The 243,793-nt window shown below is 40.2% G+C and overlaps 3 protein-coding genes, 1 long non-coding RNA gene and 2 pseudogenes across 9 annotated transcripts; 3 read left to right on the forward strand and 3 right to left on the reverse strand.

Moving 5' to 3' along the window:
* Positions 1-83,944: 83,944 nt before the first annotated feature.
* On the forward strand, positions 83,945-173,530 carry CD96 (CD96 molecule). Of its 4 annotated transcripts, none has more exons than XM_013060886.2 (14): positions 83,945-84,142; positions 86,037-86,390; positions 102,328-102,452; positions 110,888-111,095; positions 114,118-114,173; positions 124,807-124,897; positions 126,882-127,070; positions 134,334-134,426; positions 156,626-156,694; positions 157,196-157,279; positions 166,582-166,644; positions 167,395-167,484; positions 170,911-171,034; positions 173,123-173,530. In XM_013060886.2, the coding sequence occupies exons 1-14, from the start codon at positions 84,082-84,084 to the stop codon at positions 173,229-173,231; spliced, it is 1,716 nt and encodes a 571-aa protein (XP_012916340.1). In that variant the 5' UTR covers positions 83,945-84,081; the 3' UTR covers positions 173,232-173,530. The 4 variants fall into 4 exon arrangements, with proteins under 4 accessions (XP_012916340.1, XP_012916339.1, XP_044944293.1 ...); XM_013060885.2 differs by having other exon boundaries at positions 83,946-84,142; positions 110,885-111,095; XM_045088358.1 differs by lacking the exon at positions 166,582-166,644 and having other exon boundaries at positions 83,946-84,142; positions 110,885-111,095.
* On the reverse strand, positions 118,879-121,002 carry ZBED2 (zinc finger BED-type containing 2). The gene has a single exon (XM_013060889.2). It carries the CDS (start codon positions 120,162-120,164, stop codon positions 119,511-119,513), a length of 654 nt encoding a protein of 217 aa, XP_012916343.1. The 5' UTR covers positions 120,165-121,002; the 3' UTR covers positions 118,879-119,510.
* Positions 160,618-166,590, forward strand: LOC123394375 (annotated as a pseudogene).
* On the reverse strand, positions 170,965-220,878 carry LOC123394376. 2 transcript variants are annotated; one of them, XR_006609082.1, is made up of 4 exons: positions 220,791-220,878; positions 201,177-201,272; positions 173,440-173,667; positions 170,965-171,052 (listed from the first exon to the last, which is right to left on the reverse strand). It is a non-coding gene; the product is annotated as an uncharacterized LOC123394376 (long non-coding RNA). The 2 variants fall into 2 exon arrangements; XR_006609081.1 differs by lacking the exon at positions 201,177-201,272 and having other exon boundaries at positions 220,791-220,876.
* PLCXD2 (phosphatidylinositol specific phospholipase C X domain containing 2) lies at positions 191,469-243,289 on the forward strand. 2 transcript variants are annotated; one of them, XR_200110.3, is made up of 5 exons: positions 191,469-192,217; positions 220,823-221,283; positions 226,299-226,540; positions 237,111-237,675; positions 238,622-243,289. XR_200110.3 is itself a non-coding variant. In XM_004761468.3 (4 exons), the coding sequence occupies exons 1-4, from the start codon at positions 192,055-192,057 to the stop codon at positions 237,268-237,270; spliced, it is 1,026 nt and encodes a 341-aa protein (XP_004761525.1). In that variant the 5' UTR covers positions 191,469-192,054; the 3' UTR covers positions 237,271-243,289. The 2 variants fall into 2 exon arrangements, 1 of the variants encoding a protein (XP_004761525.1); XM_004761468.3 differs by having other exon boundaries at positions 237,111-243,289.
* LOC106006688 lies at positions 231,641-236,376 on the reverse strand (annotated as a pseudogene).
* Positions 243,290-243,793: the final 504 nt, after the last annotated feature.

The following is a 243,793-nucleotide window of genomic DNA, read 5'->3' on the forward strand; positions in this document are numbered from 1 at the left end:
TCCTGAGTCTGATGTGTATTGAGCTAGGTTAACTGAAATAGGCCTTTGGCAATAGAACTCAAGCCAGGGAAGGAGGCACTGTTTAATAAAGAACTTGGGTTAGTCTGCAATAAAGGGGCAGGGCTCAGTCTAGCTATTCTACCTTGAGGTTAGGCGAGACCATAGCGAGACCTTTTCTCCATCCTTCCCACTGTCCCTCACTTATAGCCTGGGTGCAAGCTGGGTGTAAGGGCAGGCAGGATGCCATGGAGCGCAGGGAAGCAAGGCAGTTAAACAAATAATGGACCCAGAGGTTGCAGGAGAAGAGAGAAGACCAAAGAAGGAGAGGTTTCACTGATAATTGGATGTGGTGGTCATATGGGGTGTCCCAGTTGAAGAAGTCATACCCTCAACCCATTAACTCAAGGACAGGCATTGAAGGATGAGCAGAAAACAGAAAATAGCATGGCAAATAGAGAATGGAAGGAAGTTTTAGCAGTAGCTGGGAATATGTAACTTAAAATTTGTTTCTGGGAACCTTTCTGTGTAGTACCCTATGTAAAACCCCTGAGCTAGTCCTTATAAGAAATTAACAGAAAAGACTTTATTCTTTGATGTGCCTGAAGTCAGCTTTGACTGTGAGAGCCCAAAATTTGTCAGTTGCAAAGGTAGAAATTGCATGTGCCTGTGAGAATTTACCTTTTACCAATTCCATGGAAACAAAAATGAACAATTTGATTATGAATTAATCTTATAAATACTTAGAATACATCACCAGATGCATTTATTGAAATTCCCAATAACAGTACCATTTTTCCAGTTATTTTAGGGCTCCAAGATGTAGGTAGACACATGTTGGAGATGTGTAGATGTGGTAGACACAACTTGATGTAAACTGATCTATAATTTCTTTTCTTTTTTTTTTTTTTCTAAGATTTTATGTATTCATTTTGAGAGAGAGAGTGGCAGAGAGGCAGAGGGAGAGGCAGAGAGAGAATCCCAAGCAGACCCCACGCTGGGAACAGAAGCACCATGCAGGGCTTAATCTCACGACCCCTAGATCATAACCTGAGCCAAAACCCAGGGTCCACCACTTAACCGACTGAGCCACCCAGGCATCCCCAATCTAAAGTTTCTATCAAAAGGAGAGAAGGCTGGTGTGCCTGGGTGACTTAGTCAGTTAAGCGTCTGCCTTCGGCTCAGGTCATGATCCCAGAGTCCTGGAATTGAGCTCCACATCGGGCTTCTGCTCAGTGGGAGCTTGCCTTTCCCTCTACCTGCAGTCCCCTCTACTTGTGCTATCTCTCTGTCAAATAAATAAATAAAATCTTTAAAAAAAAAAATGGTAGGGAAGGCTGATGAAAACATAGTTAGGGCCAAGGCTTCTCTGGAGCTAGTTTTCCAAGTGTCTTTAGTCCACCACCTTTTGTTAGGTGAAGGGAGAAGAGGAGGGAAAAACAACATAGGAAGACTATTGCACTAAACCTGCATTTTAGGACATTATTTTTTCAATGATTTAGAAATATACAGAATAGTATTACTCACTTTGGTTAGCAGTTTCTGTTAATGGAACCCCAATTGTGGGTGTGGTTGTCTTCAATAATCAAAAAATCTATTAATGTTGTTTTCCTTAACAGAATAGCTTCCCTTTGGAACCAGAGAGAACAACCAAAAACTTGGTAATCACCGAATTTCCTTCATGAATCTATAAATTCCATATTAAGTTCTTAGTTGTGCAAGATCAATTTCACTACTTCTTTCACTTGTCCATACTGAATTTTAGATGAACATGATAGGCTGGGGCTCATAAAGAGTTATTCTCCCCCTTTCCAGGAAAAATGTGAATAATTTTTGTGTGTAATTTTTTTTAAAAAAACAAGAATAAATTTATTTAAATTTAAAGATTTAATGATATAAAAATGTAGCATCTGTAATACATTTTTCTTTCTCCCTCATTAATATTAAATGCTATTTAAACAGCTTATCTTTTTGCCTTGTCTGTATCTATGAGATACACTACTGAATATAAATAGATTTACACTGCTCCTTTTTAAATAAAAACTAAAATTAGTACCTGGGAAACAAACCAAAAGAAAAAATAATCAAAGCATAAAATTTGAGCCAGATGAAAGCTTTTCTTGCTGAGTATTCAACAGTATCTGGGACAGTTAAATTACATTTTATTGGCATAAAGTTACATTGCAGTCTCCAACATCACATAATGATAATCCAACTCAGTTTCTTAAGTAAGTACCACAAATAATACTCATGTTCAGATGTTCCTACACAATTTTAAATATATGCAAGAATTTATGTTTTTATGCTGATTTGATGTGCTGGTCAATGAAATCCTTAGAGAAGTATGTAAATTTCAGGTTGTCACTACAGATATAGATAGGGAAAAAGCACTTTAACTTTTTTTATATAAGGTAACTTCTCTTGAACAGTGAGTTAAGTCTCTCCTTGGGTATATTTAGATTATACTAGTTTACAATGGCTTTCTTCTACTTAAAGATGTCTTGATAAAACAATGTTAAAAAAAAAAACCCACTAATACTTTTGCACAATATGGCTCTATTTAACAAAAAACTCGCTCCATCTTTAAATATGGAGCCTAACCCTCATCCATAAAATCCCAGTTGTATGTGTATTTCAACTTCTTTTTTTCCATTCTCATTACAGACAGATTAAATCTGCATTCAATACTCAAAACATTTATGACCTAGTGGATTATAGATGCAATGTCTTGATTCAGGGTAATTTTGGAGACATTGCAAATGTTTATCAGTACTAAACTTTATGAAGATCTTGAAAAATATAAATATAAATATGGCAACGATTTTTGAGGTTGTTTTGTGTCCTAGCCACTTTGTATACAGTATCATATCAAATCCTTGTAAAAACTCTACAAGCTATTGTTGGTTTTGTTATCTCATACATAGGAGAAATTTGGAGCTCAGAGAGGCTGACTTACCCAAAGGTGATGAGATTTTAATCCAAAACTCCTTGGCCCCAAAGACCTTAGCATTTTCATTCTTCAACCATGTTGCCCTCAGGAGCTCATCTTCGAACTGACTAGTCCTTGGCCTTGGAATGGTCAGTTTGGCATTTTTATCCATCATTTCATCTCTTAATTCGATAAGCATTTATTTATACCTACCACCAGATGCTAGGAAATGTGATAGGATCCAATGTGAGGCCGTAGATGATTTTGTGTGTATGCTTAGGTAGTTAATTGGCGGGGGCGTGGGGGACAGGCTTGACTATGGAGAATTTGCTTATGTCATCTAGTCCTGGTTGGAAGCATGCTTCTGGGATGGTTTTAGATATGAACCTACTTAGAAACATGAGATTAGTCCTGGTAACACCTTGAAGTGTCTGTAATCGTTTCCTTTCCATGAGAACAAGATGTAATCATTTAAAGCTTGGGAAGAAATTTTATGTTGGCACAGAAAATTGAGGGAAAAATGTGTATTCATTAACTTCCTAATCTAATTGAAAGGACACCCGCAGGTTTTATTGATTAGGCATCTTAGCAATAACTCTGTTGCCTTAATTAGTTCTCTTATAATTGCATAGAGATTAATTTTCACTCTGAGTATCAAATCACAGAAATCAAATAAAAATATTTATTGAGTGTCTTCTGAGTACGAGTCATCATGAAATGAGAAGTGGAGAAATCTAATGAGTTCATCACATTTGTCCTCCATTTAGGAATAATGTTATTTGTCTTCTCCGGTATTTCTTCCAGGAACTTGTCTGTGATGTGATTTTTTTTTTTTTTTTTAAAGACTTCATTTATTTACCTGACAGAGAGAGAGATCACAAATAGGCAGAGAGACAGACAGAGAGAGAGGCAAGGAGAAGCAGGCTCCCCGCTGAGCAGAGAGCCCCATGCGGGACTCGATCCCAGGCCCCCGGGACCACGACCCGAGCCGAAGGCAGAGGCTTAACCCACTGAGCCACCCAGGCGCCCCTGTGATGTGATTTTGACTCTTATTCTAAGTCACAAATTTTGCCAAAGAACTTTGTTTTTCCAGATGAGCAGCCAATTCTTTTTTTTTTTTTTTTACCCACTTGGAAAACCCTCTTGTTCTTACCTCGAAAACCCTCCTTTCTATTGTAAGCGCTAATATTAGCACATAGTAGAGTAGCCAGCTTCATTCCATAGTAGGTTAATAGCTCTCACGTTATCCTTTTGAGACTCTTCTCACATCACTCCCACCCAGACATATAGTGGATCCAGCACCATCATGGGCTGCAGCAGAGACAGTGAGCAAAACTGATTAAGACTTTGTTCACCTGTACATGTTTAGGGTTAGGAATGTGACCACCTGAGTTAATGAGAACCCTTTCCCAGGATTTTCTTTGCAATCAGCTCTGTACCTGAGCGACCACTGGTTGAGTCAGTTTGGAATCTGCCCAGACCACCTGAAATGGGAATGGTTGCAGGAGTTGCATTTGTATGAGATCATTCATTCTATCTTAGGACTTTCTTCTGTAGTGCTTTGAAGCTGTCACATTACTTTGTTCCTCTAGTTCACTGAATCTTGACAGCTGTCAGGCAAGACTTGATACAGTGACAATACAATCAATTAATATGCCTGCAAAGAGACTGGGAAGAAGATGCTGGCTTCTTCCTACCATGTGAGTTCACCTGTCTTCACCAAGCACTAATTAAGTGTTCTGTTTGGAGAGTGCTCCGCAATGTGACAGATTACAAAGGTCTACAGACAAGATTTTGATGAGGAGTTTTGTCTGGCTTGTCCAACTTAGAACTCAGCTTTTCTCATGATTGCTTAGCATCACTCACACTGGTGTAGTCATGTGCTGGAGTTACCGATTCAGCTGGAATGGCACTCCTTTCCTTCAGGGCTCTTACCCCAGTCTGTTTTTTGATGAAAGTTTGCCTACATGTCTGTTCCATTACCTCCATGAGACTAACTCATCTTTGAATCTGTAGCACCTAGCACAGTGCCTGGCATACAAAGGCATTCTGTGAACACCTGTTGAAAGAAAGGATGCATAAACAATTAAAAGGACAAAAAGGGTATAAAGTCACATTTCAGGAGATGGACTAAAGATCCATTTGGTAAAAGATGGGGAGGATAGGAAGCAGAATACACATGCAGTGAGATACAGAAATCTCTTTCCCTGAGAAAGAGTACACATTTTACCCACAGACCCCCTTGTATCTACTCTCTGAACCTGAGTGAGAGCTCACTCTCATAGTAAGCCTGCAGTAGACGTTACCATCCCCCACTGCTCTGAAACTGGGGAGTCTTCCTTCATGAAGGGCTTGCTGAAAGGGGAGTGAGATGAGACAAAAGGAGGAAGAAGTTCACAGATGTGTAGGTCTTCGTGCTAGAAAGCACTTGAGAAGACTACAGCCATTGTTTGCATTTATAGGTGTGCATCCATAGGAGTTTGGTGACTTATGAAGTTCAAGGCCATGGCTGTCTACAGGAAATGGTTTCAGCTCTTTCAGAAATAAGAAGAGTTTAGACTCTTCTTAGAATATAATTAGGCGGTTCCCTGTTAGCCTAAAGATGGACACCCAAACGTTTTGAAACTTCTTTGGAAATGACAGATAGGAGTGGAATGAATCACTGTGTCTGTCCACACTGGAGGACTTCCCCATGACTGTGATGTGGCTCTAAGACAGGGTATAGGAGTTAGTGAGAAAAAAGTATAGAGGTTTAAGAGTCACATAGGGCAGTTCAAATTCTCTCCTGAACCAGCAATGGCAGCAACACCACAAAACACAGAAACTTCAACTTCCATTGCATCAGGGAAGGAAGTTAAATTACATGTGTAAAGCAGAGCATGGCTGAATGTGGTGGTTTCAACAGCATGGTGATGGAAAGCTCTCTGGAGGAGATCCTGCCAGCGATGTTGGAGATATACAAGATGGCTGTGAAAATGAGCTCAGTGCAGCCCAGACACCTTCACACCCTCCTGCCATGAAAGGACACATGTAGCAGGAGGGAGACATATGCTTCTCTGCCTGACTGAATCCTAAATTGAAAGAACACTTCCCGAAGGGAGGACAGCAGTGTGAAGATGGCTGACAGCACCACAGCATTGCAAATATGGGGAGGAACTGAGACCCTTTCTGATCAAGATTGTTGAAAATCTGCGGAGGATCTGGGGGGCTTCCCTTCCCTTTTAGCCCCTGGGGCCAGAAGCTGTCTTCCAAAGGACACAGAGGTTAGAATGCTTCAGATGGCTTGTTATGGGGGTCACAGGCATGAACAGTCAGGGAGCAACCCAGGGTTGGGCCCTCTTGTTCTTCTTCACCAAGAGAGCTCCAGGTCACACATAGGAATCTGCCTTGAGTGAGTCCTAATGCCAGGTGAAGAGAGATGTAGAAGATCAGCTGGTGACCCATCCTTGAGGGCACTGTGAGCTGTGACACAGTGAAGCTCTGGCCAATGAGGCTTCCCCCAAGTGGGCACATTTAGGCTTATAATCCATATTCAAAAGGGGCTCTATGAATAGGAGTAGGAGGCAGAGGCTGGTAAGGGAACAGGCCAGGCCTGTTGATGTGGAAATGGTGAGGTTTGGAGGATGGGAACAATGTCTTCCTTCCCTAGCATGGAATGCACAGGCAATTAAAATACGGCTTTAACCAACAGTGAATGGTAACATTCTTGCTCAAACGCCAGAGAAAGAACCCTTCTGTACCCATCCCCTTACCAGACCATAATGAGCTGAGACACCAGGCAAGTAAAAAGCAATAAAAATGGCAGGTTTCTTCGCTGAAGGGTAGCTTTTGCTGCCGTCCTATACCTGAGGGTGCCTGAGTGTGCCTGTGCCGGGTCTGCTGCCGAGAACGTGCTGCCAGGTGCCCCTTCGTCTCCTTTCCAAATGCAAGTTGAGGGGTCTGCCTGGCTTCTTCTAGACCCATGCTTCCTGAACTTTAATACATTTATAGACCACTTGGGGATGTTGTTAAGATACTGCTTCTGATTCAGCAGGTCTGGGGTAGAGCCTAGGACTCTGCATTTCTAACAAGTGCCCAAGACCGTACTTGGAGCAGCAGATGTTTGGACCAGTAGTTCCCACACTTTGCAGCACATTGGAATCACCTGGGGATCCTCTTAGAGTGCACATTCTGATTTAGCAGGTCTGCAATGGGGCCCAAGATTCTGCATTTCCCTCCAATGTCCATGCCGCTTCTCTGCAGGCGATGCTTCAAGCAGCAAAGTCTGAGACTGCTAATTCTCAAGTTTTAGTGTGCCTAAGACTTGCTTGGGAAACTAACAGAAATGCAGATTCCTGAATCCTCTCCCACCCCGAGAGTCTAAGAAACTCTTTCTAGGAGAACCTGGAAATGCAAAGTTTGAGACTTTTTATTTCTGTGAAAGTTATAATTAAGGGAAGAAAAAAAATACATGTTGGGTCTTTCAAAATCTTTTTACTTTATATTATGGCGATTTTTGCATGCTTGTGCTTTTTCACATTTTTATTTGATCCTGGAGGAAGCCTGTCACTCATATAAACAGGGAAACGTTGTCACTGGGTTGCATCATTGTCCATCATCTTGGATCAAGTGCACTGGAAGCAGGTCACTTGGGTTGTTTGTAACAACTTGGGTTGTTACAGGAAGTTGTGGGCTTTATTGGATTAAAAACCAAACAAACAAAAAAAGCAAAACCTTTCTGAGTGCTGTAACTCTTTAGGTTCTGAAACTTTCAAACCACATTTTACAGGGAGCCCATGAGTTACTTGGGGTAGGGCAAGAATGGGAGTCTTTGGTTAAGAATTCCCCCAAAGAGCAGTTTGGACTAGGGGAACTGGAATCTGCATTTATACAAATAATTTATTTGATCTCTGTGCACACTTCTAGAAACACTCTAGAAAAAGATCATTGTATGAAATAGTTTTGCAATGTTCAGTTCTCATTCTCTCTCTCTCTCTCTCTCTCTTTTATACTTAGTAAGTACTGTAGTAATTTTCAAACTGTTCCTGAGAGTCTTATGGACCCACAGAGGTGTCTGATGCCACCTACCAGAAGCCAGCAAAGAATCCAAAGGCCCTAGTTCTTTGTACCTTAATCCCATATCAGAACATCTGAACTTTCTGGTATATAGTCATTTATAAAGGGGTAGCACATAAGAGTTCATCTGAAAAAAGAGTGCTATTGTTAACAGGAAAACAAAACAAAACACCACTGTGAGCAGTAAAAACTTGAAAGTCTCTGGACCAGAATTCATGGTAAAGCTGTGTCAGGCTCTGCCCACCCCTCTGCCTTTGTCTCTCCAGCTTGCTGGAGCTAGATTTGCTATGAACCTCACCCACAGAATTGCCAGTGCCATTGCCAATCCCATCTGGAGCAGGGAGCTTTTCAGCTGCCTCAGCGCCCCACTCTGGTGTTCATTGGATTCCATAGTGCTATCTGTGATGGTGCCTGGGCCCTGCTGTCACCAGCAGGTTGCTGTGGCCCCTATTGACGGGCTTGGGTGGCTGCCCAGTTTCCTGAGGAGAGGCAGCAAGGCTTAAGAAAGAGAAAAGGCTTTGAAGTCAGGCAGACTCAGAATCTAGCTCTGACTCTGCCACTTCTTAACTCTTTGATCTTGAGCAAATGGTCTCAGGTCTCAGGGTCTGCTCTTTAAGTGTGAGCATAAGAACATTCACCTTTCAGGGTTGTTATGCAGTTCAATTAAATATGTAAAGGGCCTGGCATATACCTGGTATTAGAAGGTTCTTGATAAGTGGCAACTTCCTTTTAATTGCAGCTTAAGACTCGTGTTGCCAAAGCGTCCTTGTGCTTGATCTAATGTCACTAGACATTCCAGACTTCCTGGAGTTTCATGTTTAGTTTCGGATTGGAATTTGAAGTTATTTGGAGGTAAAAGATATTTAATGGGATGGCATTTAGTTAAGTATAACATATTTGACAAATATCTCATCATAAAAGATCAGGAGGAAAAAAAATTAACCAAGAGCTAGTAAGGTTTGAAGAGTATAATGGAGAAGTTCGGGGGAGTCAGACATCAAGTAGGAACTTACTGTCTTTCCCAGGTTTGTAAAAACCTTCGCCCAAATTAGTAGCAATTTTTACCCTAGTTCTAAAACATGTAGTGCCAGCAATACATCATTTCAGCTTGAATTCACTGTTTTAACTCCTTATAAGGAATTCTGTAGTAACATTAGACTTTCAGATTCAAATTGCAAGGTGACCTACTTAACTGGTTATTATTATCATCTGAATTCTGTTGAATGCTTCCATCCATGACTCGTTATTAGGTTAAGCATTTCACACACTGATTTCCTGTAGACACCAACAACTCCCTGTCTTCTGCAGTATTGACATTCTCCTTTTGCAGGGGTGGACACTGAGGTCTGCAGGTAAAGAGCTTGGCAGGGTGACAAAGCTAGTGAGTGGCAGGGTGACACAATGTGGTAGTGTGACAAGTCCACACTGAGCGTTTGTGGACCCCAGCCTACTCAGTGCCTTTCGGTCAAGGCTTAATCAAGAAATGAAGAACAGAGCTCTTCCCAACCCAGCAGCAGCCCCCTGTGTCTCTCATTTCTCTGATTCATCTGTTCTCTTAATTTGCAACAGTTCAACTCAAAATGATCAGAGATTTGAAAAATCACATTAATTGAAAAATCAAATTCATTGATCTTGAAGGGGGGCGAGGAGTGTTTATATTTCCGACTGAGACCATTTTCCATCGACATAAACATAGTATCTATCTGTATTGAATGCTTTCACCAAGTGGATGACATGTGTTGCTGCATGTGACATGCAGGTCAACCCAAGAAACCCCAAGAGACATGGTCATCCCCATGGAGCCATGGTGTAGACATTTCATGTTAGCTTATTTTTAAAGATTATTGGGGCGCCTGTGTGGCTCAGTTGGTTGAGCAACTGCCTTCAGCTCAGGTCATGATCCCGGACTTCCATGATCGAGTCCCACATCGGGCTCCCAGCTCCTTGGGGAGTCTGCTTCTCCCTTTGACCTTCTCCTTTCTTGTGCTCTCTTTCACTCATTCTCCCTCAATTAAATAAATAAAATCTTTAAAGATTATTTATTTATTTATTTATTTGAGTGGGGGAGAGAGCGAGAGCGAGTATGAGCAGGGCAGGGAACAGAGGGAGAGGGAAAAGCAGACTCCCTGCCAAACAGGGAGCCCAAAACAAGGCTTGATCCTGGGACCCTGAGATCAGGACCTGAGTCAGAGGTACATGCTTAACCCACTGAGCCACTGAGCCACTCAGGCTCCCTTGAGTTAATTTAATGTGGTCAATTTATCAGGAATTGAGGGAGCCAGGAATCCAGCCCTGTTCAATCTGATTCTGAAGCTTGTGCTTTTAACCTCTATACCACATTGTCTTTAGTTTTTGAAAAAAAAAAAAAAAAATTATTTCTCATTCACTTTTATCTTCATTAGATACTAAGTACGTTGAAGCCTTACTTTTTTTCAATTTCCTTTCACTTTCCTACAGAGTATGCTTCAAATGGGCGCACGCAGCAGGGGCTCTGAGTGACTTCTAAAATCTTCTGCTCTTCAAGGGGGTAAAGGGAGGTGCATTTCTGCCCTGATTTCTACCACTAGCCACATTTGTTTTGTCCTGCTGATTCCTGAGGACAAGCCCTCTCCCCAGGAGGAATCTCATCAATCTTCGGAGATATGTGATTAGATCTTAACTGGGCTTGTGGTTTATCAGTCCACTTTTGTATCTTCCTGATAAGCATGGACTGATTTCCATGAATCCCTGAGACCAATGAATTACTAAGCGACACAGATGACTGCAGGAGTTTCTCTGAGTGGAAGTCCACCAGGCCAGGATCCAGGGCTTCTTGTTTACTCTTCATTATAAACATTCATCAGCTGAATGACAGTGCTTTTTGCTTTATGCTATGCAGATGTTAGTGTCTTCTCCCTGCATTCTTTGACTTTTTATTGTCCTTGTAAAAAAACACAAGGCTACAAGGCGGACCACATAACCCAGTCTCCTTCTAAACTTCTTTTCTGCAATTCTCTTCTTGAATTCCTATTTACAGTTCTTGGTAGTAATTCATTTGTTCATTAATTTGTTTTTTTCACTCAACAAATATCCATAGAGTCCTGGGCACTGGGGTAGACCCTGAACTAAAAACACAGGTATGGTTTTCACCTTCATAAATCTCATGGCTCTATTCACTTAATAAGATTATGCCTCCTTACGGCATTGAAACACACACACATTTTAGTGTGAAAGAACAAAATTTCAACTGAGTAAATTCAGTAGAATTGGCTTTATTAAGCAATTCAAGAATAACAAGTGGATAGCTTGAAACTGTTGCTAAGTCTTGGTTTGCTGTTGTGAAGGGCAAATGACTCCATTTGGGGCTTGTTTTTTCTTTTTTAATGATTTGTGTTATTTTCATAGTGTTGATTAGTAAAATTTATTAAGGTTTTCTATAAAATCTATTTCGTTTAGTTCTCAAAACAACCCAGAAGGCAGAGATTACTGTCAGACAATGTATAAATGAGGAAAATGAGATTTTGGAGGTCAATAATTCATTCAGCTAACCAAGCCAATACGTGGCACAATTGGGATTTTAATCCAGCTCATAAGTGGAAAAGTCCACTGTCCTTTCTCAGTACTATGATGATATCACTTTAGCTAGTGTTGGTTGGCCCTGGTATTTACATTGTTACTTGACTTTTAAAACCTTTTCCTCTTATTTCTCTATACTGAGTGTTCACAGATCTCTTATGCATAATTATTACTACAACCCTGGGAAGTCATAGCACTTTGAGTCAGTTGGGATATTCCCTTCCCAGCACTTCCCTCACTATAGCTCATCACAGGACTTCTCTGTAGTCCATCAAGGTCTAGGACTTCTTGGATGATAGTTACGATTATCTGTGAAAAAGATTGAAACTCAGGCTGAAAGTTATTCATGTTTTTAATGGAGTTGTATAACCAAATTCTTGGGTGAACTTAATAGTGTGATAAAGATGGTGGTATTCTTTTATTTCCATTGGATTTGTTTTTGAAATATTAGGCTAGGTGAACAGAAGCAGCCCTTATGCAACATGAAAGCAAGGTATATATGCTCTTTTGGGCCCTATGCAGTAGAGAGGCAGGAGGAGGAAATAGATTGGCAGATGAGATCTAAACAGTGTAGAAGTTCTCTTAACTCCTAACTTAACCATGTCCAGAAGGACACCATTGTAGAGATTATGTTACCATTAAAAAGATGGTTGCTGGGGCGCCTGGGTGGCTCAGTGGGTTGGGCCTCTGCCTTCGGCTCAGGTCATGATCTCAGGGTCCTGGGATCGAGCCCCACATCTAGCTCTCTGCTCGGCGGTGAGCCTGCTTCCCCCTCTCTCTGCCTGCCTCTCTGCATACTTGTGATCTCTCTCTCTCTCTCTGTCAAATAAATAAATAAAATCTTAAAAAAAAAAAAGATGGTTGCTAAAATAAGAGTACAAATGTGTCTGAAAACTTACTAATGATCGTGACACAGTAATATAAAAAATGTTATATGAAATAAACTATGTGAAGGTTCTCATATGTTCTTGCAATGGGGTTTAGTAACACCCAGATTAGAATGAAAATATAGATTTTTGCTGCCTTAAATTCTTTTTGAAGTAACATGGGTAAATAATAATTTTAAAAAGTAATTTCTCTTGAAATCAAACTAACATAAGCCTGATTCAGAATATCCTTTGGCTTTTTGTAGTTCATGTGGAAAAAACATTCTCTAATTGGAACTTGGCTTTTGAACCAGTTGATAACAAGCAACTGTTTCATAATACTTTAAATCTATCACTCCAGGTGATCTCGATTATTTTGAAAGTACATGGCATTTATTCAAAGCATATTTATCGTGCATCTACTATAGGAATAACTATGAGGTTTTAATTGCATATGGTTTGGCTGCTGCCACCATGTTCCTTCCCATTGATTGAGAGCTGTCTTTAATCTTTCTGCAGGATTAATACTTAGAATGTCAGCAAATTCAACCCATCACCTCTCTGAATACATTCATCTTCCTACCAGAGTAAGTGCAATGATTTTTTAAGAACAAGTGGTGGCAGGGGGTGGTTTCCATGACTCTACATAATTTCTGGTCCCTAGAGTACCCATTGGCTCCATCCTTTCCCAACAACTGCTCTCTAACGCAGCTACAAACTTCTACTGTTTAAGTGTTCTCCTAGAACAGGTGTAGACCTAGACCATGTTTTACTTACAGTTTCTGACTCATTTTAAATCTGAGTTGCAGTTGCTGTGTTTTGTCTGTGTTTCTCCCCTTCTTGCCATCCATGGAATTAAAGGGATCATTCACGTTTGACTCTTGTCCACACCTTGGCCAACTACATATAACCTTGTACCAAGAGTTATAACTAATAGGTACCATTTATTGAGGGTTTATTATGTGTCAAGTTGTATACTAGGGAATTACAAATTAAAATTAGTAATATCATGAAAAATTATTTGATGCAGTTTTTAAAAATTAAAATATTAATGTTATTATCTATTATAAATTATAACCATAAATATAGTTAATATTATGTTATTCATGTAATCTGCATAATAATCTAGTGATGTGCATGCCCGTTTTACAGATGAGAAAGCAGAGGCTAAAGAGATAAAAGTGACCACGATTATATCATAACTACTATACAAATAACACAATTCTTTTTCTCTGGAATTTGACAGTCTAAATTTAAAGAGCTGTGTTATTGGGAATCATTATCCACAAGGAATATAATGGGAGTTCAGATAAGAGAGAATATTTTTACCTTTGTTTTGGAAAGTTTTTTGGAGGTGGCAGAATTGAGCTGGTTATTGAGTGGTAGATAGGAGATGTAAGTCCCCATTAAAGCTTTTCAGATTCATTCATGTAAATCTTGCACGTTTCTTGTTAAATTTTTTGATATTATACTATGTATTTTGGGTTATTGTGATAGTATAATTTTTTCATTATGTTTTCTCTAACTGGCCATGGCTGGTTTATAGGCAATCTATTGATTTGGGGATATTTATTTATAATCTGCAACCTTGGTGAGCTCTCTTATTAGCTCTACTACTTTTTAATTTGATTCCTTTAAGCTGTCTGAATAGGCAGTAATTATATCATCTTTAAATTAAGATATATTTGGCTCCTCTTTTCCAAAATACATATCTTTTAAATTCCATCACAGCATTAGGTAATATTGGAAATAGCCTACATCTGCCTCCTATTCTGAATTTTAATAGAAATACTTTATTTTTAATACTTTAAACTTCACATTTAAATTTAAATGTAATATTGATGATTGGTTTAAGATGAGATTTCTTCAAGTAAGGGAAGCGTTGCCCTTGTCCTTGGTAACTAAGTGTTTTTAAGCAGTGGTGGATGTTGAATTTTATCCAAGATTTTTTGCCATCAGTTGCATAAGATGTAGATAGGATAGAGCTGTTTGGCTTAAAATAGGAAGAATAGCATAAGCAAATGTGCTACAGGGAAATGCACAGGACACATCTGAGCAGACAAATTTGGTTGAAGAGGTGGATTCATGTTGATGAAAGATGGAAAGAGATTAGAGATATAGACCGGAGTGGAGAACCTTGAATTCTAGGCTTGGTTTCACTCTGTAGAGTACATTGTGAGAAGATAGTTGAAGAACGCGGGAGAGAAGGATGATATGAACAAGCAGGGTTTTGTTTGTGCTTAGTTTTTGGTTTGTTTGTTTTTTGGAAGCTTAATCTTCCATCTTTGTTCAGATCCCATTGGCTGGCAATCTTGTGTGAAGGCCATTGTAATCATTTGGATATAAGGTAATAAGGGCCTGACCCAATCTGGAAAAGAGTCTGAGTAGGAAGCAAGTCTATTAATTCTATGGGCATGGAGGCATGTGGTGCCAAAGCAGAAATAGGAGAATGGCATCTGTTATATGGAAATGCTGATTTGAACCACATAAGTATGTACAGAAAGGAATATAGGAGTACTGCAGTTTTGAATAAAAAAGGAGGGCATTGATGGGGCACCTGGGTGGCTCAGTGGGTTAAAGCCTCTGCCTTCTGCTCAGGTCATGATCCCAGGGTCCTGGGATCGAGCCCCTCATCGGGCTCTCTGCTCAGCAAGGAGCCTGCTCCCTAAATCAAGATATAACAAGTTACAAAAAGATAAATGAAAGGTGGTAACAAATGTGAAAGCAACTTTTCCTAAAGTGACTGAACTAAACTGGAATGATCTTGAACAGAATTCAGTAGACATTGGCTGTGGCTGTTGGAGGAAAAGGTCTGCAGAGCATTTGAATAACAGCAGTACCTCAAATATTGAGAGCTAATGCATTTGCCAAGGGCCGGGGCTAGGTAAATGAGCAATAAGCTGAAAGATGCTTTCCTCAAGAGGGTGGAGGCCTGAGCATTTTTGAGGATAGGGAGCCAAGAGAGAAAAATTTTGAGCATAACAGATAAATATTTTTTATTTTATTATGTTATGTTAGTCACCATACACTACATCATTATTTTTTTTAATTAATTAATTTATTTTTAGTAATTTCTACACCCAATGTTGGATTTGAACTCATGACCCCAGTATCAAGAGTCTCATGCTTTTCTAACTGAGCCAGCCAGGAAACCACTTTTTAATGCAGTGTTCCATGATTCATTGTTTGTGTATAACACCCAGTGCTCTATGCAATACATACCCTCATTTACCCATCACCGGACTCACCCATCCCCAACCACCCTCCCCCCAAACTCTGAAACCCTCAGTTCGTTTCCTGTAGTCCATAGTCTCTCATGGTTCATCTTCCCTTCTGATTCCCCCCCCCCCCTTCATTTTTCCCTTCCTTCTCCTAATGTCCTCCAAGCTATTCCTTATGTCCACATATAAGTGAAACCAGATGATAATTGGCTTTCCCTGCTTGACTTATTTCATTTAGGATAATCCCCTCCAGTTCCATCCATGTCAGTGCAAATGGTGGGTATTCATCCTTTCCGATGGCTGTGTAATATTCCATTGCATATATGGACCACATCTTCTTTATCCATTTATCTGTTGAAGGGCATCTCGGCTCCTTCCACAGTTTGGCTGTCGCGGACACTGCTGCTATGAACACTGGGGTACATGTGCTCCTTCTTTTCATTGCAAACCAGATACTCAAGCCATTATTGACAGGAAAAAATCCACAGAGAGAGGCAATTGGGAGGTTTGGAAATGAAGAAGGTGAGATAGAACTAGGAAGCAGATGTAAGAGTTAATTTAGGAAAGAGGATACATGTGTAAAAAGTACATAGGAATGTGCTCAGAATGTATACATAGACATTTTCTGGGAGAGAAAAGAAAAATGGCCTCAAGCTTCACAGTGACATAATAGATGGGGTTATCTGCTCTGAAGATGGAACTAGACATGGGATAGAAGAAAAACAGGGCAACAACCACAATGTGGAATTTTCCAGAGTATTAATTAGAGGAAAAAAAGAATTTTTGAGCATTAATTAGGAGCAACTGTCTGAATCTATCAAGGGCTAATGGGCTAAAAGATAAAGTTTACTCAGTGTGTGACCTTCTCTAGCTGTTTTCTAGGGCAGGGGGTGATCTAGGGTTGAGGACTGGCATGAGGAATAGGAAAAAGGTCCAAGGATGCAAAGGAATGAGGAGTCATAGTTTATCTACCATCAAAGGGCTGACCAAAGCTTCAAGCTGAGGTAAAAATTCAACCATAATCTAGTAGATTATTATAGATGATAAGTATTCAGGCTTCATTACACACAAGTTAACAGGAGAAAAGTAAGCATAACATTTTTAACTGCATAGTCCCACTGTAGACACACATCAATAAGGCTAGTCCTTGAGCTACCTAATCTCAGCAGTAGGAGTTTTGTTAACCATGGTTTACCTTTGAGTTGACATGAGATTGCTCCGTTTTTTTTTTTTGTTTGTTTGTTTGTTTTTTTGTCCCTGCCCAGTGAAGTAAAAGGGAAAAAATTCAGCTAGTAATCAATAAGTGTAGATTTTTTTTACCCTTATCTCTGTCACATAGCTGTGTAATTTAGGGTATACTGTATCATCTTTTTAGATCTTTCTTTTCTCATCTGTTAAAGGGAGAGGATGGAAAGAGAGAGCGAGGATGGCAGAGAAGGCAGAATGAAAAGAACTGAGACAGAAAAGGAGAGAGTTTAAAGTAGGTGTGTTTTAAAGATGTCCTCCTGGTTCTAACAGTTCATAACCATAAACCAATAAGCATTTTCTGTGGACTTAGAATGCTTTTAACATTCTTTTTGAATGAGATCCTTTTCTTCCTTGTTAACTCTTCATGACAATTGTCCAGCATATCTGCAATCATTTTCCTTTTTATTTAAAGATCTTCACTTCCTCTTCCTTCCCTCTCTTCCCCTTCCTCCTCCTTCAACAACATCGGGTAAGAAAGACTAAGACCGTGATTTCTCTAATGAAATTGTTTATACAATCTATTGCCTTTTTTTTCTCTTTCTTGGTTCCCACTTATCAGGGTATCTTTTCACTATTTTAAAAAGATAAAGGTATCATTTTTATTACCATCATCATAATTATGGCACTGATGCTGCTACAATGCCCTTTATATGAAATTTATTTCTACTTCCAATATCTCATGTAGCTACGTTTCTGTTAGAGGACTAGTACAACTCTAAAGAGGCCCCCAAGTTAAGCTTTTACTTCAAGAGTCAGCCAATGAATGTTGCCATTCTTTAATTAACAGGAAAAAGGTGAATTGTTTCCAAGTTCTAATTAAGAGCATGTAATGCTCTTGCCCTGGAATGTTTATTAAGGAACCAATAATGACTTTATTATAGTACATCAGGCAAATTTGCTTTTTTTTTTTTTAAACAGAAGTGTTATTTAAAGATAAATTGGTGACCATAGGTATTTTCCTCGGTGTATCTAAATGTAAAGATTCTCTGTATGTGGGGCGCCTGGATGGCTCAGTGGGTTAAGCCTCTGCCTTCGGCTCAGGTCATGATCCCAGGGTCCTGGGATCGAGTCCTGCATCGGGCTCTCTGCTCAGCAGGGAGCCTGCTTCCTCCTCTCTCTCTGCCTGCCTCTCTGCCTACTTGTGATCTCTCTCTGTCAAATAAATAAATAAAATCTTAAAAAAAAAAAAAGATTCTCTGTATGTATGAAGACACAGAATTTAATCCACCTAAAAGTGACAAGTTCAGACTCAATCAACACAAGATCAAAGATTTAAATGTGTTTCTTTAATTTTGTTTTAATTCATTTATATTTTATGTCATATCCACCCTCCCCTGCAATAAAATCCCCACAAAACTCAAAGCAGCCTAATAAAGGTAATAAAATATAGCAAGATAAAATAAGTCTAGATGTTCATATGCTATACTGCAGTATGTTAATGATTGAGCAATGATAAATAAATATTGTCTATCTGTGTTCTCTAAATTTCTCAGCTGTGAACACATCTTAACAATATGACAACATCAATATATATAAATGTTAAAATATAGGAGCAATAATTTAAAATGAAGTCAAAGGTGAGATTAGTGCTTGGAAAGCATGCTCTAATTTAAATATGCTTGTTTGATACCAGTCACAAATTTAACTATGAGTTTTCTAGCATCCAGTGCAAAAGGAAAACAGAGCCAATTCCATAACCCAGAAGGTTCATGAGTTTAAAAATCATCTATTTCTCAAGAGAGGAACATATAATCCTCTTGTTAATACTTAAGAAATATCTCATACCTGGATTACATTGTGTATGTGAGAAATAATAAGTCAAACAGTATTCTAGAAACCACAATGATGATTTAAATGGAGTGGTCTGTGTAGCTCTCAATTCTGACTAATGATACCTTACCAAAGAATAATTTGGTGTAAAGCAATTGTCTAGGAAGTGGGCATGATGCCCATGATATATATTGGACAGATCTGATGACTTGGCTTATTCCAGACCTAGATATTTAGAGTGCCTACAGGAAAGGATATACTGTATATCCTTCAAGAAACTGTACATAAATATTGTTTATTTCATTCAAACTTTTAAATAAGCAGTAATGAATCTGTCATTATATCTCCTGGTAAGCCTTGAGAATGCAATCATCTGATGAAATCAGTTAATACATAGACATGTTTTCTTTAATAACATTAAAGTAGTAGAAGAATGAATACCCTTCTATAAAAATTTAAGGTTTTTAACAAGGACAGATTCATGAATAGATGGCAATCCCATCTCTTTCAGAGACGGGGCACAGGACCCTCTGCATCCCTTCCAATCTCTTTCAGAGATTGTCTGCAAAAACACTTGCAGAAAGAACCAATGTTCTCCTTAAAAAGTGAAGTTGGACTTAACACCCTTAAATGGGGGTTTAGCTTTATTTTAAATGTGTGAAGTTAAAAACTGAGTTTAAATATGTTATTCTTAAAAATCCAAACTTGATGTTACCTTCATCCAGTTTCCCTTAATGTTAGCATCTTATGTAACTCTAATGCATTTGTCAAAGCTAAAAAATTAATCTTGTTACAATACTATTAATTAAAATACAGACTATGTATTTCACCTGTTTTTTACACTTACTTTCTTTTTCTGTTGAAGGATTTGATCCAGGATACCATATTACATGTCGCCATAATGTTACCGTACTTTCCTCTCGTCTGTGGTAGTTTCTCAGTCTTCCCTCGTTCTTTATTTATTGAGAATTTGAAGAGTAGTGGTCAGGTATTTTGTACAATGTCCCTTGACTTCAGTTTGTCTGGTGTTTCCTTATGATTAGATCCTAATTACAGATTTGGGGAGAAATGCTAGGAGGTGAGAGACCTTTTCATGCATTATACCATATTGGGTACATATTATCAACATGATTTATAACTGGTGATGCTACTGTTGATCCCTAGGTTAAGGTGGTATCTATCAAGGCTCTCCACTCTGAAGTTACTACTTTTCCTTTCATACTCAGTTTTTTGGAAGTAAGTCACTAAGTTTATCCAACATTCAAGGGGAGAGGAATTAAGCTCTGCTTCCTGGAAGCAGGAGTCTCTACATATAATTTTTAAAATTCTTGGCTGTGGAAGATGTGTCTCTTCTCCACCATTTATTTCTCATTCAGTCATTTACTTACATCAGCATGGACCCATGGATATTTGTTAATTCTGCTAGTTTTAATACAATGCCATAGTCTTTATTTTGTTGCCTGTGTTGTTCCAGTTTTGGCCATCGGGAATTCTTTTGGGTTGGCTCCTGTTTCTTTTGACATATATCTGTCTTTTTTCCATTCTCTTTTTCTTTAGTTTTTTCTTTTCTTTCTTTCTTTCTTCTTCTTCTTCTTCTTCTTTTTTTTTTTTTTTTCCTTTCTGGCACTACAAGATAATCCAGGTTCTTCTTTCTTTTCCTCCCCAGCCCAAGAATTAGCCACATCTCCAAGGAGCCCTGTTAACTTACTTATTTTTTATTCATGAACTCAGAAACTTACAATAAGGCTTATTTTCACTTAAGTGTCTGAAAGCTGATGCAGATATGCAGATGGTCCATCTTATGCATATGGATCTTCCCTTGATCATTTAACTTTTAGTGTCAGAAATCATATCTGACATGCAATTGAAGAACTTGCCAGTTATCAGAAAGCTTATTGTTATGGTTTTAACCAGATGAATGCCATCTATACAAGGTATGAAAAGGTATTATTCCTGCTCAGTCAGATCTTTGGTGACCAGGAATGATTTAATTAAATTCTGATCTAAGAAATAGTGCAATGGCAGTTTGTGTTTTTGAATCTAGTAGAGCTTAGTGTACATTTCTTAGCTTGCACTTTCTAAATATATTTCCTAGTTTATATGTCCTGAAATATGTTACCAACATTGCTGAGCTCTGGACAGCTGGTCAGAGCTAAATGCAAGCTATTTTCCCCCATGAACCATATGTTCTGGGAATCACTTTGCTGATAGATTTATAACCCTTTGCTGTGATCCAGAAGAAAGTAGGTGTGTCTGAAATATACTATGCACAGTCCAGGCACAACCAGGGAGAGGAATAATTTATTGGCACTTCTCTGGTCTCTGGTCTTATGAGTACAGAAAGGACAGAAAGTTGATTGTCAATGCAGAAAAAGATATGGGGCGATCACATTTTCAGGGGATCACTTTTTTTAAAAATGTTCCATTGTTTAATCCAGTTCTTTTTAAAAAATAGTATTGTAACCTTCCTAGATAAGTTCAGTTTGCTTTGCTAATTCCCACATCAAACTGTCTCACAGCACAATACCCTAATATTGAAAACTTAGAAAAAAATCTTTTTCTTAATAACCTTATAATCTCCATGATGCAATGTTTATTTGATTTACTGCTTCAATATGTTCTCTTTAATGATAAGTTGCTTTAGTAATGGTCAATAGTCAGTAGTTTTATTGTCACATTCTTTAATTTTAGTGGCCTATATACTACTAGGAGACAGGAACTAGACATATATAACAGTAAAAATATGTTGGGAAAGGAACTAATTCATGCTTTTGTTTAAACGTGGATAACCAGTCTGGCCTTAAAAAAACTAATTCATCAAAACCTTTGTTTAAGCACTCCTGCTTTTACATTATTGAAAGAAATTTCTGATAATTTAACTTCCTGAATAGTCTGAATGGGCCACATTGGTCAAGTTTCCATTCCACCTCATCATTCACAATGTCTTTAGCTCCATGGAAACAAGCAAAACAGAGAGAGGAAGAAAGAGAGGAAGGTTCCCATAATAATGTTAATTATATCACCAGGTTTTATGCTATTGCAAAATCTCTTCTTATGTATCATGCTTTTTGATACTCTTAATCAGTTTCACCCAGACACTGATTTAAGCAGAGCTTCTTGGGTGTCATTTCAAACACTCAAGTGCCTTTACTAATGGCAGGACTGGAGCACCAAGTAAGGATGAGTGAATCTCCAGGTCTTCATTATACCCCCAAGCAGCTTGAGGATTTCTGGGGAATATAGCTCTCCCTTGACCCCAAACACTGTCAAAAAATGCATTTAGTCAAAGACATCAGAAAATAAAGGGTACACCAGTACAGTGGGGGGATTAGTGGGATGGCATCACCCTCACTGAGGAACTGGAAAATATGAATGGCCTAAACATAAGGTTATAAAAAGTCATACCTGCTGTTACCGCTTCAGTTTTGTTAATTTGGTGAACTGTATCTTTGGAGAGATACTGAAGATATGACATGAGAAGGGCTTTGGTGACAGAGATCCTCTGAAATAGTCAAGTACACCTAAACTCCCCCATACAATAGCACCAACTGCAACCATAGATATACTCAGTGTGATGGAAGTATCAGTTTCCAAAGTTAGAAGCAGCCGTAGCCTTTCCACCATTTTATAAATGGTGAAACAAAGTTGAGAAGTTGTCCAACCACTCAACAGATTGTTTTTGCTACTTTTAAAGCCTCCACAGAGATAGTGGAACTCTTTCTTCTGTATAACCCCTTCCAGCGTTCATCATTCTTAACTCTCATGATATTTCTCCTGAGGTCTAGCTTGAATCACTCATGCTGCATTTTATGCCATTTCCCTTGAGAAGTAGGATAAAAACAAAATATATGTATTCTTATTTTCATCTTCCTATCCCAATGGAACAGTCTTCAACTTAAAGAGATATGATTTGGGAGAATCTGTTTTTAGAACTGGCAAAAATGGAGTGCCTGGGTGGCTCAGTGGGTTAAGCCTCTGACTTCGGCTCAGGTCATGTTCTCAAGGGTCCTAGAATTGAGCCCCGCATCGGGCTTTCTGTTCAGCAGGGAGCTTGCTTCCCGCCCCCCTCTGCCTGCCTCTCTGCCTACTTGTGATCTCTCTCTGTGTCAAATAAATAAATAAATTCTTAAAAAAAAAGAACTGAAAATAAGGAAAATCTGCTTCATACCTCATTAAAGCTTCTTTTTCTGTCTTTCCCCCTTTTTCACTAAAGCATTGCTTTTCACAATAGACTACTCTCCTACATGAATATTTTTGTCTTAAGATGTTAAATATCTGGGGTACCTGGGTGGCTCAGTTGGTTAAGCATCTCACTCTTGACTTTGGCTCAGGTTATGATCTCAGGATTTTGAGATTAAACCCTACATCAGGCTATTGCACTGATCATGGAACCTGCTTGGGATTCTCTCTGCTTCTGTGTGTGTGTGTGTGTGTGTGTCTCAAAAATAAAATAACATGTTAAGCATGAATGACTCTTCATTTAGACAGACTTTTGTCAATCAAACCTATATTAAAGGTAGGAAAAACACCTAAATTTTTGTTTTTCATAGCTTTGCTCATTATTGTTCTGCAGCAGGACACTATTAACTTCATAGAACAATGAAAATCAAGACTTAGCCAGGGAAAAGCACCATTGCAAAGTTCTTGAAACCACATCAGCATAGGGAATTCTCGGCAAAAACTTAACTATGGATAATAATATAATGCAATTGTTACTGAAAGCTATCCTTACCTAAGTTAAATTTCTCTTACCATGAATGTATAAACTAATAGATCCAGATATTAGTTTACATGTTAAACCAAATGTTATTTAGAATGAAAATAAGGAGTTTTTGTTTTTGTTTTTTCATGCTAGAGAGAATCTGCTGGGCTATAGAGTATCTCTTAAAGAAAGTAGATTTTTGTTAAGCATTAACACCTCTAGTTCAGTGAAGCCCTGCCTAGTACACCTACACATGTGAGGCACCAGTGAAGGTGTGTTGCTCAAGCTAACTTGTAACAAGGAGGGTTAAGTAGCCCACAGTTACCAAATTACTGAGTAACCAAAAATGGCCACTGAACTCCTTGGATGTCTTTTAACCAAACTCATGGCTATTGAGAGCAGCTTCTTGTTGGCTAAACAAATTGTGGGCATTACTTCCCTCTTTTGTCATTTTCCTTTCAGCCAAAGCTCATTATCTGGCATCATGCAGCTGATGCCCAAGATGATATGGTGAGACGTTTTGGCAACTTTGATAATGAGTGCAGCTTCTCAAGGTGCTGCCAGCGCTTCATACTGCTGTATTTGGAGAAGTCTTTGCATGGCATCCAATTCAGTTATCTCTATTTTCAGATAAGAAACTCTGGGTGAGTTACTTGTTCAAGACACCCAGGTTGGTAATGACAGAGCTTCAAAGAAAGCCCAGGTATCCTGACTTCCACGATGGTGCTATCCGACTGTAGTTCACAGAACTACCCCTTGATCCTCTAAGTGGGAGGTGAGAGGCACTTCTAGTTCAAAGTGATGGCAGCACCACATAAAACACAATGTATTGTAACCAGAAACACAGGGGGATGGAGTAGGATCATGGTCTCATAATGAATGAGTGCTAAAGTGCTAGGGAGGGCTGTCTGGGAGAGCCAAGGAGATGAAGGTGGGCTAAGAATAGGAAAACCCTTGGGGCTTGGGGAACATTCCTTTTTCTTTCTGTCTTTTTTTTTTTTTTTTTTTGGTTTTGTTTCTTTTTTGTTGTTGTTGTTTAGTCTCATCCCTTTATATTAGAAGCCAACCAAGTCTCAAGGCCTTCAGTGTTTAAATTTCAGTGCCTTAAGCAACATCAGCAAAACCCCTAACATTTATCAAATGTCTGTTATGGGTCAAAAACTATGTTAAACTCTTTAACTGCCCTAGTCAATTTAATCACCACAGATTTCTGGGGAGGCGGATGGTCTCATCTTTGCTGTTATCCTCAGGCTGTCCTTCCCACCTTCCATCTGGGCGTTTGTGTTCCCAGAGATTCATACCTAGATTCTGTATCTTTCTCCAGCAACGGGACTGGGTTTGGCCCTTCATTCTGGCTGCACCATGCACAGTCAGACTAAGAACCAATCTCCCCCCTAAACTGTACTCCATTCAAGCTCTAGAAACCCTTCACTGATGTGGCCTCCTAAAGATAATTGCTGGCCTCCACTGTCAAGTAACATCTTCCTGAGAGCTGGGAAAACCCACTGGCTTCTTGTTATCCTCTTTGTACATGTGATTTAATGTCATTTTTTTTTCCAACTAAGAAATCCCATGTCTATTCAAAGTTAGTGGTGTGATATGATAATATGAACTTCACAGGGCTAGTGCTGCTATCATAGGCTCAAGCTCCCCCGAGGGCCAAACAGACTGTTTACCCGAAGTTCACATGCTGCATGCTAATTCACCTCTCTGTGACTTTGCACCTGCCATCTTTTCTATTTAGAACAATTTTCTTCCTTCATCAGTCTGGAAGTTTGCACTCTATCTTTCAAGCTCAGTTCAAACATCCACTCTGTTGACTTTTCTGATCACTCTGTTCCTCTCCCACTGTGGAGAGACTGTATTTGTAGAGGAGAAGAGGAATTGCGCAAATGGAGTTCTAAAGTTTTCAGGAAGCTTAGGGATCTATTGATCAAAATTCTAATTTATAGGATAAAAGATCAAAGAAATACAAGAGTGGTAAGAAGACCAATAAATACTTTTTGAAATGGAATCGAAATTATGATTTAGGTTTCCTCATTTCTAATCCAGGGTATCTTTGAAATGTAGGTTGTGGCCATGTTAAATTGTGAACTTAACATTCTATACAGAGAAGATGCATTTGGCTGCCTGCCTTGACACCGTTCTGGGACTGCAGTGCACAGAGCAGCATCTTCCCTTAAAAACGAGCATTCCACTTTGTGTTTTTAAACTAAGGCACATTGATGGGGCAGACTGAATATCAGATTACTAATATCAGAAGGGAGCAGCAAAATTTGCATCCTCAAGAAGCAGAGGCTTTGAAGAATGAACAGAAAGACACAAGGACCATTGAAGATAGATCACTGAATAGAAAAACAATGACAAATTGGTTTTTTGAGTTAATGCATAAAGGGAAGCTCTCCAGCATACCAGTCCCTTCGTGACTGGTAATTAAATGTCTATCTGTTGGTAGAAAAATACCCATTGGACAGTAAAGTGACCAATAATATTTGAGAAAATGAGAAGCTATTGAACAGGAATAATAGAATCAAACAGGCAGTAAAAAGTTCAGAGAACTCTTCAACAAAAGGAAGGTAGCAACTTTCTAAAGACAACATATTCTAAATGTAGCTGTGTATCCAGAGGGGGGTAGAAATTGAGAACAAATTCTCCAACAATTGAATTTATGGTAATGCAGTATAAGCACATCAGCTCACCAGTACAGAGTACTCAACAAATAAGGAAGTAGAAAAAAAATAAATAACTCTGCCCTTCAGAAATACAGTTTTTCACTTTAGGTGGCAAGAGTTGAGAGGTTTCTTGATGCAGAATGCCTGAAGTCCTGCTATTGCATTAGCTTTTATGGTTAGGAATTGGAGGATTCACTGGAAGCAGCCAGGGATCAAAGCAGAAGGTGAATGCCCCGAGTCTGATAGAGTGTCAGACCCATGAGGAGAAGCAAAGGCAAGTTTTCTGTGAATGCCAAGTGCATGTTCCCCTGGGTAAAAGGGAGGACAGCTGTTGGGTTGCTCCCTGATGGGGTTAATCTTGACAAGCTTTTTCACAGTTGTTTCATCTCTGTGATACTATAAGATAAAAATAGTATCTGTTAGAGCTTTACGGTTTTTAAAATGCTTCAAATTGCATGACTTTTAATAGCTATGCTCACAATCACCCTGTGAGTTTATGCGTTCTTACTGTCTGTGCTGATCTGTGGCAAGTCACGGTCCCCTCCACTTTGTCACTAGTCACCACCACTTCCATGTGGTCCCGATCCTGTTGTTCCCTCCGTTAAGGCCTGACTTGTGTCTGACCTTTGGCTGACTCCCATTTTCTAGTCTGCTTTTGCTCTTTGAACTTTTAAAAAAATGCTCACGGATGCACAGCCAGACTCCAAGTCCTCTAAGCAGTTGAGGCCACTCATCCATTTTTTACACTTTTCACCACCAGCCAAATCCCCCCAATCTCCCTGTAGCACCCAGGTAATTCTCTTCTAAACCCATCCAGTGGGTGGGAAATAAACCCTATACCTTTCTGACTGCCCAGTATTCTAGCTGGGCTTGTTTTTCAGACAAGGAAACTGAAGCCGAGAGAAGTTTTGCTGGCTAAGATCACATATCTCATAAATGCTCGAGTTGTAACCCGAATTCAGGCTACCTCTAATTAGCAATAGATTATACATTGACCATCCTTTGTATACTACTCAATTACATATCACTCAATAGCACATGCTATTTCAGTGTTAATGAACTGTCTTAACTTTAAAATTTTCAAGACAAGGGTAGCCTTCTGCTTGTTAATTTTGCAAGTTTAGTAGCAGGACCATGCATGGGCTGGGTTGCTTTGGCTTGGTGTAAGTGATATCAGATAGGGAAAATATCAGAGAGATACAGATAGAATTAGACAGTAAATCTATAACCAGTTAGGGAGGTGTGTGTACTCACATGTGCGCATATACGTGTTGCTCAGAGGGGAAATTGGGAAGTGGTGGTCAGGGACAGAGTTTAGAAAGTGGTCAAGGGTCATGTCATGGAGGGTCTTCAGGCAATATTAAGAAATTTACACCTTGAACACTTGGAGACTTGAGTGCGACTTAAAGGGATTTTAAGCAAGAGAGTAATAGAATCACATTTATGGTGTTTGTACTACATTTGAGGCTTCACACTTCTGTGTACAATATATAAACTCCCAACAGACTTAAAGACATGGACAAAAGTCAAAGTCTGGAGGGGATTCTGAAACCATAAGCAAAGCCAAAAGGATCATCTTTCCAGCAGATGAATTCCAGCATCCCTGTTTATATCTTTTTGATCATGTATAAATTTCATAGAAGACAAAGATTAAATTAAATTATGTGCAGAAAATATTTTAGATCAGATATCAGTGCAAGCGTTTTGAACTATTTTCCATTTCATTTTAGAATATAATGTAATTTAAGAAAACATATTGTGTGTTGTACACCATTTAATTTCCATTCATAATAGTACCTTTTTGGAGATGTCCTTGGCTGACCTAGCATGGTCTCCCAAAAGCAGAAAGAGAGATAACAAATGGATTGTTCATCAAGTGACATTGCTTTTATCTGGAAACATCCCATTGCTGTTGAAGGGTTGTTGTTTTTTTTTTTTGTTTTTGTTTTTTTAATAAGTTGAAAGTCCTGAATTGCCTGAGTTGCAGTTTTCTCATATGAATATATAATAAATCATCCTCAAAGTCTGACTGGATAAACAAACAGTTTCTGTTCTAAAAAGGGCTTGCTCTGAGGCCCAGAGAATCAAAACAACTTTCAGGGAAACTAAAATAATACTGTCAGCCTTTATAAATTGCCTCTTGGATTTTAATAATAAAAAAGTAATGCTTAGACCCAAACAGTGGCATCTACTGTGGCCTATGCTTCTACCTACAAGTATCAGGGGTGACCCAATACTTGGGTCACCAATCCCTGACAAGCAGAAAGTGGCTAATTTCTAGGAGATGTCCAGGGCAACAAACGTAGATACTTGGCCCTTGCACAGAGAGACTGTGGAAAACCTCATTAATCATGAATAATGGGGCGCCTGGGTGGCTCAGTCATTAAGTGTCTACCTTGGCGCAGGTCATGATTCCGGAGTTCTGGGATTGAGCCCCATGTCAGCGTCTCTGCTTGGTGGGGAGCCTGCCTTTCCCTCTCCCACTCCCCCTGCTTCTGTTCCCTTTCTTGCTGTGTGTGTGTCTCTCTCTCTGTCAAATAAATAAATAAACAAACAAATAAATAAATGAATGAATAAGGCAGGAAGCCACCACAGGACATTTCAACAACTGTAACTTCGTAAGAAACCTGAAGAGCAGAGCTTGATCAATACGTTAGAAGCTGAACCACAGAGATCTAAGTAGAACAAGTAATGCCAGGAGTTTAGAATTTAGAGAACTTAATCCTAAAACACATGGCTCTTGATTATCAAAGGTTTCCATGTTACTATGTAATTGAATGTTATCATGAAGACTCAGTTGCTTCTTGTGCATGTCCCAGACAGACTGTAATGTGCTAACCTTAAAACTGATATTTTTCTGACTTGTGTTCAGAATTTATTTATAGGGATTGTTCAGGTGTGTGGGAGAAGGAAAGAGGAGGAGGGCCCCATTGGCAGGCCCAGATTCTGTACTCCACTCATCAAAACAGAAGGCTTGAGCTAATTTGTTTGATCCTTGTTAGAAAGCAGTTTAGGCACCATCTGTTGATACATATCCCTTGAGTGTCTGCTCCTTCACCCTAAGTGGCTTATCAGAATAGTCCTCCCAAATACATGCAGACCCATTCCCTGCTTCTTCCCATCCAGGTGTTCTGGTAAATAAATTTTTCTTCCTCTTTTTACACTGTGTAACATTTTAATGCTCCAGGCAGTTGCCAGTTGACCTGTCCCTGATCACAGTTGAATGTCATCCATCTGAAGAGCAATACACACAGTCGGTGCAACTTATTGCTTTATAGCATATGTATGGCTTATCAAGCTTATTCAGATACATTTCTTTTATATAAGACCCTTCTGAACATATGAGAGAATAAATGGCATGCCCAAAGTCATACAGATCATAAATGGCAGAACTAGGAACTCACATCCTCTGGCTCTAAATTCAATAATCTGCCCTTTGAAGAATGCTTCTAGACTGGGCGTTATAACCCTTCTCTGTGCCTTGAGAAAGGGGAAAAAAAATAGCCCTTGCCTTAGGTAGTTATGAAGGAGGACTTACAATCTAGGTCAATAGATGTGGCACCTTTGATGATTTGACAGACTGTGTACTCTAGCCTAAAAGAGATACTAATTGTCTTCATGACTCTAAGAAGCATGGATACTGATAGGTAAAGTAAATAACCCCTGGAGTAATCTATGCTTTGAGGGCTCATTAACTCCTTTATGTCTCTTGACAATAATGGAAAATTTGTAATTTGCTGACTCTTTAATAACATGACCAAGCTGAATGTTTCGTGATATATTGTGAGCAATTTGGTAGAGTGAACTAAAGGAAATAGAGATTTGTAGTTTATGAGAGCACAACTTTCAAGACTTTTCAAAATCCCATTAATTTACAAGTTGTTCTTTCTTTTAAAAACAAATAGAGAATTTCAACTGAATTAAATCTGTACAAGTGAACAAAAAGCCAAAGTATAGATGTATTTTTTACATGTGAGTTTTATCACTTTCATGTACTCATAGTATCCAGAACTAAGATAATATAAAGTTCATAATTAGCCTATTAAAGTAAGAAGCAAGAACAGCTTAATTTTGATTTTATTCAGTTTTAAATCAAACATGTTTATTGAGCAGTAATTAAATAAAGAGCCCTGCAGATGACATATGCCTTCTCTCAAGGCATTTAAGGTGTGGCTCCATTGTATAAATATGGAAGTTAATATGGTGGCAGGCTTGAAATGTTTATGACTGCTCTCTAACTTACCATTAAAATGTCCATGGAAAATACAAAAAACTTTTTTAAAAAGCTGGCAAAATCAATGTAAACTCAAGATAAGAGAAGACCATATGCCAAATCTGGGTGGAATTTCAACTAATTGCATCAGCGTTGGGGATAAAGTCAAGAAGTACATTTTTTAACTGCACAACACATGCTTTAATCTCTGAACCAGAACAGGCCACATGGACCTAGTAAGGTTAGAAGCAGCTTTGATTCACCTTCTCTGTAAGTGCTTCATTCTGCAACAGTGAAGATGGACAACTAGAAAAACAGGTGGCCATTCTCCAATTCCAGGTAAATTAATTTTGTAGCCACATAGAGCCAAGGTCTTTTTTTTTTAAATTTAATTTAATTTAATTTTTTTTTCAGTGTTCCAAAATTCATTGTTTATGCACCACACCCAGTGCTCCATACAATATGTGTCCTCCACAATACCCACCACCAGGCTCACCTAAACCCCCACTCCCCTCAAAAACCCTTGGTTTGTTTCTCAGAGTCCACAGTCTCTCATGGTTTGTCTCCCCCTCTGTTTTCCCCCAATTCACTTTCTCCTCTCCATCGCCCAGTATCCTCCATGTTATTCCTTATGCTCACAAGAAGTGAAATCATATGATACTTGACCCTCTGCTTATTTCACTCAGCATAATCTCCTCCAGTCCCATCTATGTTGATACAAAGGTTGGGTATTCATCCTTTCTGATGGAGGCATAATACTCCATTGTATATATGGACCATATCTTCTTTATCCATTTGTCTGTTGAAGGGCATCTTGGCTCTTTCCACAGTTTGGTGACTGTGGCCATTGCTGCGATGAACACTGGGGTAGAGATGGACCTTCTTCTTATTACATCTGTATCTTTGGGGTAAATACCCAGTAGTACAATTGCTGGGTCATAGTGTAGCTCTATTTTTAATTTCTTAAGGAATCTCCACACTGTTTTCCAAAGTGACCACACCAACTTGCATTCCCACCAATAGTGTAAGAGGGTTTCCCTTTTTCCACGTCCTCTCCACCACTTGTTGTTTACTGTCTTGTTGATTTTGACCATTCTGACTGGTGTAAGGTGATATCTTAGTGTCATTTTGATTTGAATCTCCCTGATGACTAATGATGATGAACATTTTTTTATGTGTCTGTGAGCCATCTGTTATGGCTTCTTTGGAGAAGTGTCTGTTCATGTCTTCTGCCTATTTTTTGAAGTGATTATCTGTTTTGTGTGTGTTGAGTTTGACAAGTTCTTTATAGATCTTGGATATCAGCCCTTTTCTGTAGTGTCATTTGCAAATATTTTCTCCCATTCCATGTGTTGCCTCTTTCTTTTGTTGACTGTTTCCATGGCTGTGCAGAAACTTTTGATCTCGATGAAGTCCCAAAAGTTCATTTTCACTTTTTTTCCTTTGCCTTTGGAGACCTGCCCTGAAAGAAGTTGCTGAGGCCTATGTTGAAGAAGTTACTCCCTATGTTCTCCTCTAGGATTTTGATAGATTCCTGCCTCATGTTGAGGTCTTTTATCCATTTTGAGTTTATCTTTGTGTGTGGTGTAAGAGAATGGTTGAGTTTCATTCTTCTATACAGAGTTGTCCAATTTTCCCTGTACAGTTTATTGAAGATACTGTCTTTTTTCCACTGTATATTTTCCTGTGTTGTCAAAGATTATTTGACTATAGCATCAAGGGTCCATATCTGGGCTATCTACTTTGTTCTACTAGTGTATGTGTCTTGTTTGGTGCCAGTACCATGATGTCTTGGTGATCACAGCTTTGTAGTAAAGCTTGAAATCAGGCAATATGATGCCCCCAGTTTTTTTTCTTTTTCAACATTTCATTAGGAATTCAGGATCTCTTCTGTTTCCATACAAATTTTAGGATTATTTGTTCCAGCTCTTTGAAAAATGCTGGTGGAATTTTGATCGGGATGGCATTGAAAGTATAGATTGCTCTAGGCAGTATAGACATTTTAATGATGTTTGTTCTTCTGATCCATGAGCATGGAATGTTCTTCCATCTTTTCCATCTTTTTGTGTTTTCCTCAGTTTCTTTCATGAGTGTTCTGTAGTTCCTCAAGTACAGATCCTTTACCTCTTTGGTTAGGTTTATTCCCAAGTATCTTATGGTTTTTGGTGCTCGAGCCAAGGTCTTATCCCCTCCACGTTTATCCCTATTATATTCTTTTTACTGCCATCATTTCAAAATGGTAATTCCAAGAACACAGCACAGAAGGAAGTACTTAGGGATGAGAAGAGAAGATAAAACAGAAAATGTTTTGTGTCCTGAAACTGGGCAGAAATATGGAGGATTAGAAGTGCACGCTGGAAGCCATGGTCTTTCATGTATTTCCACTGTTCAAAATACAAATTGCATTATACCCCCTAGTTTATGGGAGAATCTGACAGAGCAAGAAAAGATCCAGGAAACTTGCAATGAATTCCTGCTTTCTAACAATGATAAATTAAGGACAAAACTTAATGTTTATAATTTGGAGAAACAACTTTCTAGACCCTCAGGAGATGGTGATGGCCACCAGTCCTTTCTGATAGCAAATCCTAACACTTCATTTATGACTCCCCTGACAGCAAAGCTTAAAAAGACCCACATTGGGCAAATAAAAAAAAGTCACAATAAAGAGAACATACTAAGAATATAATTTTCTGTAATTAACAAATGGAGTTTCAGAAGCCTCTGCTTTGAATCCTCAAAATGTTGTGATAGAAGAATATTTTCAGTTTTAAAATGACAGTAAAAGATAATGGCTTCTACTTTCCACTTTTAGAATATCACAAAAAACTCAAAGAAAATGAGAAATAAGAGTATTCATCTTCATTTTCAACAAAGCCAGAAGACATCTATAACTTATGAAAATTTCTAAAAAAGAACTACTCAACACAGCCAAGGTTTAATAGCCTTATGGAAGAAATCTAGAATATTTGCTCATATCTGTAAATGCCACACAAAGCTATCAAAGCACAGATCTCCAAAGTAACTGGCACCCTCTAACAAATGAGCTCTGGTTTGGAATAATGAGGATGGGAATGTTGTCTGGTAGCAACCACTTCTCTGATCTTATTTTACCACAATATCTTAAGCAACAGGGGAATTAAGGATAAGTAAGAGATCACACAGAAAAGACATACTTCTTAGAAGGTATCTATTGGTAAGTAGGGGAAGAGAGACTGCATATAGTGAGTTACCCAACCAGGTTGATTCCAGTAGGTTGAGGAAAGTAAAGGCAAAAGAACTCTCTCTCTCTCTCTCTCTCTCACACACACACACACACACACACAGGAGAATTAATACAAGCTTGGAACATAGTCTTAGTCCTTAAATCACAGGAAGCTTCAAAGTCTAGGAAGTTATAATATGAATTTTATGAATATAAGAAAATCAAAAGAATTAACACAGGATCATTATAGAAATATTACAGATAAACAGAGGAAAAGAATATGGAAAGAACTTATAGATAATATATACTCATTCTAAAAAGTTGTGATGGGGCAAACACCAATTGTTGGCAAATGCACTCCCATAAAAATAAGAATTAAAAATCAGAAGCTTACTTGTCTCTAAATTGCTTTTAAAGAATATGTCTCTAAAATAAGAGGGAAAATCTGACAAGGCAACAGAAGGAGATAAAATTTGAACTTTCACCAGGTAAGTAGTAAACAAAAAAATATTTAAAACAATAACAGAAGTAAAGGATACATCAAGAGCAGAATATCAGAAACTGTTGAAAATATTTTTAAATAAATGAGGCAAATGACAGACTTGAGGAAAAGAGCAAAATAAAATGAAAATGAGTAAAATGAAAAGTACTAGAAAGAAGATTATCTATATGGAAAACAGACACTGGAAATGCAGCACACGTATAATATATATCTCCCTCTGTGCCCACATAATGAGACAGAAAATATATAAAGATATTTATAAGGTTGCTAAAAATAACCCTTTTGTCTGTGGACTTAAGAGTGTGCCATGCCATGGGAAAAATGTTTACATAATCATCAGCACTCAGAAATAATATCCTGATAAAATGATCAGTTTCAAAGATAAGAAAATAAGAATGACAGTGAAAGGTAGTCATCTGTTATGGGCGAAAAATAAGATTCATTTTGGACTTCTGTACAGCAACCTTTAAATCTAAAAGTGTTATAAAATTCTCGAGGGAAGAAAATGTGATCCAAGTATTTTATACCTAGCTAATATGTTATTAAGGTGTAAGGCTGACAGACAAATAGCTTGAAACATGCCAAGTCCAAGATCCCTTGAGCTTGTTTGGAAGACACTTGAAGACATAAAAGAAAACTTTTGTCAACCAAGATATAAATGCAGACCTTGCAGGAAAAGGTCTGAAAGTGAGCATTTGCTTCACTTAGCTATAAATCTAAAACTAATGCAAATATGAGGATAAGGATTACAGAGTAAAATATAGAGTTGATAAGCTGCTGTAGAATTAAGAATCTAATAAATACATCAGTAAAAAGAATTACAAATAGTAATAAAAACTCTGAATGAAAGAGTAGAAATTAATGAGTTAAAAATCATATATAGGTAGCATAAATCTAAGAGCTGAATTTTTGATAAGAGTAAAAACAACAATAAAAAATAGATAAATTGATAGAAAACTAAAATAGGAAAATGGGGATTGTACGAACTAATTATAGTAATTACAAGGATGATATTATCAGCTCAAAGAGAATTTATTTTAGGATTCAGATGAAACGGTTGATTTTCTAGGGAATTACAAATACCCAACATTGACCTAAAAAAGAGAAAATCTGAACAGATCGAGTACCATACAGGAAACAGAGAATAATGTCAAGAGATAATCTTTAAAAAAAAAAAAAGTGCACCAGTCCCCAGATGGTACCACAAGGGAATTCTACTAAATGAAATTCTACTAAGGAGAGGATAACTTCAAAACTGTTTAAAATGTTCACTGAGGTCGAATAAAAGGGACATCTACCAAATTCTTTTTACCAAGTGAGTATAACATTGATACCTAAACCCCAGGCAACAAACTGAAAACAAAAATTTATTTACAAAGGAAAACAACCAGATAAATCTTAAACTTTTTTGACACTGAACACCAGGCAACCACAAAACAGTGGAAAATGTCATGACCCAAGAATTTGAGTCAGAAAATGTGGTCACTTAGGTGTGAAAGCAATAGAAAAACATTTTTTTAGATATTCAGTGGCTCAGAAAATATACCATTTATCTATTACGCTTTAACAACATATTTCAAGATTTTTTTTTATTAAAGATTTTATTTATTTATTTGACAGACAGAGATCACAAGTAGGCAGAGAGACAAGCAGAGAGAGAGAGAGTGGAGGAAGCAGGCTCCCTGCTAAGCAGAGAGCCCAATGCAGGGCTCAATCCCAGGACCCTGGGATCATGACTTGAGCTGAAGGCAGAGGCTTTAACCCACTGAGCCACCCAGGCTCCCCTATTTCAAGATATTTTAACCCAACTGAAGTAAATGAAATAAAGAATTAAGGAATGGGGAAAAGAATTATATAAGAAGATTATCATTAACACTGAAACCAATTTATATATATATATATATATATATATATACACAATATATATGTAATTTATATATGTGTGTATGTGTAAAATATACATATATATGATTTTATATACAAAATGTATATAGATCTATAGATATAAGTGTAAGTTTGATGCCAAATGTTCATCTATGAATTTAAAAAATATCTTATGGCAACAAATAAAAATTTAAAAAGGTATTTCCTACCAACTGGAAATGGACAAAAAAAATGTGTTAAACCACTGGATTGAAGAGGATAGCAAGAATACAGTTACAGACTTTTGGGTTCTCATATGTCAGTCACAGTTTCCTAATTCAAATCTCCCCACACATTGTCAAAAAAAGCATGCAGATCCACATGGAGAGTAAATAAAACTACCCACCACTCATTCTTGAAGCAAAACTAGAAGACAGCATGCAATACATTAAATTACCTATGTATATGTGGAATAAATATTCCAGAATATTCCAAGGCCTGCTCTAGAGCCATGCCATAACAAAGTGCATGGAAAATCAGTATGCAAGTGAGAAACCAGCATGGCAGTACACAGATAAAATCACACCCACAAAAGAGAGTCCCATCCGAAATGTGAAAATATTTAGAACAGGTCTGAAGCCAGATGGATCAGAACGCAACTACAGAAGGACCAAAAGGAAGTAGCTTAAAGGATGAAGAAGAAATTTTGGCAGTCTTGATGAGATATGATTTCTATGGGAGAAGAGCCAACTTGGAAAGAAGAGGCATTCTTTCAATGCTTGGAGATAAAATGAAAGAAGGAAGCCACTTATACACAGATTGTTTTCAGTACATATGGTACAGTACTATAAATGTATTTTCTCTTCATTTTGATTTTCTTAACATTTTTTCTAGCTTACTTTATTTTAAGAGTATAATATATAATACATATAACATAGAAATATGTGTTAATGGACTTTATGCTATCATAAAGGTTGTTAGTAATTAAATTGGGGGAGGGAGTCAAAACTTACACGTGGATTTTCAACTGTATGGAAGGTCAGCACCCTTAATCCCCACATAGTCCACAGGTCAACTGTATACATAATCAGATTCCTAAAAAAGAGAGAACAATGGACAAAAGAAATAATATTTAAACTGTAATCCAAGAACATTTTATGTAAATAAAAGAAAACTTGGGGCATCTCTTTCTACCCACAGGTCCTGTCCTTGTGCTTTAATTAAACAACCTTTTGCACCAAAGATGTCTCAAGTATTCTTTCTTGACGGTCAGCTTCGTACCCTAACATCTTTCCTACATCCTATGGCACCTAGCATGGGGCTTTCAGGCTTTTTCATCTGGACTCTGAACCCTGGTACAAAATTGGTTAATACTTTCTCTTCTCTTCCTTTACTCTCATGTCAGGAGCTCTTAAAGGGGTACATTTGGAACCCCTTATTGGAACATTTTCATGTGAGTTGTTCAGGCTGCTATCTTCTAGACTATGGCTACTCTACGGGGAGGAGAAAGCATACCTTTTGGCTGGAAGTCAGTACCCTAGCTGCATGGTAATAAGACCCAGAAATTTGATGCCCTCTCTCTTGTTTTTTTAATTTATTTTTTAATTTATTTTCAGCATAACAGTATTCATTATTTTTGCACCACACCTAGTGCTCCATGCAATCTGTGCCCTCTCTAATACCCACCACCTGGTTCCCCCAACCCCCCACCCCCCGCCACTTCAAACCCCTCAGATTGTTTTTCAGAGTCCATAGTCTCTCATGGTTCACCTTCCCTTCCAATTTCCCCCAACTTCCTTCTTCTTTATTCCTGTCCTTATACAAAGTTTTCTGTCCCGGTCACAGGACAGCCACCTAAGTTACCAGGACGGCAACCAATCTTAAGACACACCTGTGAGGTTTCCTCCTAATTGGTCTAATGTGATACCCTTCAAGTCCCTGGTCTAGCTGCTTCTGGCCATGGGACTTCCACTGGGAGCCAGCAGAAACCAGTACCTGATTGAAATTAAATCCAAAGAGGACAATTTCTTAGGACTGTAAGGACCACAAGTGTTAGAGTATTGCTTAGACCATGATGAATTTTTCCATCAATGTTCTCTACTAAGTACTTAAATTACAAACTTCAGTAATTTCACCTTGTAAAACCTTTTTAGCCTAGTGTTCTTCATGGGTTGAAAATGACAGGTGCTTCAAGATATGGTGTATTGGTCCATACACCAGGCACCCATCTGTAGCCTGGGATGCAATGGGGAAGCAGAGGTGGGGGTGCGGCTCACCCTACAAGGGCCTTTATTGGTGGTGATGGTCAAAGCAATTTTTGTTTGAGGGACCCCCTCTTGTCACTTTGACACCAGGAACTTCTGAGATACCCCTCATGTGGGACACTACCAGGGAATGGGGATAGGGGGCAGATTTCTAGGTAATGTACCTTCTCTACTTTTCTTCTTCTTCAGTTCCCAAGGCCTTTTCCTTGGAGTGCCTTTTAACCCACTAGAAACAGTTAGGATTATAAAACTTGGAAAAGGACTGATCTCCTGTAATACACTGTATGACTTCAGTGGGATCTATCAGTTAGGTAGATCTCTTCTGCAGGAAATAGGACAATTGCACTTAGGGTACCGTCATTGCTCTTCTCTAGACCTTCTTTGCTCTACACTAGGACCCAAACCTAAGGACCTCTTGCAGAATGTGTTTACCCAGATGTGTGGGTTAGTAAACTCTCTCCTGGTGTGCTGGATGATAATTATCTAAAAAGGCCTCCTCCAAATAAACCCAGGTTGCTGGAGAAAACATAGGCCACCTCTACAAAGGGGACTTTGACACACACACTCCCTCACTATTCCTCCTCCTCCTCATAGGGAGCCCCTCTTGTCACCTTGACACCAGGGTTAATGGCTCATTCATTTTCTGGGTTAATGACTATAACTGGACCCAGTTGTGATTAGTCTACCTCAGTACAGGTACCTTAAGGAATATTCCCAAGCAGCTGCCAGAACTCTCTTTGTTTCAAAGAAATTCCCTCCCTGTCTTCTCCAGCCTGACATGGACTGCCTAATTCTCCTTGGTGGTGGACAGAAACATGGTGTCTGCTCATCTGTCTGAACTAAGGATGTTTAGAACAGGAACCCTTTTTTTCTGCCTTCTGGCAGCACTTTGCCTCTTCTGACTCCTCCTCGCCCTTCTCCTGTTTCTGCACCACCTTGGGTGTGGCCTGTGTAACTGGCTTCTGTACCATTCTCCATGCCTCAGGCACCACGGCTCCTTCTCCCCTCGCTGTAAAAGAGCAGGACGAGCACCACCTGGATTTAAGACCACCCACTTCAGATTTCCCCACCAGTGTCTCAAGTTTTAAAAAAAAAAAATTGACAATGGGGAACAAATTGACTGACTTTTAAGTGAACCCAGGTGGAACATATTCACTATTTAAACTAAGTTTGTTGGTTTAATTAAGATAGACATGTTTTTAATGTTATCAGCAGTAAATGTGAAACTTACTCTTCCAAGGTTTGCTGAAGCTCAAATAAACTTGTGTTACCTCTGTTGCAGTTTGTTAGCAATAAGATGATTTAAAACATGAGTAATCTGTTCTGTCTCAAAGTGTTATGAGTAATTGTTAAGATAGCTTTCAAAGCCTTTGGTAACCTGAAACTTTAAAGTTTTGCTTGGATGATAAGTGGAATTAAAATCATTGGATGTCTAGGTCTTTTCCAAATAGCATAAAGTGCTAAAACATTGATTACTGGACATAGGTTTGTGCTTTTGACTTCTTATTGCAAAGAAACTAAAGATATTTAAGTCTGTTGGTAAACATGCTTTGTACTTAATAGGCTCATAAATTTGCTGTCTAAGAAATTCTATAGTGTAACAGTTCACAATTGGTTGTTACTTGGTCTTCACTGGATACTGAGGTTTCTAAGAGTTCAGAATTCCGCTAACTGTAATTAAAATTGATGGGAATAGGGAAGCAACTCTGTGTGTAAAAAAGTAGGAAATATGTGAGAAAGACATAAGGAATAAGAATGTATTTTTCTTTAAGGTAAAAGAAAACAGTTTTGTCCTAAATGATACTGGTTGTTTGGAGAGAAATGGCTTGGGACAAAATCTGAATGCAAAGGAAAATTGTAGAAGGTTTGTGAAGGGAAATCTTTGAAAAGGAATTCTAGGCGTGGTCAGGATAGACTAGGATTGAAATGAATGGATTTTATTTTATTTTTTTAAAGATTTTATTTATTTACGAGAGAGAGAGAGAGAGAGCATGAGAGGGGAGAAGATCAGAGGGAGAAGCAGACTCCCTGCGGAGCTGGGAGCCTGATGAGGGATCCAGGGGACTCCAGGATCACAATCTGAACTGAAGGCAGTCGTTTAACAACTGAGCCACGCAGACACTCCATGAATGGATTTTAAAGTATACTGGTGTAAAGTTGAAGTCTGCTTTCTCTCTATTAAAAAGACAAAGTTTTATGGAATTGTTGGTCTGTTCTTAATAAGAAAATATAAATAGTTGTTTTCTTTTTGCCTGCCCAGAAAAAAACAGTTTCTGTATTTTGCCTTTATCAGGTCTTTGATGACCCTAATCCTGTTTAGCCATGTGCTTTAGAACTTTCTAAGGTTTTAACAAACTTCCCCTAGATTTAAATTATAAACGGAAGTCTCATTGACTTATTAGGCTTGTTTATTTGGTATCTTATCTTCTGGTATTAGGTCATCACTCGATATTCTGGTTATTGAAGTGTTATGTGTCACAGAAATAACTGAATTTCTTTGCCAATTGCATCATAATGAACTTTCATATCAGACCAATAATAATGTCCATTTCTTGAGTTTTTGTCATTTCTTTTTATTTGTAAGATTTTATTTAAATACTTGACAGAGAGAGTGATAGAAAGATCATGAGCAGGGTTAGGGGTTAGAGAGAGAAGCAGACTCCCCACTAAGCAGGGAGCCCTATGTGGGACTTGATCCCAGGACCTCGGGATCATGACCTGAGCTGAAGGCAGACACTTAACGACTGAGCCATCCAAGAGCCCCAGTTTTTGTCATTTCTAATTGTTCTTGTTGTCTTGCAAAATGAATTTCATCCAAGGAGGTTCATATAAAGGACTTTTAGGGCAAGTACAAGTACTTAATACCTTTAAGATGAAACCTGAAATGGATAAGAATCTTCAGAATTGACTAAAAAGTTGCATTCAAACTGAACAAGAATTAGTGACATGGGACTAAATAAATTAACAAGCTGATTATAATTTTGTGACTCTTGTTTGAAACATAGCTGATTCTCTAATGTTTGCTCTTCCAGATTAAGGAGACTTTGTCTTAAAATATTTATGACTCACAGAAATGTGATAAATAAAGTACTCATTTGTGAACAAATTGAAGCGTTTAACATTTCTCTCTACCTGAGCCCTCTGTTATTTTACCAAGGTGTGACTGGAAGTCATACTTGAGAGAGACATGCATAGACTCAGATAGGACCAAACAGCTTTAAGGAGCTAGGGTTGAATTTATGAAAGTCATAAAGCCCCTTGGAAATGTTGGCCTGATATCTTGTTTACGGAGTTCCCAGCAACCTCAACAGGTGAGTAAAGAATGTCACTTCCTGGCAAGTGCAGTAACCTCAAGATATAGTGGGGACCTTGAGAAGAATCTTCCAAATCTACAGATATTGCAGGCATTTCCGTTGGCAAGTACTTGGCTTGGTTTCTGGCCTGTAGAGGCTACTAAGGGTTCAACCAAAAGATTCCTTATAAACGTTGCAACAAAGCATATTTTTTTAAAAAAAATCTATAATCAGGGGCACCTGGGAGACTTAGTGGGTTAAAGGCTCTGCCTTCTACACTGTTGGTAGGAATGCAAGTTGGTGCATACACTTTGGAAAACAGTGTGGAGATTCCTTAAGAAATTAAAAATAGAGCTTCCCTATGACCCTGCAATTGCACCCCTGGGTATTTACCCCAAAGATACAGATGTAGTGAAAAGAAGGGCCATCTGTACCCCAATGTTTATAGCAGCAATGGCCACGGTCGCTAAACTGTGGAAAGAACCAAGATGCCGTTCAACGGACAAATGGATAAGGAATATGTGGTCCATATACACTATGGAGTATTATGCTTCTATCAGAAAGGATGAATACCCAACTTTTATAGCAATATGGACGGGACTGGAAAAGATTATGCCGAGTGAAATAAGTCAAGCAGAGAGAGTCAATTATCACTTATTTGTCTCACTTATTTATGGAGCAAAGCAAATAACATGGAGGACATAGGGAGATGGAGAAGAGAAGGAAGTTGAGGGAAACTGGAAGGGGGAGATGAACCATGAGAGACTATGGACTCTGAAAAACAATCTGAGGGTTCTGAAGGGGCGGGGGGTGGGAGGTTGGGGGAGCCAGGTGGTGGGTATTATGGAGGGCACATATGGCATGGAGCACTGGGTGTGGTGCATAAACAATGAATTCTGTTACGCTGAAAAGAAATTAAAAAAAAAAAAAAAAGCCTCTGCCTTCGGCTCAGGTCATGATCCCAGGGTCCTGGGATCAAGCCCCTTATCGGGCTCTCTGCTCAGTGGGGAGCCTGCTTGCTCCTCTCTCTCTCTGCCTGCCTCCCTGCCTGCTTGTGACCTCTGGCTGTCAAATAAATAAATAAAATCTTAAAAAAAAATCTATAATCAATCACTATTCTTGCTGAGCTTATATAATTAGGCCAAGTTTGTTAATATTGGACTTGTTTTGCAAACAAATTAGCCTTGATTTGGCTCTCTGAAAATGAAGTGTGATTTCATAGAAAAAAATTGTGAAAAATAACAAATCTTTGCAGATGTTAAATTCTAGTTCTGATTGTCTTTGAATATTTGTTGTTTATCATGCTAGACAACTTGGGGTAAACTTCAGAGAAATTGCCACAGTGGCTCATGTATAGACCATCTCCTTGCTTGTTACTCTGTGAGGATAATAACAGGACCCCTAAGGCATATGATTACTTGAACTGCCGAAAAAACTAGCAACCAGACCAATTCTGTGTGACTGGGAAAACAAAATCACTCCTTAAAAACCAGAGCATAACCCACTCCGTGGGGTTAACTATAGACTTGTGGAGACAATGAACGAACCTACTTTCTCTATAATGGGATTAGATGATGCACTAGGGATGCCCTTATTTCTGAGACAAGTCTTCTCCCACTTGCCAGTGATTCCTTACAATTAGAATAGTGTTAGGGGTAGATCTTAAACAAGAGGGTTCCTTAATGGTTTTATTCCTTAGTCGTACTTGTCTGAGGAACTACCTCTATTGATGTAACATTACAAGTAGAGGCTTTACTCAAGCATACAACTAACTTTAACTAAGCTTAATGTGTACTCACCCAAAAATTCAAAAGGTGGATCTCCAAAAGTGAGTAGCCCTTGATATCCTGACTGCAGTTCAAAGAGGTCCAAAATTAGATGGCTGACTCCTAATGGGACCCAGTGGTTAATTTGTGTCCATGGCTTCCCCTAGACTGGATAGGCTACTATACTCTGGGTTTTGCCTGGATGCACAGATGCATTAATAAAACTATAACTAATCCAGCCAAACTTGCAAATTTAGAACAGCAGTAAATATGATCTATGTCTCATTGGTATGACTACCTAACATCCATTTTTTTCCCCCTCTTTGGGACTGGAGGATGTTGTTTGCCACATGGGAGCTCTTAATAACATATGGTCAAAGCCCTAAATGATACTCAGAATAACATTTCTCTACTAAATACTGAAGTGACACAAATGTGTTAAGCAGTTTTACAAATAGAATGGCAGTATATATATATTTTTTAAATTTTATTTATTTATTTGACAGAGAGAGATCACAAGTAGACAGAGAGGCAGGCAGAGAGAGAGAGAGGAGGAAGCAGGCTCCCGGCTGAGCAAAGAGCCCAATGTGGGACTCGATCCCAGGACCCTGAGATCATGACCTGAGCCGAAGGCAGCGGCTTAACCCACTGAGCCACCCAGGCGCCCGGCAGTAGATGTTTTAACTGCTGTACAAGGTGGAACGTGTGCTTCACAAAACAAAATGCTGTGTCTATGTTCCGGATTATATCATATCCCACAAATATATTTCTAGGTTTCTAACTGACATGTATACCTAACTTGGTGCTTTAAACAATTCCTCTTTCCTTTAATGATTGGTTAAACTCCTGGACTGGAAAAGTATTTTTGTCAACTCTCAAAGGACTCTTATTTGGGCTGATTTTCTTTTTGTTATTCTAATCATGTTTTGCTGTTTTCTCCCATCTCTCTCCACTTGGTGGTGAGACTTCCTCACTGCTGTCACCTCCAGCTGATACATGATCCTTTCCACTTGGGAAGATCCACACATTTGGTCTCCTTTGGATTCACCTGCTTCAGCCTTTCATAACTCCTATATCTGTAAGTCCCAGATGACAATGTTGACCCATAGGTAGAGACATCTCTACTCCCAGCAGGAAGAAGTTACAGAAGGTGAGACCTTCCACCCTCAGTAACCTTAAAGATTTAAGGGTCAAAATTGTTCGGGGGAGAATGATGTGGTAAACAAAGGCAGAAGAAAAATTATTAAATTTCCTTACACTTACAGTCCATTGACAAGTCCTTGAAATGGGCAGAATGACCTTCCTCTAGGGACTCAGCTACTTAAATGTTGATACTTTGCTGAGGGCAAAAGGAAATCTTAGCCCAACCCCAAGGACCCTGTAAATCTACTTTAACATATAAAAATTCCTTGGGAAACCTCCTTTATCTCTACCCCCTCCAGATACATGTTGGCCTTCATCCTGCAAGCATATGACCTACTGATACACATCTGAAGAGTCTTATGACTGAGTTTTTAGTAAACAATAATAAATGAATTTTCCTAACAGTAGTTAACCCCATCAGGATCCTGGAAACCTTGATTCCAGAATACCTGGGAGGCTTGTGCTATCCTTAACCTCCCAACTTGAAAGTATATAATGGGCTACTCCTCATGACCCCATTGCAGCTCTTTCTGCCCAGAGGTCCTATTGCCATGCTTTAATAGAACCACCTTTTGCACAAAATAAGAAAGAAAAGAAAAGGAAAGAAAAAAAGGAAGGAAGGAGGAAGGAAAAAGGAAAACTTGGATCCATGAACTGGAAGAGCCCACTGTGTACATGGAAAAAATGGCCTATCATGTTCAACTCTATGATATAATCTAATAAACCTATTAGACATCAAATATACAAAAGCAGTCTTCTGTGTATCCATGCAAAAAGGCAAGTCACTGACAGACAAAATAACTTCATAAAGTAAGAAAATAATGGAAGAAGAATTTTTAGAGACTGAAGAAAATGTGAGCTGACAATTTTATTTGTAGGTAAGCTATCTTTTAAATATCGGTCCTATAGGAAAATAGTCTGATACAGACAAAACAATCAGTAAATACTCTACACATGAACTCTTCTTAAGATATTTATGAGATAAATTTTAAAGCAGTGGTTAGAGGAAAATGCAGAGCTCTGCACAGTTATGATACTTAGATAAATAAAAAATTAAAAATTAAACCAATTAAATCCCTAACTCAGAAAGATAGGGGAGAAAAAGAAGAAAGAATATTTTAAAATAAGGAATAGAAATATAAATAGGAATCAGAAAATCTTAAAACTAAATAAATCAAAATACTGGTTCTTGTTGAAAAATTAACAAAATAGACAAGCCACTAGTTAATCTTACCCAGAAAAAGAGGAGAAGGTATAGATACATAAAATAAGAAATGATGTGGAGGAAATAACTTTTGAAAAAGAACAATTATAAAAGTCATAATGTTTTGTATAGCTCTATGCAATTTATTTGAAAAATGAAATGATTAGTTTCCCACAAAAATACAATATGCCAAAATTGACCTCAATAGGGATAAAAGTTTTAAGCAAATAATTTTCATAGGAAAAAACAGTGAGATGTGACAAAATTATCCTACAAGAAGCCCCAGATTCATTTATTTTTCTCAAAGATATTCCATCATCATTGCTCCTGAGCATAGAAAAAGTAGGGAAACTTCCAAATTTCTTTAATTAAACAAGTATGACATTGATGCACAAATCACATAAAATATAAAAAGAAAACTTAAGAACCAGTCTCAGTTTTAAATATGGGTGCCAAAATTCAAAGTTAAACAGCAGCAAACAGATTACAATGGTATATTAATAAAATACACCATGATCAAGTGATTTATTCCCAAGTATTTTAATATTAGGAAATATAGTTCATTACCATTAATAGCTAAAGAGAAATAATAAATGATTATTTATTATAGATAACTGAAAAGGCCTTTGACAGATTCAACACCCATTTCTGATTTAAAAAGTATATACTCAATAAAATAAGTATTACTTCTTCTTTAATAGTAACTATGTGTAACTCATTTCTAGAGCCATATTTTTACTTAACAGGGAAACTTTAGAAGTACTGCCACTAGGGTCAGAATAAAGTTAAAGGTGCCCACTCTTTATTCCATTAACAACATATTCCAGGTGTTAGCCAATATAATTAGACAAGAGAAGATGATTTCCAACATGAAAATTTGAAAAGGAATAAGCAAAACTACATCTTTCTTGAGAGACTACAATAAAATACCTATTAAACTCAAAGGAATAGATGATAAGACAGAAGTAATAACAATAATGTAGAAAGATAAAAATTAATATATGCAATTAAATAGCTTTCATATATAAAAGCAATAACTGTTAGAACATATATAATGGACAAGAAAACATTTTATATTAACAATTTGAAAATGAAACATTTAAGAATAACCTTTAAAAGAAATATGCATATTGGTTCCAGTTCTATCATGGTGGCATACGTCCACTATGGTCTACCTTTCTAGCTGATTGCAACTAAAAACCCTAGATAAAATACAAAAACACCTCTAAAATTAAACAACAGCAAGCAGAATGTGGAAGAAAATTTATCTTTCTGGTAAGAGGAACCAGGGAAAAGCCATCCTGAGCGTTGGAACTTGAGGAAGGAAAATCCCATATCAAAAAGGAATCCCTAATTATGCATATAAACCTGAATATTTTAGGCTGGTTCTTGAGTTGTGCATGTGTGGGAAAAACCCAAACCAGCATAGCAGTGCCTTAGAGAACCCAACTTCATATAAGCCATAACCATGGAAAAGTGAAACGTTACTTGGGTCTGAACCTATAAGGTTAAGAACATATATGGTTCTTAAATCATTACATTCACGAAAGAATTATATTTCAGGGTCCACGCAACATAACATTCCACAGTTTATAAAATACAATCATAAATCGCCTAGAAAATGTGAGCAGTTCTCAAGAGAGAAGATAACCAATAAATGCTAACCACAAAATGACTTGGAGTTTAAAATATGAGAAAAAATATTTTAAAATAGCTATTATAACTATACTCCATGAGGCCATGGAAAATGCACTTGAAAGCAATGGAAAGAAGTTCATTGAACCCCCAAGAGGATATAAAAACAAAAGAGAAAAATAGCATGCCTAGACATAGCATAATTAAACTGCTGAAAAACAAAGAATGTAAAGACATATAAACAGTTTTGAACGCAGCTATGAAATGACACATTACATTGACTTTTACTTCTTTCCATATGCAAAAATAACTAAAACTGGATTGTAGACCTAAACATACAAATTAAAATGATAAAACCTTTGAAGAAAACACAAGAGAAATCCCTTATAATTTAGCAAAACCATAAAAAAATAATTGGGACATCTCTGCAGTTAAAAGCCTCTGTACATGGAAAATTATAATTAAGAGTGGAAAAAAGGCAGGCCAAACATGAGAGGATGTATTCAAAATACATATATCAGACAAAGGACTTGTATCCAGATTACATTAAAAAACATACAACTTAACAGAAAGACAAGGACCCTCATCATCACCAAATGGACAAAAGGTTTGAATAGACACCACAAATGAAGACAGACCAAAAAAGCAGATAAGAACAAAAGGACATGAAAAGATGATCATCATTATTCATAATTAAAATGCAAATTAAAAGGCTCCTGGGTGGCTCTGTTATTAAGTGTCTGCCTTCAGCTCAGGTCATGATCACAGGGTCCTGGGATCAAGCCCCATTATGGGGCTATCTGCTTAGCAGGGAGCTTGCTTCTCCTTCTCCCTCAGTCTGCTCTTCTGCCTGCTTGTGATCTTGCTCTCTCCCTCTGTGTCAAATGAATAAGTAAAATCTTAAAAAAAAAAAAAAAAAGAAAGAAAGAAAACGCAAATTAAAACTATTATTCTACTACATACCCATTAGAATGATGAAAATTAACAAATCTTAACCAGGTCAGGAGTTGGTGAGGATGGGAAGTAGAACTTTCATACACTGCTGGTGACAGTGTAAAATAGTAAAACCATTTTGGAAAATGTTTTGGCAATTTAGGAAAAAGTTAAACACACACACCTAGCAAATTACCCAGCCATTCTTCTCCTAGGAATTGGCTCAAGGAGAAAAAAGAGGAAAATCTGTTCGTCCAAAGTCTCACATACTTTTGTTTATAGCAGCTTTATTTGTAATAGTCAATAACTGAAAACCCAAATTTTGATCAACAAATGAGTGGATAAACAAATTTTGGTATATTTAGCAATGGAATTCTACCCTGTTATAAAAAATAACAAACTGTTGATACATACAACAATATGAGTGAATCTCAAAATTACGTGAAAGAGGCCACTCACACTCCCAAAAAAGTACATACCATATAAATAGAATTGAAAATTTGGAGACTTACAGTGTCCGTTCTGGCATGTAAAGAGTTTGGAAGTTGTCATCCCATTTACAATAAAGAAAAACCTAAACAAACTAAAAAACAATAACTCTTCTTAGATTTGTTGAACTATTGACTTCACAATGCAAACTACTGCCTTGAAAACTGGAATCAGAATATAGGAAATCACAGCTTAGTGGGATCAGAACTACTGCTGGAGCTTGTTAGAAACAGTTAAAAGATAATTGACTAATTGCTGGAGACTGAGTATAGACTAGGATCAGAAAAAAACTCCTGGGTTCATCCCAGAGATAAATCCCATTTGATGATGGTGTATGATCATTTAAAATACAAAAATGAGTCACACCTATACACTTAAAATAAACTACCTGAAAACGAAATTAGAAAAACAGTCTCATTTACAACAGCATCTAAAGGAATAAAATACTTGGGAATCAACTTAACTAAGAAGAGGATATACTTGTATACTGGAAACTACAAAAACACTGATGAAAGAAATTGAGGAAGACACAAACAAATGGAATGATTTCCAGTGTTCATGGATGGAAAGACTTAATATCATAAAGTATCCTTATTACCCAAAGCTATCTACAGATTAATTCTAGTCCTATAAAAATCCTAATGCCACTTTTTATAGAAATAGAAGAAAAATTCATCTGGAACTATGAATAGCCAAGTAAGTTTTGAGAAGAACAATAAATTTGGAGGCATCACACTTTGATTTCAAAATTTATTTCAAAGTTACAATAATCAAAACAGTATGGTGCTAGCATAAAGATTGGCATGCAAACCAATAGAACAGAATAGAAAATCCAGAATTAAACCCTCACATATGCAGTAAATTGACCTTCAGTAAAGGTGTCAAGAATACACAATAGGGAAAGGATGATTTCTTCAAAAAGAAAAAAAAAATGGTGCTGTGAGAACTGCATATCTGCATGCCAAAAAATGAAATTGAAAACTTACACCATCCACAAAATCAACTTCATATGGATTAAATACTTCAAACTGAAACTATAAAACCCCTAGAAGAAAACAGGGGAAAAACTTTTTCACACTGGTTATTGGTTATGGCAATGATTTCATGGATATGACAACCAAAACCGTAGTCAATGGAACCAAAAAATAAACAAATGGGACTACATCAAACTAAAAAGATTCTGCTCAACAAAGGAAAAAATGAAGAGAGTTAAAAGGCAACTTAGAGAATGGGAGAAAGTATTTTCAAGACATGTATCCCATAGGGAATTAATCTTCAAAATATAAAAGGAACTCCTACAACTCAATAGTGTAAAAACTCATAACCTGATTAAATTGAAGAAATTTAGATATTGAAGAGGACAAACATAAAAGGAAAGATATTCCTTGCTCATGGATTGGACCAGTTAATGTTAAAATGTTCATACTACCCAAATAAATCTGCATATTCAGTACAATCCCTATCAAAATTCCAATGGCAGTTTTCAAAGAAATAGAACAAATAACTGTAAAGTTTGTATGGAACCACAAAAAACATTGAATAGCCAAAGCAGTCTTGAAAAAGAAAAACAAAACTGGAAACATCATTCTTCCTGATTTCAAGCCATACTATAAAACTATAGTAATTAAAACACTATGGTATTGGCATAAAAATAGATACATATATCAATGGAATCGAAATGAGAGTCCAGAAATAAACCTATGCCTATATAATCAATTAATTTATGACAAAGGTGCCAGGAGTATGCAATGGGGAAAATAGTTTCTTCAATAAATGGTGTTGGAAAAACTGGATCACCACATGAAAAGAATGAAACTATACCACTGTCTTACACCACACACAAAAATTAACTTAGAATGAATTAAAGACTTAAACATAAGACTTGAAATCATAGAACTCCTAAAAGAAAACGCAGGTGGTAAATGTCTTAACACAGGTCTTGCTGGTGGGTTTTTTTTTTTTAATTTAGCAACAAAAACAAAAGCAACAAAAGCAAAAATGAATAATGGGACTCCATAATAATAAAAAGCTTCTTTCACAGCAAAGAAAACCATCAAAAAAGTGAAAAGGCAACCTACTAAATGGAAGAAAATATTTGCAACTCATATATCTGATAAAGAATTAATATCCAAAATATATGAAGAACTCCTACAACCCATTCACACACACACACACACACACACCCCACATATCCAGTTAAAACATGGACAGAAAATCTGAGTATACATTTTCCAAAGAAGAGGTATAGATGACCAACAGGTACATGAAAAGATGCTCAGCATCATTAATCATGAGGGAAATGCAAATCAGACCCACGATGAGATTTCACCTAACAACTGTTAGACTATTATCAAAAAGACAAGCAATATTAAGGAAGGTACGTATTGCATGGAGCACTGGGTGTGGTGCATAAACAATGAATCTTGGAACACTGAAAATAAAATTAAAAAGCCAAGAAATAACAAGGGTTGGTGAGGGTGTGAAGGAAAGGGAGCCTTTGTATACTGTTGAAGGGAATGTAATTTGGTGTAACTGCTATATGGAGATTTCTCAAAAAATAAAAAATGTAACTACCATATGATCCAGCAATTCCACTTCTCAGTATTTATCTGAAGAAAAATGAAAACACTGACTTGAAAAGATGTATGCACTTTTATGTCCATTGCAGAATTATTTATAATTGTTAAGATATGAACCATCAACAGATATATTGTGGTATATATACACAATGGAATATTATTCAACCATAAAAAAGAATGGAGTGTTGCCATTTGCAACAAATGGATGGACCTTGAAGGCATTATGGACTTTGAAGACATTGTGTTAAGTGGTATAAGTCAGAAAGAGAAAGACAAATACCATATAAGCTCTCATATATATGAAATCTAAAACAAAACAAAACAGCAACAATAACAACAAAAAATTGTCCATATATTCAGAGAACAGATTGGTAGTTGCCAGAGGAAAGGGGTGGGGAAGAAATAAGTTAAGGGGGCCAAAATAGAAAACTATAATGGGTTAAAGACTTGAATAAACATTTCTCAAAAGAAGACATGCAAATGACCAATAGACATATGAAAAACCCCTCAATGTCACTAATCATCATGAAAATGTAAATCAAAACCACATTGAGATATCCTCTCACACCTGTTAGGATGTCTGTTATCAAAAAGACAAGAGGTAATGAGTGTTGGTGAGGATGTGGAAAAAAAGAGAATCTTTAAGCATTGTTGGTGGGGATGCAAAATGGTGTACCTGCTGTGGAAAACAGTATAGAGGTTACTCAAAAAATTAAGAATAGACTACCAAATTATCCAGAAATCCACTTCTGTATATTTAATCCAAAGGAACTGAAATCAAGATCTCAAAGTCATATTAGTACTCCCATGTTCATTTCAACACCATGTGCATGGAAACAACCTGTCCGTCGACAGGTGAATGGATAAAAATGTATTTTATACACACAATCGCATATCATTCAGCCTTAAGAAAGTAGAGATTCTGCAGTATTTCACAACATGGAAGAATCTTGAGAACATTTTGCTAGGTGAAATAAGCTAGTCACAGAAAGAAAATACTACACGATTGTATTTATTTGAAGTATCTGAAATGACCCAATTCATAGAATCAAAGAGTGGAATGGTGACTGCCATGGGCTGGAAGAGAGGAGAAATGGGATTACTAATCAACAGACAGAAAACTTCAGTTAAGCAAAATGAATAATTTTTAGAGATCTACGATACCACATTGTACCTATAATCAACTCTACCATATTGTACAGTTAAAAATTTGTGAAGAGGGTAGATCTCATGTTATGTTTCCTTGACACAGTAAAATAAAACAAAGTTCAAGGCACTATTCAAAACGAAAAGGGATTTTTCAGAGTTTAAAAAATGTTTTAAGTATCCAAATTTTTGAATCTCAATATTAATAATGTCTCCTTCACAGTGACATTGACAGGATTAAATCAGATACATGTAAAAATGATCCCCTTACATAATTTTTTTTTTTAAAGATATATTTGTTTACTTCAGAGAGAGGGAAAGAGCAGAGGGGAGAGGAAGAGGAGAGAGGATCTTAAGCAGACTCCTCACTGAGGTCAGAGGCCAACTCAGGTCTTGATCTCAGGACCCCAAGATCATGACCTGAGCTAAAACCAAAAGTCATAATCTTATGTAAAAGTGGAATAGAGGGGGGAGGAGTCAAGATGGTGGAGAAGTAGCAAGCTGAGACTGCTTCAGCTAGCCGGAGATCAGCTAGATAGCTTATCTAAAGATTGCAAACACCTGAAAATCCATCGGCAGATCGAAGAGAAGAAGAACAGCAATTCTGGAAACAGAAAAACAACCACTTTCTGAAAGGTAGGACCGGCGGAGAAGTGAATCCAAAGCGACGGGAAGATAGACCCCGGGGGGAGGGGCCGGCTCCCGGCAAGCGGCGGAGCAACCGCGCACAAAATCAGGACTTTTAAAAGTCTGTTCCGCGGAGGGACATCGCTCCAGAGGCTAAACCGGAGCGAAGCCCACGCGGGGTCAGCGTGGCCTCAGGTCCCGCAGGGTCACAGAAGGATCGGGGGTGTCTGAGTGTCGCAGAGCTTGCGGGTATTGGAACGGGAAAGCCGGCTACAGAGACAGAGCCGACAGTAAGCTCGCAGCTCCGTGTTACCTTGAACCGGTCGCAGGCTCGGTGAGCTCGGAGCGCGGCCGGAGGTCAGGCAGACGGGAGTAACTGGGCGCTGTTCTCTGAGGGCGCACTGAGGAGTGGGGCCCTGGGCTCTCGGCTCCTCCGGGCCGGAGACCAGGAGGCCGCCATTTGTATTCCCGTCCTCTGGAACTCTACGGAAAGCGCTCAGGGAACAAAAGCTCCTGAAAGCAAACCCGAGCGGATTACTCACCCCGGCCCCGGGTAAGGGCGGTGTAATTCCGCCTGGGGCAAAGACACTTGAAAATCACTACAACAGGCCCCTCCCCCAGAAGATCAACAAGAAATCCAGCCGAGACCAAGCTCACCTACCAAGGAGTGCGGTTTCAATACCAAGGAGAGCAACAGAATTCCAGAGGAGGAGAAAGCCAAGCACGGAACTCATGGCTTTTTTCCTGTGATTTTTTTTAGTCTTGCAGTTAATTTAATTTTTTCTTTTTCATTTTTTTTTTTTTTTTTTTTTCTCGCCTTCGGGTAAAATTTTTTTTTTTTTAACTGTTACCTTTTTCTTTTTTAACGATTTTTTACTAGTTTATCTAATATATATATATATATATTTTTTTACATTTTTCTTAGGTGTTTTCTTTTTTAAAAAAAAAATTCTTTTCTTTTTTTTTTTTTTTTTTTTTTTTTTCTTTTTTCTTTCTTCCTTTTTGAACCTCTTTTTATCCCCTTTCTCCCCACTCACGATTTTGGATCTCTTCTAATTTGGCTAAAGCATATTTTCCTGGGGTTGTTGCCACCCTTTTAGTATTTTACTTGCCCCTTCATTTACTCTTATCTGGACAAAATGACAAGACGTAAAAATTCACCACAAAAAAAAGAACAAGAGGCAGTACCGAAGGCTAGGGACCTAATCAATACAGACATCGGTAATATGTCAGATCTAGAGTTCAGAATGACAATTCTCAAGGTTCTAGCCGGGCTCGAAAAAGGCATGGAAGATATTAGAGAAACCCTCTCGAGAGATATAAAAGCCCTTTCTGGAGAAATAAAAGAACTAAAATCTAACCAAGTTGAAATCAAAAAAAGCTATTAATGAGGTGCAATCAAAAATGGAGGCTCTCACTGCTAGGATAAATGAGGCAGAAGAAAGAATTAGTGATATAGAAGACCAAATGACAGAGAATAAAGAAGCTGATCAAAAGAGGGACAAACAGCTACTGGACCACGAGGGGAGAATTCGAGAAATAAGTGACACCATAAGACGAAACAACATTAGAATAATTGGGATTCCAGAAGAAGAAGAAAGTGAGAGGGGAGCAGAAGGTATACTGGAGAGAATTATTGGGGAGAATTTCCCCAATATGGCAAAGGGAACAAGCATCAAAATTCAGGAGGTTCAGAGAATGCCCCTCAAAATAAATAAGAATAGGCCCACACCCCGTCACATAATAGTAAAATTTACAAGTCTCAATGACAAAGAGAAAATCCTGAAAGCAGCCCGGGAAAAGAAGTCTGTAACATACAATGGTAAAAATATTAGATTGGCAGCTGACTTATCCACAGAGACCTGGCAGGCCAGAAAGAGCTGGCATGATATTTTCAGAGCACTAAACGAGAAAAACATGCAGCCAAGAATACTATATCCAGCTAGGCTATCATTGAAAATAGAAGGAGAGATTAAAAGCTTCCAGGACAAACAACAACTGAAAGAATTTGCAAATACCAAACCAGCTCTACAGGAAATATTGAAAGGGGTCCTCTAAGCAAAGAGAGAGCCTACAAGTGGTAGATCAGAAAGGAACAGAGACCATATACAGTAACAGTCACCTTACAGGCAATACAATGGCACTAAATTCATATCTCTCAATAGTTACCCTGAATGTGAATGGGCTAAATGCCCCTGTCAAAAGACACAGGGTATCAGAATGGATAAAAAAAACAAAACCCATCTATATGTTGCCTCCAAGAAACACATTTTAAGCCCGAAGACACCTCCAGATTTAAAGTGAGGGGGTGGAAAAGAATTTACCATGCTAATGGACATCAGAAGAAAGCAGGAGTGGCAATCCTTATATCAGATCAATTAGATTTTAAGCCAAAGACTGTAATAAGAGATGAGGAAGGACACTATATCATACTCAAAGGGTCTGTCCAACAAGAAGATTTAACAATTTTAAATATCTATGCCCCCAACGTGGGAGCAGCCAACTATATAAACCAATTAATAACAAAATCAAAGAAACACATAAACAACAATACAATAATAGTAGGGGACTTTAATATTCCCCTCACTGAAATGGACAGGTCATCCAAGCAAAAGATCAGCAAGGAAATAAAGGCCTTAAACGACACACTGGACCAGATGGACATCACAGATATATTCAGAATATTTCATCCCAAAGCAACAGAATACACATTCTTCTCTAGTGCACATGGTACATTCTCCAGAATAGATCACATCCTCGGTCCTAAATCAGGACTCAACCGGTATCAAAAGATTGGGATCATTCCCTGCATATTTTCAGACCACAATGCTCTAAAGCTAGAACTCAACCACAAAAGGAAGTTTGGAAAGAACCCAAATACATGGAGACTAAAGAGTATCCTTCTAAAGAATGAATGGGTCAACCGGGAAATTAAAGAAGAATTGAAAAAAAATCATGGAAACAAATGATAATGAAAATACAACGGTTCAAAATCTGTGGGACACAAACAAAGGCAGTCCTGAGAGGAAAATATATAGCGGTACAAGCCTTTCTCAAGAAACAAGAAAGGTCTCAGGTACACAACCTAACCCTACACCTAAAGGAGCTGGAGAAGGAACAAGAAAGAAACCCTAAGCCCAGCAGGAGAAGAGAAATCATAAAGATCAGAGCAGAAATCAATGAAATAGAAACCAAAAAAACAATAGAACAAATCAACGAAACTAGGAGCTGGTTCTTTGAAAGAATTAATAAAATTGATAAACCCCTGGCCCGACTTATCAAAAAGAAAAGAGAAAGGACCCAAATAAATAAAATCATGAATGAAAGAGGAGAGATCACAACTAACACCAAGGAAATACAAACTATTATAAGAACATACTATGAGCAACTCTACGGCAATAAATTTGACAATCTGGGAAGAAATGGATGCATTCCTAGAAACATATAAACTACCACAACTGAACCATGAAGAAATAGAAAGCCTGAACAGACCCATAACCAGTAAGGAGATTGAAACAGTCATTAAAAATCTCCAAACAAACAAAAGCCCAGGGCCAGACGGCTTCCCGGGGGAATTCTACAAAAACATTTAAAGAAGAACTAATTCCTATTCTCCTGAAAAACTGTTCCAAAAAATAGAAATGGAAGGAAAACTTCCAAACTCATTTTATGAGGCCAGCATCACCTTGATCCCAAAACCAGACAAGGATCCCACCAAAAAAGAGAGCTATAGACCGATATCCTTGATGAACACAGATGCGAAAATACTCAACAAAATACTAGCCAATCGGATTCAACAGTACATTAAAAAGATTATTCACCACGACCAAGTGGGATTTATTCCAGGGCTGCAAGGTTGGTTCAACATCCGCAAATCAGTCAATGTGATACAACACATCAATAAAAGTAAGAACAAGAACCATATGATACTCTCAATAGATGCTGAAAAAGCATTTGACAAAGTACAACATCCCTTCCTGATCAAAACTCTTCAAAGTGTAGGGATAGAGGGCACATACCTCAATATCATCAAAGCCATCTATGAAAAAACCCACCGCAAATATCATTCTCAATGGAGAAAAAACTGAAAGCTTTTCCGCTAAGGTCAGGAACACGGCAGGGATGTCCATTATCACCACTGCTATTCAACATCGTACTAGAGGTCCTAGCCTCAGCAATCAGACAACAAAAGGAAATTAAAGGCATCCAAATCGGCAAAGAAGAAGTCAAATTATCACTCTTCGCAGATGATATGATACTATATGTGGAAAACCCAAAAGACTCCACTCCAAAACTGCTAGAACTTATACAGGAATTCAGTAAAGTGTCAGGATATAAAATCAATGCACAGAAATCAGTTGCATTTCTCTATACCAACAGCAAGACAGAAGAAAGAGATATTAAGGAGTCAATCCCATTTACAATTGCATCCAAAACCATAAGATACCTAGGAATAAACCTAACCAAAGAGACACAGAATCTATACTCAGAAAACTATAAAGTACTCATGAAAAGAAATTGAGGAAGACACAAAGAAATGGAAAAATGTTCCATGCTCCTGGATTGGAAGAATAAATATTGTGAAAATGTCTATGCTACCTAAAGCAATCTACACATTTAATGCAATTCCTATCAAAGTACCATCCATCTTTTTCAAAGAAATGGAACAAATAATTCTAAAAAATTTATATGGAACCAGAAAAGACCTCGAATAGCCAAAGGGATATTGAAAAAGAAAGCCAACGTTGGTGGCATCACAATTCCGGACTTCAAGCTCTATTACAAAGCTGTCATCATCAAGACAGCATGGTACTGGCACAAAAACAGACACATAGATCAATGGAACAGAATAGAGAGCCCAGAAATAGACCCTCAACTCTATGGTCAACTAATCTTCGACAAAGCAGGAAAGAATGTCCAATGGAAAAAAGACAGCCTTTTCAATAAATGGTGCTGGGAAAATTGGACAGCCACATGCAGAAAAATGAAATTGGACCATTTCCTTACACCACACACAAAAATAGACTCAAAATGGATGAAGGACCTCAATGTACGAAAGGAATCCATCAAAATCCTTGAGGAGAACACGGGCAGCAACCTCTTCGACCTCTGCCGCAGCAACATCTTCCTAGGAACAACGCAAAAGGCAAGGGAAGCAAGGGAAAAAAATGAACTACTGGGATTTCATCAAGATCAAAAGCTTTTGCACAGCAAAGGAAACAGTTAACAAAATCAAAAGACAACTGACAGAATGGGAGAAGATATTTGCAAACGACATATCAGATAAAGGACTAGTGTCCAGAATCTATAAAGAACTTAGCAAACTCAACACCCAAAGAACAAATAATCCAATCAAGAAATGGGCAGAAGACATGAACAGACATTTCTGCAAAGAAGACATCCAGATGGCCAACAGACACATGAAAAAGTGCTCCATATCACTTGGCATCAGGGAAATACAAATCAAAACCACAATGAGATATCACCTCACACCAGTCAGAATGGCTAAAATCAACAAGTCAGGAAATGACAGATGCTGGCGAGGATGCGGAGAAAGGGGAACCCTCCTACACTGTTGGTGGGAATGCAAGCTGGTGCAGCCACTCTGGAAAACAGCATGGAGGTTCCTCAAAATGTTGAAAATAGAACTGCCCTATGACCCAGCAATTGCACTATTGGGTATTTACCCTAAAGATACAAATGTAGTGATCCAAAGGGACACATGCACCCGAATGTTTATAGCAGCAATGTCCACAATAGCCAAACTATGGAAAGAACCTAGATGTCCATCAACAGATGAATGGATCAAGAAGATGTGGTATATATACACAATGGAATACTATGCAGCCATCAAAAGAAATGAAATCTTGCCATTTGCAACAACATGGATGGAACTAGAGCGTATCATGCTTAGCGAAATAAGTCAAGCAGAGAAAGACAACTATCATATGATCTCCCTGATATGAGGAAGTGGTGATGCAACATGGAGGCTTAAGTGGGTAGAAGAATAAATGAAACAAGATGGGATTGGGAGGGAGACAAACCATAAGTGACTCTTAATCTCACAAAACAAACTGAGGGTTGCCGGGGGGAGGGGGTTGGGGAGAAGGGGGTGGGATTATGGACATTGGGGAGGGTATGTGATTTGGTGAGTGCTGTGAAGTGTGTAAACCTGGTGATTCACAGACCTGGGGATAAAAATATATGTATATAAAAAATATATGTTTATAAAAAATAAAAAATAAAAAAAAAAAAAAAAAAAAAAAAAAAAAAAAAAAGTGGAATAGAGAGAAAAATTACAAGGGACTTAAAAGTACAGTTTTCCTCTTAGAGATTGTTTTCCCTTCAAATTTCACATTAAAACCTTACACACATTTAGTTCAAGAAAGGAAGGACCAGTAAGCTGCTTCTCCTCAAGTTGTTGCTCATGTTTTTCATTAGTATGAGAAGAGAGGCTCTGGCCTGGTAGAGCAGCATTGCACCTCCAACTAGACAAGACTGGAGAGAATGAGAGAATATCATCATAAATAAGTAAGCTATAATAGAAAATGAAAGATTAGCTGATTATTCTCTCCCTGTATTCCTGTTAGTATTCCCAGTTTATTCTGGTGTTATTTTAAGCTTCTTATTAAGAGCAATACATTCTGCTCAGAGACTTCTCTGTTGATACCCAGGCTATGATTTCAATGCAGAAAAATCAAACCGTGAGTTTCCTGAGGGGAAGAATCATGTCTTACTCCTTTTTTTACTTTCCATCAATTAATAGTGCTTAACATATACAAAACTCATAAATTCTTAATGTTTATATAAGTAAATAGAAGAAAAAAATATTGTGGCAAATTATGCAAGGAAATCTTTGAATTTTATTTTTTCACTAAGGAGAAATATATGCCTAAAACCTAAATAAGTACATTCTTACTTTATTATTTATTTATTTATTTATTTTTTAAGATTTTATTCATTTATTTGACAGAGAGAGAGATCACAAGTAGGCAGAGAGGCAGGCAGAGAGAGAGAGGAGGAAGCAGGCTCCCTGCTGAGCAGAGAGCCCGATGCAGGGCTTGATCCCAGGACCCTGAGATCATGACCTGAGCTGAAGGCAGCGGCTTTACCCACTGAGCCACCCAGGCTCCCACATTCTTACTTTATTTAAACAAAGCTGAAGATGAGATGGGATTAATTAAGAGTAGATAAGGCATAAAGGAATGGTAATTCTTGTTTGCAGGAAATGACATCACTTAGGAGTTCTGTTTTTTCTTTCTTTACGCTTCATTTTCCATGACTATTTCAAGTGTTCTTGAGTCCCTGATGATATAGTCAGTTACAACCTTGAGCTGTGCTAAATAAAGGAACAATTATAAATTTCATAGTGAAGGTCTCTCTGACTTACCATTCTCTTATGGAGAAGTAGACAAGAGAGAAAGGGGGCGGAAATACCATGATAACTTTTTTTCATTGCCCCTTTTAATTCTTGTCCATTGTGTGTTTTACTACCATCCATCAAAGTTATGTCAAGAACATGCTTTACCTAAAATAACTGAGAAGTACCATAGTCTATCACTTCCCCCCGTCAACAAGTCAATTTGAAGCTCACTGTCTTTTATTAGGTCAAAAGGAATTGCTAATATTTTTAGAGAACATGATGGATTACGGTGAGAATTCTAACAAAAGGTGACCAAAATAAAACATCAACATCATTTTCATTTCTGAATTGGATGGAAGAAGAATGGGAAAAGCATAAATGACATTCCTCACTCAACCTTATTTGCGATTTATTTTAAGAGAGATGGAGGAGGACAATGGGGATAAATTTCAAGCCATCATTTAAAAATGCGGCCACAGGCAGTTGTTATTGATGTGTCATTGCATCCTGCTATTTGATACAATTTAAAATGTATTTTTCTTCCCTTGAATTTGATTTAAGGTTGTCTGCCCAAAGCTCCTCCAGGGGCACTCCCCATTTTGTGTCTTCATTTTTGAAGGAATGTGAAGTTGACACAAAACTTAGAGAATTTGGTCTTGAAGTCATTGAGGAAAGAAAACTAGTCATAGAGGAAAGAAATCAGTTCCCTCTTTTATGGGGCATATCTCTGAAACCTTTATGCTTTTTCTAACTGACTCTGGAACTCACCAGAACCACAGACACCCCAGTCTCTAGCTGTATTCAAGATTTGGCTTTTATTCCATCATTTCAAATGTATTTAGTTAGTTTCAAGTGCTTCCATACTACTTCCATAGTGTAACAGTTTATAAATTGGTATCTATAGAACACTAGAGGAGCCAGAGGAGGGTTGAAGAGAGTACCAAGAAAATGTAAAATCTGCCTCACACCTACAGTTCATCCACAGAACATCTGCCTTTTTTTAAATGTTAAGATTTATTTATATACCATATGAATTAAGGATACCACTAGTTTAAAAAGTTGGAAAACCATTGCTCTACCCAATTTAGAACAACTGAAGAAAAGCTGAATCATAGAAATTTAGAGCAAAAAGAGATTTAAGAGACAATGTAGTCCAATTCTTTGATTATATGGATGAGAAAGTTGAGTTGGGAAGAAGTGAAGAAACATGTTTGAGGGCTCATGGTGATTTACAGACATAGATCTGTTGATTTGTTCAATATTCTTCCTTTCTTGTTTTATAATGTCAGCGATGTTTAAGGAATGGAAAATGAGGAAACATTTCTAGTAGCTAACTAAACTCCATGATGTTGTTAGTTACTTTAGAGATCCTATGAAATATTAAAACAGATTAGCCCCCATTCACTCATCTTTCTGTCTATCCATCCATCCATCCATCCATCCATCTACCCAGCCTTAACCAAAGAAATATAGGTTAATACTAGAAGGCTATTCCTGATTAATTTTTATAGCAGAAATAATGTAATAAATACACCGAGTTCTCAAGCACTCAAAATTTAAAGGCTAAAAGCTTATCTTTAACATAACATATAACCTAATATATAGATGTTCATAGCCAATCCATGTGGATCTGTGAGCCTGGTGATGGGTGTTGTGGAGGGCACCTATTGCATGGAGCATTGGTTGTGGTGCACAAACAATGAATTTTGGAACACTGAAAAAAAATTAGATTAAAAAACCCCCATCTATATGGAAGGCATGTATTCCAGATCCTTTATTTAAGAGAATACTGAATCAGATAGTGGACATACATATGAGATTTTGATCAAAGATTCCTGGGAACTTCCAAAAATAATTCATATTTAAAAAGGGAACTTTTAACTTAGATTTTGCTATGAAAACCTGGATATCAGTATGTCAAGCTGAATCACATACTGATGTCACTTTTTGTCATAAGTGATATGTGTCTTCAAACCAGACATCCTCACTCCTGTACTTGTATTACTATCTAGAAGGACATAAAACATGGGAATTAAAGTGATGTTAACAAACTTTTCACTGGCTCTTTCAGTAAGTTGCTATTATAGTATCACTAGCTCCCATATTAATCCCCCAGTTTGCAAGTGGTATCTCACATACACTTCAAATAATTCTTTAGTGACCAAAGTCATGTGCCCTTTTCTTATTCTTCTGCTCCAGACTCACTCAGAGATGTATGCTTCCAAGGCCTCCAGTCCATGTGGATCTGTGTGAAGTTGCCTTGTTTCAGCTGGCAGAGTCCATAGTAGTTCTCTCTTACAGGGTGCACCTGCTTTCATGGATGTCACCATCACCTCCATAGGGCCCTGATATTGCCACTGGGCATGGCTACTACCTGTCCCTAGTACTGCTTCTTTCAAAGAGTGCTGTCAGTTGCTGCTGCTGCTGCTGCTACAATATACTACTAATGTCTCAATGCACTCTGTCCCTTACTCTGACTACCATCACCTGCATGAGGGGCTGCTTTTGCATATGGACCCTCAAGGAACCCTGGCCAAAGCCATTTGGGATCTAGGAAAAACTGTAAAGATCTCTTCTTTACAACCTGTGTTGTTTCTTTTAGTGGCATATTAAAAAAGAGACTGTACCAAACTCTACAGTGTTTTTATTCAAACAGCTATGATAAAATAAACCTAACATATAGATGTTCATAGCTTCTTTGCCTCCCTTCTCTCTGAAGAGATAAAGGACAAAATTTAAGTGTATTGTTTGAGAAAAGCAATCAAGGAAATAGAACTACAAATCCAATTAGGGGATAGGGGACATATGGTAGAGTGATTTCCCATGTCAGATGCGTATCGGGAATGCTCTATGCAGAGGTTGGGGAGCTTGATAGATCAGGATGGTGAGGACAAGACTATGCAGATGGGAGAATTCTATTAGGATACAAGAATGAGAAATTTCCAGGAATCTGGAGATGCTCAAGAATCAGGAAGTTTTTGTTAGAGTGGCTGTGGACTGAGTTTCTCTACTCACATGATGCTGGAAAGATAAAGAAGTCTTAAATTTCAGTCTGGACTAGGTGCAGCTTTATACACACTGTGTGGTTATTTCCTTAGTTATTGTACTTAACACCATCCTATCCCCTCCCTATTTCTCCCCCTTCCGTAGACATGAGTTCAGAAGGACTAGGTCAGGAGTCCATTGTGAAGGAGAGACACCAAGATGTATACAGAATTCCTGCTGCCTCTTGAGGTTGACGCTTCACTACAAAGTGGAGCCTGATGATCTCTCTGTTCTCCTGAGATAAATTCTCACTGAGATTATTCAGAGTCCCATAAACTTATTGTAGATTTACTCTTGAGTTGGCCAGAGTTACCCAGCTTTGCGTTAGCCACAGCCAAAAATAATTTAGGTTCAGCTATCCTCCCTTTCAGTAAAAAACAGAATTGTCTCTTGGATCATGGTAAGCTATTCTTGCTCATGCAGTTAAGTTCTTTGGGTGCCAGTGTAAACTGACACTTCCATTGTTTTTGCATTCATATACTCCAATTTTATAATCCCCAAATTAATTCAGAACAGCTGAAGATGAATCTGCATCAGAAGACTACATGCTGCCCAAGGTATCCCAGTTGATTCAAGGGTAGATTTATTGTAGACTTGTGGGCTCACCAGCTTTTATCCTCATTTTGCTTCCCAGATCGGCATCTGTGTTTGTTTAACAGCCACTGGCTGAATCACTCTGAGAATCATGGAAGCATGTGGAAGCCCCAGGGGTCACATGGCTCATCTCCTGAAGTGACACTGTGGGTGTTTATATCACTCATTGGGTTAGGATTTGTCTCATGGAAATTGAGCTCAAAAGTTGAGTCTATCAGTTTCCCAGAAAAATAAATCTCGGAATTCTCAGTGACCTCAAGTTTTCCCCAAGGATATCAACATTTTTTTCTCCTAAAGCCAAGAAAGAGGTGATGCCATATCCCAGTAACAAGGAGGCTGTATTTAATTCATGTTTCCAGTATTTATAGTGTTCCTACCATGGGCCAGGCCCAGCACTACGTACAGAGATGACTGGAGCATATTCATAGTCTCCATTATCTCAAGAAGGTCACTGGCTATTAGGGGAACAGACAGTACTCCCACAAGGCAGAGAGAAATACTGAGTAGGGGTGTACTCAGGGTATGTGCCTGCATTCTGGTAGATGGGCAGTTAAGTTTGACTATGGAGGGAGGAACAGTTAATGGTAGAGCAAAACAGGTGAGGACTCTTAGTCATTTCTTGCACATGACCACATGCATGCCATGAGGGGAGGCACTTGACTTGGAAGCCATCATATCTGCCATTTGTAAAGTTCTTACTATCTCTCCTCAAATACTCCCACCTTGAGTTAATGTGACGGCTAAATATGAAAGCATCTGAGGCAATTCTGAAAAATGGAGATGCCCAAGCCCCACCACAGACTGACTGAAAGAGGATCTCAGGAGAAGAACTCTGCTTCTTAAAGCTTTCTTTCTAGAGAATTCCCTAGTAGTACAGCTAGCCAGCTTGGCACAAGCTTTCACACTGGCTTTTTGAAAACCATTGCTCTGAGAGCTCTCCCCAAATGGCCTCAACCAAAATCCCATACAGTTTGTCAGTGGGGCTGGATAAGTATTCCCTGACATGTGCCACCTGATGTTACCTGCTTTTAAAAATTCCACTGCAAGCCAAACCTGAAGAGGTACCTGGGGGAAATATGGTACATGTTAAACTTGGAAGTCCCCCAAGCCCTTTTCAATCCCATCCATTATGTCTAGACTCTCATTTTGCTGCCATTGGGTAGGGTTATTTAGGACAGAGACCACTATGGGCCATGGGGATATGTGTTTGAGGCCAGCTCAAGGTTAGTTTCAAGGTTAGTCTTAGCCCTTCCATAAATTTCTGGAAGTATTTATTTTGTCAGAATGAATGCTCATTTTTCTGTTTGATATGAGCATATACTGTTCAGTCTCTTGCTGAGACCAATAAGCTAACTGAAAACTTGCAAATGTCCCTAAACCTTCAGACTTCATGGACACCCTGACCATTCACACTTCTTTTGCCCAGCTACAGTAGCATCAACATGGTAATTGGGAGGTCTAGGATCAAGGCAAGAGAGCTGGCTTCAAGTCCTGATTGTATCACCATGTATATCTGTGACTTGATTGTCTCATTTAAGCTCTCTGGGTCAATTTCCTTGTCTATAAAATGAGGGAATTGGACTGGAAGATTGTCAAGGTCAGACCCGTTTTCACTGGGGTAGCATATGCTGGATTGTCCTTTGAAGATTGCTACAAAATTACTTACACCTATGTTGTCTCTGCTAATGTTCTTAGTTAGAAGTGTGAATCCTAGAAACAATTTTTCAAAAGCCATCCTTCCTTAATTAAAACGGGAAAGAAGAAAACCGCCTAGTATTTATTCGGCGACTATCATGCCCCAGGCATTGTGTCGAGTGCTGCTGCTTCTGTGAATTCATCTAATCCCTCTAAAATTCCAGGAGAATTCCTCTTCTAGTTGGAAGACCCTGGAAAATTCTCATTTCAGAAACAAAAAGAAGACTCAGATGGTAAAATAACTTGTCTAAGTTCACTGAGCTAGTAAATGATAGAAGTACGGCTCAGGTTAAGGTTTTGTAATGCTAAACCCAGTGCTGCTAATAGCTCAAATTCTGTTATAATCCTGCAGGTGGAAGAGGTCCTTCCCTGTAAATTAACTGACTGGTCCACTTTGGTAGAGAACGACTATGGATAACAGCCTGTGAGAGCTCTGCTATTTGCCCTTCATTTCATGCTTCCCTTCAGGGTCCTCCATGAGGCTCACATTAGTCTCTGACTGAGTTACCAAATGAATGTCTGTCTTCTCTTTCTGTTCACCAACTTTTCTTCCTTAAAAAGGAAAAATAAAAATAAAGCATAGTTAAGTATTAAGGCAAAATTAATGCTGTGTTTTTAATCATGTAAATGCCAGTAAAAATCCTAGGTTTAAAATCCCAAGGCGAGCATAGCCGAGCCCATTGTGCTAGCAGAAGAAGGAATTAATACCATGCCAGCTAATGAAAAAATTCTAAGTACTGCTAAGACATTGGATGTAGTAGAACAGGGAGTCGAAACTTAACGTTTTCTGCCTGTATGATTAAAATACCAATTTTGAGACTGCATTGATTTTAACCAAAATTCTTTCCCATTTTATGAAACATTCTTTGAAAATGAACCATTATTATAAGACCTGGAATGTTAAAAAGAAATACATAAGGGTGTTATTGGCTCAATTAATATTCATTTTAAAAATGAGGAAATAGCTTGAAATGACTCTGAGGGCACACAGTAGGGACTTTAGGTTGTCGAACCCCAATTCATAGCTGACAGCTGGCAAACATTAAAACAACACATCTGTGAATCATTTAGCTAGTCTTTTGCATAACAGGCATTCTTCATGTGGAATCTACTCTGGCAGAGGAGCCACTGAGCAGACGTGCCATTTACCACAACATCAAGTCTGAGCATTTTCATGTGGTGTGGGGGAGCAGCAGTAGTGTGTTCCGGCCTTAGCTCTCTTCTTGGCCCCTGACATTCTGTCATTTACTTAGTGTTGTTTTCCCTCTACAATCACCACCACCATCATTTCAATTTCTTTTAGCTCAGAAAATGTTGCTCTAATATTAATATATACATTGGCCAATTCCAGAAGCTAATGGTTCTTACCAGTCTTGAGTTAAGAGAAATATATCTTGGGACACCTGGGTGGCTCAGTCAGTTAAGCATCCGCCTTTGGCTCAGGTCATGATCCCTGGGTCTTGGGATCGAGTCCCACATTGGGCTCCTTGCTCAGCAGAGAGCCTGCTTCTCCCTCTGCCTGCCCTTTTCACTCTCTCTGACAAATAAATAAAATTTTTAAAAAGAGAAACATAACTCATTTATCTGTATTCTAAGCAGGGTCTTTCCAGTCTGAGGCTATGAGGTTTTTCAAGTATTTTATTTCCTATTTTCTATTTTATTCCTACTTTTTTCCCTTTTAATTTCCTTAATTTTTCTGGTTTGGTTTCAGCATAAGCTCAGGTATGACCAGTAGATAAAGTAGATACAGTATCATTGGCTTGTGAGAGTAATCGCTTTAATGAGGGATCTGCTGAGCTTCTGTTGGTCCCCAGGAAGCATGGCAGAAGGGACTGTGTTTATAATTGACTCTAATCCATTCTAATCTTCCACCTTAACCTCACCAAGAATTAAGTGATTGATTTTGGGTCTCTTGAAAGAAAATAAAGACCTCCTGGGATGAATGTTGGCAGCTGCCCAAGGACAATCAGACAATTGAGGGTTGGCATCATTTGTATTTGGATATGAAGAACTATCTTGATCTAATCAGGTGATTTCTCTCCCACATCTCCACACAATCTTGGTTTTTTTTCATCCCTAATTGAGCATTATCATGATCCTGGGTCAGAACTGGACAGAATTGCATAACCATTTCTTTACCTCCCGTAATGCCAGATATACCTAAGACAAAACACAGCCAGAATGGTGTAAGCAAAGCTTATTCTTTGGCATTCTGCTTCCTCTAAGGATCACCCCTCACTCTCTTGCCCCCAAGTCCAAGGTCTGTGATTCCCTGTGTGCTGACCTTAGGCTGCAGGCACTACCTGTTTTCTCTTCAGCCCACTAAAAAGTTACATCATATAGTCTCCTTCTAACAGAGGCCATTTTTCCAAATATATTTGTGTTAGCTGCTACAACAATGAGCTGTTGGGATCAAGAGTAGCCAAATCTTAAATTGGATATTAATCACACGAGTCCTTTTTTTTAAAAAAAATGCTATTGGAATTCGGTCAAAATTATAAACCGATAGGAATGGAGAACAATCATCAAGCACGGAGAGAGAGTTGACCTTCCTCTTCTTTACCTCCTTTCTCCCTCCAACACTCCTGTTGTCCCCATTCTTCAGGCACCTTTCCAGTTTCCATTTGTCCCAAGATAACCCATAATCAGCAAATTTAGTTGTCCTCTGTCTTCTCTTTGTACGTGGGCCTCTCAGCCCCCTGACAACCTTGCCTTGCTGAGCTGGAACCCCCTGTCATGCATTCTCCTTTCCTAGTCCCTAACTTCAAGTATTGTTGATTTCAGTACAAAGTCAATATATCATCTTCAACTACAGTCTCATCTCCACTCAGGAATCCTTTTCTTTATTTCTCTTGCCTTCCTGTCACCATCCTTCTGATATGTATTCCAAAGCTCCCTGCTCCACTTTCCTCAGGGCTCCCCCACCTCACTGATTTTCTGCAAGTTACCCACCTGCTTTTCTATTTATATACAAGGCTGGGAGCTCAGATCTGAACTCCAACTTTCTTACTCTCCACATACCAATCCTACAATAATTTTTCTTCTCCTCGCCATCAGACCGGAAGCACTTTTGTTTTCCTTTGCAGTGTGGTCACTCTATGTTCTGATCTCAGCCCTCCTCATTATTTCCCAGATACTTTTCTGTGACTTTTCCCTTTTTTTTCCCTTTGCATTAGTCATCTCTTTCTCTTCACTCTTTGTTTCCCCTCTGCCCCCACTCCTGCTACCTCACACTGTCCCTTTCTTCTCAAAAGAATCCTCTACTCTTTCTGCCTCCCAAAATGTAGCTCAGCCTCTGAGTATGCTATCATTCTTCCACCACCTGCTTAAACTACTAGTGAGAAAAAGAGCAGGGAGGGTAGACAGAGAAGAAGAGAAGAAAGAAAACAGAACTTTAGGGAGACCCATATCATGGAGTTGAAGGTTGAATGGCTTGCAAAAAAAGAGAAGGGCTAGCCACAGAAGTGTGCATGGGGTGGGGTATGGGAGCAGAAGACCGCCGCCCTGGGTTTGCCCATGGAAGCCAGACAAGTTTCCCAGCAGTCCCACCCTCTGAGCCAGGAGAATCAGGACAGGAAAGAGGCAATGTTCCATTCCAACCAGGTGGACCCTTGACAGAGCCAGTTAATGGGCAAATTGGTGGGACTGAACAGTGAATCCCAGTGCAGCAGGTACAGGGCTGACATTGGTCCTCCTGCCATACACTGCTGGGCAGAGGGACCAGTCAACTGCTGATACCAGCAGGTCCAGAAATCCTGGATGGAGCTACTAAAGGGTGAAGGAACCTTCTGGTTAGGTAGTATGGTCTCCTTTCACCTCTCCCCACAATCCCCCATTCACCCACACTTTCTAGCCCCAGCTGGTTCACTTTTAACAGATGATGTCTTTTTTCTCTGAATTAATGAAAATATTCTTGATTTTTGACCTATCAGCAAATTTCAGGACCTATCATCAAACTTATATTTTTAAGAAGCAAAGCTGGACCAAGGCTCCTGTAAAACTCAGAGAGAAGAGAGTTCTTTATTCTTTTGTCACACTGAGGCCTTGAGCCAGACAGATCAAGCTTGTGTCAGAAGATATTAAGACCAACTCTACAACATACGGATTTAGGGGCACGTGTCACATTTGATATGGGTAAGAGAGGAATGCCTTGACTGAGTCAAGGCAAAGTGTACTCAGAAGCACCCTGAAAGGAACAGGGACTAGCGCAGAAAGAATCCTTGAGTCTTTCTCAGCCCAAAGAAGCAAAACTCCTGACTCAGACAATACTGAATCTGAGTAAATATCATCAGTAAGAGTATTCATCTTTGTGTTCCCACTTTCTTTAATGGTAATCATTATTCTAGGCAAGGATCATTCCTGTCTAGTTTCCACTGAGCCCCCAAACATCACCAACACATAAACACTAACTTGCTCAGGGAACTCCGCTGGCAGCAGAGCCCAGGGAAATTGTGTCATCCATTTAAGATGTCTCACATCCTAGACACTCTGTTATCCCAGGCCGTTGCTGGCTCCCTTGAAAGCAATAAGCCGACAACACAGGAAGCAGTCAGGAAATCCAATATCTAAACCCTGTATGAGATTGTGGCCCCAATCTAATAAGAATAGATTCATTTTATTTTATTCCCATTTTGTCACCTGCTTTGTGGGAAAGTGAAACATGATAAATCAGAACATTATGGCCACTTCTGAGTACATATTGACTCATCATTCCTTGAACTTTTATGCCAAACATTGTGAACGATGTAGATTCGTGGAGACTGAACTTCTCAGCTGTCTTCTATCACGGTGTTACAGTCGTCTCCTGCTAAGGAAGCTTAAAGATTTCCTCGTGGCTAGCTTTAAACCCTCAGTTGTTGAATGATCTGGGACTGATTTAAATTCCCAAATGAATCTGACAGAGGCATTCCTCTGATCTGGATTCATCTTCCTGGAGTGGCCCAGAACCAAGACCACTCCAGGAAGCAATTAGGGCAGGTACATTGGCTAACCTGCTGAAGACTTTCAAGGAATCCGTGGTTTTAATAAAACCTAAATTTTATTTGAGCAAAATTGCTAAGGAAGCAAAAAGGTAAAGAATCTGAGATCCCAGCCTCTTCCAGTTTAGAAGGTTTCTTTTTAAGTGGATAGATTTATTAATTCAATTTTAACTGGATTTTATAGTGTCTCTATGCCCTACCCAGAACATCTGTATATTGGGTGGCTGTTTACTTTAGGCTTTCATGTAAGCCCTAGTAAGATCTTTTCATTAATCCAATCACTACAGCAGGCTATGATTAATTTACTATAGCATTGATTTTTAAGGATTAGAGAAAAAGCCTCCTTACTCGGCAGGGAGGGGGGAAACATTAAGGGATTATAGGCTGCATCTGCCAGAATATAGATATTCATCCATATAATTTATTGCAATTTTCTGTGTTTTAAATGGTCTATCATCTTCTGAATAGTTCATGGATATCTTATGTTTTGTAGCTTAATAGCACGCCTAGCAGACTGCTGAATTGTTGAGATCTCTAAAAGTCATTTAATGATGACCATTAGACTCGTCTTGAATCAGTGAACTAGAAAGCCATTTTCATTTCTGTAATCTTTAGCAGTTTACTATTTTACTAATGAGGAAACACAAGCACAGAAAGGTTAAATGACCTATCTGTCCAACATCACTGAATTGAGGAAGAGCTATGGCTAGAAAGTCTTCCCTGACTCCCTTCCTTTGCATCTTATTGTTATTACCATTATTGTGGCTTCATTAGCTATATTGTTGGCCAAGCTTTGTACCAAGTGCTTTCACATGTGCTTTCTCACAGCAGCCCTGGAAGCTAGGTATTGTCATTAGCCTCATATGTAAGAAGACTAAGGCTTATTCTCTCTTCTTGACATCCAGGACCTTTTGCTTTCCTTCTCTGTTTGAGAAATATATTCTCTAATTTTTATTAACATGATAAGATTTTGGTTTGCTTTGTCTTACTAAAATTCCGTATCTGGTAATCATCTATTTAGCCTCATAATTTTTGAAAAATATTAGTTATATTTAAAAAAAATGTTTTGTCCTTTTCATTTTGTGTGTAACTTCATACTTCATGTTTCAAATCACAGGGATGATAATAGAGCAAAGAGCTCACACAATGGAGGATAAGGACTTCTTTTACCCAATTCTCCTTTGATCATCCAAATGGCTCTCCCAGCCCCTTGAGCAGATGGTTCTCCAAAAAGACTCCTTCTGAGCTACTTAGAATATCTATGGTTTGTCTCATGTCAGGATGTGTCTTAGGTCAGGGTCTTTGGGAAACATATGTGGTGAGATTTGTCTGCAGGAGGTGTAATGGGGGCTGCTCTTGGGAACGACACCTACCAGGGAGTGAGGAAGCAAGACAGGGCAGAAGGAGAAGTTGATTTGTGATAAAGTTAAAGCACAGGACTCAGCCGGTTCTACAAGGGAGCTCTAGAGCTGGGATGACCCTTCAGAGTTATCCAGAATTGAGGCAAAGACCAGGCCTTTGTACCTGCCCCTCATTATCTTCTCATTACATGTGGGCTTTTTCCGGGAAGGAAGCATAAACTTGGCAGAGGCAGCTCTCTTCAGATGAAGAAAATTCTTGGAGAGTGACTCAGTTATGAGCCATTAGCAGGCAGCAGCAGGGGAAATGCGTGGTTCAGTCTTGGAAGAGGGAGTTTGTCAGCACACCACAGGATCTAATACTAGAAGATGCCAGTTTCCTCAGTGCTGAGAGCATGCTTGATTATCTGAGATGATTTTGCTTCAAGCTATCTTTAGTGGTTTGAAAGGTGACCCACCGAAAAGAAGTGTGCAGGTCTTAAGCTCCAATACCCATAAATGAGACCTAATTCAAAAAAAGAGTCCTCGCAGATGTAATTAAGTTAAAAATCTCAAGATGAGATCATCCTGGATTAACAGTGTGGGCCCTAAATCGAGTGACTAATGTCTTTATAAGAAACAGAAGAGGAGATGACACAAGGAAAGGGGGAGAAGGCCAAGTGAAGACTGAAACAGATTGGGTGATGCTAACAGTCCCCAGAAGCTGAAGCATTAATGAACAGATTGTCTTGTAGAGCCTCCAGATGAGGAGCAACCCGCCTGACACCTGCTTCTGGACTTCTGCTTTCTAGAATTGTGAGAGAATGAATTTCTGTTGTTTTCGTCACCAATTTTGCAGTAATTTATACAGCCCTAAGAAAACAAATATATTAAACCATTTTATCCTACATAAGAAATTATATATTTAAAATCCATAATCTCCAATATCTCTGTCCAATGGATTTAGTGCAAACCATGACAATAGCGTGTCAGGACCCAGGATAGCACGGACATTACATGGTGCTGCAGAATATCTTGACAGTTATAAGAAAGTTATAAGTCTTAGTTCACAGTTTGTGGCTGGGTCCTGTTACCCACTTTGAACTCTCCATTTCTGGTTTGCTTATTCTCAAGTATTTATTTCCCCTCAGGTGTTTTCCTGATCTGTAATATTTCATGCCCCACAACAGGCTTCTTTTCCACATAACGGAGGTAGAAAATTCCTTGGAAAAATCCAGGAGTTTTCCTTAGATAAAGATTTCAAACTGATACCTGTGCACATGCTTTTTCTCCAGGGAAACCTTGGTGCTACCTGGTATGTTGAGACCAAAGTAAAAGAGGAGGTCTATGAAGTGGTAACTTTTGATCTCCCCAGGGAATGCTGTTAACATTCAATGAGGTGACAAGAGGTGGTGAAGCTGAAGTTTAAAGGTGCTGATCATTTGTTTGTCTTTAAAATCAAGAGCTAAATCCTACTGCACAATGGTCAGAGCCTGAAACAATGTCTTAGTCACTCTATATGCAGAACATAATGACACATTCTTCTGATTTTAACTGTTTGTTCTGAGAGATCTGAGATCTTACAGACATTGCCAATAGGGGAAGCTTTTTCTCACAAGAGGACTTAACCTCCTATTGCACAGGACTGAAGGAAGTGACCTCTTTTGAAGCCTTTCTTGGAAGGGAGAGGATCTCAACTCAAGCTCTCATCCACCACCATGCTGAAAATTCTCTGACTGGTGGCTTCTGAGGTGACTCTTGTGAGGCTGGGCACTCAACAGTGAGCCTCAAAGAAAGCCTACAGCCTTTTCTGTTATAATAACTGAGGACCACATTGGCTGGTATGCTGGATACTACTTTTTTTTTTTTTTTTTGGTCTCTCCAGATCTATCATGTTTATTGGCCCAGGAGGCAAAGCTGTGTGGACTGTAAATGAGCTCTCTTGACCTCTGGTTCTGCAAATGTCTCAACCTTACTCTCCTTCCTCCCTCTAAGGAAAGTGAGGTTGAGGTATTCATATCCCCAGCTGCCTGTGTGAAGAGTTGCTGTGGCTTGCCTGCATTTCTATACTGAAAAGGCCACAGTTCCTGTCAGGAGGCCCTCTTCCTATAGTTATTCTCTCCAGTGACCCTCTCCCAGTTCCCCTCAGTCCTGGGAAAGGAAGTGGCTTCCCAGTGTTGCTAGCCCTGAGAACTATGACATCCCTTCTTATTTCCCCTATACCCTGGTGGGTCCGTAATCAAAGGAGCGAGACTGATACAAAGCGAAGGTCAAGCAAAGCTTTATTTTGCACCAAGCATCCAGAATCAAACTGACAGGTCGTACTGCCTCTTACAGAGAGGGTGACCCCTCCCTGCCTTACAGACTAACTTTTATAGAGCAAAGGCCATGTGGTTGAGCCTGGACACACAAGGTGGCCAATGAGATTGCAACACGCAATCTCATGCTAGGTCACACACGGTGGCCAATTGACTTACAATTTACCCTATAGTAGATATTTGAACTAGCCTATCACCTCGGTCAGAATTGGCGCCCAAAAGGCGGGGCCAACACTCCTTGGTAGCTAGGGAGACAGTATGAGCACTTCACTGATTGAATGTCTCCACCTGGCCTGACCAGCCCTTGTATTTGGGCTTTTTCCTGGGACTGGTCAACCATATTTTACTGGTTTCCCAGACTTACTTTTATGTAAGTCCCCTGGCGGGGGGGAGGGGGGGGTCAGTTTAAGTTTTATTGCATAAACAACAAAATGGCTGTTCAACTGGGTGGAATTGCTCTGGCTAAATAGGCCTTTACAACCCTACCATGCCTTATATATAAACCGCACATTAAACTCAACTCAATTATCACTTTTGAATATGTCTTTTGTTTTCTGATGGGTTGAGACTGGCTTACCGACTCTGGGGTAATGCAGCTCCCAAGAAACAAGAAATTCAGTGAGAGCTAAACCACTAGTACCAGCAGAAGTTGTACTGTATCTTCTCTGATACTTAAAATATCACCTGCCTCTATGTAGGAGACCTAGATCATATTCATTTCCCCAGAGTTATAGCATCATACTCCTTAGCTTTCTGGCTATCAGAGAAAAGAATCTTATCATTGGTAGAGGTAGGTTTGTCATTTCTATCTTAAGTACTGCTGTTGAGTTCCATGGCTCATGTGACAAGGATTTCTTTATTTTCTATAGTTCATTTGAGCATTTGGCAGGTCAGCCATGAAATGTCTTTAAATTTATATCAACATTGTCAAGGTGTATATTGTCTGCTCTTTTATGAGCTACTGATTTCCTTATATAGTTTAAAGTGGACCTAAAGGTCATAATTGGTGGGGGACCTATGGGGGTCCTTGGACTGCTCATACTTACAGTGGTCATCCCTCTCCTTGATAATGTTAAAACGATGTCAGTGGGGAGGTTCTTTATCTTTGTCTCTGTAGATCAGTCCTAGTACCTGGCATGTAGTTGGAGCCCAATATTTTTTTAGAAACTCATCAGAAAAAAGGATATATATTATTTTTAAGACTATCTGACTAGCTTATTGCAATTTTGTGGACATTGTGAGAGGAGTGTGCTAATTTGTTCCCATTGATGGGAAATGATGTTACTTAGTAAAGAGAGTTTTACCAAAAAAAAAAAAATAATAATAATAATAATAATATAGTATCTGTTATGTGGCCAAGACCATTCTGGGGGCTGGAGATAGAGCAGTAAATAAGAAGACAGCTTTGACATGCATTCCCCCAAAGGCACAGCATGAGATAAGAGACTGTTTACAGCTACCTTAAAACGTCATTCTCTGGAACAGAAATGGGGGACAGAGAAGAGCAAAGCAGGGAAGGAAGAACAACCAATCTAAAGGCATATTATTAAGCAGCTTGCACTATGGATAGATGTGGCTGGGTCCCTCTGGGCACCTTCTAAAGAGTCCTGTAGAACACACCTTAGAATCACTCACCTGATCATTAGAAGAGGAAGGATTTATGCATGAGCTCTTGCTCCTCATGGGCCACGTGTTACCCTATGGGGTGTTAACTACCTTTCAGGGTTGTTCATGTGTCAGAATGGATGAGGCACTGTGTCTCTGCTCCAGAGACACCCAGTCAGAAAGTGAGGGTCATTCTGGGCGGCGGAGGAGAGGCTGTATGTGTTGTATATGTAAGGGTTGTAAGAGGTTGTATATGTAAGCAGCTGGTTGCTTCCACAACAGCTGTAATGAAAAGGTGAGTCAAGAGGATGTTTGGTGAGGTGTAAGAGATGATTAATACACAGAATTCCTTTCCTTGCAGAGCTTACATTCTAAAAGAAAGTAAAGTGACAATACACCAACATGAAAGACAGCAACCTAACTTCTCTTAGTCGATCGATAAGCACCATGGAGGGAATAACTGCTGTTGATATGAATGAGACCCATGGGTGGGGAGAGGGGGCGTGCTCCTGTGAACACTCATGGAGGTCAGAAACGTCCTTGAAGAGGAAGGGGATGACCCCAGAATGACAGAATCCAGTCATGTAACAAGGCTGTGGAAGAGTACTAAACAGAGCACATGGCTCACGCAGAGACCCTGGGGTTTAAAGAACACAGAGAGCCTGAGGGACAGAAAGGAAAGAGGGGGCGAACTGTGGTGAATGAGGGCCTCTGCCGCTGGAAGGGCGGAGACAGTGGAGTCGGGCTTAGTGGTCGGTTGTGCAGAGTCTGGCCAACCACGGTGAGGTGTTGAGTTCTTCTCAAGCACCTGTATGCCTTAGAGATGTATGGAAAGAGGAGCTTAGACATTTACAAAACTGGCATTTAAGGTCTGTACCTCTCACAAGTAACTGCCAGATCTCTGACACATTGTTCTATGCAATTTTATGTCCCAAAGGCACACATTTGAGTCACACGACCTGTGAGGCTTGTATGTAGGGATGAATGGCTTTGCTGGGACTTGAGCCCAGTTGACAGCGCAGTCTGGTTTTGTGGTTCTTTTCTCAGGGTCATGTAAATAGCAATATTTGTGGTATGATTAGCCTTTGTTTCTGTATGAAAAAGTGGCCCACATTAAAGCCATGCCTTTGAGTTCAATATTTATGGTATGCATATAGCTCTGTGACTTCAGGTTCATCATTTCCCTTCACTGGGCACCAGGTGCCTTGTTTATAAAATAAGGGGTTGATGATTCTAAAGTTCCAGGGTCTATAACTGTGCTTAGAGTGTGAAACTGATACAAATGCTGGTAATTCCAAGTAGATTCTAACACTCTCAAATGCAACAAGGCATGATTTTAGGGAAAAGGAAGAAGAAAGAAAGAAAAGAAAAGAAAAGCTTTTCCCCACTTTCTCAAAAGGGACAAGGCATGATTTTGTTTTAGAAAATAAAGCTTTGAGGATCTTCTGCTTGCTTCAGAGGACTTTCCATACACAGTGTTTTCTGTTGTTCATTTGTTTACCTCGTCATCCAGTTCTAGAAGTGTGGCCTTCCCAGCTGGGTGCTGGGTAATTAGAGCAGCTTCCCCATAGGCCGGCTGTGTGCACTGAGGAGAGAGGAGAGGCCGCAAAGAGAAAGCAAAGTATTTGGAGAAATAAATAAGAGATCTATAGTGCCTTCTCTGAGCAAAATGAAAGAGAAAAATACATAATAAATAGTGAAAGAACAGTGGCAATAAAATAAAATTGATGCTGAGTTACATAATACCAGGCGAAGTTAACTCAATACCTTCGATTTAAAAATGGCCCCTGTGGTATCACCCAGAAAGCTGGTCAGAATTCCTCCAGGAAATTAAATTGAAAAGCAAGCAAGCGAACAAACAAATACACAAACACAAACTTCTCAAACGAATGTGTGTATGTACATCTATACATTCAGACAGAAATTGCTCACTCTTGTTTCCTCTGTGACATACTACAGCAGTTCGGTAGAGAGAAATGTAATGGGAACAAACAAAACCAAATGATTTCTAGATTGTTTCTTACTTCTTAAGATATCAGAGGCATTTTACTTTGAGGAATGGTTGCTTTCAGCTGTTGCGCTCACTGCACTAAATAGTTGAATAGTGTAAGCAAAGACTCTGCATCTCAGTGTACGATGCAGTACAGGGTTTCCTACAACAAACTCTTTGACCTTGACCAAGACACCTCTGGAGCCTCAGTTTCTTCATCTGTAAAATGAAGAGCTCTGGCTCTGCTAGATCATTGGTACAGCTCCTTCTAGCTCCAACATTCTAAAGATTGTGGCAGAAAACAGACAACCTTTGTGTCGAGGCATGCCCATGCCTCTGTTTTTGACTCTTCATAAAGAAGGCAAATTTTTCAAAAGTTAGACTTCTTTTTTTGGAGAAGGGGAGCATATTTTTATTCACAAGAATCCTCTATGTTCTTAGACCACTATGGGGTCTGAGGTCCAAAAGAATGTCTGTGGTCTCTGTAAGATCCTCAGTCACCAAATAAAGTGGAGTAATGTTTATTGCAAGGTTTTCATTGAGCCAGAAAGGTGAAATAATACATTTTTAAGAGATGTTCAGCAGTGAGGACCTTTTCCTCACTTACTTTACCTTCCCATCACAATTCTTCCCCTATGAAAAGTATTTGATTTAGCTCTCAGTTACCCAGGAAATGCTATTAATCACAATCTCCTATTTCCTGATAACATTACCTAACTGAGGCTGTATTGAGCCACAGCATTACAAAAAACAGCAAATACCAAAGTGGCCTCTGTCCTCTGTCTTCCTCTCACTCACTGGCTCTGGCTCTGGCTTTCGCTCTCAAACTCAGAACTCCTGAGCCAGGGAACGCGGGCAGCTTCTGGAAGCTGCAAAAGGCCAGAAAAGTCATCTCTTCCTAAAGTTTCCAGAAAGAAACAGAACTCGGCCGACACCTTGGTTTTAGAGTAGTGAGACCATGTCAGATTTACCTACAGAACAGTAAAATAATAAATTTATGTTGTTTTTAAGTGACTAAATAAATAAATAAATAAATTTTAAAAAGGAAATCATTGGTGGGACAGATTACTTCCAAAAGATCAGATGCAGTCCTTGGTTGACTTGACTTAGTCTGTTGTTTTCACCAAGTGTAGAAACGCAGTATCTGTATGTGAATCCATAGTTGTAAAAACACAATGTGGTTAAGAATATATTTGCATCACAGTATGTGACTTGGCTCCTTAACTATCTTTTTTTAAGGTCTGAAATCAATTGGAACACTTCTCAGTTTTTCAGGTGGTACTTTTTTTTCTCATTGCATTTGGAAGAGATGTTTTAAGAAAATTTCAATGTTCTGAAACTGGGTAGGACATAGAATCTCTAAGATTTCTTTTATTGTGTGTTAATCCTAGTGATATTAATAGTTTGTAAAATATATTCCTGCAAAAGTCAACATTAATGAATTATGAGTGAGCTAGCATTAGCTTCCCAGGTCTTTGGCAAAACCAAGCTCTCTCTCCTTTCTGTTGGTGGCCCTTTCTCTCTTTCCTTATTTTAGCTTGCCACTGAAAATTATTCAAAGGTTACTAACTATAATTATTCAATTGAATTTTTAAATTCTATTTCATAATGTAAAACATTAGGTAGAAATTTTATATTTATCTTACTTCAGAATTCTGTTTTGAACATCTATACAACAGAATCCCATGCAACTATTTCAAAAGAAGGAGGTTTATCTTTGTTTTATAACATGTATATGTCTGCAATATATTATGAAGTATAACAAAAGGGACAGGCTGGAGTGCATGTGGTAAACATAGTAAAAATCAATTTTCTTCATACGTACATACATACATATTTATGTAAAATCCAGGGAGATGTAAGACAAAAATAGAAATACTGGTTGTCTGTGGGTGGTTAGGATTCCAGCTGATTTTTATTTTCTTTGTTAACCCTTTTAAAATGCATTGTGGTAATGAAAAGATATTGATGTTATCATTGGAAAAGTGTATTACATTAAAATCAGTCTTTAACGGATGGCATTGAGCATGGTGGAAATGATGGTGACTAAATAGATTGTCATCTGCGGAAAGTGTCATGAAATTCTTTCTCTCCCATTAGAGGGCAATTCTTAAATCTCATAAAATCTGAGTGGAAACCAAAAGGGGGAACTTGCTTCTCATGAAGGTGGGGCCTCTACCTAACGGGCTGTCCCTCACTTTCCATCAAAGTCCAGTGATCCCTTGCTCCTTGGGGAGGTGGCTCTTCCAGCAGGGACCCATGACATTTAATCCAGACCCTTCTCCATGGTTTTACAGCCCTTACATCTTCTACAGTTTTTCATTTCTCCTCAGTCTGATGCATGAAACTTCCCAGCACATTTTTGATTCCCTGTCCAATTGGACACCAAGGCTTGCCTCCTCTTTCCTTGTAATGTCCGCACCCCCATCACACTCTGCCATAACGAATCAGTAGACTCTTGTCCTCCGATGCTTAAAGAAATGCAAGACCCCCAACAGGTCTTCCTCCTCTCTCTTCCCCCCTTATTTTATCCACAACTCCACTCAATTCATATTTCTAAAATGTTATTTTATATATGTTATTCTTTTGTTGAAAGACCTATAACATGAAGAAAAAAATACAGCTCAGAATTCAAAGCCCTCCTCCATCTAATCTCACCCCTTGGACAGCTTTGTTTGGGCCCCAGCCCCTCAATAAAGCCTCTGTTCCATGATAACAACTGACTCACAGAGTTGGCCTTGAACTTCAGCAGTTCCAGCTGATGGCTCTTAGTGTTTCCTGTGGTTGAAATGACTTACCTTGTGGTTTCCACCAGACTTGTCTTTACAGTAAGAAGCCAGGTTTAGGTTCCCTACTGACTTGATCCTTATACCTCTCCTCTCCTAAAATCCTGGGCTACCTACTCATTCAGTTCTGTGCCTTATGTTTCTTGACTCCTTTATGGTGTGCAGGGATGTTTGTCTTCAGCAAAATAATAAATGTGGTAAGAGCAAGAGTTGTGTTTCATCATTTACATTTTCAGATCACATAAAACTGGTGCACTTGAGTGGCTCAGTGTTAAACGTCTGACTCTTGATTTCAGCGCAGGTCATGATCTCAGGGTCCTGAGCCCTGCACAGGACTCCGCTCTGAGCTGTGGTCTGCTTGAGATTCTCTGTCTCTTCTTCCAGCCCTCTCTCTGCTTGTACACCTGCCAGCTCTCTTGCTCAAAAATAAACAAATAAATAAATAAATAATTACATAAAATTACCTATAATTATGCCTCTTCAGTAATCCCTTAAGGGTTGGCACTCAATAAATATCTCTTGATTAACTGAAACATTAAGCAGCATGTTTTCTAAGCATGCTGCATGTACAAGGGTGTAACACTACACTTTCGAATTTTTATATATAATAATGAAAGAATAAAAATCCAAGACAAATCAGTAATAATGAGTTAACCTCTGTGCAAACCACAAATGTAAGTTTACCTTTTGCCCAACTTCCTCCTTCTGAAAATGTCCTTTTCTCATTGAGTGTCAGTGTTTAGATGAAGCATTTAAAAAGTTTGCTCAAAACACACAATTATGGCTTGCCTCCAGCAGAAATAATGCGTGCCCCTGGTTCTCTTTGTAAATAATTGAATTTGCCTCTGAAGTTCACGAAGTTCAAGATTTCTTTGTGTGTGTGAAACGGGCGGCTTCTGTTTTCTCTTTATATGCAGCCGACTCTAATCTGAGGCAGAAGAAATGCTGTGCAATTGGGATTTGGTGAGCAGGGAGGATAATAGAGATTTTCAAGACTTCCATAGAGGAGTTATTTTTAAGTACAGAGAATGTCTATCCCCATGCTGAAAGGGCCTTTAGAAAACGTTACTGGAATTGCAAAGCCGCGGGGGCAGTTCCCATCACCTGGGCGAACAGTGCCGGTCCGCAGGGCGTTGCTGCCCTCTGCTGCATGCACACGGGCATGGAGGGGCTGTCGCATGGGGCTTGCAGCTGGAGGACACCAGGTGTCTCCCATTAATATTCTGTGGGCATCTGCAATTTTTTCTTCTCTTAGAGCCTGGGTGAACTCCAATGGAGAGCTAGTCAAATCTGATGACTCCGGGCCACAGAGGTTTCTAGCTCCAAAACCCACAGACCAAGCTCTCTAAGGCACACCCTGAGAGGACAGATTTGCCCCGCTGCCCAACCCCAGTGGAAGGCAAGGATTCCAAGTGTCTGTAGCTCTGGAAAATAAGTGATGTTTTCCCTTTTTCTGAATTTGAGGGATTTTTTTTTTTTAAAGAGGTGTTTTAGTTTAAAGCACTAGGAGCATAACTGCTTCAAGAGGAGGTATTCTTAGAGAATTCAGTAAGTTGAGATTTTTATGGATTTCATGTTGGTAAATCCTCTTAATAGGACTGTGGAGTGAGGTGACCAAAGTCCTTCCCTGGGCTTGTCATGTGTCCCAATGGAATGGGAACACGAACCTGCATATCAAGATCTCCTAGCCTATGTTTGCCGCTATACGTCATCACTGTGATTTACTAGAATTTCCAGGGGTGAAGGCAAAGAGACGAAGGCAGTCAGAACAGGGACATCTCCTGACTTTCAGTCAAAGTCTGTGCACTCCCCAGCCTCCCTGAAAGCATCACTGTGAACATCACCTGGCCCAACACCTCTAGGGATCTGAAACTAAGTGTGGAGGTGGGCATGGGGGTGAGAATAAAGGTCTGAGGAGCCCTGAGCTAGGAAATAAGTAACTCCATCTTCTGACCTTTGCAAGAAACATCATTAGCTTTGTGGTGAGAAACTGCAGTGATAGTTGCCATGGCGAGTGTTCCCAGTGGTGGTGCAGAGGGTAGCCTGGTGTGGAGGGTAGTCTGGACATCCAGGAGGGAACCCCTGTTTCACCACGATGCAAATCTCTGTTCTCCCAGCGAAATTCTGGTCTTCTAAATGGCAGAGGTAATGCCTTATGTCTTAGCATCATCCATATTTCTCCCAAGTCCTCCTACAGGGACAGATCAGTATGTACAAGATAGATCAGTGTATCATGATGTTGTGATACACGATGACAATATACATAACAACAACGTGGCCAGAATTCTCTCTCCCCGAGACCTCCATAAAACAACGACCTTAGGAACACAGCTCCACAATCTCATGTGTCTTTAGGCTTGCTGGTTGCTGCCCTATTGTGGTAGTGAAATCAGGGTCACAGAATATTTCACCAATGGTTCATATGGTTGTGTGTAAACACATGTATTTCTTTGGTCTTATTCTTTGTCCATCAACCCTATGCTGTAGTCCTCAGCCCAATGCTCGTTCTCTTAAGGGTGGAAGGTTATTTTGTTTCAAGCTAGAAAAACCAGTATGTGTATCTTACCTGGTGAGGAAGCCATCATGTAGAAGGAGTTGCCTCCCTAAACCCCAGTCTCAGTCCTCTATAAATGGAAGTGACGGGGCAGATATCCCAGGCCTAGTAGCTGGCTGAGGTAAGAGGTTCTCTGCCTTTGGATTCAGATTGTTTCGGCCTTACTCTCTCTGGTTTTTGGCTGAGACACAGACAAGTTGTTCTGCTGTCAGAAGAAAAAAAAAAAAAATCCTCCAGCTGCTGGAGTGAGAGATTCCCCTGTCTCACCTCCAGCCTAACCCAGATGAGGGTTGGAAAAGGAGCCCTCCCTTCTCAACACCCCTCCCCCCCACCCAGGAAATGTGGACTTTCCTGCATTAGGTGTGACAATAAAATTCGGTTTGATAGCTGATGTTACCCTCCGTTACTTTTCAGATTTTATTAAAATTAAGTGTGTTAATTCTTTGTTCTTTCACCCAGGAACCATTCTGGGAAATGGGAAGGAAAACATATTTTAAAAGTGAACAGAAAAACTGTTGTGAAAGACACGAAGCTCACATTTGTTCAATGACTTCGTGTTCTTGAAAAGAAATGTATAACAAGTACATTATGAATCGCTCTGCATGATTTCCTTTGTTTGGATTTTAGAATCAGCATGACTGACACAGAGATCCTGAAGGAGAGAATCTTTGGATCCTGAGAAGTCTTTTAATGAAGGTGATACACAAAATTTCAGAGAACAGTTTCAACATTGTTCTGGTGAAGGTTATACTTAGCTCTGAACCACATTACTTTCCTGTCTACGTTTCATTTCCTGGGGTCTTGCCAAGTGATAAACAGACCCAGGCGTGCAGTAGGTTTGGGGTTTTTCTGCACAAATAGGGGAGCTGGTGTTTGCTTCAAGGCATCAGTTGACATCCATGATCATGGAAATGCTGGCGTAAGGCCTTTAGGAGACGATGGAGAAAAAATGGACCTACTGTGCTGTCTGTTCCATCATCCAGATACATTTTGTCAGGGGTAAGGCTTCTGGTTGTCCTGTCTTGTCAGATCGGCTGCTTTGGGGTGAGTGGGGCCTCTGTTCATTTAAAATGGGGTGAGGCTGCTGACATTGATCACAAAAGGCAGATCATTTCTAAAGTTTTCAGTTACAAATTTAAGTGGCAGCTATTGGAGAGATGTTAGGGTCTAGAAATGATTACTAATGAACACTAAAAACGAGAAGGGAATGAATGGTTTGTGCCACTGCTCTGAGACATTTTCACCCATTTCCTTCCTAAGAGGATCTCTAGAGTAACTGGAAATTATGCTTCTTGGAAATGAAATGCTCTCTCCATGGTCGTCAGAACAACTCCCGAATTCTAAAAAAAATCACAAAGCCACCAGTGCTGTGGGATCCCTGCTCAACTTTTCTCTCTCTCGAGGATCCTTTTTCTTTTGTATATAACAAGTATTACTCCTCCAAATATGAATGTCTTTGGGATTTAAACATATGTTGAATTTTAATGAGGCATGTGTAGGTATGGACCTGGAAGACAAAGTAGGGTCCTTGCAACACTGGGAACCGGTTCCTTTAGGGCCTATTTAAAAATAGCGGGAGGAAAGATTGGTTCTGCATTCCATAGCATGGGGGAATTACAGAGAGTCCGAGTGTCTTAAGAATTAACTATGCTTTACAGATGGAGCTACAAAGATCTTAAGGAGAATTTCTAAATCAAAGGAGACTTTGGAATACAATGCTGTGGATAGAATCAGAGGCATATTATCAGGCAGAGGAGAGCTTACAGGGAACGACATTAAACTATACTAACCTCTGCCTACCCAAACTTTTGAATCCATGAAAGTGTAATAATTTCCATTTCTCAAGTACCTTAGAGAGCCTTGTTTCTTCTCCGTTGCTTGTCATCTTTTTATCTTTTTCCTTTGTGAGCTTCAGTGGTACTTGTCATAATAATATATCATTCCTGGAACAGTGTTCCATTAACGCTAAAATGGAGGCCTCCACTGGTGAAGGCATGTCAAAGGCTCAATGCTTAACATATTTTAAGTGCCTTCTACTATGTGGTCAGAGAGCTGATGGGAGAGGATCTTCTTTTTATGTCTAGTATTTCAAAGTGTTGATGATAGAGGATGCTGACCATAGTTTATCTTCAGTGGAAACTCTACCTGAGGTATTTTCTCCCTTCCTCCCCTCAGGAGCCCTAACTGCATGGACATGGAGGTCTTTTTGATCTTCATAGTGAATGTCAAATTTCTTACTCTTCTCAACCAATTTGGGAGGCAGTTGGGTTGTTATGAAGGTTAGAGAAAGAGCACAGACTTTAAGTAACCAAATGCATGTTCTTTTAATGAGGTGTGACTTGAAGCTAGTCACTTAATCACTCTGTGCCTCAGTTTCCTCTTTGATAGAGTTTTAACATCATTCTGTGGTATGTGAGGAAGATTAAATGAAATGGCCTATGGAAAAGCATCTTGTGAACATAGATTTTTAAAAACAGCCCTACACATATTAGTTATTTTTTCAGTTTCAGAAAATATTATTGGTGTGTTATATGCAGCTCAAAAAAAATCAATAATACTTATAGTAAAAGTAGTTGTTTGCTGGTGGACTTCAATTTCTAGGTAGGCTTAATTTTATTCACAGGTGGTAAGAGAACTTAAATTATCCTTTGGACAGCCCAACAGACAAAAGAGAGGACTATCTCTCTAGAGTCCTTAAGCAAATGCCTCCTCATTTGTACTGAGTCTCTGCTCCTTTATGGGGATCATGCACTGGCTCCCTCCTATGTGTAAGGCAGCCGGAGAGAAAGTTTCTTAGTTGCTCTCTCACCTCACAAAGTGACCAAGGTTTAATTAAATAAGAGTCATCCCACATGAATCATGTAAGCGAATGGCTCATGTCCTTCCTTTTCAGGAGTATGGGAAAAAGCAACCAGTACAGAAAACGTCTATGCTTCCCCTGGCTCTGATATCAACCTGACCTGTCAAACGTGGAAGAAAGGCTTCTTGGTGCAGATGCAGTGGTCCAAGGTCACTGATAAGTTGGATCTGATTGCCCTTTATCATCCTCAGTATGGCTTTCACTGTAGTAATGGTGGTCCCTGTGAGTCACTGGTGACTTTCACAGAAACTCCCGGAAATGTGTCCACGTGGACTCTGCACTTAAAGAACGTGTCATCCTCGCTTACTGGGAAGTATGAGTGTAGCTTTACTCTGTATCCAGAGGGTTTTCGGACTAAAATCTACAACCTACTCCTTCAGACAAATGGTAAGCATAACTGTAGAGGGAAAGGAGCACACACTTTCACTCGGCTCTCACTCATTCGACAGATGTGTCTTACGCACCAAGCGTGTGTGAGACATGGTGCTAAGTACACAGAGGTTGGGCAGAAAGAGGTATTGCCCAGAAAGGAAGACAGAAATTCATCACATAATTCCACAGATAAATGTAAAATTGCAACAGTGACAAGTGTTAAGGGTAAGTGATAAAGGTCTTGTGAAAGAGCATGTAATAAGGGCCAGGGAAATTGACCCTGGGAAAGCAACACAGGAGCAGAAGTCTGAAGAAAGGGTAGACATGAACACCATTTAGGAGGTGGGAAGTTTGTGAGTGATCCAGGGGGAGGGAACAGCTTGTGAGAGGGGCTTTGTAGTGTTTGAGGACATGATAAAATGCCAGCGGGGCTGCAGCGCAGAGGTTAAGGGATGAGGTGGGAGAAATGGCAAGGACCAGATCATGTCAGATCTTGTCAGCCATATTTGAAGTTTTGATTTTTATCTAAGAGCCATAGGAAGACATTGAAGTGTTCACAACAAAAGGATGGCATGACATTTATAGCCTGGTTGTACTTGTGTCAGAAAAAGATCGTGCCGGCTTCGGTAGGAGAATAGAAAAAAATGGGCAAGAAGGAAATGATGGGATCGAGCTAGGAGACAGTCCCAATAGCCCAGAGGAGACAGAGTGATAGTTTGGGTAGACATAGAAAGAAACAACAAATTGAATGCTTTGGGCATAAAATAGGTGTGACTTGCTAATAGAGTGGATATAGGACAATGGTAGTTTGAAGGAAGGGAAGAGAAAAATTTAAGGTGACGTGGGAGGAGGTGCCATTCATTGAAGGCATAGGGAGCAGAGTATGTTTGTGGGGGGATGTATGCAAGTGGCTTTGGGTATATGTCCTATTTAGTATTGGGCAGGCAAAGACACCAAGGAGGCTGCTGGACAGGTAGCATTCACACATACGTGCCTTAGAGGGCTGCATTTGGAGGAGGAATCCTAGGCTTAAGTTCTAGCTCCTTTCTGGACAGAAATAAATTTCACCCGGGGACTGTCACGTACATTCTCTGAGCCCATCTGGAAAATGATGATAATAATGCCTACCCTAAATTAGTTGGTCCTACAGTAAATGATTTCCATTTATACTAATGGAAAAGAGTGAAAATGAAGGCCAACAAATGGAAAATGCACTGGAAATGAAATGTTTTTAAGTCAGGGGAAAAGTGGCCTGGTAATGTAAGAGAAAAACAACAAAAATTAACTCGTGAAGGCTGTGCTAAAAGAGGCACCGGACTGCCCAGATCAGGCCACACGGATGGATTTATTACCTCCTCTCCATGTCTTATCAAGAGATAAGACCAAGGTGTTGGAACAGTCCATCTGGAGACTGGGAGGTCCTCCACCACTATTTTACGATGCCCTGTTCCCATTACTGTTTTCCAGGAAAAAAGAAACACTTGAGTTCAAATTGGGGGTGGCATGGGGCGGGGTTGAACAAAGAGAAATAAGGAGACCTGCATAGAACAGTGCTTTGCTACACATACTTTGGAGACAGCGACCTGGATTTGAGTGTTGGCTCTGTCTACTATATATACATTTCATCTTTGTCAAGTTATTTCAAGTCTCTATGCTTTTGTTTTCTTATATAACAGATATGGATAATTATAGTACCTCCTTTATAGGTACCATTATTTTGATGATTAAATGGGGTAATTTGTGTAAAGCACTTAGCATAGTTCCTGCCGGAGAGTCAGAGTTTGGAAAAGGGTAGTTTTCATTAAGAAGAGTAATAATGATAATGTGTGAACTCTCTTTATCAGTTCTTATTTAAAATGAGTCCTCCTCCCTCTTTTTTTTTATATTTGCCTGCTACGGAACCCAGTGAAACATTGAACATACATTAGCACAGGTACACGGTGACCTTGGCTTTAGATAAAGTTTTTGTACCTTTTGCCTAAATCTGTAAAATGTACTATCGCACCTCTGAGGATCTAAAGCCTCCCCTGAGAACTGACAAGATGGATTGATGTTCCCTCTAGTAAATAAGGGATAAGGGACAGCTCAACATGTGGACAGCACTGGAGAAGAGGTAGTACGTTACCCGGAAAGGAGAGTGGCATTGCCTTTAAGGAAGGCATATTTCTTAAAATAAAGGGCAACTCAAAGAAGCCAAGTTTAGCTTTTAAAAACGGCAGATCTCTGGATAGGCAGAAGCCATGTCTACATGCTTTGTGGTTAGAAATTCCCCAGTCTTCTCATTGTAACTTTGCTGCTTGTCAGCTGCACCAGATTGAAAAAAAGAAATGGCCTCAATATTAAAGAAATAGTTCTGATACTGGGTACCGAGTACAAAGAGATCAACATACGAAAGAGCAAAACAGAAAGGGACAAAACATCCTTCATTACAGAGTGACCAAAAGTGTAAGCCTGGTGGAGAGTGAAAGGGTAGACACTTAACTCAGATGAGGCAGTTGCCATTCAAAAGCCCTGTCAAGTCCCCGCCCCAATGACACATCTCTTCCCCCATTATTTCTTTGATCTTCCCTCTCCTTCTGTCATTCTGTGCCATTTCCCTTGTATACCCCTGGGAGATCTTCAGGTTCACGAGCTAGGTGGGTAAGCAAAGCTCACACGAAGTGTAAACACTTACGAAGCACATGAACAGAGGCAAATTGAGATGGTGTAGAAGAATCTAAATATGAAAATCTGGAGGACCACAGGCGGTAGGGACCTCTTGTCTCCTTTCTCTTGTCCTCTGAGCCATTCTCCTCCCCGTCTGTTCATAAAACAGTATCTGTCCCCATGTTCTGGAAGGCCTGAGAAGGGATTCTGTTCTCTTTTCACAGTGTTTTGTTCCTTTGTGTGAGGTGGTACTCTGGGGGCTGCAGATGAGAAATTATAATGAACACTTGGGCTTTGGTTCTTTTTCATTTTCACCTGACAGGGTTTCCTCCTGGGTTGGCTTTCGAGTTACCCCGAGACATGCAGTTTTCTGAGTTGAACCCTTAGTTGCTATAATTAACCCAGGTTTCCTGGATTTTGTTTTCTTATATAAGTGCCTGAGATTGTAGAATTTTTGATGTATTTTAAAATTTGAAGTTACTAGTTTCTGTTATTAAAGTGCAACGTGACTCTAATTTCCCAGATCATGAAAAAGCCTTAGAGGGCCATTAATGTTGTGACTGGAAGCAGTAGGAGGGGAAGAAGTAATGGTAATACAAGGAGGAGGAGGTAGATAATAAAGTAATATAGAATATGATAAAAAAACTATTATATTACTAGTAATGGAATATACTATCTTGATAATATAATCTTGGTAATTCGACTACTCTGTCTAGAGGCATAATGTGCTCTTTGACTCTTCCAGTTTTATTGAGAATATAATTGACATATGACATTGTATTTGTTTTAAGTGTACAACAGATGACTTGATACTTATATACATCTCATGAAATGATCACCACAATAAGTTTAGTTAATATCCATCACCTCACAGAGTTAATTTTTTTTCTTGTGATGAGAACTTTTAAGATTTACTCTCTTAGCAACTTTGAAACATATGATATAGTATTGTTAACTTTAGTCACCAAGCTGTATGTTTTAGTTCCGGAATGTATGTATCGTATAATTGGAAGTTTGTACCTTTTGACCTTCTTCACCCATTTCACCCCCACACCCACCTCTGGCAACTGCCAACCTGTTCTCTGTACCAATGAATTCATTTTGTTTTGTTTTTAAAGTTCCACATAGAAATGAAATCAGAGTATTTGTCTTTCTTTTGTTCATGTAGTATAATGCCTTCAAGATCCATCCATGTTGTCACAAATGGCAGGATTTCCATTTTTTTAAATTAATGAATACTATTTCCTTGTATATTAGAATATTTTCTTTATCCATTCATCCACTGGTGGACACTTGAGTTGTTTCTGTCTTAGTTATTGTAAAAGGTGCTGCAGTGAACATGGGGATACATGTATCTTTTCAAGGTGGTGATTTTATTTTCTTTAGATATATACCTAGAAGTAGAAATGATGGATCATACGGAAGTCCTGATTTTATTTTATTTTTTTTTTCAAGATTTTATTTATTTGTTTGAGGGAAAGAGAGAATCTTCAAGCAGACTCCCCACTGAGTGAGGAGCCCAAGGCTGGGCTCGATCCTACCACCCTTGAGATCATGACCTGAGCCAAAACCAAGAGCCAGAAACTTAATTGACTGAGCCACCCAGGTGCCCTGATAATTCTATTTTTAATTTTCTGAGGAGCCTCCATACTGTTTTCCAGAGTGGCTGCACCAGTTTGCATTTCCACCAACAATGCACAAGTGCTGCCTCTTCTCCATATCTTTTCCAGTATTTGTTAACTTACCTTTTTGATAACATTCATTTTAGCAGGTGTGAGGTGACATTGTTGATTTGCATTTCTCTGTTTAGTGACGGGGAGGCCTTTTCCTTGCCTATTGGATACTTGGATATCTTTTTTTTTTTTTAAGATTTTATTTATTTATTTGACAGAAATCACAAGTAGACAGAGAGGCAGGCACAGAGAGAGGGGGAGGCAGGCTCCCTGCCTAGCAGAGAACCCAATGCGGGGTTCGATCCCAGGACCCTGGGATCATTACCTGAGCCAAAGGCAGAGGCTTTAACCTACTAAGCCACCCAGGCGCCCCTGGATACTTGGTTGGATATCTTATTTGGAAAAGTGTCTGATCAATTTCTCTGGCCATTTTTAATTTGGATTGTTACTGTTGAGTTGTATGACTTGTTTATTTATTTTCGATATTAACCCCTTATCAGATATGTGATTTATAAATATTTTCTCCCATTCCACAGGTTGCCTTTTCACTTTATTGATGTTTTCCTTTGCTGGGAAGAAGCTTTTTAGTTTGATACAGTCCTGTTGCTTATTTTTGCTTTTTTTGCCTTTGGTTTTGGTGTCAAATCCAAAAAATCATTACCAAGGCCAAAAAAATCATTGCTCCTATATTTTCTTTTACAAGTGTTATGGTTTGGAGCTTTACATTCAAGTTTTTAATCCATTTTGATTTGAGCTTTATGTAGGGTGGAAGACAGGAGTCCAGTTTCATTCTTTTGCATGCAGCTATCCCATTTCCCCAACAGCATTGATCAAAGAGACTACGCTTTCCCATTGTGTCTTCTTGGCTCCTTTCATAATAATATTGTTATAAATTAATTGATCCTACATGTGGTTTTATTTCTGGGAACTCTGTTTCACTGATGTATGTGTCAATTTTATAGCATGGTTTGTTCTTGAGCTTGAATGCTGGTTCTTCTTAAATTCTTGTATTCAATCTTTAGCCAACAAATATTTTTGAGTGCTTAAAATACAGGGACACAATCCAGACATGACTCTGTCATCAGGAATCACGAAGTCCAATGGGAAGAGACAAAATAACCAAATAAACAAACAAACTAAGGCCAAATTGCAACAGTGAAAAGTGCTCTTGCAGTAAGAAAGTAGTGTTTTGAGAAGATGTAATAGGTAAATCAGGAACGGTTTCCTGGGGAAGTGATGCTGAGCAGGAATTAACTAGATAAATATGGTGAAGACAGCTTTACATAAAACAGGATGTGTAAAGGCTCTGTGGTGGTTAGGAGATATCGCAAGTATGGGGGGTTTTAAAAGGTATGGCTTGAGCAGAAGGATTAAAAGGGAAGCCTTTGAAGAAGAGGCTAGTTAGAAACTTAAGTTTTACCTTTATCCTAGGAGGTATGGAAACTAATTGGAAGGTAGTTGTTGAATTTTTTGAATTTTGCATTTCAAAAAGATCTTTATTGCAAGATTATAGAGAATTGATTGAGAAAAGATAGAGAGGATGATATAGATAAGTTACAACAGGACAGAAATCTAAGTGAGATAACATTGAGTAGAGTGGCAGTGAGGTACCTGGGGAGAAGTGTTCAAATTAGAAGTATATTTAAGAGATTCACCCTACAGGATGTGGTGTTGGATTGCATGCGTGGAATGAGGAACAAAAAGCAGTATCAAGAATGGCGCTTTGGGTTTGAATGTGTGGAACAGGAAAAAATGGGGGGATGACTCCTTATGTTAGGAAAAACTGGAGGACAATCCGATCATGCAGGGGCTGTTTGGAGTTTGACTGAATTTGATTTTGTACATGTTGAGTTACATGGGAAGTTGACACATTGAGGAGATAAGGAAAGAGATATACAACTCCTGTTCGAGAAGAGAGGTTTAAGTCGAAGTTACCAATTGGTGAACTGTATGAGTATATGCTAACTGAGGTTTGGGGACTGAAAGAGCTCATGTAGGCAGAGAAAATCAAGTGAGAAAAGCAATGTAGCCCTTCAGCTGAGATAGATGGAGAAAGATAAATCTTCAAAGGATTAGAAGAGAGACTCGAGAGGCAGCAGTGAAAGGGAGAGAATCTGGCTCACAAAAAAACTAGAATGATAATATTTCCTGAAAGGAGTAACTATCAATTCTGATGTTTCTGAAAGGACAGCATGGTTATTGGACTGTATTTAGGAACAAGGATCTTATTGATCACCTTAACAGAGGCTATTTCTGTGGCACGGAAGAGAGATGGAAGTCAGACTCAAGGGAGCACAGGAGTGAGTAGGAGGCAAGGAAATGGAGACAACAAATGTCGACACAACTTCTAAGAAGTCTGTCAGGAGTGAGGGGAACGGTATGACTACTCAAATGAGGGTTTGCATCAGCGTTGTGCGGTAGTGGGTTGGTTTTAATTAATGCAAGATGCCTGGCTAAACTTCAAAACCAAGTCAGAGTTGAAAGAGAGTGGTTAAATAAACCAAAGAAAAACTACAATAAATAAACTAAGGTTTCTGAGAATATAGGGGCAATGAAATCTATAACATCAGTACTATAGGGATCCTGAAATTGGACAAAAGGACAGTTTTTTAAAATTATATAACGGGAAGAAGGAAATTGGAATAAGTGCATATGATGAGGGCGGTGCCCTCTTCTATTTTCCCTAAAATAGGAAACATGGGGCACCTGGGTGGCACAGTTGGTTAAACATCCAACTCTTGGTTTCGGCTCAGGTTGTGATCTTGGGGTCATGAAATGGAGGCCCTGCATCTGATTCCAGTTGGTGCAGAGTCTGCTGGGGATACTCTCTCCCTCTCCCACTGCCCCTCCTGCTTGTTCTCTGTCTCTTCTCTCTCTGTCTCTCTCTCTCTCTCAAAAATAAATCTTCAAAAATAAATCAATTAAATTAAATGAAATAGGATACAAAGTTATCTTCGAGTAGAGAGAGGGGAGGAGTCTTCAGAAAAGAGATTGGCCAAAGTTTGAAATCACCTCTGTGAATAGAGGGAAAATAAGGTAACTAGGTAAATGTATTTGAGTTTTCAGTTAGTGTTGACTGTACATGTGAGTATGGTAAGAAATTGTAGTAAGTATGGTAAGACAATTTCCATTCACTGGTAGTGCTTGGCTGCTTGGGTCTGGGCATTAAAAAGTAGATAGCTGGAGTTAACTATTGGATTCCCTATTTATTAGCGAGGGGTGAGGGGAAAGAGCCACGGGATTTGGGATATTAGCAAGAATGTTACTGTAATGATAGACTGTGGATCTTTTCTAGATAATAAGGGAAGTAAAGCAAAGAAAGCTCATGGATTAGGAGAAAGTAGAAATCAACTCATTTAAAGACTGAATGAGGACAAAGAACAGTTGAGACAAAATTAGTTGCACAAAACAACCAGCAGGAGTGTTTGTAGGTTTGTAGTGATTTTGTAGGTGGAGCAGTTAGGGGTGGCACAGAGATTCCAAACAGGATCGTGACAGTGGACAGCAGAAATGGAGTGGAGACAGTGGGGTAACAGTGGCAGACTGAGGGGCCAGGTGGTGGATGCGCAATGGCACGGTAACTTGAAGTCACTCGGGAATGTATCAAGGTTGCAAACTGGATAACGGAGATCTTCAAAGAATAATGAATGAGGACTGGGACATCAGAGTGGGAGCTGACAAACTTGAAGGACCACATAGCAAATAGTTCAGGCTTTGTCCATACAGCCTGTACAACCTCCGTCAAAACTGTTCAACTCTGCTGTAGCATGAAAGCTACATGCTTAGCATGTAAGCTAAGGGGCCTGGCTGTGTTGCTGCAGAACTTGATTTACCAAAGCAGCCACCAGATTTGACCCACAGGCCATAGTTTGTTACAGTCACGGAATAAGAGCATACTAGCAGTGAATCTGGAGAGAGAAGGATTAGTTTTACTCAAAGTATGTTACATATAGCTGGCAATACTCAAGATGATTTCAGATGATTCATGAAAAGATTTTAAAACCTCTAATTGTGGAAAGTTTCAAACATGCAAAATTATATATTATAGTATAATGATCTCCCACAGAGTAAACATGCAACTTCAGTCATCATTAACTCACAGTCTTGTTTCATTTACCTTTAGCAACTACCACCTTCCAGATTAAACTGTTCCAAAATATCTTATTTATTTTAGAATGATTCCTTGAAAGCTAAAAAGGATGTATATATATAAAACCATGATACCACTACCAGAACTAAAAATAACTAGTAAATTCTTAATACCATGAAATATCCAGTTGACCTCATAGTTGTTATTTTTATATTTTGGTTATTTAAATTGGATTCACATCAATTGAAAGTACTGTGATAATTTGAAAACTCGCTTTTATTTTTTATTTTAATTTAATTTTTTAAATTTATTTTTTAAAGATTTTATTTATTTATTTATTTATTTGACAGAGAAAGACACAGCGAGAGAGGAAACACAAGTAGGGGGAGTGGGAGAAGGAGAAGCAGGGTTCCTGCTGAGCAGGAAGCCTGATGCAGGGCTCAACCCCAGGGTTCTGGGATCATGACCTGAGCCCAAGGTAGCCTCCAAGCCAACTGAGCCACCCAGGCACCCCTCTTATATATATATTTTTAAGATTTTATTTATTTATTTTAGAAAGATAGAGAGCTAGTGCGTAGGGGGTAAGAGGCAGAGGGAGAGGGAGAAGCAGACTCCCTGCTAAGTGGAGAGCAGGACACCCCAAAATTCCCTTTTAATCTGAAGATTATTTTATGTTTCTTATTTTCCTTCTCCAAAATATTTGCTAAGTAAATTTGGCTCTTTATCTGTAAAATTAGCCACAGCCTGGATTTTGCTCCTGTATCCCTTGGTATATCCATGTTCCTTGTTTACTACTTTGCCGAATATAGAGATTTGATCACATTAACTTTTTGTTTTTATTTTTTGTGTTTTTTGGCACAAGTACTTCATAGACGATATTGCATAGTTATATCAGACGCACATAATGTCTGTGTATGTGATGTTAAACGCCATTGATAAGTATTGCCTAGATCCATTAATTCACTGTGGGTTGACAAAGAGTGTTGTTCAAATTCTGTCATTCTTGTATTTATTACCTGAAGTCTTCTTATAGAGAAATTTCCTCTCAGGAGACAATTATTTAATAGATGTACAGTTGTATAAGAAAAACAAACAGATGCTTGATTCTTTCCATTTATCAGTTTGAAAAATGAGTTGGCTCATTAGCACTCTTATAAGGTGACCAAAAAGTATTTTGTATTAAGTATTATGAATTCAGGGGTACCTGGGTGGCTCTGCGGGTTAAAGTCTCTGCCTCCGGCTCAGGTCATGATCTCAGGCTCTTGGGATCGAGCCCCGCATCGGACTCTCTGCTCAGCAGGGAGCCTGCTTCCCCCCCCCCTCTCTGCCTGTCTCTCTGCCTACTTATGATCTGTCTCTCAAATAAATAAATAAAATAGTTTTATTTTATTTATTCTTTCTATAGTTTAGTTTAGAAATTTTCTATTGACTTACACTTCCAATTCACAAATCTTATTTATTGTGATGTCTCTGATGCAGATGTCTCTGCATGTGATTGTTTTGTTTTGTTTTGTTTTTCTTGTTGATTTCACTCGTTGCTTCCATAATTCCCTCTTTGCTTTTGGCTTCCAGCAGGTATAATAGGCCTAGGTGGGTTTCTCCTTGTGTTTAACTTCTTTGAGTTTTAAGATTCCTGCAGGTTAGATTAACCTGGAGGTAAACTAACTTCCCGGAAAGTTTTTAAAAATCAAATATGAAGTTTTGGGCCATTATATCTTTAAGCATTTGTTCTTTCCCTCTCTCTTTCATCTCTCCTGCTATGACTCCCATTGCCTACATTTAAGGACACTTGATATTGTCCTATATGGCTCTGAAGCTCTGTTTTCCTTCAATCTTCTTTCTCCCTTTTTTTCAGATTATATACACACACACACACACACACATATATATATATATATTTAGATTATTTATTTGGGAGAAAAAGAGGGAGACACAACACTGGTGAAAGGGGCAGCGGGAGAGGGAGAGAGAGAGTCCTAAGCAGACTCCACGCTGAGTACAGAGCCTGATGTGGGGCTCAGTCTCATGACCCTGAGATCATGACCTGAGCCAAAACCAAGTGTCAGATGCTTAACAAACTGCACCACCCAGGTGCCCCTAGGTCATTTATATTAATCAATATTCAAATATACTGATTCTTTAGCTTCTGCCATCTCAGATTGGCTGTTGACCATCCCTAGTAAATTTTTAATTATTTTTTGTTACTGACTTTTCAACTCTAGAATAATTATTTGGTTCATTTGATAGTTTTCTATTTCTCCACTAAGATTCCCGATTTTTTGAGTCATTTTTTGTCATTTTGAGTCATCATCTTTTGTTTTAATCCCATGAATATTCTTATAAGAGCTGCTTTAATGTCTGTTAAAGCCAATGTAGGAATCCGTTTCAACTGTTTTTTTCCTGAGAGCATGGACATGCTTTCCTCTTTTCTTCATGTATCATCTTTCTGTTGTTGTTGTTTTCGAAAACTAGGCATAAAAATAATAATAATAATGTGACAACTCTAAATCCAGTTGAGTTTTTTTAAGTTTCCTTTTTTTTTTTTTAATTTTGGTAACTAACCATACCTAAATTATAAAATCTGTTTCCTCTTCAGTGTGTAAAGATTTTTCTGCTCAATTTTTTATTATACTTATTATGTCTTTAGTTTAGTTTCCAACAAATTGCCCCTGCATTGGCAAAGCCCCTTTATTGGTCCACCAATGAATTTGACAAAAGTTGTGCTCCAATTCCTCAAGTCTGTTCAGCTTCCACCCCCTACATATTGATGTGTGTGTGTGCTGGGTTGAGGGGGGTGGTTAGAGGGTGTGTTCAAAGTTGCAGACCGTAACACGGTCTCCCTTGGATTTTGCTTTTCAATAAGCTCCCCGAGGTCTCCCCACTCACCTGTGTATTTTCCTGGTCAGCCATGACTCTCTAATTTCTAGATTCTTCATGTTAAATGTCCGTCTGTTCTGCTACTCACCCCAAATGGGATTTGCAAACCCATGCTAACCAAGCTTCAGTTCTCTGTTTTCCTACCAAGTTTGTGCCTGTTAGCTAACAAAGTGAAGTACCTACACACTCAGATCTAACTTAAGTCTGCTTCTTTTGGAAGAAAAGCTGCTGTTTCTTGCAGCCATCTCCAAGATGGTAAAGCTACCTTTCTCACTGACAACACCGGGGAAGGGGAATGGAAGGATTCCTAGGCAAGCAGAGTAAAGACTCCTGCTATTCTACTGAAGTTCTAGCATTTTTCTAAGAAGAGATGTTTCTCAATTACATGTTTGCCTTTGGTCTTGAAATGATAGTTTTTATAATTTGCTCAGTTTTATACATGGCTTTTTTCACTGACCTTTTTGTGGCCCCATAGCCACAACCATCTCAACCCTCCCCCTGCCCCATTTGTGATCCTTATATTTTCTCTTTATTTTATTTATTTTTTTAAAGTTTATTTATTTATTTATTTATTAGAGAGTGACAGAAAGACAGTGAGAGAAGGAACGCAAGCAGGGGAAATGGGAGAGGGAGAAGCAGGTTTCCCACTGAGTATGGAGCCCGATGTGGGAATTAATACCAGGACCCTAGGATCATGACCTAAGCCGAAGGCAGAAGCTTAATGACTGAGCCACTAGGTGCCCTTTTCGCATTATTTTAAAATATGTATTTATTACTACTCTCTTCCTTATAACATCGATTTATTTTTAGTGCTAAAGGTGAACATAGATTCAACACTCACCCCAGACTTTACATAAATCTCTCCCCAGTCTAAAGTGTATTCTATTGGAGAATCCTCAGGAAGTGCTCATGGGAGCAATATTCCCTGACTTCCCTGGCTCTCACAGGTTTTATGTAGTCTTCATATCAAAAAGCTAATTTTGCTGAATATAAAATCATTAGCTCACATTTTCTTTCCTTGAGTACATTAAATATGTTGCTACATTATTTTTTGGCATAAAGAGTTGCTGTCAAAAAGTTAATAATAATCCTATTTTTCCATAACTGACTTTTTAAAAAGCCATTATAGTAATTTGCTTAATGTCTATTTTGAGCCTATTTTCCCACTTTTTCAGTATACTCTTACAATATGTATTTGCTAATCATTTTCTACTTTAAGAAACTGTACTTGAATTATAATTTTTAGTATTTTTTTCTATCTACCACTTATTGACTTTAGTGCCTTCTATTATACACACTTTCAATCTTCTTTGCTTATCATTTTCTTTGAAAGTGATACTTTTTCTTTTAAAATTTATTATTTATTATTTAAAAATTCCCTTTTATTCGATTTTAAAATTTCTTTTAGGAAATTTTAAGAATTAAAAGAAATTTTAAGAATTTAAGAATAAATTAAAAGAAATTTTTAAATTTCTTTTAGCATTAACTTTTGGGCCAGTATGTTCTTGTTTTTCTTCTAGTTTGCTCTTAATTTCTACAATGAGTTGTTATTTCCAACCCATTCCTGGATTCTCTCACCTGTCTCTGCTGAGCTTCCTTCTTTCCAGTTGACTCATTTAGCAGTCTTGTTAAAATTTTTTGCAGCTCCTATCATTTCCCTTATTTCTTTCACCTTGTTTTGAGTTATTAGTCTAAAGTCATTATTTATTGTGAAATTGTCTTTTTCTAAAATGCTGCCATTGTTGAGGGGATATTCTTTTGTTTTCTCTTCTCATGGTCTCTTTATGTGTGATTTTACCCCATTCCTTTTCTATTGCTTACGCTTAAGGTAAACGCATGTTGATTTTTGCTATGGAAGGGTGGACCAGGCTAGCTTTTTTAAAGTCTTCAGTGTCTCTAGAGCACTGTCTTCTGTTATTTTCAAGGTAAATAATATGCTATTGTACTTTCTGAGATATACTTCTTTTCCTTCTATCCCTCACTTTTATCTAAATTGCTTATTTGCTTTCTCCTTTTGGACCTATCCTATTTAATTTGGATTCTACTCCCAGGGTTTTCTTCCCAGTACGGGATCTGTCTAAAAAGCACCCGCTGTTCCAACACTGACAAGCCTCTTCTTGTTTCCCTTGAAGGCACTGGTAATCTGGTGCCTGCAAACTCCTTTCTACATTTCTGCTGCTGTTCTCAGATTAGTCTGCATGTCTTTCCAGTGATTACCTGTTGCATTTAGTGGGGGATGGGGGAGGGGGTAGAGAGGACGTTCTTTAGTTCTGAGGGAAATAAGAAGCCCAGTCGATTTTCCTTGTTGATTTCTGCTCAGTTGCTGATACGGCAGTGGTCCAGTGATTTGTCCCCATCTATTAATGGGGACATACTGTTAATGAGTGTTCCTACACATATTTCCTGTGTGTTTTTAGGTTTGCTGCTCTTGTTACTTTGTCTGTTTTTATAGGGAGTTTCAGGAATATTTAAAAAGTGAGGTTGGTTGCATTCCCAACTTCCCAGAATCTGGATCAGCTTTACAAAAATTTAATACGTACGTATTTGGGTAATATATATTAAAATATAAATAACATACCAAGTGTATTTCATGCACTTCTCAAATATTAGTGCCTAGACCATCATCCTCTGTTTAAAATAAACTTACGTCAGTAAAACAATTATAAAAACAATTACAGTAATATCAGGAATAAAATTAAATAGTAGTAATGACAATAATGATGGTAAGCAGTCCTGGCAAGCAGTATCAGTGGTAGTATACAAATAACTCTATTTGGAAGTGCTGTTAATAGCTAAATCGTCTTAACCATAAAAGAAAGGATTTTTTTTTCTTTTAATAATGGGATTGGAATAATATTTGGAAACGGTAATGAGGAGCAAGAAAAGCACTGGTCCTCCCTCCTCATTTTGAGGAAATAAGGGCATAAGAAAATAAACAGCCACTATTTGAGAATGATGTAGGAAAGATGTGCCTAATGGAGAGGCCTGGTTTCAATTAAGGAAGGCAGGAAGAACGAATTTTCAGTAAAGCTTCTGTTGCTAAGACATTGGAATATAACGAAGTCCTACAGGCTACATATACCAAACTGAGAAATATTTCACTTAAAAATAAATGCTGTTAATAATAATGAGGATACTCATATCCATTAAATTCACAGACTTTCTTAAAAAAAATTATTTATTTATTTGACAGAGAGAGAGAGATCACAAGCAGGCAGAGAGGCAGGCAGAGAGAGAGGAAGGGAAGCAGGCTCCCTGCTGAGCAGAAAGCCCGATATGGGGCTCGATCCCAAGACCCTGAGATCATGACCTGAGCTGAAGGCAGAGGCTTCACCCACTGAACCACCCAGGTGCCCCCAAAATTCACAGAATAAGTAGCTGAATGGTCAGAAGAAAGCTGTTAGTATAAGGATAATCCTTGCTATATAGGTTATAGTAGTTTAAATAAACTAAAAACCCAAACAGAGAACACATGATTCAGTAATTGGAAATGACAAACCAAATGATGATGTATATATATGACAGCAAAAACAATCGAGCAAAAATACGGGGTAATATTTGTTGGTTAAAAGGACTGCAGCATGAGAAAACATATGCATACAAACAAGAGTTGTATAGACATGGAAAAAAGAAAATCAGATTTTCGGGATATTAAGATGGTAGAGTTCATTTGTAAACTATTCTTTGATGTTATTGTAGTTTAGTCACAAATGCGTGTGTGTGTGTGTATGACTTCGCAAGGAGAACCTGGGAAACTGATATTTGTCTCTTATAACCTTTAAAATGAAGAATAAATAAATAAATAAATAATCCATTAGCATTAGTGCCTTCTTCAGAGTTTCCTTATGTATCTTTCTATATCATTCCCTCTTTGGAGGAATATTTATAAGTTCTAAAAAGACAGCTCAGAGGGGCAATAAGGCAGTAAAAAGATTAGCGAACGGCAGAGTCTGGCAGGAGGGAGGGATGAGTAGGTGGAGCGCCGAGGACTTTTAGGGCAGCGACGCTATTCTGTGTGACACTACAGTGGTGAATACAGGTCATTATACAGCCCTCTACACCTATGGAATGTTCAGGGCCAAGAAGGAACTCTAATGGAAACAAGCTATGGGCTTGGGACGATAATGATGTGTCAATGTAGCTTTATCAATTGTAACGATACAATCATCACTGTGATTAAGGATGATAAGGGGGGGAGGGGTGGCTTGTGCATGCATGGGAGACAAGGGAGGTGTGGGAACTCTCGTACTTCCCATTCAATTTTGCTATGAACCTAAAATGTCTCTAAAAAAAACTTTAAACCTATTAGGATTTTTCATAGGATAGAGGCCAGGCTATAAAGTTTTATATTCCAACTGATCAAAAAGATATGATCTGAAGCCTAAAGCACCGTTTTGGGGTCAAAGCAGAGGAACATACCAGATTGTGAGTTGGACTCTTTTAGGGGAGTTTCCTTGTAATTTTTCAGTGATAAGCAGCTCTACGATCCTCAGTGGTTCCTTTTTGCCATTTATACAATGAGGAGTATAGTGGGGTTTTGCCTTGTCCTAGGTGTCTCCTGAGGGCAGATGAAGCTCTCCACTAAAACTGTTCTTGTTTCTTTCACAAAAAGCATTTTATAGACCGATCACATATTCATGTCTCTTTCACCTATATTTTGTTATAGTCACACAGGATGAATTGAGAAGCAGCCATATAATAGAAGTACAGATAAATCAGACTCTGGAAATACCATGCTTTCAAAACACCTCCTCAGAAATTTCGTCTGAGTTCACCTTTGCATGGTTGGTGGTAAGTGTTGCCCTTTTCAGTGAATAACTACAATGATCTTTAAATATTAATGAAATAGAAATGAATAAGAAGTAATAATAGGGAAGGAAGCACACAGGTAGAAGGTTGAGGACTGGCAGGGGAAGGAAGGGTGAGTACTAAGATTCCTTCCAACTCAGCAAGCCTCTGGGTCTATGAATACAGTAATTTAAAAATTAGTTCCTAAAGGTTAGTTTCTATTTCAAGCCATATACCAGACCCTAATTACAGAGAGAAAGGATTGTGATGGTGTCCTGGAGAGGAGCCACATGCAGCAGAAACCCCTATGCACAAATAATTGTCTTATAAACAACATATGCAGAGGGAGAGACCCCTTTTCCTAGAATGCTTGCTGCTACATCCTGGGGAATACGCAACATTCCTTTAGATGGGGACACACAAACTCTATTGCTTACAAGATACAGGAGGAAACATACACAAGAGAAGCAGGACTATATGAGAAGCAGCCATCTCAGTTGTATTATCGCCACAGGCTGGGGCAGGCCCATAGCTGCCATGTTTTCTGACATCGGAAGGGAGGGAGGAAGGAAGCGATAAAAGGGAAGGGAAGAAGGGGAGGGGAAGAGAAGGAAGAAAAGGAAGGGAAAAAAAAAGAAAAAGAAGCCAGAGACCTTGATTTCTATGAAAAACTTCCCAAGGCAATCCAACCAAATGGCAGCTAGCTTTAATCTCAATCTATAGTAAACCTCTACTATTGTTAAATTGGTTGATGACACAAGACTAACACAAAGATAACCATAAGCACCATTTTGAGAATCACATAATGGGGTGTTGATTTAGATGATCCAGAACATGATTTTGATTATTTTTAGATTGTCATCAAAATGAAAACACAAGATTTCAATTCTTGCCGAACTCCTAGATCTCCATGAATACAGTGGCTGATACACTTGCAAAACGCTGTATCCACATAAATGATCACTCATATTATGAGTTACCTAAATTTTTGTGGACTGGCTTAGAAACTAGACCCTTCATATACAAAGATCTGTCTGACAATGTGCCAAATTCAAAATAATGGACTTGCAAGCAGGCTTCAGAACACAACCTACTGATGAGTTTTCAGTATCTAGATACATTTTTTTTTTGATAGTCAGTAGGATGAAAAGAAAAAAAAATATTCTAAGATAACTTTCTCAGACTGTCCTAAAATCTACAGTGTCTTTTTGTCATCTGTCAAAAAAACACCTTCTTTCCCCTTTGTACGGTTTGGTTTCCAAAACGTAAATCTTCCTGTTGTTACATCTATCATTAGTGTAAGTTGTTCTTAACAAACATGATACAAAGAGGCTCTCAGAAAAAAAATTGAAAAGAGGAGATGATCTCAAGAGGGCAGGAACTGGCTGTCCTAGACATGACAGCAATGGAAGGTCACTACACCTTGTTTGTGTTATTCATAGCTTCCACCCAAGGGCAAACATTTCCACTCTAATACCACAATTTCACTATCAAGGGGAATCATCAAGTTTAATAGTAACAATAATACAGTTTAATAAAGCTTGACTGTAGGGATTGATAGTGGCTGGTAAATTGATCTATAGTGTTCTTATCTTATCTAAAGGCTGGGTTATCTGCTTTTCCAAGCACGGGTCAATACTTCAGCCAGCCTGTGTCTTTTGTGTGACTATGAGCTTCTCCAGGGCAAAAAAACTATGCCACTCATTTCAAAAATCCCTAGCCTCTCGTTTAGTACCTAGAACATAGTTGCTCAACAAAGACTCAATAAATAATTGAATGGATCTGTTCCTCTTTGTCCCTCTCCTCCACAGTCCTATTCAGTGGCCTCATATTAAATGGTGGTCACTAAATTCATGCTGCCTGTTTAACTGGTTACTGAGCATCTCATTAGGTATCAACGACTAGATAACTGATAAGGCATCTTCTATGTGGTGGTTGTCTTCAAAGAAACGAAGAAGGCTATGAAGACATTACCTGTGGATCCTGCCAGGGCATGTGAGATAAATAAGGGATGAAAAGAGTGCACCTAAGGTCACACAGTGAGGCAATCCTAAACTTCAAGAACCTCCAGCCACGCTGTCACTTTGAAGGATGCACCATGATACAGATGACTTGAGGAATCTTTTTGAAAGAAACTTCTCTTCAAAGGGAACATCGTATTGGCAAATGTGCCGAGGAAATTCCTACTGCACATTCCCTTTTAAATGTCAAAATCTATTTGCTCCTCCGATTTACATCTGTGCTCCGCACTGTTGGCAGCTGTGGGATTCTGCAGGTCTGAGAGGAAATCCGCTGATGTGCTCATATTAGGGAATCCACTGCAGCTGGACACAAATACCCCTCAGTCTATATTTTCGTTCTTTTATCTCTTGTTAAACTGGTAGTAGTAATCATGACAAGCCAGTTGTTTTTAAAAACGTGACACAATGCGGCTTTTAGGAAAAGGTTAAAGAGCGGAGGTGGTGAAGATGAGCTGAGGAGGGCAGGAGCCTGCTGGACCAAGCTCAAAAGCTGCAAAGTGCCCCTCCCCTTCAAATGCCGCACTAAGCCCTGGAAGCAATTTTTTTTTTTTAAGATTTTGTGTATTTATTTGACATAGAAATAGCGAGAGCAGGAACACAAGCAGGGGCAGTGAGAGGGAGAAGCAGGCTTCCCACTGAGCAAGGAGCCTGATGCAGGACTCAATCCCAGGACCCAGGGATCCTGACCTGAGCCGAAGGCAGACGCCTAAATAACTGAGCCGCCCGGGCATCCCTGGAAACAATTTTATAAACTAAAATTATTTTAATCTAGGTCACTGAAAAACAAAAGGCATGTCTTCTTGTATGTTGGATTTTTAAAGACCTAATTAATTCTGTTATGACACTCATGGGAAAGGTGGTCTTTAAGATCCCTCAGTTATAAAAAAGTATTTGTACCTGACCCCATGCAAAGGCTGTGTTAAATGTGTTCATGGGGGTGGTTTCTTTGCATTTGGGGAAGTTACATTCCAGGATGGCAACTACATTGAAGTAAAAGTCGTCAGATGCAAATAGTGTATCCTACATTGATCTAGTGTGAGAGGTAATTAAATAAACACGAAAGGTTAATCCTTCAGTGGACACTGAGGGTTTATGTACAGGATGGGATAATGAATTAAGAAGTCATAGGATGTTTGTGTTTAGATGGTATGCAGTTGGTAGGTAAAGGACAAGCAATACTTCTCTCAGTTTATGTTCTGACACACAAGTATAGAGTCATCTGGGAAATTCTGCAGACTTATCCTGGGAGCTTCTAAATACCATCTGATATTCTGTTTTCATTCCAGGGTATCACCCTGATTTCCTACAGCATAAATTTCAGTTCAGTCCAACAAACATACATGACTCCATTTTGAGTGTTAGGTCCTGTGGGGATACAAAACTACATGGCATATATTTCCTGCCATGAAATACAGCTTTAATAAAAACATAAGAAATGGCAGCCGAGAGGGAAAATCGTTTGGTTCTGCATAAATGGACCTGGAAAATCTTCTTAGATTATGTTTGATCTGGATAATTAAAGAACAGCTGGCCAGCAAACATCAGACATGTACTACACCAAGACCCCGGGACCGTGAGTACAAGTTGGAAATGGAGATGAAGAGAGAGATATCAAAGAAATGTTTGATTCCAAAGTTGGTGGATAAAGAAAAACCCATGATTTTTCTCCTTAAAATCATGAAAAGAAGTCTATATCAGATTCAGACAGTTCAATATTTGTGATAAGGGCACATAACTAAAACCTATGTGCTTATATTTCTTTATATTTCTGTCTATAAATAAATCTTTTCTATATCCTCTTCTTCAATATTTGTAATCTTTTATATTTAAACAAAAATTAAATGGGAATTATAATCAATGTTGGTTTCCCATGCCTGTGGGAAGCCTAGCTATTCAGAAAGCAAGACTCACCTTCTACCTGATGGCAGCTGACCCTAATCGTCCTTACTGTAATCAGAAATAGAGTAGTAGCCAACCCACAAAGGACTCACAACCCATTGTGATAATTGGGAAAATATTGTTCTGGTGCTCTACAAAGGAGACATGGGGAGTTTTGTAAGCAGCCCTCCTTGACAGCACTGACTGGATGGAAAATAAATGGAAGAAATGTGAAGATAGGAAGCATTTTGGAGATAAAGAAGCAATAGCTGATACAATTAACAGAATTTATTGAATGTGCTCTATACTTTCAACACCTGACATGGGCTGTGGTCAACACAGCCAGGTCTGACATGGTGCTCAGGCCAGCCTGGAGATGAGATAACATCACTAAATCAAATAGTACCAAAATCTCTTTTCTGTATTGGAAATTCTGGTTCTAGGGCAAAAACAGGAAAGCCTTCATAAATTATTTTAAGGTTTGTCATTAAGGTCATTGAGGGACATATAAGAAGAGCTTTTCATGATTCATTATGACCCTGCCCAACCCTCATCATGCCAAATATTTTATCCAAATCCTGCCCAAAATTAAATTATACATTTATTTCTCTTCTATGGGTCCTGATTTTGAGGGATTTTTTGTGAATTTATTCTTCTCCTCAAATAGACTAGAAGCAGAAAAAGCAAGGACTGTTTGTTCTCTACTTTTATGAGGCTGAGTATAGCAAAATCATTAACGGCATGAGTTTTGGGAAGGAAATTGTTGTTTTCAAATTCTGGTTCCTCTGTTTACTGTGTGACCTCGGAGCTAGGATTAGGGTGAGGTGAGCATGATCCTCTCCTTAGGTACAAAGTTTAAGGGACTGCCCCCAAAATAGTAATTAAGATACATATTTTTTTTTAAAGATTTTATTTATTTATTTGACAGACAGAGATCACAAGCAGGCAGAGAGGCAGGCAGAGAGAGAGGAGGAAGCAGGCTTCCTGCTGAGCAGAGAGCCCGATGCGGGGCTCGATCCCAGGACCCTGGGATCATGACCTGAGCCGAAGGCAGCGGCTTAACCGACTGAGCCACCCAGGCGCCCCTAAGATACATATTTTAATGAACTTTTTTTTAAAACCAAAATTTAGGGAAAATGCATGATGAACAAAATATCAACATTTTAAACAAAACTAAGCTGTTGTTTTTGTCTGCTTTGAGACCCAGTTATGCTATTCACGAAGTATTTTCCAATTAGACTGTGGTTTCTGGGACTTCATAGTATCGTGTCCCCCATGGGCACAACTTTACACAGTCATAAAAATTTCCTAATTGTAGATTTTTTATTAATTTTTTCCACCTGGTCAAAGCATGGGAGAATATTTTACGAAGAGTATATAGAGGTGTACATTTTTCCTTTTGTCTCAGAATTCAGTATGACTTAGGACATGCTGCCTAACGAAGTTTTAGATCCCTCCTGTGTAAAAGGGGATGATTATAGTATGGACCTGACGCTGGTATTGTGATGTATAAAGAAGGTAACACAAACTAAATAACTTAGCATAGTACCTGTACTCAGTACATATTTAAAGTTCATATTTAAAGGATCCATTTTATGACTCTCCATGATTCTTCAGTTTAGCCTTGCATATGGTGAATTCTCATGAAATACAGATGGTCATCAGTGAGGCTGGCGGACAGCGAGTTTGTCTTACTTGGGTATCTACTGAGTGTCGGGACCAGACACGTGTACCATACATATTAGCCAGTTCAGGCCGCATTCCTCATTAAATCATATGGGTCCTCCAATTTGAGAATCCCATTAAGTTTTAGGAACATTTATTAAGATTTTTAAAAAGTTGTCATTTTTTTTTCTTTGAAAAACGAGAAAAACACAAACAGGGAAGAGTAAAGACTCGGTACGAGACCAATTACCGGTCTGTTTGCAGCAGACCAGGTTACCTAAGATCATTATTATCAAGTAGAGTTGAGGCTGACCCCTATCACCAAAGTGGATCAGTATATCATAAAAGAGCTCCTTCAATCAACAAATTGCCCACACCTCCACAATTAGCAATTTGTATAAAGACCTTTGGGTTCCTGGAATTTCTTTTAAATTTTTCATTCTGGATACTCAAAAAAAAAAATTCTTTTTATTATTTTGTGATGGTTTGGTTTTTATTACTGCATGTTGTCTCTGAGGCTTAATTGTCCCTGGACCTGGGCATCTCTGCTTTTCGATGCTGTGACTCAAATACCTTGCGTTGTTTGATCTTTGCACAAATTACTTAGCCTTAGTTTATTCCAGATTGTCATAAGGAATAAATGAGACTTAAAAGGACTTTTCAGAGTATCTAAAACATAGTAGGTGCTAAATAAATTTAAACTATGATTAGTAAGAATATAAAATTTTAGTAGTGGTGGTAACATAATATTAGAATTGTTTTCCCCTCTCCAGCTCCAGACGTTTCATTGTTTGCCTGAGCTCATTTTCTCCCCACCTCATCTCTCCTTTGCTCTGTGAAGGCGGCCATTCACACGCAGGTTCTTGCCTCAGCCCCCTATTTAACTCTGGCATCAATTAAACTATGCCAGCCAGCCACATGGAGCTACACAATAAAGCAAAGGCAGCTTTTGTCTTCCTAGTCTTCAAGCTCAGCTTCTGACTGCCTTTCTTCCCACTACAAAGTAGCCGGTGGAAATGTTCCAGGTGGGGAGTCATTTACTCAGTGACCAAGAAGCCTTTTGAACTCTTAAGATCCTCACAAAAACAGAACCTGTGCAAGAAGCGAGAGCTGTGTCAGTGAGAAGGTTCTGGAGACCTGCAGGGGGAGCCTGCTTCCTTAATGATTGGCCTCCAGATCAGCAGCCATGGACTGAAGGGCCTTCCATGGTCTTCTGTCACCACCCAATACTAAGGACTCCTTTCAGAGGCCCTGTCTCCAGGATACAAGCTCTCTCCCTTTAATTTTCTGTGTGTATCTTCATGAGGAAGATAGCAGCACTGACACCTGGTTCCCTCTTTTGGGGGGGACAAAGGTATGTACATTGTTTCAGGAGGAATATCTTGAGCAGAGTATCATTCTTTGCAAGGGGCACTAACTACATATGGGTATGTAAAGCTGATACCAGTCCTAGCCATATGACCCTAAAGAATGGTGTCTTACAGAAGAAGTTCTATGAAATATATTCTGGAAATACCTGTATGAACTATTTAAGAAGTCTGCCTTCATGTTTCCCCCATTTCTGCTCCTCACTCATACTTGAATTCTCTTACTCACTTAGCTTCCATTTCTACTACTCTGAATCATCTGGCTTTTTAACAGATTTAAGCCAGAGATTCCAAGTGACAGATCTTTCTTTTCGTTTGTGTGTGTGTGTGTGTGTGTGTGTCTCCTTCCCCATCAAATGTACTACTTGCTGTTCAACTTTCTTCATCTTAGTTCTCTTCATTTCCCACTGATCTCTGCATGTCATGATTCATCTGCTGTTTACAGTTAAATCAGTGGTTTTCAAACCTGGATCCTTTGAGGACCTTTTTAAAAAAATGCCCCAGCCTAAGTCTCATCCCAGAACCACTGAGGTCGAATCTCCAGAGGACAGACTTTGGGCATCAGAATGTTTTCAAAGCAACTCAATTGAGAATATTAAGTTAGACTAAAGAAGAATGAGGGCATAACCCTTCCTTTACCCTTGTGCCCCTCAAGAGTCCCCTCCTCACTGGCCCTTAGCACATACACTGACACTGACCAGCACAGTGAAATCCCAGGGATCTTGTCCATGGAAATTCTGGGTATGGCAAGAATAATAGGAGCATTTCTTCACAGACGCAAGAAAGGATATGGAATAGAAGAACGAAATACTTCAAATAAACTCTGATTTGTGGAACTCAGATTAACATTTACTGTCTACCCTTTATGTGTCCTCCTTGAAGGTAACAGAAATAAAGACAGAAGGGCAAGGACCAAGACTAGGAGGCACCTAGGGCACAAAATTTAAGGAGCACTTACTCTCAGACGCCCACCCTGCACTTACAGAATCCCGAGGCTGAATGCCTCCTTAAATGCTATGCCTTAGGGGTCTCTTCACCTCATCTTAGTCCTGGCCCCAAGGGGAGCTAAAGGAGCCCTTTTCTAAAGGGAAGATAGAAGGGAGGACAACTGTCATCCAATTTAAGTGAAGATTTAAAACAAAGCTAATACAGGACATCTTAGCATTAAGATTCTTGAACTTAAAATAAGAACTACGGTCTTTCATTAGCCCCCAGTGCTGTGCCCTCCAAATCCCACCCCGATATGCAGCTTATGGAAAGTTGTGGAAAGAAAGTTCTAGTCAGAAGATCATCAAGTTTCTACTCACTTTAGGAGAGGGTGACTGTAGTTGTGAACTGACAAGTGTAAAGATCTTTTCTCTAGTAATATACTAAGTATCTCTTAATTTCAGTTCTTCATTCATCATCTCTATTTTTACAGATATAAATGAATTAATGCATATGGAACATCTAGCCCAGAGCTGACATGATTGAGTGCTTAGTAACTAGTGACTATTTCTTTCAGCAGGAGAATAATGGAACTTGGGAAACACTCATCACCCAAGGTCACTCCATCAGCAATTCCACATTGTTTAAAGACAGAGTCAAGCTAGGCACAGATAATAAACTCTACCTCTCTCCAGTCCAAATCCATGATGATGACCGGAAGTTCTCCTGCCGTGTTGTGGTCAGATCTGGCAAAATCTTGAGGCATTCCACCACAGTCAAGGTTTTTGGTAAGAGATTTTGTTCTCTGGGCTCCCTGCTATCTTCCTGTCCATTTCTCCTGCCTTGCTCCACTCTGGAAAGAAAGTGCCTTGTTAACTGGAGAGCAGCTCCCCAGGGTAGCTACTCTAGAGCTGTTGCCCTTGAGACTGTCATTCATGGTAAGGGTGGGAATAAGGAGAGAAGTTAAAGAACAGTGATTGAGTTGATAGAATAAAATCACACAGAGAGTAATTAATTGGCCCTAGATTGACCAGTTTCCCGGTGACCACTCCTTATTTACAACTTTAATGTTTCCTGCAAATACTGGAAATCTCTTTAATTATAACTGCCAAAATCTAATTACTTAGTTGTCTAATTGTCTCGGTTGCTTGTGGGAGGAAGGCGAAGTAGGGCCAGTACGAGAAAAGAAAAATAATAAACACAGCTCCAAAGAAACTGCGGGAGTTCCCCCACCCCCAGCAGGGCCAGGGCCTCAGCAAAGGAGCCTGTGGGGATGGCCCTCTGTCCCTGCATTCACAGAAGTGTGGGGCGGAGCTGAGATATCCACCGTGGCCTCACTCAAATTGCACAGACTCTGCAGGGAGGAAATCTGGGGGAAATGTGAAAATCCTACTTTGCTCAGTGATGCATGGCAATATTAATAAATACAAACCCCTGGCTTTGGATTTTTTTTGTTGTTGTTGTCTCCAAGAACTGTGTTTTTTTTTTTTTTTTTAAAAATCATTTTTAAATGAAGGCAAAGAGAAAAGCAGTGATGTGGAGGAGCAATTAATTATTTTTGCAAATGAGGTAAACAAAAAAGATAACTTAACAGAATCTAAGGGCATGAGCTCCTAGATTTTTCTTCAGTTCTCTGAATGACTGGAAGAGTGAATCATCTTTGTTTTTACTTAGAATCTTACTGCATTATTTTTAAAGATCAGAAAGTTCAGGATGTTGAGGGAAATGCAGACCCTGTGGTGTATAAAGACGGAAGCAGCTGCAGCCAAGATTTCTGTAGTTTGAAGTCTTATGCTTATAGCCCTTCCTATATTGCTCTCTGGCTCACCCTCCTTCCCTCCCTCTCCCTCCGTCTCTCCTTGGGAGATGGGCTAAGAGATAATCAATCACCCCTGATGATCAGGTTGCTTATGGAGCCTGAACAGTGCTCTGTGAAGTGGTGGGAGAGACTGTTTATCTCTCATCAATTTTACCCTTCACTCACTTACTGGGGCGTGACTGTCTTCGACCCAACATGAAACGGACTCATCTGGCCTGACTTTAGGCAAATCGATGAAGGCAGATATCCAGGATGTGAAAAGAAATGTCGATTCCAAGTTAGACGAACTATGTCCTATTGGACCAAGGGTTTTTGCTCCCCAGCTTGATCTAACTGCCTTGTCAACACTTAAACTGCACCCCGTATCTCTCTGCGACAGATACTTCCATCTTCGTCTCGAATGCTTCCCTCTCTTTCACCTCTCACTCTTCTGGCCCTGTTGGTGTCTAGAGCTTGCTCTCAGTTCCGTCTTTGATCTTTCAGTAGAGGCTTAAAAATAAGAGGTTCTGCCTGCTCGTTCATGAGTTCTTCCCTGCTTCCTGGCTTTCCCCCTTTGGTGAATGGGCTATCCAGGCTATGCTTGGCTGGTCTCATCTAGTCCTTAGACAGTGTGTGTGTGTGCCACCAAGTGCATATTACAGTGGCCCTGGCATGGAAGGAAAATACATGTCTTATTCAGAACCCACTCAGCATCCCTCGGTGATTCCTCAAATAGAACAAGCCAAAAATTAAAACTTGAAAACCTTGACATAAATACCCACGTGTAGCACTCCAGCTTGGATGCCCTAAATCCAGCTTATTTCTTCTTCCTTAATAATGCCTCCATTCTCTAACAGTCCAGGGACCAGAAGCTTCCCCAGCATCCTTGCTACTTCCTGCCCTTCTCTCACTAATCTCCTCTGACTTTACTTTCCTTAGCAGGGAACCTGACATCACAGGTTTGCCCCCTCCTAACCCCTGACCCCTAAACCCGATTGTCCTGAGCCTCAAAAGAAATTTACATTTTCTTTTGTCTCTCTAGCACCCTTGCAGCTTTCGGTACCTAGTCTTCCTTTCAGGTTCTTCATTTCGATGGTATTTGTTGCTAATATGAAGTCAGAATCCCCGTCATCCCGTTAGGGTTGTAGGGTGTATTTTGGTCTCCTCCATGGAGACAGGATTCGAGTTAAATTAATTTATTTGAGATTTACATATTGAGGGAATTTATGGACGGAAACATCAGGAGATGAGTGGAAAAACCAAGGAAGGGAAGGAAGATAATGAAATGTACATGACCATGCCGGTTACCAGTGTGGGCTTAGAACTCACTCCCACAGGGGAACTCTGGAAGAACACACATCAGAGTTCTCTCCCAAATAAAGGCGAGGAAGTTGGAGTATTATCCGCCAACTCCCCATCTGTTATCACCATTAGCTCTCTAGACTTACAGTTTGCCCTACTTGTGGACTAAGTGTGCTCCTATAAATTCTTAGGAGGGACTCATTAGGTATGCCCAATGAGAGGCCTCCAACACGTAGAAGGAAGTGCCACATGGCTGTACCAGGCACTGACAGTACCTGTGACAGGCTTACTGTCTGCCGTCAAGAGCTGTCTTAAAGTCACTTCAGTTCAACATAATGTACCCAGTGCCTATTTTGCGCTGGGCACTGTTAAGTGCTAGAGATGGACACATGAATGAAAGAAACAGCCTGGCTTCTAGGCACTTACAATCTAGCAGCACATCAGAATCACTGAGATATTCTCTGGTGCTTTCTAAGATCTGTATTTTCCCTGAAAATGTAAATTTCTTAAGAACAGTGAAGTTGATCTGTCCACCTTTGTTTCCTAGGCATGTGTTGGGTGTTTAATAAATATTTGATGATGAATCTTACACACCCATGCACGTGCACATGTGCACGCATACGTGCACGCACACACACACACACACACACAAATGGTGGCCAGGTCAGATGACAGTCAGTGCCACTAACTGTGTTTTGTTTGCCTTTAAGCTAAGCCAGAAATTCCCATGATTGTGGAAAATAACTCTACGGATGTCTTGAGAGAGGTGAGTCACATTGAAGCTTTTGAAGATCTGTAGTATAATATGCCAAGGTATGTTTTGTTACATCATTGTCCAGAATGTTTTCTCAAAGCACCTTATTCCTTGGCCCTCAGCCAATTAATTTCTGGTGAGGAAGAAGGGAAACTGAGTTGATCCTAGAAACCAAATGGGAATCTTACTTTCTGACTTCGGGCTCTTAGAACATGTGATCTGTAATCCTTATTAATCCTTAAATTTTCTGGAAAAATTGTCTCAATAGTTTAATGTTCTCCTTAATAAAAACTGGAGAAGATAGTAAAAGAAAAGTAGGACAGAAAGCAGTGTGAATCCTGTTATAAGAATGAGACCTTTGCTCAGCTGCATTTAATTTGTTCTAATCTATTTCCTATAGCAGCTTTCCTGTAGTTTTTATTTGGAAGTGACAAGAGGAAAAATGCCCTTCTGTAACTCCTTCAGAATCCTGGCTATTCCTCAAGCAGTAGGAAAAAAGGCAGGTGGAAAAGTTTCTTGTAGGTAATTCCCAGCCTCAAGTCACTGGGTTCTGGGCTCACTTGCCAGCTCTTCTTGCTGGCTGTGACCTTAGGCAAAAAACTTCTATCTTTTTAGTCAGTTTTTCTATCTCTATGAAGAGGATAAGAAGAGTATCTGCATCTTGTTGTTCTTAAGAATTAAATGAAATAATGTGTGGAAGGCTCTTAGTATAAATATGGCAGATACTAAGCATCAGTGAACATTATAATTGTTGCTATATTGTTATTACTATTAGTGTCAATCAGCTGTCTTGGGACACTTCGACTTAATTCAAACTTTTCAAAATCCCAAGTTGTAAAATAAATATTCCCACAAATTCTCAAACACTTCTTGCTACATGGGATGAGAGAAAATTACACTCATATTCTAGTTTCTTCTAGTCCTTCGAACACTAAATAACTTATGATTTCTGGTCCTGCTGAATATCAGTCATTTAATTTGACAGCTGCATACAAATCATACCTCAGACTCTGTGGGATGGTTTTAGATGAGAATATACTTGTGTCTGCTGTTTATTTTATGTGTTAGTCTCTTAGATAATTGGTGTTATAATCCTGAGTATATAAAAAAGATTAAAATTTTTTTTCTTCCACAATTAATCCCAACTTTATTAGTGGATTTCATTTCAATAGTTTGACTAAAACAAACTCATGGCTCAATGTTTGATAGGTATTTTTGTTTCTTATAAGGATTTCTTGAAGGTCCTTTATGCTAATGTTTACAGGTACTAAGGACTCAATTCAGATACGGAACCATAAGATTGGACCCAAGAATTTTAGTTAAAGAGAAAAAAGACTTTCTCTTACATGTTATCAGATTTCCTCTTCTGTACCCATGCTTACCTGGGTTCTGACTAGACAACTCAGAGAACCTTCCTTTTGGGGAATTAGTGAGTAATCTCTCACCGACTCTTTATAACCAGAGACAGGACACAGCATGTCTGCGGATCTTTTAGGGTTCTGCCAAACATTAGTAATTCTTTACCCTAATATTCTTAGAGTCCCCATTGTATTTTTAATAGCTTCTTAACTCTTCAAAGTGCTTTCACATGCTTTTATCGAGTCATGCTTTCAGTGAGCCTTGGAAAAAGGTAGAGTATGAGTCATCTTACTGATGAGAAATTAGGGCCCGGAGAGTCTACACAACTAAGTTGCTGATAAAGGGCAGAGCCAGGACGAGCATTTGGCATCCCTGATTCCAGGCAGGACAGTGTAAGGAGAGGAGCCTGTGGTTCAGGGGCACAGAGAACTAATGTCGAATCCTAATCTGACCACTTCCTGGCTACATATCTTCATCCAGTAGTTAACCTCCACGAGTCTCAGCTAAGTCACCTAAAACTGGGATCGAGATTAATATTTCACAGGGTTCTTGGGTGAATTAAATGTATGCACAGTAATGGAGTACCTCGCCCATGATAGATGTCTCGGGAGCATTTCCCTCCTCCCACTATTTATCATTCACCTATTCTCTTTCACCCATCCCTTCATCTGGATAAATGTTCATAAATCTCCCGTGTGATTGATTTTAGGAGGCAGTGTGGGATAATGAAAAAAACAGAACATAGACTGTGGAATCCGACAGGCCTGGGTCTGAATTCTCCGTCATTTATTAACTCTGGCCCCCGGGACCTTGATTCCTTAGCTTCCTCATCAGTGAGCAGGGAAAATGATCCCAACCCCTCAGGAGTGATACAAAGATTAAGTGAGAGAACATATGCAAGGTGTCTACCATCTGGCAACCATAGGGTTGGTTCATGGTCATTTCCAACCCCCTCTTCATTCCTGAGAAATTAATCCAACATGTTCCTATGAGATGGCCTACTATGTGCTATGTATTCACTACACCAGCAGCCCTTAGTGTTAAAAGTAATAGGGATTTGGTCAGTTATGAGTTATGTTTATGGTTAATTCATTTTTCCTGAAAAATAGAAAAGCCCCCAGATTATCCTAAAAATGATGCTTCTCAGGCTTTGACATGCCAGGTTTGTCCAAGCAGAGTGGGTGTCATATTCTTGTGAGTTCCATGGCAAGGCTTAACCAGGGCTCCAGCGTGGCGCACAGCCTCGGCCCTGAAGCTGACCTGGAAAGGGAGTCTTTACTGAAACCACAGGGCCCCTTTTTGTACCAGACTTTGTATTCCAATAAAAGATGCTGGCCTAGGAGCCATCAGCTCACAGTCCTGGCCCTGCATACCCTACTCTGATGATGCAGCAAACGAAGGCACAAGAGAGATGCATGAAAACTCCAGAGTTTATGCAATAGTTCGGACTTCCCATGAGCCACATGTGTCTGTATTTCATTCCTGTGCTTTCTGCTTTAACACCAGCATCTCTGTGGATCTCGTCCTTGTTGTTCTCTACCTTTATTATGTTTGACAAAAGTTAGGTGAAAAAAATATATATAGAAAGAGCTACCTAACATGAAACAGGAAACAAAGGTAGTTGGGGTTAAAATGCCTGAAAATGGGGCACCTGGGTAGCTCAGTAGATTAAGCATCAGACTTGATTTCCACTCAGGTCATGATCTAAGGGTTATGGGATTGAAACCTATGTCAGGCTCCAAGCTCAGCTCTGCTTCTCTCCCTCTCCCTCTGCCCCTCCCCCACACTTGTGCTTGCTCTCTCAAAAATAAATAAGTAAATCGTTAAAAAAAAAAAATGCCTGAAAATGAAGAGAAGTTAAAATCATAGGAGACATGTGAAGTAGACGCCAGACTCTAAAAACACATGTTATCATTCAGCAGTATGACTCTGGTGGCTCTTTGAAGATTTTCACTGTTGCTCTTTATTTCATTGTGATTTTGTAAAGCCTGAAACTTCGTGGATCCTTTGTCTTTCTTAAACTCCATTTCAAGTGTACATGTGTATGCGTGTGTATGGGTTTAAGATTAGGTGTTAGAGCTTTTCTTCTTTCTTTCTTTCTTTCTTTCTCTGTCTGAGGACACAATAAGGCTCTGATTTCCAGGGTCCAGCCACAGGACTCCCAGCGGCCCTCATCATGTGCAGTGGTGAGTCCCTGAGCTTGCACCCCAGCTGGAGAGGGCCCTGAAAATGGCACCGTACCCCTTTGGACTCCATATGGGAAGTGAAATCTCTAATATCAGGCTGGTTTCTGGAAAAAAGGGAGATTAAAAGTCTGCAGTACAGTCTGGGTTTTTCCCAAGCTTGTGTTTGGACTTGTGCTTGTTCTACAAACAGCTCGCAGAGAAGACAGAGGTGGCTGTTAGAGCTGCAGACAGTCTAAGAACAAGCACTAAGAGGGAGCCACACACAGGTAAGGACAGAGCCAGGCAAGAAGCCATCATTATACCAGGATCTAGTCCGCTTTCTGGAAGGTTGTTGCCTGCCCGTAAAGGGCTTGGGCTTATTTATGAGACAATGAAAGACTGTGTTTATTAGCTGTTGTCTCCCAGCTCCCACCACCCCTCACCCACCCCCAACCCAGTTAAAAAAAAAAAAAAAAGGTTCTAGAGGAATCATTCAAAATAAAAGCTCCAGCACAAAGGCCAAACTCCTTGCCAGTTGGTTTTATTCTATTCCTGAGTGAACAACATACTCGGCGTATCCTCAACAGCCCAGGGAATTGTTCTCTCCCTATGGGCTATTAGCTTCCATTTTTTCAAAACATCTCTGAGTATTTAAAAATGAACTTTTTTTTTTTTTTTCAAAAAATCAGGGAACAGTTGGCATGCAGCCAGCATCCCAAAGACAGGGATAAAATCCCAAACCTATAGCTCACGTGAATGAGAGGTCTGTAGGGACAAAACAAATGCAACCTAAGTGTTACAAACTGACCTCAGAACCTAGGAAAATGTTCTTTGTCCCTCAGTCTCCCAGGTCTCTCATCTTCTCAAGGCGAATTCCCCCAACCCTGGGGGGTGGGGGAGGGGATCCGTCTCTCTTCCGTGTTCACACTTCTTCTCTATCCCTTTTTCTTTCTCTTCTGGTTTGCTGCCTCTTCCTCACCCCATCTCTCCACCTTTCCCTTTTCCTTTCTGAGTTTCTCTCATCTCTTCCTCATGAAATCCCTCTTCAACAGACCTTAATATGAAATTGGATTATATTTTCAAATATTTATGAATAAGTTTCTATATCTTCTGTTCTTACTGTTTCATCCAAGTGAGCTGAAAAGTTCAGTTCTCTTTGTGCCGATCACACAGGAATGATGTATGTGTTAGGTTGTTGGAAAGACAGGATTCAGACAGGTTGTGCTGGTGACACAGCTTTAGTATGAGCAGGTAGTACAACACAGCACCAGTGGGAGAAAGACCTGCACCAGATGGGGCCCGAGATCTCAGGTGCAGGCTTCTATGTCCATCCACAGCTGCACCGCACAGAACAAGCTCCGTCCCCAGTTCTCAACTGACCACCGGGATGTGTGCAAAGGCCTGGGCCCCAGGAACCCTGTGCTCAGCTCCTGGTGGGGTCTCTTAGAGTGAGCTGGTCACATAGGGACATTCCAGCCACCTGACCAGCCTCACCTGTCAGAACCCTCAGCTCCACCAAAACCAAGTGCAAAGCATAAATCCCGTTATTTTCACTCAGCAACACAGCAGGGTGGTTCGTTCCGTACCCAAACTGACAGACCCATGATGGCAAAACTGCACTTATCTCCAGTTAATGCATCTTGAAGTTTTGATCAGGACAGCTTTAGGAGCCCTATACATAAGTGTTTGGTCAGCTGACCCCTCCTGAGATTAACCTACTGTGCACTCTGTCTCTTAAAAACAAAATACTTTCTATTTACACTAACGTGGCTCTTTGCTGTGAGCCTCAAGTCTGTGTTTTCAGAACAGATACCTCCCAGACTGATTACACAAAATGGAAGGGATGCGCTAAGGCAGGCTGCTCCTGCTCCCTCTGACAGGCTTCCTTCTCGGCCCTCACCTTCCATTTCATCTCCAGGATGGCCTTCTCTACCTCCTCCAGGGCTCGCTCTCGCCTTTCCACTGCCCTCTCCCGCCATTCCACGGCCCTCTCCCTCCTAAGCACCTCCTTTTCCCTTTGGCTGGCCCACAACGCCAGGGCCCCCACCTGCTCCAGGAGCCGGGCCCAGTCACCCTCGATCCCTATGGGGAGCTGGGGCCCCTGGGGCCTCGGGTCCTTGCGCTGCCCCACCTGACCATGGCCAGTCCTCTCTAGCTCCTCTCTATGCATGCTCTTCAGATGTTTCCACAAGGCTGTGGTGCCCACGTTAACCCCGGGGCCACGGCTCACCTGCCTGCCGCACAGGCGGCAGGTGGCATATTGGTTGGGGTGGTGGCCGGCACGAACAGGGGCCAGGTGGAAATACTCCCATACCTCTGAAAACCGGGTCCCCTTGTTGTGCGGCAGAGGGGCGGGCATAGCTCTCATGAAAGGGCCAACCTGTTCTCCCTTCTCACTCACTGCCTCTTCCTCCTTCATCTCTAGGTCTCCTTTTGCTTTCATCCTGGTTCCCTCCTCTTCCTCCTCTTCCCGCCTCATCCTATCTCCTCTTCTGTAGCTTTCCTTGAGCCAGAAGTCTTAGCTCAACCACAGCTAAAGCAAAATGAGTAATTGGGAAGGGACTGTAGTAACTCTTGGGCATTCACAACAATGGTCAAAGGCTGGCCACACCTGAGTGGTGTGGTGTTTCCTCCTTTCCGCTTCACGGGAGAGTCAGGGTGAGTCAGAGCCACATGAAATGCCCTCTGAGGCTCCCGTATACATTATCTCCAGGCCCCAGATGTGTATTGATCCCTCCTTGTCTAGACCAGAAAGGCAAAGCAAATGAGTCCAGAAATCACAAAGTTCTTCAGTAAATTCAGGGTCCTCTACAGATCAAGCACCATTCCATACGTTTCTGAACATTGGAAGTGTCAGGTTTTCTCTTGATTCCCTCCTGGCTGCTTCCACTGTGTCTATGCTCGTGGATGCCTGTAAATGGGTTTTGGAGGCTCCGAACCCCCAGGCTGCTCACGACGTCCAGGCTGGGGCATCACTGGCCTTCCTCAGAGTAGGGAGAAGCACACCCAGAGAGAGGCTGACGTGGGATACACTCGCACTTCCTGAGAACTGGTGCAACAGGCAGTCCAAACTCTGGGTAATAAAGTTCCCAGTGTGAGGTCAGTTTGCCCCTAGAGAGGTAGGTCCCTCTGGGAATGAGATTCTAAGAATTCCGAACAGCAGGCTTAGCTGTTTTCAGCAGGACGAGCTGGCATGGACAGAGGAGAAGGAGGTGGAGCACATCTCCAGAGACCTGTCGCTCGGTGGTCCTCAGCAAGTAGCTTACACTTCACCTTCCCTGGCACCATCACCTGCAAAGCCAATAGCTGAGAAGACCTTCCCGACAGCAGCTTGCTCCAGATGTTTGCCTGATTCACCCCCACCGAAATAAATAGATGGATAATTAAATTACATTGTAAAAAATAGCCTGACATCTCTCTCCTTTTTGGGGTCATTTCTTAAGTAATGGAGAACCTTCTTTGTCAAGTTTTGCAACCCCAAAGAGTTAGGAAACACTCCCACCTCCCCAACCCTACAAGTGGGTACTTACAGTCAAGCAAGGCTCTGAACGTGTCTCTGAGGGCTTTGGTGTGGGGTGAGCACTCCTGCACGCTGTGGGTAGCTATTAGCTGACTCCTGCCCCCAGGAGGAGGGCACCTGCAGTTACTGTTCCCTCCCACATCCAGGGAAGCCTCCTTTCCAGGTAGGTGTGTCCAAGTCTGCCCACGCACTGAGGCAAACTTTGTCTCTGCTCCCCTCCCACTCCAAAAAAGAGGTTCCTGGAACAGGGCTGGTAATAAAACAGTAAGTCAAGCACCTACAGGTCTTAGCTCTCTTTCCAGATAACCCGATCATCTGGCCTCTTAAAGCAAAGGAAAATACTGAAGGGGGGAAAAGGGTGAGATTTCAGCAGAGAAACCACAGGCCTCAATGACATCTGTGCTTTCAAATATTTTGTCCAGTTGTCAGACCATGAGTCTCAACGTTGGGTTTGGAAACTATGGAAGTTGTAAATATAGTCAGTGGAAAAGAACTTGCAGGAAAGGGAAGATTAAGTGAAAGGAAACTTCCAAGTTTAAAGAAATCTGAGATGTTGAGAGACAGATTTGAGGTTGCTTTTTATTATATTATGTAAGTGGAATTGGCAAGGTTGAATTGCTGTTGGCTTGTATTCTCAGTTGGAGGGAAATAAAAGAATAGTCACATAATAGTCACATAAATGCTACTATTTATCTATATGTATATTTAGGAGGGAGAACCTACCAGGAGGAGACAGGAACATTTTGAAGAAGGTGTCCATAGAAGGAAAATGCTTGAGTTATAGAAAAGATGGAAATGGCAGACTAGAAAACAGAGACAGATGAATTTCAAGTGAAGAAAGAAGGTTGAGGGGAGGAAAGACTCCAAAGAGAGGTGAAGACTGGGTAAACGAATAGGAGAACTTAAAAAAAAAAAAAAAAAAAGATTCCTCTTTCTAAACTAAAAAAAATTATTTTTTAAATGATTCTGCGGAAAGCCCTTCTGAAAAGTTTCTGCCCAAATTTAGGCAAACTGAATCTGAGCTCATTTACAAATGGTCCGCGTTTCAGTATTTCATCTACAGAAAAAAAGGAAATGATCGTTCTTACAGCCAGATGTGAATTCACTTTTCCTGACTCTCCAGGCTCGCGCTCCATCCAATCTCCCGCCGGCGTCCCTCTGCTGCCGGGACAATGCCCCCAACTCACAGGAACCCTTTCCATCTCTCCAACTTTGCGAATTCCCCACTAGTTTCCGCAACAGCCCATCTGTGGAGTCCAGGCCCCTCTCTTCCCTGTCTGCAAAATACAACTCTGTTCTCCTATTCCCAGAGTTCACCCTTCTCTGCTCTCCTACAGAACTCCCCAAATATTTTCTGCCACTTACTACATCATTCTTTGTGCAATTGCGCAGGTATTCTGTGTACACTTAGAAAATGTGTTAGAGAGACCAGTTCTTTGGCTTGTCTCCTGAATGCAACAGCCGTGCATTAAGTGAGTGAGTGATTTTGACTTCTCAACAGAGGAAATTGTGTGTGTACACTCATGGGTGTATACACACAGACTCTTGTCCATATATACTTCATATATATTTTTTTTAATGTAACATGTTTTTCTTCTGACTCATTTGGAAGTTCCCAAACTGCAGTAATTCTGCTTGCTCAGCAAAACCCTCCAAACTTGATGTTTCATAAGAGGTTTGACTTCAGTTTGAGCTGGTTAAGTCTGTGGCTTTTCGAATTTAGAGAGACTGGGAGGGAGGCGTTCAGGACAAGAACCACATTCTGAAACAAAAATCTTGGAACACAGTTTGGAGATGGTGGTGAGTATTTGAAATGTGACTCACTCCATAAAATGTGAATTTAGAGAATCCACAAGAGTTAAAGTTTTTTAATATTTTTATTATGTTGACAAGAGATTTCTTCAGTAAGCCTGTTGCCTTTATAAAATAATGGAACCCTTACTTGTTCCTGATATTACCATATCATCATCTTACGGTGGGTTAACCAAGCATGGAGAAAATGAGTCATGAGAGTGGTTTAAAGTATTGCTGTTAACAGAAACCTTTACCACTTTTTTTTTTTTAAACATTTCATTTCCTGTAACTCTTACATCCCTTCCTGGACCACCTGAAGATAAATACCAATCTTGGGCATTTTACTGAATTAAAGAAATTGAAACCTCTTTTCTTTATTAAATAAATTATATTTTAGGGGACCTGGTTTTACATTTGATTTTCCAGGACAAAAAGTGACATTATGTCATAGGTCTGCATGGCTGATCCATGCACGGGTCTCCATTGTCAAGTACAGAATGAGTGGAAACACTGGCAGCTGCCGTGTTCTCTATGTGCTATTCTGCATTCCACAGACAGTCCCCTCTGAAAGTCTGGTGATTTCCTTGGGCTTTTTGTAGGGATGTATGGGGAAGGTGCTAAACTGTACCTCTGTAGGACCTCACCAGAAAAATGCTACTCTAGTATCCTTAAATTTGGTTTCTCAACTCTGCTCAGGACCAGACTCTCTGGGTATTATTAGTCTGTGGGGAAATTGGCACCCCAAGTATTACGTATAGTTCATTGTTCTTTACTAGTTAACTAGTGAATCCATCCATTGTGGAAAATATTTGAGAACAAGAACCAGGGCTGGCTGTGTGTGAAATACATACATTTCTTGATGAGAAAACAAAAAACTATGAATGGGATTATAATTTTGCAGTGTCTCCAATAAAATAATGAGGATCCTATAAAGTCTTATTGGATATTTTCACCAGGCTGTTGAAATAAACTATCATCTCACGAAGAGCAAATACAGTGTTGGAAGTAAAACATAACTGACCCTACCCCTAAGCTTTCTTGTTTTGTAACATAAGCTACGTGTTCTGTCTCTTTCATGTTTCAGTACAATGTGTCTTACCAGGAAATATCTTGGACTGGGACTGGAGTGGCAGAGTTCGCAATTGTGCCATCGACTACATTCTACTCCCTTTCACTCTTCTGTGATTCGGGGCCTTGCTTTCCCCATCTGTCAAATGGCAATGATAAGGCATGTCCTTCCTGCCCTCTAGCATTGTTAGGATGAAAAAATGAAAAACCAATTACATAAATTCTCTACAAGTCAAAAGTAAGATGTTTATAATAACGGTGTCTCTGGTTGTGGCTCTAAGTAGTACTTTACATTATTTGGGGAGTGGAAACAACCAAAATATGGATCTCTTTTAGCTTTTAGTCTAACAGTATATTCTTTTCTGGCTTCTGCCTGTTAGAGCTTCTCCATTTTTCTAGTCTTTGGCTTCCGTCTAGTATTATTTTATTCTTCCTGTATGCAGTTGTGATCTGCCTTCTCCAGAACCCAGAATCCAGTCTTGCAACATTAGTCTAGTCCTAGATTCTTCATAAGTTAACCTATGATTCCAGCCCTGAATTCATGACATCTCTATAGGAGACAGCCAGTTCGTAGCTCACATTTTCACATAACCTCTGAAAGGTAAACACAGCTTTGTTGAAAGTGGAGAAAATCCTTTCCTGCCAATTTGCTGCATGTGACAGTTGGTGGGGTTGTAAGGGGTACCAGTTTCTTCTGAATTTGCAAATAAGCCTTTCTATGTTCTGCCTTTACCCCCAGAGAACATTCACCTGCTCCCTGAGGAATGTATTTCCCACAGCAAATCTCACATGGTTTATAGAAGGAGGCTTTCCTCAAGGTAAAAAAGAAGGTAAGGAAATCAGTCAGCCGAAATGGGTTTGGCAAAAAAAGAAAGAAAACAAAGAAGAATAGAAATTACCATTGACCAAGTTGATCTTGGCATTTAAAAACAACTCTCATTCCAAAACAAACATCATCTTGCCTACCAGGTGCTATTTTCTGATACCGCATCTAGTGCCTCTAAGAGGACCGGTGTGGGTCACATTTCCCAAAATTAAAAAATAAACTTGACTTCTTCTTCTTCTTTTTTTTTTTTCTAAGATTTCTTAGAGAGAGTGTGCATGAGCAGGAGAAGGGCAGAGGGGAAGGAAGAGGGGAAGCAGATTCCTCGCTTGATGCCAGGACCCTGAGATCATGACCTGAGTCAAAATCAAGTGACCAGCTGAGCCACCCAGGAGCCCCACACCTGATTTCTTTAACTCGAATATAAATGCTCATGTTTTATTTAACTGTCAGTAAAAGCAGATCTCTTATAGGAGGGCAAAAAAAGTTTAATTCAACATACATTTATTAATAATTTCATTTATCAGATAACTTAGCACCACTGCTTTAAATCAATAAAGAAATACTTTCTACTTTTTCCTTTAAGGCTCTGAGTGGGGTAGGGTGTAGAAGACTAGAGGAAGTATACATAAAGGACTGGGCTTTATGACAAGGAACTCCTCTAGGAGGATTAAAAAGTCTTGGAGCTGGAACACACATAGAGGCAAGCTCAGGTGAGAACGTACAAAGCTGTACTTTTCAGAGGTAGTAAACAGGCAGAACGATCCCAGCCATTCCCTGCCTGGGACAATAGCCCTTCCCCTTTCTCTTGAGTCATTCTTTTGCTCAAAGCTCAATATCTTTTCAACAGTAACTGAGTCCCATAGCTTTTGATACATTATTACTTTTAACTGATAAAATAAAAAGTTCATGTTGATGAACGATTATATCAATCCACTTGATTCATTTTTAGACTCTTACTGGGTTTGTTACTCACTTGAAAATAACTCACCCTTAATAATGATGGATGCAATCCTGAAAATACCTCTTAAAGGTCATTAGATATATGTTCTCCTGTTAAATAAGCCCTGGCTTGATGTACTGGGTTACCCTCCCAACCATGAGGCCAGACAGTGTGGTAAAACTGCGTTTAGTTATTATTTTGGCAAGCAACAACTTCAAAACTAGCATTTAGAGCCCGTCGTGTAAAAAAGCTACGGAGAGTCCAGAAAGTTCTGGCCTACAGTGACAGATGGTTTTACATTAATTTCCTGCTGCCATGTGTGCTATTTGGAGGCTGGACTAACAGTGGCAGTTAAATAGTTTCTATTTCTAAAGGAGACTCACAAGACCCAAAATGACAGTGGTTATAAATCTATAGCTTATTTCAGGAAGAAGACACAATATAAAAACACCATTAAAGTAAGGGTACATATCACATGTCTAGATTTACAGCAAGGGGGCCAGTGAAATCAGGCATGGGGTTCTTTTTAAAGGGGAGGGGATCACCAATATGGCAGAGAATACCTCAGAAATGGGGAGCCCAAAATGGAATCTTGGCTGAGGTTGTTTTGTATTTTACTTAGACATATTCCTGCTATGTAACCAGACTCGACAGTAAAGCCTTCCCAGGTTCTGGCCCAGGTCACATGCAAATGATCAATCTCACTGTTTCCAATAAACAATGCTGGTGAGCTAGGACAGCTGGCCCCCAACCCCGGACCCATGGTCCGGGCCCCCAACCCCGGACCCATGGTCACAAATAAAGCAACACTATTAATCGATACATTTTGTGCCTTGACCATGGATCAATACCATGCAGGAGCTTGAGCAAAACAGTTTAGGTTAACAGTTTAGGCCTGCTGGAATAAGCCCTCAGTGTGCAGAAGCTGTGGTTTGACCATTTTAGACTCTTTTACTGTAAACTGGACCATCCCCAGCCATGCCTCGACATCATTTTATGGCTCATACAGAAAACTGGTGACTGATCTTGTCCCGGATCTGTCTTATAGGAATATACATTACTAATGAAGAGAGAAAAGACAAAGGTGGATTTTTGGAGCTGAGGTCTGTTTTGACAAAGGTGTATGGTAATAAACCAGCCGAATCAAACAACCTGACCATCTGGTGTATGGCCCTGTCTCCAGTCCCCGGAAATGAAGTGTGGAATATCTCATCTGAAAAGATCACTTTTTCCTTGGGTGAGTTGTCTATTTAATAAGGTCAACCAGGGGTGATCAAGACTGCCATAAACTCAGAACCCTTCTAATTAGAATAAATAGAACACTCATTATTTCCATGGTAGTTTAATCTTGGAAAACTCTTTACACAGCTCAAAATTATTAAATTTCATACTATCAAAACTTTTTTGACAAAACAATGGGACTCTGCTTAAAAGAATTTCTTCAAATAAAAAGTAGCTGATTCCTGTTCCTGAGAATTTCTGATGAATATGGCAAATTTTTTTCAACTTTCTTTAATAATAGCTTTTTGCTAACATACCATATGATGAAAATTAACACTAATATATTGATGATCAAGAGAGATTCTTAAAATCCTAAAATCCCTTCTGAGTCACTAAAAACCTTCAATTATATATATAGAACTTATAATTTTAATACTTAAGTATTAAATTATATATAGAATTTATAATTTTAATACTTAAGCCAGGTATGAGATATAAATAGCTTGAGGATAAGGACTCTATCCTCATGATTTTCATGCCCCTAGGTTGAAGCACAGAATCTGACACATTGAAGATTTTTATGACTTGAAAATTGATATGCAGGATCATTCTACTTATCACAACATTTGCTTAACCAGAATATTCGCTACTCTATACCTCACCAGATAATGGAGATTTTTCTACTTAAAAGATGTGAACAAATGTCTCAACAAATACAGCGACAACAGATTGCCTATAAAAAATAGAAGTTTGTAACGACAACTATCAAACATGCACAGATAACAGTAAAGTAATACTTAAGCAGATTTGTTAGCCATTATTACAACTCTGCAAGACCATTAACATCTTTTACCACCTTCCTATTTTCAGAGATACTATAGTCTGTAACATACTCGTAAAATCCAGGATAGCTTATAAGGAAAAGTTTCCCTTTGCTTCAAGGCCACTGTCTGTGTCTTGGGTCCTACCCAGCACTTTCACAAATGCAGGCAGTTGGTTCCTGGGAGCCTTGGATGGGAAGGGTACATGGCTCAATGCAAATCCACCATTGAGGAGCAGGTGCCATTCTGAATCTGGGACAGTGGCATCGTGCTTATAATACTGCACAAGCTTCTGCCTGTGAACTCTGAGTTAATCATTCAGAAGTGGTCGTGGATTTACACTGGAACATCCATACTTAGTTTTGTCTAGTTCCTTCAGAGATAAATGCACGTCCTTTCTAGAAGGCTGGACACAGTTAAGGTCTACAGTCTTAGAATAGGGTAAAGGTGACTGGTTCTCATGTGGATTTGCCAGTAACTTTGACAGACTCTAAGAACATGAGCTAACACCCAAACAACCTTAAATTCCTAAATCCCATCACAGAACCATGTTTAAAATTCCAATCTTTCCCGACATTAAAACTGAGTTTTTCTTGGTTTAAAGGTTTTATTTTATTTTATTTTCTTAGAGAAGTTTTAGGTTGACAGCAAAAGAGGAAGGTGCAGAGATTTCCTATATACCCTCCCCCACATAGTACATTCTCCCTCGCTATCAGCTTGACTCAAGACAAAGGTTCATTTGTTACAACTGATGAACCTACACTGACACATCATAATAACACAAAGTCCATAATTTACTTTGGGATTCACACTTGGTATTGTATATTCTATGGGTTTGAACAAATGTACTATGACATGTACCTGCCAGTAGTTTCAAACAGCCTTAAATTTTCTCACCCTAAAAATCCTTTTGCTCCTCCTATCCATCCTTTACCCCAACTCCAATCCCTGGCAACCACTGATTTTTTTTTTTTTTTTTGTAGGCTTTACAATTTTGCCTTTTCCAAATGTCATATAGTCAGAATCATACCGTATGTAGCTTTCTCAGATTGGCTTCTTTCATTTCATAATGTGTATTTAGGGTTCTTCAGTGTTGTCTTATGGCTTGGCAGCCTATTTTTTTAATAGTACTGAATACTATTCAATTTTATACATGGAGCAGTTTATATATTTGTTCACCTACTGAAAAACATTTTGGTTGCTTCCAAGTTTGGGCAGTTATGAATAAAGCTGCTGTGAAGATCCATGTGGAGGTTTTTGTGTGGGCATGAGTTTTCAGCTCCTTTGAGTGAATACAAAGGAATAAAATTGCTGGACTGCAGGTAAGAGTATGTTTAGGTTTGGGTTCACTCTCTTCCAAGGTGACAGTACTATCTTGCGTTCCTGCCAGCAGCGAATGAGAGTTCCTGTTGCTCCACATCTTCTCCAGCATTTCATACCATCAGTGTTATGGATTTGGGCCATTCTCATAGCTGTGCAATGATACCTCATTGTTGTTTGAATTTGCATTTCTCTGATGACATATTATGCGAATCATCTTTTCATATGCTTATTTGCCATCCATTTATCTTCTTTACTGAGGTGTCTATGAAAGTCTTTGGCCCATTTTAAAATCAGGTAGGTTGTTATCTTACTGTTGAGTCTCAAGAGTTCTTTGTATTTTTCGAATAATAGTCCTTTACCAGTTGAATCTTTTGCAAATATTTTCCTCCCAATCTGTGGCTTGTCTTCACATTTTCTTGAGCTAAGCTAAGTCCTAAGATCAGAAAATAATAACTAATTTTAGGATAATAAGGAAGGGCACTGATCCTGATTCCCAAAGCATACCACAATTCCAGCTTTACAGGACAGCCCTTGATCTAGTATAATTTTTGGTTCTGAGCAAATGGTTATTTTTACATTGTCAAATGAATTTTTAGCCCTTATGATCAAATATTAAAACCAATAAATCCTGAAGAGTGCAGTTTCCCAAAATTACAGCTTACATTCTAGTCACATTCTAGCATGGATCTTTGGGAATGATTTAGAAGATATAGCAGAGACTCTGTAAAGCAGTGTCATCACTGGATCACACTCCCTTACTTGTTTTAAGTTCTGAAACACTTTCTTCCAAACGTACTTTCTGCTCATGGTAGTACTGCTGGGTGCTTTATGAACACTGGGAAAACTTCTGATGCTTTGTGCAACAGTTATTGCTTTATCAAGCCATTACTGTTGATAGATATTGAGATGAAAATACAAGACAAAAATCTAAAGTGGAGAAATTCTGAGAATATTACAGAGCAAAAAGGAGATTTAGTAAGGGAAGAGAAGCTTTTGCTGCCCTTTGTTCCCAAAGAAGAGTTGGAAGCCTGCAAGCTAATAGTCCCCTGAGACGGTCCCTTCCCCACCTACCTCACAGTCTACCCGGAAGTTCAAATGCTCAGTGATTCTTATTCTAGTAAACTTGGAAAAGGGGAGGGATCAGGGTCGGGTGATCAGTGGCTCATCAAGCAGCCATGGAGTACCAGGGCCTGCAGATTCCTGTGACTCAACAATAAATACATTTTTTTTTAAGATCCTTTCCAAAATATCCTACCCTGCTGTTACCAAACCCCAAGTTTGGCTGCCCCTTGCTCAATAGGCCAATACTCAAAAGAGAGTTTGGGGTTGGCTGGGTGGCTCAGTCCATTAAGCGGTTGCCTTTGGCTCAAGTCATAATCAATCCCAGGGTGCTCGGTGGAGTCCGGCATCAGGCTCCTTGCTTAGCAGGGAACCTGCTTCTCTCTCTGCCTTCTCTGCATGCCACTCCCCCTGCCTGTGGGCTCTAACAAATACATAAAATCTTAAAAAAAAAAAAAAAAAGAGTTTTGCCTAGAAAGGAATATGAGCCTTATTCAAGAGACTGGCCACCTGGGGAGAAGGTGGAGTCTTGTCCAAAGGCTTTCTCCCTGGTCTGGGAGTTTTTTAAGGGGTTCAGGGCAGTTAGTTGGTAAGGGAATGTAGTGCTCTGTAACATTTCTTGATGATATGGTATCTTGGTGTTACCAGCTAGAGACCTTATCTCAGTGCTGGAGGGTTGTGCAAGGGGGTCTGCTTCCTGTTTCAAGAGGTGTAAGAGTGCTCTGTTCTTTCTGGGAAAGAATGAATGCAAGATCTATAGCTATTCAAAGGAAAGTTAATCCATCACATGACCTAAGGGCATTTGATAAAGTTCAAAGACTACTAGGTTAACAGGAGGGACCAAGGTAGCTTGCTTCACTGCTACCCTGGTTTACCAGAATGTCTAAAGTTCTAGCACTGTTGGGTCAACTTTTTTGGCATATACAGAGTTGCCTTGTCTTATTTTGTTTTGTTTTGAGGTGGAGGTGAGGTTTTTTTCTTTATTTTAAAACAAAAGTTGAGTGCAAATACCCCCTGGGGTGGGTAATGTCCTCGCTGTCATCAGCTGTTATTCATCGTTAAATGGCTTTCCATTTGGGATAGACAGAGATTTAGGGGTTGATGAGTCATGTCTGTTTGAGGGTGCACGTGTATTTTGGAATATGGAGAAAGGATCAAAAAGGGATATCTCAATAGTGCGGCAAGAGAACAACTGAATATTGAGGCAGAATATGCCAAATCCTTCCTATTTCATGATTTTTCTCATACCCTGTCTGATCCTAGGGATCCTAAGGGTATCAGTTAAGGACTTTAATATATACAGAAATCACCCAAGAATCTTGTTAAAAAGAAGATTCTGATTCACTAAGTTGAGCTGGAGGGGGAGGGCCAGAGATTCTACGTTTCTAAACACGCTCCTAAAAGAAGCCATGGACTACATTTTCACAAGCAAGGATCTAGGAAGATCTGAAGTTTGGTTCATTTCTAGATGGACCAGTTAAGTGCTAATCCAAGCTCTGAGGAAGGCCTAGAACTGACCAGCTGCCCTGTGGGCCAGACAAACACCTGGCCACTATTAACCATGAAGGTGGTCCTGAGCGTCCTGCCAGGTCTGCAGAGGAGACACACTCAGGAGCAGATGAAGTTGCTTTAGACCAGCAGCTTCATCCCTTAGAACCGGTTGCCAAATGTGATGGTCTGAAAACCGACTGACAGACTTCTGCTAAATTCTGCTTTTGACTTTTGGGAAATAGTTTTGTTGTTTTTGTTTCGATTTCCCGTTAGGTTTTAGCCACTTCTTTCTACACCCTCTGAGTTTTGTTTTGACCAAAGCAGAGCTTCTACTTTACAGGACAATCTGAAACCAGAAGGGCTTTTTTTTTTTTTTCTGGCTGCAGGTTTCATGTTGAAAGCCATGCATCATTTTTGTTACAGGGCAAAGAGTTCATCTTTAAATACAAATCTTGCAGTGGCAACTTCCTAATACACTGTAAGGATATGTGTGCTGAGAAGCCCTCAGATTACAAAGCCATGTGGTGTTAAACATGGCAGAATAATATCTTAAAATAGAAATAGTCAGTAAATGAAAAATAAATGTTTCCCTTTGCAGAAATCTAGGATTAAGCATAACCTATCAACATCTTCTTTTCCAGAAGTCAGCAAACATGTTCTGTTTTTATCTGCCTGATAGTAAATATTTTATGCTTTGTGGACCGTATGGTCTCTATCGCAGTTACTCAGCTCTGCCATTGTAGTACAAAAACAGCCATAGACCATTACATAAACAAATGGACATGGCTGTGTTCCCATGAAACTTTATTTACAAACGCAGGCGATGGGTGGAATTTGATTTGTGGGCCGTAGTTTGCCACCCTCTGTTCCACTCAGTCTACAGAGCAAAACACCAAGGCATTCTTTTTCCAGGCCCATGCTTACTAAGGTTACTGCTTTGGCAGATGATGCTCATTATGCACCAGCCATCAGATAGGCACTTAAAGTTGGTCTTCTCTCTTTCAATGTTTAGAATGAATCCATATGCATTCATTCATCCACTTGCATTTGCCAGGAACCAGAAATACCATGAGGAGCAACACAGTCACTTCTCTTGAGGGGTATACTGATGATGTAGAGTACTAAGGTCCCTGCTAAGGTAAACATTAGGACTCTGAGCACATCACAAAGATCCCTGGGATTCTTCAAGTTTCAGATGGTACATACCAGGCTGTTTGCAATGGGAAAGTATAAGGAAACAGCATGCACACAAAGCAAGAATCCACAGAGATCAGGTTGAAATATCACCCCTTGGATTGAGTGGATGATTTGAGTTGTAAAAGATGATAGGCAGCATCGGGAAATGAAGTGGGGAATGGAACAGGGGGAGGAAAATAATGATCAGATTTGAATGTCATGCTGAAGTGTTCAAATATGTTTCAGGTGGGATGGGTGGAAGAAAATGGTCATTCCACTAGCCTATTTGTATGCTCTCAGGTAACTTTCTACCCATCCCACACCTACTTCCTCAGAGCTTAATAGCAAGGGATCATTTATATGATAACAAGTCAGAGCCAGCTGTAAACATCACCTACAGCCAACAGCAACAACACTACCAACACTGAAAATAAAACACAGATACATCTTGATTACAAAACACAGATCCCTTCCAATGTGCTATGTGCTATCAGGTGACACAATTTATAGAATATATTCTTTTCTCTTAAGTAAATTATAGAACAGAACCAATAGTATAATTTATAATTAAATGTCCAAGTAATTGACACAGCTCATCAGATGTGTGACACTCTACCCAATGTCATTATATCTAGAAAGTTGCAAAATTCCCTCGCCTCAAAATCATTTAACCATATTTAACCCTGACCTTCCTAAAGTCAGTAGATCCTTCTGGCATTTGTAGATTGTTTTATACTGTTAGTAGGACTATTTTACAGTTGAATAGTGGGAGCTTTAAGGAACCGATATAAATGTATTATATGATAAAACAATATATTCTAGTCTCTCTTTCATCCCTATCTGCTCCCCACACACACACAGAGAAAAGTTATAACCAGATGAAAATTTTCTGACAAAAACAGGCATTTTAAAAATGGGAGTAATAATACCATTAATCTTAGGCTCATTGATGTTACTTCCGGTTGGATAGTTACATCATTGTAACTATTGGCAAGAGTTTCTACTCTTGCCAATATAATTTTACAGGCTTACAGATTTGTAGATTGTATGATTACTTTGCAAATACTTTGAAATATTAGCTGCTATAGTTGTTTTACCAGTGCTTGGTTAAATGTTATTTTAACACCAGGAAGCTTCTCCTGACTTCCCAATATCAGCCGGTGCCCTTTCTTTGCAACCCCGTGGTGCCCTACACTCAACACAGTGCCTGGCTCCCTGCCTGTTACCTAGGGTCTGGTCCGTAAAGGCAGCCTGATGTCCTCCACCACAATGTCCCACAGCCTTAATGTAACAGACCTTCAATAACGATTTCTGAGATAATGGATAAAGTTGTGGGGAAAATTAGGTCAGCACATCATCTTTCTATTACAATATTTTGTTCATCATCATTATCCATTTCATCCTTTCAGGCTCAGTGAACCCTTCCATAGGTCCTCTGCATGATGTTGTCACATCAACCGTTGGCACCCAACCTTCTCCAGTCAACAGCAGGTCTCCTACAAGTAAGAATGTTTTCAGTCTTACTTTCTTTTTTTTTTTATTTGAGTGTAGTTGACACACAATGTTATATTAGTTTCAGGTGTACAATATAGTGATTCAGCTCCTGTTATGATGTGCTCAGCACAATGGTAGCCACTTGTCTGTCACCATACAACACTGTTAAAATACAACACTGACTATATTCCCTATGCTGTGCCCTTCATCCCATGACCTACTTCTTCTATAATTAGAACCCTGTATCTCCTCTCGTCTTCACCAGTTCTGCCCATTCCCACCCCCTTCACCTTTAGCAACCATAAGTTTGTTCTCTGAATTTATAGGTCTGATTTGTCCTGGTTGTTTATTTATTTGTGTTTATTTTTAGAGTCCACATATAAGTGAAATCATATGGTATTTATCTTTCCCTGTCTGACTCATTTCATGTAGCGTAATAGCCCCAAGCTCTATCCATGTGGCCGCAAATAGCACAAACTCATCCTTTTTTAAGGATGCATAATAGTCCATCTTCCTTATCCACTCCTCTATTGAGTAGACCCTTGGGTGGCTTCCATATCTTGGCTACTGTAAATAATGTTGTAATAAACATATGGGTGCCTATCGTATATTTTTTAAATTCATGTTTTCATTTTCTTTGGGTAAATAAACAGTGGTGAAGTTATTGGATTATATGGTACTTCACTTTTTATTTATTTTTTCATACTATTTTTCCATAGTAGCTGTATTCTCACAAAGGTTCTTTTTTCTCCATATCTTCTCTGGCATTTGTTATTTCTTGTCTTTTTGATTTTGCCATTCTGACAGGGATAAGGTGATATCTCAGTGTGTTTTTGTTTTTTTTTAAGATTTAATTTATTTATTTGACAGAGAGAGATCACAAGGAGGCAGAGAGGCAGGAAGAGAAAAAGAGGGAAGCAGGATCCCTGCTGAGCAGAGAGCCCAATGTGGGGCTCGATCCCAGGACCCTGAGATCATGACAAAGGCAGAGGCTTAACCCACTGAGCCATCGAGGCACCCCTCAGTGTGGTTTTGATTTGCATTTTCCTGTATGTCTCCTGTAGAAAAAAAATATGAAATTTTCATATTTGCAGCTTCTCTGCCCATTTTTTTAAATTGGATTGTTTGGTTTTTTGGTATTGAATTGTATAAGTTCTTTATTTTATTATTTATGTTTTATTTTAGTTCCAGTTAGTTAACATATAGTGTTATATTAATTATAGGTGTACAATACAGTCATTCAACAATTCCATACATTATCTGGTGCTCATCATCTCATCATGACAAGTGCACTCCTTAACCCTCATCACCTATTTCACCCATACCCCCACCCCCGCCCCTCTGGTAACTAACATCAGTTTTTCTCTATAATTAAGAGTCTGTTTCTTAATTTCTCTCTCTCTCTTTCTTTTTCTCTCTGCTCATTTGTTTTGTCTCTTAAATTCCACATGAGTGAGATCATATAGTATTTGTCCTTCTCTGACTTATTTTGCTCAGCATTGTACTCTTTAGCTGTGTCCATGTTGTTGCAAATGGCAAGATTTCATTCTTTGTTATGACTGAATAACATTCCATTGTATAGATATAAATATAGTTATAGATAGAATAATAGACATCACATCTTCTTTATCCATTCATCTGGATAAATGGAAATTTGGCTGCTTCCATAGTTTGACTATTATAAATAACACTACCAACATGTATCCCTTTGAATTTGTGTTTTTTGTGGAGTTTTTTGGTAAATACCCAGTAGCACAATTATTGGATCATAGGGTGGTTCTCTTTTTAAATTTTTGAGGAACCTCCATACTGTTTTCCAGAGCAGCTGCACCAGTTGCAACAGTACATGAGGGCTCCTTTTTCTCCACATCCTTGCCAACATTTACTGCTTCTTGTGTTTTTGATTTTAGCCATTCCGTTGAGTGTAACGTGTTGAGCATCTTTCCATATATCTCTTAGCCACCTGGATGTCTTCTTTGGAGAAATGTCTGTTCATGTCTTCTGCTGATTTTTTTATTGGATTTTTATTTTGGGGGTATTGAGTTTTATAAGTTCTTTAAATATTTTGGCTATTAGCCTCTTATTGGATATATAGTTTGCATATATATCTTCTGCAGATATCTTCTCCCATTTGGTAGGTTGACTTTTTGTTTTATTGATAGTTTCCTTTGTTGTGCAAAAGGTTTTTATTTTCATGTAGTCTTCTAGGATTTTTATGGTTTTAGGTCTCACATTTAGGTCTTCAATTCATTTTGAGTTTATTTTTGTGTATGGTGTTTGAAAATAGCTCAGTTTCACTCTTTCACATGTAGCTCTCCAGTTTTCCCAGCACTATTTGTTGAAGAGATTTTTTTCCCATTGTATATTCTTGCCTTCTTTGTCATAGATTAATTGACCATGTAAGCATGGATTTATTTCTGAGCTTTCTATTTTGTTCCACAATCTGTGTGTCTGTTTTTTTTTTTTTTAAGATTTTATTTATTTGTTTGACAGAGAGAGATCACAAGTAGGCAGAGAATCAGGCAGAAATAGAGGGGGAAGAAGGCTTCCTGCTGAGCAGAGAGCCCAATGTGGGGCTAAATCCCAGGACCCTGGGATCAGGACCTGAGCTGAAGGCAGAGGCTTAACACACTGAGCCACCCAGGCACCCCTATGTGTCTGTTTTTGTGTCAGTATCATACTGTTTTGATTATTATAGCTTTGTAGTATATCTTAAAATCTGGAATTGTGATACTTCCAGCTTTGTTCTTAAGATTGTTTTTGGCTGTTTTGGGGTCTTTTGTGGTTGCATGAAAATTTTAGTATTATTTCTTTTAGTTCTGTAAAAATGATGTTGGTATTTTGATAGGTATTGTACTGAATCTGTAAACTGAATTGAGTAGTATGGATATTTTAACAATATTAATTCTTCTGATCAATGAGCATAAGATGCTTTCCATTTATTTGTGTCATCTTTAGTTTGTTTCATCAGTATTTTATGGTTTTCAGAATACAGGTCTTTCACCTCTTAGGTTAAGCTTATTCTTAAGGTTTTCCTGGTTTTGTTTTTTATTTCTGTGCAATTATAAACAGAATTGTTTCTTAATTCTTCTTTTTGAGACTTCCTTATTAGTATATAGAAAAGCTACGGATTTCTGGGTATTAATTCAGTATCCTACAACTTTATTGAATTCATTTATTACTTCTAGTGATTTTTTGGTGGTGTCTTTAGGATTTTTTATATATTGTAGCATGTCATCTTCAATTAGTGACTACACTGTTTTATTTTCCATGAGCTATCAGTCTTTTAACCAAGCAGATTGATAAAACATTTTCAGAAAATCTGTATGGTTCACATTCTTTTATTACCTATAACATTTTAGGCAAATATATTAAGTACTATTCTTACAGCTTTAAAGAGTTAACATAGCTTCCAAAGCCCTTCACTTGAAACCCTGGCAAAATTAGGGTCAATAAATATTCAGTGAGAAATTTAAATTCTGTATTTATTATTAAATAGGTTAATAAATTGACAGTCTCCTCCACAACTGTGTTCTCAGTGGGGTGTTTAAGAAATTGGTTATAAATGGGCATCCTGTGGACCAGATGTAGTTAGATAGTTTTAAATTTAAATTTGTTCTAGTTCTTATTAATTTTGACAAAGTTGACTGGTGAGGACTGTGAATTCAGCCTCCCAGTGGCATTATTAATAATGAAGGCCAGGCTGGGTCAGTGTTACTCTGGCAAAGGGAGAGCAGTGACTTTCAGAAGGTCGCACTGATGCAAACAAATCATAAATTCCCATGCCTATAGCCTTTGTGTTTAACAAAGAACCATGGTTACCTTCTTTAGTGTATATATGTATATATCCTGTGCAAAGGAGAAGTACAGTTCTCATTTCTTATTTAATTAAAACTATCAATTTTAGCTCAAAATGAGAATGGAAAATGAAATAAACCAAAAGCAGTTAGGAGAAATGAACAATTCTTTCAGCCTGTACCCTTTGGCTCATAGCCTGCAGTCACTGTCACAGGTTGATACCTCTCAGAAAATGAGTATGTGGCAGGGTGGGAAATGTCTGCCGATCACCCAGCAGAAATTTTACATTCATCTGATTTCTCCTAGTTCTTAATGTTTTGCAATTTTTATTGGAAGCTGCTTTTTCTTCCACTCCTAACTCATCATTCAGCTATAAACCTCAGTAGATTATGTTATCCTTCATTCAACAAATATTTGCACAGTCAAAAACAATACCTTAAATTTCTTTAGTACTGTACATATTATCCAGTTACCCAGCTCTCCCTAATCAATTATCCCCGACATTAGCAACTTTTAAAACATAAATTGTCTTACATGATTTTGGGGTCAGAAAGCCAGGAGCAGCTAAGCTGGATGGTATGTATCAGGTCTTTTCATGAGGTTAGAGTCAAATGGGGCTGGTTGTGGCTTCAGTTATCTGAAGGCTTGACTGGGGCTGAGGGTTCTGCTTCCAAGTCTGAGCATGTTGTCAAGAGGCCCTTGTCCCTCACCATATGGGCCTCTCCAGAAAGCTTCTCACATCGGAACAGCTGCCCTTGCTCAGACCAAGGAATTCAAGAAACAGAGTAACCGGGGCGCCTGGGTGGCTCAGTGGGTTAAGCCACTGCCTTCGGCTCAGGTCATGATCTCAGGATCCTGGGATCGAGTCTGGCGTCGGGCTCTCTGCTCAGCAGGGAGCCTGCTTCCCTCTCTCTCTCTCTCTGCCTGCCTTTCCATCTACTTGTGATTTCTCTCTGTCAAATAAATAAATAAAATCTTTAAAAAAAAAAAAAGAAACAGAGTAACCAAGACAGAAGTTGCACTGCTGTTTTATTGCACGCATCACTTTGCTTTATTAGAAGCGAGTCACTAAGTCCAGCTCAGACTCAAGAGGAGAATAAGGCTCCACTTCTTGAAGGGAAGAGTATTAAAGAACCTGTGGACAAATTAAAACTACCATATCCTGTCATTTAGAAAATATTTGCACATAAAATGCAATACAGCTTGATCTTTATTATGGGAGGTAGACAGAGCAAGCATTATCATCCCCATTTTCCAGATGAAGTCATTGGGATGAAGTCACTGAGATGACCACACAACTAGTAAGTGGCAAAGTTAGTATTCACACCAAAGTCTTTGGACTCAAATCTAGTTCTTGCCACATTTGATACCAGGGTTTCTCCAATTGGCCTAAACACTTTGTGAGGACAGGGGACGTATACCCAGCATGGAGTAGATGCACAAAAGTACTACTTGAATGGAGCACTGGGTCTGGTGCATAAACAATGAATTCTGTTACACTGAAAAGAAATTAAATTTTAAAAATGAGGGGGAAAAAAGTACTAGTTGAATAAAAGAATTAAGGAGAATACTGCTCCTTCACTATATAAGTGTCATTTAATATACTCCATGATGTCTTTAACAAGAGATGATAATTTATTTCTGCCTTCAAAATGGTTGTGGTGTACTTGGAAAGAGATTGTATCTGCCCACAAAAATGATAATTCAAAAATAGTATAGTGAAAGGTGCTGCATCTTTTAGAATTAAAATACTCAGGGAGAGGTACAGACCAGCAAATTTTTGACTTTGAGTAAGAAGATGTCCCTGTGGGTTCTTGGAGCCAGGAAATGTAACCAAAGAGAGGAAATAAGATGACTGACCTTTTAAGTATGTGTTGCATTTATTTGACTCAGTTGAGAGCATGTGTTGCATTTATTTGACTCAGTTGAGAGCTTGAAAAAAATTCTAAGCAAAGAGAGCAAAGTGAGTAATTTGTGCATTGGCAAGAATGTTTGTGGGAATTTGAGAAAATATTAGGAGATAAGTTTGGGTCAGGGGATGGGATTATGTAGCATAGAAGCAGGGAAGAAAATTAGAAAATGCAGAATAAAGAAAGTGTTAAGTTCCAGCCTAAGAATTCTCAGTGTTATCCCTTAGGAAATGGGATTGGGAGCCCAGTAAATATTTTTTAGAAAAGAAGTGACATAATTAATTTACCAAATATTTATTAAGCCATGACTACATACCAGGTATTCTTCCAGGTACTGAGAATCCGACAAGGACCAAAAAAGAAAACAATTATGCCCTTATGATACTAACCTTCTACCAGCTGAAAGCAGAAATGAGTTTCTCATACCGAGTTTTTCACAGGGTTAGTTGATATACATTAAATGCATCCATCAGACCAAATACCATTCTTATTTCTGTGAAGAAATTCAAGAAAAGAAAAAGAACATTTGTTACCTTAAGGAGGCTGCAATATAAAATACCTCTAGTATTAGACAGGAAAAGAGAATATAATCAAATGAACATACTTGTTAAAAAGCAAGAAGAAAATCTGATCTACTCTCATGCTAAAGTGATATGGTTGGGAAATTTCTGGAGAGTCACAAGAGCTCCTTAAAATAAGATCCTACCACACTGAACCACAGGACTGTTGTAGATCAGTGGTTCTCAGCAGGGAAACTTGGCCGCCCCCCTCCCAGGGACATTTGGCAGTGTCTGGGGACATTTTTGTTTGCCACAATTGGCGGGGAGGGTGCCACCTGCCAAGGCCAAGGATGCCACATGTTATACAGCACAGGACAGGATGGCCTCCACAACAAAAAATTACCTGGTCGAAAATGTCAGTGGTGCTGAGATTGAGAAACCATTTTAGATCAAGGCTCAGGTATGAGAATAGCTGTTTCTCACTTTACAAAATCTGGACCTCTGTCAAAAGAGTAACAAATTGTGTTTGGAACAATTTTCAGTCTAAGATGTCAAAAAATGTTAAATCAGTGGCTCTTTTAGGCTAAACAAAACTTATTTTCTTAGAAGAAACACTGAATTACAGCTGAAAAATCCAAATTTTGTCTTGGTAATCTGGAGGGTCATTGTGAAATCACATGATGACTGGCTGCCTTATGTCTCAGAAGCTAAAAGGATTCACCTTTTGTGTTCTTTTAAGAAAAGAAACAAGATGGAACATGTCATGGAGACCAGCTTCAAAAGGCTGTGGTTTCATTCCAAATTCTACTATGGAATGCACTGTATAATTCAGTCCTAATTATTAAGCTACATGTCTTACATGTCTTGCTGCAAACATCCAGTTTGTATTTTTTTTCTTCCTCAGCTTAAGGATTTTTTTTTTTTTTTTTTGATGAATGTAAGATAACGCAAACAATGTTCTTTGATTAGAGAAGGAGAGCCTGGTAACAAACTGCAGGAGTTACCCAGGGAGCCCGGCACAATTCAGCCTGAACTGATGGGTGTTTTCTGAGTCCCTGCTGCATGTGCAGCACTGTCCTAGGAAAAGACATGAGGCTGACAAGCTAAATAGGGAGACAAGGCAACCTGATGGGGTGGAACAATCAGACACCTGACCAGTCTCAGTCTCACGTTGCCTTAAGGCAGTACTTAACTCAGGTGCTCCCGGTGCTCTGAGTAGGGCCCTATGCCTTCGAACTCTGGCTTTGAACTGGCTTCAGGGTGTGTGACTAAAAGAACAGGCCTCAAAAATGCCAGCCCCAATGGTGGCAATCATCCAAGACATTTATTCATTCAGCAAATACACATTGAGTGCCTAAAAGGTGCCAGGAACTTAAGAGGTGTTGGGATACAACAACGAACAAGACAAGCAGGACCCCAGTTACACAGAGCTCGCATTTCTAGCACAATCAACTTGCCTACTTTCCCATTTCACTGTCTACCAGCCCACAGGCCTTTGGGCTCTGCCTCAGATTTTTGTCTGCATATGAACCCTTGGACTTGATGGTGTTGGTTTTGATATTTAGCTAATATCAAAAGCTTTAGCTTCTCTGAAGCTTCAGCCAATCTCCACAGTCTAGATTCTTTCTACTCCTGAACACTTCAGATAAAATATCAGGTCCAGTCTGACCCTAACCATTGGCTAGCTCTACAAGTAAGGACGCTTAGTGCTCAGTAGGTGGGGATCAGAGACTGAGGGGTACAGACTAAAGGAAGCAGCTGCCTACGGGAAGCAACAAAACTGATTTATGAGAAAGCATGTCAGAATGGCTGGGGGATTACACTGGAAGATATCCCATTGGACAAGATTGTCAAATGGAAATAACAGTGGGGAGCCAGAAGTATCGAGTATTGCTTATCTAGTCTTCCCTCTTCGGAACAAGGTAGCTGTGGAAAAAAAGCTATTGGCTGGCCTATTCTTGCATTCATTTCATAAATTACTAAGTATCTGTAATCACACCACACAACATGTAATGAGCTCTGTCCTTCTTACTGTCCTTTCCCCCCGGGGGTGTGGGGGTGGTCCTGAAAATCCTTTCCAGACCAGTAATCCGGCAATACACATTGCCGTAGCCATTCAGTGAGCACATGTTCCTCAAATAATCTGCCTCCCATGGGCAGACAGTCTTGGGCAGAGATCAAGATTTCACACCATATATTTCCTTTATGCTGGTCTGAAGGTCAATATCCCTCTAATCCTGACATCAGGGATTGGCGAACCGGCGCAGATGTGTTTAGATGTAGTTGACAGCCTATATTCTTTTAAGTGCGGCAGCTAATGTCATTATGGGTTTAGAGGTTCTTTGAGCTGCAGGTGAATCGATGGAATACAGTTTACACATTTGCCAAGGAAGCTGGGTGGCTATGTGGGTAGACAGTATGTCAATAGGTGGAAGGTCAAGTAAAAATATTACTATTTGAAGAAATAAATTAAATTCCAGGTTCAGTTTTACATGGAAATAAGGCAAAGTCTTGAACAATTGAGCTTGACAAACCAGATCACTCTGACAGCAGCAACCTGAACGTACAAATAACTTTTACCTTTATGTTTAGTTGAATAATTGAGCTGAACTGAGTACATTAGCAAAACAAAAAAAAAAAAAAAAGGAATTTTCTTTTCCCCATGATTAACTCCAGATGAGCTCTCTTGAATAATTTCTCCTTAGCCTCTATAGGCTTTTTCTCGTGATTTTCATATAATAAATGTTGTCTGGTCCCTTTCAGATTCAAGAATGGACTTGTGTCAATAATTAAAAAGGCTTGTCAAATGTAATGTCAAAACTTGGAAAATATTAATTTGATCCAGAACTTTCCCCCCCTCTCCTACCAACCACATGTGGGTGTACCTCAGCTGAAGCAGCTGGGGATGGAAGGTTGTGTGCTTCATGTCTGTGGGGGTTGGGGTGGAAGAAATGTCTGTGATTTCCTGGCTCAATCCTCTCCTGCACTCCTGCTTATTGGTTTGGACCTCTCTTTTGGGGTCATATCATGTGGAAGAGAGGAGAGAGGTAGGTAAGAAAAGACCTTCCTTATCAGGCTGACTGTAATCTGACCTAAGTGCCCTCTAGATGGGGTGAATAAAAAATGTGCCATCTTGACCTCATGGGGCACTCTGGCAGATTTCTCAGAAGTCTGCGACTGGCCTGTAGCTATTGTCCCCTTGATTCAGGCCATGTTTCTCCTCCAGTCTTCTGTTTATTATCCCCCTACAGCTTATAAGCTTCCAGAGTTCTGTCCTCTTAGGAGCTTTTTCTTCCGTAGATATTCTTCCTGGGTGAGATGTCTTTTCATGGCACCCTGTTTTGCATGGGAAAACATGTACTTTGGCCTCCTATTTGGGGGGAAGTGCTTTTCTTCTCCAATATGGCCATTCAACTCTTCTAGTCAAGCATAGGTTCCCAGCGTAGCTTAAGTTAAGCACTAGTTCTCTTCATCCCAAATGCCAGGACACATAAGCCAATAACTCTGAGTGGTTCTCTTGAAACCACACTTCACTTGGGCTAAGGCAAGTCCCTCCATGAGAGGGGACCTGACTCTAAGCACACTGACAACTCTCTTTTAAAAAAATCCTCACTTGGGGTTCTTGCCCCTTACATAGTCTTGAGGTTGAGTGATGATGATAGGCCACCTCACATGGCCTTCACAGGTGGTCTAGACTTCTGCTTTCTGCTTTAGAAGTGAGGATGACTTGCCCTATAATATCATTCTTAACCTTTGGAACCTCATCTAAAATAAAAGTACAAAGGGCTCCATTTGAAAATTCTGCTCTGTATTATCCATTAAAATTCAGCTTTTAAAAGAAATTCAGTGATACTAACAATGATCTATCCAAAAAGGAAATCAAGAAAACAGTCCCATTTATAATAGCATCAAAAGGACTAAAATACTTAAGAATAAATTTAAGTGAGGAAGTAAAAGACCCATATACTGAAAACCAAAAACATTGATGAAAGAATTTGAAGGAGACACAAACAAATAGACATCTGATGCTCATGGATTGGAAAAATTAATATAGTTAAATTTTCCATGCTGCTCAAAATGATATGCAGATTTAGTATAGTTCCTATCAAAATTCCAATGGCGTTTTTCACAAAAATAGAAAAAGAATCATAAAATTTGTAGTCACAAAATATACCATATAGCCAAAGCAACTTTGAGAGAACAGAGTTGGAGGCCTCACACTTCCTGATTTCTCACTATACTACAAAGCTGTAGTAATCAAAACAGTATGGTACTGGCATACATTCAGACACATAGATCAACAAAACAGAATAGAGAGCCCAGGAACAAACTCAAGCATATATGGCCAACTAGTTTTTACAAGGGTCCCAAGAATACACATGGAAAAGGATAGACTTTTCAATAAATGGTGTTGGAAAACTAAATATCAATTTGCAGAAGAATGAAATTATCTTACAGCATACACAAAAATCTCCTCAAAATAGGGTAAAAACTTAAACACAAGACCTGAAAGTATAAAACTCCTAGAAGAACACATAGGGGAGAAGCTCCTTGACATTGGCCTTTGCACTATTTTTAGATATGACACCAAAGCTTGGACAACAAAAGCAAAAACAAATAAGTGTACTATATCAAACTAAAAAACTTCAGTATAGCAAAAGAAAGAAACAACAAAATGTAAAGGCAACCTATACATTGGGAGAAAATATTTTTAAGTCATATCTGATAAGGGGCTAATATCCAAAATATATAAGGTACTCACTCATTCAACTCAATAGTAAAACAAGAAACAACTCATTAAAAATGGGCAAAGGACCCAAATAGACATTTTTCCAAAAGAGACAAAAAAAATAGCCCTCAAATACATGAAAAGAACCTCAACATCACTAATCATTAGGGAAATGCATATCATAACCACAATGAGATATCACCTCCTACCTTGTAGGATGGCTTTTACCGCAAAAATAAAAGATAAAAAGTGTTAGTGAGGATATGGAGAAAAGAGAACTCTTGTCACTCTTGGTAGGAATATGAATTTGTGCAGCCATTATGGAAAACAATATGAAAACCATTATGTTAAATGGTTTTTGAGGTTCATTGGAAAGGTATAAAAAAGAATACTGTATGATCCAATAATCTCTATTCTGGTTATATACACGAAGAAAAATCATTTACATCTTAGAGGGAAACAACATCTTCTATTGACAGAAGAATGGGTAAAGAAAGTGTGTGTGTGTGTGTGTGTGTGTGTGTGTGTGTAATTCAGTTTTAAAAAAGAAACAGATTTTGCCATTTGCAACAACATGGATGAACCTGCAAATCATTATACTAATGAAATAAGCCAGACACAGAAAAAGAAACCTGCATCTCATTTATAAGTAGAATTTAGAAGAGTGAAATACATGAAAGCAAAGAGTAGAACACTAGTTACTGGGGTGGAGAAGTGGAAAATCAGAGAGATATTGTTCAAAGGGTACAAAGTTGGAGTTATGTAAGATTGATAAGTCTGAAGATCTAATGTACAGCATGATGACTATAATGCTATATTATACTGTTGAATATATATATTATATATTATAATATATATAATACTATATTGAATGTTGAATATTTTCTAAGAGTAGATTTTAGGTGCTCTCATTGTACAAAAAAACAATGTTAACTATGTGAGGAGGGACATGTTAATTAGCTGACTGTACTAATCATTTGACTATGTATGTTTATATTGAATCATGTTGCACACCTAAAATATAGACACTTTTTATTTAAAAACTAAGGGACATAAAAACAAAGGGACATAAAAACAAAGATAAACTACTGATGCTACTTCAAAATAAAAATCTTCTGCACAGCCAAGAGTCAACAAAACTAAAAGGCAACCTACTGAATGGGAGAAGAGTTTTGCAAATGATATATCTGATAAAGGGTTAATATCCAAAATCTATAAAGAACTGATACAACTCAATACCAAAAAAAATAAATAAATAAATAAAAATAACCAACAACAAATAATCCAATTAAAATGGACTGAAGACATGAACAGAGATTTCTCCAAGAAGTCATAGAGGGCCAACAGACACATAAAAAGATGCTCAACATTGCCACTCATCATGAGGGAAATTTAAATCAAAACTACAATGAGATATCACCTCATACCTGTTGGAATAGCTAAAATAAAAAACACAAGAAACATTGTTGGTGAGAATGCAAATTGGTACATCCATTGTGGAAAACTCTATGGAAATTCTCCCTAAAATTAACAAACAAACAAACAAACCAACAAACTACCCTACAACCCAGGAATGGCACTATGAGGTATTTGCCAAAAAATACAAAAAACACTAATGCAGAGAGATACATGCATCCCTATGTTTATTGCAACATTATTTACAATAGCCAAAATATGAAAACAGCCCAAGTGTCCATCAAGAGAGGAATGGATAAAGAAGATGTGATGAATATCTTTTAGCCATAAGAAAGGATGAAATCTTGCCATCTGCAACAACATGGATGGAGCTAGAGTGTGTAATGTTGAGTGAAACTAGTCTGTCAGAGAAAGACAAATAACATATGATCTCACTCGTGTGGAATCTAAGAAACAAAACACATAAGCAAAGGAAATAACAGAGAGAGAGAGGCCGACCAAGAAACAGACTCTTAACTATAGGGAGCAAACTGATGATTACCAGAGGGGAGGGGAGAGAGTGGGGATGGGTGAAATAGACGAGGGAGTTTATCATCATTTATCACAATGAAAAAAAATAAAATGATAAAAAATTAAAATAACTTACTAAATAAAATAATTTTGTGAAAATGGATAGCCATGATGAGATGATGGCTTACCCATTGAGTTCATCCACAGAAAGCCGTAGTTCTTGGCAATAGTGAGATGGACTAGTGAATAATTGGCCAGAGATGAGGATGCTTGAAGAAAATGGGGGAAAATAAGAGAAAGACGAAAAGAAAGGACATTAATATGGGTAGTTCCTTCCTCAATGAATTATTATGAGCAACAGAAGGGATTAGGCATGGAAAACACTTAAGTGTCAAATTGTTACACTGTAACTGTCCCCTTAAATCCCTTTGAAGATGGTAGGAACCTATGGTAGAAAACAGAGTGGTTGATTAAGTAACCAGTCTGTATAAGTTGTGCGCGTGTGTGTTTTAATAAAAAGAAATAATCTAGCCCTAGAATTATGTGTCTACTTCTACTTTCAATGACTACTGGTGTAAGTAAAACCCACCAGGTTCATGGTCACGTGAGGGGAGGAAGAACAGAAGTGAGGAAGGGCAAATAGCTACAAAGTTAGTCTGAAAGTTCACGTGTTGTATCCAGTTTCTTATATTTTCACTACTCTCTTTTTTTACTAACTTTGGTTTATGCTAATTGGCCTCCTCTCTGTTCCCACAGCATGAGGTGCCTCCACCTCAGGGCCTTTTTCCTTCTTCCCTCTGCCTGGAAAATTCTTTCCGCTCAAATCCACATGGTTCACACTCTCATCTCCGAATCTTTGTTCAGATGTCGTCTTCTCCATGGGACTGTTTTAGAGCTGTAATGTCCTCTGTTTCACTTCCGATAGGAAGTTTTATTTTTCCTCTTTTTCCTGTTTTATTTTTCCCCACAGCATTTGTTAACATCCTGTATAATGCACTAGTTTGGCTTCTCCCCACAAGAAAGGGAATCCCATAAGGACATTTTGTCTTTGTCTGATTTGTCTGTGGATGTATCTCTATCACCTGGAATAGTGATAACACATGATTGTCCCTAAGATTGATAACTCAGTAAATATTCTGGGGGCTAAGAATATTTTTCTGTAGGGGCCCCTGGGTGGCTCAGTCGTAAACATCTGCCTTCTGCTCAGGTCATGATCCCATGGTCCCAGGATCGAGCCCCGTATCAAGCTGCCTGCTCAGTGGGAAGCCTGCTTCTCCCTCTCCCACTCCCCCTGCTTGTTCTCTCTCTTGCTGTTGTCTTTCTCTGTCGAATAATAAATAAAATCTTTAAAAATTTTTTTTTTCTGTAACTATTTTGTCAGTAAGTATTGATAGCTCAGTAAATGTTCTGGGGGTTAAAGAGGAACTGATTAACAAAGGAAGGGCTTCAGGGAGAGCAGAGGAAGGTTCCCTGAAGAAACTGGCATTTGGCCAGGTTTTGAAGACTGGGCAGCCTTGTGAGGGGAGGCTGAGAGGGGCAGAGAGGCAGGGACAGAGGTCTCAGTGATTCTGGGTGGCTGTGTGGGGACCATGACTGAATTCCAAAGCTACCCTCTGGTTCTGTAGCAAGGCTAACTACTCTTTATAAGGCTACCAGAGTGGAATGAATATAGTCTCTGGTGTCAGACAGTCTTGAGTTCAATTCCTGTCTCTGCCACCTACTAGCTGTGTAACCTGGGCAAGTCATTTTGCCTCTTTAATATTGTTTCCTTATCTCGAAAACCAAGACTGAGTATTATCTAGTTCATATGGTTATTATGAGTATCAAACATGAAAATGCATAAAGAACAAGTATAAAGCTTAGACCCACGCAGGGCTATCTGAGAAAGCATGCCATGATCAAAAGAAGAGTCCAGCAAACAAAACTAATCTCCAAATAAGTCAAAACCTTTACTTGTATTTTTTAATTCCTTAAAGGTAGAACCAATGACCAAATTAATATTTCTTTTTTTTTTTTAACTACCATTTTCTCCTTTATCTTTTACTTACCTCACCTCCCAACTACTCACCTGTCTCTTTTATTTGGTACAGAGTATGTCCATATGAAATGATCTTTAAAATTTAAGTTTGTTTGAAAACTATATCAATATTTCTCCCAGATTAACCTTCCCAGCCCCACCATGAGACCTCCAGCATTGCCCTCTGTCTCCCTTCTCTGGCGATGAGAAGGACAGTCCCCAGGAACATGGCAGGAGTCCAGGTGAAGAGATTCCATTCTATTTCATAATGTCATGAGAAGCCAACCAGAATTAGCTCTTAGAGAACATGTTTCTGTCTCTTCCATTTAACTCAGAACTGAACAGAGCTGTCTTCTGACTTAATTGAATTTCTAGTGATAATATAAAGGGCTGATTTTTAATTTTAGTGGAAAAAAATTTTTAAGTTGAAATAGAAATGGGCTAGGAAAGTTTTGAAACTTCTCATCTAATCTCATGGCAGTTTTCAAATTAATATAAGCAAGACATTTTGTACAAGTAGTGTTTTCTTCTAACCCCCTTCTCTTTCCTGGAAACATGGGTCATTATTATGTATCTCTGGATGCTTGCAAGGTTTAATAACAATAAGCATTCAAACTGAAGAACAAATAAACAACCAGCAGACAAAGCAAGCAATTCTTTGTCACTGGGTTTGGCATATTAGTCGCCTACACAGCATGTCATGATACAGAACTAACTATTGAGTGCTGAGGAGGCTTGGCTGTATTGTAAATGTAAATATAACCTTGAAACAGAAAACACAAAAAATAAGCTGTCTTATTCATATGCTGAAATAGATGATCAGTAGGAATCTCAAAGACTTGGCTAAGAGGAGTATAAATATAATTCTTTTAAAATGCTCTATTTGATGTCAAAAGAGAGCCAATTATGTCTTTTTATAGTTATAGATCTCCAGGTCAGACTCTAGGAAGACACTTTTTTTTTTAATGTTTTATTAACATATAATGTATTATTAGCCCCAGGGGTACAGGTTTGTGAATCACCAGGTTTACACACTTCACAGCACTCACCATAGCACATACCCTCCCCAATGTCCCTAACCCCACCTCCCTTTCCCTACCCACCTACCCCCCCACCCCAGCAACCTTTAGTTTGTGTTGTGAGATTATGAGTATCTTATGGTTTTTCTCCCTCCCGATCCCATCTTTTTTCATTTATTCTTTTCCTACGCCCACACCCCTGACATTGCCTCTCAACTTCCTCAGATCAGGGAGATCATATGATAATTGTCTTTCTCTGATTGACTTGTTTCGCTAAGCATAATACCCTCTAGTTCCATCCACGTAGTCACAAATGGCAAGATTTCATTTCTTTTGATGGCTGCATAGTATTCTATTGTATATATATACACCACATCTTCTTTATCCATTCATCTGTTGATGGACATCTAGGTTCTTTCCATAGTTTGGCTATTATGGAGATTGCTGCTATAGACATTCAGGTGCACATGCCCCTTCAGATCACGACATTTGTGATACCCAGTAGTGCAATTGCTGGGTCATAAGGTAGCTCTATTTTCAACTTTTTGAGGAACCTCCATACTGTTTTCCAGAGTGGTTGCACCAGCTTGCATTAGGAAGACACTTTTAAAAACAAAACAACAGGGACACTTGGGTGGCTTAGTTTGTTAAGCATCTGCCTTTGGCTCAGGTCATGATCCCAGGGTCCTGGAATCGAGTTCCACATCAGGCTTCTTCCTTAGCAGGGAGCCTGCAGAGCCTGCATCTCCCTCTCTGTCTCTCTGACAAATAAATAAAATCTTTAAACACACACACACATACACACAAAACAGCCCTGAGAAAGAAGCAGTGTTCCTGCTACTGGTATGCCACAGTTTGATCACTGTCTGCTGCTGGGGCAACATGTGTGCACTGTGACAAGTAATGCCTTGCAGTCTCATACTCAGTTCAACACACAGAACAAACCCTCGTTGAGGGCTTACAAAGGCCCAGCCCTGAATAGACACATAGATACCACACACTGCTGTTACTAACAGTGTATGAGACCACCCAGTGGGTCTTTGCCCTGTGTCCTCTGCCCGGAGGCTCCCATCTCCCCTCCCCTGCCCCCACTCTTCCATCCCATTCTGCAGGGGAGCCTTCCTGTAACTCTGAATAAGGCATACCTTCTTTTATGTGTTCTCATACATGGATTGCTTTCTGTAATTCTCTGGTTGATGTCTGTCTCCTCTATGAATTCCAATCCCAAGGGAGCTGATCATTGTGCCCCCAGTGCCAAATGCAATACCTGGAAGATAGAGGATCCCCAATACTGGTCAATAAATGAAAGAACATAGGGAGGTAAAAGCAAGAGATAACAATGTGGAGATTATTACAGGTCAGGTCATGTAATGCCAAGGAACTTTAACCTTGAAGCATACTGTAGAGCCAAGAGGAGTGGGTGGGATTTAATTCACCTGAAGAAGTAGATAGTTTTCAAAATGACTTTAGTGCTACTTGCATGTAAGGAACAAGGTTTCATAGTAAAGGGATCATTTTTTTCAATAACCTGTGGAACATGGTACAGACCCTCACGCCATGACCCAAACAAAATTCAGCAGGAGAATGAGAAGACTGAAATGAGCTTAGGTTCCCTGGGGATATTGATGGGATGTCATTGATCTTTTTGTTTCCAGAAACTTATTGGCACACAGTCAGCCCTCAATATACTTAACAGGCCTGTAAGAGGAAGCATAGAGCAGCACTGATACCTATGACAAGCAAGAGGCACAGTAACACAAAGATCAAGGCAACGTATGAGACTGGGGCATTCACTGTTCCTCCTCCCATGTGGTCCAAGAACAGCATGTTCATGAATGAATGAATTTTCCGTTCCCTGCAGTAAAGTTTCAAGAAGGAAGGATTTATGTCACCTTAGTTTCTGATTCTCCAAAAAAGAAATTCAATCAGTCTTACTAATACAAATGAAATTCTCTGTCAAGTTATCATATTTCAGGGACGCCTGGGTGGCTCACTGGGTTAAGCCTCTACCTTCAGCTCAGGTCATGATCTCAGGGTCCTGGGATCAAGGCCCGCATAGAGCTCTCTGCTCAGCAGGGAGCCTGCTTCCCCTCCTCTCTCTCTCTGCCTGCCTCTCTGCCTACTTGTGATCTCTGTCAAATAAATAAATAAAATCTTAAAAAGAAAAAAAAAAGCTATCACACTTCATCAGGATTCCACTGATTCCTGACAGAATTAAATCACATGGAGCTATTGGTCAGTATGGGTCATTGGATTGGCTGGGGATGATGTCCATTGCTTGTCAAGTAAGAGGTATTTTAATAGGTGACTGGCAGTTGCTTATTAGACTAAGATTTCTAGGTAACAGTAACATTGCCTACAAATAAATACAAAGTTCTCTTGATAATTACCTCTTAGTTCTTTATCATTATTCTCACCATTGTTATCACATCACTACTTTAAAACCATTCCTTTCTGCTTTCACTTACTAAATCACTCAGTGAATTCTATGGAGGTCAGTTCTCAGGGTGAGAGGGAGGGAGGAAGGAAGGAAGGAAGGAAAGAAGCTCCTTCATGGGAGGTAAGCTAAGAGACTGTTGACCAACAGTGAAAGGCTTCACTCCTTCCTACATGAGGAATTGAGTCCCAGGGTAAAGGAATCATTCTTTTCATCCTTCTGAGAATCTCTTAAAAACCTGGACAGAGTCTTTCTTCTCTTCCCTCTCTTCCCTCTCTCTTCTCTCTAGTTCTCTCACCTCTTCTTATTGTATTAATTAGGAGAAACACATATCTCTCAGTATCTCTTAATATCCAAAGATTACTTATGACTAGTCATTCTATCCCTCTGTACATTTTTTGTCTTGCCTTATTTTTAAAAGCATATGAGGTTTGTCTCCCCCTCTGATTTCTCCCAACTCACTTCTCTCCTTCTCCCAATGTGCTCCATGTTATTCCTTATGCTCCACAAGTAAGTGAAACCATATGATAATTGATTCTCTCTGCTTGACTTAGTTCACTCAGCATAATCCCCTCCAGTCCCGTCCATGTTGATAAAAAAGTTGGGTATTCATCCTTTCTGATGGACGCTTAATTCTCCATTGTATATATGGACCGTATCTTCTTTACTCATTTGTCTGTGCACAATGAATCTTGGAACCCTGAAAAAATAAAATGAAATTTAAAAAATAAAAATAAAACAATGACAACAACAAAAAAAAATAAACTAAAATAAAAGGATACGAGGTAACTTTAAAAAACATAAGAATACAAAAACTTTTAAAATAGATTACTGGCATAGAGAAATGCAACATATTTCTGTATGGTTGATTTTATATCCTGCAGCATTGCCAAATTCGTGTATTAGTTCTAGCAATTTTTTTGGTGGAGTCTTTTGGGCTTTTTACATAGAGTATCGTTTCTGCATTTCACTGCACTTCTGCAGTGAAAGTTTGACTTCTTTCTTGTCAATTTGGATGCCTTTTATTTCTTTTTGTTGTCTGATTGCTGAGGGGAAGTCTTCCAATGCTATGTTAAATAGCAATGGTTAGAGTGGATTTTGCAGTGATGTGGATGGAACTAGTGTGTATTATGCTAATCAAAATAAGTCAGTCAGAGAAAGACATATAATACCATACGCTTACACTCATATGTGGAATTTAAGAAACAAAACAGACGAACATATGGAAAGGGGAAAAAAGAGAGAGGGGGAAAATAAACCATAAAAGACTCTTAACTATAGAGAACAAACTGAGGGTTGCTGGAGGGGTGCAGATGGGGGGTTGGGCCAAATGGGTGATGGGCATTAAGAAGGGCACTGGTGTTGAGCAATGGGTGTTATATTTAAGTGATGAATCACTATAAATTCTACTCCTGAAACCAATATTATACTATATGTTAACGAACTAGAATTTAAATAAAACTTGAAAAATAAATAAAATAGGTTAGTAAAGGAATTGCTGCAGATAAGGACAAAGATAAAGCCATCTCAATAAAAGAAATAAAATTCAGATTCACTCTGTGATCCAGTGATGGGGTGTTCTGTTCCACACGGTCATTCAAGAACCCAGGCTTCTAGCAGGTCTGTCACCTTTAAGTTGTGATGTATAAGTCCCCCTGCTTCATAGTATCAGATAGCATATGAGGGAAGGTCATGGAAGATCTTACATGGAAGGTTTTATACATCAGGTCTTGAAATGACAACCATCACTCCCACTCATGTTCCATTGGCTTAGACTTCATACATGGCCACACCTACCCAACCACACTTATCCAACCACCAATGAGGCTAAGAGATGTAGTTCATCTGTACCAGAGAAAAGACGGGGTTTGGTGACTACCTGATAGTCTGACATGCTGACCTATATTCTCACTAAATTGTGGGGGTAAGAGCAATATTTCACTCTTTCCTTCATCCCCAAGTCTCAAATACACTGAGCCTCAATAAGTATTTGTTGGATAAATGAAACTGTGCATATTCAGTATTTAAAACATTTTATCTGCCATCCTGATGCCGGTTGCCCATTTTAGTTCCTCATACAGCACCATCTGAGGCAGCCTCTAACGCATTTCCCCATGTCCGACTGTATTCTGGGAGCTCAGGTAAAGTGTGTCTTTGATGCCCATTAGCAGCCTGCATTGCAAAATGATTATTGTTGATCATTACTGTAAATCACTTATAGATGATTGGCATAAACCATCATGCCAATTTATTTATATATCCTACATATTTTTTTTCAGAGATTTGATTATCCTTTTTTTTTTTTTTAAATTTAAGCATGTCATTTCCCAGAACTGAGATACCTGGGAAGGTGGGATCCTATTCATTACTAATTCAAGCATACAGGGAATGAGCATACTATCATATTATAAGGATATTATTAAGAATATCAGACACAGTATACAGTATTTTTCTTTAAAAGACGAGAGAAGAAGTGTCTAGGTGGCTTAGTCAGTAAGTGTCTTCCTTCAGCTCAGGTTATGATCCCAGGGTCCTAGGATTGAGCCCTGCCTTGGGCTTCCTGCTCAGTGGAAAGCCTGCTTTTCCCTCTCCGTCTGCCCCTCTCCACTGCTTGTTCTGTCTCTCTCTCTCTCTCTCTCTCTCTCAAATAAATAAATAAATAAAATATTTTAAAAATATTTTTAAAAAAAGACTGAGAAGAAATTTGTTGTTAATCACAATAAAAAGAAAGCTGTGTGTCTCTTGAAAATTGACTGGTTTTATCCTATGATAGCCATTAATGACTTAACATTTTTTAACATCGTTACCAGAAAGTTCTGACTAAATGTGGGACCTATATCTGTTAAGAGTATAGGACATGGGGCACCTGGGTGGCTCAGGGGGTTAAAAAAGCCTCTGCCTTTGGCTCAGGTCATGATCTCAGGGTCCTGGGATTGAGCCCCACATTGGGCTCTCTGCTCAGCAGGGAGCCTGCTTCCCCCTCTCTCTCTGCCTGCCTCTCTGCTACTTGTGCTCTCTCTCTCTGTGTCAAATAAATAAATAAATAAATAAATAAAAATCTTAAAAAAAAAACAAAAAAAAAGAGTACAGGACATCAAGAAATGGATTTTGTGTACTATCCCCACCCCCAGATTTTGACAGGGATCAACATACTTTTTCTAACTATATTTTCCTTGCCTTTAGTTTCCCTTTCTATCTAATCCTGTTATCTTCTTGAATTGAGTATTTATGGAAGTGACCTTAAATATATTTGTTTTCCAAGAGATATGACCATTTTTCAATGGAGTGTATTGGGTATTTTTCTTCTTCAATCTGCCTTGCTTCAACCCTAGGGATATTTTCAAAGGAATATGAATTAGTCCTTCATTTTGGGAGGAAGAGGGAGAGAGGAGAAGAATGGGAAATGATGGACTAGAAAGTTGGGGATGATTTTGAAAGCTAAGAACTGAAGTAGATAAGTAACCATATTGCACATATGAAAATGTTATGTACAATTGTGGAAACTCCCTGCAAGGTAAGTTCCATGAAGGTGAGGACCTTGTCTTCATTGTTGTGTGTAGATTGGAGTCCTACACAGAGTAGACACGAACACAACATATTTTGAAAGTGTGAATGTGATATACTTGGAATTAGGAGAGCTGAGTTAAAATCATAAAATGATATTGAATATTGGCTATGGTGCCACAAGCATATGCCTTTTGGAATCAGTTTCATAAAATGAAGCCATTAGACTATGTATTCACCAAGGTTCTTTCCTTCTCTAATGTTCTCTGCTGTACATGCCACCCTTGTTAGTTATAGCAGCATATTAAACATGGGAATGTAAACACCATGTTTGGTGTTTAATTTGGGAATTTTCTTTTCAAAATAGGATATCCAGCTATATCTTCCATAGCCGTTGGAGATGTGGATACCTCGACTCCAAATACCACCCTTCAACGTGAGTATAGTGACTGAAAAGAAACAAAACACAAGATTTAGTACAGTTCTGACAACACTGAGGTTTTGGCAAAAGGCTATATTTTTCATTTGATGTTGGTATTTTGGTTTTGAGTTGCTCTGTGGCAAATTGTAATCTAAATGGTGGCTATCCATTGATATGACAATCAGTATAATCTTTAAAATATGGGTTGGTGAATTATTATACTATACTTTTCATTTCTCATGGAATTTTAAGATAACATGAAAGTAGTCTTGACAGTACTCCCAGTGATCTGATTTGGCGACAAGAACTGAAAAAGAAAGAAAGGCAGTGACAAGTTGGCATTAAACATAAACTACAGAGCTTTCGCTTAATATGCCAGCTGTGTTCCTGTGTAGGAAAGCATATTTTCAATTTCAGATTTCCCCAAAGTCACATAGATTAAAAATTCAGCACATCAAAGTAAAGTTAAATTACAGCTGTATAAAAAGGTTGGATTCCGAGAATTTTGTCTTTCAGCCAGCAATTCCAGTGTGACTACCCAAGGCTTCAACTACTCCTGGACCCCTCGTGGGCAAGATACCAAAAGCTCTAAGTGTAACTGTGAGTCCCTCGGGGTCTTCTGGGCCTCATTAATTCAGCCAACATGTATAATGAGCAACTACAACGTGCTCTGCTCATAATCATATTAACAAATACTTACAAAACATCTACTGTGTTTGAAGCATTGTTGTAGTTGCTGGGGATACATTTGTGAACAAAAACAGATCCAAAAACAGTTCCAAATTCTGGGGGAAGAGAGACAGGCAAATGGTGATGAGTGATAGGGAAGAAAGCAAGCAGTGAAGGAGGCATTGAAGATCTGGTGGGAGAGTGGGTTGCCATTTTCAATAGGGGGTTTTGCAAGGCCGTCCTGAGGAAGGTGGCATCTGAATAAAGATATAACTCTCGGGGATGGAAGAGCTAACTGAGGAAAGAGTGAGCTAGCCAGAATACACATGTCACTAAAAGCAGTGAGAAGAGGGAGCCCCGTGTGAGGCACAGAGCTGGTGTGGCCATTTAATCTGGCCACCCTGCAGCAGCGTGTGCTGATGCCACATTACTAGGTATCCGCAGCATCTGAAGGGAAAGTCTACTACCTCTTAGTGGTACAAGATAGAAATCTGCTTGGTAGGGAAGTGGCAAGGGATGTGGCTGCCACTAAGATCCCAGATGCTGCTAGTGCAGAACTCTGGGCTTAGCTGCTAGGCCCTTGGCCACGAAGAGTAAAGCCACGTGTCTCTTTTAGGAAAGCGTTTTATACCTGCTGGCTCAGTCATCTTACTTCCGAGAATGTGTCCTTAGGAAGTAGATCAAATAGCAAAGAGGAACATGTATCATATTGCTCTTTGTAGCATTAGTTATTTATTTTATCTCTTTTATGGACCTCAAGTTCATAGATCTGGATTAATCATAATCCTTAATTCATGATGCACTTTGACCATTTGTGTATGATCCTCTGAAATTTAATTTAACATATTTCTTTTAACAAATATGCTAATAATATAAAAGACACCTGTGAATTCAGTGCCCAAATATGAGAGATAAAAAGGGGAGTATCAGAAGAGAGAGCAAACCCAGAGAGCCACAAATAAGCATAACCTAGAGGTGCCAGAGGTGGCATGGCAGATTCCTGTGAAAAGAAGAGGCAGTCAGCAAATCTGCAAACCTTGATTATTTACAAGAAACAAAGTATTAAAATGTATGCCTGCCATGCACATTACGTAAAAATAGGCTCCATAGAGTGTGAGATCTTTATGTCAAAAGCAAAACATTAAAGCAGGTAATAAAATAAAGGTGAATTTCTTTCTGGCTGTGAGGTGAGGAAGGGTTTAAAGAAGAGAAATAAAGCACTAACCATAAAAATGGTGGAAACAGTAGAATACCATAAAGTTAAGAAAATTCTATCAAAAGACACCTTAGCAGAAGTTATAAAGAAAAGGCAAGCTATAGTGTAGAAGATATTTGCAACAGATGTAATTGAAAAATGATCAGGAATATATAATTGACAGAGAATCAAAACTTTATATCAAGGGTATATAAAGAATGGCTAAAATCAATTTTTAAAAATATAAAAACATTAGAAAATGAGCAGAGAAGAACATCACAAAAGATGTAATAAGTGGCTAGAAAACATCCAAGGAGTTGCTTAGTCTTTCTGGCAATCAGGAAATGCAAATGAAGACGAGAATCAGATAACCGTTCCACATGTAATCAATTGGCAAAAATTAACAAGTCTGGAATTGCCAAGTGTTAGATAGGTTGTAGATCAATATAATGTTTTATATGTTGCTGGTGAAAGAACAAGTTAGTACCATCACTTTCCACCATTTTGACATGGTGTTGTTGTGTGTGTGTGTGTGTGTGTTTTTAATTTTACTTATTTATTTGACAGAGAGAAATCACACGTAGGCAGAGAGGCAGGCAGAGAGAGGGGGGAAGCAGGCTCCCTGCTGAGGAGAGACCCTGAGATAATAACCTGAGCTGAAGGCAGAGGCTTAACCCACGGAGTCACCCAGGCGCCCCTTGACATGGTGTTTTAATGCCAAACAATTTCATACCCTACAACCCAACAGTTCCGTGCTTAGATTTATACTCCACGGCTCTACACATGCTAATATATGTAACCAGGAGATATGCACACAAATGTCAGGGGAAAACACTACTCATAATAGTAAAAACTCTAAATAATCTAAGTCACCATAGCCAAGAGAATAGGTAAATAAATTATTGCATAGTCATATAATATTATAGAGCAATGAGAAATGAGTGAATGACAGCCAAATACAACAGTATGAATGGATCTTAATAAGATTGTCTTGAGTCAGAAAAGTAAATGCCAGGTGACAATATGAGGAACGATATATATTTTTTTAAAGATTTTATTTATTTATTTAGAGAGAGCACAAGGTTGGGGGGGGGAGGAGCAGAGGGAGAAGGAGAGAGAATCTCACGCAGACTCCACTGAGAGAGGACCCCAACATGGGGCTCCTTTGAGAGCCAGACACTTAACTGACTGAGCCACACAGGGACCCTGGAATGATATTTTTAAACAAATATTAAAACAAGTACAACCAAACACCATATGGCTTAGGCATAATATGTGATAGAAACTAGAAAACTATATAAATGAGTGAATAATAGACACATTCAGAAGAGCATTTGCTTTGGAGTGAGCATACAAGGGATGAGCCCTGTGTTAGAAGTTAAAATGTCAGAAGACATAATGTTACTTACAGTAATCCAGTAGTCCATGTGTAAGAGTTGGGGTGAGAGGGTGTTAAAGAAAAATATATCCAATAACAAGAGAATGTAAAATAGAATGAGATAGTAATTCAATGCAATATTATGAAGTCAATCCAAACAATAGCCATAATGTACTAAGCTAGCCAGTACATCTTATTGTATAAACAAGGTTACTGGCTAGAAAATTTTCACCTATCAGATATAAATTGAAAATAAAAATATTATATAGACTGGGGATGAAATTCCATACTTAATACACTAACATTTATCCAAATGGTGTTAACATAAAATTAAGTTTGTAATGAACTCTGTTGAAACTCTCCTTTACCTACACTGGTAACACAAGATAAGTTCCTTATCTTTTTTGTTGCTGCTTACCTGTATCCCCCGTGCCTGTGGTAATGTCTGGCATAGAGTTGGTGCTCCACAAATATTGCTGATTAGATAAAAGAATCAATACTTGTTGGCTGTGGAGGGAAATTATGTAGCAATGGTGATAAAAGATTATTGGAGGGGCACCTGGGTGGCTCAGTCAGGTAAGCATCCAACTCTTGATTTTGGCTCAGGTCATGATCTCAGGGTCCTGGATTGTGAGATCCAGCCCTGTGTTAGGCTCTGTGATTAGTGTGGAGTCTGCTTGTCCTTTTCCCTCTGCTTCTCCCACCTCTCTCTCTCTCAAATAAATGCATAAATAAAATCTTTAAAAAATAAAAAATAAAAGTTTATTGAACAATATTATAGGATAAAGTAGAAATGAAATTTAAATTTATGCTATGATTATATATGTTATCCCATATTTTCATTCTCAGCATAATACTTGGTGTCTAATGATTTCCTTTATTTTATTTATTTGATTTTTTTTTTGTTGACAGTATACTGAAATCTAAGATACACAACAAAAGGAACATAACCTTTGCCTGTCTTGTTCACTATAGTATCATAATGCCTGTAGCAGTGGCAAGCATACAGTAGGTGCTCAGCAAATATTTCTTGAATAATTGAAAGAATATGTGTACATATGGACAAGGGCAAGGAAGAAAACACACACAAACATACACAGTGAAAAGAAATGATATGCTTAAATGAAATTTTTGAACTTTTTGTTTGCTTTATTTAAATTGTTATTACAATAGTATGTGTGCCCAGAATAAAAAAAGAAATCCTATTTACCCCACGTATCATATCATTATGAAGCATAGAGGCTACCCAAAATATTCTCTGCCCTAGAAACCGGAAAACTAAACGGTCTTGCATGAAAGTGCTTTATAATTTACACAAGTGTATTCTTGGTCTTTTTAGTAGATTTCATAATGAAATGAACTATGCAATTCCTCACATCTTCTGTCCTCCCCACTTGAAAACTTCATTTATCCTCAGACATCTCTCTATCATTCCTACCATGAAATAGCTTTAGAAATTGTGAAATCTAGGAAGGGACTCTAAAACCCAAACAAACAAAATTTTCCTCACCATGAAAACTCACTTATGCAAATAAGAATATCTTGTTTACTAGTTGCCATTTTTTATCCACAAGCTTAAAGAAAAAAATTCCCTGCAGTGAGTTGCTCTATTTATAATCATTCACAAAAACACATTTGGATCCAACAAGTTAATATTGATTGCTCACTCCCAAACTATTTTTGAAACATGTTTCTACTCGTTGGATTGGACTATAATGTGACATCCAATATTAGATGATGCATTTGGCAAGATTCATGACAGGCATTGGTAATGGAGTTTTTTTTCCCTTCCAGTATGTTTATTTAAAGAGATTTATGAAATGTTCACAGACAGAAAAAGAATGATAATGGATGGATTCCTGGTGAAATAAACCCACTAGCAGTGTTTCTAAAGCTTTTCCTATTTGTGAGCACATTCTAATGGGATATTTGCCTTTACATGCATTTTGTGTAGCTCACATATATTTGGATGTCACTGGAAGATTCTGGGTGCATTGCATTTCTATTAAATTTATAAGTATGCATTTTAATATATTCTTTTCTTGTCATTTTATCAACTTTAGAATATTAGCATCTAATCCTAGTTCAGCTTCCAAGTTTCCAACTGCCTGGAACAGAAATGTTTATTTTACTTTAACCACCTATGAAATGGGGATATCAACTCTGACCATCTAAATACCTCAAGTGTATAAGGCTAATAACATCCTGGATGTTCTCATCCTGACGTTCAGGTGATCAGGCCATGGAGCAGAAAAGAGAAGCTTAATTACTTTTCTCTTTGTTTTTCCCTGCCATCCATCTGGTCCAGTGGAGCCTAAAACCACATTGAAATCAGTCAGTCTGGCTAAGTTAGAGAAGCAGAAAAATGAAATGATTCTCCATAGGCCCCTATGCTTCCAATTTGCCCCATTACCAAAATCAACAAGCTTATCATTACCTTACCACGTGTGCCCGTGCACATGCGCGTGCGCGCACACACACACACACACACACCTGGGGCCTCATAGAACCTCTTAAAAACCTCACATAGGGTCTCTATTTTATTCTTTGACCATACATTCCTATTCTTCAAAATTTATGTACCCTTCTTCATAAATTTTGCAATTGTATTTTTTACCCTTTCCTTGGTCCTGGTTGGATCTTCTCAGACTCTTGGTAGTTCTGCCTAATAATTTCATAGCAACCCATTCTACTTTCCATAGGGAGAAGGGATGGAGAGGCTGGAGTTGAGGGGTTGAGAGTCAATTACAGGGACATAGCAATGCCAGAACCTATGGCAATAGTGGGCCCTTCTCCTCTTTCACGCTGTAGGATCATTCCAGTTAGTCCTGCTGCTCCCTGTTGGCTAAGATGCTGAATCTCTAAACTCACCCCTCTTCCTCTCAAATTCTAAAATCTTATATATCTCAGATCACTTCTCATTCTATGTTCTTCTTCTCTAAAACACTGTTCTCCAGTTCTGTTACCTAGTTCCTGATTAGGTGAACCACAAATTCAAGATTTCTTTCTCTGATTTTAAGTTCCATTTTCTGTTAAAATACCAAATTCTGGGGGCTTCCTGGGTCTCTCCACAGCTAGCACACAAGACCTGCATATCCAAAGATCATGAGTGTCATCTTTTTTTTCATGATCAGGAAGAGCATGAGGGTCTCATCTATAGAGGAGGTGGTCATGGCAAGAATAAACAAGGTCGCTGATGCCAGCGTGTTCTTCCTAATGTAAGGGGTGGTGCTGGCCCAGTACATATTCACTCTGAAGAGGAGCATGGGGCAGAAAACGAAGATCTTTGAGATTCCTGTATCCAAGTCCTGCTTGCTACCCATGCCATTATTCCATGACAAAATCAGACACAGAAGAACTCAGAATGTCTTAAGGAAGATTGGGTAACTGAGACAAGTCTCTGTAAATGTACATGTAGAAGTGACACCCAAATTCCAAGATAAGTTCAGCTTGCATCAGCTTACTCTATAAGAATAACAAAAATTATCTGTGGTTTTATCAGAAAAGGAGCTTTTAAACTTCAGATAACCATGGATTTTGGTATGACACTAAGTAGATTTTCCTACAAAATGAAAAGATGCCCAACATATCATAATAGTTACTGACCACTGTAAATTGGTTAAAAAAAATGGTCAAGTTTTTCCAAATAAGGAAGAATGCTATGTTGTCAAAATTGATTCTGTTTTTACCATGGGATGAAAATATCCCTTTGTGGTAGAAAGATGTGCTAAAGCACATAGCTTCCTTGTTGAATAAGCTTCACCCAATGCTAAATTTAAATAAATTATAGAAAAATCCAATGTTATGCTCCAGGAAAGATACAAAAATTTATTTGAGAAACTCTAGCAACACGGCATCCTGATATTAATATTTTCAGCTGATAATGATGATGTACTCAAGGAGGTTATCCATCAAGCTGGTGTTTATCATCCAAATGTCAAAGTAGTGTTTATTCATGGATTTTGATGAAAATGGAGTCTCAAAAGATTTAAAGAAGAATTAACTCATGTATTTAACAAACAGAATGGTGGTATGAAGAACGCAGAATATTTCAATCAATTAAAAGACATAAAAACATAATTCTGCTGAGAGACTCTCAAGGAGACTTAGAGTGGCAGATCAAATAGCCATTGTGGAGCACATTCTGAAAATTGGATATCTTTGGATATCTGTCTTTGGATAGAGTGGATAGGCTTTTAGAAAAATATTATGTTAATGAAAGAGGAATCTTTAGAATTAGTAAAGTCTGTCTTACTGAGGATTCTATAAGTAAGTATTCTTCAGGAAGACCTCTTTCTTGTGGGAGCAATTGATATAAGAATAGCCCATCTCTTTGTCTTGTTGAAAGACTCTTATGTATAATACATTCTTGCTCTTGAAGTTTTTTTTCTTTATATTACTGAAATATTTTCAGACATGTTGAGTCCATCAACTGGAATCTCCTTTTTTTTCACCTCTCTCAACACACTCCCCACTATATTTTTTTTAACAGAATAAAGACAAATCTTAAAACCAAACTAGAAAAATAACTCCCTGCTTTTCCAAAGTGGATTCTGTAGCTTAATTTTATCACACAGTTTCTGAGGAGTAGAAGTCTAAAAAGGAAAATTTTAAAAATGGCCAAGTAATTTACAAAATTTTAAGTACTGCCATTTTTGTAATTTGGGTGGATCGTGTTGATGGTATCACCATCTCCTGAAATTGTGTTATGCTTGGTTATTTTGCCTGGGGAAAATTAATATTGAGCAGAAAAAATTGGCATTCTATATTGGGTGAAAAAACTGTTGGTACCCACATGTAACTGACCATTTGGTATCTGGGCGCCTGCCTAGCTCAGTTGGTAGAACATGTAACACTTGGTCTTGGGTTTGGAAAATCGAACCCCATATTGGGTGTAGAGATGAGCTAAAAATAAATTTATTTTCTGTATTTACTTGCTGATGAGATAAATATAAAATGGAAAAAAATTGAATACCCAATTCCCTCAAAGGGATAGCATTTGTTCAACTACTTATATCTTAGCATAAATTAATTTATCACATCCTTTCTTGCAAACAAACTCTGAAAAGATAAAAAATATAGGTATCAAGCCCTAAAAATTAAAAGTTATGTAGAGGCACCATGTTGGGCAAAATATCTTGTAAGGTTATCCAGAACAAATTGCCTTCTTTGTAATTTTATCTAAATCCAGGCCTAGACCCAATTTCTTTTTAATTAGTTGTTGTTCTTTGTTATTCAAATCCCCACCATTAAGGCTTAGCCTTTAAAAATTGGCTTTTGAAAAAACAGTAGTCCATCATCTCTTGACCTTGGTATTCTGTCTAGAACAGCACCAACAAAAAGTGGTCAAGATCACATGTTCAGGGTCAGATAATTATACTGAAAATAAGAACATCTCCCTGACCTAGTCAAATCAAAATAGCTGTGTGTAAAACTCCCCTTACCTCTGGGTGACCCTACGTCAATTAGCTATGACAAACTGTACTGTGAGCACGCCCTGGAAAGCATTGAGTTACACCACTCCTGAAGGGCCTGATAACATACCTTTGTCTGTGGCTGCAACTGCCATTGACATTTAGGGGAAAAACCAAGGAAAGAAAAGACCAAGCGTTTTTTGGTTTGGGTTTTTTTTTTTTTTTTTTTTTTAATGTTTGTTTTGTTTTGGTTTGGTTTGGTTTTGCTTATTTGTTCTGGTCTTGACACACAAGAAAGCACTTAACTTGGAAAATCATACATGCTAATGTTTTAAACAGATGAGCATAATATTTTTCTACTGATTGCAACTGCGTGTAACTATAGCTATTTTACTTTATACTACATTATAAGCCTGTTATCAAATACAGAAATGCAGAGCCTGCCAAGAAATGGAACTTTCTTGCCAGAGAGGGGGATCTAAACAAAATGAGTTGATAGATCTACTCCAAAAGCTATAGGTACTGCCTGAATTTGCTACCATCCACTCAAGGGGAAGGTTTGCTTCTCTAATCCATCAAGATGACTCAGCACAGCAGCTAGTGATGCCTGTGACCAGAAGGGTCTGAAAATTCACAACAAATTCACAACAAGAATACCAGCTTATCCACAAGTACACACTATTTTGTTCCCTCATGCATGTCCTACCAAAGTCTTCAAAGTCCCTTTGGCACCTTTGCTTGACTAAAGGCCACCATAACACACCTGGGCTTTCATTCGCTCCCATGTATTGGATGAACACAAGAATAGTTACGGCGCACTCTCTGTGGCTGGGAAAACCTCTCCTAGTATTTTGTTTCTTTTCCTTCTTCCTGCTTCTAAGTAGCTATAATCAAAATCTTCGCTATTTGAGACATCAGAATTACAAGTTTTCCCTCAACTCCCACTTTATTTTGGGACATTCTAATGTGTGCTGTAGAATAGTTCAGTGATTTTTCTTTACATATTCATTAATAATATTTTTTCTTTTTATTATTTTATTATAAATTATTAGATTCAATTAAAGGTCAAGAAGAGGCTATAAAATAACTAGTCTTATACAGATTGACTCTTCTTTTTTTAATTTTTAAATTTTTTATTAGCATATAATGTATTATTAGCCCCAGGGGTACAGGTCTGTGAATCTCCAGGTTTACACACTTCATAGCACATCAGGTTGATTCTTCTAATACCTTCTTCCTTTAACAGCTTCATGGATGCCCAGTGAAACATATAGTTCATCCCCCTCAGGTGCAAATTCAACAAATCATGGTGAGTGATGGGGGGGGAGATTTAGGGTCAGGAAGGTGTTGGCAGAGGTGGAAAAACAAGAACTGGTAAGAAACCAATCTTAGGTATAAAAAGTGCAACTTGATGATGAAAATGACAATGAATAGAACCAAAACTTCTCCCTGTGAGAGTCACCCAAAGAAGCTAGTCAGAAACCAAGTCTTAGATTTTTTTTTCTCTATTTTATTTCAAAATGAAATCTACAAAATAGCATTTCTTGGCTAATTAAATCCATTAAAATTGCATTTTAAATTTTAATTTTCCATTAGCAATTGAGATGATTTATCAACATGGAATTGTCTCCTAGAATGTTGCAAAGGAAGTTTTATTGACTTTATCAAACACATTACAGTGGGAGAAATGGTATTGCATTGGGAGAATACAGAAAGTTCCCATTTTTCTATGGGTCCAACATAAGACATTTTCCTTTAATCATGTAAATTCTCATGGAGATTCTTTAGCAAATATTGTTATGTTATGTATACTGTATAGTTTCTCTTTTCCTCTTTAAACCTATAGAGAGTTTCACTTTTTTGGTAGTTGTTAGATTCTAAGGTCCAAGTCTTGATATAAATTGGTCCTTAGTAAACTTTATACATAGTACTTAGGAACATTTAGGCCATTAAAATTGAGCTTTTCCTTCACTAGTGAGATCCAATCATGATCTTACACCACTTGATTGGGTTGAGATGGCTGTTAGGATCAGTTCACATATTCCCTGTATATCCCTAGGTGGTGTCTTCACCAGCACAATCAGGACATTTTCAGAAGTTCCCACAACTACCAATGGATCTACTAAAAATATTCACATCCATATTACTGGTGAGTCATTTACTTTTTTCTCAATTTTGTGTTTTACTCACACAACAAATATTTGTTGGGTACCTACCATTTGCCAGGCACTGTAACAGTTGTTGGGTATACTCTGTGAAAGAAGTAGATCTTTCTTGTCTTGTATACAGGGAGACCTTGAAAATGCTGACCTTCGGAAGATTATAATCTATTGAAGATGATATACATTAAGTAAAAAATCATATAATTAAATATATTTGTGACAGATATACTGTGACATAATATAAGGTATTGTCAGAATATAACAGAAATATGTAATTTTTACTGGCAACAGGAAAGGATAAATATATCCTATAAGGATATATTTAAATTAAAATCTGAAAAATGAATAAAAATTGGCCAGGCAAAAAGTGAGAAACACTTTATCCTATGAAAATATATCTGAGACAAGAAAGATTGTTGCGGGGCGCCTGGGTGGCTCAGTGGGTTAAAGCCTCTGCTTTTGGCTCAGATCATGATCCCAGCGTCCTAGGATTGAGCCCCACATTGGGCTCTCTGCTCAGCAGGGAGCCTGCTTCCCCCTCCCTCTCTCTGCCTGCCTCTGTTTGTCAAATAAATAAATAAAATCTTAAAAAAAAATTTAAAAAAGGGATGCCTGGGTGGCTCAGTTGGTTAAGCAGCTGCCTTCGGCTCAGGTCATGATCCCAGCGTCCTGGGATCGAGTCCCACATTGGGCTCCTTGCTCCGCAGGGAGCCTGCTTCTCCCTCTGACTCTGCCTTCCACTCTGTCTGCCTATGCTCGCTCTCGCTCGCTCTCTCTCTGACAAATAAATAAATAAAATCTTTAAAAAAAAATTAAAAAAAAATTAAGCTAATAAAATTTTATTGATACTGAATATAATTTCTTGTTTTATATCATAAGAGATCAAGATCTTCCCAACCCAGATCTTGATTGTAAGTGCAGAGGCATTGTCAACTCACTTCAGAGGGTGTTCTCTTGACTGGGGAACACTCCACTTAAATTCTCAGCTTATTCTGTATCAGAGGTCATCCAGTCCTCAGATCATTGGAGCATCCTGCATGCAACATCCCAGTAGAACAAACTGAAGTCCCACCGATGCCTTTCAGATATTGGTGCCTTAAAAAACGGCCTAGTTCAGAGATGGGGCAAGATGGAGCTCTGCTTGACATTCCTGAAGTCAGTGGTCTCATTTTCTGTGTGTGGTAGGGAGAAAAATTTTAAGCATTGGTTTAAAATATTTTGTTCTTTTATTTCTCTGAAACTGTAGGGGTAAAATCATGTTACCAATGTAGAGCCTAGTAAATTTTGACTTGACTGAAACAGAACTTTGTGTAGTCTTGTTAATCATCTGTATGATTTTTTTTTTATGATCATGATACTCTATTCTTTCACAGTTCTACTGCTACTGTGAACTAGTGTGAACTAGTCACCTGCACATACAACATAGCATATGGGTCTGTGTTGCAGGACTACATGGGCTTCCAGAGTAACCTAAGCATCTGCTTAGACTAGGCTGAGGTTGGGTGAGCATCAGGAAGACCCCAGGTCTCTGGATGTGTGTCATAAACATGACAACATCATATTGCTGCAGTTCAAACTATGTTGAACATAGAGAAGATTTGGTAACTAATATTTTGAATCCATCTCTTTTGGCCTATGTGTTTTGAGACTTTGCTTTATAAAAAACACTATAATAAATATGAGGCAATTAGAGAAATTAAAAACCTAGTCTCCACCCACAAACAGTTCACAATCTAGTTGAAACAATAAAAGAAAATGAAACCAAATTATTCTAATGCAAAATCGACTTTTTGCCCAAATGATCTACATATTCTGAAGAGCTAAAGATCTATCCATAAGGTATAAGGGTGTTGTTAGAAATAACAAAAGCCTGGAAACAATTTAACCCTTGAACATCAAGAGACTGAGTAAATAAACCATGATACGTCTATATATTGGGGAACTAGCTACTCATTTAATCAAAGAAGGTAAATATCTATGCACTTTCATGGGAAGTTATTCCAAGAGCATTTTTTAAAAATTATTTATTTATTTTTTTTCAAGAGCATATTTTTAAAAGAAAGACACAAGGGACAGAACAATATGTATTGCCCTCATTTCTAAGAAAAAGAGATATATATTCATGATACATATACATGTTTATATATGTATATGTATAAAATAACAGATATATATGTATACATATATATGTATAAAATTTCTAGTGGGATACATAATTAACTATTAAAAGTTGCTGCCTCTAATATGGATAACTGGCATCTGAAAGTCATAAAATCACCTCCTTTTTCATTGTAGCTTTATATTTCTGTACTATTTGAATTTTTAACATGATTGTAAAATGCTTTTCAAAAAGGAAAATATTAAGTAACTGTGTAATTATAAACATTCCCTCTTATTCTCTGCAGTAGAATCAATCTTACTTCCTAAGAGAGTTAATTTTCTTAATTCTTCCTGCATGTTAGAAAAAAGGTAAAACAGTCCGAATATGATATTTACATTGCCTCTGGTCTAAATCAATAATATTGGAAAGTCTTTGATTCACACAGTCTGACGTGGTGTACAAATGCTAGAAATGCAATGAATGAATTGAGTGTGGATATAATCAAAGGGTAAGAAAAACAAGTCTGCTTATCACCCACCAATATAATTCTGGCCAGACCTTTACTTTGGACCTCCTCCCTTTGCAGACCCTAGAAAGAGCAAAATAACTGATTTTAGTTTTACCCCTTTTGTCACTTCTCTCCTTTCTATTGCCGAAGTGCGTAGAAGGAGAGAGAAAGGAAAAGAAGGGAGGTGGTGGAAGGTTTTGGAAATCTCTATTCTGGACACTGTTCCCTGAGTGACATCCAAAGGAAAAGTCTTCGATGATGATCTTTTGAGCAACTACAACTCTGTGCGTACTAATCAGGCCTTCTCAGTTTGGGATTTTCAGGGCATCAGAATGTTATGACGTTATGATGCTTTTTTCCTCCTCCTAATACATAAATATTCCATAAAGCATATAATGACTCCTTAAAGAATAAGCAAAGCCAAAGCTAGGCCATTACTTCACATATAAAGTTTCCTTTACTGGAGTAAATTTGGAATACAGATTTAGAGCTTATCCCTTTTATTTTTCATTTTTACAAATTCATTGCCCATTATGTGCCAGGAATTGTCCAAGGCCTTGGGAAAATGAAAGAAAAAAAAAAGATTCATTCTGGAACATTATAACAAGAAAGACATTCACATAAATAGTAACTGCAGACGTGCAAAAACGGAAGTGAGAACAAGGCATAGGTATGATCCCAGAGCATGACTGTGGTCAGTGAGGGCCATTGGAGAAAACAGGTAGGAGAGAGGGTTCAAGTCATGCTGCTTTGAAATTCCCGAAGTTTGGCATGAAAGTTCATCTCTCGTTATGTCCTTTGCAGGTATTGTGGTCAATAAACCTAAAGATGGAATGTCCTGGCCAGTGATTGTAGCAGCTTTGCTCTCTTTCTGCATAGCGCTGTTTGGTCTCGGAGTGAGAAGGTGGTGCCAGTACCAGAAGGAAATGTGAGTATAATCCTGAATCTGCAGGAACAGAGATAGGTTTTCAGTACAATATATTCACTCAGCACTTTGTTTTTTTTTTTTTTTTAAAAAAAGATTTTATTTCTTTATTTGACAGAGAGAGAGAGCACAAGTAGGCAGAGTGCCAGGCAGAGGGAGAAAAAGGCTCCCTGCAGAGCAGGGAGATGGATGCGGGACTCAAACCCTCCCGCAATGCTAGGACTCTGGGATCATGACCTGAGCTGAAGGCAAATGCTTAATCATCTGAGTCACCCAGGTGTCCCTCACTCAGCACTTTAAATATCACTCTTTTATGGCATTCTCATATAGAACTGAGGAAAAGAGGCTCAGAGAAGCTCCCCACCTTGCCCAGCACCACCCAGCTGGGATGAGTTGTGCAACTTCTGCCTTGGTGTCCCCTTCTCCCTGCTCAGTCAGTGACACTCAGATGGAGCAAGTCAGTGGGCATGAAATGAGAATGGAGCCTTGCCTCACCTCAAACACTAAAACTGATTTTTCTTTTAATCTTCATTACTTTTTCATTTTCATGCATCTCTGAACTGTCTGGGCCCAGCTGGGCCCAGATGCTCAAGTGTGAAATTGAGTGAGAAAGGTAATTTTAAGAAACCCCTACTGCTTTCAGCAAAATGGGCTTTTACCATCCTCTTTCTTTTTTCCCAAGGACAAAAGAAAGTAAACAGTGGGTTACCCCTCTTTTGTCTTATTGAAATATCCTCCAAGAATTTTTTCCCTCCACTCCGCCATCTGAAATGACATGTCAGATTAAGCCTTACTTTTCTGACTTGGCTCTTTTGGATCCAGAGTAGACCATGATTGGAGGAGACCCCTACAACATACAGAGCTGTTCTCCCATGCATACTACTACTGTTTAAAATGCCAATGACCACTGTGTGGTACCTTCTACTTAAACTGTCCTTGAAGACTCTATATCCATGTGCGGCAAGTGTTTCCTGGTGAAAAACAAAACACTAAACCAGTAGTCTGAAATTCTGGACTCTTGTCCAAGGACTACACTTTGGCTACCATATGACCTTGAGGACTTCCTAATTTCCCTGAAACAACAGAAGTGCAAATTTCTTAGAATTTTATCTACCTGTTGAAATATATTATCTGCATCAACGCATCAGAAAAAAACAGGTAATAGGCATTAGATATTTTTATTAAAAGAAGAAAGCGGGAATCTGAAATTTTGAATTGATTCTTTTTATTATTCTGTAATCCAATATTTGTGTCATATAGAGAAGAGAATCTCTTTCTCTCTCTCTCCTTCTCCATGTCCATCTCTATCTCTATACCACAGCAAGGGGTTATGGATTTGAGTCAAGGACAGAAATCTGTCCACAGATGAATTTCTGTGTCTTGATATCAAGAGAGTTGGAGAATTTGTACAGCTACATCCCAAACTCAGACATATGCCAAATGCATTTCAGACAAAGAGTTGTGCTAACATAGAACAGTACTTTTGATATAAAGATGACTTTAAGAATGTTCACTGATTGAAATGTAAGGGATTCTGACATTAACCACCCAGCATCAACCAATACAAGGGTTCTGTAGAGCCTTTCTTCCCATCTCAGCCCTATCCTCACAGTGCACAGTGACTGTGTGGGTGAAGGCGGGGGTAAGGTTGGCAAAGGGATTATTTGAAAACCTTCAGTCGTTAGTCCCAGAATTTAAAGATTTTGTCTCTGGAGGAGTATTTTAACCCACATAAGAGAAACACTTCTTCTATTAGGAGGCAGTTTCCATGGAGAATATGGGTTCTGGTCAAAAGACCAGAATCGCTTGTCTGGTTCTCTTTACCAAGTTGCTGAAGACCTCTGAGCCTCAGTAGAATGATGACAATAATGTCCAATCCCTAGATGCAAATTAAATAATGTTATGATAAAAATGCTTCACAAGCTATATAATATCTATAAATATTAATGCTATTATAACGTGGCTAATAAACAGAAGGAAAAATTCTGAGGGAACTAGTAGGGATGTCTCTTTCTCTGTGTCCTATTTTCCTATTTCCTTGAATCACCACCTCACATTCCTAGCGTTGAAAGAGCAATGTTTTGTTCCTAGCATGGAAAGACCCCCGCCTTTCAAGCCACCTCCACCTCCCATCAAGTACACTTGCATTCAAGAGTCCATGGGAAATGATCTGCCTTGTCATGAGATGGAGACTCTCTAAGAGCCACTTGAGACTTGCCACATAGAACTCTGCTAGAATCCTGCGAGAAGCTGGATATTGTGCTTTATTAACATAATTGCCCTCTAGCCAAGCCTTTACTGCAGCTGCAGTGGATGTCAGAAGTGAGTGACCTGTTTTCCCAGCAACTCAGCCCCTTTCATCTGCATGCCTGAAACTGAGCAAGAATGAGGCGAAGTCATGCTCATACCCCATGCGATCTGTAGGAATGTTCTTGCTTATGTAAGAAGTGCAAATGAGGCTGCTGTTATTAAAAAAGTACTTGCGGTGTTTTTATTTTTCATTTTAGTTCACTGAGTGAGGTGACGACAATGGTTTCAAGCATATGTCCACGCCAGATCCTCTTCCATTTGGGCATCTGCCAACATTCTGAACTATTTGCCAAAAATATGATCATCCCTGAGGTTTGTTGCATTCCCTAGGAAAATTACAAAAAGAAGAAAATGTAAAAGTTCTAGAAAGAGTTCCAAATAAGTGCAAGTTTTCCTCATACGGAAAATATTTTGCTTATTTTCACTAGAGGAAATCGTAATACCTTGCGCAAGATGCCAGTCCCAGTCCCCCTTCCTCCCACCATGTTCTGCCCAGGCGCCTGCCCCATGGATGGACGAGGGATCAAAGGAAACCTGGCCAGCAACCAAGTAGCCTCGTAGATATAGGGAATACTTCATTGCCCTCTAAAATGATATGAACTAAGAGTGGTCTGGTCTCATCCTCAGCTTTACGTGTGTGTGTGTGTGCACTTGAACACGTGTGTGTGTGTGTGTGTGCATAGGTACGTCAAACTATTACATGAGTAAACAGGCACCCTAACCCCAACCCAATTTCTGCAAATCCTATTATTCTCTTTTTCTTCTGGGAACTCTCCTGTTCATCCAGTCTGCATGTTTTTATCTGTCTTGAGGTAAATACAGGCTCAAATCATACTAGCATTGTTGAATTAATCCTGTTCCTACCACTCTTTTATAAAATACTTCAGATAGAACATATAGGTAATGGAAAAGAAACCTAGTTAGCCACACCTGTTCTGTATTCAACAAGAGTTCCTGAGTGAGTAAATTACTGATGCTCCTTGTTCTTCTAAACCACCCAAACTCTCTGCCCTAGGAAGGGGCAACAGATGTTCTTATCAGATATGATAGGCAAATGCTGGGTGGACTTCAGTCTCAGAAGGAACATTTAGTTCATTTGCAGTGTACTTATCCCTGACCGCATGTGAGAATAACTTGGAGAGTTTTTTTAAACACCAGAGCTGTCCCACTCCAAAACAATAAAATCAGAATCCCTGTGGAGTGAGGCCGAGGCGTTAGCACTTCCAGGTGATTTCAGAGTTCAGCTAAAGTTGAGAACTGCTGAACCATTCAAGGTCCCTTCTCATTATTCAGAATCTTGGTTAGGTACTTATTTTTGGTGGTGACCAGCCTCTAGTATGTCCATCATGATTCTTGCCTCTTATATAATCCCCACTGATACCAAATGCAACTAACTTGTATAGCTGGCCAAGGCTAGGGTAAGGCAAGGAAGACACCTATGGTATAAAATTTAAGGAGATATTCAAAGCCAGGGTCATGTACTTGTACAATCTTGCGAGTACCGGTTGCTGGCCCAGTATAATGAATAAGATATGCAGAAATCACCAGAGTGTGACTTCCAAGGCTAGGTCATAGGATACATGGTAGCTTCTGCACTGCTCTCTCTTTGATCGGTCTCTCTGGGAAAAGCTGGTTACCATGATGTGAGGACACTCAAGCAGCCCTGTGGAGAGGGCCCCCTGTTAAGGAACAAAATCCTATTGCTAACAAGTATCAACTAGCCAGCCATATGAGCAAGCCATCTTGGAAGCATGTCCTCCAGTCCCCACTCAAGCCTTTGGTTAACTGCACCTCAGCTGATCTTTTGACTGGGACCTCATGAGAGCCAGAACCACTCAGCTAACCTCTTTTGGTTTCCTGACCCACAGACACTGTGCGGGATAATAAATACTCATTATTTAACACCACTGTCTTTAGGTATAGCATGTTACACAGTAATAGATAACTAATACAGCCCAATGAATGGAAAAATAAACTAATGTTTGCCTGCCTTAATTACCCTCCATTCCTCATTAATTCTTGAGAAATAAATAAGACTAGCTTCACATGTGCCTTTGTCAAGAATAGTCGCTTTTTTTTTTTTTTTGATCCAGCAGAAGTTTTGTTTTAACTGAAGAACATATGGTTGGCTTGACCAAATTAACTTTGCATTATAGGTCTTTTAAAAACATTAACATTTTGCCAGGATGGGCATTAGAGGTCCTATTACAAAAATGGAATTAAGACACTCTGTGAATTTGAGTTGCCCAACATCACATAATCAAAAGGGATTGAGCCAGAATGATGGAAATCCATCTCTGGTCTCCAGTCCATGGTGTGATCAATCTCCATTATATCATAATATTTCATTGCTTTGTTGTCTCTTTTTACTATAGATGACAGATGTTTTGTGTACATTTAGGTAAATATTGATTTTTTTTAATGCCCAAATTGTTGACAGAAAACAAAGAAAAGTAGAAATAATTGACCTCTGAAGGTAGAATAGCCAAGAAAGTGTGAAAAAAAAAAAAGACTAAGAAAAAGTAAAAAGAGTAATCAAGACCAGACACCAAAAGAAGTTTAGAGAATCTGACCAAGGCCAGAGATAATGAAAGAGCATTGTCTCCGAAACCCAGAGCCAGCAAGAGGTTCTTGAAGGCAGCCCTCTAGGCACCCTGATTTAGGAGCGTTGGCTTTGACTTGCACTTGAAGATTGAATCTGCAAAAATACAGAAACTTTGTTCCCTGAGTTTTGATAACAGCTGTCATGGCTATGTCGACCACCCAAAGCTTGAGTGACCAGCAGAGACAGCTGAAATGGTGAGTGAAAGTTACCCCCGTGGGAGAAAAAGACATTAACTGGAGAAATGGGCTGATGTTGCAAGAAGAAACACAAAATGAGATAGTGAGAGAAGGGCATTTTATTTCCCAGCTTCTGCAAAGGGGCTTTCTTCCCTGGATTCTGTGATTACTTACAAGGCGGCATTCTGCAGCCAGGAAGCCATGACCAGAGAGAGAGCAGGAGATTATGACCTTGGGCAAGATCAGGGCCAAAGAACACCTTTGAAATGATTGAATACAATTTTTCTTCCCAACCAGCATCTCTATAGTCTTCTAACTTCTGTTATATTCTTTGCCTTGTCTGCTCACTCAGATTTCTCATGTCTGCTCAAAGGCTCTGTGAGATTGTGATTATATGGTGGCACACTGGGGAAATTAAAGGAGATGAGTAATATACCCAAGATCACAACGTAAAGAAGAGAACATGGAGGTGCCTGGGTGGCTCAGTCAGTTAAGCTGCTATCTTCAGCTCAGATCATGATCCCAGGCTCCTAGGATGGAGCCCCGCATTGAGCTCTCTGCTCAGTGGGGAGTCGGCTTCTCCCTCTGCTCCCCAGCCCCCTGCTCACTCTTTCTCAAATAAATAAATAAAATCTTTATTTAAAAAAGCTGATCTAAAAAATATCTAAGAGCCACACCCTCCCTACCCTCCATGAGTGTAGAGTTTAATGGGAGAAATAGACATTTAAATAAATAAATACATGTGAAAATAAAAGTATGTGTAAAGAAGAGAAAGGAATAAAGAAAAGGGTATCATTTCAGAGACAGAATGTGAGAAATATTTTCAGAAGGCCTCAGAAAGGAGCCGTCAATAGAGACAAAGGCACTGAGACATATTAACCCGACTTGAAAATCTCACCTAAGAATTATGCATACCCAGAACACAAGAAGGGTTCAATAACAGAAAATCTCTTAATATTTTGCCATATAATTAGGGCTTAGGAGGGAAAGCATACAATTAATCTTAAAAGATGAAGATGCTTAAAAGGTCTTTGGCAAAATCCAGTGCCCATTCCTAATAAAAACTCTTGAGAAAATGGTATATTGTCTTAACTATAAGTTTATACATAATATGTGTGTGGATATCTGTATCTATTTATATATAACATATATACATACACTAGTGTAGTATATAGATATTATAACTAGTTTTATATATATATATATACTATAGTACATATACACACACATATATATGTGCTATAATATACACTGTAGTCATCGTACATAGATACTGTAACTATTCCTACAAATGTAACTTTACAAATATATGTGTCCAGGGACACCTGGGTGGCTCAGTAGGTTAAGCATCTGCCTTCGCTTTAGGGGCTCAGATCATGATCCCAGGGTTCTGGGATCAAGTCCTGCTTTGGACTCCTTGCTCAGCAGGGAGCCTGCTTCTCCCTCTGCCTGCGGCTCCCCCTGCCTGCTGCTCCCCCTGTTTGTGCACAAGCACTCTCTCTCTGACAAATAAATAAATAAAATATCTCTCTCTATATGTGTGTGTGTGTGTCCAGATACAATGAAAGCAAAGATGGATACTTGACTACTTAAAAATAAAAGCAATTTTCATGGCAAAAAAGCAAAGTCAAAGGCAAATGATAAACGAGGTGAAAATACTCGCATCGTATATTACAGATAAAAGCTGATAAAGAACTTACAAACAGGATAAATAAGCTTTCAAAACCTATGGAGGGGGACCTGGGTGGCTCAGTCAGTTAAGTGTCTGCCTTCAGCTCAAGTCATAATCCTAGGGTCTTAGGATCCAGCCCCACCTCACGCTCCCTGCTCAGTGGGGAGACTGCTTCTCCCTCTATCTGCTGCTCCCCCTGCTTGTGTGCGCTCTCTCTCTCTCTCTCTCTCTGGCAAATAAAATCTCATAAAAAATAAAAATAATTCTTAAAACACTTGAAAAAATTCAATCATTAATATTAAAAGAAATGCACATTAAAACTTCACTAAGACATCATTTCTTCTTCATCCACTTGTGAAGAATTTGAAACCCTTGACAATGTGCTCTGTTATCAAGGCTATGGGGAAACAGGTACCCTCATATGTTGTTGAAAGGAATGCAAGATGACACAATCACTATGAAGAGGAACTTGACAATATCTAATAAAACTGCATATTACATTATCCTTTGACCTAGGAATTTCTCCTCAGGAATTTACCCTGAAGCTCTACTTCCAACACTATATGCACAAAGTTATTCTTGGCAGCATGATTTGTAATTGCCAAGTATTGAAAACTATCCAGATGTCCAAACATAGGAGATTGGTCGAATAAACTACAGTAAGTACAGCTGTCAAAATAGGAAATAGACTGTACAGCCATCAAAATAGGAAAGAAAAAAGTCTCCATTGACTGGTATGGAGTGATTTCCAGGAGATAGTATTAAGAAGAAAAAGCAAAGCAAAGTACAAGGACTATATAATGTGCTACCAGTGTAAGAAATAAAGAAAAATTATATATAATTTATATAATATGATATCCAATTGTATCTCATTGGTAATGTTAATTTTGATTATATACTTGAGTGTTGTACTGTAAGTCTATATACATACATGCCTATCTTTCCCAGATACGTCTTTTGAAAGGAACAAGGAGCAAAGATATTCCAGTACCAGAGAGCACAGCTGACTCATTAAGATAATTTGCCCTTAATCTGATTAAGGGCAAAGATGATGTATTGTGAGACGAAATATTTTCTTATGTCAGAAAATAATAACTTACTCCAAAAATGCTGGGGTTTACCAGAGGATGCAAGAGTCAGCTTGAAAGGACTCCTACTGGCTAAATCTGGGATAATTTGAGCACCAACCTAATTATGTACACTAATGAATTAGAAACCTTTCAAAGAAAGCAGGTATTTGGGGCACTTGGGTGGCTCAAGTCGGTTAAGGGTCCACCTTAGGCTCAGGTGATGATCCCAAGGACCTGGATCCAGTGTCACAGGGTGCTCCCTGCTGAGTGGAGAGTCTGCTTCTCCCTCTGCCCCTCCCCCCTTTCCTGCTCCTGCTTTCTCTCTCTCTCTCTCAAAATTAAATAAATATTTAAAAAAAAAAAAAGCAGGAATATATGAGTCCTTACCAGAAATAGGTGCTCAAAATTTAGGTAAGGTGAGACAGAGAAAAAAAGAAAGCAGAGGTGGGGGAGGAATTGCAGTAAAGATGGGATCAGGCTAGATTCATCAACAGCTGCTAGCTAAATCAACCAGCAAGTTTTGATGACAGTTAGGATATTTTCATGGTCTCTAAGGATCTGCCAGAAGTATGCTTGTTGGTGACAAGGGAGGGAAACGACACGGTAATTATGTAGTGGAGAACAACCTGACCAAGTGATCAGTCGAAATGAACATCACTAGTGAGGAATAGATGACTAGATGAATCCCCCCTCCCCCACCCCCCGCCAGTGTTTTGCCAGGAAGGACACAATATCTTTGTGCAGTATTAAGGCAGAGAACAAATAAACTGAATCCAATCATGAAGAGACATTGAATAAATACAAAATTTAAAAAGTGTCTTAAAGATAAAGAAAGGCTCTAAAAATATTCCAGATTAAAGGAAGCTAAAAGGACATGACAATTAATGGCAAATATCTAACTCCAGACTGGATCCTTTTTACTGCAGGGGAAGAAAAGCTACAAAGAAAATCTGGCCAATCAGTTCTGACATTTGTCAGATCAGCTGACAAAACTGGAATATGGGCAGAAGACTAGATAAAAGTATTGTTAACTCGGCTATGGTTACGTAAAAGAATATTCCTATTCTCGGGAAATACAGGTTGAAGTACTTAGGGGTAAATGACCATGGTATATATAACTTACTCTCAAATGGGTGTGAGTGTATATGCAATACACATATATTTCATGCACATACACGAATACATAGAAAAACAGATGGTGGAGATATTAGCAACAGATGAATCTAGGTAAAAGGAGTATGTGGGGTTTTTTTTGTTTTTATTTTCGCAATCGTTTTTAATGTTTGAAATTATTTCCAAATAGAACTTTTTTTAAGTGCTTAAGTAAGATCCCAGTAAGTAATGTGTAATTGACTCTAAACCAGCCTATTTTTTTTTCAAACGAGCCTATTTTTTTCAAACATTGCAACCCTTAGATGGTAGGACAAGAGGCAAAGATCTGTTCGTTCAAGGGAATTTCCTTTGTTCTCTGGGACTTAATCTGAAAGTTCAGGAGAAAATAAATGAGGATTCATCATGCAAGCTGGCTGTTTTTGTTTCATTTCTGGGTCTTCTCCTGCCTTGGGTACTGGCTGGAATCCACCAAAACTTCAATCAATTTTTCTTTCTTAAGGAAATGAATAGAGCCCTTTGATTTTCCCAGAACTCCAGGGCAAGCTTTTCCTCTCACCATTAAACCATTTCATATCAAAGGAGACTAAGCTGTGTCCCTCCAGACATCACCCAAGAGAGAGACAGCTCCTCGGGCAGTGGTTTTTGTCGACACCCTACTGGAAGTCACGGAAACAGTGTATGCTTTACAGCAGGCCCTGCCTCCCCATTCAGCACTCAGGGTGGCAGCCCATGTGGGCTTCCCCAGGCAGGTGCTGGGGCTAGAAGGCTCAGCAATCACTTCCCCTTCCCCTCCTAGAGTACTTTGTCCATATCCCCAAATTTTCAATAAATAGCTTGACCGGTATTAATTCAATAAATGTTAATGTTAATAAATGTAAATGTTAATTCAATAAACAGTGAATTTGAAGATAATCTCTTATTTTCCTGAGACCCAACTTTTTTGTTTGCTGGTTTTGCTTTAGTGTAATGTTTCAGTGAAAATTTGCCTTTGAGGAAATGAGGGCCAAGGACTTCCTCTCTTGGACTGGAAAGTCCTCAAGGGTGTCAGGTAGCTTTGTACACCTCAGCACCCTCAGAGGAGGGCGAGGCCTGGGACAAGTTAGCGCTCAAGTACTGTGTGAGTGAATGACAGGTGATGGCCAGTGAGTGCAGAGGAGAGGGGGAAATGCCTCGTGGAACAGAGGGTTTAGCTGAGACAGGTGACCATGGTGAGCTGAGATACTTTTTTTCTTTTTCACTCAATTTGTGTCATAAATGAATACATCCCCTTGACATCTGTGTTCTTCAGATGGCAAGTCAGTCAGGTAAGGACCCTAATCTGGGTGGTTTGGCAAATGCCTTAGATTGAACTTGCCTTTGGGTCAGTGTCAAAGTTTCTCTCAGATTGGTAGAATCAGGTCTGTATCCGTGGGCGCTGAGAAAAGGCCAGGTGCTGGGAATGTGAAGACTAAGTAAACACAAACACCACGGTTGGGGGCAGGGGTGGTGGTGAGAGGAGATGAGGAGATGTTGGTCAAAAGGCACAAACTTCTTCTTGTAAGAGAAATAAGTTCTGGGGACCTAGCAAATAGCATGGTGTATTGTATACTATATTGTGGAAAGAACAGACCTTAAATGTTCTCACCACAGCAACACCAAAAATGTAACTATGTGAGGTGAAGGGTGTGTTAACTAACCTTATTGTGATCCATATTTCCCAGGACATACATGTTCACAAATCGTTATGTCATACACCTTAAACTTATACAATGTTATGTGTTAGTAATATCCCAGTAAACCTGGAAAACAAAGAAGAACCCCACTCAGCCCAGTGAGGAACCATGGTCTGAAAAAAATTTATTTTAAGATTTTATTTATTTATTTGACAGAGAGAGATCACAAGTAGACAAAGAGGCAGTCAGAGAGAGGGGAGGGGGAAGCAGGCTCCCCGCTGAGCAGAGAGCCTGATGCTGACCTTATCCCAGAACCCTGGGAACATGACCTGAGCCAAAGGCAGAGGCGTAACCCACTAAGCCCTCCTTTGGCCTGAAATTTTAACAAGAACAGATCTCAGTGGGTCAAAGTTCTATGGGTCAGTTCTATGGGTGAAGTTTTTTTCCTGATCAAGTCAAAAGCAGAGAGTTAAGTCTTAGATTGGAAGTCTTTGGTCCTCTACTCTTCCTAAGTTGATAATCGAGTCTCTCGTGGCAAGAAAAATTGGGCCTATGTCCCCGATTCGCAACCAGGTGTTGCCCCATTTTGCCCAAGGTTTGGAAAATAGGCACTATTTCAAGTTTTGGCCTCAAATCCACCTGTAGTCTTGTACTTTGCTGAACCAGGTTGGAGATGAAACTAAGAGAGCTTCACTGTGTATAATTGGATTCATGGTGCATTTCTCTCAGACCTGAGACTTTCACATTAGGCAACATGAATGCCCAGGGATATGGATGTGAACCAGGAAGGACTCAAAGCCACGAGATAAACATAGCACCTCTAGAATCTCAACTTTATTCAAATTTTATATACATATATAACAAAATTTGAATGGATTTGTAAAAACACACACACACACACACCACTTGAAAGAAACGCTATGATCAGTGCTGGCCACATGGGGCTCTGGAAAGTGGTGCATTTATTCTTCTTCATGCTTGGGGCATCTCAGGAGGAGAGGTTGAGAAGTTCTGCCCTAGGATTGCACACACACACACTAGTCCTACCACTGTGAGGGTGCTGGGAGCACAGAGAGGTAACTCCCATCCAAGCCATCTATACTCCTCATTCTGAGAACTTTTAGTGTTTCCTGAGCCTCGATTCCTGAGGTCCGAGCATCTCATCCTGGGTACTGAATCTGAGGAGGGTGTAGAGAATATTTTGAGCTGTCCCACAGGTGAAAGTGTGTGACCAATATGAAGTCTTTATTAGAAAACTCCCAAAAGCACAGTATCAAGGTTTTGCTGGTAGCAGTAAACTTTAAAATATCAGGTCCATATTTATATATAAGACATTCCATTAGACCCAGTTCCAGCAAAAGTCGTGGAAGATTTAAGTAAGAAAAGATAATAAAGAGGAGAGGCAAGAAAGGCCTAATTGTGAAAAGGTAAAAAGGATCTACAGCTGGAGGAGGGATGGGGAGGAAACAAGATGGTTCAAGAGACCATAAAACTCATCTAGTGTAATCTTCGAGCAAATGTTTCAACCCCGCCTCTACCACATTACTGTCTTGTTGCCAAACTTGGGTTGGATATTTCCATTGCAGGGACTCCTATCTTCCTCTGTTGCATTCTGTTGCCTAACTCTGAGCCCTAGAACATTCATTTTTATACTTGGGTGAAACATAGATGTGTGGGATAAACTTTGCTCTTTTTTTCTTACTTCTGCTACTGAGAGGAAGCGGAAGCTGTGGGCACTGATAGATTGTTAAGACAAACTATGACTTCCTCCACGAAGCAATACATGTGTCTTGAGTTGAGGGGTTACCTGCAGACACGTCAACAGATCAGAATCCTTTGAAACCAAATCATCAAACTGCAGAGAAATATGCTAACAGCTTTTGACTATAACCTACCATACAGAGAGAGTTGCTAAGGGAAAAACACTAAAGACTCATTATTTTTATTTACACTAAAATTGATTACCTTGTTTAAAAAAAAAAAAAGAATGACTTTTATTGGTTGAAGTCAATTTCTAAAACTTGTGATTTTAGTAATAAAGTTGGCAGAGAATGATCATATCTGTTCTCAGTTACTCTGAGATAAGGAGATATTTACTCCTTAGATAATGTGTCATCATGCTATTTCCAAATGATGTCTGCAACCCCAAACACAGAGTCAGGCCATTAAAAAAGAATGCTTTCCTTTTTAAGATCGAATTTGCCCAATGAACAACGAATGTAGAGAAGTCATTCTAACTGTGACCGAAGGTCAAGTGCTTACTAATGTACAGTAGTACACACAAGCTCTCCTCATAGCTGATGTCATTCTCGATTCCAGGAACCTTGGGGGGGGGGGTCAAATAAGGAGAACGGTTGGTTTTCCTGCCAGTTCAGCCGAGATCAAGAATTTCTGCCAAAACAGTCTCCTCTCATTGCAAAAATTTACACACAACACGGGTAAGAGTTGCTTACTTTGCCATTCTTCCTATTCCAACTTTTTATGAAAGAGAAATTGCACCTGGTGATTCACAGACCTGTACCCCTGGGGATAAAAATATATGTTTATAAAAATAAAAAAAAAAAAAAAAAAAAAAAAGAAAATAAAAATTTGGTGAAGTAGAAAAAAAAAAAAAAAAAAATTTCAATTCAAATTAGTTAATATATAGTGTATTATTAGTTTCAGGGGTACCCCCTTCTTTAATAAAGAAAATTTTTGTTAAAAAAAAAAAAAAAAAAAAAAAGAAATTGCTCGACATTTCAAAGTCCTGACATAAATAAAACCTTTGCAACATTAAAATCCCCTGGGGACCTTTTTAAAAAGATGGAATAGAAAGGGGTCACCCCCAGGGGATTTAATTCATTAGGGTTGGAGTGTGACCAAGGAATCCGTATTCTTGCATAAATTCCCCAGTGGTCTTACTGGTGTCAGTGCTGGAGGAACTTTTTTTTTAGGGTAATTGAAACTGAAAGGAAATTTACGGTGTGCGTGAAATGTACCTTTACCACCAGAAGGTGGCTCTATAACATATTAAATCAGGCATACTGCCACTAGCTGACTAGCTGGAAAACTGGCCTCCGAGTCTTTATTTTCTCTCAATTACTTTCTCAGAGATAAGGGAGGGGTGGAAAGGGGAGCAGAAGAAGATGCAAGGAGTGTGGTGGGATAGGAGGAATAAATGGATATTAAACTAATTTTACGATCATCACTTGCTATTAGCTCCTCTCAAAATGATTATAGAGACCCCGTGTCATCGTTTAAGTACATTTTCTTCTAAATAAACTAAGAAAACCTGGATAAATAGAATAGACTCAGAGGCTCTCAGCATCTTCTGGAACCCAAGCCTTTCCACCTGGGAGAAACAACCTTCGGCCAGCTCCTACCTGTCATCCTCTTTTGTCTCATTACCAGGATCCCCATTGAGAGCCATAAACTTCCTACAGGCAGGAGGTGATACGCACATACCACCACTTCTTGTTTCTGCTGACTGCTCTCCTCCCCAATTCAGGGACACTCACCTGTGTGTCCGCAGGGCATTGGTCCTAGTGCCACGAAGTCTGGCTCCAGCCCTAATCAACTAAGTAACTGGATCCCCAGCTCCTGGTTCTGCCCTCCAAGTCTGTTCACCAGGCAGTGTTCTTGGTTCCCTGCCTTTCCTTGCAGGCTCCTGAATGTCTCGAGTTCCTGCAATGATGTCACTCTTCCTGGAGGTAATTGCTGCTGCTGTCATCATGTCCCCAGCACCACCCATACTGGGGACATTTCTCCATCCTACTCCCATCCTTGTCGCCTAATTTTCTGGCTTAAATTGGGAAAAGAAGGTCAGAGATGACGAGGGATAAACTCTGCTGACGTGAGACACAAAACAAAGCAGGCTACATCCCACCGTGCGTCTACCGCCTCCTCATTTCCGTCCTTCACCCTCCCACACCCACCAGCCAGGAGGGGAAAAAACATTGTGAATGTGGAACTCAAAGCATCCTGTCGTCTCCTTCCCCTCTAGGCAACGTCCCCGGACCAAAAAAGTGCCTGGATTCTGATTCTCTCTGAGATCTGTTCCTTTCCCATCTAGCACATTGACTGGGAGGTAAGATAGCACCAGATCTTAGATTTGGGGGGCCAGAGACAGCCCTGGAGGTACTGTCATTAAATTAGTGTGTTTCCCCTGTGGTTCTTAGGGTGTCTTCAATCAACTAAAATCCAGGCCATCTTGCCTCGCCAACCAGAAATGCCCAAATGGCAAGTTCTTTGGGGTGCTGGCTCTGGGACCTGACTACTCATTTATGACACAATTCCAAAGAACACGAGCCATTTTAGACACTGCCGAAATATAATGTAGCCTCCCAAAGAGGGCAAAGCCTGCAGTCACCTGTTCAGGAATTCAGTGGCGTCCTTGATCAAGTAATAGAAAAATTTCCAGAAAAGAAAACTAATTTGTAGAAATTCTCCTAGAAACAGGTTTGGTTATATATAACAAGAAATGGATGAACAATTTAAGGAGACTTGCAAGTGATTAATAATTTCAGAGCTAGGCCACTTGGGCTCTTGAATTCGGGGTCCATGGAGGTGAGAAGTGGGGGGAGGAGGCAGCAAGCACTGTCATTAAGAAAGTCTATGCATTTAGTCTCTGTGTGCTAGAGCTTCCCCGTGCTCTCTTACCTTTTTCTTGCTTAGATAACTGATTTCAGTGATTTCCTTAAAGGACTGCATTTCTCCAGCCATTCTTCCTAAACTACAACGTGAGTCTCTTCTCAAAACCTTCAATGGCCTGTTTTGTCTATGGGGGAGAAAAGGTTCAAACTCTTTAATATATTTCTATTATAAACTCTACCAAGTTGGCAGTATGAACAGGTAACCCCTAGTGAGTCACTGGCACTATGATCAAGAGATTTAGAGTCACAGCTCGGCCACTAACTATCTATGACATCTCAGGCAGAATTGTGTCATTTTGAAGCTTTAGCATCCTCTTTAAACGGGGAAAGAGATAGTGCCTAACTCACCGGCCTCTTGTGAAGGTTCAGCAAGAATGAATGAGACCTATTTCCCATTTATCCCTCCAGCTGCCCTTCTAGCGGCTTTCCTTTCCCATTTCCACTCACAGTCATGGCTTTGCTGCTGATGTTTTCCCCAGAGTGCATCTCTTTCTCACGCCAAAACCGCCGGCCCATTTTCCACCTGCAGACACCTTTTTCAGAATTCCAGTCTTGGCTAGAATGCCTCCTCTGAGAACATGTCCCTTGGCCCTCTCCACGCCCATCAAAATGTGCACCTCCTTGTCCATCTCTACATGTCTGTATTATCCCTTCCTTCCACTTCACATCACAATGTGTAATTCACATATTTCGCTCTCTTTTCTCCTGAATTATATTCTATCTGAGGTTCCTCAGATGCCAGCCTACACTTAACTTTTCCCGCATTCCTAGCAGTACCAGAACGACTGGAACATGACAAGCACTCTACTCCATTGTAATTATTATCTTACTCCTTCTGTTAGTTTAGGCCCACAACCCTTTAATAACTTTCATAATCCAGCATGTAAAAAAATACTACCTAACCAAATCCTAAATTTTATTTTTATTTTAAAATCATTTTTCCCTAAATATCTGTGGCATAGTATAAAAATCCCACCAATATTTTGGTTTCCATTACATTATTTGAGAGGAAAAATTATTCTCTTCTACTTACAGATTCTTAGCTGAGATTCTTTTTTTAAAGATTGTATTTATGTATTTTAGAGAGAGAGCGCGAGAGAGCACACAAGAGGGGTGAGGAGCAGAGGGAGAGAGACAAGCAGACTCCAGGTTGAGTGCAGAGACCAACATGGGGCTCTTGAGGTTACGACATGAGCCAAAATCAAAAGTAGGCCGCTTATCAGACGAAGCCACCCAGGCGCCCCTTAGTGGGTGGGTTACCTGCTAAAGATTTTTTTTTTTAAGATTTTATTTATTTATTTGAGAGAGAATGAGCAAGAGACAGAGCACAGGAGCAGAAACAGAGGGAGAAAGACAAGCACGCTCCCCACTAAGCAGGGAGACTGACACAGGGCTTGATCCCAGGATTCCGGGATCATGACCTGAGCCGAAGGCAGATGCCTAACCTAGTGAGCCACCCAGGCGCCCGCTTAGCTGAGATTCTTAATGCAAGTTTTTTAAATTTTAAAAGTGGTGTAAAAATATAATAAAACCTTGGAAAATGAAGATAAAAAGCAATACAAGGACCCACCTATGAAACATGAGCCTGTTTTCTAAAGCACTGCTACCTACAAGTGTGGACTGAACCAGCACAGCTAGAAATTTAGGAATGCAGAATCTGAGCCCATCTCAGATGCAACCCAAATATGATGGATTTACACATTAAGGTTTTAAAAAAACCCTACTCTCAGACACTTCCTAGAACCCCACGGAGCGTGTTTTACCAAGTGTCTGTCTCCCTCTCACAAACATTTATTGAGCACCTGCTATATGCCAAGAACTGTACTACATGCTGTGATTTCATCTCCAAGATTTCTCCCAGAATGACTCAAGAATCTATGAAGAAGAGCGCTGGCTTCTTTTGAACTGTTTTCTTGGCAAAGTCAAGTCGTTGTGATCAAAAAAGATGCCAATTTCATGGAGACACAAAACTTCTAGTCTTAAGTGATTCCATGTCTCTTGTTTCTGAATTCTCACACAGTGATATCTCTAAATCTAAAGTTTAATGCTTTCTTTTTTAAAAAGATTTATTTATTGGAGGGGGAGGGGCCGAGGGAGAGAGTCTTAAGCAGACTACTCCAAGCTGAGCTTGGAGCCTGAAGTGGGGCTTGATCTCAAGACCTTGAAATCATGACCCCAAGAGCTGGACGCTTAATTGACCATGCCACCAAGTCCCTCCTCCTTTAATGCCTTCTTAATATGCTCACTCCTTCCATTAAGAGCTAAAAAATCAAGGGGAAAAATGCATTGAAATTAACATACCACCATAGAGCTTAAAGAACACATTTTGCTTGCCTTAGCCAGCTTCAATAAAATTTTGCATTTAGGAATTTTTAAAAGGGTGCTAAACTCAAGAAAAGCACAGAAAGGTGACATATCAAAAGTAGATGTTGGGATATTGCTTTACGGAGTGATTTTTTTTATAAGGAATAAAAAATGTGAACTCTAGGGGCACCTGGGTGGCTCAGTGGTTAAGCATCTGCCTTCTGCTCAGGTCATGATCCCAGGGCCCTGGGATTGAGACCAGCATCAGGCTCCCTGCTCAGCAGGAAGCCTGCTTCTCCCTTTCCCACTCCCCCTCCTTGTGTTCCCTCTCTCACTGTGTCTTCCTCTGTCAAATAAATAAATGAAATATTAAAAAAAATTTTTTTTAATGTGAACTCAAACACGTGCCATGGTGTACTTGGAAAAAAGAGCACTATATTGAAGTGCCCTTTAAACACCAGAAGATACATGATGAACACTTTGTTTTTATTAACGATGGGATACTCCTCCAGGAAAACAAAAACAAAAATTTCCTGTAATACCAGGCAGCTCAAAGGACTGAAAAGCAGGTTCAAATGAATGTTAAGAATAACCTGGAAGAGGAAAAGGGGACTGTTATGCCCGAGTTTTCATGTCCGAGAGACCACCAAGGAGCCAAGCACCGATGCAATCACACGAGGGTTTATTTGACAAGCTTAAGCTTGGGCCCAAGTATACCTGACACAGCGGAGTGGGGACTTGGACCTGGAACCAGATTACAGTCAGACTCGGTGGTGGGTGAGGACAAAGGGGATTAGGGATGGCATAAGTCTCTAAGGAATTTTGAAAGCAAGGTTTCCAGGATCTTGGGGGGCTAGCTATTGTTGGGAGAAGGGCTATTTATTACCAATAATAAAAATCTTCTCGTGAGACCCTTTAGATGTGTATCAGTGGGCCATATACTTGGGAATGATTCTTGACACTATCTTGGAGGTTTAGAGATAAAGGAATTGTTAAAGTAGACTTACAGAATCCTACTCGGATCTGTTGGGGTAGAGGGTTGGTGAGGCTAGGATTGTCCGCAAAACCTCAAGGTGAGGGCAGTTAAGTCCCCAGGGGAGAGCTACTCTGTCTGTTTCAAGAGCTTGTCAGTAGGTAAGGAATTTTTTTTTTTTAAGATTTTATTTATTTATTTGTAAGAGAGAGAGTGAGAGCGAGCACAGGCAGACAGAGTGGAAGGCAGAGTCAGAGGGAGAAGCAGGCTCCCTGCAGAGCAAGTAGCCCGATGTGGGACTCGATCCCAGGACGCTGGGATCATGACCTGAGCCGACAGCAGCTGCTTAACCAACTGAGCCACCCAGGCGTCCCAGTAGGTAAGGAATTTTAATGATTTTCTTCTGCCTCTGTTTCCCACATCAGCTAAACCTGAGGTGGGATGGCCTTAATTTTCTCGGCCTCCACATTTCGCCCTGAACAATTTTGACCCTTAAATCTTTAAGGTTGCTGAAGGTGGAAGGTCTCATCTTCTCTAACTTCTTCCTGCTGAGTAGGGGCGTAGAGTTGTCCCTACCTACTCGGGTCAACATTAATCAGTTGGGGAATGTGTAGGGGACTTAAGAAAGACAGAGGCAGCTGAGTCCAGGGGTTTAAATCAATTATTAGAGAAGAGAGGGACTGTTTAAAGTGCTAACCTGAGTAGGTCAGAACCCAAGAAATATTTTGATAATCTGGAACATCAAGATGGCTGTACAGAGCTAGACTCGAGGTAGGTACAGCCTTGTTTTTCCTGGCCTCCACAGGGACAATATGAGCAGGAGTTATGTGCATTGAGAGGTGCCTAGGACACAGGCATTGCAGGGGCCTGTGGAGTTACCCTGGAGTTGAAGTGGGCTGGTCAGTGATTGGGCGTCAGACTTTACTTTTCTCTTAGCAAAGCCTGCTGCTTGCTTTTCACATAAGCCCTTCCTGAGTCACCCAGGAGCTGCCTGACCTGAAGCCCTCCAGGACCCCACTATCAAGGTCCTGGGTAGGGGTGGGGCATTCTGATTTTGCCTGTCGGCCAGGATGTTTCTGATTGTTGCTGTGCAAAGTTCTCATACCATTAGAGACCCTGTAGTATACCACCATGAAAAAGTACCATTTGAAGGAGTAGGGAATATTGCAGAAAGCAGGGAAATGAGTTTGTGTGCCTACAGACCTCTGGATTTGAGGGTTTCCTTTTAAAATGGCATTTCCAAATAGTGCCAGCTGCTCTCTGAACGCCCCAGAACTTCCATTTCATCTGTGAAAAGGGCATCCTATCCACCACCCGCCCTGCCCTATGGGGGCCCTGTGAAGATCAAATGGGACAAAGAATTTGCAAGAAGGTTTCAAATACCTGAGTAATACAAATAGAAGTCATCATTATTCCTTCCTCTAAGATGGGGGTAAGAGGTGTGTAAGTAAATCTTCATTATGTAACTGCTGAAACAAACCATCCTAGAGGTTGTCATCCAAATATGATATATTTCACCTTTCTCAGCCTTCTTACTCCCCCTATTTCTGCCGCCTCTGTGGTTTATTAAAATGTAATACATTCTATGTGATTGTCATTGTGTGTGTGTGTGTGTGTGTGTGTGTAGAGGAAAGACACAAGGAAAGAAACATCATCTGTGGTCGTGTACAGCATCTGAGCGCTGGCTTCCTGGAAGGCCAGAGGAAGGACCCTTCTTGAGGTCCCAGGACTAGCCCCCAAGTTCCCCCGCCCGCAGTCCCCGCGGCGGCGCCCGCCGCCTTGCAGCCCGGCTGGAGTAACGGAGGGAGGGGACTGGGCCGCGGAGGGGTGGGAGCGCTCCGAGGGGCAGCCCGGACGGACGCCGGCCAATCGGAGCGCGCTCCGCCAGCGGCCAATCACGGGCCGCGTAGCCCGGCAAATCTGCCCGGCAGTGCGGGGCGGGGCTGCCGGAGTCCGGGTGCCGCCGGTTACACTTCTGAGCGCCTTCGGGAAGCCACAGGGCAGGGGGAGTGTGTGCTGAGAAGCGGGGGGAGGAGGAGGAGGCAGGCCCAGCTTCTGGGCCAGCCCGGTGACACACAGACAGGCATAAATCCGGCTGGGGATGTTGCGTCCGGGCGCTCACGTGTGTAGAGACCCACCGGCTTGTCCGTACGCCGTAAGGGCACCTGTCGTGTGAGTGGCTCCGGGCGTGGCTGCTCGCCGGACGTTCAGTTTTTGTAGGATTGCTCTCTAGGGGCCTACCTAACCCCGGCTCCAGAGGGGGAACCTAAGAAGTTTAACGGAGCCGGGTCTGAGCAGATTAAGGGAGTGGAACAGCGGCTGGGCCGGAGAGGGTGGGGACTGCGGGGGCTGGGGGGTAGGGAACCACCTACTTGCCCCGTCTCCCCGGCAGAAAGGTCTTTTGGCAAGACTGGCTTGACAAAGATGGCCCTGGAATGTCTAGAGTCCGGGCCGTGATGATCCCTGAGTGAGTGGCTCTGGGCTGCGCCTGGGCAGTTTGTTGACTGACAAAGAGGGATGCTAGCAGTTAGGAAGGTAAGGAGGAAACTCAGGATGGGGACCATCTGCTCCCCCAACCCCAGCGGGACAAAGACATCATCGGAAGTCTGCAATGCCGACTGGATGGCCTCGCTCCCCCCTCACCTCCACAACGTCCCCCTTTCCAATCTGGCAATCCCAGGTACTCTTCTATTCCTACTTGTTCCCACTGTGTTTGCTTCTGCCATTTTAGTGTGGTTGTTATTATTAATGGATTGGGTTGCTTTTCTGTTGTGCTGAGAAAATAATTGTCAGTGACCTTACTAAACGTTTTTATTTCCAACCAAAAACTTAACACTGAAGCAGCTGCTGTAAACAGATTTAAGTACACTGCATCATTGGCAAAAGGGGCTTGGGAGAATGGAAGCACCATTTTTTTTTGTTTGTTTGTTTATTTGCATCTTTTTGTTTGTGTTTTGTTTTTACTTGGTAGCCTCATTCTAAGAATGTTACATCCCTAATGTTGGAACCAGGCCATGTGAGTACCTGAATCACTTAAAGAAAAAAGGAGAGCTCACGAGTAATGAATAAAAGGTCATTAACGATTTTCAATCTGGATCAAAATTAAAACTGAAAAGTATTTTCTTTCTCATTAATTTAACCTTGCATATAGGAAAAACAAACAAACAAAGATTAGCATTAGATAACAGGTTCAGAACCAGGACTGAGTATAAAGACACATATTTTTGCTGTTGGAAAAGCCAGATATAGAGAATGCAAATGCTCATCAGAGGTCACAGGCAGTCATTAGGTGTGATGAGGTGGTGTTTGAAGATTTGTCTATATATATATACAGGTGTCTGCCTGACTGATCTAGAACCAGAGCATTGAAAAACACTTCTCCTCCAGCCACAGTTTCTATCCTAGGGGTTTTATGCCTTGGAATCACTCTCATTAAATTTGTTAAATGTGTCCTCTTCCTTCCACTCAAAAGCTGGCTAGAACATGGTTTCTAGGGAGGGCCATTTGGACTACAGTGATCTTGGACTGCTGTGCTGGGCAAAGTCCCAGACGCCTGTACTTGAAAAGCACCCCTCGGAGCTGGGGATGGACTACTGCCAATGTTTTCTCTCACCTGGAGACATAACAATTGATGTTGAGCCCTAGACTTCCAGACAAACTCGCAAGCATCCCTGGGAGCAGTCTGATTTTTGTGCATGACCTCATGCAACCCAGATCTTTGCTTTCTATGCACGAGGAAGAGCAGAGCTGGCTTCAGATGCAGCCTTTTCTTACTCGCCTCTTCTTTTGGAGGTCTTCCAGGTTCATTGTCCTTATGGGCTCTTGCTGCTTTTGAGCAAGGAGAGGGCTGCTAAATCTCTTTATAGTTATGATCACTTGTGTTTTATCAGCCATTGACTATAGTTCCTTGGGAAATGCCAGATGGTCATGCCTCAGAACAGGTCTTTTCCATGTTTAATTGATGCCTGTGGAGTCATCACTGAAATGATGCACGGGCTTCTTTTAACATTAGTCATCTGTCTTCAGGCTTTCCGGTGGAATTGTTTGGTCAGGTGGTATGGCAGGTAGTGTGTGTTTGCAAACAGCATGGCATCTTAGACAGGCCCTAAATGACTCTGTCATTCAGGGCATGTCCGGACTTCCTCCTTCCTGTTGTACTTTGGACGGACAGATCAGACCACAGCCCCAGCTCTGCCAGTGGCTTGGATATGTGCTCTGACACCACGACTCCTGAAAGGAGCTGGGCATTTGTTCTGCCATCTATAGGGTATCTCACAGTTACTAGAATTGCCAGGGGAAGTGGGCAAATAGCCGGAGTCTGCTGCTGTAACTGGAAATGCTGTGATTAGTCACTATGGAGGACATAGGAATTTGTTCACCCTGCTTTGTGAAGTCTGGTCCTTCTATGTAAAAGAAAGAAAAAAAAAAAAAGGAAGAAAGAAAGAAAAAAAATGACCTTGACTCCTCAACCTGCTGAATTCATTTCTGTGAATGCCCTTTTCCCAGCAGTGGAAGGGGCATGAGCATATATATGTATGAGCTCAACACAGGAAAGTCACATGTAAGTGCTAGCCACTTATGGACGCCTCCCCACCAACCATTCTTCCCCCCCACCAGTTTCCTTTCCCCTCCCCCAAGCTTAATATCCCCTAGCCAATGGCTAGCACTCAAGTTCTGCCAAGCCTTGTGGAGAAATTCTGAAATACAGAAGGCATTCAGGAGGTGGAGTCCATCATCTTCCTCCCCCATTCCCCCTACACCTCTTCCCCTTTGCGATCCCCTTCAGCATAATAGTTCTTACTTATTAAGTGCTAACCCCAGCACCCACTGACAAACATTATATATCTCAAATATCTATACCTCCAAGACAGCTACTAACATCCTCGTTTTGGAAATAAGAAAATTATTGTCCAAGAGATTAAGTAATTTTTTAAAGATCACACAAATAGTAAATAACAAAACTAACAATTAAGTCCCTGACTAGCTGGCTCCAAAACCCATGCATTATCCCTGTGCCCCTCAGGGGGCCTTGGGGAGCACAGAGCAGCTGTGTGTGTGTGTGTGTGTGTGTGTGTGTACTAGGGGAGGGGGTGGTAGTCTCTAATTAAAACCAGTTTTCACAGCCTGTCCTCTATGGCAAATGAAGTTATGTTTAAGACTAGGTGGTCCTTATCTGAGTGATTATATATCATTGTGAAGAGATAGATAGGCAGACATACATGTATACAAATTATATATCTGAGTAATATATATATTTATATGTTTACAATTATATATGATATATGTGGTATATATGTGTATGTGTATATATAGTTGTATATATGTATGTGTATATATGTATATGTATATATCTGTGTGTGTATGTATGTGTTTATATATACACATATATATCCCTGTTTGGAACAGGGATATATTGGAATTGGAACCCAGGAAGTTTTAAATTCAGATTTATTGCTTAGACCTATTTTGTGTGATGTGTATGCACATGTGTGTGCTCCTGTGTGCCAACAGACAACGACACAGGGTGACTATAAGATTGTGTCAGATCTGTCAGGATGAGGGTGGGGTGGCCCCAGGGAGAGCTCAGAGAAAAGGCAGGAGTTCTGGCAATAATAGCAGAACTGGGATGGAGTAAACTAGGTTATATTTGAATGCATCTGCTGCATTTGCCCAAGGCGTGATGGGAGAGAACAGGTGTGCGTGTACCTCTCAACAAAGCCTTGGTGTATTATTTTACTTATACAACTGCTAAGAACACCTGTTAATGGCCAGTGTCACCCAAACATATTGAAATATTCTGGAGAAGAACTTCAGAACAAATCTCATTGCCAACCATTTAGAGTGATTGGAGACCCCAAGGGTAAAGGATCTGGAAGTTGCAAAAGTCAGATTTTTAAATTAAAGTTTTAAACTCTACAAACATTTTCACTGACATTAGTGAAAGCATGATATTCTTTATGGACAAATGGACTGATGAAAAAATGTTTTCTATAACATGTATATTTTCAATGAATTCTTTTTCTATATTTTTGTGTATTTCTTTTCTTGACTTTTTTTTGAGTTTTTTAAAAAATCATGTTTTTCCCTTTTTATTGAAGGTAAACTGTTTAGTCTATTGCAGAGAGCCTTGATCTTAAGATTTGGTATTGTTGGTTCTGGCTGTCTGATATTGAGGAAGCATCTGAATTTCTCAGGACTTAGTTTCTTCATTTGTAATTAAGCTGGATTAAATGAAATATAGAGTCTTTTCCAAATTAAAAAATCTTTGATTAACTAAATCAAATAAACTATAAATGCCCATTCTTTGTTCAAACATGAAAAGAGATGGGAGGAATAAGACATTTTAGGTCTAAAAGCCTTTGTATGCCTCTTTAAAACAAGAAGTTATTTTTGGCATGTGCAAATAACTACTCGCAATTGCCAGAATGAAGCAGCGTCCTCTCACTTTAGCATCCTAAAAGGGACTGTAGAATAACTGGTTTAAATAAATTGACCCTGAGTACATATTAAGAAACCTCCATGCTCAGGCTTGGGAGAGACCCAAAGATGAATCAGGTATCAACCCGAGTATAAAAGGGCTTACAATTTAGTTATATATATACAAATTACCATATATAGTTAAAAATAATTGGGGCAAATATTAAAGCAGAGATTAAAGAAGGTGTGATGGAAGCACACAAACTGGAAAGACTAATTCCCATTAGTTGCTACTTCTCATATTAGGAACTACTTCGTTGAAAAAATGGCTTGACCCAAGATTTGAAGAATGGTCAAAATTTCAAGGGATGTGATTAGGTAGGCAGTCTGGGTTAGAAGGGGACTTTCCTGAAATGGACCAATTAAGCTCTGGGATGGAGGTAGATGGGAAGTAGAGGACTTTCTCTCCTGCCTCTCAGTAATGCTTTGTTAATATGTTTATCACAGTATTTCTGAACACATTGTTATTTTTGGCTACCTGTCATCCACATCATCTATGAACAACTTGTACACAGAGAGTGTGTCTCATTTCTCTTTATAATGCTAGGTCCTAGTACAGGATGACCGCTTGGTCATTGGTGTCAAGTGGATGATTGAATACAAGAGACCAGGAGAGTAAGGGTGCTGGACGTGGCTCACTTGCAGCTTGCAGCCACCATCGTGTTTGATTGTGGTCAGAGCTAAACTGAATGGATTGGTTAGGTTTTCCTGACAAAAAAGCCATATGAAGCCCCCTGAACATTTTCCAACCAGCTTTTGTGACTTCTGCATAGTATTCCCGTAACTTTAGATAAAGCTCATTACTGAGCCCCATTGGAAGTGAAAATTCTGAGGCAGAACAAAATGGGCAGGAGAGTCAGAAGAGGAATTCTGGTATAACTTGTGTCCTAGGAACAATGCTTTCACCTTGCATCCTTTCTGCCTTCTCTCTTCCCTTGTCAAATGTGAGCTTCTCATATTTCCTGCCTGGCCTCAGCCTCAGCCTGCTCTCATTTCTTGTTCCCCTCTTCGGCTTCCTTCCACTGACCTGGCCTCTCCCTTTCCAGTGTCAACCCTTGCTCAGATGCTGCTCACTGCTCTCCAATTCCCAGACCCTTCTCTGTTCTCATCTTCCTGAGGATCATCCCCTTCCTTTTTACCTTTCTAGAATTCTATCCCTGCTCCATGCAGTTCCACCTCTGACCACTTGATGAGTTCTGTCGCTCTTCTCACTTGGCACACATGCGTCCCGCAGACATCGAGATTACTACAGGGGCAGGATGGAAGGATCATTGCTCAAATTCTGCTTTTGGAAGTTGGATTAGGTCTGGTGCATCCCAGAGAGATTTGGGGACCCAAAAGGGCATAACATACATTGTGGAACAAGAATTCTAGCTTGGCTCTGCTTTGAGGATAGCACGAGCCATGAGTTGGACCTAGAAAGAAACCCTACAGCCTACAGGATTTGAGGCTGTGGAAAAACAAGGACCAAACTGAGTCTACCAGGGCTGACCCAATCAAGAAAAACAATTATATGGAACCAAAATGGATTCTTAAGTGGGAATACTTTTTTGATGCCTCCCCCCCCGGGTGGTCATGGGGTGGTCATGGTCAAGAGTCTATGACTTTGGTGTTTTTATTAGTAGGTCTTTCTTCTAAGGAGGCTCCTCACTTCCTTAGATTTCCCTACCCCAATCACACAAAAAGCCACAGGGAATTCAGGAGTCACTTGTGTCTTTAAGAAGCAGAACGAACCATGGATTGGCTTAGACCATTAATGTTAGAGCCACTCAGTCTGGATTTGAACTTCAACTCTGTCCCTCATGACTCTGTAACCTGGCAGGTTACTCACTCTCTGTGCTACAGTGTCCTTCTCTGTAAAACAGAGATAATAATGGCACTACATCATTTAGTTAGTGTGACAATTAAATAAACTAATGCATTGGTACCATGCTTAGAATAGTTTCTGTCACAATGCGATATGTCATTAAAATTAATTATGGTGGATTTATTAAAAACCTGCACCTGGAATAGACAACCAAAAGAAGTGTAAGATCAGTCCCTCCCTTCAGGCAATGTACAGTGTAGTTAAGGAGCTGACCTTCCAGTAAGCCATGTGGCTCAGTGTTCTGTCCGATCAGATCAGGATAACGTGAATGGTCATCCCCTCAAAGGGGCTTAGAATTAAGGGATGGATACATGGAGGGTTGCCCAGGATGTGAGTACCAAGGGAGACGTAAGTGCAGTATGAGGGCAGCTGATCAAGAGAGCCAGAAAATCCTCTTGAGCTACTTACTATAGCCCCCATCCCAAACTCCGAAAGCCTCACAGTTCCCCCAAACACACACATCACCCCCTACACACACACTAACACACACCTACTACCCATTTCCTAGTGCACACACTGAGCTATGTCCTCAGGAGAGCCCAAATTTTCATGCCTGTTGCTGTTTTCCTGTGATAAAAATCTTGGAATCCATGCTCACTGCCAACTCAAATCCTAGGAGACTGCGCCTTCACCTGCACGCTACTGTTTCAGCCGGGCTTCCAAAGCTGACAGTTGGCTTCTGTCACATGATTTGAGCTAACTAACCCCCCTCCCCGCCTCCCCCCAACTCCTCCAGGGGACTGGTTGGCTCCTATCTACCCCCACCTCCCACCCCCAAAAGCTTCTATGTACAGGCAGCTAGAAAGTTACTGTTAGTGAAAGGTTTAGCCTTTGGGAAAAGCTTGAACCTCTTTACAAATGCTGAGTAACCCTATTTAGAGTTTCAAACCAGGCCTGCAGAGGAGGGGTTATTTATAGACCTTGTAGTAGGTGGGTGTGTTTGTGTGTGTGAAAGGATCTGAACATCCATCAAGAACCAAACTGACAGTAGAGGAGCACTGTGATGGTGCTTGTTTGAGTTGTTTCATGCCTGGTGGAGCCAGGGCCCTTCCCTTCTCACAGCTCCGGGAATTTGGATTATATTGCTGAGTGCCCATAAGGACCAAACGGTACCTGGGAGGATTGCATTAATAGGTCTCTAGTAGCTTCAGGGTAACATGGGTTTGGCCATAGATGCTGGCATTGCTCTCAGGGGATGTGTAGGTTGTGCTCTGAAGTGTTGGCGGTCTTCCTTGCTTCATGGTCTACATAGAAGCTGGAATTTTCTAAGAGAATAACAGGTGGGTTTTTTTTTTTTTTAATTTCCAATTATTCTAGAACTGTTGGCTGTAAGGTATTCTTTTTTTTCCAGAGAATATTCTGTTGCTCTTTTTTCTCCTCTGTATGGGCCTGACGATGTCAAAATAAGGGAAGAACCAGAAGCATTTGTGCCCTGTAATACTAATATGTTGGAGCGCTCAGTGGTCTGAAGTGATGGTAGAACTGAACCGCTCCTAGGTGCTGTCAGACTGAGCTGAATATTTTATGAACATGTGTGATTTGAAGGCTATATGCAGAAGGCAATATTCTTATAAAGTATAATTGAAACCTGGTGAAAAAATATCCTCCTTCCTGAGCTTTGAGCTCAGGTCATTGTCATGGCAGGAGGTGCCCAAATGGATATCTGCAAGAATTCTATGAGCACATGGTGGCAGTTTGGCAGAAAAAAATTACAGGTATCCGTTTATCCCCTTTGCTTCTTTTGGTTTTCATTGCCTAGATTTCAAAAATGTATTCATTTAAAGGGAAATCAGATGTTCAAAGGATATTTGTTGTGTGCCTTTTGTGCCAGGTACTGTGTTAGATGAGGCGAACATGAAGAGAAGATTCTTCTCCCTGCTTTTCGAGAATTATGATCTTGTAAGAGAAGAAAGCTAAAATTCAAATACCCTGGAGATGAATGTGTATGGGACTATAAGACTCAGAAAGCCAACTTCCAATCCCATTACTGAGAGGAGGCAGGAAGCCTGCTAGATTGGGGTTTTAAGAGGAGATGAGCCTTGGGTTGAATCATAAAGAGCAAATAGTAAATAGCCAGGTGTTGCAGGTAGAGGGAAGTTTGTCACAATGTAGAGGTACCGAGGAATGAGAGATTAGGGTGACCTTGCAGAAACCGAAGCAGTCCGGTGTGGTCAGAACATAGACTTCATTTAAACAGAGATGAGACTGGGAGAGTGGGCTAATGAGTCTTACGTGCCGTGCGAAGATTGAACTTTAAACACTATCCCAGGACAAAAAGCAGCCATTGAAATACTGGGTCAGGAGTGGGGGAAAAGTTCCCAGATAACTGCATAAGGATGAAGAGAAACAAAATGGTACCTCAGGTATTAGAAATGCTGAGGGGTAATATGAGAAACTTACCCCTTCTTTCATTTCTATTTAATACATATGTATTGATTTCCTCCTATATGCCAGGCCCTCTCCTAGACACAGTGATGATCATTACACATAGTTCCTTTTTTCAATGAGCTTACAATCTAGTTGGAGAAATAGACCTTTTTTTTTTTAAAGATTTTATTTATTTGGGAGAGAGAGTGTACATGCAGATGCACAAAAGTGGGGGCAGGGGCAGAGGGAGAGGTAGGGATCCCTATATGTGACTCAATTCCAGGACCTAAAGATCATGACTGAGCTGAAGGCAGATGCTTAACCGACTGAGGCACCCTGGAGAAATGGGCATTTAATCAAGTAGTTATATTGTACGTGATGAGTAATTGCTCTTTAAAAAACAAAACAACAACAAAACCCCCGGTAGTTGTAACATAATATACTATAGAATGGGGAGGTAGAAGTTACTGCTAGAATAAGCACATGGCATGGAAGTCCAGGGAAGCCTCTTGGAGGAAGTGATAAATAGACTGCAACTGGAAGGATGCGTAGGAATTAGCTAAGAGGATCAGAGTTTCCTAGAAGAGGAAATAACATGGGTGAAGACAGACCTCAAAGAGAGAAAATGGCCCACTTAACAAACCAAAATCATTCATGGTAGTTGTACTATAGGTTTTCAGGAGTGGGGGGCAAGGAGTAAGGTGGCAAGATACAGGAAGGTCTAATAAGCCATGTTAAAGTCATTTCGCTTTACCTCAGTGATGGCGGGAAGGATGTTAAGGAGGTGAATGAGAAGGTCAGCCCTGCATTTTGAAAAGATGGCTCTGGCTACAGTCCACAACGTACGTATATTGGATTTGGGAGTATTGGACCCCTCCTAACCAGCTGGGTTGTTGATGAGGCGATCCACGTGGAAGAGGATGCTTACCTGAGAAGGAGAGTGTCAGTATGGAAGCAGGAAAAGGGAAGACACAGGAGACATAGCGCAGAAAGTATCAGTAGGACTTGGCAATTACATTGGAAGCTGAAAAAAAGGGAAACAGGAGAAAAAGGAGGTTAGGGGTGGCAGAGGGAAGCAGATGTGCTGAGTTTGGGGCGCGTTGAGTTTGAGGGACCTGTGGGACTTACCAGAATTGGGAGAAGGGCATGGACAGCACTCAGTGGAAAACATGTCAGAGTTCAGTCTTACTTTTCCCAATTTACCCAACACCAGATCCTCACCCACAGCTACTATTATATCCAATATAGGAAGATTTGAGTTTGAATTAGGTGTCTTTATTTTATTTATTTATTTAGGTTTCTACTAAAATTTTACTTTGTTCAGGAGCTTATCCAAAACTTCTAGTCCCAGATACATGACCCTCAGTAGCTCATCGAGTGTTTGCTTATTCTGCCTGAATTCTCTCATGTCTTGTTTTAATGATTGCTTCAACCATATTGGCAGCTTGGAGGTGAGAGTTAAGGTTAGCTCTGTGTACTATAGCACAAACCAGCTGTGAAATGGAAATGTTTAGTAATTTTACCATGCCATCAAATACAATTTATTTCACGCATTCACATCCTGGGTTATACCAAAAGCTTAATAAAAGCAGAGTAATTTTTTAGTAAAATATTTAATTTAATATAACTTTTCCTTTACCCTAAACATTTTCCTTTTTTCCCCTACGTCTTTGAATTATTCTTATTTTTGTGTTGGAAACTGAAAAGTTGTTAAAGAGAACATGATTATTTTGGAACTGAGAAGGCTTATCAGAAGCAACACAGAGTGATTAATTAGCAAAACAGGGAAAGAATTTCTTATTAATGAATTAACTATATTATACAATCTCTTACTCTGGGATGGGGGTCAGAGTCCACCAGACCTTTGAGGAAGAGAAGGTCTTTCAGAAGAAAATAGATGCCCATCTATCTGTAGAGGACTTTAAAATGCCTCCCATACATATAATTGAAACCCCTCTGACTCACATAAATCCTAGGATGTTGGGGCCAATTCAGAAAATATCTGGGGCAGTGGGATTTTCATGGTGTCCAGCAAGAGTCCAGGTGAGGCTTGGTGCCCCCCAGGACTCCCTTCTCAAGGCCAGCAGTGGGGACTGTCCGGTCAGAGAAGCTCTGCTTGTATTTGTTTTACATATAAATACTTCATTTGACAAAGTTGCAGGTCTCAAAAGCACCATGAGAAGGTCTGATTTACTCCAACTGTCCAGCTCATCCAGCCATTTGGGGGGTAGACCAGCAGTAGCCCTCTGGATTCCCAGGCTAATGTCTTCAGTCCTCAGATGGTGGGATGCCCGTTGGCTACTCAGCACATAAAAAGTTGATCAGCATCCTCTGCTTTCCAGTGTTCTGCCTAACCCCACTGCTTTGTTGCATTGTGAATAATCCCAAATTCAGTGGGCACTTGATTAAAAATTAAATGGACCACATGGCCTTCTCAGATGTTGTGGGCAGTTAGACAGTTGTTATTAATATTCTCCCCCATGCCCTATGGAAAATAATCCAGTCACATAGATGAAGTTTATCCCTTTGGGCTGACAGGGTTTGAAGTTGTTAGTCTTTGGTTTGAGAATCTGCTAAATGGTCCCCAGAACTCGAGCCTTGGACTCATGTCAGCTAGATTCTGTAGATCCTAAGATGCCTCAGCCTTTCTGCATTTGTCAGCATTTGGAGTCACATTCCCTACAAATGCTCTATTTTTCCCAAGGACTCCATTCAGGTGTGTGAAATGGGAGACCCCAAGGAGATGTTATCAGGAAATAATTTACACAGGCATAAGTTGCAGGAAATCTACTCTTTAGGACTTTTCCTTTTAAATTGTTTGATGTGTTGTTTAATATAGCTGCTCCTTTCATCATCCTTTCTGGCTTATTTTTGTCCTGTGTGTTTCCTGACATATTCCTCTTCGTTGACACAAATAACTCAAGCTAAAAGGACAGATGAAGGAAATGGGAACTGGGCGTATACAGTTGCTGGGGGTGAGGAGGTGCAGGCAGTGAACTCTGCCTGTTTCATGAAGGTGAATGGACCAAACAGAAGTTTGGGAAGGGATCAGAGGACCTTGGCTTACCTGCCCTAGGCAACTCTCTACACATCTGTTTATTCAAGCAGTCATGCTTACCTTTATCCTAGATGCATGTATTCAGTGCCTACTGTATGCCAGAAACTTAAGCATTGTAGGGATAATCACGGTCAGGTGTCCATGACAGATACAGAGATAATGACCACAAGGTGTCCCAGGTTCATCAAGTTCAAGAGGCCGTGGATGCACAAAGTGAGAAGTACTTAAATTTACTTGGTGGAGTCAGGTGAGCTCACAGACAGATGATTCGTGATCTGATCACTTATAGGTAATGAAAACAAAAAGGCAAGGGCCAATGAGTTTGTTCCCAAGGACTGTGAGGGTTTTCTGTTTCCATCTTCTTTCAAGCAAATCTGTTGCTATATTCAATAACGATAAGGCCCACCTCTTATATGTAACTTGGCAAATGAGTATGTTCTCAGCTCAGGCCACAGACCTACTTTAGAATGCAGAATGACAGTCTGTTCAAATCCCATTTATTGTAATATTAATAGAGATGAAATACCTGATCTATAACACAAGATGTTTTCTACAAAAACTATCCTAAACATGTCCATCATTTAAAGACTCATGTTCATTTTTATGTCTGTTCTTAATACGTTTTACCTTATCTCTATTTTTAATTTTTATACACATGAGAAACAGTATAGAGAAGTAGTTCAGTTCTGTTTTAGGATACCTAGGATCAAATCCTAATTACTAGTTACATGACCTTGAATAAAAAGTTTAACCTCTCTGTCCCTGAGGCTTCTCCTCTGTAAAATGGAAGTAATCACAACACCTGCTTCATAAGCACAAGGTTAGAGGAAACACAGTCTGTAAATCTGCCCTCACTCTGATACCATTGATGGTTTGGGGGTCCTCAAGATCACCCTTAGTTTCACTAAATAATATGCTGGAAGGACTGACAGGACTCACTGAAAGCTGTTATACTCCCAGTTCCTGTTTATTACAGCTAAAGGCTACAGGTTAAAATTGACCAGGTATAGAGGTACACAAGGCAGAGTCCAGGGGGGTTCCAAACGTCCTGTCTCCTGGTCAGTGGACAGTGCTGCTTTCTCAGGATTAATGGGCGGCAGTATGCACGGAGTCCTGCTAACCGGGGAAGCTCTCTGAGCCTTGGTATCCAGAGTCATCACTGAGGCTCCACATGGCTGATCTCAGTATCCAGCCCCTCCAAGGTCAAGCATCTATCCACATGATTCAATGCCATCATCCTCAGACTTTTTGACATGGCCCCAAAGTCCTCAGGTAAATAAAGATGCTCTTATCAGACAAGCTATTGCAGGGGTTTGAGAGATTGCTTCCCATGGCAAGGAAGAGGACCAGCCCTCTCCTTGGGCAGGGTTAAATTCTTTACCATACAGCAAAGTTGTTTAAGAATTGAATGAAATAGGGGCACCTGGGTGGCTCAGTGGGTTAAGCCTCTGCCTTCGGCTCAGGTCATGATCTCAGGGTCCTGGGATCGAGCCCTGCATCGGGCTCTCTGCTTGGCAGGGAGCCTGCTTCCTCCCCTCTCTCTCTGATTGCCTCTCTGCCTACTTGTGATCTCTCTCTGTGAAATAAATAAATAAAATCTTAAAAAAAAAAAGAATTGAATGAAATAAAACATGCAATGTGCTTAAAATATTGCTTAGCACAGAACAAGCAGAGAATAGGACGCCTGGGTGGCTCAGTTGGTTGAGCCGCAGCCTTCAGCTCAGGCCATGATCCCAGGGTCCTGGGATTGAGTCCCACATCGGGCTCCTTGCTCCACAAGAAGCCTGCTCTCTCCGCCTCTGCCTGCTTGTACGTTCTCTCTCTCTCTCTCTCTCTCTCTCTCTCTGACAAATAAATAAGTAAATAAAATCTTAAAAAAAAAAAGCATAGATTTTGGATATATAGCTATGACTATTAACAGTCCTTTTTGATGGCCAAATATTTATCTAGCACCATACTAGATACTAGATACTTTAAAAATTTAATGAGATATAGTTTGTAATCTTGTAGGAGATACTAAGGTTCAAATAAAGCCAATAAAAGCAGAAGGCAGTGAATGCCACAGTTTTAGAACCAAGCATACTGTGCTAGGAACCTGGGAAAGGGAGTGATTACTTGCAGTTGCAGGTCAAGGAGCAGCTGCCTGGGAAGACACCTGGGAGCTGGTCTGAGGACGGATAGGATTTTGATATGGATAGGAGGTGCATTCCAGACACAGGGAACCAAATGGATGAAATTGGAGATGGGAAAGCAGGGGTTGTTGTGACTCCCTGTACAGGTGACAGGAGAAAGCAGTGGAAAGGACTGGGCAGACAGACGTAGGGCAGATGAGAGAGGTTTTCAAGGTGGTGTGAAGCAGTTCCTGCTTTATCTTGTAGACGATAGGGAGCCAGTGACAATCTGGGAACCAAAGAAAACCTGAAAGAAAATCTCCTGTCTCTCTTTATGACTCCAGTCTTTGCACATGCTCTTTCCTCTACTGGCACAGCCTCCCTTCCAATAACCCCCACTTCACTTGGTCCAAGACTACTTATCCTGTAAGAAACAGCCCAGTACCATGTCTGTGCATGTTTCCATTCTGGGACATATTATGTGCCACTGGAACGCTTTACCTGTCTTCCCACTGCACACAGCGCTGTTTGGGGCCCTCTGTATAGTCAGTGTCTGGTTCAGAATAGGTATCTTGTGCAAAAAAAGGGAGGGATCCAAAGAGAAAATGTGGAATCTTGAAATATCTACAGAGAATTTAAGTATGAAGAGCAGATACTTCTAGTTAATTTAAGGAGAAAGTAGGACATAGAGAAAATAACAATGCCTAAAGTAAGACAAAACCTTATAATTGCATTGCGGAGCTCTCTTAAGGTGTCCCAAGGTTTTATAAAATAAAAATAATCATAATAATAGAAGAGCTTACTTATATAACACTTATAAAGCATTCAGTAGGGGGCTGATATTGTTCTACTTGATTTATGTCAACCTGCCTGGTTAAACTGTACAACCCAATGACAGAAGTACTATTAACTCCATTTAAAAATGAAGAAACTGAAATACAGAGAAGTTAATAAGCAAATTGCAACTAAAATCCCGGTAACAATACAAGATTGTAAAAACTAGATCTTGCCAAATTCATTTAAGTGCACTTGAATAAAAGACATCTGTAGAGTTGGAAATTGACCAGTGTTGGGCTGTGACTTCAGTTCCTTTTGTTGGTTGTAATAAAGAGTACTTTTCTTTTCATCTGAGGCATTTGCTTCCATGCCAGAACTGTAATGCCTCAGCACCCATGAGGATAGTTGTGTTTGAAACACTGCCCGCTAACCTGTTCCGGCTGAACAAGTCCCATTTTTTTTTTTCAAGACCAAACATCTAGGAGGCTTTTTATTGACTCAAACAGAAGCAGCCCAGTGGTTTAAGTGGTTTGTGTAGTGATCACCCCGTGAGGTTCCAGCAGAGAAAAGCTCTTTCTGCCTTGATACCAAAAGATCAGCAGAGGCTTTTAGCAGGTGTAAGCTTGTCAGGACACTCGTTTTTCAGAGTGGGTGTGTTTTCGTTCACTTTCCCTGCTGTGAGTAATGTACAAATTCTCTTTAAACCTATCATTTTGTGTAATTTAGACTGCTACTTGTTGGCTTTGCCCTCCTCCTTTTTCCCTTTCCTCTGGGGGGGGGGGGAGGTAACCGGCTTCGTCCTTCATTTACAGAAAAGAGGAAAAAACCCTTGTTCTTGACAGGACCAAGCTGAAGAGCTTCCCTGGATCTCGACCATTCTGCAGTTTATCACATGAATCTTAAAATAATCCTGCCCTGTGAAAAATTTCAACCGAGCAAGGTGACTACAACTGTGTGTTTTTTTTCAAAGTCCCCCCAATAAATTTCATAAAGATGTCAGAGAACCCAATCAAACACCAGCCTTTGGTGTGAAGGAGCTGCCACATAAACACTGAACAAGAAGTGAGCTATGGGCTAGTGTGTTCAGTCAACGTACAGACCTATCCCTAGCCAACCATAAGGTGGCCCTCAAGAAAATGAGAACCTGAACCTTTGTGAAGGGCAGGAATTTCTCCAGCAACTTCACAAAATTCTCAGATGACCCGAAGATAAGTGAAAGACTGGGCTTTAGACTGATTAGCTTTTTGCAAATATGATGAGTTAAATTTATAAGCACATTTTCTGCTTAAGTATAGTAAATATGAAAGACACCTTTATCATTTCTTTACAATGATGAATAATCCTTCTTAAAATAGGGTCATAAATTCCTTTCATGAGGTGTTAATAAGTTGGAATCATCCGATTCCTAAGGTAGCAGAGATCCTAAGGCTCATTAATGTCACCCACCTTCCTAAATCTGCAGATGGAACAACCACCCTCCAGTGTGAAGTTACAATCTAAGTTCCCACGAGTTATCAGAGCAGAGCTGGCCCTGGGATTCAAGGCTCTGAACTGAGGAACTATAAAGAAAATGTTTCCTCAACTGAGAGAAGGTTAGAGTGCCCTCGTGTGTCCCTACATAGAAATTTTTCATGTCTTTACAAAATATAAAATTACTTGAATCTCTCCATCAAGTTCCTGCATTGGAATGAAGGCACATAGTTAGCTCTAAGAACAAACCCTGTGAACACAATGTCTTAGGAAGCAAATATACAATGCATCTGACTTGTTTCATCATTAAGGGTAGAGAAACAACCGAATCCCTAGAGAGGCTTCATGTAGATTCCAGTCTGACAGATCTGGACTTTGTCCCAGGCCACTTGAGATCTTCGTACCCTGAACTGGTTGCAAAACCAGTCTGTGCCCCCAGTTCCTCGTCTGTAAAAGGATTTTACAGATCCTTTAGTGATTACCTGCTGCGTAATCACTGTGCTACGGGATCATGGCAGAGACCCAATGAGATCATATAGGCAAAGTGCCCAGCTGGACACTAGGTACATAATAAACACTCAGTAAATTGAACCTCTTGTTCTTTTCAGACATGAGCCCTCACCAGGGATCACAGTTGAGTTCATGGTGAAGGAATGGAATGCAAATGCCGGGAGGTCAACAGAATGTCTTTGGGTTGCTTTTACCTCTTGGATAAAAAGGTTCCCATGAGCTGGTGGGGGGGGGGGCAGGACAGAGGGAAAGGAGAGATCATTTTTAAAGAAATATGTATTGATTATACTATTCTTCCAAAATAAATTCTTCGTTCAGATGGGGAATTTTCAGTGGCGCTAGGCCAAATGGCTTTCTGGTAGGTGGAATTTCTTTCAGAGGTAACCTGGTCCCTGGCACCCAGGGTCCAGCAGTGAAAGAAAAAAAAAATCTCTACTCTGAAAAAAAAGTTTGAAAACCAGATCCTATTTATGTTATTGATCCAGTTCTCTTAGAAGTCTTTATTTATTGAAGGGTAACCATATTAAAATCAATAAGAGCAGAGGTGAAAAACGGTAGCTGGGTGAATTCATCGTCTGATTTTCATTTGCCTCAACTCTTCATTTGATGGAACAAGCCATCTCAGCATTAAGTGTTGAGCAGAACTGCAGTAAATCAAGTCTGTTTGCCCTGCTCCCCCCAGTAATTCTCACAGCCATCCTTTTCAGACACGCGGAGCGAGGTATCATTATGTACAATACAAGGAACCTTGACCTTTAAATGTTAGTGGAAATGCAGAGTCGGTGACTCTGTCTTCCGCTAGCTTATTGGAGAAGTGAGAGAAACAGTTCAATAGTGTGTGAGCCTGGAAGGTGGGGAGGTGAGTGAAGTCATCACCTGTGCCTCCCTCTTTTCGGGCTTACTTGGTGGAGGAGGGGTGGAGGGAAGGAGAAGAAAGATTAGGCCAGACTCTTAAAATACTTATCCTAGATACCATTATCACTGGGACCTTTGCATAGATCATTATCCGCCTGCAAGAAACAGATAAGAGGCTGCTCAGAGCTTGCAAGCCTCGGCCCTGGGGTCGCTCATCCTTTCAGAGAGTCTGTTGCCTTTAAATAAGGCCAACACGGCATATGAAGCCAAGGTATTTATTATTTATGGAAAGTTCAACCAGCTCACCTGTGGCGGTGGACCCGCAGAAGGGAAGTGTGTGCTCCAGCGGCCCCACAGCACCTGCTCCGCAGGGAAGCAGCCCCCTCAGCCACCCCCGCGGCCATGACGCATGCGCCGCAGAACGCGGCTCTCTGCACCCTGGCAGTGCTATTCTGGGCAGTGTCCTAAGTCTTTAGTCAGCTTGTGGAAGGATGGCCCCTGCCTCATACTTGGAAGTGTCCCGTTGGTGTGGATTAACTGAACAATATGTGGTGCGGCTGCTTTAGTTTCCTCTGGCAGCGTTTAGGAAACTCTCTATTCCCAGTGTTTGTCTCATTTTCTGGATTGTGCTTTTTGTTTCTTTATACGTTGCCTTCCTCCTTAGAGGGGCCCGAAAATCTATATGTCTTGCTTATGGATGCTTAATATTGCTAGCCCTGTGGTAGTGTTTTAATTCCAGCATACTGAGAAAAAGACTTTTCATAAAGGTATCTCTTTTTTTAAGAGTCATTTATTTATTTATTTATTTTAGAGGGAGAGAGTGAGAGAGTGCATGCGCATAGTGGAGAGGGGGCAGAGGGGGCGGGAAACTTCAGCAGATGCTGCGCTCAGCCTCGATCTCAGGACCCTGAGATCACAACCTGGAGGTCACAACCCGAAGGTCACAACCCCAGCCAGAACCCAGACGGCGCTTAACCACCTGCACCACTCAGGTGCCTCCATAAAGGGATCTTTTTGAAGCCCCTCTCAGGAAGAAGCCTCTCCTCCTACTTTTCCATCTTCTTCCCCTTATGTAGCCCCGCCCCACTCCGCAGCCTCCGCCCGCTGACTCTGGTCCAGGCAGCATCAAGAGGGGAGGCAAGGAGCCCTGCTGTGACAGGGCTCCTGAGGGCTGGATGGGGACACGCTTTGCTTCAGACAGGTTTATGGTGTGGCACCTTTTCATTGTCACTTGAACCATACTGATTTGTGATTTAGAAAGAGACGTAGAAATGAGACTGGACCACACCTTTGAAAACCCCACAGATGGTTCGTTCCCTCACCTGGGTCTCTCTCCTCAGCCCTGCAGCCCCTGTGATGCCCTCTTTCTTTCCCCTTCTGCTTCCCAGCCTTCCTGTCGGCACCCCCTCTCTCCGTTTCCTCCGCAGAGCACTTCACCCGCTCCCGCTTCTGTCTCCAGGCCTGCACACCCCACCCCCGCTTAATACTGCTTCAAGCGTGTCCAAAGCCATTAATGCCAAAGATGAATATTTCAGCTGTGCTTAGCAAACAAAAGATACCAAACAAAAGTTACCAGGATTCACTCTGCTTAGAAGAGAGCATGTATTAAAAAGGACTTTTTTTCTTATCACATGTTCATATTCAAGATAAAGAGGTTCTGTATGCATTAAAAAGAGCCTTTTTTTTTTTTTTTTTTTAGCATCTTGCCTATTTTGTAAGAAATCACTGGTGAAAACCTGTGTCAGCTGGCACCAAATATGGAGTTTATCCACTGTCCCTTGTGGACGGGTCCCTTCAGCTCCTGCTCTGCCGTTGTGCCCTTCCACATGGCTCTCCCTGGAGGCCCACAGTCCTGGCAGAGTTCACTGTCATGAGTCAGGAAGATGCCAGAGAGGGGGAGGAAGTGGCCTCCACAGAAGTAAGAACTGAACAGTAGGGGATCTGGAGTCCACTTGAGCCAATGATCTCTGATGGGCCAGAGGTGTCCCTCATATTCTTTGTCATTCTGAGTCTGAGAGCAGACACTGGTGCTAAGGGAGTGAGTAGTTCCTAAAGACCTCTTCTTCCTAAACTTGGCCTTGCTGATAAGTTCCATAGGCATACCAAGATGCAGGCTTTTAGTCATTTCTAAAATTAAGCAGTCATCTCCCCAAACCTTAGAAAAGTACCGAGTCTTTTATCAAATGATCTTGAGTGGGAATGCTTTTGAGTTCCTTCAATTTAGTACATTTGAAAATGTTCTGAATTTCTTAAAAATCACAGATCCACTAAAATATAAACAGTGAGATAATGTGTTTGAGGCTCTAAACCTCATTTTTAGCTCATTTTCTAAGAAATATTGTCTGAAGATATATTTAAGAGAAATTCTATGAAGGTAAAGTTGTCTGGGCTCCAGGTAAATCGAGGCATAAAAGCCTCTTATTTTCTCAGAAAAATTCAACCCTTTAAAATGGCTAAGAAGTCACCAGGCTGTTGTCTCTGAAACCCAAAGATGGACGGTCAGTTATCATGAGGAAGTATGATTCAGCTGGGCTGCTAGTCCCAGTTCCATTTGGGATCTGTTTTCTCTTCTTTTCCTCCTTAGGGGATGCAAGAAAATCAGTCTCTTTCTTTGGCTTAAACTCTTAAGACCTTTTCTCTTTATAAAGTATGATACTGCCTCTCTTCTACTGTTTGCACTGACCATTTTTGGATCTAGCTTAGCCTATATACCTGCCCAGAAATCTTCCAGACATATGAGTGACCTAGCTCTATTAAGATAGAGTATAAGCAGGGTTGTGGTCTTTTGTGTTTGGGTACCTTTAATATCTTTTTGTTGTTGTTTTTAGATGGGGAAGTATCTTCATTGCAACTAAGATCTTCTTAACTTGCCTGGAACATTTTTTAAGTGTCTGTATTTTACATTTGGAAATTTGGAAAATTTATTTGGAAAAATAAATTTGACATTCAAGGCCATTTTATGCCACATAGCTCCAGTGGGTAACTGGCAAGACAGCTGCATCTGTTTTCTTGCAAGCTGCCTGAATAATCTGGCCTCATTTGACAGGGTGTAGGCTAATAATCAGGGAAAGAATATGTTAGTTACAAATCATGTGACCCAGAGTTGAACCCTCTGACGATTCCTAATATCCAATGCACACGTTCAGTACATGTTTTAAGAGCAAGCTTTGAGTGGACCAGACTATCTTAGGGGTTGATGGAAATAATATGATTAAGTCCTAATAAAAATCTTGAGTTTACATGGAGTTTAGATGGCTCCTTACAAAATGAGCTCAAAATAAATAGTTGTCTTTAAATTTTGCAGAATAATTATTATATCTATTTAAAGCTCTCTGTTGATATTAGTAAACATACTTCCTGTAAAATGGTGGCTTTTTTTTCAATTCTTTTAAACACGCTTTTCCAAGTAAATGAAGCATGGCAGTTTTTCCTCCCTGAAAAAAGAATTTTCTCTGAATTTCATCTCAGATGGGCCAGTTTTAGTGTCAACACATACACACAAACATGCACAAAATGTTTTGGTAAGAGACATTAGTCTCAAACACCCCTAAAATAACTCTACTATGAAAGCTCGCTATATAAACATTTGCCATAACAACTTATAAATTTGTTTTACCTGAAATTCACTAGTCAAATATCTCATCATAGTGAATTCAGCCATGTGGGCTAGTAAACACCTTTAAGTTGCAGGTATATCCGGGTGAGAAGATGGAGAATATTTTGTATCCTTAGCTCAAGGGCTCTCAAATTCCCATGTTAGTGAATGAAAATGTCTTCTCAAACAGTGAAAAGCCTGTGAATAACATAGGTGAACCCAAGAGGCCTGAAAAACCCATGCAAAGAAAAATAGAAAGTGATAAAGCGTGTAAGACTAACATCAAGTTGGCTGTGCTCATGTCCTTAGGAGCTATGCACTAATATTTTCAAATATGTAAGAAGATGCAGAAGAACTTCTGAAGGTGTTGTTGATACTGGTATTTGGTATTTAAAATACCTTATATTATGGAAAGGTCCTTTTCTTGGATGATTTCTTCGTGTTTGAGTGTTTTAGTGATACTTGTGAACACTGACGGGAAAAAAACATTGCTGTTTTTTTGCCATTTCAAATAATGGATTATAGGCTTTTGCTCTCCCAAAATGTCCTAACATGTTTTTAGAAAGAGGTTGGATTTGTTTTTCTATAACTGTTCTTGTATAAAACTCTCTTGAGGATATGTAATTCTATGATGTTAAAAACAGAAAGTTCAAGAATATCCATGGAACTTTCTCTCTCCTACTTTGAAATTGTGTAGTCAGTATGTTTATTTATTCCTGAGTTATTGACATTCCTCAGTTGCTAAGTGGAGATAATTTATTATTTTATGTTTAGTGTCAGTTTACACTTAAACTGTAAATACTGTGATCTGAACTTGCTCTTTTTGATGTTGGCTTTGATGTTGGTAACCTAAAATAAACCAGTCAAATGCTAATTTCATTTTTCCCATTTAACTGCCACAGCAGATCTCTGAATATAAATCTTTAATGAGGTTTGACAACATTGTTTAAAAACCAGATATCATCATCCAAGTGGAAGATGACACAAAAATTCCTTGAGAGTGAAATAACAATAGTGATGATGTGTTTGAACTCATTCTGTGGGCCAGGGACTCTTCCAAGTGCTTACCGGGGAGTTAATCATTTCACCTTAACCACAAACAATTAATGTTAGTACAGTTGTTATCCCCATTTTACAAATGAGGAAACTGAGACACAACATTTCAGTTACATAGCTAGTAAACAGTAGTGCCAGGATTATGAACTTAAGCAGCCTGGCACCAGACTCCATGCTCGTACCCACCATGGGAACTCTCCATTAGCTCATTCAGCACTCTGCTAATTCATTAAGTTAGGTCTCAGGACTCAACATTCTTCTTGCTACATTGACATCTTAGAAACGTCAAGTCTTGGGGCACCTGGGTGGCTCAGTGGGTTAAAGCCTATGCCTTCGGCTCAGGTCATGGGCTCGAGCCCCATGTCGGGCTCTCTGCTCAGCAGGGAGCCTGCTCTCCCCCACTCTCTCTGCCTGCCTCTCTGCCTACTTGTGATTTCTCTCTCTCTCTCTCTCTGTGTCAAATAAATAAATAAAATCTTAAAAGAAAAAAAAAAAAAAAGAAACGTCAAATCTGGGTCCTTTGCAGCTAAGGAGGCAGAGAAATGACTTGTTGGACCTGGAGATGCCTAGTGGGAATATTTGAAAGATAACTAGAGGGGCACCTGGATGGCTCAGTCTGTTAAACATCTGCCTTTGGCTCAGGTTATGATCTGCAGGTCCTGGGATGGAGACTCTTGTCAGGCTCCCTGCTCAGCTGGAGAGTCTGCTTCTCCCTCCCCCTGCTCTTGCACTCTTATGCTCACTTTCTCTCTCCCTCTCTCAAATAAATAAATAAAATCCGTAAAAAATAACTGGAAAAGAGGGAATTGAATCAGTTCCCAACTCATTGGCGTTCTGGCAGCAGGGAAGAGAACCTTCCAGTACTGAGGCAACTTACGGATGGGTGTCCAGTGGGAAGCAATTGCTGGAGGCATTGAGAGACATGCTGATTATGGATCAAAAAAGGGGCAGGTAGGTGAGGGGTTGGGTTAAATGGGTGATGGAGATTAAGGAGGGCCTTGTGATGAGCACTGGGCGTTATATGTACGTGTTGAATCACTATATTTTATACCTGAAATTAACATTAGGCTATATGTTAACTAAAATTTAAATAAAAACTTGAAACAAATGAAAAAAATAAATATATAAAAGGTTTAGGGCCAGAGGTCCAGCCCAGACGAGTCAGATGTCCCTTTGATTACTGGAGAGTTCAGTCTAGAGTGCTATTTCTCAGCATTTTGTTTTTTATCACTATGGAGTCTTTTTAGCCAGTTCTGTCCCGTTTACTACTTTCTCTCCCTCCACAAACAATGATATATTAATGCCACAGAAATACTGTATATCTGTTTAAGTACTGTGTATATATACATCTGTGCTTTATACATAAAAAGAGAAGGAATTTTTTCATCCCTCAAGAACAGATTTCTGTCCCCTGGGGCGGTGCCACCCCACTGAGAATGCATAGCCTAGGGGCACAGGAGACATTAATGCTGTGTGAGTGAACATGGGGTGGGGGTGTGGGTTTCAGTGAATAAGCTTGGAGGGGGATGATGGGCTTCAAAATTAGAAGGGCTCGCCAAAGGCAGGTGGTGGAGAAAAGAAATTTTCTTAAGTATGTGAGGTCAGAAGTTCTTTGACATGGGGTCACTATCCCCACTTGCCCAGTGCCACCCAGAAATGTGATAAGGAGTTTCTCTTTCTCCTATTATTCCCTTAACTCTTGTCTCTGTCTTCCCTTCCTGGCTGTAAGTGTGTCACCATGTCATTTCAGATGACATGGCTCTAATGAAATGTTCATTGCAGGGTGTGTGGTTTGATTTCCTGTTTTATTTAGAGACCATGTTCCCAAGAAGCTTGCTTTAAATCCTTTTTAATTAAGTGAGTTCAGAAAAAAAAATGGCTACTTCCCTAAATTACAAGAAATGGGTAATGAAAATGCTGTGACTAAAAACTGCTGTGCATTCACTTGAGATCTCCTAGTTCCCACGTAACAAACCTCAGGAAGAAAAGTAGCAACTGGTGTTCCAGATAAAGAGCAAACTGGTTGTCCCTGGTCGTCAGAAGGCCAGCTCATTTTCCTGTACCTGGCCTCTTAATCTTGGAATCTAATGGTATGTAGGAGAAAAAACATTGAGCACACAGCTTATTGTCTTCTTCCCATTCAAATCTCTTTCCTCGTGGTTTTGCTGCCACAATGACTTCATTCTGAACTCTGTAACCCAGCCCGTATCTCAAGGGCCCTTATTAACCTTAAATAACCTTATTTAATCACTTACTAGAAAGCATGATAAAGAAAGTAAGTCCTCCTGATATTTTTCCTCTTCACAAACAAGCAATGGTTATTTTGTTGGTCAAAAGATAGGAAGCATGAATTTCTGGAATGAAAAGAAGGCTGAGGATATGGGAAATGCAGTCCACCAAATTATTATTTGAAGATCTGAAAGTACTAGAAGACCCATCAGAATAGGAGATCCCAGAAGTCAGTGAGCTTGTTAGGAAAGGATGCTCTTCTATGTATGGCAGCAGGTGTCAAGCCTGAGTGCCCAGCAGAATCACCTGGAAGCTTTTCAAGTCTTCCAGTTTCAACTCCCACCCCAGAGAGATTCTGACTCTGTGGGTCTGGGTGGGGTCAGGGGCATTGGTGTTTTTAAAAGCTCCCGAGGGCACCTGAGTGGCTCAGACGGCTAAACAACTGCCTTCGGCTCAGGTCATGATCCCAGGGTCCTGGGATCGAGTCCTGCATTGGGCTCTCTGCTCAGTGGGGAGTCTGCTTCTCCCTCTGCACCCCCCATTCTCTTTCTCCCTCTGTGTATCTCTCATGAATAAATAAATAAAATCTTAAAAAAAAAACAAAATAAAACCCACAAAACTCCCCTAGAGGATTTGGATGTGCACTCAAGGTTGAGAATCACTGCTTCAGAATACAAAGTGCTTTTTCACATATTATCCATGGCTTGTACACCTAAAAAGGGGAAAAGGAAACATTTGCAATGCCTGTTGACTCTGTAAGGAAGAGAAAGAGTAGTAATTGTGAAAATGAAATGATTGTAGAAAAATGAGTTTCCAAAAATTGGAGGAAAAGCCTTCACCCTTGTAGGGCTAAAATTAGGGGTGCTAGCAATCTACTGAGTGTAGAAGATGAAAGAGGAGTTGTGTGGCCGAACTTGCTGCTCTGTATGGATTGTCCCTGAGATGACAACAAAATTCCCTACCCAGAGTCCGAAAAACAGTCATCTAACATTTGATGTCTACTAGTTCCTAAAACCTTATTGAGTCCACTCTATAAATGAGAAATACTGGAGAAAAGAAAAGCATTTGTTGATATTCAAAAAGTATATTAGAAAAATATCATGTTAATATCTCCATGTCCATTTTGGGCTGTGCACATGATCTGCATGTATAGACAGAAAATGTGCCTCCACCGTGATCCTAACAGCCTTCAAGTAGTTATAATTAAGAATTCCGCAGATGAGCGTGCACATAACACCCTTGCTTATAGCTGAAGGAGAAGTAGAGCCAGTAGACCCTGGGCTCTCAGGTTGGGGGGAAATAGAAGTCAAATCACAATGAGGCAGAAGAAAAGGAGGAGACAGACATGGGGTAAGCAGTTTGCCCAATACGGGTTATAAATGCTGGGGGAGAATTCGTAGACTGGGTTAGAGTGAGAGAATATTTTATGGAAAATTAAGTCCAGGAGGAGGTCTGCCCGTCCGGGTACACTGTACATCAGCAGATGTCAGCTTGTGTGTGGAGACCTGGTGAGAGATGAGTCTAACATGACACACTGGGGCCATACTGAAGACTCCTGAACAACAGTGCTCAGAGTAGGGATCTGGTTGGGGAGGGAGGAAGGACGAAGAGACATGATCAGCACTGTATCTTGAGATGATTAGCTTTCAAACATGAACAGATTGGAGAGAGGCTGGAATGGAAGGGATTATATTAGGGTCTTTTCGGTCCTGATCATGTGACAGATAATGAGTATATGAACAAGGGGGGTGTTAGTTGAAGTTTAAAGAAGAGACGGGTGTGATATATGTTGCAAAAGTGAAAGGTAAAGTTTTGCTCACTGGGTGGACGAAGAGTGGGGGTGGGGGTGGGGCAGAATCGAAATAGAATCCAAGGTGTCAAGTTCAGGTCACTGAACTGTGGGCAGAAATTCAGAAGAGTCACTTTGTGGGGTAAGAGGGACAGCATGAGCAGGTGGACTCTGAAATCTGTCATCTGTTGTGTGAGCAGGCCATCAAGGAGGGAGACCGCAGCAGGAAACTGGAAACAAATTTGGAACTTAGAAGAGTTTGAGCTTGAAATGAAGGTTTTGGTGTCATCCTCACAAAGGTGCTATGATAAACCTAGGAAGCAGATGAAACCCCTGGAGGGGGAAAAGAAGCAAATAGAGAACAGATCCTTGGGAAATATTTAAGTCTGGGGACACGGAAGAAGAGAAGCCAGCAAAGGAAAAAGAACAAGAGTGGTTAACAGATAGGAATGTCTAGAAGTATGCATCACAGAACATAAGGGGATGGAAGGTTCCAGAGAGAAGCTAGGGGTGAGTGAAGATGCGTGAAGGGGTGAGTGAAGAAGGTACTGCCAGGTGGTAAAGCAAAAATAAGGAAGCAGCAAAAATACTTTCCATGGCAGAACTTACAGCAGGAGGAGCTCCTAAATTTCTTCGAACCTTGTCATAAAACTGACCAGCAGGAGCCGCTCCTGGAGCTGCCCTCCCTAATTCCCATGCAGTAGTTCTCATAGAAATAAGGCAAGGGGTCGTTAACAGAGGCTCTTCCTCCTCTTCTGGTGGAGTGCATGAGTTTAATGCATGCATGCCAGGCCAGAGGGGGAGAGGTAGTTCTGTCAACAGTCTTATAAAGTAAAATAACTTCCGTCAACTCTAGGGAGAAGAAGAAATTTTGCTAATGAATTTGGGCTTTAAAGCATTAGGATTTTCTTTGTATATGTACTATTAGCAGAGTGCATAATTTGTAATTATTCTATGTGCAGGAGAGGGGAGGGCATTTTTATTCCATGTATTGAAAAAGAGATAGTTAAATGCACTCAGGCCTGAATGTGACTTCACTCACTCTGTATGAGGCAAAAGCTTCCCAGAGGAGAAAAAAAAACCAAGTAGAAAAGCAAAAACTCCTGCTTTTAATGAGTGACAGCAGTTTTGACTGCTGTAGGTAGGCCTGGGTAGGACAATGCCATAAAACATTCTGCAAACAATCGGCTCCATTGTCGTGTCCTCTCCTGTCCAGGGGTGGCACTGGACGTAGGACGTCAGAAAGGAAAAGAGGAAATGGAGAGGGGAACAAAGAGACAGAAATTGAGTGTTCCTTGGGAATATACACAGCCATCCCTGGGCACCACTCATGTCCCTGTGTATCCAGAAATGGTCTCTGGGGCCCCATCGCTGTCACATTGCTGCACAACCCTGGGGCACAGAGAAGAGCCGCTGGAGGTTGTTAGCACATCTCCCTGCGGAGATGAGACTGGGCTTGGCACCAGCAAGAGGGAACCAGAGGGAATTTGTCGCTTCTCCGTGCCTGGGTAATGACTATTCCCTGAGACCCAGGGAAGAATTAAGTTCAGTGTGGGCCTCGCACTGTATCACACACTCCATCCTGAACAGCTGGGCCACTAGTATAATTTAAAAAGAAAGGAAAACTGGCTGTTCACCATCCATGTGTAAGGTATTCATAATAAATCTCTCAATGAGGAGGTAAAAAGATTTCCCATTTCTGTACAGGCCAAAGAAAGCAGAGCATTAGGCAAGTATCCTGTGAGTCTCATTAACAGAGACAACCAATACGGAAAATCCAGGGGGATTTGCTCCACATTTCTATTAGTAATGGCAATTGTTTTTTTTTAACCTGAAATACGCTAGTAATTTTCTCGCTTGCAAAATTGACTTTGCCTAAGGATTAATAAACATGCTTTTTCTTAATAGTTAATGAGTATCCTCCCTTTTCTAGAGGCTACATACAAATAAAACGTGCCTGATCATCTCCTGTTTTTCTTCTTTTGCTCTATTTCTGAGAAGATTGATTTATTTTAAAGAACATGGAAATAATATGTATTTAAAATTAAGTCAAAAGAATAATTGATAACAGCCAGCTAGTAGGAATTTAAAAATCTGTTTCTAAAATGGGAAGTCTTTAAGAACAGAGCTGGTTGGGTTGGAAGAAGGGCAGTTTCCACGTCAATTTACAAGAAACCAATGACCAATGGATGATATTTGTTAAAGATCATTCTCACCTTGAGTTACTACTACTGAAGTGTTTCCTCATTATAGTTAGAACTGTGTCTCTAATGGTCTCCTGAACTTTGTAACCATAAGATCACCGCAGTGCCTGGGAGGGGAACTACCCTCTTTTCTTTCAGGCAGAGGAAAAGAACCCATATTTGACCATTTAAGGACAGATTTGGCTTATTAAGATATGTGTCCAAAAAGAAGGCCATCTAAGTAAGCTGTGTTGAGCTCTTAAAAATGATGACCTGATTTGTCAAGAAGTCATTCCTACTGACTCAGGTTTTCACGATAGTACAATAGTGTATGTACAAGAGCATAAAGAATAGTAGACGTAATAACAGTTGATTTCTAACAATCTGCCTTTCCTAGAATGTAAACGCCTGTCCCAGAATTACTGAGCTAGATGCGGGGTTCTCCTCTTTGCTTCACGGACCGCATGAATAAAGCGGATCTGCCGGCCTGGAGCCTTCTTCCGTAAGAGACACTTAGGCAACCTCCAGTTTGTCTTACTATGAATATTCTGTAGCAAACATCTTTGTTTTCCCAACATTAATTTCTTTCCCCAGAAGAGCGTTCCTGAAATGAAATTACTAGATCAAGTGGTATGAATATTTTAAAGCTCCTCTTAACAAACACGTTTCTAAGGAGCTTTCCAAAAGGGCATTTAGTAATTCACCTCACGCTAGTCGTCTGTGAGAATTAGAGCCGGTACTTCAGGCCTACCAAGCTGCTAATAAGACTACCTTACTTTAATTTGTGCTTCCTTCTAGTCTAGCAAGCTTGAAAATTTATGCAAGTATTTATTGACATTTTTGTGTGTGTTTGCTAGTTTTTTGCCGCTTCCTGATGGGCGGGTTCATTTTTCCCAGCTCTGGTCTCACCTGGCTCCCCACCTTTGTTGCTCTCCACACAGGCTCCCATGACTCGTTCAGCTACTGGGTCGATGAGAAGTCCCCGGTGGGCCCTGACCAAACCGCAGCCATCAAACGCCTGGCCAGGATCTCCTTGGTGAAGAAGCTCATGAAGAAGTGGTCCGTGACGCAGAACCTGACCTTCCGAGAGCAGCTGGAAGCCGGGATCCGCTACTTCGACCTGCGTGTGTCTTCCAAACCCGGGGATGCCGACCAGGAGATCTACTTCATTCACGGACTTTTTGGCATCAAGGTCTGGGATGGGCTGATGGAGATTGACTCATTTCTGACCCAACACCCCCAGGAGATCGTCTTCCTGGATTTCAACCACTTCTACGCCATGGATGAGGCCCACCACAAGCGCCTGGTTCTCCGAATCCAGGAGGCCTTTGGAAACAAGCTGTGCTCCGCCTGCAGTGTGGAGAGCATGACGCTGCGAGCCCTGTGGGAGAAGAAGTGCCAGGTGAGAGGAGACAGACCCACTTGCAAGGGCAGCAGGGCTCTTTCTGCCTTTTCAGCCAGAAAAGGCAGCTCACCCCGGGCGCTTAGGCTAGAAGGCAACACAGATTCTCCCTGGGTCCTGGACTCTCGGATAGCTTCAGACTCAGATATACCCACTAGTTCTTGGGCACCAGTGAACTGGGATTAACACCTGCCAGATAGTTACGATTGATTGGGCAGCCTGTTGGAAGTATCTGAATTTGAGTGGCCTGGCCAGAACCAGCCCAGGGCAGCTTCATGAAATTGGACCCCCTGGTGATTGCCCCCCGCTTTTTTTTCTTCCTATCTCCCCTGGAATCCCTTTTCAGGCCCCTAGTTCCCCTGAAGGATGGGGAGTCCATCCTGCCTTTAACTCACTGTCAGATAATCCCTACATTAGCTGACATAAGCATGGAAGTGATTCATCTCAGAGCTGTTAATATTTGAAAAGGCTATTTTAACAGATTTGGGGGCTTGGCTTGAGAGACTGAAGGAAGAGCCCAACAAAGGGATCCAGGCCTGAGAGCTGTCCCAGGTCCCTTAAGCCTGGAAGAAACCCCAAAGCGAGGCCTTGAGGGGCATAGTCAGGAAAAGGAATGTGGGCCTCAGATACATGCTGCCCGGATCCCACAGTATGAGACACTGGGGGGCGAGGGGAGCTTTGAGAAAGATCAGTCTCCAATTTAGATGCTCTTTAACAAAAGAAAGCAAGCAAATCCCTTTCTTTCATAGTTGTTTGCTTACTCATAGGTGCCTTAACCAACGCATCTTAAAGAGGCAACTATTTTTGAACTTGGGGAAGACCTTTCAATTAAAAATCAATTAAAGATTATTCACTTGCAAATATTCATGAATACCAGGTGTGTGCTGAGCACCAGTCCAGGCACTTGGGATAAATTAGTAAATAAAACAAAGATCCTTGCCTTCGTGGAGCTTTCATTCAGGTGTAAGAAAGAGATCGTAGATAATCGCCATAATAAATACATTACATAAAATGCTAAAAGTGATATGAGTGATGAAAACAGAAAGGTAAGCATGGTTGGGAGGAACCAAAGTTCTGTAGGTTGGAGGGTTGGTATCGATTTTAAATAGGTTGATCAGGGTAGATGTTCAAGGGAGTTAATCATGGGCCTGTTTGGGGAAGAGCTTTCCCAGCAGAGGAACCCTCCACTGCCTGGTTCTCTTTGGGGAGACGCAGGGGCCATGGGACTGGAGAGCAGAGCAGCGGAAGGGGTCAGAGGTCATGGACGGCGGGGTGGGAAGGGGGTCAGAGGTCATGGACGGCGGGGTGGGAGGGGGTCAGAGGTCATGGACGGCGGGGTGGGAACTCAGGCTTCCACTCTGAGCGAGGAAGGTTCTGTACAGGGTGCTGTGTCCTGAATTACACGGTAACGGGGTCTCTGTAGCTGGTAGGAAGACAATGGGGAAAGTGATCAGATTTAGAATCTATCAGAAGGTAGAGCCAACAGGGTTTTCCAATCGATGGGATTCAGGGCACAAAAGAAACGGGCTTCACGGATGACTCCCAGGTTTGGCCTGAGGAACTGGAAACCCCAGGGGGGTTTGCGCACCTCTGAAAGGGCTAAAACCTTTGACGCCACAGGAGCTAATGAGTTAGATCTCAGGATCTATTAAAACTTACCTAAGCCACTTTTCCTCACTAAAACTTTGTAATGATGGCTGGCCAAATGTTTATCACACCTCTGCTCCCAATCTGGCTAGATATCTTTTCAGACTCACAAGTCTAATTTGGAGAATTTTTTTTTTCCTCAGTGGAGTCCCTCTTACAATATGAAATAATAGGAATGACAAGGTCACCTTGATAGCTAACCTTTATTGAGCCTTTATACTGTGCTAGGTACATGGATTAGCACACTGAATCCTCTCCACAACACTGTGAGATAGGTGTTTTGTTACCCTCATTTTACGGAGGAGTAAACTGAGGCATAGAGAGACTAAGCAACTTGCCCGAGAGAACGTTCCTAGTGAGTGGCAAGATCCGAGGTAGAGTCATCGGCTGTTTGCTCCCCACGGCTCCTGATGCCATCCCAGGGCCTTCCCCTCATCTTGGTGGTTTTCACAACGAGGAGCATAGATCATTATAATAAACACCCCTTCTCTTTATTCATGAGCCTGTGTTATCGGAGGGTCTCAGAGGTTTCAGAGAATGATAAAGGGCTGTAGATCTGAAGAAGGGCTTTTGAATGTGGGATTCGGATAAGGTTAAATCTCAGTATAGCTAAGTTTGTCAATCAGATATCTGTTATAAATACAGCTTTATAATTTTACGCACAGATAGTGTCCTGTATGGACTGCCATATTGCACACCAAATTGTTTGGAAGTCTGCGGGAGTAACGGGTGTCTTCAGGAATAATGATGAGGGGGACCGTGAATTTCTAGCAGCAGAATGGTGAGCCATCCTTGCTTTTAAATATGGACTAATCTGTGTCTTCCAACTACAGCTACTCCAAAAATTATGAAGGAGAGACTCTGTGATGACCTGTCAGAAAAAGGGAGAATGTCATCCATTTGGATTCTAGGCTCTCCCTGCTCTTCCTGCTCTCCCCAGCTTTTCCCTGCCATGTCTCTTCCTAAAAGCTAAATGGAGACCTCACAGCCATCAGTGATCTACCCCCTGCTGGAAGCAGGGCCCTACTGGTGGTTAAACTTTAAATCTTCATTATGTAAAGAGCTGCCTTGCATGGGAACCCCCTGATTATTTTATCACTGCAGTTTCATAGCAAGAAGTATACTACCATTCAGTCAAATTTCATTAACTACATGAAACAATGACATCACAGCTCACTAATAGGTGTACATCATGGCTGTGGGTTTTGAGGTACGATGAATTAGAAGACTTAATCTACGGTTTGGCAATATTTTGAATCTTAATGAAAAGGTAAGAGTCCTTAACACTCATAAAAAAACAACCAAAACACAGTGGCAAAGTAAAACTGCCTCAGAGGTACTGTATAAAGAAAGGGGTTTGTAAGCAATCAGTTGAAAAATAGTACCTAGCATAGATCTCTAGTCCAGGAGCCTCCAGGAAAGGACCCATCAGAATAAGAGATAGTCAGTCAAGGAATAATTTTCAAAAGAAAGTAGATTTCAAATCTGAGTCTCCGGAGAAGAACTGAACATAAGTTGCTGAGCTGGGTGGGGGAGAGTATTTCAGAGAAAAAGATGGCAGAGCAAGGCAGGGAGGCAGATGCAAAACACAGGCCCTAGGGCAGAAGTCACTGCCCCTAGAATCCCTTAGAATAACAGTTGGTTTGCTGGACTGAGGTCCTCGTGTAAACAGAACTCCTCCTTCTAACCCTGCGGTCAGATTGCTCAGGCACTCGAGGAAAGGCCTAGAGCCCCTTTTCTACAGCTTGTCCTATTTGCACCTTCTCTAAGGGAGAGTAGAGAGAACAGCCGTAACAACGCTCAGGGGTCGGGCAGCTCTGAAAATGGCCCGACAGGGAAGGATCTCACTGCCGCCGTCCATGTCACAGGACAGCTGACCTCCCTTTCGGAGGCAGGAGACCCCAGCCTCCCAGCTAGCCAATTACACCAGCAGCAGGGAATCCTGCCAATCTCCCTAACAATCTGCTTACCATGAGCCTGTGATTAACCTCATTAACACACGTGTTTACCACAGGCATCATTAGCAGTCAGTCAGACATTACTCAACACCATTAAAAACAACAACTATTAGCCTGTTGGGTGCACCCAGCCTGACGCGCCCTTGCTCTGGGTCCACAGGAGCAGTTAGTCACTTTGGTCCATAGCTCACCACATTGGAAACCGGACACGCATTCAGAGCCCTGCTTCTCAGGTGCCTGGGGGATTACGCTCTAGGGCCAGCTATCCGACCATGGCAGTCCAGGGAGTGTAAACATGCTGGACATTCCTCCAGGAAGAGATTACTGGTGTTTGGGAGCAGGGAAAAATAGACAACTTCTAGAAACCTAAGCAGCAGAACTCTGAATTGGGACAATGAAAATAGCAACTCCCCGTCCCTCAGCTGCCTCCCAGAAACTAATTAATGCTGTGGATCTGGCTCACTAATTATTTTCAAAATCACCACCAGCCCCGAGGGGTCCCACTGAAGACCCACCGCCTCCTGGAAGTCTGTCTTTCCTGGAATACCGCCTTCCCACCCCCTCCTGGGAAGGGTTATGTCGTTCAGTCGGCTTCCCTGATTGAAGCTCAGGGTAGTCCCAGATTAGTGCAAGGTGTTGGTCTCAACCCTGGGAGTGTCAATTTCAAGAGCCTAGGAGTCCTCCCTTGCAGACAGCACTGGCCACAGGGCCCTCCATCTGGGGCTCAGAGCCCCAAGGGGCGGGGCATGGGCAGGATTTAAGCAGTCTGTGGATTTGGATAGGAAAAATCTTCATTCTTCTTCCTTCTCACCTCTAACTGAAAATTCATATACCCATTGATGATGAGCGCAGGCACTCAACCACATAAGTATCGGCCCTACCCGTGATTTTGTCCCCATAGAAATCACAGGTATTTCCGTATCACATTTCAGTTATTTGAAATATCATTTTTACTCATCATTAACTCAAAATGATGGAACTTAGTAAACTTACAACACAGTACTTTTATTTAATGTATTATTATGAAGCATGTACACTAATTTATTACAAGTTGATAATCTACTGATAGCTATATTTTGGTCTCATTGATTTCCTTTGTAATCCAATTTTATCTTATACATTCATTTAAAATGTGATCTGAGAAGGGGTTCAGGATTTTATCATCCTTCCAGAGGTGTTTCGTGACAAAAACAAAGCATCTTCAAAGTCAGACATACAGAAGTACTAAAATCTTTGCTTATTGGTTTCTCTCTCTCTCTCTCTCTCTATATATATATATATACATACAATTCTTGAATTTCTACATGCTTATATTTGTTTGCCTTTATTCCTACAATCAGGGCAAAGCCAAGGAACTGACATTCAGCTTATTCATGAATTGTTCTCCTTTTTCTGTTTTGAATGTTTCAGGTTCTTATTTTCTATCACTGTCCCTTCTACAAGCAATACCCCTTCCTGTGGCCCGGAAAGAAGATCCCAGCGCCCTGGGCGAACACCACAAGTGTGCGCAAACTCATCCTCTTCTTGGAGACCACTCTGAGTGAGCGGGCCCCACGTGGCTCCTTCCACGTCTCTCAAGCCATTCTCACCCCCAGAGTGAAGACCATCGCCCGAGGCCTGGTTGGTGGCCTCAAGAACACTTTGGTTCATAGGTAAGAACTTGCTTCTCCCCCACAAGTGAGGTTTGTTGTTGTTGTTCAAGATTTTTATTTATTTGTCAGAGAGGGAGAGAGAGAGCGCACACAAGCAGGGGGAGCAGCAGACAGAGGGAGAGCAGGCTCCTTGCTGAGCAGGGAGCCCAACATGGGGCTCGATCCCAGCACCTTGGGATCATGACCTGAATGAAAGGCAGATACTTAACAAACTGAGCCAAACAGGCGTCCCTCTTTTGTTTTTTGTTTTAATAAAACTTGTCTCGATTCCCTTCTGAATAAAGAGCAGTAAAATCGTATAGCTTGAAGATTTTAGAATAACAATAAAACAAAAAACTAAAAAACTTATATTTGAAAAAGCTGTGCATTAGGGGCAGTTTGCATTAAACGTGGCCAAAGGGTTTGTAAATACTTTGTTAAAATATCTAGTGGACCATAAATACTCGCTCAGTGTTGGTGCTAGGGCAAAGCCCTTTAAGCCAACAGCAGTGTCTTCATTTCTGCTGTGTGATCACAACACATACTTGTCCCCCACCCTTCACAGCTGGCCCTAGTACTCACTCATTTAGAAAGCATTAAAGGAGAATGAGGCTGTGCTAGGTGCTAGGGATTCAGAGGTGGCCTGCAAAGGTTTGTTCCTTCCGTAGGGACAGTGAGTCCTGAGAAGCAGCGTCAGGCTGGTCCCTACAGCTCCATCGTTTCAGGTCCTTCCCAGAGCAGAATGGATTCTGACTGCACCATTAGGCAGAAGGTTCGGATGTGTTATATTAGATGATCTTTATCCCGGACAGCAGAGATGACAGGTGTCATCAAGAAAAAGCTCGGCTTTTATATCTGTACATATATGTGTGTGTGCACCTGTGGATTTGGATAAAGGGAACGTTATAAATATATCTGGAGAATGGGGCATCCTCCCAATCCAAGCTGAGGAAGCGAATATATTTGGGTAACAAGGATATTTGCAGGACCCACTTTGGTTCCTGAGTTCCAGATGGAAAGCACCAGAATTTAGGTAGTGAAATATTCTTCCAAAAACTTGTCTGTGGCTGTTTGGTTCTGAGTTTGGATAGCATCACTCCAGGTAGCAGGAGTTCATCAGGCAAGAGGTCAGACAGCAAGAAGAACCTGAACTTTTGTTTCCTGGTGAAAACTCCTGCTTATCTTGGCTGTAAACAAAACCAGATACCCTTACTATGTGGCTCCGCTAAGTCCTGACTGAATTACTCATGCTGAACACGGAAAAGAGAATGTCATAATCCAATGCTGTATCTCTGAAAGATACAGAATGACAGACTTTCTTGTTTTATATGTTCATGTAACACACCATTATCCTCCTGCGTTTGGTAAATTTGTAGGCTAATATTATTCATTCATTCAACAAAAAAGATTGAGTACTTAGGAGAAGCTAGAGCTAAAGATGAAAGGGAAGTAATATAGTCTTTATCCTCATGGAACTTAAGTCACTCAGGGAAAATAAACATGTAAATTTCTATAAAGCAATCTGAAAATAATAAAGTCTGTGCAGAGAGTTGTACTGATAAGGGACAGAGTGTATTTAAAAGTAAGGACAAGTTATATCTGTGTACTGTATTTAGAATATAAATTATCCTCCTGCAGATGATTTCATTTGATTCTTAAATTAAGCCAGCCTCCAGGTCTAGAGCACATTACTGTCCCCATTTCAAACACTCCTTTAGAAAAAATTATTTATTTATTTGTCAGAGAGAGAGAGAGAGCACAAGCAGGGGGAGCAGCAGGCAGAAGGAGAAGCAGGCTCCCAACTGAGCAGGGAGCCTGATGCGGGACTTAGTCCCAGGACCCTGGGATCATGACTTGAGCTGAATGCAGACACTTAACAACTGAGCCACCGAAGCATCCCTACTGTGCCCATTTCAGATGGGACTCAGTAAGGCTAAGTGACCCAGACCCACATAGCTGGTAAGAGTCAATGATATGCCTGACCCTAGACTTCTGACTGTTGTGCTGCTGCCCTTTTCCATACTCACCACTCAACTTGAATATAGCGTATTTCAACACTGTACTCCTTTCTGCTCCACTGGCCTGTAATTGTCTTACTGTTCCCAGAATCTGGGCAGCTCTTCCTGGTTACAACTGTGATTCCACAAAGTCACAGTGCTTTTCAGACCTGTAAATTCCTAGAACTTTCATCTGGCTGCAGAGGAAGCACCAAGCTCTTTCACTTAGTGATAATATGGCGGCAAGTGGCCAAAGCCAAAGGATCCTAGCATGGCAGAGCCTTCCCTGGTGACCAGCAGATGTCTCAAGACTGGAAAAATCCCTGGGTCTCTCCACTCTGGCTAGTCTCAACAATATCACAGGGATGCAGCTGGTATTCCTAGGCCTCCACATGCACTGGAGGGAGAAACAAACTCAAGAGTTCATTCCGAAGCACCAGCAGGACGTTTGGCTCTTGTTTCCTCTGGGCAATTGAACAAGCATGGGAGAGAAGCATTTCTAATACCCAAGAGCTCTGTTCTAACTGAGGTACAGGGGGTGCTGTCAGACTGGCTCCTGAGCACTGGTTATCAGCTTAACCAAGAGGAAAAAAAGACCACATAGGTATATTTTCCTACAATTGTAGAGGTGATTTATTTTTTCCCCCAGCAGGAAGTTAACCTAACTCTTAAGTGAAACTTTGGACCTAAGATCTTGTTTGCTTTGATTCATCACCCTCAAACAAAGCCATGAGAAATAGAGCCATTCTGACTGAAATTTTATGGTAGATTTTCCCTAGATTCTTAGAAACCTTACACTCTCACTGGAACTAAAAGAAAGCATGATTTGCCAAAGCTCAAGGACAGAGCTGCCATGGAGTCATGACTGAAGTCAGAAGCCTGAGATTGAAGCCTGACCTGGTCCCTGTTGTGGGCTGAATTACGTTCCCTGGAAATTCCTATATTGAAGCTCTAGGCCCCAATATCTCAGGATGGGACCACTGGAGATTGGGTCTTTAAAGAGGTGATTAAGTTAAAATGAGGCCATTGGGGGGTCCTAATCCAGTCTGACTGGTGTCCTTATAAAAGGAGGAAATTTGGACACACAAAGAGACCCCAGGAGTGTGTGTGTTCAGAAAAAAGGTGACGTGAGGACACAGCAAGAAGGCAGCCATCTACAAGCCAAGGAGAGAAACCTCAGAAGAACCCAAACCTACCAACATCTGGATCTCAGACTCCCAGTCTCAGAACTGTGAGAAAATACATTTTTGTTGTTGAAACCACCCAGTCTGGCATTTTCTGTGGCAGCCCTAGCACACCAGTGTAGTCTCTTTTTTTTTTTTCTTTTTTCTTTTTTTTTTAAAGATTTTATTTATTCATTTGGCAGACAGAGATCACAAGTAGGCAGAGAGAGAGGAAGGGAAGCAGGCTCCCTGCTGAACAGAGCCTGATGCGGGGCTCAATCCCAGGACCCTGAGATCGTGACCTGAGCCAAAGGCAGAGGCTTAACCCACTGAGCCACCCAGGTGCCCCTACCAGTGTAGTCTCTTAATAACAGGCTGGCCTTGGACAAATTTCCTGAGCTCTCTGAGCTGTCTCTTTCCTGCCGCTTAGAGGGTTAATACTATACGAAACTGCAGAGTCTGAGCATCAAATGCCTACCACAGTGACTGGCACAAAGTAGGCCTGCCATCTCTATGTGAAAGAAACCCAGAAACACCGAGGCTCAGACTTCTCAGTGGGCTTCAAAGGCAAAGGGAAGTTTCTACCGCACTGCTCTGCTCATGGCACCTGGTGCTTCACAGGCCTGTTGAGCCTTCTGTCCCATCTCTCCTTGCTAAAGGCCAAAAGTTAAGAAAACAAAGCAGCTTCTCCTCACAGGGAGTTCTACATTTTCCTGTCTCTGTACATAATCCCGGTTATTTGATCCTTGCCTTGAGGAAGGTTGATACCTGCAACCCGAAGCTGACATGGAGCTCTTTGTCACCGGAGACCACGGGAGGATGTCTTTCCCACCTTGCTCTGCTCAGGCTCCAGGGATCTCCTGTGGTTTGGCTCTGGCTGGAGTCCCCTGGAGTTGCTACCAAACCGTTAATGCTCATTTCCCCATGATGACCAGAAGATGGCGCCAGCATTTCATATCTAAACACTGACTAGTGGGGGTTTTTTTTCCGTTTTCTTTTCTTTCTTTCTTTATTATTATTATTATTTTTTTTTATTTTAAAGTAAACTCTACACCCAATGTGGGGCTTGAACCCTGAGATCAAGGGTCACATGGCCTACTGACTGAATCAACCAGGCGTCCCTGGCTTGTGGATTTTATATTATTATTATTATTATTATTATTATTATTATTATTATACTGGTATAAATGAGGCTCAAATCTCGGGTTCCCACTGTTTCCAACAAATGTTAGGACTGCTAAGGGTGCTTTATTCAAGTAACAATGACAAACAATCCACACTTTCTGCTCTTAAAAAAAAAATGGGAAAGGCTTGCTGGCATATAAAAAACCAACGCCACCTTTAATGTAACGTGCTTCCTAGACACAGTAGCATTTTCAGAGAAGATCAATAACTATGGTTAAGGGCCAATAAAAAGCCAAAACAAAACAAAACAAAAAAGCCTGAGATAATCTTTGCATTACCACCCCCAGTGTACCAGGTCACTGCCTTCTAAGGGAGGCTGAACTGGGTAATGGACATTAAGGAGAGCACGTGATGTGATGAGCACTGGGCATATAGAAGACTGATGAATCACCTAACTCCATCTCTAAACCAATGATATATTTTATATTAATTATTTAATTTTAAATTTAAAAAATACCCCACCCCCCAAAACAATGACAAATTTGGAGGCAAAAGATTTCAAATACTCTGTTGTCCAACACAATCCAAAAGATCCCTTGTTTTGCTCTTGAACAACCTAGAAAAACTGAACTCTGTTTTACATCCCCAAATAAGAGCGGTATCTCCTGGAAGTATCAGTGCCCAGAGCTTGCAACCCACACCAACTCATACTCCTGTTCCATCAGTCCCAATCCCGAAGCTACAATTCCTTTGTTGGACAAAGCGGGTGGGGGGTGGGAGGGTGGGGGGGATCAGTTTCTGGACAAAGCTATTCAAGACGAAAGGAAGGTGTGTCTTCAGTGGGAGAACTGCTGGCTGCTGGAGGACTTCTTGCTAATGTGTTTGAAGATGTTGGACTTCTCAACTTTCTTGGCTTTCTGGTAGCCGAACCCACTGCTGCCTCCTCTCTTTTTAAGCTGGCCCTCATTGCATGTTCACATTCAGAGCAACAAAAGGAGGCACCTTGAAACCAAACGACAGAGCAACTTGAGGCAAATTTAAGTTATCAACATTGAAGATCTGTTTCAGAAAATGGGAATCATATGCTTGAATGTAGGGCTTATATGCTTCCTGTGCTGATTTATGGAGGAAGTAGTTCTTTTCAATCAATTTTTCAAGCTGAGACTGAAGGTCAGAAATTTTGGACCAGGAAAACTCAAATTCACTTAATGGAACCTTGCATTGCTTCAAGGAAGGAAGGAAACCCAATTCTTCAGGGTGTAAAATGAGCAAGGCATGCCCCCTCCTGTTTAGGCCTCTGGCTGTTCTTCCTACACGATGACTATCTTCCTTGGGGTGATCTCGAGGGTCATTCTGAACAATCCAGTTGACTTCAGGAATACCCAGCCCTCTTGCTGCCACATCGGTACATGGCAATATCCCTGAATCTGCGTTGCAGAACTGGAAGAATGCGGCTCTGTGCTTATTTTGCTTCTGCCTTCCATGACTGACTGGGCAAATCGATGTAATTCAGCCACTCACAGTGGCATTTCACGGACTTACAGAATGAAAAGAAGAAGACCATCAGTTTCTTCTTCCGGTTCTTCTTACGGAATGTAAAGAGCAAGAGGAAGCTTTTTTCCGAGGGACAAACAACATAGCCCCGCTCAAGACCACCCACTGCTGCATTAGCTTCATCGTCATCGACACCAACATACAATGGCTTCTTTTTCGAAAAAATCCTCGCCAGGTCCTTAACTTTTTGAGTTTGTGTGGCAGAAAAGAGCATGGTTTGCCTGCATGTTGGCAGAAGTTTAATAATTTGTTTTAATTCCTCTTCAAACCCAACCTCCAAGATACGATCAGCCTCGCCAATAACCAGACACTGTAGATTTTTAGACATAAATCCTGCGGGGTCCAGGAGGCGGCCTGGGGTGGCCACGATGATGTTGATCCCATTACCAAGTTCCTGTGCTTCCACCAATCTGTTGCTGCCCATTGTCAACCCATAGGTGTGAACATAGTGCGTCATTAGCTCCTTAAGAACACCAGAAGTCTGCATGGCCAGTTCCCAGCAGGTGAGAGCATAAGAGCTCCGGTTCCGTTCCTAGGCAAGACCTTAAACTTGACAATGAGCTCAAGGGCAGGGATGAGAAATGCCAGCGTTTTGCCCCTGCCTGTTTTGGCGGCCACTAGAAGGTCCCCGCTTTCCAGAAGTGCAACACTTTCATGCTGAATTTCAGTCATTTTTGTAAAACCCATTTCTTTTATTGCCCTCAGAGTGTTCTCATTGACAAGATCGGTAAGAGAAGCAAAGGAAGTATCCTCAGAAGCTCCTATCAGTCCTAGGATAGGACTGCCTAGGGGTAGGCTGGGCACTTCGCTGTCCTCTTCATGATCATCGGCTTCTCCACATTCTTTTCTGTCTCTTCAGGAGCTTGGGTCCCTTCATCAGAGTCCCCTTTGTCTTTAGTTTTCGCTTTTTTGGTATCAGGCCTGGCATCATCTACCATTTTTCTCTTTTTCTTCCTCTTTTTTGGTTCTGAATTGGGAAGCTGTTTGGTGCTTCTCCATTGATTACTATGGTAGATTTCTTTCTTTTTTTTTAAACTTGTACGGTTTCCACCGTTTCTTTAGTTCTCTCTCCATTCTGGGTTTCTGATGAGCCCCCCACTCACAGACCATTTCAGGGATTTTTTTTAACCTTCCCACCTCCCACTGTTTCTTCAGACAAATCTCCATTTTGCGTTTCTGATAAGCTCCCATTGGAGGCTCCTTGGAGTTTAAGTTCCGCTGGCGCAATCTGAGGTTGCGTTTCTCCATCTTCTTGCGCAGGCGTCTCATCAGTAGATGGGGCGGGTTGTTGGTGAAGCATCTCCACTGCAGTGCCACAGCTTGGCTATCGGCTTGATGTTCCTTCCTCTTGGGGCACAGAAGTCGGGTGAGCGGCTTGACTCAGTTTCGCTCACATTGTCATCTTAGTGTTGTGATCTCAGGGTCAGGGGTGTAGAGCCCCGAGTGGGGCTCTGTGCTGAGCTCGCAGTCTGCCTGAGATTCTCTCTGCCCCCCAGTCTGTGTGTGTGTGTGTGTGTGTGTCTCTAAAATACATAAATAAATCTTTTTTTAAAAAGGAAAAGAAAAAGTTTTGAATGGGTCAGGCTCAGGACTACAGTGGACTTCCTGTGGGCCACTGTGTATCCTCGGTCTCTATCGCCAAAGGAAGACTGTGCCTGTGGCACCTCACCCTTGGCAAAATATCTCCACCCTACACTCTACCATGTATGATTTCTCCTCTCATGCCAAACACTCACCTAGTTCTTACCCAGGCGAAGTTCTAAGGACTTCACATGTATTAACTTATTTAATCTCCCTCCCACCAAATCTACACAAGATAAGTAGTAGTAGTATCCCCATTTTACAGGGGGAGAGACTGAGGCATGAAGAAATTGAAGAAGTTACGGTGGTGATTAATTGAGGTGATTAAATCTTCAGGAGACCCAGTTAAAAATGGACTTACTCCTGTGATGGCAGCTTACTAAATCCTAATTAACCTACTCACATAAAAATGCAAATTGGTTTATGAAATGCGTTTTCTAGCCCCTGGCCAGTTCTCGAGTCCACTGAGTGAGGGAAGTGACCCAGGACTGACCATTTTTCTCTTCGTGAGAAGAGAAAAAGAAATGCTAGCAAGGTCTCGACAGGGTCATTTAGGAGGAGACTGAGAAGTCAGGATGTATGCTTAAAGGGAGGGCAGCTTGGAAAGAGAAGATGACAACCAAGGAGAGCTTCACCAGAGGAAGAGAAAGGAGCCCCTTAAGATAAAAGTATTTTAAATTTTGGCCTAGAGCAAATTCTTCCTGAAAAATCTCCAGTCCCAGCATGGCTGGGTGGCTCAGTTGGTTAAGCGTCTGCCTTTGACTCAAGTCATGATCCTAGGGTCCTGCGATCAGCCCCGCATCAGGTTCCCTTTTCAGCAGAGAGCCTGTTTCTCCTGCTCCCTCTAATCCCCCCTCTCTACCCGCACTCTTGCTCGCTCTTGCTCTCTCTCAAATAAGTGAATAAAATAAACCTTAGGAAAAAAAAATCTCAAGTTCCTTAACCAAATTATAAACCATGGGTTGTGTCTTCCCTAAAGTCTCTCCAGATGCCAGACTATGGCATACATTTCACTGTGCCCTCCTCTCTGTCCTCCATGATACTTACATTTCCTGCTAATACAGAAGGTATCACATTAAATTGTTGTCACTTGTTGATGTCACTAAATTATGAGCTGCTTCGGACAAAACATTCTGGCTATTACATGGAAAATCCTTGAATTGTAAAATGTGACCAGCCGTGTTTGCGAGACCACTGAGTCAGCATTGGTCCATTAAGGAAGCCACTCACATTTCTGAAATAACTGTATATCCATATGGGAGAAGTGAACCCCAATCTCTACTTCATAACATATATAAAAATTAGCTTGAGATGGTTTTGGGATCTAACAGGAAAGTGAAAACCACAAAGCTTATAGAAGAAAATAGGAAAATATTTTTTTGACTTGGGACTGGGAAAAATTTCCTAGATAGGTCACAGAAATTAAAAAAGAAAAAAAATTAAGGAATTGAGCTTGCCAAAATAGGCCATTAAAAAAATTATGGGAGCCTGGGTGGCTCAGTGGGTTAAGCCGCTGCCTTCAGCTCGGGTCGTGATCTCGGGGTCTTTGGATTTAGTCCCGCATCAGGCTCTCTGCTCAGCGGGGAGCCTGCCTCCCTCTCTATCTCTCTGCCTGCCTCTCTGTCTACTTGTGATCTCTGTCAAATAAATAAATAAAATCTTAAAAATTAGTAGGTAAGCTATAGGCAGGATAAAATATCAAAAGGCATATCTGAGAAAAGACTAGTGTCTGCAATATATAAATAACTTTTATAACTCAACAATTAAAAGAAAAAGAAAAAAAGAAAAGAATGGGTAAAAGAATTGAGCAGGTACTTCCCAAAGTAGACGTTCAAGTGGCCAATAAGTACATTACAAATGGCTCAGGCTTATTAGTCATTAGAAGAATGCAAATTAAAACACTCTTAGATATCTTTACATACCCCCTAGAATAGCTAAAATTAAAGAGACTAATCATGCCAAATTTTGCTCTGAAGCAACCAGAACTCTCATACTTTGTTGAATGGAATATTTAATAGAACAGCCTCTTTGGGAAGAGATCTGGAAGTTTCTTTAAAAAACTAAATGTAAATCTACCATGTAATAAGGCAATTCCAGTCCTTGGTGTTTATCCAAAAGAAATGAAAATAAAGATTTGCAAAAACACTGAGATAAGAATGCCCTTAACAGTTTTAGCCATAATATCCAAAAGTTAGTAACATCCCATTTACTCATGAGTGAGAAAATGGGTAAACAAACTACAGTAATTCATGCAGTGGGATAGTGCAGTGATTCAGATGAAGACCAAGCTATTGATGGGTGCAGTCACGTGGATGGATTCCAGAACCATAATGCTGAGTGAAAGAGCGTCACACAAAAGAAGACACATTGCGTGAACTTACATGAAGTTCTAGAACAGGCAAACTGAATCAATGGTAGAAAAATAAATTACAATCATTGTTGCCCGTTGGAGGATGTGGGCCGGGATTGATGAGGAGGGAACATGCAGGAAACTTCTGGTGTACGGGTGATGTTCTATACCGCGACACGTGTGTGCTTTACATGTATACATTTGTCATAGCTCAACTAGTGCACACTGAAGAGTTGCCCATTTTATTGGATGCAAGTTGATGTCAAAAGAAAAATTAAAACAAATATTGAGTCCTTGTTAATGATATGCCGACTGGGATATTTGGGGCATATGTATAGATCGTTGCAGTTGGAATTTGTCAAAAATATAAGATGCCTTGATGGAAGGGTAGAGTGATAGGTGGATGGACAGCTATGTGGCAGGCACGTACTATAAAATGTTAGCGGTAGAAGCTAAGTGGTGCACACCCTTACTATAAATTTCTTTCAGTGTTGCAATATGTTTGAAAATTTTCATAATTAAAAAAAAATTAGAGAACAGACTCATAATTAGGATCTTGATCTTAGTCTTTCAGGGTCCTCCTGACATGGTTATCTCTTTGGTGCTTGAGACAGATAATCTCTTCCAGCACAGAAACCCTGCGAATACTGTTCTCTGTTGGAATAGACATCACTTCATCCCCGAACGAGATCCAAAGCTTCAGTGGATGAACTGTGCTTGTGCTTTTATTGACATACTTTTGTTACATGAATGGAAATGCATTGTTTCCATTTCTGGAGGAGTCCTTTCAACTCTACTCTCTTGTTCTGTCTCCCATGTAGGAATCTTCCTGCCATCCTGGACTGGGTGAAAACTCAGAAGCCCGGGGCCACGGGTGTCAACATCATCACCTCTGACTTCGTGGACCTGGTGGACTTCGCCACGACTGTCATTGAGTTGAATGACCTCCTCCAGGAGGACAGAGCTCTGGCTAAATGCTGATTTGATTTTTATTTTAGTGTTGACTTTGTTGATCCAGGCCAGAGTTCTGAAGGGTTTCCTGTTAGGACGGCCCCTGGCAGTGATGGGGAAGGAGGAGGGGGAGGGCATTTTCCCCTCTTCCTAGGGCCATTTGGATAAAATTACAGAGCTTTCAGTTGCATTTTTCCCAAATGAGACTTTTTAAAAAACTGAAGTCCAAGGGAAGAAGCAGGTTTCGTGTGATCAAAGTCAGGGTCTCCCCAATGGTTCATGATGCTGAATGTAATGTGGAAATGGGGTCTCCAGCTTCCTTTGAGTGTCTTTGAGTTGACCCGGTTTCCTGCTGTCTTCCAGGATGTTATGTGTGAGCCTGTGAGAAGACTGAACCAGAAAGGCACTCTTAGGCAAAAGAATGGCTCATGGCAGGTGTGGAAGGCTCTGTGGGGTGGCTCTAACATCAACCTGGGGCTTTGAGGGAGAAAAGGGCCAGCACCAGTTCTCTCTGGCATGCTGAATGTCACCACTTCTTCCCCGGGAGAGTGAGACTTCTTTGTCATCAGGCCATTCCAGCCACAAGCTGTTCTTACATAGCTTCTGCTTGGGAACTGGGCACCTTCATTCTTTGGATAAACCATGCATATTGCCTTTGGTATCAAAATGTGTTTCCCAGTGGTAAAACATTGATTCCTTTCAGTTTCTCTCGGCCCCTTCTCAAAAGTGAAAGGAACAATGGTGGGAGGTCCTTTCAGTGTGGGGCCCAACAAGAGACAGACATGCATGTGTGCCGCATGCCGCATTTCTTTGGTTTAATCCTCCAAGCTTTTCCCAAAATGGCTGCTAGGTAAACTCCTGCCTCATTTTGGCAAAGCCCTCTTTGGAACGGCATCTTCAAGCCGGATCTTGGAATTGCATTTCATTGCCATCTGCCGAGGACCCAGGTTTGCACTGTGAGGCACAACGCTAACATTCACGCTAAGGGAAGGCGTCTTGACCGTGGCACTTCGGAGACAGCCACAGGATGCATGGGGAAGTGCAATGGATTTGAGGAGGAAGCTCCGAGAGGGTTTGGAGCTGTTCTGTAACTCCTTGAAAACCAGACTACCTCGGGGACATTCAGGATGACTTGTGTGTCATCGAGTGAGAGATGTACGGTGTTGGAACATTTCCAGTTTGTGTCTTGATAGCTCTACTTCTTGCAGGTTGTCTTGAGCCTGCTAATCGCCACTGCACGAGGGCTGTGACACTCAAGAGGGGATTTTGTTTTGTTTTGTTGTTTTGTTGTTTTTGAATGGATAAGAGGTACTTATCTAGAGCAAGCCCTCTTGTGTGTATATTTATTTATTTATTTATTTATCCATTTATTTATTTATAGATCAATTATCTTCAGTGCTTCTTACCTCAAGAGCACTCACAAAGGAGCTGCCTGAACTTTTCTCACCCAGGTCACCAGGTCGACGCTGCCCTGCTCTTCAACAGTCCTGTGCGTTTCAGGACTGTGAGTGACCTCTGAGTGACCTCTGACTCGCCTGCAGATGTTCCCAGCTCCCCTAGTCCTGTTGGGACAGTGTGCATTGTGTGAGTGTGGCCCAAAACAGAGAAGCCCCTCCCGGGCCCCAAATGGGGGGCCCAAGGATGCAATGGGTCATGAAGAACCCTCAGTTCTTGAGGGAGACTCTCTTATAGAGGGTTGGAAAGGAAGGATCTAGAAAGAAAACTGGGCATGGGTGTATGTACATGCCGATGCTGCTCAGATCTGTCTGAGGATCCCTAAGGAAAGGTCACCTTTGGATTCTTAAGGCAGAAAGATAAACATGGACTCCTGGACAGATGTGTGTGTGTGTGTAAGGACCATTGGGCTACCCCCCCAAGTGGCTCGCCATTCCTCCTCTGCCAGTGTTCACGGCTGTGTGGCGGCAGGCCCTAGGGGTGAGCTCCCGAATGCACACACGCAGCTCGCACTCTTCCAGCATCTTTGTAAAGTCGGTTCATCCCTGACCTTTCGCTCCCGCGGCTGAAGGGGGGTCACAACAAATGCCTCTGGGAAAATCTGGCGTAATTTTTCCTTGTTCTTGCATTCGAACCCCCACTCCGAAAGGTTTCTGGGATTGTACTGTCCATTTTTAGGGCTTTCCATGGAAAGGAGTAAGAACAGAAGTGCCCTCGCTTTTTCAATTGTTCTTCAGTTCTGCTGTTGAACACCAGTGACAAGCTTGGAAATCCCTGGCCTACCCTCAGGATTTTATTTGTGTTGTTATTGTTTCATTTTGGTCTTATTTTTAACTCTTGATTGATTGCTAGGGACTAGATGGTCTCCCCTCTTTTAATCCTTTGTAACTTGGCAAAGAGATCAGGAGGCAAGAGGAGAATTACTCTGCTCTGTTTTATTTGAGCCTCAACTTTGTCCAGGTGCTCGGTGCTATGAGGCCAGGTGTGTTGGCGGGGACCTACATAGGATGCCAGTGACACCCAAGGGCTGCTGACTGTTCAGTGAAATGTTTACTTGATTTTTTCCTTTCGTTTTAAAAGATATAATTGCACTTCACTTGGGTTGTAACATTTAAGTGCATCTCAGTATTTGCCTGGTAAGAGAAAAGTCATCAACCATGACACAGAAGCACAGGAAATGGTCCCAAGGTCATGGGCATGGAGTCCTGCTCTATGCGGCAAGTGCAGGTGCGCGCCCCTCCGTACTGCTCTGGGTTGCCAGCCTGGCTTGCATTCTCAAATTCTGCCCAGGAGTTCTGGGAGATGGGAGCAAGATTATTTGCAGTTCGCCCTTGTTAAACACCTTTGAACTGACAGAATCTCTGCTCCAAGCAAAAGTTGTTCAACATATCACAAAGGAGGTATGCATTCTGCTCTTGGACCTAAGGCCAAGCAGGAGACTCTGTGATGGGACAGAGGAACAGTAGACTTTCGGTCTATGACATAAAAATGATTGACCCAACCACATCATTTATTCTCACAAGATCAAACAAGGCTATCATGCTTACTCAGAATTCACTTCCATGGTCAACTAAAGAGCTACTTGACTGAGTTAAAGAGGGCTTTCTTTTCACAGGATTTGGGGCCACAGTTCTTCTGAAATGTAGGCTGAGTTTTTCATGAACTCTCTGGACCATTCGCCACATTTCCATGGCTTTGTCGCCAAGGGGACAATCACAGGTTTCAGTTAGATTAGAGCACTGTTTAAAGGTTTGAACTTGGAGCCTCTAAGAGGTACCACTGTGGTTTTATGGTCACAGAAGATATTCTTAGGGCTGGAGAGAGAAGTCAAGATGGAACTGATGGAAGGGATGATAAATGATTGTGGTTTAAATCTTAAACTAATGGCAAACTGAAGGGGGTCATACCAAGAACTATTATATATATGCTGTATGAGACCTCTAATAATTGCATTTAGTTATTTCCTCAGCACTGAGTCCAGACCCCTGACTTCTTGAGAATAGTTAGGCCACAGTCCAAACCCAGGATTTTTATATAAACTCAAGGAAAAGCACAAGATCTGAGCCCAGGTCACGACTAATCTTAAGAATCCTAGTTCTTCTTCATGACCTCACATTCACATCACAAAGTGGATGTTTCTGTTCAAGAAGATGACGTGGTGGATCCGGAATGAAATGCAGTTTTGTCGTGGTCAAGATTTTGTTTCTGTTTTTCGGAATCCTGCCATAAGAAAGTGTCCCCCAAAAAGATGTGATTACAAAGTGGTAAGAAAGTTTAGTGCTAAGCTTTAGTGCTAAGCTAACGGTAGAGAAACAGAAGAAATTCCAACTGAAATGAAATGGTTTCTCTTCATGGAAGCACTAGGGCTACACAACTTCAGGCCATCTCATCAAATGAGTTCATGCCCCGGTGAAGTTTTTGTAATGTTCTTTATTGGCTGTAAAGTATTGTAATGTTCTTTACTGGGAGGTTCTGGGAAACGGAACAGGCTAACAAGTAGGTCCCAGCCATGAGACTTCTCTCTCGTGGCTTTTCAGTTCAGTGACCCTGTGCTACATCTGCCTTGGATCCTTAATCTGGAATAAAGATGCTGTCTGCCACATTAGTGCTGTTCTGCAAACCTTGGTGGACTAGCTCCCCAAAATATCAGGCCCTTTATGGTTAAATTATATGTCTCCTATTCATTCTTCCTGTGCTTCATGTGTGAAGAAATGCTATTTGGGTTCATTTCTCAAAAGTGTGGTGTAGGATGATGGAACTGGCATGACTTTCGCGACTTTAGTCATCTGTCGAATGAGATGAGTGGAGCTGAGTGAAATCAGCCGGCAAGCACTCAAGATCCTGAGAGGTGGGCTTTCCCAAGTGCATGCTAAACGGTCATGTTATGTTCGAGGGAATGAACAGAAACTGATAACATCAAATATCCTGACAGGAAGTTTTGTTTTCTGTGGCACAGAACATGGTTGTCCCTCAAAATTCTGCTACCTTCCCTGTCTTCCTTGGCCTTCTGCCTCAGATGGCTTTCTAGTATTTGCCATCACAACTTTGTCACTCACAAATGTCACCTTGGGATACACAGAAGTGAATTGGTTAGGTGATAAGTGATTTAGCTGGAAATTGACTCTAATTCCCAGTGATCATGAACAGCTCTTTACCACCCCAGGAGACGTACTATCTCCTTATCTTCTGGCTTCCCCGGCTTCCAACTAGAAATATTGACATTAAAGCTACTATATTGCTTCATGGACCCTTAACCCAGAAGAATACAGTAGAGAATGCTACTGATATTGTTGAAATTGTGTTTTAATATGCTATAAAAGTATTCTAAGATAACTCTTTCGATCCTGCAGTGGTTATAGTGTTCTAGTCTTTTCTCCAACAAAACTTATTCTTAAGAATTTTCAGACTCGTTTCTAAGCCTATGTAGTTTGGATACAACATTTTTTTCTTCTCTTCACTGGGAACTCAATCCCACAGTCCACTGAGATAACCCCATCCATAGTCAAGAGGCATTTTCCTCTCTCATTCCTTCTGATCTCCACAGAAGACCATTTTCCCCTCTTGTCTCTTGGGCATCCTTTAACGTCTGCCGGTTACAATGAATAACAGAATGCTGGCAAAACTTACACAAAAAAGCACACGCATTCGATGATGTCCAAATGCATTCTTATCATGGTGGTAATCGCCCCGTACTGTTCCTGAATGCGTAATTCTGCCCCCCACCCCCCCACCACCACACACAGAATCTGATTGGAACTCAGAACCGGGGGCCACCGCTTCATTCAAATAGTAGGAGCTGGCTCTCGAGCATGGAGCCCAATGAGAAGCATAGCACTTTGAAGTCAAATAGACCCTCAGTCGCTTTGTATATCTACAGTTTTACATTGGCTGTTAATTTATAGCACTAATAACACTGTGGTCACGAATCTGTAGTATCAATATGATAAATCTTAGAACATATTCTAGAAACAGTGCTACCTGGCTGCTACTGTACTTTCTGGCTTATGCCCCAGTATTAATAAGTATCTCATACAGATTGCATATGCTTTGTTCATACTGGATAATATGCCAACTGTGATACTTAACCTCACTGATCGGCACTTAAAAAACACAGAGATTATCATAATGAAAATACATCTTGGTCAATTCAGATGACATGTGAATCTGAGAAATATTCTATTAGATATTATGTTTGTCCTCTAGGCTTGTTTTGTATTACAGTGCATGCTGTTTGCTAAGTTAAGTAAAAAATAATAACAATAAACTATACCAATTAAAGGTTAGAGTGAAAATTTTACATATATCCTGCTTGGTACTCTGAAATGTATTTTGTGGCATAATTATCTTATTCACACACATTTCACTTGGCTTTTTCCCCCCTAGGAAATCATTATTCAAATATATTTCTCCTTCTTTCTTATAAACTGGATCACACTGCTTAATTCAACCTAAAACATTGTAAAGCCGGATTACCTCATTTTAACTGTGAAAAAAAAAATTAATAGATATGATGACATAATGTCTTTTCTTGTATTTTATTTGAACTACCTAAATAGGCTTAAACCTAATAATAAATATAAAACTTCAGCAGGCATTTTCCTTGTTTCTGTGTGCATTTTATAATGGGCCCACTTCTAATATTTTTTAAAGGCTAGAGGTTCAGCATCAATAAGCTGCTTTGTCATATGATATTGGATGTAGACCTATGGGAATTGGCTGACCATGCCCGCAGTTCCCAAGACGAGCATGAAATGTGCATGCATGCTTGTCACCCGTGCCTTTCTGAGCTTCACCCCCAACGCTTTAGCTGTTTCTCACAGACTTAGGCCAGGTCCCGCTGACCTCCATATTCTTACCAACCACCATCTCCAGCCCACATTATTCTGAGTGACTGCCAAATGCCTGGAGATAGAACAATGCAGAGCAGACTATGTGTCTGTGCACACACATAGTCAGCAAGAGTGGGTGTCCAGGCCCTGTTGACAATGAAGATTCCAATATTTTCCTTGTTCCTAATTCTTTTTAGTAGAATACCTGAACCCACTTAATTTTGGTGAATTTCTCTTTTTGCCCTATGCCTTACAAAAATAATGCATTG

Source organism: Mustela putorius, unplaced genomic scaffold (assembly GCF_011764305.1).
Source record: "Mustela putorius furo isolate JIRA1106 unplaced genomic scaffold, ASM1176430v1.1 tig00003834_pilon_pilon_pilon, whole genome shotgun sequence".
Classification (NCBI taxonomy): domain Eukaryota; kingdom Metazoa; phylum Chordata; class Mammalia; order Carnivora; family Mustelidae; genus Mustela; species Mustela putorius.

Excerpts from the sequence above, each read along its gene's own strand:
- CD96 (XM_013060885.2), top strand. The coding sequence starts at position 84,082 with ATGGAGAAAAAATGGACCTACTGTGCTGTCTGTTCCATCATCCAGATA. Across the intron at positions 86,391-102,327 it reads CCTACTCCTTCAGACAAATG|TCACACAGGATGAATTGAGA; the intron begins GTAAGCATAACT and ends ATTTTGTTATAG. Across the intron at positions 111,096-114,117 it reads CACCACAGTCAAGGTTTTTG|CTAAGCCAGAAATTCCCATG; the intron begins GTAAGAGATTTT and ends TTTGCCTTTAAG.
- ZBED2 (XM_013060889.2), bottom strand. The coding sequence starts at position 120,164 with ATGAGGCGGGAAGAGGAGGAAGAGGAGGGAACCAGGATGAAAGCAAAA.
- PLCXD2 (XM_004761468.3), top strand. The coding sequence starts at position 192,055 with ATGCTAGCAGTTAGGAAGGTAAGGAGGAAACTCAGGATGGGGACCATC. Across the intron at positions 192,218-220,822 it reads TTCCAATCTGGCAATCCCAG|GCTCCCATGACTCGTTCAGC; the intron begins GTACTCTTCTAT and ends CTCTCCACACAG. Across the intron at positions 226,541-237,110 it reads AAGAACACTTTGGTTCATAG|GAATCTTCCTGCCATCCTGG; the intron begins GTAAGAACTTGC and ends TCTCCCATGTAG.